The sequence below is a fragment of the Callospermophilus lateralis genome, chromosome 1 (assembly GCF_048772815.1).
Source record: "Callospermophilus lateralis isolate mCalLat2 chromosome 1, mCalLat2.hap1, whole genome shotgun sequence".
Classification (NCBI taxonomy): domain Eukaryota; kingdom Metazoa; phylum Chordata; class Mammalia; order Rodentia; family Sciuridae; genus Callospermophilus; species Callospermophilus lateralis.
In genome coordinates, this window is record NC_135305.1 from 190,037,434 (window position 1) to 190,297,938 (window position 260,505).

At 39.8% G+C, this 260,505-nt stretch overlaps 2 protein-coding genes across 4 annotated transcripts; one reads left to right on the plus strand and one right to left on the minus strand.

Moving 5' to 3' along the window:
• Positions 1-1,259: 1,259 nt before the first annotated feature.
• On the plus strand, positions 1,260-166,048 carry Rarb (retinoic acid receptor beta). The gene is made up of 8 exons (XM_076842965.1): positions 1,260-1,942; positions 30,588-30,736; positions 72,335-72,476; positions 137,501-137,661; positions 148,906-149,082; positions 161,118-161,322; positions 162,106-162,264; positions 164,541-166,048. Exons 1-8 carry the CDS (start codon positions 1,786-1,788, stop codon positions 164,735-164,737), a joined length of 1,347 nt encoding a protein of 448 aa, XP_076699080.1. The 5' UTR covers positions 1,260-1,785; the 3' UTR covers positions 164,738-166,048.
• A 47-nt stretch (positions 166,049-166,095) lies between these two features.
• Positions 166,096-223,163, minus strand: Top2b (DNA topoisomerase II beta). 3 transcript variants are annotated; one of them, XM_076842954.1, is made up of 36 exons: positions 223,080-223,163; positions 208,746-208,916; positions 207,602-207,692; positions 206,219-206,282; positions 202,352-202,497; positions 201,491-201,588; positions 200,709-200,921; positions 198,811-198,984; positions 196,577-196,678; positions 196,359-196,496; positions 195,675-195,813; positions 195,172-195,329; positions 194,874-194,999; positions 193,880-193,990; positions 193,689-193,794; positions 192,721-192,830; positions 192,175-192,267; positions 191,969-192,083; positions 190,453-190,574; positions 190,110-190,258; positions 189,325-189,556; positions 187,382-187,516; positions 186,531-186,731; positions 185,362-185,557; positions 185,125-185,216; positions 182,073-182,228; positions 181,844-181,927; positions 179,158-179,352; positions 175,996-176,140; positions 175,552-175,713; positions 173,845-174,046; positions 172,782-172,861; positions 171,488-171,598; positions 168,938-169,048; positions 167,407-167,501; positions 166,096-166,583 (listed from the first exon to the last, which is right to left on the minus strand). In XM_076842954.1, the coding sequence occupies exons 1-36, from the start codon at positions 223,140-223,142 to the stop codon at positions 166,416-166,418; spliced, it is 4,854 nt and encodes a 1,617-aa protein (XP_076699069.1). In that variant the 5' UTR covers positions 223,143-223,163; the 3' UTR covers positions 166,096-166,415. The 3 variants fall into 3 exon arrangements, with proteins under 3 accessions (XP_076699069.1, XP_076699055.1, XP_076699061.1); XM_076842940.1 differs by having other exon boundaries at positions 168,938-169,063; XM_076842946.2 differs by having other exon boundaries at positions 168,938-169,063; positions 208,746-208,901; positions 223,080-223,161.
• Positions 223,164-260,505: the final 37,342 nt, after the last annotated feature.

Sequence of the window (260,505 nt, forward strand, 5' to 3'; positions counted from 1 at the left end):
CAAATGGAGTCAGAGCTCATATTTCTTCCTGTGTATTCACTGAGGACCCTACAAACATTACTTCTGACCCTGCATTAACACACAGACCTGAGTGATATTATATGTGCATTTCACAGATGAAGAAACTGAGACCCAGAGAAATTAAATACTATCCCAGATCATACAACTGGTCATTTGTACAGCTGGTATTGAAATTTGGTTTCCTTTAACTCCCCAATTCATGATCTTGGCTACTATGCTATGTTTTCTTAGATCAGGTTCCAAAATTATGTATCTATGTGTGTTGTGTGTGTGTGAAAAGGGAAAGAGAAAGGGAGGGACTGACGTTTTGTGTGTGTGTGTGTGGGGGGGGGGAGGTTGGAAATTCCAGATGACTCCAAATGTAGCTTATAGCCTGGAAATTTTTTTTAGCATATTTGATTTTTTAAATTTGTTCAAGTTAGTTATACATAAGAGAAGAATGTATCTTAACATATCATGCATAAATGGAGTATAACTTCTCATTCTTCATGTTGTACACGATGTAGATGCTCAGGTAATCATATATGTATATAGGATAATAATGTCTAATTCATTCTACTATTATTATTCCTACCCCCTTGCCCCCTGCACTCCCTTCACTCCCCTCTGCCTTATCCAAATAGCCTGGAATTTTTTTTTTTTTTTTCAAAAGTAACCAGAAAGGTGACTCTTCACTCCAGAGCAAATGCAATCCTTTCAGCAACGGCTTGCAAGAGGGAGAAGGGTGGGGGGGAGAGGAACTATGGAATGGAAAGTTTCTTAACCCAAGGCTTCCCCGAGGGGTAGCCGTTCTCTGTTCCCCAGTTTAGGGCTTGCACATGCTTTCTCGGGAGTGGAAAAATACACAAGTTACCAGGAAATCAACAGACAGAGAGGCGCAGGGAGGGACTTAAAGGGTGGGCTGGGGGCGAGTGGCGACGGTGGGTGGGTGGGTGGGGGGGATGCCCGATGGCACGCCTGGCCGAGGCGCCGCGGATAAAAAGGCAGTAAAGGGAGAGAAGTTGGCGCTCCACGTGAGCCGGGAGCGGCCGCCTGGCTCCTCCCCTGCTCGTTTTAAAAGCACTTCTTGCATTGTTTTTAAGGTGAGAAATGGGAAAGAAAGCGCCGGCTGGTGCGCTCGCTGCCTGCCTCTCTGGCTGTCTGCTTTTGCAGGGCTGCTGGGAGTTTTTAAGCTCTGTGAGAATCCTGGGAGTTGGTGATGTCAGACTGGTTGGGTCATTTGAAGGTTAGCAGCCCGGGAAGGGTTCACCGAAAGTTCACTCGCATATATTAGGCAATTCAATCTTTCATTCTGTGTGACAGAAGTAGTAGGAAGTGAGCTGTTCAGAGGCAGGAGGGTCTATTCTTTGCCAAAGGGGGGACCAGAATTCCCCCAGGCGAGCAGTTTGAGGACTGGGATGCCGAGGACGCGAGCGAGCCGGGCAGGGTTTGTCTGGGCACCGTCGGGGTAGGAACCGCAGCGCATTCGGAAGGCTTTTTGCAGGCATTTCCTTGGAAGGAGAACTTGGGATCATTCTGGGAACCCCCCGCCCCGGCTGGATTGGCCGAGCAAGCCTGGAAAATGGTAAATGATCATTTGGATCAATTACAGGCTTTTAGCTGGCTTGTCTGTCATAATTCATGATTCGGGGCTGGGAAAAAGACCAACAGCCTACGTGCCAAAAAAGGGGCAGAGTTTGATGGAGTTGGGTGGACTTTTCTATGCCATTTGCCTCCACACCTAGAGGATAAGCACTTTTACAGACATTCGGTGCAGGGGAGATCATGTTTGACTGTATGGATGTTCTGTCAGTGAGTCCTGGGCAAATCCTGGATTTCTACACTGCGAGTCCGTCTTCCTGCATGCTCCAGGAGAAAGCTCTCAAAGCATGCTTCAGTGGATTGACCCAAACCGAATGGCAGCATCGGCACACTGCTCAATGTAGGTTTATTTTTTTTTCTCCCTTCTTCTACCAAGAAAAAAAAAATTAATGGTTTCTCTTGCATGCAATAAAGACATTGGAAATAAACTGCATTGGTAGCAAGACAAAGGATTTAACGATTTAATGCTGAAGGGGTGTGATATGCACGCATGCATATTGATTCCCCTCTGCTGAAAATTTCCTGTTAGATGTTTGCTTCCCCAAATAACGGCTCCCGTACCCGTGCCCCTCTCTTTACGACCCCCCCCCCCTTATAATCTCTTGGAAACAGTTTTTAAAATACGCCTGGAGGGACGGGGTGGGGGGAGTAGAGGGGTGACCACAGGACTTTGAAACATTCTTCAAGTAGGGCAGTTTGACACACTGTGCAGGTTTTACTAAGATGTGTGTGAGGGGAATTTAACTTTGCTGTTCTTTGGATTAGCTGCTAGTTGTATATATCCCTCTCTTGTGTATTTCAGCAGTCCAAAGTAATTAAAATATGACATCTTCCCTGCAAGGAATTTAGCCTAATTAAGGTGGCTGCTGCTCCCGAAGTTCATAAACCACCAGTTCAGGCGGCCGCCTCCAATGTTTTCCTTGCTAAGGAAAGGCAATATTTCTTAGCATTGACCCTGCTGCCACCTTTCCGAGTCACTTTGTTGGTCTAAGAAGTTGTTGTTTTGCTAGAAAACTACTGGCAATGAACACCCCTTGGGCTGAGCCATCCATTATTTCCATATCTTGCAATTCAGCTGGGAGCCTGGACACCAGCTAAATGAAAGGAAATATAAGTGGGGTAGCCCAGTTTTTTTAAAAAAAATATTGACTATTTGGTTATCTGATGCTGACACGGTGCCGAGGCACGCATCTGGTCAACAGTAGCCTGGCTGCAGGATTGAGAAATGACCAGGAGTCCCAGAAAATTCCACTTTCGGGTGGCTGTAGTGGGAGCCTGCAGGATACTTTGCCGCCCTGACAGTGATTTAGATAAATGGCTCAGCTATCTATCAAAATGTTTTTAGTACTTTATTTGACAATTCATTGGAGCATTAGCCTGAAAATGACATTTTAAATCTTTGTTTTCAAAGAGGTCAAAGTTTAACTGGAAGAAATTGAGTTTTCCTAATAACATGGTGGCTAATCTAAAGAGAGAGAGAGGAAAAGAGGAAAGGACAAGACAGGATTTAAACTGTCCTCTCTGAAACTTTTTCTTAAGGCAAAAAAAAAAAAAAAAAAAAAAAAAAAAGGCTTGGTTCTTGGGCCAGGAAATCAACAGGTTTGTAGCTGAAAAATCAATAACCATCTGATGCCAATGGTCTGGCTGTCTGACTTAACATTTCATAGAGCCATGGGCAGAGAAAAAAAATATATATGTAGTTTTCATAAGGCGTCTTAATCTTCAACTTCTCCCTAATGTCTTTTCTTTCTTGCTGCCTATTTTCTTACTCCAAGAAACTGTTACAAAATAATTTTCCAATCCACTCCGATCTTTTAGACCAGTCCTCTCTGTAGCAATTAAAACATTATGAACAATTTCAGTTGGAATCCCAAGGAACTGGGGCACTCTGAAACTTTTTGTTGCAGAAACTTGTAAGGAAACATATTTTTTTTTTTTTTAACAGAAGGAAAAATATGGCTTGGGATCCTTTTGGAAAGTTATTCAACTTAATAGAGCTTTTAGGCGTAGACAATCTCCCTTTTGTAATTAGCCCTCCAAACGTGCCTATTAAGTTGTAAGAGTAGAGGGAAAAGCTTTGTTTGTTCTCAAACAAGTTAAACAAGGGATTTGCTTTATCTGGGAGAGCGAGTGGTGAATGTGTCATTTGCCTAGGGCTAGCCCGATAAGCAAGAAGTGTTGATAACAGCCAAGTTGAGCTAATCAAAGAAACTTGCATTAGACAAAGTAAATAAAGCCTTCTGACAAAAGGATTTCAGAAATTCCAGTGTCTTATTTTTGTAAGCAGGGCAATTAGTGCTTATTGTGGTCAATTTCACAAGGGTTTAAATCCCACACCCTAACTTCAGGTTAAATGGATAAAATGTAAATATTGTTTGTGCCCCTGCAGAGCTGTTTTATTCTCTATAAACCACTGTATGACTAGTCAGTTTAGTTGTGCAAACTATTTAAGCTTAAGAAAAAATAAAACTAAAACACTTTAAAAAGAGATTCTAACAAATATCTGCACCACTCGGGGCCGGGCTGTGTTGGGTCACAGTGGAATAGCGAGTTGGGGCTTTTGAAATAAAAGTGCATTAGGGTACATTTGTATAAGTAAGAACATAAAAACCACAGCCTTTTCCATTGTACTTAATGGCTGTTTTGATGAGAAGCAGATCTGTTTGTGCTCTTAACACAGAGGAAACAGTGGGCAAAGGGGGAGAGAAATAGAACGAAATTCCAACCCAAACTGCTTTCTACTTTGAGATCCTACTTAGATTTTTATGGTGTGTGTGTGTGTAGGAAATAGAATCAAACCTTTGATTACACCACAAGTTCACTTTGAAAGATGCTAGGGTATTCCTTTTCTCTTTTTTTCTTTTTAACTTTAAAGGAAGAGAATGACATGCCAACCAGCTGCCGGCTGTCTGTCCTAAGGCCTTCAAATTGCTTGTTATAAACATGCAAAGTTAGGATTAGGGGGCTACTAAGGGAATGTGGTATTGATAATAGGAATGAACACTGCCCTGGCAGGTATGTGAGTCACTAAGTTTCTTCTCAGATGCCTCCTGGATTATCTGGGTTTAAGGTTGCTCCAGATGTTTGCAGCATCAATTGCTCAGGGGGCATAAGGATAAATCTTAATACTTTTTGTTCTAAATATAGTTGCTTTTGGTGAAATTGTGAGTGTGACAACTTCTTGGCCCTTTTCCCTGTCTTCTCCCTACTCCATACATCAAAAGGAGAAAGGGAAAAAAATTTTTTTTTTCTTTTTGAAATAGGATTTCACCCATTAATGAGACGAAATTATTTTTAAAAGAAACAGTGATGGGTGATTAAGGAACAAGAAAAGCCCTCTTCTCTCCAAGTCTGGGGACCTAAATTTTAAGTATTAAACAGTATCTAAATCCTCTCCTAGTGAGATATAAATTGGGGTCAAAGTGGCAAAATCAAAGATACCCTGTGAAAGAGAGACTAAATAAAGACTGACAGCCACAGTATGAATTGAATGGGGTTTTGAATAAATATTTCGGTGAAAAGGCCCAATTGTTTTTCTAAAGTAGGACATAATTTTCTGCTTCTCTGCCACATGACTGTGGTAACTAATACCATGAGAAAGAAGAGAAGAACAGGGACTTTTGCTTAAGTCTCCAAAAGAGCACAGGATAAGGTCATTTTTTAAAATAAGCAGGAGATTCGCTAAGTTTTTCTTTGCTGTAGAAAAAAAGAAATATTAAAATGTTGTCAATATGCAGATAAATTGGTATGTTTAGGAGGGAAGTATTGATATGTAACTTATAAGGAAAAAAAAAAAAAAAGCATGAGTTGAAGTTTTACCACCAGAAAAAGGTGGATTCTAAAGACTAAGACAAAACAGTGGGTGAGATAGACATCTGTTTGTTTAAACTCAAGCTATGGAATTGATCTGGAAGCTCTAGTTAGAATTTGATTTGCCAGCCAGAATGGAAAGCCCTTGCATTGAATCTGATCTTTATTTTTTTTTCTCTCTTTAAAAGATAAATGGCTAGAATGTTGATTTTCTCGTGGGATGATGGACGTGAATCAAAAGTTTCATTCTCTTTTCTAGAAGTCTGGTTCTGACCATGTATAACCAGTCAATATTGTCAGGGAGGTTTTGTTTGTTTGTTTATAATTTCTTTAAGCCTAAGAATTAAAGAAAGTTCCTGTAGCTATCAGACACATATAACTTACCTTCCTCATTTGTTAAACCCCTGTACACATTCCACAAACATTGCTAAACTCTTTCCCAGAAGGTAAATATACAATAAGTGAGAAAGATTATAAATTCTTCTCTCAAGAAATTTATAATTTTTAAAACTTTAAAAAGCTGCAAATTCTTCAATTAGATTATCGTGTGGGAGGAAGATAGAGATGTAAAAACCAACATACAAAGTAGAAAGCTGTTTTCAAGTTGCACAGGAATTTAACAATAAACACAGTGTTCATTTTAGAAGCTCTTTTTAAAAATCTTCTATGGCGTTTGAGTTATGTGTATGTGCCAATAAATTAATTCTTAAATGACATTTTTATACTTTAAATGTTCTAATATAAATCCAGTTAACTATCAATTAAATAAATTATTTCAGAAATGGGAGTTTTTGATGAAGGTTAATCAGAAAAAAAACCTTGGCGAAAAACCTTTCCAAAGATATTAATGTAGAATCTTGCCTTTCAAATGACTGGGTGGTTATCGCAATCATGTATCTCTGATTTTCTAGAATAACCTACTTTCAAATATGCTGCCACAGTTCCCACATAAATCATTGAAATATGCCAGATATTTCACTATTACGACATCTCCTAGTCTGCCCCTTGAACCCAGGAGTGGCACAGAAAGTCTTTGTTTGGATTCTATGGTCAATATAACTGGAGCGCTCACAGCTTAATTTTTCCATTATGACTGAAGATCGCCTTGTGTTTCTGGGTCATTCTTCTGAACATGAATTCCTTTTGTAGTAAACTGTGGATCTGTAAATAGAAGGCATCCCCTGCAAAATGGATTGGACTGTGCCTCTCATTCCTGCACCTCTGAGTTCTCTCTCTGTGTGTGTGTGTGTGTGTGTGTGTTGGGAATTGGGGAGTGGGAAATAAGTTGAATTTTTATGAACAAATCTTTGCCAGCTTCTTAAAAAGTTCAATTTAGAGGTGCTAGAGGAAGGAGGGCAGAGTCAACTCAGGTTTCAGATTTATCAGTATCCTGTCTGTAAGTGGCTTGGCCTAAGTACCTCTTGTTAAATAGGCAATGTGATAACCTGCTTTATCTGTAAGATCTAATAACACCACCTCATCAGTCAATGTGTTGTTTGAATTCTTCTCTTTTCTTCCCTGGCTTCCTTGCTTTATCATTGAGAAGCAGGATTCCCATCCTCTCCCATCCCACCCCCAAACCCTTTCAAATGAATGAAAAAATAAAGTTGGAAAAGTTCTTTGTACTAGGAAGCCTTAGAGGGTAAGTCTCCCAGCTCTTTTATTTGTCTTGGGCTTTTAGAACTTCTTAGACGGGAATTCAAACAGGCACTGAAACTGCTGACTTACTTGCTTTTTCTCTGGCTTTGCAGGGTAGGGAGCTAAAGGGGGCCATTCAGTAAGATAAGACTCTTGGCCCCCTGCAAGATAAGGCGAGGATAACAGGAACTGACGTCAGGGAGGCGACCCAGCCTGGCCGAGCATTTCCTCTAGTCAGGGCACATTGATTCCAAGAGGCCCAGACCTCTCAGAGTATCTGATGGAGTGTACCAGCTCAGAAAAAGGAGAAAGGTGGCCGATTTTAACAGGGCATTGGTGGGTGATCGTGCCCCGGATTCCCACATGCAGATTTCTCTAAATGCAATGTAAAAGGACTTGTGTGTGATTTTTAATAAATGCCAATTCTGAGATCGCAGCTGTAATTTTACATTGTCATGTAGGAGGCATTTGTCCCCAGCTGTCAACAATTTCCTGCTGTTGTCTAAGACAAGTCTATCCACCCATCACCAGATAGTATCCACCCACAAACCTTGCCAGCCCTCCATATAGAACAAAATGTGAGGGAATTCACATTGTCAGAGTTAATCCCTGGGACTCCTATTTACTTTAGTAAGTACAAAGTTCCCACCCCCATCCGCATCATATGACAGCATTGCTAAAGCCATTTCATTTACACCAGCCCTGAAATCACAGCACTTCTCCTCTCTGTTTTCGTCTTTTCTAACTCAGGGTGTTTTTTGTTTGTTTGTTTTTTGTTTTTTCTGTTTTCTGAAGCATCTCTGATTTGAGGTTTGGAGAAAGAGGACTTCAAATGAAAGAGTCCTATCTTAATTTTTTTAAATTCACAGATTCTTTTTTTAAGTTCACGACTGTCTTAAAGATAGTCCCATATATATATATATATATATATATATATATATATATATATATATATATATATATATATATATATTTTTTTTTTTTTTTTAATTTTCATATGGAACAAGCAATTCTTCTCATTTGACCCAGATTTAGTGAGATGTTTTTGTTGTTGTTGTTGTTATTGATCAATGACTGATTTGCCACAGATTAAAATTTCACCAGATCAGACGGAAAAAAAAAAAAAAAGCTGAATTTAAAAGACTGCAGCTCATGACCAAATTAGATGAGAGCATCAATTAACAGTGAGAAAAAGATTTGGATCCTATTTATCCCAATTTTTCTCCAATTTCCAGAGCAAATGAAGACATCATGTAATAAATCCTTCTCAAAAATATTATGGCTTTCAACAGCTACAGTACCTTTGTCATATCATCAAAGTCCATAATTATTAAAAAAAAAAAAAAAGGCTGATGGTCTGAAGGCCATTTCAGCTTCAAAAGATTTTTTTGTAGGGTCTGGTCTATTGGAAAGCTTGGGGGTATAATTAACTAAAATGGAAATGGAGGCAGCGAAATTTAGTTCCTGATGTTTTAATTTAGCTCAGTACTACCATGTGTTATTGAAGAGAATTCTTAAAGGCAAACATAATTATTTCATTATGGTCCTCAGAATGCTTTCATTGGCTTTAATGACAAGAAGCTGTATAAAAAGACATACATTTTAATTAGTCCTTCTTATATTTACATCAGATAAATAACAAATAATTGATGAAAAACAAGTCTTTGGAATGGACGATTTCACAGAGTGCGCTGGTTACAGTTTAACGATGAAACATTTCTCTGTTGCTTTGCATTTTAATTATCTAGACATTACAGTAGTGGTACCATGGAGCTAAAATCCGCTGTTGCCATTTTACTACAAAACAATTTTTTTTTCACAGTTAATGCCTACAAATGGAAAGCTGTGAAAGGTAGCTAGATGTGCATCTCTGAGGAGGTAAATTGACAGTTGCATTAATTCTACTACATTGGTTAGCATTCTTTGTGATCACCTTTATCTTTTATGCTTCATCTTTTTGGATTAATACCATCGGGGGGTTCTCGTGTGTCTCCAACAGCCACATGTTCTCCCGAACACCTTGCCTGCTCTCTAGCTGCCTGCTCGGGGAAGCTGGCATGAATGTGCCTTTGCCAATGTGCACTGGAAATTCAGAGAGTCTTTGCCGTGTTACAGGCCTGCTTCCCCTTTGATTTTTATATGAAAACCCATTTCACATGATTCATCCGTTTTGGTGTACAGAACACTAATTGTTATTATTGATTTTAAATTCCATGACCATTACAAGTAACCCAGATGACTGGCAGATAAAGGGTAATAATCCATGGAGTTCTGGAACTGTTTCATGTTTGTCTGGAGTACTTTATGTGATCAATATTAACTGCCCCATTGAAACTAACTGCTGTATCAAATAACAGTCAATCACATGAATGTGCTTAGAGATTATTTATTGAAAGCTCTAATTGTTCACCGGGGCCCTGCTTATCAGAGGAAACAATAGGAACTCGAGATAGGATGAACAGGTTTGGATCTTCGAGGAAAGTTGGAGGATGAATGGGCGTCTCTCTGCTACTGGGTCAAAGACTCCAGTAACCCATGTTGGGCTCCTAGTGGGCAGAAGTTACAAATATCCTAGCACCTGGGCATTGACAGCATTCTAGAGAGGAGATATTAATTGTCTTGCACTCACAGAGGCTGTGAAAAGTCGTCACTGGCTAACAGTGTTACCACTTCTCCCACTCGAGACCCTCCCCTGCACCTCTCCATCCCTGCTTCCTCCTCACTGCCTGATGGTCTGAGATGGTGGAAATAGCCTGACTTGGCACAGGATGCATTTCTACAGGTATGGAGTGGGAACAATAATGTCTCCTTTGAAGGATTAGAGAGCGTGTGGATTAGCTTTCTGTTCTCATCTTGAAAACATACAGATGTTGGTAGATTTTTCTGCTCTGATTTTGGCATGACACCAAAGGTGGATTATGCACCTTTGCTCAAAGCAGCCAGTATCTTTTTTAGTTTTCTCTAAATTATGCGTCACCTTTCCTCAGTGAAGTGGTTCCTCCACCTGAAGCTCATGCCGTAGGGACAGTCCTTCCTGTTTGTCAAAGATCTGTGGTCCTGATTCTGGGGTATCCATTTCCTAACTACCCCCTGCCCCACTTTCTACAAATGACTGACTTTTACAAGTGAGCCTCGTCACCTTCAATGTTGTCACAGTATTCTTAGTCCATTTCCTAACTACCCCTGCCCCACTTTCTACAAATGACTGACTTTTACAAGTGAGCCTCATCACCTTCAATGTTGTCACAGTATTCTTAGTCCAGAGACACTGCTGGTGGCACACTTCATTTTTATTGCTCACTGACGGATTAGACCTAACGGTGTTCAGTCCAACGTGGGACTCTCTCGGGTATCTGCCGTGTGCCAGGCTCCTTGATGTGACCTATGAGGACCAATCAGACACTGTCCCTGCTCCCTCTGAATCACAATGTAATGGGAGAGACTAGTGTGTACACAGGTCATGGTGACACAACTCCCCTGATAACACACACATCTCCTCAGGACTTTGGACTTGAGATTGATGGTGAAAACAAGGACCCATTGGGAACCACAGCTGGTTCATAAGGCAGTGTGGTCAAGTGGGGTACCCATTTGAGTCACAAAGTGAGGTTTTTTTCTGTGTGTTGGACTCAGAGGTAATCTCTAACAGGATTTCAGAAAGAGGACTGTGTTTGTTTGCTTTTGTGGCACTGGGGATTGAACCCCAGGGTACTCTAGCCTAGACCTTTTTAATTTTTGTTTTGAGACAGGTTCTCACTGAGTTGTGGCCTTGAACGTTTGGTCCCCTTGCCTCAGCCTCCCAGGTAGCTGGAATTTTAGGCGTACACCACCATGCAGGGCCCATAAAGGGGTTTTAAACCTATCCTGAGCAGTGAAATAAATGCATGCCTTCAGAACTTGCTTTTTGAAAATGTTCCCATGCATATTTCTGGAGCATTTGTTAAGTAATGATATTCTTTGGGAGTTGATTTGATTCGATTTTTACAATCTTATTCTTTGGGATTGCTTCTGCGATTTATGGCTGTGTAACAAACCCTCCCCAAACTTAGTGGCCTAGCCATTTATTGTCTCCTTATCCTGTTGATTGACTGGGCTCAGCCCAGCAGATCTTCATGGGGCCACGTCTTGCAGGGTTAAATGGGCTGCGGTCCCAGAAGGCTCCCTCACAGGGCTGGCCTGGTGTTGATGTTGGCTGCTGGCAGGGCACTCGGCTGGGCTGTCGCCTGGAGTGTCAGCATGTGGTTTGTGCTGCTCACAGCACGGCAGCCATATTTTGAGAGGGGTGGCCTAAGGGGAGCCCTCCAAGGAGGAGGAAATGGAATTTCTCAGTGCTCTTAAAGGTCCAGAATGGACAGAGTCTCTTTCACTGTATTCTGGTTAATCAGTCACAGGACCAGCCCAGATTCAATAAATCTGCCTCTCAGCAGGGGGAGGGGTGGAGTGGCAAAGAAAGTCCAGCGATCTTTAGTCTACCCTAACAATCACAGCGTGAGTGCCCTATGCTGAGAAGAAAGATCTTGTCTCCAGAGAGAGGCTACCATGATGGTGGGTTTTTAGTTAGCTTGGGTTTTGACTGGTTAAATATTTAACAAAATTCTGCCCTCAGGAGTGTGTACACATTATCAGGTAATTCCCCACCACCCTACGTGGCAGTTATTATATTCTCATTTTATAGATGAGGAAATTGAGGCTCAGAGAAGGTAAGGCACATGACTGACGTCGTCACACAGATAATAAGTCCTAGAACCGGGCTTCCAATCCCAGGTGGTCTTTTCTTCACCTTCCCCTGAGGGTCCTAGGAGTCTGCAGTTTGATTGTCATCTCTGCTAGTGAAGAATTCCTAATTATAGCCATGTGTCGCACACCTGTAATCCCAGAACTGAGGACGAAGAGGCAGGAGGATCCTGTGTTCGAAGCCAGCCTGAGCAATCTAGCAAGGCCCTAAGCAATTTAGTAAGACCCTGTCTTTAAATAAAATATGAAAAAAAAAAAAAAGGGACTGGGGATGTGGCTCAGTGGTTAAGTGTCCCCGAGTTCATTCCCCTGTACAAAAAAAAAAAAAAAAAATCCTAATTAAGCCAAGAAAGGACCAGAGAGTGTTTTGATTTGAAGGAAAAGGTGGACTAGAGAGGTAAAGAATTGTAGCTCACATAATTTCCTCTGATTACATTATTTTTTTTCCTAATATAAACCACAGCCTTAAATTGGGGAGGAAACTCTGTCCAAAGGATTTTACACTTTTGTCCTTTGGTTTTACATCCTGTTTGTTGTTGAGGTCTGTGCTGGCCTGGCCACCGCTGCAGCTCACAGGGCTGGGGGCAGGATTAGTGGAGTACTTACTGAGGATTCTCAGGAAGATGAGAGATGAGAAGGAGGCTTTTCGTGTTAGTGTAGTTCATCTAAATGCTGGTACTGGTGTTTATGCAAGATGGTGCACTTAGATCAGCACTGATACTGTGTAAACAAAAAAAAAAAAAAAAAAAGAGGAGAACTTTCTCAGAGTGGAATTGAATGGATATTTCTATATTTGCCACCTATTTTAAATCTCTATTGTGTTGGCAGGATCCCATACCTAGCCTCACCAATACTCTTAAGTGAAACTTATATGCATCATAATGATTAGGACTGGTCTTTCAGCAAATACTTTTTTTTTTTTTTTTTTTTTTAGTGACTTTAAATATATTGTTAGTGTTTGGGATTTTTATGCACCTAGTCAAGAAATCAAATTGTTGTTGGAAGTATCCATTTTGAGGAAATTGAGACAGAAGAAGTAGAATGATTGGCAGGAAGTGACGTAGTAGCTTCTAGACGGGAGCAGGTCTAAACCTGCAAGGTGCCCACTTGAGAGTGGAGTGCATTGTGGGACAGGCCATGTGATGCAGCCGAGGTGGGCAGAGACTTCACCTGCTGCCTCTGCTGTGGAGCATCCTCTGCAAAATGGTTCCATAATCCTTACGATCTGCATCTTCATCAAAAGCCTTGACTACGAGAGTGTATTTGACACATTATACTCAGTAAATAGACTATTTCCCCAATATTATATTGTGAAAAAGCTTTTTAGATGTGAAAAAAAATGGACTTCATTTACTTGTAACAACTGGATACACCATATTTACCATTACAAATAAGTCCAGCCTATGTGGGCTGTTTTCTGCATTTCTTACCCATTTTTCCTTTGATGTGTGTATTTTGTTGTTTTTGTTTTGTTGACTGAGTTCCTTTAGTAAACTGGAAAGTGTCTGAGGTCAGGTTGTGTGTGTTACCTGCTTCTCTGGGGTTGGTCCATGGTCAATATTCAGTAAACTATGGCTGTCCAGAGGATGTTCAGTGCACCCCTCCCTTGACCTCCGGCCAGCAGGGCTGTCTACAGTGATGGAGATAGTCTGTAATTCTGCATTTCAAATCTGGTAATCACTAGTCACATGTAGCTGCTGAGCCCTTGAGATGTAGCTGCTATATTTGAGGAGTGAATTTTTAATTTTAGTTCATGGTGATTAATTTAACTTTCAATAACCACATGTGGTCCTTAGTTACTGTGTCGGACAACACAGCTCTATCTACTCCAGCTGTTATTCTTTCTATTATTTGTTCATTCTGTTTCATTCCCTTTCCCTTTAGCCTGTTCTCTCCTCTTCTGTTGCTATTAGCAAGCTCTAATTATGTCTTTATGTAGATGGTAAATAGATGGCAGGAGAATGTAAACAGAATACTGTAGGGTGGTGATTTCACTCATTGTTTAACTGCTCTTTCTTCTGGGTGGAACAATTTTTCCTGGGGCCTGGCAAGTCTTTCGTACTTATTTTTGCTCACATTTGTTTTGCAAAGCAAAACTAAGATTTTTACAGAATCCCAGTGGGCCTGACTTAAATTTTATTCCAGCTAGGATTACAGGTGTATGCCTCCATGTCTTGCTGTGATTGATTTTAATTACAATGAAACCATCACCATCGTCACAATACTTATTGAGTGCCTGTTATGTGCTAAGTGTTTAAAATAATCCATGTCCTCACAGCAGCCCAAAGAGGCAGACACTACAATAACCCCCATTTTGCAGATAACAGTTCCTAAGTACCAATAAAATTTTGCAGCAGGAATATGGTGGCAGATAACTTGTATCCCTTGACTTTACACACATTTGGTTTTCAAATGGATACAGGTACATTCAGACCAACCTGAACAGCTGAACAAACTTCAGGGAGGAGGGAGATGAACAGGCCATACTCTATGGAAGCCTCAGTTTGCCTTCTAGAAAGTTCCATTCACACTCTGCTAGGGGAGGGTGCCTTCTGCTCACATCTTTGTGCCTGACTTTGTAACCCACTGCCTGACACATACTAAGTACTCAGAAAATATGCTGAGTGTAGTTCAGTGGAAGTGGACTTGAAATTCAGAACATCTCAAGTGGTCTCTGCTTTTGTTTGATTATATATTTGGGGGTTACTCAAAACACTATAAGTAATCTCAAGGAGGCTGCCAAGAAACTTGGAAGGTTCAAGTTGGCTGTTATGGACAATCCTTATAAATGTGTTTTCTAGGAAACTCACCCCCTGAAAATGTGAAAATATTTTCCTTGGGTTTCTGGCAGACTCACTGGTGTCATGGAAATAGTTTTTCTGATAGTTCTGTAGACCAGGACATTATCAGGCTTCCCTTCCTCCCTTTTTGTCCATCGATAGAAATGGTGGGAAGAATGTAAATGAAATAAAACTAAAACTACCAAGAGGAACTTCTGAACCAAGGGATGCTTCCTCCCTAGGAATGGTATCAGGTTGTGATTGATTTGCGGGTGTTGAGGGGTAACCTGGGATTGAACTCAGGGGCAGTCCACCACGGAGCCACATCCCCAGCCCTATTTTGTATTTTATTTAGAGACAGGGTCTCACTGAGTTGCTTAGCTTTTACTGAGGCTGGCTTTGAACTTGTGATCCTCCTGCCTCAGCCTCCAGAGTTGCTAGGATTACAAGCATATGCCACCGGGTCCTGCTGTGATTGATTCTTATTACAATGAAACAATCACCATCATCACAATACTTATTGAGTGCCTGTTACAGTATCAAGTATTTAAAATAATGTATGTCCTCATTAGCAGCCCAAAGAAGTAGGCACTACAATTACCCCCATTTTGCAGATGACAATTCCTAAGTACCAAGAGGTTCCAGTAGCTCAATCCTTCCAAATAGGAGAAAAGAAGATGAGTGTTCTTCTCTCTGCTCTCTATAATGTCGGGGTCCTTCTTTGCATCAACTGTACAAAGTAAATTCCCATTTTCTTTTCGAGGGGGAGGGGCGGGGTTGGGAAGGTTGGAAGCCTCAGAACCCACGGTAATAAGAGTTCCCAAGTGAAAGCTGAAAACAATACATTTTTAACAAAATGGGCAGTTACTCTAATTGCTGTGCCCCTACTGTTCAATTCCTTTTTATGTCCTAATTCATTAAATTATGTGCACACACAGGCTTATTATTTACAGATGTATGCACTTTTAACTGGCTCATCTGAAACAGATGTTTCACGAAAGGTAACAGAGAGCAAGTGATCTAAACCCTCTTTTAGTGGGCATCAAGTGAGCATTATGGCCCATTACCTGCAGGTCTTTTGCTATTATTTTGAATTGCAATGTCCAGTGTGACGAGCGTTCAGTTTGTCCCCTAGAGGAACAGATGAAAATTCAAGAGCTTTATAAGTGAACATCTGCCTCTCACAATAAAAGCGGGTGTGCAGGTGACAGGCAGGTGGCATTCATATGTGTGTTCGTGAGGATGTGTGCATCTTATAAACAATCTGAGGGAAAAATAGACTCCTGCATGCTGGGAGGTGTGGTTCATTGAGGAGGCCTGCTTTGGAGACCAGTGTCACGACACTAACTAGCTATAGCAATAATGTATGCCTCTTTTTCAAAACAAGGTGATAAAAATAAAAATAAATAAAAACACATAAAAACAAGGTGACATGACCCAATAAAAATAAATATGACCAATTTGCCACATGAGCATACACTGGGTAGTATACAGCTGTGGACAGTTATTTTTAAACATCAGGCTATTGGGAAGCAATATTAATCACCCCTTAAAGTCCACAGTGAGATTTATTATTCATAAATTGTCGGGAGTTCTCTGAATAAACAAACAAAAATTTGGAGCAGAAAGACGGCTGTTGTGGTGCCATTGTGCACACTGAAAGCTGGAAATAGTCACAAATGAAATATAAATCGGGATATGAAATATTAAGTGACATATCAGGTTTATTGCATATGTGACCATGAGAGTGCATTTTATTTTGTCTTATAGAGCTCTAAAAAGTCCATGTAATGGATTAAAGGTATTAAAACTCCCATATTCTGCCTGGCTCTAGGCCAGGGAACAAGGCATGATAAATAATCCCAATAGACAGAATATGTAGGAAGGAATTTTAAAGTGTATTTATGGTGGACATATTGACCTACCTAACTAATAAAAATGTATACATGAGGTTGGTTTTGAAGGAAATGTGCAGCCCCTTACAGCACACTGTAGTGTTTGCATTGTTAAAATATTGCCCACATCTCTGTGACACATGGCTATCATGCTCTGTCTTTACCCTGAAAATGGGGAAAAGCATGAATTTTATAGTAACATGTGTAGTTACTCTAAGAAGAAATAGTTTTAAATTTCTTTTAAAACAGAAGTCAGCAAATTGAGCCATTTCTGGCCTGTGTTTATAAAGTTTTCTTGGATCATGCCCCACCTATGCATTTACATCTCAGCTATAGCTCAGGGGCTGTCACAAAGCCTGACACAGTTACTGTCTGACCCTTTGTTCCATACAAGTTGGCTGACCCTGCCTGAAGCAAACAAACAAACCAACAAAGTTCACAGGGCTCTTAGGAATAGAACTGAGTTCCTCCTTTCTCTTTTATACTGATCCCGTTTATGTCAATTCAGGCTAATTGTGGATCACACCATTTCCTAAACTGTGTGCCTTTGACCAAGTCATTTAATTTCTCTTAACTTCAGCTTCCATTGCATGACCTATCAATTTCACTTCTGTGTATGAACCCAGGAGAAATAAAAATGTATGTCTGTAAAGAATAAATAAAATAAATAAGCTTCATTTTTCCCTCTTGTGAATATGGGCAATAAAACAAACTGATCATGATAATAATCCTGCTGTTCTTCACACTTTTGCCCTGAGGGTGCAGGTGAGGGCATTGTGGGAGTGCCTCAGACCCTCCCTCTGCCTCTGTGAGATGTGGAATCTGCTCCGTTGGAGCTATTGCCATTCAGTTGATAGCACAGAGGAGGATTTAGGGAGCTCCTGCTAGGTTTTGGGCACCTTTTTCAAGCCCTGAGGATTGAAAGTTACCTGGTGTGATGGTGCACATCTGTAATCCCAACGACTGGGGAGGCTGATGAGGCAGGAGGATCGCAAGTTTGAGACCCGTCTCTGCAACGGAGAGAGACCCTCAGCAATCTTGCAAGACCCTGTCTCACAGTTAAAAAGGGCTGGGGATGGAGCTCAGTTGGAGATCGCCCCAGGGGATAAAAAAAAAAATAAATAAATAAATAAAAAGTCGAAGCCTACTTGTGCATCTGCCTTGTTGCCCAGGCGGGAAGCCTATCAAATCAAATCCTTTCTCTAGTTTGGGACACATTTGATGCCTGTTTGGCGGGCAGGGATCTGTGCTTCCAAGGACCCCGGGCTATATCACCATCTTGGCTCTGGCCTCTGGCCTGATTGACGGCTCACCTCCCTGTCCTCTTTGCCCCTCCCACCTCCTCTCCATTCCCTCCCTTGATCCCCTTCCTTCTGCAACACGTGAGCCCAGCGCAGCAGCTCAGACTCGGGTCTGAGCAGCTGTCAAAAGCTCTCAAAGGAGAGGCCACAGTGGAAAGGAGTGTGTAAAGAAGCTGTTGGGAGGGTGCCGGGCAGCCCGGATTGGGGACATGCCAGGGAAACCCGTGAGGAGAGGACAGTGGCAGTACTTTGGATTGATGCCTGTAGGTCTGGGAAGGAAGGGACCGATGAGGGAGGGTGTGAGCAGGAAAAACTGGCATTTGTTTTACTCACTTTAGCTTCTAGAGAATCTCTTGGGTCCAAGAGGAGAGGAGACTGTTTTGAGAGGGAAAAGGGAAGTGAAGGTGAGTAACTCAAGATGTGAGACTGATGCACAAGAGATACACGACGGGAAGGTGATTGGCACCGAGATTCCTCAGCACATGCTGGATACAGTATTGAAAGTGACGGATGTGTAGCACTATTAAGTGGTGGGCACTGGTGACAGCCACTTTACAGCATGGAATCATTCAATCCTCACAATGATCCACTGAGGGACACACTATCATTTTTTTTTTTTCAAGTTTTCTTTGGAACATTTTTAAAGAGACAAAACTAAAGTGCTTTGAAACTTTCAACTTTCTTATAGCAAGAAATCACTGTCATGACCCGGGAGGGGGGGGAATTAATATCATCCTAGCAAATTGATGACGACATAGCATTGTCCTTTGGTAATCGGAGTAATTCTGTATTAGAAAGTCGAGGCTCTTTTTAAATGGAATATCAGCAAGTACGTCTTTTTGGTCTGATGCGTATTGTGGACCTCTGACAGTAATGAAATTTTCATCCTATGATCAACTAGAAAGTAGGGTAAGGATGCACTGGCGCTCGCCCCACCCACCCCAGTCCTCCTGGGAAGAAAACAATTCAGTTCCACACTTGGGACATTCTAGCTTTGTAGATACAACTCCAGAATTCTGGATCTTACTTTCATACTTGTGCCAAATAAGCTTTGGTTAAGGGAGTGTGTGTGGCCTCCAGGTGAGCGAGGGAAAACCAGCCAGCGGTGGTGGCCTCAGAGTTCTCTCCTTTACCCTCCCTGCAGAGCCCTCAAGTCCTGGGCTGGGCCTGGTGATTGCCCCTGATAGGGTTCAGTCACACACCCTTGGACCAGTGCCAAAGTCCTTTGGCACCTGGGTCTGAGGCTGCTGTTCTGACCCCTGGGGGTTGATTACTTGATGGGAAAGATGTGGGAGGAGCTGGTAGGCCTGCAGGGTGCCTTCTAATTCCTGGGTTTGCTTCTGGGGGACTTTCCTGCTTTATAGCCCTGACTGGAAAGAAGAAAAGGACATTTTTTCTATCTCCTTAACTTCTTTTCCTTGTAATTCTCTGGTTTTACTTTTAGTCCTTAGGCAGGACTAAGTTCTGCTGCTGAAACTTGCTGCTTGTAAAAGCTGCTTCTGCAAGTTCTGGGCAGTCAGAAAAGAGGATGTTACCGTTTTCCCCTCTCAGTCCCTGGATCAGACCCATTTTCTTGATCTGAAGACTAGTTAAGTTCAAGTTCATGCCCATCACTTGCCAACTGCATGACCTTGAGCAAGTTATTTAGCCTTCCTGTGCCTCTAGTTTCTTGCTTGTAAAAAAAGAAACATTAGAACTAGCTAGCTTAGAGGGCCACTGTGGGAGTCAAATGAATTCATATATGTAAAGTGCTCAGAGCAGAATGGGAATGATTAGCCCACAGTGCTTACCAAAATGTTTCTTCTTGTTGTTGCAGTAATGCTGGAATTTGATAGACTCTACAGACTCTTCTGTCATTTCCGGCAGTGACAATATTCATTTTATCATTAAGGTGTGGACTTAACCCACTTCCCCCCCAATACTGTAATAATAAAGTGTTGGCAATATTTTTGTGTGTTTTCACACTTTTTTTTTAAAGTTTACGAAGTATAACCCCTGCCATGTTATACACATACATATCATCCATTCCTTATATTAGGACCCTGAGGATCAGGAATATTGATTGACAGCTGGTAAGAGGCAGAATTAGGAACTGAGCTTTTGCCTTCTGCCCTCTAGGAGTCTGCAGTTTGTACTTCTCATGAAGGATAGGAAATTATTTTCTTTGCTGTCCCAGAGACTCCCTATGAGTAGTACACTCACCCTGGATCAGGGGTTTTCAACTTGAGCACTGTTTATAACTTGAACCAGATGATTCTTTTTGGGGGGGAGTGGGGAGGGGCCTGCCTGTACTGTGCATTGTAAAATGTTTTGTAGCCTCCCTGGCTCTACCTCATAGATACTAGTAGCAGCCCCCAAAGGCAATAGCCAAAGTGTCTCCAGATGTTACAGTGTATACCTAAGGGGCAAAATCAGTGCTGGTAAAGAAATTTTGCCCTAGATAAGAAACCCTGTCCTAGATTAAGGTTTATGGAGGAGAAATGTTTTGGGGGTATATGTGAAAAGCTGGTCATTTATTGAGCACATGCTGTATACCAAGCAAATTGCAAACATTGTCTACCTTTTACCAACAAGGATTTTAGGATTTTCTGAATTTTCAGGGAGGAGACACTAAAGAAAATTCTATGGCCATTACATTCCCAAGTGGCAGAAGAGGAATCAAGTCCAAGTTCACCTGGTAGCAAAGCTCATGAACTTCCCACCACCTTTGTCACAAAATTTTTCGCAAGCTCACAGTGTTCTCTTTCCTTTTAGAAACCAAGGAAACTGTTCATCATGAAGAGCAAACTGGCTTCATAGTTATTTTAGGCTGTTAAATTGTGTTTACCTGCAAAATACAAGTCAAAACAAAACAGAAAAACTATTTTGTAGCAAATTGGTAGCTAAGCAAACAGAGCATTTGTTTTTGAGAAAGAAGGGTTTGGCTGAATTCTAGTGTAATCAATTGTACTTGGACTTGCTGGGAAGTCAGAGCACATGGGGTGAGGCATGTGACAAAGCATAGTTCTATTGTTGTTTTCCTTAAATATTCCAAAAGACATCTCCCAAACTACTTTTCTATGAAGTTAATACTTACGTGGTTTTCAAATGTGTTTACAATACATAAGCAAAAAAAAAAAAAAATGTGAAGTGATATAGATTTTAATGCTCCCATTTGAACCTATTTTGCATGCAGGAAATTTGAACAGATAAAAAGAATGTCATTTATTACTATGATAATTGCTCTTTAAAAATTATGGGAATCCTGATTAGAAGCGGAATATGGAACTGAATCATTTGGTGTTGAGATAAACTCTTCAGGGGGACCTTAATATTGCTATGCAATTAGCTTCATCTACACATGACTCCTGAGACCTGTTCGAGCATTTGTTCCCTTAATGCAGTTCCCTTTCTGATGCCTCCCAGTTCAGATCATTAATAAGCAGTTAAATGTGTCGGCCTGTTAAGTGATTTTAAGAATCGGAATTTATTTGAACCCTGTCATAAGCCATCTTATTATGTTCTAAAAAACAGTGACTTGAAGCATCACACAAAACACCCTATGAGGTAATTTTTGAACATGTTCCTTAAAGCAAAAATACATATTAGGAAGCAAAATGTTGATATTGAATGTGTCCTGGTCACTTGTGAAAATATGATAGCACTTCCTATGGTAAAGGTGGGTTCTAGAAATCACTGCCCCTGCAGGCCGTGAGCCCAGGCAAGTATGGCCACAAACCAGAGTGAGGAGTGGGTCTTGAGCCTTACCTCTTCCTGAGGTCCAGACTGGCTTTTCACATATACCCATACCAGGCTTTGGAAAATCAAAACCATGAATTAAAATAAAGAGAGTTTACATAGTTCTGCAGTTCTCCAATTTGAGGCCCAAGCAGACATTTCTAGCCTAAACAAACAAAGAAGATAGAAAATGAAAAGTTAGAAAGCTGTGGGTTTTAATGAAATTATAGCAATGCATATTTCGGCCAATTGGAATAGCTAAAAGCATCCTTGTGTTTTTAAATCTCCTTATGGTAAGGTGAAGAGCTCCTGCTCTCTCTTCTCTCCTGGCTTTGTGGAGGAGCAAATGAGTTAATATGCATTAAGCACTTAGCAAGACCCATGACGTATAGTAAGTGCTCAATAAATAGGAGTTACTATTAGTTCAGGCTTTTCCTGTGCAACTTTGAACCCACTGCCAACTAACAGCTGCTACTAAAATTCCGTGGGAGACAAGGAAAGCTTTTAGTTTATGGTGAGGATAAACACAGCCTGAAGATCTTAATGTATTAAGCACTTAACAAGGTGCAGTACTTAGTACAGACCTGTGCAAAAGGGAAGCTGGATGGAGTTCCCACGCCAAAGTGACTCAGCCAACTATTTGAGATTAGAGGCAGGTAGGACAATGAAACCCTCTCCCTCCTTTTTTTTTTTTTTTTTTTGTTCCCCTTAATGTTAGCGTCTCAAACGTTAATGTGTATAGGAATTACCAGGGGATTTTGCTAAGATGCCTCTTCTGATTCCTAATTCTGGGGTGAAGCTGAGATTCTGCATTGTAACAATTTCCCAGACGATGCTGCTGTTGCTGCTATTGGTCCAGCTTCACACTTTGAAAAGCCAGTCTTTCTTTAAAGATGCAAAAAAAAAAAAAAAAAAAAAAAAATCAAAGTCTTCCCCCCAACCCCTCCTTTTGTCCCCTGCCTGTGTCCAGCACCTGTTACATGTGTGGTCAGAATAGCAGGGATTCTCATAACCCAGCTCCGGCCCTCGGCCAGGATCCACAGTGACCCGGGCAAACACACACTTCTTCAGGGTCACGGGCAGGTTACTGAGTCAAGACTGCCAAGGGCCGCCGCCGTGTTTTCCTTCGCTCCCGCCCCCTGCCTCCCTCCCTCCCTCCCTCGCCTGCCCCAAACCCGGGACTAATCTTGGAGCTGCTTAATAATAACAAAGCCAGCCCACAAGAGTGAGGCAAGACAGTTTCAAAGCAGGGCTTTTCTTGTTCGACAATTACCTCATTTTCAGAAGGCGGTTCACAGATTTGCAAAACCCATGTGTGTGTGCGTGTGGAAACAAACCGCTTCTCCTGAAAGATGATTAAAAGCAGAACCCCTCAAGGAGAGGTGACATGAAAATGAAATGAGCGACAGTATACGGCTCCCCCCCCCGCCCCCACTCCTCCACTCGAACATTCGGAGGCATGTAAATGACATTTTAATAAAACGTCTACACGCGCTCACACGCGCATGCGCACCCACGGGCGGCCGCGGAGAATCTGGTTCTAATTACTTGTACTTTAGTTGAACTTTGGCGTTTCCTTTGACTCTCTCCCTAATGTATGTGAGCTGTGGGCTTTGCGATCCTGCAGCGAATCCAACAGAAAATGGGAAGGGGGTGGGGGTGGGGGGGGTCCAGATCGGTTCTCCTCGGTGCCAACAAAAATGAAGCCCAACAGAACAGTTTCGATCCCGTGCAACACTTTGCTCTTCTCCCTTAATTAGCTGAAATGACTGCTGCCTCCGGGACCCTGGATCCTCTGGGCTCAAAATTCCCCTGGGGCCATGCAGGAAATGCCTTTTGCTTTACAACTCTCTTTTCCTTTTAAGACTCAACTGCCCAGAGAGTGCATTAAAATACTGTCTTAATCATAGAAGGTTCTAGTAAAAAAGGCAGGACTTTCATAATGCCCGATGCCTGCCTGCCTGCCTGCCTGCCTCTCTTTAATCAGGCCCAACATAAAATCCTGCAGTCTGTCAACAGGGGTTAGCCAGCCGTAAATTAAGTCTCACCAAGAAAGAAAAGTATACTGAGCCCTCTTAAAAAAAAAAAAAAAAAAAATTGTTATCTGCTGCTTAATCTAACCTTTAGAAAAATGCCAAGCATGTAAGGAATCGTGAAGGGAACTATTGTTGGAGACTTTCTCTGTGTTTAAATGACACTCAGGTGTGTTGTAACAACAAGGACATTTATACTGTGTTTTCTCAGGTGAGTTGAGTTCTTAGGTGCCTGGGCCTCCTCCCAGACAGCAGTGTCATTATTCTTATGCTTTTATGCAGGCCGTGAATCACCCCCAGAGTTGGGGCAGTGTTTGAGAAAGCTGCGTCAGTGGGAACACTGGGGATTCTGCTTTTGTACAGTTCCAATACCGGTGCGGGTTTTGTTGAGTTTTGTTTTTGTTTTGTCTGCAAACAACCTCTGAGTGCGAAGTCCCTTTAGAGCAGTGCTTTTCAAAATTGGGTCCATGGACTGTGGCGTCTGAGCTGCCTGTTGCCGGTTCCCAGCAGGAGAAATGCAGAAATTGAGAGCCAGTGTTTTGAAACTTTTATAGCAATTTGATAGAGGAATTCTATGTCTGTCAAATATCATTTTAAAACCAAAGGTGGAGTTTGTGCTTTGGACATCTTGTTTTTTTTTTTTTTTTTTTTCCTTATTGCCTTTCTTCTAGAAACCCATTTTTGTTGAATTCAATCAATCCATGAGGGATTGGGGAGGGGGAGAAAGTATGTCATGGTCCTCCATCGTGGATGGCCTGAAAATCACTTTAAACCCTGTGTCTGTCTCTCCACCAGTAAAAATTCTGCTGCTGGTCTGGACCATACTTTGAGGAACTTTGATTTAAAGGCAAACAGGGTCCATGACTAAGGAAGGTGACTCTAGCTGTGAATTCTTCAGTGACTGTCATCTGTGTTGTGGGGCTGAGGGGTTTAAATGTGGGCCAGGAGCTTTTGCAGGTGTAGGTTTGTTTGCTGTGGATTTCCTGAAGGCTCACGATTCCCAGGCATGCAGCACAGAGATGCCCTCTCAGCATCTCTGCTGCTGACGCGGGCAGCGACCCACAGAGCCAAGCGTCCAGCTCACCCAAGGTACAGAAGTACCACTGTCTTGGCCATGCCCTGACCAAGCAAGGCCGCCCATCTGGTTAGCCATTTGAGTACCACGTTGGAACCTCTGCTTATTGGGGGAAGCAGTTGCCAAACAGAACTGAATAAGTCAATAAGTAAGCAAGGAAATAAATAAAAACAGGAGGCGAAAAGCAGATCCGAATTATTCCTCAAAGACTGCTTCCCCAAACTGAAATCACATCAGGATGGCGGGAGTGCAGTTGTTTTATTGAATGACACAAGGCTCTTTTCCCCCTGGGAAGTCTCAAAACTGCCTTTTTGGCCTGCCTGAGATCGCTGAATGAGCTAATACAGAACACATTGTCTGCTGAGCCGGCAGAGTTTTTGAGCAAAAATTTTATCATTCCATAGAACTGATTGTGCTTGCCTGGAATAAGGAACAGAATGTTTGAGGCCTCTCAAGGGCATTTGATGAATCTAACTCTAATTTAAAGGGACTAATAGATTATTGATTTAAGCAGGATGACAGTGAACAGATCAATGGCAGAGCTCTCTGTATCTACCTTAAGTACCAAAAATGCCCAGAGAAAGGGGAGCCACTGGCTGGCCCCCCACTGTGTTTCCCACTGTCTTTATTCAGGGAGGAGGAGACAGCAGGGAAGAGGACTTCTAATAAACTTGGTCAGAGTATGTTTTTGCTACATTACTAAAGAGGCAAGAGATTGCATTGAAGTACAAATCTTTTATCTTGCTGCCATATCCTGGTTGTAATTATAGAACTTGTCTTGGCATGTTATCCTGAGGCCAGCATTGGTGATCTGACTATACCACTGAATTTTTTTTTTCTTTTCTCTTTTTGGCCTTGTGTTATTTTCATAGTTATGTGACACATCGAAGAAATAAAGGGCTGTAGACCTCTAATTCTGAGGATCATATCTGAATATGTATAGCTGAATATTTAATTCTTTACCATCAGTGGAAAAACTTTTTTGAAGATCACTGTTACTCATTATATGTAAGATTTGTTGTTTGTTTGTTTGTTTTTGCATTGGATTCTTTAATGGCATTTGTAGGATTTAAATTACAAAACACAATAGGAAGAACCAACTCATCCTTCAGAGCATGGCCCCATCACCTGCTCTGGGAAGCCTCCCTTGATTTCTCCTGAGCTGAACAGGCCTGTAGTTCCCTATCCTTATATCAGTGATTGCCAACTCTCAATTTGGATTCACCTGGGAATGAATTTTTTTTTTTTTCAAGTTTTTGAGTACCCCCTTGCCTGAGTCATTCAATTTTTAAATTTTTTTATTTATTATTTTCAGTTATACATGACAGTAGATGTACTTTGGCATATCGTACACACATGAAGTATAGCTTCCCTTTTTTTTTTTGGTTGTGCATGTATGAACATAGGAAAATTATGTCCAGTTCATTCTGTTGTGGTAATGAATTTTTTAAGAACAGACTCCCATTCCCAGACAAGAGGTCTAAGATACAACTTGGGCAATAGATGGTTTAAAAGCTCCCCAGGAAGTTCTAATGTGAAACCACATGGGGAACCACTTTATTATATTCTAATCATCGTTGGTTTATTCTCTATTAGGTGGAACTTGTCAGGATGAGGGATCATACCATGCACTTTCCATAGCATATAACACAACGCCTGGCATATTAGTCAGTGAAATAAACAGTGGAACGCATGAACAGTCTGATACTCCATTGTACTAATATGGGAAAGCCCATAGCATTACTGGTGAACTCACCATAGCCTTAAAAGTCCGGGGTTCTCACCATTGATTGCTTACGACAGGACATTTTCATTCACAGCATCTGTTTAGGAAAAGCCCTCTGGATTCATTCATGTGTTACAAATGACTCTCATCTCTAGAAAAAGGCTTTTACCAATCTTTGTAAAATGTCAGGCTGGAGATGTAGCTCAGTGGTAGAGTGCTTGCCTAGCATGTGTGAGTCCCTGGGTTCCATCCCCAGCACTGAAGGAAAAAGGAAAAAAATACGTGTGTGTGTGTGTAAATAAATATAATGTTTTGGGGGTTTTGATGTCCTATGAGCCTCTGCCTTTTCATGTCCTGTGCCCAGAATTTCTTGGGCATTACATTGCCCGCGATTCTGTGCCCTCTCTCTTAGGAGGAGGAAGTGCTGGACTCTCCTTAGTGCCTGTATTTGAAGTGGCATATTTATGGAAATTACCACCCACTTTTAAAATTCAGGGCATAACTCTTGACAGCTGAACCCAGCCCTAACAGAAATCTATTTACAACTTTCCTAGACAAGCCAGATTAGCTGTTCTCCATGAGCGAGAAGAACATTACCCTCCTTCCCCCCAACACACACCTTGTGAATAACACAATGCAGGATTGATCATAGTGGTGATGACATGGCTCTGTCAGAGCCGTTGACACATACGAGTGAAAGTAGAAGCACACAAATCAAACCAACCCCAAAGATTTGGGAGGATATAGCGAGGGACTCACTCATGTCGATAGGAGGAGCGGAAATTGCCAGTCTTTCTAGAAGTCAGTTTATCAACGTGAAATAAAAATCTAACAAAATAGTTTTGAAATAGCATTCTTTTTAATAATTCCACCTCTGAAAATTTATCATAAGACGTGCTGAGATCAGCTACAAAGATACTCATCACAATGGAATGTTTTGCAGGAAAAATATTTATTGAGGAAATGAACTCACAGCATCGTAAGTTAACATCTCAAACAACCTTAGGATAATTCCACTTTAGTAAACAAGCAAAACAACTTTTCTGTGCAAGAGAAAGAGTCTGGCAGGATGTGTATGGAGATGATCACAGTGGGTGTCTCCGAGTGAAAGAGTGTGGGTGATTGTGTGAAATTTCTTGGATTTTAGCTATGATCGGTATATCGCTTTTTAATTTTAACAAGTAGTGTTTTCTTGTTGATATCGTTATTCCTCGTTTGCTTTCAGTGAAGCTGATTAGCTCAGCATGAGGAGCGCTTTTGCATTTACAGCTGGAGAGCTGGTGAGCTTTAGTGACATCTCAGAAGCCACCCTTCTGTGAACAGTTGGCATCTCTGTACCACAATATTCAGATCAGGGCTTCTAGTTGCCAAGAGTAATATGCACCTGAGATTGGTGTCTTAGTCTCAAATTTCTTGGATCTAACTAATAAAGACTGTAATAGATTTTTCTACTAGGACCTGCATTGCTCCAATGAATTCATTCCAAGATTCTTCTGAATTATGAAAATACTATAATTATACTTGATTCTGTTCCAAAGGGCTAATTAATTACTTTTTTAAGGAAGCAAATGAGTATAAGAGAGCTATTTGATTTCTAATTTTATCATTTAACTACTTGAAATGAGAAAGGAAAAGGGAAAAGTTTATGAATTAATTCAGCAAATATTTATTGATTATCTGCTGTAATTAGCCAGATTCCATATTTTACTGTTATCTGCTGTAATTAGCCAGATAATAGTTTTAGTCCGAGAACATAGTTGTAAACAGGTGGGTAGGTTTCTTAGCCTCATGAAATTCATATTTAGTGTGTGGGTGGGTGGGTGGGGGGTAGGTATAGAATATAATATGCAGGTAAACTTTCTGAATTTGGACAACAGTTAAGGTGTTATAAAAAGAAAGATAAAATAATGGGATAGAGTGTTGGGGAGTGGAAGGAGCAATTTCTGTCATTTCTGTCTTGGCCTGGGGATTGAACCCATAGTCTCACACATGCTAAGTACATACTCTAGCATTGAACTACTCCCCCAACCTCAGAAGGGCATTTTAATTACAGAAATCATCTCTGAGAAGGTGTTATTTGCTCTGAGATCTAAGAGATAAAAAAATAATCAGATATGTGAAGGTCTTAGAATTTCCAGGTAGGGGAAATTGTTGGTACAATAGTCTTATTTATTTATTTATCTAATTATTTATTTATGTGTTTGAGACAGGGTTTCCCTAAAAACTCCAGGGCTCAAGCAATCTCTTGCTTTAGCCTCCCCAAGTTGCTGGAACTATAGGGAAAGGCCACCTCACCTAGATGCAGTACAGTAGAATCAAATTGATTAAGAGCTTGGCCTATTCAACAGATAGAATAGAAGCCAATTATTTGGAAGTCAGTAAATGAGGGGAATCATTGGATGCAGTGATGTTGGTAAGGGGTCATGTTATGAAAAGCATTGTAGAACATGGTAAGGAGTTTGACTTGTATGGGATCAGTGACTGATGGGGGTTTTAGATAGCCAAGTAAGAAAGATCAATTTCAACTTTTTCTTTTCTTTTTTTTTTTTTAAAGAGAGAGAGGTAGAGAGAGAGAATTTTAATATTTATTTTTTAGTTCTCGGCAAACACAACATCTTTGTTTGTATGTGGTGCTGAGGATCGAACCCGGGCGGCATGCATGCCAGGCGAGCGCGCTACGGCTTGAGCCACATCCCCAGCCCCTCAACTTTTTCTTTTTTCTTTGGCACCAGGGATTGAACCCAGGGGTGCTGAACAACTGAGCCATATCCCAACCCTTTTTATTTTTGAATTTTGAGATAGGGTCTCCTTAAGATATTTAGGGGCTCGCTAAGTTGCTGAGACTGGCTTTGAACCTGGTCTCCTCCTGCCTCAGCCTCCTAAACCCCTGGGGTTACAGAAGTGCGCCATCATGCCTGGCCAATTTTAACTTTTGAATAATGATCTCAACTGCTTGTTTAAAGAATGTCCCTTAGGGTACCAGGTGCAGACCCAGGGAGGCCAATGAAGAGGCTGTTGTAGTAGTTGAGGTGACTGCTGGCTTGGTGTAGGAGCTGGGTACTGAGGTGGGGATGGATTAAGAAGATACTCTTTGGTTGTTCTTTGGTTGGCCTGACTTGGTAAAAGTTTAGCTACAGGAGAAAATAGCAAAATATCGAATCTGGCTAATTACAAGCAGGGGAGCAACTTTTGTACCATGAGAAATATTCTGTATATTGTAAAGTGATTGGGAGACTGGAAGATTCTGGAACGTTATTTGTTCGCTTTTATTTACTGTCTACATGTTTTATGACTTTTTTTTTTTTTTGGCCAGCAGTAGGAGTAGTGCCTGTTCTTGCTTTGACTTTCAATATAACCCTAGAGAATAGGGATGGAAGGACACTTTGGTCTAAGTTCTGTGAATTCCCATATCCCATGGAATTGGGTGGTTAGATAATGAAATGGGGGATCTTGTTGTTTAAACTAGATTTACTTTGAGATCTAGAATAAATAGCAACATAAGCGGAAGTGAGTCATGCCCCTCTGTGCCATTATTAGGTATAGCCCACTCCTTGAAAAACATGAATTGTGCATGCAGACACCTGGTGTTTTGTTAAAATGCAAACTTTTATTTCACATGCCTGATACTATGGTTTCTAATAAGCTCTGAAATGATGCTGATGCTTCTGGCCCAAAGACCATTCTTACTAAGCAGAGGTCTTACTGATGTTGCTATCCATGGAGTCCAGCTACATCTGCTTGTTAAAAACCCTTGCCAAATACTCATGGAATGACCAGACTAGGCATTTTCTTCTTCTTTTTTTTTTTTTTTTTTTTTTACCCCTTAAGGAAATTAACTTTTGGTTAAGTGAGCATAGATCAGACAAGACTCCATGAGGCAGAAGTTAGGTGAAACAGAAGAGTGGAAAACTCTGAAGGGTGGTGGTGAAAAGATCTGGATTCAGGCCTTAGCTCTGCTGATCTAGGAAAAATCCCTGCCCTCTCTGAGTTTCTGTTTCTTTTGAGGATAAATTGGTGATTAAAAATCATCACCCCCACATGGCACGGATGAACTTCAGATTAGAGATGCAATGAGATTGCTCTGTAAACCATAGGAGACCACATCAATGTCAGTGTCACTACTGCTAGGCCTACAGTGACAGCTGTTTTTATGGGAGTATCCCTGCTAGTGTTGTTGCTGAACTTGGGGCAGAGGCATGTGAGTTCACTGATGAAAAATAAAGGAACTGAAATGCATTTTCTCTTTTGTTCTCTCCCCACCCCATCGCCATTGCAGCGATTGAAACACAGAGTACCAGCTCTGAGGAACTGGTCCCCAGCCCTCCGTCTCCGCTTCCCCCGCCTCGAGTGTACAAGCCCTGTTTCGTCTGCCAGGACAAATCATCAGGGTACCACTATGGGGTCAGCGCCTGTGAGGGCTGTAAGGTGAGTACTCACGCCCATGTGCCCCAGGAGCTCTCATTCTGCAAGTGCTCATAGGAGGTAATCTACTCAGCTCCAGAAATGGGCCACTTGGACATCTGTAAGGTCACCTCCAGTCAGCACCATGGGTTAGATTGCATTTGATGGTTTTCCCTGCTTCCTTGTATCTCTTTACATCTGCAAATGACTGATTGGGGTTAAAGATTCTAAGGCCCTGAAAACACCCCACATAGCAGTTCTTTTTAGACGATAAGAACCTTTTGAAGGAGTCCTGAAAAGCATCATCCTGTTTCTTTTTAAAACATGCCATCTGGTATCTTTGTAGTTTTACTTTATTTTTAAATATGACTGACAGCCGGCTGAATCAACTTGCAGACAATCCAAGGTTGAAATTGGGATTTATCTCCTGGCTGTTTCCTCAGCCCTGTGGCCTTTGAATTACAGTTTGATTTTCAGCCTGTAGGGACTTGCTACTGTACGTGTGTCATAAATTCAGGAGAGTTGGATTTAAAGTTCCTGCCTACAGAGTACTGGAGGCTGAACATGTGTCAGAGAGGATATGGCTGCTTTGAATCAAGCTAGACAATTGTTATCAAGTCCAACAGGCTTAATTGAGTGAAAGAGCTTGTGTTTTTTTTACAAGAGAAAGAAAGAAAGAAAATGACTCATAGGCAAATTCAACTCATCCATATTAAAGTTTATCAAAGGAACCGCGGCTGTCTTGACTCAGCCGTTTCCTAGACATATATAACTTAAGTCCTCTCTGGATGGCTTCTCAGCTCTGTTGTTTATACATCTAAATTGCATGATTCATTTGTAGTTGTTAACATGTTGGAGTAATATTACACATGCTTCGCAGCTTTTCTCTTTGGCTTATCAGAATTAGCACTTTCTCCCTTGCTGTATGTGTTGGCTAGGACCTGTTGTATTGAAAAAAAAAAAAAAAAAAGGCTAAACCTTGATGAGTTAAGAAAGCAGTCTTTACTGGGGATTGAACCAAGGGGCATTTAACCAATGAGCCCCATTCTTAGCCCTTTTTTATATTTTATTTAGAAATAGGGTCTCCCTGAGTTGCTTAGGGCCTTGCTAAATTCCTGAGATTGGCTTTGAACTGGTGATCCTCCTGCCTCAGTCTACTGAGCTGCTGGGATTACAGGTGTACACCACCACGCCTGGCAAGACAGCAGTCTTTTATTTAGCTTTTGACTGTATGCATTGGCAGTTTGGGCCTGGCGTGTCTGGGTGGCTGATCTGGTCTCAGCTATGCTGCACCATGTTTCTCTGGTCAGCTGCAGGTTAGCTAGTCAGTTCTGCTTCTAGGGATGCTATTGGCAGGGAGCCTCATCTGTCTTCCATGTGGGCTGGCTTATGTTATTGGCCAAGGTAGGTTTCCAGAGGAGAGAACAGAAGCACACAAGGGCCTCGATGCAGAAACAACCCACTAGCCCTTCTGCCATGTCAAGTAGCCAAAGCGAGTCTTAATGTCAGTCTAGATTCAATGGGTGAGAACGTTTATAGTGGGAGGAACTTCAAAGTCACAGTATAAGGGGAATGGCCATAGAGGGAGGAAAGTAGGGGCCATTTTTTATTCAGTCTCTCTGACTCCATGTCTAATTCTCTACCCACTCTACAAGTGGGTAGAGACCCTAGCTCTGTTGCCCAGGACCTCACATATAATCTGGCATATAGTGAGTGATAAAGATATAGGCCAGGTCACGGCTGTGGCTCAGTGGTAAAGCAATTGTCTAGCACATGTGAGGCACTGGGTTCGATTCTCAGCACCACATACAAATAAATAAATAAAGGTATAGTGTTAAAAAAAAGATATACGCTGAACAGATGTGTAAATTTCACTCAACTCTTCAAAGTAATTTCACTCAACTCTTCAAAGGGACTTTTCCCCTTCCTTTCAAATCATTTAGATAAACATGTCTTATTTTACAGGGTCATGCTAGCTTGGAGAAATTCATGGAATACTTAGGAACACCTTTCACCCTCTGGGATTGTGAGGGTCTTTTGAAAGGAATTTTTTTTTCTTCCAGTATCTTTCAGTGTGGTGGATAGAAGAGTTACCTGGGAAGCCGATTGGTATTAGCTAAAGAGCAAGTGCCTCTAATTATCGTTCTATGATTGGTACCCCTTTGCTGTATCTAATTAAATGTATCCTGAAATTTGGGAAGGTTTCAGCAGGATGCTAGTTCATTTTGTCCATGTGCTATGAACTTATAAATAAACCATTTTCTGGTGTTCATTCAAAAGCCAGATGAAAAGATGCTTTTTTATTTCCCCAAACTTTTAATTCATCTCATGTCTTCTCAGAAATCTGAGAATAGTGTGTTGTTTCTCTGTCTCCCTACTCCCATGATGTCCTGGGGAAAGAAACGATCCAATGTGACCTCCCTCATGGCAGATGCCAGGACGTGCAGTGTGAGCTGTACTTGCAGACTGTTTCCGTCAGCCTCAGTCGGCTTATTCTCTGACCTCTTGGTTTCTTTGGGATTCTGACTCTAGGAAAAACCCCAACAAAAACAAAACCCATACCAGCACAAACAACTTGGATAAACTCAGTTAAGTGGTCCAGAGACACAGGATGGTATATATTTTTAACAGAACCATAGACCCAGCCAGATCAGATGAGTTCTCCAGCCAGATGTTGAAATTGATCATTTCTGTGTTGTTGGTGGGCCTCTGGACCCCTGAATGCCTTTCCTCCTGGTTGTGGAGAAAGACTTAGTCTGCATTTTTACTTCTGGGAATATATAGTGAAAAAAAAATCACAAAACTAAAAGACATGGGAAAATCAAAGTGTAATATAGCAGCTAAAGAAAGACATACACCTTTTAAAAGTATAAAATATAATCTTATGGATTATTTTTAATAAGTACCAACACAATGAAGAGTTTATTTTATATATATAAAATTTATATATATAAACAAAAAACTTGAAAGAAAACCCCTATTAAAACTCAGTCTTTCTATGAGTATTTGCATGTTGTTTTTAAAAATATCTATAAAAATAGGATTTTTTGTTGTATATTAGTTTTTAATCTGCTTTTTGAAGTTTAATAGCATTTCATTATTAAAAGTTAAACAACTGTACATTTTTTATGGTCACACAATTAATGTAATTATTTATGGTTATAATTTGGTTAGCTAATATTGTTATACAATTAGGGTGCTTCTAATTTGACTCTTTTATAATAATATCTTAGGTATATGCCTTTCAGTGTACCTCTGAAAATTTCCATGAGGTAAATTCGTAGCAGTGGCCTTTCTAAGTGGTTTTGTACATTTTTTAAGGTGTTTGATACACATATCCAAAATGTCTTGAGAAAATATATATCAATCAATGCTCTGTTAGTCTGTAAAAAGTTAATCCTATTGAAGACTATTTGGCCTCTCTCCCTTGTAATAATAGGGTCATGATGAAGAAGCAACTTTTCTTTTGAATTTTTCCCTATGTTTAATGTGATATTTACAGTGGGCCACATGCATGATATCATTTTGAGCAACTAGCAGATGCAGTAGTGAGCCCCTGATCCTGGTAGAACCTTTGTCTGGAGACTCCAGGTGACTACTCTGGTCTGGGAGCCTTTTCTTTAAAGTAGCACTCCCAAACAGAACTCACAATATATCTTCAAGAAGCAATACATAAGCAGGGTATGGTGGCACATGCCTGTAATCCCAGTGACTTGGGAGACTGAAGCAGGAGGATCAGGAGTTCAAAGCTGGCGTTAGCAACAAGGCGCTAAGCAACTCAGTGTGACCCTGTCTCTAAATAAAATACAAAATAGGGCTGGGGATGTGGCTCAGAGGTTGAGTGCCCCTGAGTTCAGTCCCTGATTCCTCCCATCCTCCCCCCCACCAAAAAAAGAGAAGTAGTAATGCATACAGTGGCTTCTGCCTGTCATAACCAGGATGACGTTATTGACCATTATTTGGGAAAGAGAACCTTTCATCTTCCTAGGGACCAGGTGGTAATCTCAGCCACTGTTTCAGACATATGATGATGGTCAGAATTTAATGAATGGGTTGTGGTTCACCTCTGGGAATGGTCAGTGGTTGCTGTATTGACACAACATCACCATGGCAACATAACCTCCAGACACGCCCTTGGGATGTCCCGTTTAGGGGATTTCCAGCTGAGCAATGGCAGTTTCTTTTTTATGCAGGGCACAAAGAGTACATAAAATGAACATGTAGTGTGGTTAGCCAGGAAGGCTTGGCAATATAAAATCATAAAGCAATGTTAGAAATAAAATAATCAGATAATAAAAAATAAATTAAGACAATATAAAATAAAATCATGTGTCTTTAGGAAACAGTTTCATTACTCAGAGCTAAAATTTATGCACAATTTTGGCCTTAATCCTATTTTACACTTCTATTTTCTCAGCTTCCAAAGAGTGTAGAATCTAGCCTGAGAACACCAGTTGAACCCTAGGTAGGCTATTTTTTTTTTTTTTTTTTTTTTTGCTTGGTGTCCTTGGCCAAGCATCATAAATTTTCTGACTCTCTCTACCCATCTCGAAAAATCAAGATAATGTCACCTCCCTCACTGTATTGTTGTGAGCATAAAATTAGTTACTATGGGCTGGGGATGTGGCTCAAGCGGTGGCGCGCTCGCCTGGCATGCGAGCGGCCCAGGTTCGATCCTCTGCACCACATACAAACAAAGATGTTGTGTCCGCCGAAAACTAAAAAATAAATATTGAAAAACTCTCTCTCTTGAAAAAAAAGAATAGTTTAAAAAAATTAGTTATTGTGTATAAGGCATATAGAATAGTATTTGACATATAATGACTATATGTTCTTAGTTATTATTTGTATTAGCATTAACTTAGAATAATTACTTTTGCACACAGTGTGGTAACATCAGTTCTAATCTTAGTACTCTTCGCATAATGTTCTTTCAGCATTTCCTTGTTCCTTTATGCAAAATTAAAAAAAAAAAAAAGAAGAGGAAGAAGAAAGAAAAAAAAAAAGAAAGGAAAGCATACTGCGTGTCTTTCATTCAAGACTCAGGTTAAGACCAAACCTGAGCCTCCCTGGATCCTCATAGAACAGGGATTGGCAAATCATTTCTGCAGAAATCCATAGGGTAAACATTTTAGGCTTTGAGGGCCATTATGGCCTCTGTCATAATGACTCAATGCTGCCATTGTAGCAGGAAGGGAGCCATAAATATGGTGCAGAAGAGTGGGTGTGGTTGTATTCCAGTAAAAGTTTACCTATAAAGACCAGCAATGGGCCAAGTTTGGTGCTTGGGGTGTGGTTCTCTGGCCTCTACCGTAGTACATGATGATATGTTCCATCTCACAGTTTCTAACACTCAGAAGCTGGTAGCCCAAAGGGCTCGTGTGACAGGTGGCAGACCAGCTGGTTTTAATGGACCAAAGGCCTGGGATTGCTGAACCCCTCCTCACTGCAAAAAGAGTAGGTGCATACCTGCCCAGGGCTCCTGACTTGGTAGACTCAAGACCACTCTCACTGTCTGGTCATTCCTTTTTCCCCTCATTTACTTTTTCATCATCCAACATCAGAAAAATTTATGATTTCCTTTAATCGAGTGACTTCCAGAAACAACTGACATCCCACTTAGGAATGATTTTTAGAATGCATACTATAAGCTACTGTATCAGTTAGCTTTTCCTGCTTGGCAAATAACCCAAATGCTTATTGACTAACTATCTTGGACCTGGATTACAGTATTGGGCAGTGTTCTTATCTTGGCTGGCTGGGCTTGGATCACAGGGTCTATGATGTCCTCACTCACCTGACTGGGTCCTTGGTTAGATTCCTGATTCCTCCCCAAAGTTGCTGCTCACCATTAGCCTCACCTGGGTTTGTTCACTGGTGGTCAGTGAGTTCCCACCAGAGAGAAGGCCACGAAGGTGCAAACAGTGTTCAGCCTCTGTTTGCAGTGCATTTGCTGTGTCCTGTTGACCAAAGCAATTACATGACTGAACCTAGATTCAGTGGGTGGAGAAACAGCCTAGGTGGTAGGGTGACAAGTGACAAAACCACCTTGCAAAAAGGTGAGCCTACCAGAGCAGGCCTGTAATTATTCACTGTCTTCTATTATTCCCTAGTTTCATGGGCAAGTCTCTTACAACTGTGTTCACCATTCAGTCACCTTTCAGCATTTCTGTGTTGAAGACCCACCAGGTTTCAGGACCTAGGTCAGGTTCTAGTGAGCACAAGAAAGTTTCTTAGAGGAACTTTGAACTTGCTGTCTCATACCAGGGACAGATGGTCAGTTTGGAAGAAAATTAAAACATGGTCTGATAAAGAAAAAATTGAGTGGTATTGGATTTCATAGGAGTAGGTAGAATCTTATGGCTGAGAAGAAACCAGATGACACATTTTAGGTCCCTTGAATTCTAGGGTCATTTCTACCTCTACCAGCTGTGTCTGTTGATTGACTTTTCTGGGTCTTAGCAAATCTACAAGCTTGAACCCCATTCCATGCCAAACACAAACACACACAGTGCACCCCCGTAGTTGCACTGATTTCTGGTTAGGGGTGGCTTGTCCGGGGTTGCAGTCCCGCTGTTTGCAAGCCTGTGTGTGGAGTAGGGAAAGCACGAAACTACCCTTACTGCTTCTCTCCACTTTCCCAGGCATTTGAGCATTTTTACACCTACAGTCCTTTAATTCCAATAGCTGCTCTGCAAGGTAGGCTTTCAGACCCCCATTTTGTTAGCAAGGAAGTTTGAGGTTTAGAGAAGTTTAAGAACTTGCCCTTTGCTAGAGCTGGGGTTGAATTTCTGAACCTGCGTTGGAACACCCCACTGGGTCACTTGCTTTCAAACAGGAGGTAGGAAGCCTTGGTGTGTTATGGTCAGGGCTTTCAGGGGCCACTGAAAACAGGTAGGAACAGACCGAAACGCCCCATCACCTAGATCATCTCAAAAGAAGTGACATCTTTGCAACAAAAGATCCAAAAGAGAAGAGCTTGCAAGGCAGTGTGTCCCTAGAAGGGACAGTTAGCGGGCAGCCCCACCCCCACCCCCACCCCCACCATGGGGCATCTCCACAAGGGCATAGAGGAAGTGCTGCTGCAGGTCACATTGGTAGCCTTCTATTTAAAGCAGCCTTTAAGATTCAACTCCAGCCCCCTCAGTCCCTCAGGGCTAATTCTGTCCATTTTCTCTTCTGAGCCTTTGTTTTCTTGCCTCTGAGGAGAAGGAGGACCCCATCCCCGCGACAGTGTTGGGCTGCTGGGCAGGGTTTTCCCGGCAGGCAGCAAGTAGAATGTTCCCTCACAAAAAGGTTTTCAATCAGCAAGATGGATGTCTGCACTTAATTTTAGAACTTCTATTAAATACGATAAATGTGCCTAGTGATTTCATTTGGCCAAGGCCATTTGAAACTACGTTTTTAAGAACTGGCATGGATAAACATGAACATCATGCTCTGTTGGGAGAACAGCTTTCCTCACCCTAAGAGTTGTTTCCGTTTAGGGGTTCACTACAGTACTGAGCCCCAAGAACGATCTAACATTATTAAAGACTAACAAAAACATGATGGTGTCCGTGGGCTAAGCTGGATCACGAACCCTCCCTCTAGTTCGTCATTGTGGATAGTCCTTGGATCACAGTCAGGGGGTCCCCTCAGACACCCCAAACTCGGCCATCAGCGGAGAATGGCTTCATTCCCTGGTTCATCAATTGTATTGAATTGTATTGTATAGGACATAGATATGGAATATTTGGGGGCATTTGGTTCCCAGTGTTATGTCCGAGTGCCTAGAAAGTACCCAGAACAGTGCCTGTCAGATGGCAGACCCACCGTAAGTATTTGCTAACTGAATGGAGGAAGAGTAGTGACAGGTACCAAGAAAGAGCCTTGGATTCCTCTGACACATTCAGTGGTGGCTGTACAGAAAAGCTGAATTTATAGCTGTGTAAGCACTTTCCACATGGGGTAGGGGAAAGGAGTGGTCCAGGCAAGAATTGAAGGCAGGGCTTGCGCAGTGGTGCATTTCTATAGTATCAATGGCTTAGGAGGCTGAGGCAGGAGGATCTCAAGTTCAAAGCCAACCTTAGTAAATTAGAGAGGCCCTGGGCAACTCTCTAGATAAAATAAAGGACAGAGGGGGATGTTGGGGATGTGGCTCGGTAGTTAAGTGCCCTGGGTTCAATCCCTGGTATCATTAAAAAAAAAAAAAATGAGTTGAAGGCGAGGCAGGAAGTTAGGAAAACTTAGAATGAAACAGCCTAGGAAGAATTGTGTGACAGAATGGAAAGGCCATTGTGTTGATGTTCTGTGTAACCCACCAGGCAATGCACCAGACATTCAAAAGGACTCATTCTCATTTCCCTAAGGAAGCCTCTGGAACCCCAGCTTGAGTTTGTTTCTTTTACATTTTCTGTTCACCTTTGTAGCACTTATCATAATCAAAAATGTTATTGTGTCATTTGCTCAATATCAGCCTCCTCCTCAAACTGCAAACTCCAGGAGGGCTGGGGCCAGTCTGTCTCGCCATAGCCCAGTCTCCAGTAAGGCACATAGTAGGGCCACAGTGCATGTGCTTTTAAAACATAAATTCAATCTAAGTGTTCTAAGTCTTCAGTAATTAATAGAGTTAGACGTTACATGTAAAAATCTTATATAATTTTATGATAACGCAATAGTATAACTTTATTCATCTTGTTCAATTAGATAATAAGTTATTATCTAATTACATAGGGTTTGCATGATACATTCATGTAAACTTTCATGAAATTTTATAAACAGGATGAGGCCTTGGTGGCCAAAGTCCAGCTGATTTTCTTAGTCATTGATGCCTTCTACCTCAAAGTTAACTCTTCATAGCAAAAGAAATGTTCTCTTTGCTGTTTTCTTTGAGAACTCTTAGAGTTAGCAAACCGGAATGATATACTTAAGAGCACTGTGGGGCCAGGTGCAGTGGTGCAGGCCTGTAATCCCAGCAGCTCAGGAGGCTGAGTTCAGAGGATGGTGAGTTCAAAGCCAGCCTCAGCAAAAGCAAGGCCCTAAGCAACTCAGTGAGACCTTATCTCTAAATAGAATATTAAAAAAGGCTGGGAATGTGATTCAGTGGCTCAGTGCCCCTGAGTTCAATCCCCAGTACCAAAGAAAAAGGGCAGGGGTGGGCAGGCTCTGTTTTAAAGAAGAAAAATCTCTACATATGAAATCTAGTTCCATACCCAGGAACATCAAGACAGCTGGAATGATAGTCTAGCTTTTCTAGTGATAAATCCCACAAAGGAGAAAACATTTTTCTTCTGCATGAATTTTGTTGTAAATTGAGAGATCACTTTGGATAGAAAAGCAGGATACTCTACCTCCTTTTCTTGAATATGAGTAAACAGGAAGTGGAGGGTGCATTTTTAATGAGTCTGATACCCTGTGTTTTCCCCACCTCATGTTGCCCTGGTGAAACAGTTTATTTAATTTGGTGGTTTTAAGTGGTTTATAGTTTTTTGATGGTTAAAAGTTCAGGAATGCTGGTTTATATGTTTGCTTTGTGTGTTTGCTATTTGAAAACATCTAGATTACTCTCATTTGTTCCTTTTGTATATCAAACAAACTAAAGGTCTACAATTTTTGGTAAAGGTTTTTTGCCTTGTCATCTAGTACAGGAAGAATTCCCAATATTCATGGCTAACCTATCAATTTGAAAAATGGCTTACCTCCCAATGATGTTTTAAGGATCTGTTTCATGAAGATTTTGGTCAATTACAAAAATCACCAAATATCAATACTCCATTTTCTAATTTCAAGCAAATAGTAGGTAGGGAACTAAATAAGTTGTGTTCCCAAAGTCCCTAGGGATCATCATCTAAAATTGCATGGTAACCCTCTATTACAAGAACACCAAACCAGAAAACAAAAACAACCCTGAAAATGTTATTTTTGTCACCGAGATTAAAGTGTACTTTTGAGAGTGAAAGAAATCATAACTCAAAATCATTTCCAGTCAAATAAAATTTATACCTTTGTAGATAATGCTTTAATCATTTTTGGAAGAAGAGTATTTCTGTCCTCTTTGTTTTTGACCCTTTTACTGAAGATGTGGAATAGAGAACTTTCCATTCTGTTTTCCCTTCTTCTGTGTACAGAGGTAAAAAGAAGTGAAATTATCTGGGAAGTCCCTTCTGTGTTTTTTGTTTGTTTTATTTTGGTACCAGGGATTGAACCCAAGAGCATTTAACCACTGAGCCACATCCCAGCCCTTCCTATTTTTTATTTTGAGACAGGTTCTTGCTGAGTTGCTCAGGCTGGATTTGAACTCATGATCATCCTGACTCAGCCTCCCAAGCAGTTGGGATTACAGGTGTGTGCCACCGTGCCCAGATATGACCCTTCTGATTTATTAGCTCCCTTCACCTTCTCTTTACCAGGGCAATGCTGTGAGCCTGTACTCTTCTCACTTCCCACCTGTCATCAGTATAAAAACCACAGAAACAATAAAAATCTATTTGTATAGCCTCAGTGTTTTGAAAGCATTTTCATGTATGGAATGCAATTCAGTTTGGTTTAGCTGAAATAGAAATACACTCTAAGGGTTGGGGTTGGGGTTCAGTGGAAGAGCACTTACCTAGCATGTGTGAGACACTGGGTTCAGTCCTCACTCCTGCATAAAAAGTAAATAAATAAAGGTATGGTTTCCCTTTACAACTTCAAAATAATTCTTTGGAATTTTCTTTCTTTCTCACCTAGCAGTTCAAGGCACATATTTCTGGCTGGACACCTTCTCTCTTCCACATAGGGACTAGAAACTCAGGCTGCATTCAGGGTTGTAGTCTGGGATGGACTAGTTCCTTAGCATCACCTGATTCTAGCCACTAGAATGGGTGAAAGAATCTGGAGGAAGCAGCACACCTGATTCTTAAAAGTTGAGCCTAGAATGCTTGTCATCGACGAGAACTGTTCAAGTGACCAACACAACTACAAAGATACCTGGGAGATGATGTCCAGCCATGTGTCCGGGTACAGCCCTCTTATCATGGAAAGAAGTGATAGATGTGGGGTGGAGGCTAATCGTTTCTGCCATTATTTTTTTTTTCTTTTGTTTTGTTCTTTGGTTTTTGTTTGATCTTAATAATTTTAGAAAAGAAGGTAGAATAGGTTTTTTTTTTTCCTCATTCATTGCACAGATGAGGAAAACAGGAACTAATAAGACAAAGTTCTACCATCTGTGACCTTGACAATGATCTGATTTTGTTACTGAATGGTTACTGTAGAAACCTCGTTGGATGTATTTTTGCACTTACATTTTCACTGAATCTCATCGAACTATCTTTTCAGAGCCTGTGATTCTAAACATCTCCAAATTCCTAGTATGTTCTGTTTTGACATTTTGAGAGACTGGGAAAATCTTACCAGGTAGGGTTAAACCTTTATCAGAATTAGACACCTGTCTCAGCCCACAAAGAAAAAAAAATGACCCCCCAAAATCCCTTTGGAGAGCAAACTGTTGGAGTCTGTCTTATGTCTCTCATTAGGACCTACAAATCCAGCCCTTCCTCCAGCTACGCAGATGGCTGTCTCCTCCCTGGAACACCAGGTGAAATCGTTATTTTGTGTTCTCATGTTGTGACAAAGATATGCGTCCTGAAGTACAAGAATGGGACAGCATGATGCTCGTGTCATGCAAGCCACACTATTTTTAGATGTTGTTGCTGCACTTCACCTATCATTTTTTTCTTTGGGACTGGAATTTCTCTTGAACTTTTTGTTGTTCTTGTTGTTGTTGTTATTGTAGCTCAGTATTTTTCCACTTCAGAAAGAAGACTGGATGTGGGATGTGAATTAGCAACACCAGAATGGGGAAACTTTGGTTCCGTGGACCCTACAACTCATCCCTGGGGAAAAAAAAAAAAAAAAATCTGGAGAAGAGAGTAGCAATCTGTGTGCGTCTCCTGCCTGCACAATGCCGGCATTGTCTGGGGTAAAGGGGAAAAGCTGGGGTTCTGGCAGGCCTGCCCCATTAGAGCCTTGTCCCTTGTTCCATATTGAAAAGATGAACATTCCTTTGCTAGCAATGTCCTGCCCGGATTTCTGGCATCAGTTCTGTGGCCAGCACAGTCGCCTGGCGCATTTGTGTTTGGGTCGGTTTAGTTGTATTTCAAAACCAACAAAGTCCAGGCTGTATATCTGTAAGAGGTAGAACTACTTGAGCAGAGCTCATTGTCAACCTTGTCAGTATCGTCAGGTGGCCCGTCTGCCAGGATGTCTGCTTCCCATTCACTAGTGTCCAAGTGCGCGAAGGCACCTGCAGTTCACGGAGCTTCCTAACTTGTTCTCGAGTGTTCTGAGGCAGCCCTGGTGTCTGAACACAAGCCCTTCCTCTCTTAGGATTTTTATGTAATGCTTCGTGTATAACAGAGCCTGGTGGATTTGCAAAGTTAATATCCCAGGAAGAAAAACCAAAATCTTCATTGACCCTCTCAGTTCTGCTTCTTCTATGGAAGCTTTTTCTACATCTTGGGGAAAAAAAAAAAAAAAATCCTTTAAATTGGCTGCATCTGAAGTGGAGCATGTAAAATGTACTTCTCAGGTTCTATGAGCCCTAAAGTAATGAGCAGAAGAAAACTCTGAGGTAGGTCAGTGACGGGGAGAGAACGCTTTGGTTTTATGAAGGATTTTCATGGTTAAACAAATTTGGAGAAGCTGGAATGATCGAGCAATGTTAATTCTCTGCGCTTTTGAACCTGAAAATAGCAGCATTCTAAGTACACAACACCACCATTCATACAGCCCGGAAAGTCCCCCAAATCATGGAAATTGTCCTTATTACTCAAACCCAGCAGAGATCATCTGATTGTCCCTCGAGGAAATGAGAATTTTAGATTCTATGTTGTGCTCAAACTGCAGATGAGCTATGTTATATGGAGGGGCTTTGAGAGTGTGGGCCCACGTTTTGCCAAGAAAGCTTTGAAAGCTACTGCTGCCCCAATTTATATGTTTTGCTCCTCATTAACATAAATAATTCATTTCAGAATAATAACATTTTGAGGGGAGGTGTGGTCATTGGTGTGTTATCATATCCTGTTACCACTGAAGCTCTTTCAACTGGTTCTGACCCCACATTAGCCAATCCATAGTCCTAATGCTCCTTAAGGAATCTGTTGGTGGCATCTATTCCATTTGAGTCCAAGTTGTCATGTTGGTGATTTCATCCAAAGCTTTATGCTAAAATTCTTGAATGACTTTCAGTACGTTTGTTGTGTTGACGTGTTAATAGAAGAAGTATAAAAGTTTTCAGTTGAATGCCAGCAATTTTGTAACAGGTTATCTGAAATTCAGTGATTCTGCTATTTCTGGTTATTTTCCCTGAAATGGAATTAAAGTACACTTCCTCATCCAAGTATATTTTCATCTTAAATTACGGTTTCTTACTCTAGGAGTTAGGTTAAGAGCATGGCCTTTTCAAATGGATCTTTGGTTGCTAATTCTTGCCAGTCAACCAAAAATTCAAGTTCCCTTTTGTACATAATATTCATACTATTGTGGTTTAGATATGAGGTGTACCCCCCCAAAAAAAAACTCTCACGTGTGAGACAATGAAAGAGTGTTCAGAAGTGAAAAGATTAGGTTATGAGAACTGTAACCTAATCAGTGATTAATCCATTGATAAGGATTAAGTGGGTGGTAACTGTCAGCAGGTAAGGTGTGGTTGAAAGAGGTAGGTTTCTGGGGTGTGCCTTTGAGGTTTGTATTTTGTCCCTAGTGAGTGGCACTCCCTCTCTGCTTCCTTGTTACAGTGTCCTGGGCTACTCTCCTCCACCATGCCCTTCTGCCACCATGTTCTGCCTCACTCAGGCCCAGAGTTATAGCGTCAGCCCTCTCTGGACTGAGACTGCTGAAACTGTGAGCCAAAATAAAATTTTCCTTCTCTGTTTTCCTGTCAGATTTTTTGGTCACAGTGACAAAAAAAAAAAAAAAAAAAAAAAAACAACTGACTACAACACACATAGAGATAAGGAATTTATTTCTTAGAGAGGAGCTCCACAAAATTAGTAACCACAGGACAGAGCCTAAATGAGTCTTCATGTGATCACAGAATATATTTTATTTCATATGGAAACTCATAATGGAATAATTTCTTCTTTTATACCCATGTGCACGACAGTGGCTGTTAGAGACTTCACAGGATTCATGTCCTAGACCTGGTGATATGAGAAACTCCAAAGAGTATTTTTTGAGTGAATATGCCTGGATCAGGTACTCCTTCCTTTACTTGCCGCAGTCCGGCTGCAGCAAAATAACCAGGGGTGGGGGTGGGGGTGACGAACAACTTGTGCACATTGATACAGCAGGAGTGGGAGCCGTTTATTGTAGGACTGGAGGGGTATATATACATTCCACACAGCTTATCTTAATTAACATAAACTAGATACAGCAGTCAACCAATAAGGAATCTCCACACTTAATGGCTCGCTGGCTTTACTTCACAAACCACTCCCTCTGCAAAATGCCAGGCGCCATCTTGACTTGTTTACAGACTCTAACATTTACTATTTGATTATTTTCATCCCTCTTCTCTTTTATGAGACCAGGGCCTCAGAAAGAGTATTCCCATTCTCTGTCACGTACGTTATTGGAAATAAGAGCATCCAGAGAGGGATGTTCACAGTGACCGCTGCAGAGCTGAATACTCTAGTATTGTGTTGGAGTGGGTAGACTGTCATGTCCACGTAACAGGAGACACAAACAAAATGAAGATAAATTAAGTTCAAGTGTACTGTTATTAATTATTTAGTATTGTCATCACTTATTTTATGTTTTAAAATTTTTTTTTGGTTGTAGATGGACACAATATATTTTATTTCTTTATTTTTGTATGGTGCTGAGGATTGAACCCAGGGCCTCACGTGGATGAGGCAAGTGCTCTTACCACTGAGCTACATCCCCAGTCCCTAGTCACTTATTTTAAATAATAAAACTGAAATCAATCCCTGCGAGGACCTATAAACCAATTTCAATAGGAAGGAAAATGGTTTAGCAAAATTTCTGGAATTTGGTATCTTTGTAACATTTGCTTTTTCTTCGGGTCATTAGAGGAGCACAGTCCCATGGGTGTGGGTAATTCCTGGTCCTGAATCCTTGCTGGGTCACAATCCACCTCTCTTCTTCCATTGAGAGTGGAGGTCTCTGCCACATGCATTGCTGATCAGTGGTGTTCTCCAGTAGCCTTCAGGCTTGGTCTCCTTCCTGTCCCCCCCTGCACTGCGGTCCTGGGACTCCTGCTGGGAGTGAGTCTCTGGTTTGTTATTCTCACAATGACATCCTTCCTTCCATCCCAGCTGAGGCCAGAGCTTGTAGGAACAAACAAACTCAAAATGACAGTGGCTTCAAACAGTTATCTGTTACTCCTGCCACAGGTCCATTTTGGATAGACAAGAGCCCTACTCCATGCCACCCTCACTGGGGGATCAAGACCGAGAGTGTCTCAGACATTGAGAACATCACTGTCCTTGGCATCAAGGCGAGAAGAACCAGGGGCCGGGGGTTTGCCTGCTGCTTTTCTTTTTACTAGACCTCCCACTTCCATTGTCACCTCCATTCAGGACTCCCTGACTGAAGCCCTGCTCCTGGCCCCGCCTTATCCAAATGGAACAGAGAAATGCAATCAGGTGTCTAAAAGGAGGAGAATGGACAATCATTAATGTTGTCTCCCTCCCTCTGCCCCAAGAATCACCACAGTTGTTTCTTCCCCCATCATTAGGTGGTTCCCAAAGTAGGGGACAGAACCCATCAGCATCAGACTATCAGGCACTTGTTTAAAACTCTCGGAGCAAAACACTTGTATTTGGTTGTGTCTTCTATTTTTAGACCATTCTTCGATGTAGAGAGATTTACAGATTCCTTAAGCATAGTTCAGAGGGTAAATTTAGAAAGAAACATTGTATCACACCCCAAATCATGATCCTAATGTATGGCTCATTTTATTTTATTTTTCAGTAATTTCCTCTCCCTTTCTGAGGAACTCTCCTAGAAGCTAAAGGGACACTGCTAATTTTGTCTTTATGTGAGAAACCCAGTCTCAGGAATAGACTTCTTCCCTATTTTGTGTAATTACCATTTCTGATAGCCAGTCTGATGTGTCAGGGCTCCTGTAGTGTGACTTCTGTTGGGGCACCTACTATTATTTGAAATTATTTCATAAGTTGTCTACTTGTTTCCTATTTTTCTTTCCCAACTAGTATATAAATACTATGAGAATAAGAACTGTGTTAAGTCATGTTTACTTCTGTATTCTAAGCACCTCCAACAAAGCTTGGCATGATGTAGGCATTCAATGAATGTTTGTTGAATGCATCCATCATAAATAACATGTGGAAGGGGTGGAGGATGACAGCAGGGTTAGAGCACATGTGTGCTAGGTCAAGGTTATCATAGGACACATACTAGGGGGAAGATGAAGGTCGTTTAGGAAAATGTTGGCCAAGGGTGTACTGACAGAAAAGGAAGATTGACACTTTCAGTAGGAATCCTCCTTTCTATTTTTATTTTTAGGAGAAACATTCTCCTCTGAACACCCAGAGCTATGCAGGGTGCCCTCTCCATCTGTCTTACTGTCTCTTCCCCATTCCCCTTTCCACCTGCTGTGGGCATGGGACAGGTGAGGTGAGAACATTTTGGCTCAATTTGCTGCATGATGAGGTGATTTGTTGGTGTCGGCCAAGGGTGATTATTTTCTTTACAGGGTAGTTCAACTTACGAAGTACTAGGGTCACTTCTTAGGCCCAAGTTGAACTGGTTCTAATTTCAAATATTGGTCTTTCCCCCATTTGACATATACAACCGTGAAATAATAGATGCCTTCTTTTTCATTTTGAAATGATACATCCTGTAAGTACAGAACATACTATAATTTCCTTGCCTTTTATAATAGCTCTCTTAGAGGGCAAAATGGAAAGAGTGGAATCTCTTCTTCCTTAGGGCTTAACTTAGACATAAGGGTTTTTGTTTTGCTTTGCTTTGCTTTGCTTTGCAGTGCTTGAAAGGAAACCCAGGGTCTCACATGTGCTTGGCCAGTACTCTACCTCAGAGCTACCTGCTCCACCTCAGCCCAGGATTTAACATCTATACTAAGAGTATGAGGTGAAAGTTGCATATGATTAAAATGACCCTTACACCCCCCACACACATTGTATCTCAGTTACTGATGCTGCACAACAAACCATTCCATCTCCCCCACCCACTTACGGGGCTTTGAACTCCTGGGCACTTTACCACTGAGCTTTGTCCCCAGCCCTATTTTTCTTTCTTTCTCCTCATTTATTTTCGGAGACAGGGTCTCGCTAAGTTGCTCAGGGTTGATCTTGAGCCTGTGATCCTCCTGCCTCAACCTCTTGAGAAGCTGGGATTATAGTCATGCAGCTTCATGCCTGGCTGCCATCCTAAATCTTAAAGGTATAAAACAGCTGCTTTTTCCCTCATAGATTCTTTGAGTCACTAATTTAGATAGGGCGAGGATAGCTCATTTTTTGCTTTATGCTGTTTGTGACCTCAGATAATGAGACTCAGCATCAGGAGATGACTTGATGCATGGAAGGTAGAATCATTTGGTGATGCTGTCACTAATGGTTCTGGTACTTCATGTCTCCTGAGGAGCACGTTCTCAACTAGAGCTATGTACCAGGACATCTATGAGCAGCTTCACAGTGTGGCTAGAGCTTCCTTACAACATGGCAGCTCCAGAGGCATCAAACTTATTCCGTGATGGCTCAGGAGTGCAAAAGCTACAGTTGCAGAGCACAAGATGGAAGCCACATGGCTTTTTCTTTCCCACAGTGTTTCTTCTGTGCAATTCTTTTTGATAAAAAGAGTCACAAACCCACCCAGATTCAAGGGAAAGGAACACAAACCCTCCTCTTACTGGAATGGTAATCGGAGTCACTTTGAGAGAACATTTGGGATGGGAGACATCCAGCTGAGGGAACCATGGGTTCACACCACCCATCTACCCTACTTCTGGGCACAGCCTCACTAAGTGGCAGGTGGGCATGTGGCTGCCACCTACCTTTAAGCTGCTGTGAGTGATATGACCTCACAGGTAACTGAGAAAAATGAAATGCACTTAGGATGTACATGATGTCTATGGCAACAAAGAGTCGAGTCGATCAAGACCCCACGAGGCTCAGCTCTGCCAGCTCATCACCCAGTGAGTGGTCTTGGGCACAGGCCCTGCTCTCTCCTGGTTTGCATCAGATTGTACCATCATTATCATATTGATTCTAGTCCAATGAGTAAATTTCTGTTTTTGCTAAGTGTGAGTTCTAATGCCAAGAGCATTCATTATATGTATTCCTTTCTGAGATCTATTTCTGAGCACAACCAGGGTGGTGAACTCCCATTGACTTCATCCGAAATTCTGTTTGGCGTCTGTTTGGAAGTTGTCAATGGACTTTTAATTACACCCTCTGGCAAAAGGAGAAAGAGCATAAACCTGCATAAATTCTGTACATATTTCCAAGGCTGGGCTGTTTAAAAAATGCTGTATGTCCTTCTGCTTTTTTTTTTTTCTCCTCGTTGAACTTGGACATGAATTTTTGTGAAGTACAACCTGTCAAGGGAAGGGCAATAAAAAAATATGCATGGGTATTTACTTAAAAATTAAACAGTGAGTTCATCCTAGTGTGTTCACTGGTTTTAATGCCATATTCTGAGACATGTCTCATTGTATTTTAAATGGCTGCCTTTAAAACCCTCAATCTTGCTGTGTGCACTATCATATAGTCCATGCCCATCTCTGAACATGAACTTTATTTTTCTTTTTTACCTTTCAAATTAGACTAACCCCCCAAAAAAAGCTACTGACTAATTTGTTCCTATTTAAAATTTTAGCACAAAATCAAATGAAATGTGCTGAATTTTATTAAAATTGTTATAAATAAAATATATGCAATGATTTTTTTGTTGTTGTTGTTATTACGGGGGATTGAACCCAGGGCCAATTTGTCACCAAGCTACAACTGCAGCTCTCTTCATTTTTTAATTTTGAGACATGGTCTCGCTAAGTTGTTTAGGTCCTTGCTAAATCACTGGTTTTGAACTTGCAATCCTCCTGCTTCAGTCTCCTGAGTTGCTGGGATTATAGGTACCTGCTACCATACCCAGCTGCAAAGAATTTTTAATGTGTACAATTTTGTATATTTCAAGGACATCTCTACAATGATAAAAGTGTTCCTGGAGGCTTCTTCTCCACCCGCCCTTTTTTTTTTTTTTTTTGGTGCCAGCAATTAAATCCAGAGGTATTTAACCACTGAGCCACATCCCCAGCCCTTTCTATTTTGAGACTGGATCTTGCTAAGTTGCCTAGGGCCTCACTAAGTTTTTGTCTTTGAACTTGAAATCCTCTTGCCTCAGTCTCTCAAGCAGCTGGATTACAGGCTCCTGGAAGCTTTTTTTTTTTTTTTTTTAACTTGATTAAGCAGAGTTGTGAGATCTCTGAAGTTTTCAAATTTCTTCTTTGTTCAAACATCCGAGGATACCGTCTGCCAGGGCTCCTTCATCTCTTCTAAAGCAGGCTCAGTGATCCCTGATCACAGAATCCACAGATCACATTGTGGAGTCACAAACCCACCCAGGTCCAAGGGAAAGGAACACAAATCCTCCTCATACTGGAATGGTATCAGAGACACTTTGAAAAAAGCAGCTGGGGTAAGAGACATCCAGCTGAGGGCACCATGGGTTCACACCACCCATCCTGCCCTACTTCTGGGCACAGACTCCCTGTAGAACTCCACCTCTCCCCTCCAGGATGCTTTTGAGTAGCAGCCACAGATCAGACAAACTGCACCAGCTCCTTGCTCCTGTGCAGTCATTAGGAACAGTGCCGTGACCAGGAAGGAGGCAAAGAATCTGGATGGGCCACAAAATGACGATCACCCCTAAATAATAAAAGGTTGGTTGGATTTGTTTGAAAAAAAGGAAAATGTGTATACTTCTCAGCAGGCTTATATATAAGTAATACTATAATATAATAATATTGTTGGGATATAGATCCTGCTTTTGCTATCCTTTATGTTATCCCTTTAGCCTTTGCTAATAAATTCCCTTAGGCTAGACATCAGGGAATCTGAGTTCAAATCCTGACTCCATCGCTTTCTGGGACAAATCACTGAAGCCAGTTTGATCTTTTGTGGAATAAGAATAACAACATCTGTATACTGGAATTATTTTGGAAAATAAATAATGTACACACACAAAGACCTTCTTTAGTAGTAAAAGCACTACTAACTCATTTAATCCTCACAGAAATTTTATCAAATAGGTCCTGTTAATGCCATAGTTTCTGGGTAGGGTGTGGTACTTGGATCAAGTCAGTCGGCTTCCAGGTTTCTTTTTCCTTTTCTTTATACATATGATTCTCTACCTCTGACAGGATCCAGGATAGGTTCACATGGTAGCTAAGGTAACTGTCTTCTATCTTTCCCAATCTCTGACTTAAGGCCAGGATGCATTTTGGCCATGTCTCATATAGTTCTTCATATAAGAGTCACCAGATTTCAATCCATTGGCTTGAGTTTAGGGTAAAAGGAGGAATGATCATTATCTGTAGAAATCAGCTCCTTGAGAAGTTGTTTTCATTTTTTTTTTTTTTCTTGGTTGGAGTCGATTTGACTATTGGAGTTGAGAATTCAGGTGCTTATTAGGAGGGCCAGGCAGTGAGTGAATAATGGTGGTTTGGGTGCGATATGGAGTGGTGGGGAGTGGCAGGTCCCCAATAGCTGTCTTCTGGCTCCTCACTACCCTGAATCAATGGAGTAGGAGCTTGAACCTGGTTCAGATCACCTGGATGGCTTGTTAAATGACGGGTTAGTGGGTCTCACTGCCGGAATTTCAGATCTAGAAGGTCTGGAAATGTGCCTTTCTAAAAAGCCTCCAGGCTGCTCAGGGTGTTGACCCAGTGACCACATTTTGAGAGCCACGGCCTGGTGGGAATGTGGACTTTCACTGACAAATTTTTCAGTATTTCCAGAGAATCCACTCCTCACAGACTGGGCCTTTTTTGAGGCGTTTTCGGGTTTTCCAAACCGCTCCCTACTGAAAAATATTCAGGTTCCACAATGACCGAGCAAGAAAATGTCAAGAAAGAACATCAAGACGGCCTCCTTTGTCACTGAAATCTCCCGCTTTTAAAATAGTGGCCACACACTCAGAAAAATGAGAAATTATATCCCATCTGATTCAAATGTATGATAAATCAAGATCATTGTACTGTCATGTGTAATCAATTAAAACAAATAAAAAATTTAAAAAAATAAAATAAGTGGCAACAAATTTAAAAAGTTTTTTAAAAGACTGCGTTGGCCACGTCCGTCTGAGCCAAAATAAACAGGTCTGCCCCTTCCCCCCAGCTTGCAGATGAGCGGTTCCCCTCTGCTGTGGACGCGGGGAAGAAAGATGGATGAGGATGCAAGAACTATGTTTGTGAAATTTCTCTTTGATGATTAAAAATGTCACGGAGAACATTAGCAGAACTAAAGTAAAGCTGGTCTGGAAATCCACCGCACGTGCTTTCTGGCCATAGCCCGAGTTATGTGGGTGCAGCTTGTGAGTCGTGGTCACCAAGCGGGCCGTTAGCTAGGGGCAGGCATGGTAGGTGCCGTTTCTCCTCCCCTTACTAGACATGTGGTACTCTCTAGTCTTTTTTTATTTTTTTTCCTTCCCTGCATCTGCATCCCACTTGCTTTCTTTCCTGATTGACTCTCTCCACTTGCCACTTCTGTTTGCTTTGTAAAACTTCTGTCTACTTCTAAAGGTGCCCTGGGAATATTAATATTCATTGTTGCTAATATTTTTGAACACTTATGCTGGGCCAGGTACATGGCTTTTAGCATGTATTAGCTCATTTAATCTTCATAGAAACCTTTGAGAAAATAGTACTATCCCCAATGAAACGAGAAACAAGGCTCATGGAGATTATGAGATTTGCCTGAGATCACACAGCAGAGATAAGCCTGGAACCCATGCTGTCCATCCACAAGACCCAAGCCCATGGCCACTAGACTGCCTCTGCCGCAAAGCTTCCAGACCCTCATTTTTGCTACAGGATCTGGATGAATGGGAAGGCTGAGCACAGAGCAGCCCACAGAGTCACTTTCACTATCCAACCTTTATTTCAGTAGAAGTTGGATAGTGTGCTACATGCAGGATCATGGCCCTTTGAGAGATCTAAAGTTGCCTAATGGGACTCATAAAATTTATTTCATCAAAAGCTTCTCTTGATTTGACCTTTTATAATAATCATATTTGATCAATAGTAGAGCATTAACTCCATAATAATTTTGGGCACCATGACATTTAGGATCCAGAGGCTAGAGCTGCCCAATAGAAATAGAAAGCTAGGTACAGATTCAAGTTATATGTGTATTTTTAAATTTTCTAGTAGCCACTTTTTTTTTTTTTTGGTGCCAGGGACTGAACCCAGGGGTGCTTAACCACTGAGCCACATCCCCTTTTTTGAGGGATGGAGGATACTGGGGATTGAATTCAGGGGCATGCAACCACTGAGCCACATTCCCAGCTCTATTTTGTATTTTATTTAGGGACAGGGTCTCACTGAGTTGCTTAGCACCTTGCTTTTGCTGAGGCTGGCTTTGAACTCATGATCCTTCTGCCTCAGCCTTCTGAGCCTCTGGGATTACAGGCATGTGCTGCTGTGCCCAGCCCCAGCCCTATTTTTAAATTTTAAATTTTGAGATAGGGTCTCAATAAGTCCTTAGGGCTGGCTAAGTTGCTGAGGCTGGCTTTGAACTTGAGATCCTCCTACCTCAGCCTCCCAAGCTGCTGGGATTATAGGTGTATGCCATGATGCCTAGCTAGTAGCCAAATTTTTGAAGGTAAAAAGCAAATTAATTTCATAATAGGTGTTCTCTAACTCAAAATAAAAAATATTCTCATTCCAACAATTAATAAAAAACTATTAAGATATTTGACATTATTTTTTTCATGTTAGTTTTCAAAACTGGAAGGGACTTTTAAAGCCTTTGCAATGCATGTCGGTTTGGACTAGCCACATCTCACGGGCTCAACAGCCACATGTGACTGTTGGCTGCTGTATTGGAATTGCAGCCAAGAAACACCTACAGCGCAAGCAGGAATGGAACACAAAGTAGAAGACTCAAGAAAGCTTTTGGATACAGTTGTTTTAAGGAAGTGATTTTGGAGGAAGGTAATGGGAAGCTTCAGGGATATTCTGCTCATTGGTGCTAAATCTAGTCGAAACTATGTATGTATTTACTTTATTGATTTACGTAGCTGAATTAATTTTTATTGGAGCTAGAAAAAGTGTTGCACATTCTAGTCGACCACTTCAGGTCATAATGAGAGAGAACTTCAGAAAGAATTATCTGAGAGTAAGTTATTCCATTTGAGTGACTTAAGCTTTTGACCTGTAGACACTTTTTCGTCTTCTAGATCAGCAGAATGTAGTAAATTTTAAAATCATACTTCTTCCTGCTGGTGAGTGAATGGTTGCCTCTGGCTCCTGGAAAACATCTGGGTTGGATGGTGCAACTGAAGCACTGGTTTTTCTGGGTCTTGTTTTGGAAGCAAGGGGGGAAAACCCCCCAAAAAACCCAGAGATAAGAAATAAGGGAGACTGGAGCCCATGATTGGGAGTGAAACGTCTCTGGACAAATAATGTCAGCAACATGAACTCTTTTCATTCCCCGTGTTAGTTAACGGCTAATCTAGAGATTGTATTGCCACTTGCTGATAGAGCACAGTTTAAAATATTTTATCATTAATGTGACAGGGAGTTGGATAAAGAAAATGAAGCGTGATTATAAAATGCTAATTATCGTTCTCAAGTGCATATTGGGCACTCGCGAATATTTGCAGCGTAATTTGCTTTATTTATTATTTCAGTTTGGTTATAAATGTTAATTCAATTGCAGATGGTATGTTGGCAATTTACAGAGCTATAAAGTTATTTGGAAATCCTAATATTTTCTACCAAAATGTTCTGTTGGTGATGGATGAGCTAAATTAAAAAGCCCCTGCTCTTTAGAGTTAAATACATTAATTGGCAAGTAGGCTGCCGGGATTTCCAGATCCACACTGGCTGCGTTATCTCCGTAAAGGAGGAGAGGAGGTGATTTCTAACGTAGACCGGGGGTTTTCCTGAAAAGAAAAGGCAGGGAGGAAAGAGGTTTCTTTTTTCTTGTATTTTCTGGTATCTGGGATTGAACCCAGGGGTGCTTAACCACTGAATTAAGTCCACAGATCTTTTTATTTTTTATTTTGTTGCTGAAGCTTGTTTTGAACTTGAAATTCTCCTGCCTCAGCCTCCTGAGTCACTGGGATGACAGGTGTGTGCCGCTGCATTGAAGAGGTTTCTTTTTCTTACACTCTTATCTTGTTTCTTCAGGGCTGAGCTTTTCTTCACGCCCTGTTTCAGAGCAATAAAGAGACATGCTTGAAGCCACATTTTTAAATTTCTGTACTACATCAACAGTTTGAGACCATGATGTTGATAATTAGGGTATATGTATGCTTACATGTGTGTGTGTGTGTGTCTGTGTGTGTGTTGGGGAGATCAGGCTTTCTCAAATCTCACTAATTACTTAAAAATATACTTGCTTTTAGACCAGAGTTTGCCAATCAGGGACCCACAGGCTAAATCTTATCTCCTACTTCTGAAAAAAAAATTAAATTCTAATATAATGCAAGAAAATTTTATGAAATTGAGATTTCAATGTTTATAAATAAGGTTTTCCTTATCTATTTATTGATATGTGTCATGTGTGGCTATCTTCACCCTGCCACAGCATAGTCGCAGTACCTGAGATGGAGAGCGCATGTTCCACAGCCTAAAATGTTTGTATTTAGCTCTTTACAGAAGTCCACCAACCTCCAGATTGGACTACCTAAGTTGCAATTCACAACAGGAAAACTTTCAAACCTAATTTTTCGCCACAATTTAAAAAAATTGATGGGAGCATAAGAATTTGGAGTGACAAATACATAGAAAACACAACTCTCCATTCTTGAAAACTAGAAAGAGTGAGTTTACTTTCTTTTATGGTGATGTTAATAATTGAAAGAAGTAATATTATTTTACTAATGTAAATAATTTTGTACTTCGCCCTCACAATATATACTCAAAGTGTTCTCTTTGCCCCCAAATGAGGATAAGAATAAAAATTGTCTTCTTTTATTGTCAAATTAAAAACATAAACAAAACTGCATTCCCTGATTTTTTTTTTCCTCTTCCTGTTTCTGTTAACAATCCGGAATCACATGTAGAAGCCCAGTAATATCAGGAAATATGGCTACCTAGTATAACTCATTTGGAAAAATGTCATGCCTCACTAAGAAATACGGTGCTTAATTAATTCTTGCTCCTAGGAGGTCAACTTGGGGCACTCATTATGGCCTTAATTGGTGGTATAAATCCTGAGACCCTGGAGGAAAAACACATTGAGCGGTTAGTGGTCTCTGGCCTTTTGGGCGGTGCCAGCCCCGTCTTGGACGGAGATGGCTTCTGGTTTTGATGGCTGCGGGTCTGGCCACACTGATATTAGGTGTAAAGGCCAATGTGCAATAAGAAAAGAAATACAGGGACTTGCCCCTGTGCTGTGCATTAAACAGTGTGAGGCGACCCACTACCTTCTGAGTTGGAGAAATGTGTTTCTGTGAACTCTCGTTCTCCATATTAAATCATATTCATTATACAGCCCATCTGGAGTCTCCTGCCAGGCCAAAAATCATCTTACAGACATTAGCAAAAGGAAGTTAAATGTAATTTTTTTTAATTGTATACTTTTCATTTCCATTTATTTTTTTCTTCCCCCTTTTATTGGAGAAACCAGATGGAAACGAAAGCAGGGTCCTCTCCCTCACTCTGGTTCCCTTCGGGAACAAAGGCAGAACATTCCTGGCTGCTCTTCTTGTCACACATTGGCTTGAGGTGATGACGGGGCTGTCTCTAGATGCTGAGGGAAATTGCTGGAGAGGTCAGGAGTTCAATTTGAAGCTCACTCGGGTTGGGGTGATGAGGTTTGGAGGGTAGGAACGGTGCAGGGGCTAACACTGGCCTCTCTCTGAAGTGGGTTGCCACAAATTATATTTGACAGTGTGGAAATGAAACTCATAAATATCACATATGATGCAGTTTATTTTTGTGTCTTGTTATCGACTTGAGTATTTTTGCTGGGGGTTGTCCTTTTCGCTGGGTTTTGTTATCAATACAAAAAGGATCCCCTATATGGAAGACTCTGGGTCCTCTTCCGCTCTTTGTGACTAGCCACATCAGCCATGTCTCACAAAAAGGATAGTCTGAGTCTCATCTTGGAGATATGAGGAAGGAGTTCGCCCTTCTTCAGACACGTGGAAATCACAGACCTCAGTGCTAGACTAGAGCCCATAGCAGTCATTTCAGACGTGTGAAATGGAGCCATGGGAGTGGTTCAAGCTCTTTGCTCAGAGCCCCAGAGCCAGTTAGAGGCAGAGTGTGAACTAGCTCAGAGTTATTTGGATTTCCACCTGGGTGCTTTCGCTCTTCAGTCATCCTGAAGCTCTGGTAGAGGGTGTTGAGCAAATGGAGTCATTTCCCCCATGCATCACTCCACCCATCCTTTAAGCAGCTATTTACTAAAAGCCAGGGAAGATACTGGACTTGGTGCCAAGAATACAAAAGGCTAAAGATTTATGACAGATCTTTGAACTAATAAATGAGCTCAGAAAATTTCTATAGACATCATCTCTAAATACCCTACCACTCATCTGAATGAGTTCACCCAAATGAATTCTTGAGTTGCTGGGTTTGGAAGACGTATTTAAAAATCAGTAATGGTGAAGTATTTGGGGGCAACATACTGACACGTCCAGCAGATTATTGTCATTTATTTATTTATTGGTTTTGAGGATTGGTTACAGGGATGCTTTATCACTGAGCTGTATCCCCAACCCTTTTTATCTTGCAATAGTCTTACTAAGTTGCTGAGCCTGACCTCAAACTTGCAATCTTCATGCTTCAGCCTCCCAAGTAGCTGAGACGACAGGTGCCAGCCACCACTCTGGGCTTATTTGTACATTTCTTGGTGATGATCTCGGAAGTGGAATGGAGAATGGGGAAGCTAGGGCTCATTTTGAGTTTCTAGTAATGAATCCTACCCTATGTACAATTTTATTTCAATTAGGTTCTAATCACTTGTTAATAATTCTATTATTCTATGTTATTCAAATATTTAGACTAGGGCAAGGTTGAGATTAGGTCAAGCATACCTACTGAGACTCTCCTGTGATTTATGTTACTTTACTACACAACTGAGATTTGGAGGGGGAAGACAAAGACGAGGGGAATTGCACTTCTCATTCACACCGAGTGGCTTCCTTTGTGCCTGGGAGGCCCTGGGAAGTGTCTGGTGACATTGATTCAGTCTCAAAGTGTTTGTTTAAGGAGCTCAGCCCTGCCTACCTCCTTCATGTTGACAAGGTAATAGACACACATTACAAACGTAAATAGCAGCTCTAGGTTTCCCCTTCCTTAGCAGTGTGTCAAAGGGAACGTCCACTAAATGGGTTACTTTGGCTTTAAATAATAGACCCCATGGCTTCTCTGTTCCTCAGAGTGTGATGCGGTTTCACCTACCACTCTCCGCTTTCAACAAAGCAGATAAGGTATCAACACAATTAAAAGTGAAAAATCATCCATCTGCTTTGCCGGTAGTGAATGCTTACAGAACACACACTGATACAATAGATTTTAAATAATTTATGTCGGGCACTTTTTTTTTTTTTTTCCAATCTGTAAATGAGGACACCTAATGCAGAATGGCTGTCATGTCACTCTATCCTCCGCCCATTAAGATAACAAGACGAGGGGCAATGATTCAGATCACTGTATTTTTGGAGTACTGTGTGTGTGGATAAAAATTAAAAATTTAAAAGAGATGCCGTTCTGAACTACTTTGGGTAAGCAAGCTCATAAAAGCCATTTAGAAACTCGAAATTACAGTTCATTCAGATTCTCTTTCTGAGGGGCTCCTAAAAGCACTCTGAGCGCTCTCAGCAGGTTGAAAGCGTTACTTTTGTCACTATTTGAGGTTTTCTCCGAGTCTGCTCTGATGTTCAGTGTTCCTGAGGATGTTGTGCTTGGTCTTTAGGGGTCTCTTGAAGTCTCTGGTCTTTTTTTTTTTTTTTTTTTCAGTTATTGACGGACCTTTATTTTATTTATTTATATGCACTTCTGAGAATTGAACCCAGTGCCTCCCAGGCTAGGCAAGTGCTCTATCCCTGAGCTACAACCCCAGCCCAGTCTCTTTGGTCTTTACTGAGTAAACCTCAGATGATGTTGGAAAAAAAGAAATTATTAAATGATGCATGATTTCTGCACTCTATAGATATATTGTCCATCAGTTTATGGGGATAATGGGATAGATCCAGTTGCTGTGACCCTTGTTGGTGGCAAGGGGGTTTCTCCCACAGGTCCCCCAAGACTAGGGGCAATGTTGTTCCACAGAAACAAAAGTGCTACCTCCTTTCCAGAAGGTTGTTTGGTCCTTCGGTGGTTAAATATAGTTTAATCACGATTTATGGGCGCCTCCTCCCACCCCGCTCTCTCTTTTTCCCTACACCTGCCTGTGGAGATCTTCTAATTATTCATTTGAGAAAACGATGGATAAAAATATCCATCCTGAAAACGTGTGTGTTCCAAGGAAGAAGGCCAACCATGTCCAGGGAAATTTTCAGTCCTGTTTGATCTAAGAAAAATAATCCCTAAACTCCACGCACACAGGCAGATGCTTCAGAGGAGCTGAAGTACTTTTGGATGAGTTCAAAATAAACACACCCTCTGAAGTTATCTCCCTTGTCCTTCTGGAGACAATTAGAAGGGCGAATGAAGTTCCCTGGGACTACCATCCAAAGAGAGCAAAACTGGAGTGATATACCCCTGAAGCTCCCAGATGAGCCTTCCTGGCTCCAGGGGTGGGATCTGACACCCCAGTCAGGAGTGGGCTGTAAGCTCAGAGACCACCCTCTCTTAACAAGCCCATCTTGGGCAGCCGAAAGCTTAGTAAAGCCAGATGGGAAGTAGCCACCGAGGGCAGAAATGCAATTTTGATACAGGAAATGGAAGAAGATCAGTACAGCTTTTCGCTCATGATATATGTTTCTTCTGTCCAAAGCCAGCAATTTTGGAAAATGAAGCTTAAGAGTTTAAAAATAAGAGCTCTGTCAGGGAAAATAAAACAGGTCCCCCTACATCCATTAGGCTGCCTTTAATTGAAAACCGGAGAACAATCTAACTAATTGGCAGGTACCTCTTTTATTATGGGGTCTATTTTTTCCCCTTCTCTCCTGTGTAATGGAAAGCTGCTCCTCTTTATCAGCGAAAGTCAGGTATGGAATGGAAAAGCAGAGAGGTACACTTAAAAAATTAATTTTATGTATTCGGCTAAATTTTCTCTTTCTAAATAGTATCGTGGTGGGTAAAAAGTTAAGGTCTTTGAAATAGCAATAGCTCCGGGAGTCTGTTTTTTTATTTAGCCTGGTGCTTAGGTGGAAGCTGTAATGTGCTAATTGCAGGCAAGTTCATGTTGTTTAAAAGAACTTTACCTTTTGCTTTGGGGACCTATTTGATTTCGAATCTTGGTGCCGTGCTGATATAATACAGCTATTTTAATTTTAAAGATCAAGAAAGAGGAGCTGGCGGGTGAAATTTGAGCCATTTTTTTTTTTTTCTAATCTGGAGTAAGAAAGGAAAGAGGTTGAAATAAATCATTAAATTAACATAACTGCCTAAATTTATGATATTGGAATTTTACCACTGAAATTATGACTTCCTTTTCCTTAAAGAATTTGGGTAATGGTTGCGATAGATGTTGAATTTAGTTTTTTTGTTGTTGTTGATCTCTCTCTCCTTTCCTTCCACTAGGAATAGCTGAACCCTAGATTATGATGTAAGTTTTAAATTTTAAGAGCTGCCTGTCCTGTGCCCCTACGTGATTCAGATGCATTCCTGCCTGCGTAGGTCTCCTGTCTTGAGGAAGAAGGAGACAATAGGTCTATCACCACAGTATTGTAGAGGGTTACAACAGATAGTGCTGGTGGCATGGTCTTCTTGGGAGCCCTGCCCCTCTTGGGGACTGTGTAAGCCAGGCCCCTCCTGGGGGCTGTGTGTCGGAGCATGAGTTGGTGTGAACTGAAAGACAAGATGCTTTGCAGCCATCGGGGTCAGCACATGAAGAGGCACAGAGCAGAGGGACATGCTGTGGACATGGGGCGTCTGGATAATAGGCAAAAGCACGAGCAGCTTTGAGGGGTGGGCAGCTCTAAAGGCTTTTGCTGACCATCTCAGTGCTGCCAGGCTGTGATCTGGGGAGATGCCCTCAGCATTATCAGACCTTAACCTGGAGTCCCCATGGTTTCTTCCATACAAGGACAAAAATCCATTTTGAGAGCCGGAGCTCAAGCCATATTTCCCCAATAAACTCAGTGAGATTTTGCTCTGTCAGAGCAACGTCTGTGGTGAGGAGAAGCAGAAGGCCCCATCCCATAAATCCTGTTATTTTCCAGTTGTCCGACTTTTTGAAGACTTAAGTGTGAATGCCCGACTGGCTTCCTTCTCCTGCCCTCACTTCCTCTCTGACTTCCTTTTTGCTTCAGGTTCAAGATTTTTATGCCGCATATAAAAATAAAGGAGGAAAAAATTCCATCGGGAAGGTTCCAAACTGGTTCTGAAAATTAGGTCAATTTGAAAGAAATACACCCAATTGTGGACAAGCATTTTTTTTTTCTTTGCTGTACTAATTTAGGTCCTTCATGTCATAAAACAGTGCAAGTACATCATAATTATTGGTGTCTATGAAAGGCCTCTGAATTGTGTAATATGCAGAGTTGCCATGGCGATGTGCATTGTCACCAACCAGCGTGTTATGATAGAGCTGAGCCCCGGCTTTGTTGATGGCGAATGTTGCATACCAGACTTCAAAAAAGACATTTTAAAATTCATGCTCTTTGGCAAAGAGCTTAAGTATATTTGAGCATGTTTTGACTCTTTCCTTCTGCTGAACCCCCTTACCCACCCACCTTTTCAGTGCAGATGAGAATCTTTAATGTGGGTCCAGATAAGATTTACTAATTAATGTGAAAACCAACAGGGGTCTGCTAACTGCTGGGCTGAAGCTTAGGAGCTATTTTGGTGCATTTTCTCAGCAAAGTAATTGAGAATTTAAAATCTTAAGATGCATTGGCTTCTTGCCCTGTTATATTTAGAGTAATCCTGATAATAAATCGGTAACTATGGGTTTCACTGTGGAAGGGCACAAAATAACTGACCCAAGTAATCTAGAAAACAGATGTCTTCAGTTGTTTTAAAGTAAACTCTGAAGACCAGATTTAAAGAAAGCTCTGTGGAGCCCAATGAAATCTTCCATTTTTAGGGGGCTTTTCTGCTCTGTCCCTGTGGTTTTTTTTTTCCTGCTACCTCATCTCCCCTCAATGTAAACTCTTGAAGAAAAGTGAAGGGGGTCCTCAGATATCATCTTTGTCATATCCACCCTCCTGTACAACAACACTTCTCTGGATTATCAGTTAACTGCTGAACCCCATATTCTTGACCTACTTTTTAATTCTTCCTTCATTTTAATGGTCCTTCAGTGGGGTTCAAGGACACCGTGGAGGTCTCTGAGTGAACTTCTGGGCATCTTCTTGAAATTGTGCCTAGATGTGTGTACTCTGTGGGAGGAGATTTTTGTCCAATTTTGAAAACGTTCTTTGGGTTCTTCTTGCCCCCCCCCCCCCCCGCCCCACTCCCTCAGCTCCCAGAGTCCCTTACACGGGAAATAAAGTGCGGTAGTAAAACATAAAATACCTCCCCAAAGGTTTTCCTTTCTGGCTCTTGCTGAGGTAGTGGAATTTCTCAGAGGCATCCCAGGGGGATCCTGAGGAGAATAAGTGTGACTGTGGTGACTACTTAATTCCGTCTGATCCACAGTCTTTAAACAGCCGTAAGGTCAATCAGAGGAGACGACAGACTGCCAGAGATTTCCAGAGCCTTGTGAAGGAAAAAGGCTGCAAACTCTTGCTATAGATGATTCTAGAGTCAGGGCTGGCTGGGTAACTTGCAGCTGTCCATGTATAATGAAAATGCTTTTCACTTGTTCACAAGTGATTTCAAATTCCAAGACAGTGACAGCAGAGCAGTAAACCAAGTACAGGGTCCTTATGAATAAGGGACCCTGTAAGGCTGCATGATAACACACCCTGAAGCCAGCCCCGCCCGGGACAGACCTCTTCACCTTTTAACAGCAGTTTAACTAGCACTGTTTAGTTGCCTTAGGAAACGGTCTCCCTGAAAATTTTGCTTTCAAATGGTTGATCACCGAACCTGCTGGATTCCATGCCTACCAATTAGAATGGGATTATGATAATCAGACTGGTATTATACCTGGTCATTTAAAAAAATGATTTTAGCCAAGGTCATGCTTTGGAAATATAAAAAGACATTTCTTTTCCACTTAAATTAAAAGGTATTTTACCCAAGTGAGTAATCTCTCTGTACCGTTGGTTTCCAGTTTATATTACCCAGTAGCATTTCTTCTCTGGATCATGTTCCTCTACAACAGAGCAGTATCAGCTGAATGCATTGGCTCTGGGCCTTTCCTGGGACATCACAGGCTTTGGAAGTTTAGACCTTGATCTCTGACAAACTTGCGTTCACGTTCTCAATTAAGAACGCGGGGCCACTTGTTTTCATTGGTATTCCCAGGGAGTTTTAATTAATTGAGGATTAAAAGGATTGAGAGCTGTGGCCTCTGGATCTAATAGGGTTTGAGCTCTCAGGGGTTCACCTGACAAAGTCCGGGAAAATGCGGTAATCGTACTCTTCCTGGAAAGATTAGTTCCCACAGAGACAATGTTTTTTTTTGCTAAATCTGTAATCACTGCCTTCTTTAGAACCATCTTCTCAGGCATCTCATATAAAATAGGGCCAGAGTGTGTGCCGAGGAGGCTTCTGATCCAGGGGTGCTGAAAGGAGACAGGGAGGCCTAAAACGTACAGTTAGGTTCTGAGGGAGAGGACCCAAGACTCCTTCCAAGTGAGCAGCAAGAGGTGCCATGGAATCACAAGAAACCATGGCAGTTAGGGTCACCGCTCTTCCCGTGGTCATTCATCTGTGCTGAATTCCCAACCCTGGGACCAAGTCCGGGTGGGGAGGGATCTATTTATTTATTTATTTTAGGAAGAAAAAAAAAAAAAAAGCGACTCTGAACCTCTACCCCTTGGGACGACTCGGCTTTCTGGTTTGGAGTATGAGTTCTGTGTTGTTTTCCTTTTCTGGCTCCGAGTCTGGGTCCCCTCCTGAACTTGACTTTTTCAACGCTCTTTGCCTTAGGCTGGTGCCCACCCTCCCGGCTTAGGCGGGAAGCTCTCTGTCATCAAAATAGGAGGCTGTTTTTCTACTTTCTCCCTCCCTCTCACCCATTGTCTTTCCATGGGGTGAAAAGGTCTTCACTTTTCCCTCTCTCTCCCCCCAAATCTGGCTATTAATAACTTTTCAGATGTTGTCACGCATAGACTTCCACTCACTCCGGAGGGCGTTTTTTTGTTTGTTTAAGGCAACGTGTTTCCTGGTCTCAAAAAAAACGAGGCTTCCCAAAGTGGCTGTGATGGGATTATTCCAAACTCACCTCCCACTGACAGCAGCTTTGCTTCTGGCTGGAAAGGGGACCCACCGCTCTGCACCAGCTCCAGTCCTACTGCATAGGCTGCAGGCTTGCTGGTGGATGGAGGAGTACCTGGGGCAGTCACCTGGCTACTTTTTAATTGAGATGGGGTGGGAATCTTTGCCTCCCGATAGCCAAGGAACAAGGACACAGTAAGACCCCTTGCCTTCTTCTTCTTCTTTTCGCTCTAGAAGAAGAAATGACCCTTTTGAACTTTGCATGGGATAGAAATTAACTCAGCAGCCGCTCAGTTCAAATAGACGTGCTTCCCAAACTGCTTTTGGGGTGAATGTCTTCTGACCCAAAACGCTTTTTATGACTAGATATGGTGCCAAATCGTCTTTCTGAAAAAATATTAAAGTTTTTTTACTTAGTGTCTTTCTTCAAATAATCATCATGCATTCCACACATGTTAAACTTAATGTAAATGGCTGTAAGGCTAAAAACAACTTCCAGATAGAATAGCACAGTATGAACCCTCACCAGCAACTGTATGATTAAATATGAGTCAGCACATTGCACTGTTATCTCAGAAAGCAAGGATTCTTGGGCTACATTCTTGCCCAGACTCAAGGGCCAGCTCAGCTATTGGATATTTGTATTGGTACCAGATCTCAATATGTGCTTCAATATGTGCATAAATAAATGCATGATTGAGTCAAAGACACAGAGCCCCAGAATAATCTTAGCAGAATATGATTCTGACCCTGTCTTTTCTTGTACAGATAGGTATAATATATCCCTAATAAATATATGGCGTGCCTTCAAGACCTCCCCCAGTCCAAACATTAGCCCTCTCTTCCAGTTGTACCTTACACACACATACCCCAACATTGCATCTCAGCCAACTTGAGCCACTGCCCGTTCCTGTGTTTCCTTACCTCTGAACTCTTTGCTTACACACAGTATTCTCTTGGGGAAAAGCCTGCCATTCAAATACTACCCCTTCATTAGAGCTGGGATAGGGTGCCAGTTCCCCTTTAACTCACTTGAACGCCTGTGGCTTCATTTACTCAGTAAATACTTGATGTGTAACTACTAGGCACCAAAAGCTATACCGGGCATCTCTTTGCTTTCTATTTGCATTAAAGTTCTTATCAAACAGGTTGGTGGCATTTGCTTGATAGTGTTCACATGTCTTTGTTTCTTGTAGATTGAGAAAGATGGGACCACACTTCAGATATCTGTGTGCCCACAAGAAAGCCTGCCACATCCACCAACCAATGGGCACAAGTGATTGCATCAATAAGTGAATGAATGAATACAGATGGCTTTGAGAATCATGAGATTGCCTAACCACAAGAGCCTATGTTGCTCAGAGATTCAGAATACTGTTTTATTCTGTTTGGGAATTTTTATTCTAATCACAAAGTGTATATGGGGAAGTTTCTCAAAATAAAATTTTGAGAAAAGGGGCTTTGTCCGTAACAATCACTACCATCAATTGGGCACTTGGTGTGTTCCAGTTGGGCACTTGGGCTCATTTTGTATGAGTTCCCTTGTTGTCATCCTTTGTTTGTAGGTGAGGAAATTGAGACCTCTGCATAACTCAATTAAGGCCCCAGAGGTAGTTAATGACAAAGTCAGAATTTAAATTCACATGTACCTGAACTATAGCCTAATTCCCACTTGGTAGGCTAGATTCTAAACCAATAGAAGTCTTCCTCTTTGGGAGAAGTTGGAGAATGTGGTGCATCATAACATCTGAGAACTAGGAGATGACATAGGTCCTGTGCGGGGTAGGGTGAAGGGGGACCCAGAGCATGGTTGGAAAGTACTAGAAGTGAGAAGGTGGCCCAACTTGGTCCCATGTCAAAGTGTGAAGACGAGAGGGAGCTGAGTCACTTTTCTCCATGTCCTTTGTTGATTTGGGATTTAAGACTAGTCCATCAAAGGAATTAGAAATTAGAAGTATTTAGGTATAGGAGGATAGTTAGGCATAAAAGAGAGAAAGTTATCTTTTCTTCTGACTTAGGATTGTTTCTGTGCTGTAGACAATAGAGGATGTGTTGGAACAATGGTACTTAATACCCCTGGGGTAAGGGGAAAGGAATCTAAGTAGGATGTGAGCATTATTCCATGATTATAGTTCATATATGAACCAAACAGCTCTAATCTACATATATGGCCTTCTTCACCATATGAGGGTCCCCACCATTTTGGTTGGGCTCCAGTTCTTTGATAGCAGGATTAGGAGAGCATGAGATAAGAAAGGTTGAAAAAAAATCTGTGGTTAGAAAATGCAACTCAGTTTTTCAGTTATGTCTGTGTTTGATGCAGATCTATCTTCTTGATCTGGATAATTAGTGTTAATTGTGTTACTGGCTTTAACTGTTACAAACAACAGAGGTCATGGTTAGTCAAATCATGGTTAATCAAGAGGATTATAAATGGACCAACAAGTCATAATTAACTACCCAAAGTCCTGTTTAACTATGACTGATTAAAAGAAAGCCTGAGTAGCTAATGAAAGGTAGGATTGACAATACAAGTCATAGTTAACCTGCTCAAGTCGTAGTTAAGCAATAAAGTACCCACTGACCAACCTGATCACTATTTAAATCAGTGGGTCTTCCACTAATGTCAGAAATCTTGTGGTATGGTTTCTTAAGTACAGGTAATAGCGTCTTTGAGAGATAAGTTTAGTATTGAGGAATATTTTAAAGAACTAAGGTATAACAAATCCAGGACTGTCATACCAACTCTGGTTATAGCTGAGACTTTATTCAATCAACCAACCACTAGCTATTGAATATATACTATTTCTCAAGTTCTCTCCTAGCCCTAGGATACTCATGTGACATATACTAATATTTTTTTACTAAGCTGAAAATTGAAACACTTTACACCAATTGTTGGGCAACTATTGCCTTGTGTCTTACTCTTATCCCACCCATATCCATTGTCTTCATTTTGGGGAAGCCATCCTGGGTACTACCTGGAGGCCACCAACTTGTCTGCTATAGTTTGTGGGAGCTGGCCTCCCTGCCCATCCTTCTCCCCTGGCAGAGAGGCATGGATAACAGCAAGGAAGCCAGCTCCCTTGATGGTGGCCCTGTGCACCCTAACCTGAAATGCATAGTGCCTGAGCTCCCAAAGGCTGTGACCACTGACTACAGACTGGAGTTCCCTGATGTCACCCATGTAACCTCTACAGTAGAGTTACTATTTTAAAAAAATATTTTTTAGTTGTTGTTGGACACAATACTTTTATTTTATTTATTTACTTTTACGTGGAGCTGAGGATCGAACCCACTGCCTCGCGTGTGCTACGCAAGCATTCTACCGCTGAGCCGCAACCCCAGCCCAGTAGAATTACTATTTAATACTTTATTTATTTTTATTTTGGGGGGATAGTGGGGATTGAACTCAGGGGCACTCAACCACTGAGCCACATCCCCAGCCCTATTTTGCATTTTACGTAGAGACAGTGTCTCATTGAATTGCTTAGACTTTTTGCTGAGACTGGCTCTGAACTCATGATCCTCCTGCTTCAACCTCCTGAGGCGCTGGGATTACAGGCGTGCGCCACTGTGTCTGGCTAATACTTAAATATCACCTTTGAATAGTGTAATACAGAACAAAAAGCAAACTACCAAGGATACCTGAAAGAGGGAGTATTTGGTATCTTTAAATCCACTAGGCATGGCTTCCTTGATATGGGGGTACCTTACAGAAGGTTCCTAGGTTCAAGAAAAATTAAGGAATAATGACATGGTGTCAGCAGCCCTAGACTTAGCGTCAGAAAACCAGGTCTCCAGGCTTCTCACTACAAGCCATTGGGACAGTATGGAAGTGTTCAATGTCAATCCAGTCACAGATACCTGCCTGAAGTACTTCCTGAAGACTCAGCTCTAAGATAAAGGTAAAGCCCTCTTGTTGGGCTCCTTTCAGGTCTGGATTGGTCTTAAAAAATTTAAGTATTCTCGCCTTGCAAGTAGAAGGTCTCTTTTCCTTAGTCTTCTCCCACCAGTTCTTCCTTGGCCATTTTCTTTTCCCATAAAAGCTCCCTCAATTTCACTCCCAAGCCATTCCAACTCATGGCTCCCTGTTGTGGTGACACACTTGGGGTTCAGAAATTTATAGCTGGAAAGGCTTTTGAAAATAAATTGCCCAGCCTATCAGTTAGGAGATGAGAAACCTGAGCCCCTGGAGTTGGGACTCAGTACTCAGTCCTCACAGTAGTAATGAGAAGGCTGCTGCCCAGGGGTTCGACCCCACAATTCCAGGGCTCTTTCTCTACTGAAAAGCCACATTTGAATGTAGTTTGTACTTTGGAAGCCCATTTTTTTACATATGCCAAATTTTGGATCACAGTTTTGTTTCCCAACCTATGACGCTCCTCATTTTATTTTACTTTACTTTTTTGAGGCTCCTAATTGTCGATTGGACAGATCCATGACTTTCAATCACAATGAATCCCACAGTGAGAAACTTTATTTATTCTCAGAATTCCTCAAAGATAAAGTCTCGTGTCAGCCCTGATATGTCTCTAACACCTGCTCAGCTCCCATTTCAGCAAGGAGTGAGGAGGCCCCGGGGCTCCTGGCCCTTCAGTAGATCCAGTATCCAGTGAGAGTGAAATAACATCTGAATATTGTATTATTTGACTTTGTTTTATTTATTTTATGAGTACCTTCTCATGTGGACACTTGGTGCTGGTTTTCCAATTAAGCCAGAGATGAAAATTTTCCATTTTGAGTCATGTTAAAAGAAAAGGGAGGTGTCAGCTTACATACAAATATTAAATATTAACAGAAAATATTAAATAATGGGAATGTGCCCTATCGCCCATCATCACTAGATCCTCTAAGCAGTGTTCTCCCAGGGAGGAAAGTTTATTTTATACTTTGCAAGAGGAGAAGGCTTTGTTGGATGCAAACTTCTTTGAGACTCAGAGGACATTTCTGTTTACCCAAACTGTGTATAAAAATATCTTACCACTTACATTTTAGTCAGCAAGAATTCGACCACGGTGGAAATGATTTACTGAAACGTAGACCTTCTCCTGAAATCCAGCCAAATATCTGATTTGGAAAACCAAGAAGTCCTATTCAATTTCTGTCGTCATTGTTACTGAGCCACACGGGCTGGCTAATTAGTGACATATAAAGTTCTTTAATTCTGTCTCCTTCTCTTCTTCTTTCACTTGAGCATCATGAGACTGTTTTTCTCTGCTCCCTGGTCACTCATGAAGAATTTGCTGAACTGAATATTAGGTTTTTAATAAACAGGGAAGGTCACCTTTGCTCTGCCACACCTTTTCCACATGTACAGAAGAGGCCAGATCTCTCGCCTGGCCCTGTTTCTTGGCAGAGGAGGAATGGAAGTTTCTGTAAATTGAGTTTGTGCATCTGGAAGCCAAAATCCAAAAGCGGTCCTGTGGGTATTTCTTGCAGGGGAAGGCAGGTTTTGAGATGACCACTCCATAAAGATTCCGTCAGGCTTTTAGAATACTTGTAACCCAGTATTTTAGATTCTGAGCCTATTTGTAGCTCCAGAGATATAAAAATAAACTGTGTTTTCTTGGAAAATGTCTGTGTAGGGGGGAGGATAGGGGGACAAGGGTTGCAATCTTAAACCAGGTTTCCAGGCAGTTGCAATTGAACCATGCCAGTAAAAATATGTGTATTTAGACACTAGAATCCGAGGGTGCCCACGGAAATATCCTACACAACGTGTGTTCCATGAGCTCTCCTTGTTAATGTGCTTTAGCTTTGCACGTTGTTAGTTCTGGCTCCTGCAGTGTTAATGTACTACAGGGAAAGCAGTGCTCAGATGCTGAGGCTTACTTTCTACTCAGTACATCCACTGGTGTGTTTTTTTCATTCAGAAGAATTATTTCTTGCATAGGTATAGTCATGTCACAACTGATAAAGTGAAACTCCTGGCTTTTAATACATAGAGCAACAGAGAGGCTTCTGTTGGGTGATTAAAACAGAGAAAACAGATGGGAGGGGGCAGTGGTTCACGATTGTAATCCCAATGGCTTGGGAGGCTGAGGTGTAAGGATCACAAGTTTGAGGCCAGCCTTAGCAACTTAGAGAGGACCTAAGCAACTTAGCAAGACCCTGTCTCAAAATAAAAAATAAAAAGGGCTGGAGATGTGGCTCAATGGCAAAGTGCCCCTGGGCTTAATCCCCAGTAACAGAGAGAGAGAGAGAGAGAGAGAGAGAGAGAGAGAGAGGGAGAAGATAGCAGATAGCAGATATGCCCTTCACCACTCATTATTTATTCATCTGTGATTTCAATAAGCATCACTTGATTATCCATCATCTGCCAAGCAATATGATAGAATGGGGGAGGGAAAGAGAACATTAAGAACCCTTGCTAGTAGACTCTCAAGTCTGCATTAATCCATCAATGCTTCACAGAAATCAGGATAAATCTTTTCTTTTGTCAAAATATCATTTTCAAAAGTTAAAAAATAAAAACCAAAATTATTCAGTAAGCATGTGTCAAAAATGTATCTAACTCCTTGATGAGCGAAATAGTAGATGTGAAGGCTGGTTCAAGGTTGGTAGGAGAAAAATACCTGGGTAGGCAGGTAAGTAGATAGGTGTGGTACAAGGAAAGAATGCAAAGTTCTGGGGCTGGAGTTGTGGCTTAGCGGTAGAGCACTTGCCTACCACGGACGAGGCCCTGGGTTCAATCCTCAGCATCACATAAAAATAAACTTAGTTAATTAAAGATATTGTATCTAACTACTAATATATATATATATATATATATATATATATATATATATATATATATATATGAGAGAGAGAGAGAGAGAGAGAGAGAATGCAAAGTTAGGTGCAAATGTTGTTCTGTCCTCCAAGACAATAAAATAATAATTTTAAGAACTATTTTTCATCTGGGCAGAAATCCTTTGTACTTACACTAGACAAAAACTTTTGTAATTTGCCAGTCCTCTGCAATTTTTATAGAGTCTAGGTCAAGGCTAGAGGTATAGTTTCATGACAGAACACTCACCTAGCATGCACAAAGCCCTGGGTTCAATCCCCAGTACCACCTAAATCAATAAATAATATTTTAAACAATTAGAATCTGGATTCACTCAGTAGTAAAAAGTATGTCAAACAAAGTTTTATTTCCAAAGATCATTCAGTGCCCTTCAGTGGGCTTGTCAGTTAGTGCTGCTGTACAGTGAGTGCTGCCCAGTAGAACTTTCTGCAGTGATGGAATTATTTTGTGTGTGGTTCAGTGCAGCAGCCGTCAGCCATGTGTGCCTGTTGAACATTTGAAATGTTGCTAGGACAACTGAGGATCTATATTTTTGTTTAATATACATTTCATAATTTTGATTTAAATAGCCACATGTGACTAATGGCTACCAAATTTGATGGCACACCTCCAATGTGCCACTAAATAGGCAGACATTCATTTTTATTCTCTGTTTTCAATTTTGGATGATTCTTTTTCTAAACACTCCGTAGATTAAATCGTATTTTAAATGTTATGATAGAAGCTAAATATATGAAAGAACTTGGAGAAGACTCCTTGAAAAGACCTGATTCTTGCAAGATGCAAATAATTTCTTTTGCAGATGCAATGCCTCGTATATTGGGTGTGTTGGTAGCGGGTTCACCTGAAGTTGTTCTGTTCAGCAAGGGAGCTAGTTCGGCTCAGGCAGTTTGGAGGGATCCCAACTCTGCATGATGTTTTCCAAATGAATCAGCTTGGTATTCATTTTCTTTTAGCAAGATAATAACGGTCTTGTCTAGTTTTGATTAAAAGGGGCTTTTGGGTTTACAACAAAGGGAGAGCTATTAATATTTCACAAGAGTTTTCAGGTTTTAATAAGTTAACTTTTCTGCTGCCCTCACTACATTACTCAAAGAAAAAAAGCAGTGAATGCATTGGTAAGGTTGGGTCTGATTTCTCATGAAACTGAGCTGTTTCACTTAGTTTCTCATCCTCTTCTGGCTTACAGGGCTTTTTCCGCAGAAGTATTCAGAAGAACATGATTTACACTTGTCACCGAGATAAGAACTGTGTTATTAATAAAGTCACCCGGAATCGATGCCAGTACTGTCGACTCCAGAAGTGCTTTGAAGTGGGAATGTCCAAAGAATGTAAGTGGAATCTCAAAAAAAAGTCTTTTTTTCCCCCCTGATTGCCTTATCTATAAATATATTTGCTCAGCTTCCAAAGTCAAATCATAAAGGACGACAGTAAGTAAAATTCAGACATGACACTAATGATACATGGCCAAGGGTAGATATAAACAGAGGTGGCCTGAAAGTGGAATAACTATGGAGATTTTCAGATAAAACTTGAGTGGCAGTTGGTGAAAGGCAGGAGTCAGGTGCTGTGGAAGGCAGATTTGTATTCAAAACAGTTACTCTCTATATTGCAGAGCTGTGAGTAACCCACACATACGGCAAGCCACTTGGTGACTCTATTTCCTTATCTTGACAGTGGGAATAAGGATCTTTGTATCAGCAAGGATAAAAATGAAGTGAAAAGCATGAATATTAGCAGAAGTACTAATTTGCCCTACTTTGGATGGGAAGGATCATGTCACTTTCATTTCACAAGAAACATTTTGAAATGTGGGGCATTGACTTTTTCCCCCAACTCGATTTTAGCTTCTTTCTTCCAAGTCACCTCTTTCAAGCCATAATACAGTGTATTGATGCAAGAGAACATTTTAATAAAGTAAACATTGGTTGTGGGTCCATAATCGTCTAATAATGGGGACTTGAAATATACATGCTTTAATATAGACAAGAATATATAGGCTACAAAAATTTTTCATTATTTGCATTCTCCCTTTGATACTTTCAAATGTAGGACATAAGAAAGGGAGAGGTGAATAACTTGATGAGGCTAAGGAAGTCATAGGGACGGGTGGCAGGTGAAGAAGCACTTTCTGGTTCCTTTTCCATCACCTGGCAATTTGTGAAGGTCCACTGTGTGTGTGAATCTCTGGACTGGGGGCTGTTCAGGGACTTTGGAGTTGCCTGAGGTGTGCTAGCATCCGATCAGAGTGTGGGACGAAAAGCCAGGCACCCCGACAACCCTGATCCTACAATGGGTTTAGAAGTACCATGTAATAAATCAAGGGTTCCTTGATTTGGAACCTGGGAAATGGGATCCTAGGGAGAAGACTGACCAAAAAGGGAAAGCAGTATTGTTCTGTACCAAGCAGTTATTATTCTGAGGGTGTTAAGCTAAGACTGGCCTTCTGCTAGGAGCTGCGACTCAGGGACTGCAATGGATATTTTTTTTTGGTAGCAGATGTTTCTTGCAGCCATCTTTCCTAACTATACTCAGATTTATTGGGTTTCTACACTTTAGGGTTGGGTGGGATTAACTCTGTTGTCTCAAGGCAGTTCCAGCCTCTTCTCTGATCTGGCCACAATTGTCAGTGCCTTGTGTGAATGAGAAACCAAAGCCAGTCCAGGAGAAGGCAATTCCACACTCATGCTCAGAATATTGGGATGGAAGCACCCTCCTCTCCAGTTACATTGAAACAGGGATGCGCATAGGTACCAGTGCCCGTTAGCTCTGCTCCCACTCCAGGAGAAGTCCACCCAAGGACAGAGCAGCTGTGAATAGGAAAATGGAAAGAAAGATATTAAGCCCTTAATAGCATCCTCGAATGGCTCAACCATTGGGCTGGGTGAAGCACTGCCTCTAGGCCATTTGGTTCTATTTACCTGGAAATACCCATTAAGGACTTTGGAGATGGGCTCCTGGTCATTTTTAGATTCCCCACAAGCAAGAATTGGCTAGGTCATGAGTCAAGGAAGCATGCAGCGTGGACTTTTCCCTGCAGGACAGTTTTCCTGCAAGTTTTCATCCAGTTTCCTTTGACCTCTTCAAACTTAAGAGCTATTGAATTATTTGAAATCAATGAATGGGAGATTTGAAGCTAATATTCAGTTATCTCTGGGCCCACATTCTAACAGGAGAGAGGAAAAACATGACCTGAAATAGCCAGATTATTTCTAGACCTCACAGGATGGCCACCTCATGCTCCACTTTTGGTCTGACGTTCCGTACCCGTGGATGTCGACACTGCCTTTCTGTGGGAGAATTTCAGTTCCAACTGAAATTATAAATGAGTAAGCCAGATGTGAATTCAGGAAAAATCAGTCCTTTTGCATTTATTTGGTGTGGGCCGGAGACCCATTTCCTGCTTACATTACTTAAAACCCATATCCTGCTGCTCTGTAAAAACTGGCAGCTTGGTGGGCAATTAAAAAAAAATAATGTTTACACCCACAGGAAAACTCTAGCTTCAACTCTCAAGGAACTTATCACCTTAATTAGATTTAAAAATATAGAAATGGGAAGAAAATGGGATCATTATGTCCAAGTACACAAAAATAAATATGTTTTTTTTATTTCTTGGAAGGAAATTGAAAGGGAAATAAACACTTGGCGTATAGGAATTGAGAGTCTAATAGAATATTTTTAAAGTTGAAACAGAGGGAAGCAGGCAACTATGAGAATCGGTAACCAATTATACCACAGTATACACCACTGCAATGAACCCAAGATTAATAGATCCTTACAGAATGTGAGAAGTGAAAAGGGAGCTTGGAGATTGGTTTTCACTCCCCTCTTATTTGACATACAAGTACAGCGGCACCCAGAAAGATGAACCTGTTTTCCCAGCAATCTCTGGCTAAAGACAGAACCAAGTCCACAATTCAAGTCTGCCCTCTCTCCTCACCCTTTTTCTGCCACAGAAGAATCAGCAAGATTCACTGTCTGTTCTTGCCCTAGAACATGCCAATACATGAGTATGTATCAGAACCCCTTGGATTTAACCCTCACAGATGTTTTGTGGCATGTAGGCCTCCTCCTCTGGAAGATCTTCCCCGTGGCTGGCTATGATGGACACCAGCAGTGCCCGGGTGGTCATCTATCTGGCAAAGAGAAAGGCTCTTAGGTCCTGAGCATCCCTCAAAGCCTAGAGATGCATCCTCATTGGTCTTACTTGGGTCATATACCGAGCTATGGGTGCATTGCTTTGTCCAGGAGATAGAACATTGTCCTTAGCTAGGTGTGGATCTTGAGTCAGCCCCCCAAGCCTAGAGTTAAGATTGATTCCACCTAAATCAAATGGGTCAGAGTATGCAGAACTGTTCCTCATTGAGGGGTCAGAAGGACAGGACGTGTGGCTAGGTGGTACAGCACTTGCCAAGCATGCATGAAGTATGGTCATAGCTAGCCACAAAGAGTGTTCTCTATGTCCCAGGTACAGCACTAAACACATTTCATGCTGCATCCCATCCATCCTGATGGCAGTCCTAGGAGATAGTTTATTTATAATTCTTCTTCTTTCCCTTTTGGCAGTTGTAGAAGCTGAGACACAGAGAGGTTAATTACCTTATTCAAGATAACACAGTTAGTAAGGGGCAGTGCTGGGGTTTAGATCAAGGCAGTTTGATGATAAAGTCTGTATTCAAACCGAAATATATACTACAAGCCATAAAAAGCAGCTTTTAAAACTCTGAATTACTTTTTCTACTCTATTTTATTGCCAGTGGTTAATAAAACAATAACCACACTCCTTGTTTTATATTAGAGATGTATTCCCTAGAAAATCATGTGCAAATTTAATTCTTATAGATCAAATTTGATTTTAAATGTGTAAGGGGATTTACTAGTAAAAGAAATCCTTTAACATGGCCTATTAGAAAGCTAGGATTATTTCTACATTTTCCTGTTTTGTAAATGCTGGTGGATTTTGACTTATATTTTCCAAGGGCTTTATAGAGCCAGGGAAGCCTTTTTTAATTTTTTTCTTTTTTTTGCAGAGGAATAGTTGTCTGTCAGAGTGTGGAATTTGAGAGTGGTAATGGCAAGAGGAAAAAAAAATCAATTTTTAGCAGCATTCTAAAAGTGGTGCAGAAATTTATGAAGAATTGGAGAAGGAGGAAAAGAAGCAAAATGAGCCCATGTCTAGTGATGAGCTTCTCCTGGTGGGGCAGGAGGCTTGTAACAATGCCACAACCCTGAGTCAAAACAAGAAATAAAAAAAACAGAAATGATATATGATGCTATAACATTTGGGATTGCGAAAGAGATGTCCAGGTATCCAGCTTAGGATACAGATGGACGGCTAATTGTCCATGATGTGGAAGAGGTTTAAGATGATGTATTTGGAGACTATAGGAATAAGGCCCTAGAAAGCTCCATTCTGTGCAGTTACAGAAATTCAGATGAATCGTTTGGATCCTTAAGGAAGGAGTCAGAAAATTTTTTTTGGTACTGGGGATTTAACCCAGGGGCACTTTCCCACTGAGCTACCTCCAGTCCTTTTTATTTATTTATTTTTTTTATTTTGAGACAATTTCTCACTAAGTTGCTTAGAGCTTTGCTAAATTGCTGAGGCTGGCCTCAAACTTGCAATCCTTTTGCCTCAGACTCCTAAGCCACTGGGATTATCGACATGCACCACTGCACCTGGCTAGGAAACTTTTTTTTAGGACTAGACTTTTTAAAAATGTTTGAAATTTTAGAAAACATTTTTGGCTTTGTGATCCCTGCCATTCATAACACCAAAGCAGGCATAGAAAATATTTAAACAAACAAGCAGTCATAGAAAATATTTAAACAAACAACCAACAGTATTTAAACAAATATTTGAACAAAACATTTGTTTAACTTTATTTGACTTTAAATAAAACTGCATAAATAAAACTTTATAAAAACAGGACAAGGGGGTGGGGTTTGGCTGATTGGCTATAGATAGTACAGTGATGTCTCTTTTAAGAGGTGGATCTAGGGCCCGTGTATTCCACTTTTGGCTGCTGGTCATCTCAATCTGTGCTCTCTAGTGGACACCATGCTTCTAGCCACACTGGATGGCAAGTCTTATATTTTCATTAGTTCCCAACTTCTCCTCCTCCAGGGGAACTCCAGGTGACTGTAAAATGTCATTTCCTCTGTGAAGCCTCCCCTCCACCCCACCCAACTCATGGAAGCATTGTTCTCCCCAGGCGCTTCCCAGATTCCCCATGGACCATGAACTCATTATATCACAGTGTCATTTTTCCCACTTCAGGTAGCTTTCCTGGCTTGTTTATAAACTCCCAAAGTATCCCTCTCTGCCTTTTGGCTAAAATCAATGTAGTGTTAAACTCCTGAAAAGTAAGCCTTATGCCATCTTCTCCTTTTAACCTCAAAACTTAGCACCAGGCTTTGCTCAATAAACTTAGATTGGTCAGGCGGTTAAATGTGGCCTTTTTTTCCCCCAAAGGCCCAGCTTCTCTCTGGTTTTATTTTCTGAAAAGTCATCAGACACACAATTCTGGGTGTGTATCTATTCAAATAGTCATCACTCACTTATCTGTTGAATAACAGAACAAGTTATTCCACTTCTCTAGGCTGGTGTTTTCTACCTGGAACATGAGTATTGACCAAGAGCCCAGGTGTGGCCTGAGAATTGATGCTTTTAATCCTGTTTGGACAACAGCTCTCCACAAACTGCTTCCTCTTCCCAGTTCCCTCCCTGGAAGGTATTAGATCCTCTGGCCTGTTTGCCAGTGAGCAGGCGTCTTGTTTAACTGTGTAAGGTGAAAGCCCAGCTGAGCTGAGCAGCTGAGAGGGACAAACGGAGGGGCTTGGGGCTCACCTTTGCCACAGCTTGGCTGCCAAGTTGCTCAAGGGGACAAGAAGCAGGGCCCTGGGACAGGCTGCACATGGGGATCCAGAGGTCCAGAGGAAGATGGAAGACAGGAATTAGGGCAGAATCATGCTTTGTGAGCTGTGAGGAAGGGTCCGTAGTGGATCCTGAGGGCCTCTAACCTTTGAGCAGGTTCCTATGGCCACTGTCCTCTCAGGTTAGAGGACACACCTTGTGCTTATAACAGACTTGCTATGGGAGGTACCACCCATGATCTATTTCTACCTTTCTTTCCGAAAACCGCAGGTTCGCCAAGGGAACCTCTCTCTATTGCTTTTTGTGATTATATGTATGTGGCTTATGTCCTTGAGTGGTGGACAAAACATATCTTTGGTTTTGTTTGAGGATGCTATGTAGTATTTATTTCACAGCATATTGTTGTTGTTCTCTGACAGTCTCATAAATGTATTTGTAGAATAGAGCGATTGAATTATCTCTGAATTTAAGACTCCCCAAGCACTCATTGACACCCTCTCATTTGGGGCACATTGAGCTTAAAAACATTTTTTTTTTTTTTTCACAAAGTCTATGAATGTCCCCTTGGGTCGACAGGATGGAATGAATGTGCTGCGTGCAGACGCTTAGAAACTTCTGCTAGAGAATTTTGTTGTTCTGGGCTTCTCTCTCATTTCCCGCTTAGTGTTAAACTTACATTAAAACAAACCTTTTGGAGCAAAGGCACTTAACCTCAGTTAAAATCACCTTTGCTGGTGTACAAATTATATTGATGTGCTCGTTGGTTCTACTGCTGGATTTTACTGGCTTAATAACAAGGAAATTCATATTGCAAGTTGCCCTGTGTACTTGGGAAATTACATAAAAATCATCATCAGGACACTTAATGTCTTTCTAATTTTAGTTTATTTCTTCATTTGTTCCCATGTTACATCCCAGCTTGTTACTGCATTTCCAAGGTTCATTGTGATCATTTTGTTCTGCCCCACAGAGATGTACCATTAACCCCCACCCTCTCCTTTTGCTCCAAGATGCACAAATCCCTAAAGAGCACCCCCCCACACACAAAAATGTGTAAGTGAAAGGCTGGAAACTTTGTATTTTTATACCAAAAAATGTTATAGAATGTTATAGAAATTGGAAAATAAAAATCTGCTGTCCTTTTCTACTTGCCAAATGTTTTCCTGTATCCGTCTAGGAGATTAAAAAAAAAAAAAAGTGGATCCCATTTGGGCATCAGCTGACTAGTGATGTCAGTGCCACTGTGGGACTTCAGGCCCATTAACACGCAGACTGGAGAGGAAGTATTAAAATTCCTTCAGCTTTACTAACACATTTCTCCCTACTGCCTGTCTCCTAGGGAGGGGACACTCAATATATTCTCACCTTAGAAAAATGAGAGATTTCTATTACAGAACAGAACAGAGCAAGAGAAAGAATAAGGGACCCTGAAGTTTAGCCTGAGCCGGGTTTAGATCTAGCCCTGCCCGCCAGCTACCTCCACTTGAGCCAATTGCATAATTTTGTTTCAACTACAAAGAGCAAACTCACACGTGGATATTGTGCCAGCAACTGTGCAGGGTGGTTTTGTGGATCCAACTTCATGAGGGTAATGCCTTTAACACCATGCTTGGCACACAGTCGGTGCTAAAAAGAGGCAGCCATTCTCTCAGATTCTTTGGTGGTGACACAGTTTTGTGCAGCCATTGTTGCTGGCAGAGCTTTTGGTTGTTATAACTACAACCTTGATTTTACTTTTGGAGAAAAGGGAAGAGAGGAACCTCGGTTGGTTTTGAATTTTTTTTTTTTAATACCACAGTATAGATGGACAGACCCAAATGTTATGTCGAAGCATTAAACGTGAAGTTGTCCAGCATGCTTCCTAAAAATAAATAACCACCTTCCTCAGCTACTGTAAACCGGGAGACAGATGGCTCATTTGCTGGGAGAGTCTGAGACATGTGTAATTAGAGAATGGGAGAGTATCCTGGTATCATGGAACTCAACTCCAGGGAGAAAACCGAACTAGGGTGTTAGAAAGGATGCTGCCCCCTTCCTGCATGAGTCATCTCAAGGCCATCAGGGTCTCCCAGGCAGTGCTGAGTCACTATGGAGGCAAAGCCTTCCCTCCCTCCTAGCACTTTCCTTTCTTGTCTGATTTGGCACCTTCCATGTCTCCTCATGCTTTATTTGGGACTCTTGTTACACTTTGGATCTGTCATCTCCCCTCTCCAACCAAATTTTACTCACCTTTTGGCCTCTTCAGCAGGACTGTTTTTGCCACCAGCCATTATGAGAAGAAAGCCATGAAGGACATCATTGGTACCATGACAGTTGATGGTCACAAAGTACTTTACCAGAGGCACAGCGTCTGTGTCAGCTTTCTGTTGCTGTGACCAAGACCTGAGATAAGCAACAGGAGGGAAAGGTTGATTTTGGCTCATGGTTTCAGAAGTTTCATTTCATGGTTGGCTGGTTCCATTGGTTTGGGGCATGTGGTGAGACAGAACATCATGGCGGGCAGTATGTGGTAGAGCAAAGTTACTTACCTCAGGGCCACCAGGAAGCAAAGTGAGAGAAAGAGAGAGAGAGAGAGAGAGAGAGAGAGAGAGAGGGAGGGAGGGAGGAGGGGTCTGAGTTCCCCATATCCCCTTCAAGGGCACACCCCCTAATGACCTAACTTCCTTCCACTAAGCCCCATCTCCTGAAGGCTCCACTGGTTACCATTAGTGTCACTGTGTAGACCGCAGCATCAACATTTGAGTCTTTGAAGGATAATTTATTTTATTTGTGTTTTTGGTATTGGGAATTGAACCCAGGAGTGCTTTACCACTGAGCTACAGCCCTGCTCTTTTTATTTTTTTATTTTGAGACAGGGTCTCAGCAAGTGTATGAGGCTCTGGCCTTGAACTTGTGTTCCTCCTGCCTCAACCTTCAGTTCTACAAATAGCAAATATTACTGGCCTGAACCACCATGCCTAGCTGGAGGACATTTTAGATCCAAAGTAGAGCAGGAGTCTAAGACATCAGGTCATTCTGTCCAGTGGCTAGACAGCTATGCTATTCATCCTCTATTTCTGAGATTCAGAGAGATAAGGAAACCTGCCTAAAGTCATACGGCTATACAACACCACTGCATCTTAATTTCAATCCCAGAATTCTTTCATCTAGACTTTGCTTCTCTAACGATGACATTCTTGCATATGGTCAAGGCTACCTACAGGTTTTTGGTTTCTTCACCCATACTCGCTCCTAAATCAAGTATTCTATCTTGTAAATGTGATTTGTTACATACACTAGTCTAATGCAATACTTTTCTATAAACTACACACAGCAATATGAAATATAATTTTAGAGCATGTTGAAGTTGGCATGGAATAGTATCAAGTTGTATGAAGTTATTCCCTATTCAGTATTCATTTCAACTTTTATTACCAGTGAGAAAATCTCAGATTGATGCCAGTGTGTCCTTAATTAATACTTTTCAAACTTTTCTTAATCTCTCTTTTTAACAGAAAAAAGGCAGGCAACAATATGTAGGTAGGATTGAATTGTAATTATTTCAGAGATCTGCAAATGTTTTTTGAAATGGTTATACATAGTTAATATTTTCAACCTTTTAGGGCTACGTGGAAATAATTTTAATTCTGCTGTTTCAGCATGAGAACTTCAAAATTGAGCATGATTTTATTCCAAGAAAACTTTATTTGCAACAACAGACCATTGACATGAAAACCCTTTTTATTTTTAACCTTTGCATTTATGATAAATGATACTAATTTTCCCTTTATGGTTGTAGTACCAAAATCTTTTAATTTTACTTGAGCAAAAAGAAAATCAATTGAAAATGAAATCATAAGAGAATAGGCGTATGGGAATAAGTGAAAAATTGTGAAGGAACGGGGTGAAGTTTAGGAAACCCTGCTTTTATCATTAGCTGGTCAAGTGTTCTTGAGTCTTATCAAGGATGGAAACAGCCCAGAGCTGCAGTCTGGGCCCCCTCCAGAGTTCCTGTGGTACCTTGATTGCTGGTCATTTCTCTCCAGGGCTGTCTCTGTCCTGCTGTATTTCTCCCTACCCTTCCTCACCTCCCAAACTGGGCACAATTTGTTGGACAACTGGGTCTTGCTTCTCTTGGATCCTTGGAGTTTAGTCTTATCCTTATAAAACAAAGGATCCCTGAATGGGCCGGTCTTCATGGTGGGATTTAAAGCACCCTGGTGAACTGACAGAGGGCATATGAGAAGCAGGGAGCCCCCACGTTGCTCTGTTTATTCATGGTAGCCTTGCAGCTTAAAGTATAGGCTCAAGGGGCAGCCTGGGTTCAGATCCCACTTGGCTCTGTGTGTTCTTGCACAGGTTTTGGTTATCTGCGTGCTTCATCTTCTTTGTCTGTGACATGAAGATAATAATAGTACCTACTTCATGTGGCTGTTGCAAGGAGTAGATGAGTTAATATGTGGCAGGGACTAAAAACAGTGCTTAGCTAAGCGTTAGCTCCTGTTACTATTCCTCCTACCATGCCACTGAGCCATCCTGGCCTCCAAAAAAAAAAAAAAATAGCTTATTTGATCATCATTGGTTCTTAGTAACTGCAGAGAACAGCTAATGCTCCTTCTGGCCCAGTGGTCCATTTACTCAAAACAAGAAGTATTCTTGAACTCGAAATTAGCTGTTGGGGGCTCAGACCTACACCCACAAAGCAAAGTGATAGGTAGATGGGACCAGGGGGCAAAGCTGCAGTTCTGAGCCAGATGATCCCATGCTGAGCCTCGTGGCCCTTTCTTGCTGACAGAATCGGCTCCAATGTCTCAGCGTGGGCACAACCCAGCACAGTTGTCTCGGTCTGCCCGGATGCTGCTCTCTTGTCACACTCCCCCAGAGTATCGTGCACCGGCCACGAGGAGCTACTCGGTGTCAGGTGTTGCAGCCTCAGGGTGTGTGTGTTGCTCTCTCTGCCTGTGCTGCTCTTCCCCTGCTCTCCTTCAAGCACTGTCGTCCTAAATAAGCACACACACACACCTGCACTCAGATGCAAGCAGACACACGAAACACACTTTGCTAACAGCAAAGACTGTGTGTGGGCCACTCGCCAAGTCCAGGGTGACGGCACCTCTGTTGAGATGACTTTCAGAGTCTCACTGTTCTAAAGCCTAGGAGGTCGTGTGTGTGTGTGTGTGTGTGTGTGTGTGTGTGTGTACACGCGTGCAGGCACATGTTAGAAAGAGAATGTACCTCACGAGGAGCTCTCTGCTACTGGCTCTAAGTACCTTGAGGGCAGGAACAGAGTCTGATTCTTGCTTGGTTCCTCAGTGCTTCGTACTAGAAAGATATTTCTGGAATGCATCGGAAGTAACAGGTACTTGAGGACTAGAGATTCTTGAGTCTGTAGCTTTTGGCTGATTTTCCCAAGAGTTAGAGATTTGAATCACATGAACTTAAATATTTAAGTTCAAGAAAATTTTAGGTCCCATTGATTTAATGAACCCATTTCCATTTTCTCTCTTTTCCTACTTTGCATCACATGAATAATAATAGCATGTTACCCCTCTCACGACATGACAGCCCAGTGTTTGTTTCATGGTGGATATGACCAGATAAAGCTTAGAAATATGTTGTATTAGAGATTTGTTTTCTCTTAAAACTGTACACATGCACAAATGTTTCATCAAATCTATAATTTGTTAAGATGCACTATTATTTTATGTACTCCCAAAACAGAAACAACACCAATGGAGCTTAGACACATCAAAGATGGCAAGACACGTGGCGATTTCAGAGAGGGAGAGACCAGATACGAACCCTAGAAGAAAAAGGAAGCATCTCACGTTCTAGGCTGGAAATATTCTGTTTTCATCTTGAGCTATTTTTCAATCTGCTTTAAATAGACATTGATAAAACCTCGGTGCCCAAAGACAATCCCCAGCACAGAGAGTTGGCTGAATAAATATGCAAGTGCTTCTAAAATAGCTGGCAGAAAGCCCTTTGTTTGGAAACAAATGTCTCTGTGAAAATAACAACCCAAAATTCTCCCGCAGTCCCTATGTTCTGGGGTGATGAACATGGCCCTTTAAGTACCTTCTCCTGGTGACAGCAATTCTCTGGAGGGTGGCTACCTAAATTGCTCAATAAATCCATGCATAGAGTACAGTCTGGAATTTGCTCTTCCTGGTTAAAATCGAGCTCTTAACCCCTGTCCCTTCTCCCTCTGCCATTGCAAAATATTAACTATCTCAGTTCAGTTCCTTCTTGTATCCTTCTCCCTTACAGCTGGAAGACAGAGTTGAGCAATTATCTGATGAAGTAGATTAATGGAGACAGGATCTCTTAATGCTGGGACTCAGCAAACAGCCTCTTTCCTCAAGAGAAGGGCTGTTTTTGTCTCAGATACACACTCGGTTGCACCAACACTTGATTTGACCATTATTCAATAGCTCCACGATTAAAAAAAAAAAAATTCCTGTTGTTTTATTTTCAGAATGATTTTAGAACAGAAATGTTGTATTGATGTAGAAAATGCAATTCCCCCTTTTGCTCTTTTAGAGGAAGAACTTACACCATCACTTGGTCTGACTTGTCAATGCATATTTGGATTCAGCCACGTTGTGCACATCTTTAAATAGAACTAAGGAAATGTCACTGCCATTTCCAAATGGATCGTTCAGGAACCAGTCATGATATGGCCCTTCCAGAGGGAAGGATTCAAGTTGCTTCTAGTAAACTCTGTCAACTGGGGAGATTAAATGAGGGCAAGAGACAATCAAGTACAAAATGGAATGAGTGAAGGATTCCCACTTTGTCTCCTGGAAGTGTCTTGGACAAAGCCCTTGAGCAATTTTAAATGGAATGGAAACTTGGCTATGGTACCCTTGGACTTTGAGCTCTCAGAAATCTGAAAATACGCAGGCTCCAGTGTCCTCTAAGGCACGACTGAGTGAGTTGTTTCAGAAAGGGGCCCATTAGGGCTTCATCCTGGCGTGGAGATGGCCTTCCCCACATTCCCCCGGATGATCATTCTTCCAGGTGTACAGAATGCAGAGGCCCATTTTGGTTTTACAGCGTGTCTTCTGTGTAGCTCTGTGCTCCCTAATAACAGAACTACGTCCATCACATCGAAATGTGGTGCTTCCCTCCACCCAAACAACTGACTTTAAAAGGACTGACAATGGCAGGTGTTGGGGAAATGGAAGCAACTAGAATTCTCCTAAGTGGCTGGTAGAAGTGTAAATCAAACCAAAATTTGGAAAACGATTTTGGCAGAAGAATTGCAGATGTTTCGGATACTGAGATTGGAGAAGGATGCCTCCCGCGGGTTCTTATAAAAAGAATATGGAAGGCATCATTTAGGACGTCCTTGACATTTTTTTTTTCATTGCTCTTTTTTGATGACATCTTTCCATGTAGTTAAATCTCATCTGTTTTCCAAGCTGGAATAAAAATGACATAGAAAAACAAGATGATCTCTATGGCCTTAGGTCCCCAAAGAAGAAATGATGGGCACGAAATTGAGGAGAGTACAATAAATGATGTCCTCTTCAAAACAAGAGATGACTGTTCTGTTCATTCCATTTCAAACTTTTTTCACTTAAAAGTTCTCTCCTTCATATATCGTCTTTCTAGATATCATCTTGGTTTCTATTTGATTTTCGTTTCTAAGGTTAAAAAAAATCAACCATGTGTTTTAGAACCTTCTTCTCTCTCATGAACATTTTTTTTTTCTCTTTATGAACTTATATATTTTAATGGCACAGACCTTAAGTGTACTGTTTGATTAGTTTTGATAAATACTTTCATCCTTTGAACCACCTCTAAAGTCAAAATATTAGAAAGAGGTCTGTGGGAGCTTCTGGGGTTGGGAATTCCATATCTGAGTCTGGGTGGTAGTTTTACTTAAAGTCAAGTGATCCATTACAGTGTATAAGAATTCTACTTGCTCCATATTCTTGCCAAATCTTGATATTTCAGCTTTTTTTTTGGTGGGGTAATAGTGGGAATTGAACTCAACCACTGAGTTATATCCCCAGATCTATTTTGTATTTTATTTAGAGACAGGGTCTCACTGAGTTGCTTAGCACCTCGCTTTTGCTGAGGCTGACTTTGAACTTACAATTCTCCTGCTTCAGCCTCCCAGGCCTCTGGGATTACAGGCATGTGCCACTGCACGCAGCAATATTTCAGCTTTTAAATTTTAGACATTTCACTGGGTATGAAGTGGCATCTTATTTTGGTTTTAGTTTGCATTTTCCTAATGACTAAAGATATTAGATTTCTTTTTAATTTATCAAAAACTCACTTTATTGTCAAGTTAGAAAATATAAAACAAAATTATGTGAAATTTGATCTTGTATTTATAAAGATATGAAGTTTGAAAGAGCTCAAAATGGTAAAAGCTATTGTTCTTTTTCTGAGCTTATCTAAATGTTTATTTTATTACTTAATTGTATTGCATATTAGTTTTAACTTAAATAGCAAAGCTGTCTTCAAAGCAGGGTTAACTCAGACTAAAATGAGGTAGAACTTTGATTTTACTAAGCTTCCAACACTTGTAGTAACATTGATCATTGACAGTGCTTTAAATGGATATGGTTGAGAAAATTGATCCCAATACTGCTATTGCCTTTATTTCTCATTTGTTTTATCAGAGAGGATCAAATCTATTCTTATGTACTTAGACATCTTGGTTCCTGCAGATAGCATCTATATTATTTGTTTCCATTACTATAATAAAATACCTAAGGCTGGGTGATTGATAAAGAAAAGAGATTTATTTAGCTCACAATTCAGGAAGTTTAAGAATGCAAGCTTTTTTTTTTTCTCTCCCAGTACTGGGGATTAAACTCAGGGCCTTGAGCATGTTAGGCAAGCACTGTACCATTAACTCACATTTCCAACCCCAGGCTTGCTTTTTTATGATAATGTTACCATGAGAATCACCTCAGATCCCAGAAGAACTACAACAGTTCCTTCTGAGGGCAGCACTTCCAGTGACCTAGCCACCTCCCACTAAGTCCACCACCTCTCACATTATTACACTGAGAATCAAGCTGCTGCCTTGGGGACGCATCCAAACTACATCCAAACTCCAGAAATACCTTCATTGACTTCAACATGAAAGACTTTCACCAGGGGCACCAAACTTCAGCCTGCGGGCCAAATCTGGCCTGCTGCCTGTTTTTAGCAATAGCAATAAAACTTTATTGGAATACAGCCGCATATGTTCATTTATGTGTTGTCTGCTGGTGCCTCTTTGCCATAGCAACACAAATCGAGTCGTGATAGAACTACATAGCCTGCACAGCCTAAAATATTTACAGTCTGGCTCTTCACAGAAAAACTTCGCCAACCACTGCCACAATCTATTGACTCTCTTTAAATTTTCTATTTTAATTCAGACTCTGATTATGAGAGTTCAGTTCCGTGCCAAACATATGCACAATTCATAGCATAGCAGCCTTCTTTTCTATCCAACTTGTAAAATCTACTAGTGGTAACATGCCTTACGATTATATCTTGATCACTCATTGGGGACCTTCTGATTTTACTGTTGGACTGAACGTTGATAAATGAATCCTCTCCCAGATCCACTGCTAAATCCAGTCACTTTAGGAGCAAGAAAAACCCAAGGAGTCCGTCCTGCATAGAATGTAGCTAACTATAATGTCATGTCGTTCTTAAAACACAGACAGAGGAGAACTTAGACATCTGAGATGCGTAACTCCTTTTTTGAAAAAGATAAAATGACTAGGGACTGTGAACAGATGAGCCTGATTTTTCTAGAAACTGGCTCTGAAGGCAGTTCTAGAATAGGAAAGAGAAAAATACTGTGCGCAGTGGCACTAGAGTTGGAAAGGATAAATAATTGCCAGATGACTTTTTTTTTCTTTTTGGTCAAAATGGCTATATGCTATATAAAACCTCACCCATTTACAGCCACACATTATGTGTAATGAAATGCTTTTAAGAGTTACATCCAGCTCATGACAAACTTATTACCTTTCACCGATGCCTTTCGCAAACAAGAGACATGTAGAACAAATCCGCTCAAGCCAACTGGCATGGCACACTGGCCCATTCTAAATGCAGACTCCAAGATAGAGTGGCTGGTCCCTGCCTACGTTTTGTCACCTGTAACATGGAGATACATACCCTTCTCAGCTTTAAGGTAAGTTGTAAGAACAAAATTCAGGAGTTTCAAAAAAAAAAAAAAAAGTGTAAAAGCACTTTGAAAAACCAAATTGCCTTAGAAACAGAAAACAGTTGTGAGCATTATTGATCCAGAGACTGCAAGCTTGTACCCCCAGAAGACCATCAGGACAGGGCCTTGCTGCCCTCCCAAGGCCCACGGCACCAGGACTTCCTCTCTGGGCCGTGCAGATCCCATCTGCAGTGAGAAACACATGCGGTGCTATTCTTGTCTCAGTAGAATTTCCCCAGCCTACTTAGCTTTCCAACTTTGCCCATCTAAAAGATAGAGCCTTTTTTTTTTTTTTTTTTTAAGAGTTATCTCCAGGATCTAACTCTATACAAACATCCAGACTCCTCACCCAGGTTTCTGTTCTAAGGGTGACTCAACATGTGGACTTCTCTGCTGCTTTGAGCTATTCCTGGTTTCTCTTACAGTGTCTAGGACGCACGGGGGAAAATGAGAAATGAGAATCCACTGGGGCTTTGGTTCCATTAGTATACAGGAGAAGCGATCCATGCACTAGGCATGAGCATATTCCCTTGGTCTAAATGTAATGGCAGTCTGTTCGAAAAGCACTACCCTGTGAATCCAAAATGTGAGACCCAGGAGCTAGACATACCCTGAGCTGGGTGACCATAAGACAGGTCACTTAACCTCTCTGGGTGCTATCCATCTGTTAAACAAGGGCATCGAGGCAATGATTGGTAAGAACCCTTCCAGACCTCGCACCATCTGAGACAATAGACTCATAACATCCTTTAATTAGAGTCAGTAAAATCTCTTCATTGAAAATCATATTTGCTTCCAGGACATAATTACAGTGAAACCTAATTCATACTGTGCTCTGCTCCTAATAAAGTAGACTGAGAGTTGCTAAGTGGTTTTCGAACATAATGATGTGCCAAGATTGACTTTTCTCACTGCTTTTGTCTCACGTGTCACCTTTTTTATGCGGGGATCTCTGCACATTTCTGGCATGGCGTGCTGTAAAAGAGTGTCACTGTTCTAAAGATGAAATACCTGAGGCACGAAGGAGCTAATGATCTTAACCAAGAAAATATGAAAACAAAACAAAAACTTGAAACAAAAGTGGTTGAGAGGAAGACCTCTGTGCTTGGTGTGGAGATTAATTATATTACACACTTTATATTTTCTAGGGGTCTTGCATGAATATGTAGGTTTTTCTTGTTTTTTTTTTTTTTTTCAATGCTGGGGACTGAACCCAGGGCCTTGTGCATAGGAGGCAAGCACTCTACCAACTGAGCTATATCCCAGCCCGAATATGTAGATTTTTAAGACCTTTGGAGGACTTATCCCTGCTCTGTCACTCTGGTTGGAAGGGAAAAGCTAAGAGGATGGGCCTTAAGCTAAAAGGCAGAGAGAGCAGGGCACAGTTTGAGTCTGTGATGCTATATACCCATCACCACTCCCCAAGTCCCAAGTACTGGCTTCCCATCCTCAACATTACAGGCTGTATTCAGTTGTTTCTTTGAAAAATGCTATGAACATGGAAATTCCCAAGGGTGGCAGGTTGAATCGCTTCTTAACACTTCAGAGGAAATAAGTTTGGCTCCTTTCAGAGACGGTATTTGGAGGAGGGAGCAAAGAAGAAAGGGGAGGGGCAGAGAAAGAGAACACCGGGAAGGTCAGGCCAGGAATCAGCCGCAGTACAGAAGTCCCGTCTGGAAGCCAGCACTGGAAAATGAGAGGTCCTGGGCATCTTTATTCCCAAGAGGCCCCTGTCCTGCCCTCCTGACTGCACCTCTGCCACACCTGGGGGTGTTGGTCTTACAGGTTATGGGATTCTTGGTTCAAGGCTCTGTCCACAGAGCAGGAGATCCAGGATGGCCAGTCCCCAGGTGTGACTTCCAGCAGGCACAGGATAAGGAACAGAGTCACACAGGATCAGAATCCCGTTTAAGTGTTCTCCTGTTTTATGGGGCTGTCTAGAAAGTCCTGTTAGTCACCAGGGCTCATTTTTTACACATGGAAATGTTTGACTTGGTTACAACTTTTCTCAAACACCCAGTGTTCAACACACAGTGGGATCAGAATAGACATGAGCCTGGAGGTATTGATAATATCGCTGATTACCAATAAGTTTTGCAGATGGGATCAGAAACATGACCTCTTTATTTAAGAGAGAAGGCAGATGTCTGCCTACAGGAGTGGTTCTTTGTCTTTGTTTGAATTTGATTTCTGGTCTATGGTACAAGTCAAATCTTTATAAATAGGGAGGTTTTGCTTTGTTCAGGTGCAGATGTTATTGGTGCTTCAAGAAGTAAAGAGTGAATTTTTTTTTTTTTTTTTCAAACTGAGAGATCCTTTCATGATCTGGGTAACCACATCCTGGTAGTTTGGTCTCAGCAGATATCATTAAAGGCAAAGAAGATTCTATTTAATGACTCAGGAATACAAGATTTATGGAAATATAATGACTTGGCCATTGATGGCCGATAAGCACTTGTGCAATGAATGCAGTCTGGCTAGTCTGACCCTGAGGGAAGTTCCTTTATTGCTACAGCATCTTACTTTCTAGAGAGCATTTTCACCAGCTGATATGAAAACACTTGGTTTAGAAGCTTCTAGAAGTCAGGGACCATGTCTCCCCACACACTTTTCATGCTTCCCTCAGAGAAAGTGTCACAAATGCTTTTTGAAAATGATGAGAAAAATGGCACACTTATGTCCTTATTTGAATAAAGAATTAGCCGTAAGTCACAATTGTAGAATTAAAGAGGGTGGGAGGGAGGATAAATATAAAACTTCTGCAGTCATTTTTTACATACTCTTTTTCTCCTGCAAAGGACCAGTTAGTCACCATGCACACTTTTGGAAAATGAGCCATTTTTAGCAATAGAAGGGGGGAAAAGACCTCTCATTCCCATTCCTATATAAAGTTCAATTTGAAAACTGCCTCTTACATCCTGTGGGCAATGCCTAAGGCTGATGCACATCGAATTTTCCATGGGCTTCGATGAAGAAATTTGTTTAAAAAAATGAAGGGAATTCTTAAAGTGTCCAAGATGAATTCTGATATCAGAACTAAATGGAATGTGGCCTTTCCCCTCTGCACAGCGTGTGGCTGATAGAAACACGCACTTTCGGAGGAGTTTGCGTGTGGGCAGTCACCTAACATAACAGTTCTAATGGACTCAGAAAGACGAGCGACCAAATCGTGGCGACCTACTTTAGTTACCACGGCACCAGGCATAAATGTTCATTTGAAAGTACTTGAAAAATCAGATTGAACAAAAAGTACTTTTAAAGTCAAGGTCAGGATGTTGGCCAGAAAAATAGGCTCTAAAGGATAATTTAATCAGAACCTTTCTCCAGCAGGAATTAGGGTTGGTTTTGAGAAGTACCAGCAGTGTCGCCTTTACCATTATCTTCCTCATCTTGATGGGAATAGAGATGAGGCTTCTAAGTAATTGAGTGCAAATCTCTTTCATCTTAGGGAGCTTTAAGGAATTAAACCACAGACTAACAAACACCTTCAAAGGAAGTCAGTCCTCTCTCGCCCTCTTTCTCTCCCTGCTCCTCTGTTTTCTCTTTCTTTTTTCTTCTGTATGTTGTTGAAAAAAAAGTTTTCTTTCATGGCTCCTGGGAACAAAATCAGAAATTATATTTCATGTGGAAATTTTCAATTTTCAGTTTATTGCATAACATCATAAAGTGTACCGACACATCTCTTCAAAAAAGTGCACACACTGTTGATGTTAAATGGAGGGGGAAAAATAGAACATGCCAAGATATTTCTATCATAGAGAATTCCCAGGATGCTGGGTTATCCTGCCCATCTTGTAGGCAAAAACAAAATTAGCAAAACTGAAGCCTGGTATGGTTCTGGGGGAGAGACGGGGGTGGGGGACGAAGGGGCCAAGGGTCCTGGTGTGGAGGAAGTAAAGAAAGCATGCTGGAAGAGGACTAAGGGTAGACACTGTGTCACCAGAGTGCCCATCAGCAAGCTCCTCAAGGTCAGAAAATTCATCTTTATTGTCTTTGTAGACCTCTAAGCAAACGAAGTTTCTGGCTCCTGCCTTCAAGAATTCCCTCATTTATTCACAAATTTCCTGACACTTTTGACAACCCGTATTTATTGTGTGTCTGCTATGTTGGATGCTCTTTTAGCTTAGAGTCAACATTCAAAGACAGAGTTCCTTGAAGTTATGGAGCTCCTTTCCCGTTCAGGGTTAGAGAGAGGGGAGACAGGTGTTAAGTTGTAAGCCACTTTATATGCTATGGAAGTTGGTCCTCACGGCTTAAAACTGTGCTGCCACATGAGACATCAAGAAAGTATAGAGCAGAGCATTATGGGATGGATGTGGGAGCTGTTGTATGCAGGGTGATCGTGGAAGGTTTGTCTGGGTAAGGTGACATTTGGGCAGAGACCTACAGAAAGTGAGGGAGCAAGCCAGGCAGAGGTTAAGGAAAGAGTGTTCCAGGCAGAGAGAAAGAAAGATCTCCGTGCTCTGTGCTGGCGGTGAAGTGGTAAACAACTCTGGTTAATGCTCTTGGCAGTTTGTTCTGTAGGAAGGGTAGACATTAAATAAGGAATCAAAGACTATGGAGTGGAAAGTCAAGCTATGATTAAATAGGGGAAGGGACTTGGGATTGGCTAGTGGAGGAAGGCCTCTCTGAGGGAGGATGAAGAGGAGAGAGAACTGACCATGCATATGGAGTGGAGGGGAGGGTATCACAGATGACCCCAAGGCTGCATTGAGCCTGACGTCTTCTAGGAACCCAAATGGAAGAAGATGCCGAGGCTGAGAGATAGTGATCCTGAGCAGAAGTGAGAGGAAGCCAGGGGCCATTGCTCTTGGACTCACTGGAAGGAGTTTGATTCTTGTTCTCAGTGTAATATGGCACCATTGATCAGTGATAAACATTGAACAACATGATCACAGTAGCAGTCTGAAAATATCGATGGTTCAGTCCGCTGTGCAATAGATTGAGGAAAGGGCTGGGAAGAAAAGTGGAGTGACTGATTAAGAAGTCCAGGCAAGAGTTGATGGTGGCTTGGGCAAAGGGTGTAACGGTGGGGTAAAAGGAAGTGAATGGATTTTGATGAATTAAGTGGACATGGAACCAACGTGACATGATGCATAAAAGGCACATTGAGAGTGTTGGATGGATGGATGGGTAGATGGGTAAGTAGATGAGTGGATAGGTTGGTGGGTAGCCACTAGTTCTTTGTTCTCCAGCATGCTTTCGATAGCCAGTCTCAAAATTTAATGAGAGCAGGGTGGTGTCTAAGGTGGTATTTAGTACTATTCCCCTCCCTCAGGCGGTCCTTAGTTTCCCGTGACTCTGTACTCGTGATGTTAGTGGTGGAGTTCATCTGGTGAAGGTATATGGTATTTAGCAATGATCTTGCCAGAAAACCTTTCTTGTGGTTAAGCATGCAACTAGGAGGAGTGGGCGCTTGCGCGCGCGTGCGTGTGTGTGTGTGTGTGTGTGTGTGTGTGTGTGTGTACGAGGAGAGAGAGTGATTGAATGATGGATGGATTGATTCAGAGCCAGCAGAGGGAATGGTTGAGTTGCTTAGAGGGATGATTTTCAAATAGATGATGCACATCAGTCATCTGGAGATTTTGGTAAAATGCACCTCCTGATTCTGAAATTCTGACAAGCTTCTACATCATGCTGATGCTTTTGGTCTTCAAACCCCACTTTGAGTAGCAGTCATCAGCAAATGGCTAGATTGCAAATATTTTCAGCCCCGCAGGCCATATGGTCTCTGTCACAACTGCTCAACTCTTTCATTATAACATTAAAGCCCTCATAGACCCTACCTATGGGAATGGATGTGGCTGAATTCCAATAAAACTTTATTATAAAATTAGGCAGTGGGCCAGTCCACCAAGGCTGACCGTGCCTTGGAGAGTGGGGATCAAGGACTAAAGGGAAAGCATTGAAGACAGAGTTAGTGGGAAAACTGGGAACAATGAAAGTAGGAAAATGAGAAAAGATGGAAGAAGGGGAGAGGGGACAAGAAGAAGGAATAAAATAAAGAAAAGAAGAAAGAGCAGAGCCCAAGACAAGAAGAAGAATCCTCTTAATTTAGAAAATCTGCCCACAAGCCCTTCAGATGAGTTGGGCCAGGAGTCTCCAGGGGGCTCAATGTGTTCCTGCAAGGAACGGGCATGAGTGAAGGGGGCCAGGACCTTGTAGCTCATAGACATGGAAGAGGAGCCTCTGAGATGCTTCAGGTGATGTGATGGGGCAGCTGCTAAAGGGACCACGAGCTGCCAAACACAGCAGGAAATGTAGAGAACCAGCCTCCCTCAGCCCAGGTACCTGCCCACTCCCCTTCCTAGAGTGGAAGGAGTTTTAACATAGACAATGATCTCTTCCTACAAAGCAGAAAAGAAGTGGGCAGCATCCCTTACCCCAGCCTAACTGGGCTCTTGACTCCCTATTTCCTGGCAGAGGGCTTTTGCCATTCCCCAGTATCTGTGAGGTCAGTATCCCAGATACCCCTGGCACCTCCGCTCCATGTTCCTGTGTCTGTGATCCTCAGATCACAGGAAGCAAGTGGAGAAGCAGCTTCTGCAGAGACATGGGCTGGTCTAGGCACTATGCCAGCTGCTCTTGATGGGTGACTTCAGTTCATCCCCGGGCTGTCCCGTGAGGTCAGTGCCATCCAGCCTCTTGTAAGGATGAGGAACCGAAAGCACTGAGAAGGCAGGCCACAGCAGGTCAGTGGCAGGAATGTTTCCCTGCAAGACCCAGATGTACAGGCGAGAAGCTCCAGAGTCTGCTTTATCTAGCCAGCCCTTCGAATTCTGGTTTTCTGTGGTATTTTAGGTGGCCAAAAGTTTGCATCTCAGCCCTAAGCTATTCACTGTTCTAGCATCATTACTTGGTGAGGCAAAGGCTCAACTGACTTCTATAACCTAGCCAGGGACCCTTGTCTATGACTTTTCTCCATGGGGAGACCTATTGAGAAGTGTGGAGAATGGTAAGGAAAGGGTGTTACATTTTTTAGGTAAAACTGTTCCCTTTAGGATAGAGATCAAAAAACAGGGCTGTGGATTCAAGTTCAGACTCTTGGAGTTTCCTCAAATACAAAATGGGACTAAGCCGGCCTCCGTAGTGTGTCATGAGAGGATTTGCTTGTACGCAACATGTTTAATCCAGAACCTTCCAAGCACAGTATATAAACGGAACAAAGAGCAACTAGGATACCCTGAGTCTTAAGAAGGGGTTTTGGAGATTATTTTCAGGGTAAGAATATGTTCTTGGCATTTTCTAACAAACTAAAATGCGGTTATTTCTCCTTGAGGGAGTAAAAATGAACAGTAGGCAATTACCCATGCCTCTGCAGATCTTAACAAAAACAAACAACTTGCTCTGTAAACCTTAAAAGAGAAGCCTTTCCTCCAATTTCTTGCAGCTTGTTCCTTTCCTCTGCCTCCTCTGCTGAAAGCATAATGAGCACTGTTTTTGCTGTACCAATGAGGCCCTTCACAAAGCCAGGCCGGAGGCCGGTAAGGAGGTACTCCACGGTCAAAGCCAGAACCTTAGCAAAGAGCTCGCCAAACACCGATGTTTGACTAATTGGTGATGTCTGGGGAGCTGGCACCGGGAGAAAAGAAAGCAGAAAAGCTGGTGGATGTTGATGAAGGAAGACAGACTTAAAGCCAAGCGTGGAGATTCTGGAGAAAGGGCCTCGCCAACATGCAATTCAAGGAAGTTTGTCAAACTGTCTTGAAGTGGGCAGTTAAGTCCCCGAAGGACAGTGTGGCCAGAATCTGCTTCAGCCGTGTTGGACGGCAGGAGACGGAGGCAGGAATGTGAGCCAGGTCTCAGGGGTGACGACGTCTCAAAACCAAACAGTTCCATGCAAAATTGGTCTGAGCTCCTGTTGCAGCCTGTCAGTGGCACCCACCGGGATGGCAAGTTGGGGAATCCCTGCACCAGCTGTGTGCTCTGTCAGGAGCCCCTCCTCCTCTGGTTGTTGAGCTGAGTTAACTCATCTACCTGATCCCTTCCCTCTTGCATGTTTGGTTTCCTATGGAGGGGAATGTCAGCAGGTGAGGGCCTCAGATGGGAGCCAATCAGGGGAAACTTCAAAGTGGTCTCCTTCCTCTTCCTCCTCCAGATGGGTTCTGGACTCAAGTACCCTCTTCCTCCCCAGGTTTTCTCATTCCCTGCAGCAGAGAGATTGGAAGTGGCAACCTTGAGGAAGAGGAAGCTTCTTCTCCAACATTCGCACATCTCCATTGGAGCTCTCTATACAGACTAACTCCTTATGGCCACTTCCAGAAGTGGCCAGCAACTTCTAATGGGCAGGAGTTCTTCTGAAAACAGAAAGACCCACCTCCCTAGGAACCTTTCTATGACTCTGATCTAATCTTTTCAAGTTATAAGTGTTTCTCCTTCACATCCTTCAGCTGCACCATTCTCTCATATTTTCTCTTGGTCAGAATGGACTTTGTGAAGGAAAAAAAAAAATCACAGCTCTCTCCTGTTCAAAACTGGTCAGCAAATAATGAAATGAGAAATAATTAGAGTATGATTCACAAAGGGTTGGAGGGTGAGCGGATGCAACAGTTTTGAAAAACAATTTAATGCCATTTGATAAAGTGAAAGATGCATATACCTAGTAACTGGAAAATATATATATATATATATATATATATATATACACACAGACACACATATCCTAGGTATGTGTATGTGTTTTTTTGTGTGTATGCCCTAGAAAAATGTGTACAAAAATGTTCCTAGCAACACTATTCAAAGCAGAAAACTGCTAGAGACAGCTTGAATTTTTTTTTAAAGAGAGAGAGAATTTTTTTAATATTTATTTTTTAGTTATCGGCGGACACAACATCTTTATTTGCATGTGGTGCCGAGGATCGAACCCGGGCTGCACGCATGCCAGGCGAGTGCACCACCGCTTGAGCCACATCCCCAGCCCGGCAGCTCAAATTTTAACAGCAATAGGATGCATACTGTACCACAATGGAATGCAACACAGAATTGTGTAATACAGAACATGGATGAACCTAAGGGTTCATCCTAATGTACTGCTAGCTCACAGAAAAATGAATATTTTCACTTACATACATTTCAAAATATGCAAAACAAACTTTCCTTTATGGATAAAAAATGTCATAAAATTTTAGAAAATTCAAAAAGAAACTGAGGAATTGATAAACCCCAAATTTAGGGGTTGTTCCTAGAGGATAAGGAAACAGGAAGGGAATGGGGAGAGCACCCAGGATGGCAAAGGAAAACGCACTATACCATGTCTTTAAAGTATGGGAGGTAGTTTGGGTGTTGATGGAACTATTCTGTATTTGGTCATGGTGGCTTTTCCATGGATGTATGCATCTTTTAGAATTCATATGTCTGATGCCAAAATGGCAGGTTTGATATTAAATTATAGCTCAAGCGAAAAAAACTTTTTTTTTCTTGTTAAAGTGTGTGAATGGCACATATGTGTGCCTATTATATTTATGTATTGTGTTTATCAACTCAGTTTACTCAATAAAGTGATTTTTAAAACCCCTCCGTGGTTCACCATTTTCCTCCGGTTAGAATCAAGCTGTCAGTGGCCAATGGTACCTTTCATGTCCTGGCCCCTGCCTTAGCCACATACTCAGAACTGCCTCTCCATCTGCTGTCACAGGGCTGTCCTTCCTGCATGGTAGGTGTCCGTGGACCTGTGTTCCACTGGGCTGAAAGTTGCCCGAGCATTATCCACCCCCTGTAATCTAGCACACCGCCTGATGCATAAGAGGAGTTTATCAAAGTTTGGTGCAGTTTGGTTGAGACAGGCATCCCCTTAGATTCTGTAGGAGGAAAGAAATGTGTGGGAGTTAGAAACATACATGCTGATAAGTACTTCACACTTGCCAGCTTTGCAGTTTACATGGTTTATTAGATTCCAATGGTAATAAATTACCCAAATTTAGTGACTTAAACCAACACAAGTTTATCATCCTGTAGATCCTGTAGTTGAATTCAGTGAGACTCACTGGGTTACAGTAAGAAGCTGGCAAGATTGCATTCCCTTCTGGATGCTCTAGGGGAGAATCCATTTCCGGGTCTATTCTGTCTCCTGGAGGCTGCCCACATTCCCTGACTTGTGGCCCACTTTCATCTTCAAAGCCAGCAATGGCTCTTGCCTCCCTCTTCCACATTTAAAGGACTCTTGTGACTACATTGGGCCCACCTGGATTATGCAGGATAATCTTATTTTAGGAGCAGCTGATTAGCAACCTTATTCCCTCTGCAACCTTAATTCTCCCTTGTCACGTAACCTAACATGTTCCAGAGATTAGGATTGTGGACATCTTTGAGTTGGGGTAAAGGGTGTTATTCTGCGTACTGCCTCTGGTAAAGAACAAATAAAATCAACCTCTGAAATCTAAGAGATTGAGGTTCCAGGACCACATTTGATTTAAGTCTTTTTAGTCTCAAGAGGAAGGGAAGTGGGGAGATGGATGGATGGATGGATGGATGGATGGATGGATGGATGGGCAGGCTATATGGCACCAACAACATCTGTTACAATTTGTATTAGAGTTAGGAAATCTAAATGTTATAACTGAATGGCACCCTTTAATGAGAGTTCTAGAACTTTCTAGCAGTTTTCAAAAGGATTCTACAGAGATCTTTGAAGGCTCCTTGCAGGCAAAATACCTACCTCCATCCCCATCTCCACCAGAAGTGCTCCAGTTTTGTTTTATATGTTGATAGATTTTTAAGAAAAAGGAAAGAGACTTTTTTTAAAAGTGAAAACCACTTTCTTGACCTACAAATTATAAAAATTGTGTGTCAGGAATCTTTTCTGCCAGGTAGGAATATGGGAAGGGGGGGGGGCAAAGAAAAGCTCAATTTAATTTCCCTCAGGTTCTTTGCTGAAGGGGCAAGAATAAAAATCTAGTTTTTAGTTTCCTTAGTAAAAATAATCTTTCCACTGGAAAAAAAAAATGTAAAAAGCTGCATTGTTCAGAATCCTCAAATCTATTCATTTCAACCCAGGCTGAAATGTGGGGGTGGGGAGAGGGAGATTTTGAACTGTTTAGTGTTAATGAAATGTTTAAGGCTGAAATAATGGAGCTATACAGCTCTTGACGTGATTTATTCTATTTTGTGTCAATTTGCCTGAAGTGCGTAATGTTGTGGCATTGCACGGAGGGAGGCTGCAAAGGGCTCTTACCGAGTCGTGGATTATAATTTACATCTAGAAAGTCTACACATTCCATAATTATGGTGTGCTATGAATTAGTGGAGTAATATTGAATATCCCTAAACCCCTTATTATGGCTTCTCACTTGAAATATGTTTTCAATATACATTTATTCAGCAGTGCTTAAACATGGCAAGTCATAAACACATGCTTTTTAAATCATGTGACTACATTTTCTTCCTGCTTAAATGTAGCATCTGATATTATTAACAGCAAAGGGAGTGGGAAACAGGAGGGGGTGGAGCCGTTAAAAAACAAATAGTATTTTTTATTTTAAAAGAAATGTCTCCTATTTATGATGCTGTATTCCCAAAGCAAAAGAGGGAAGAGTATTTTAGAGGCTCATGGTAGTTTCTCTAGTGATAATTTATTTTTGTAACACTTTGCCTCCCAAGGGCCATGTATATTTGAAATCTGCCATATATTATGTGAAAATGCTTGACCAACTTATTTGGTTCACAAATGGTCCCTGGCTAACATCCAAGAAGAAGAGCTAAAGATCCGGCTTTCAGATTATTAAGAATATGGTCCAAATGGCTGGAGCTCCAAAGAGACTTCCCATAACTGTCTCTAAAGTTAGAATTGAACTTCAGTCTTGGTGGGGGAATGGTCCAGAAAGAGCCATAGATGAGGAAATCCTTCCAGGGAACCAACTGGGCATTTTGCAAAGAAAAGTGTTGCTTTGGGGGATAGTTACAGTTCATTTAGTGTCTAGTTTCTAGCATTTCTGAACCAGTTTTACCAGCCCTATGCTTGCAATTTCAGCATACTAACAGCAGGTGGCAGGCAGGACCGAGTCACACCATACTTCCTACTATACAGCTTGATGCAGCTAGTAAGTCAAAAGACATAAAAGACTCAAAAGAGAATTCTTTGTGAAAGACAAGTACTTGACAAAAATACTGTAGAGACTATCTCAAAGTTTAAATCTAATGCATTTGTTGTAAAGGCTATCAGTACAGATTAACAAAAAATTCTATTTTTATAGATATATTGAGAATAATTACAATGGGATTCTGGAGGGGATGTATTATTTTGTTTATATAAGCATAATATTATACTTTTCTTTCAGAAAATAATAGGAGGATTATAATTACACTGAAGTAAATCTAAAACATTAAGTTAATGGACCATTAACTTAATGTTTGGCTTGTTACTTGTATTTTACAAGAGGGAGGCATTTTTTTATTATTATTTTATATCCTGGGCTTTGAGTTTTCCATGGATAGTACCAGCACATGGGTTGAAGGGTAATGTTTGATTGACAGGAAGGTGGGATTGCTTCGTATCTTCTAGCAAATAAGTACTTACTCTGCAATTGATATACCTAGGTTTTGCTTTGTTGCTTTCATTCTGCCCAATCACAGAACCCATAGCCTGATCTGGTGGAAGCAGCAAAAGTAACCCATGGAACTCTCTTAGTGCAAAAAGAATGCAGGAAGCCTCTGGGCTGGGGTGGTGGCTCAGTGGCAGAGCACTTGCCTAGCCTGTGTGAGGCCCTGGGTTCAATTCTCAGCACCTCATATCAATAAAGAAAATAAAGGTCCACCGACAATTTTAAAAAGTATATTTAAAAAAGATGATGAAAGCTTCTCATAAGTTTTAAGTTAAAAGCAGGGACCATTTGTGTGAGTACATTATTAAGTTAGATAATTGAGAGCACAATTTAAACAAATGTGAACTCCTGAGAAAAATTGAAGACCTTACTTCTTGACATTTTAACTTTTCTGGGTTAATTTTTAATTAAACCTTGGTTTTCTCTCCTGGGACACTGACTCCCACTGAAGCTTTCAGGGCTGGTGCGAGTTTTCTCGGAGATCTCACAGATGCAGAGTTAACCTCCTCCTCATGTCCTCCATGTCCCAGTTTAAGAAAGGATTTTATCAGGTGCTATTTGAAGGAACCCCAGATTATGTTTCACTCAACCCAGTCCTTATTTTCTATGGAATTCTGTGTTCAATTTAAGTTTTCATACCTAATCGTCAGAAAGCAAGAGTATCAAGAGTATAGGTGTTGGAATTAGCCCCTGTGAGTTGGAAACCCAGCTTCAGTATTTGCTGACTGTAAGATCTCTAGAGCAGATAATTGAGGGAGAGTAGCACCTATCTTAAATTAGAGGGACAGTAGCACCTACCTTAAAGGCAGAGGAGATCGGAAGGGACCTATGGATAATGCTAGGTCGTGTGTGCCAGTACATAGTGAGCGATCACTTCAATAAACATTAGTTCTTACTATTATTAGTGGGTCTTCAAATACCTTACCTGGATCTAAGGAGTATTCAGGATTCTTAGGCTTTTATGTAATTTTTATTTTATTTTTTTGCAATTCTAGGAATTGAACCCAGGGCCCCATTTATGATAGGCTAGCACTCTGCCAAGAGCTACACCCCCAGCCCACTTGTTTTTGTCTTTTATATACCATAAGTAAAAGCAGAGAAAGGTCACTCCGCAGATCTTGAGGGAATCACATGTGCTTTTCCCAATCTTTCTACTTCTCCTTCCATCAAAAATCTGATTTGTTTTTGGTTTTGTTTTTGTTTTGTACCAAGGATTAAACCCGGGGGCACTTAACCACTCTTGCACATTCCCAGCCCTTTTTTAATGGTCGGGGGAGGTGCTGGGAATTGAACTCAGGGGCACTTGACCACTGAGTTCAATCCTAGTTTGTATTTTATTTAGAGACAGGGTCTCACTGAGTTGCTCAGCACCTTGCTTTTGCTGAGGCTGGCTTTAAACTCCTGATCCTCCTGCCTCAGCCTCCCAAGCTGCTAGGATTACAGGCATGCCCCACTGTGCCCAGCTCAACCCTTTTTATTGTTAACTTAGAGACAGGGTCTGTGGATATAACCAGCTCCATTATCAGTGACTTTGTTGTCCTCTGGAAGAGTGTTCACTGAAAACACCTGTTTGGATACAGAATTATTCTTGACAGAGATCATATTTCTTTTCAGAGAAAACTTTACAAAACACACCTGACAACATTTCAAGTTTATATTTTGCTTTATGCAAAGTTTTTAGCTGCTGGCTTAGGAATTAGCATCTTTAATGAAAAGGACAGACCAAAGCTGGGCTACCAGTGCTCCAAAAACTGCAAGAAGTTCCTGTTTCTGCTGGTAGTGGTCCCTATTCCCTCCTTCAGGGAGTCTTCTCACAGGAGGACCCAGCGATGCCACTCAGAAGCCAAAACCATATTGCATTGTGCTTGCCAGTAAAGTGAATGAGAAAGCTCAAAATATTGATGTGGCTGTGGGAGATTAGATTTATTATATTAATGATATAGAGGGGAGGGAAGAGAGAGTCATCAGATTTGGGTTTCCCAATGGAGTAGCAAGGATAGAGGCTGGGTTCTAATTCAGCTGTTATCTAGACCAGCTCCATGTCTGTTGATTATTTAAGTTTCTTAGGATTTGGGCCAATAGTTATAAACTATTATATAGTTCTATTTTCTCCCTCCCTCTCTCTCTCTCTTTCTCTCTCTCTCTCTCTCTCTCTCTCTCTCTCTCTCTCTCACACACACACACACACACACACACACACACAAACAAATTTTTGTTTCTTTATTGGTGTCGATGAATTGTGAATTGGAAATCTCTTGGTTGGGGTCAGTAGTCACTGGCGTGGGTTGACGTCCAAGACAGCAGTGGTGTCTGGTGTTTAGGAGCACAATCTTGCTTTAGCTCCTGGCTCCACCATTTAAACATGGTCCACGTAGCTGGAGCCCCAAATGGCTATGAGACATTGACATATAACATTTCCATGCCTCAGTGATACCAGAGACCCATCCATCCTCACCCATCACTATACTAAATAAAATGTGCCCAATCCAAACCATTCCCCAGAAAGTGGAGTGCAAAACCAGATAAGACTTGTGGCTTCAAAAAACAAACAAGCCAGGCATGGTGGCGCAAGCTTATCATCCTAGCTTCTAAGAAAACAGAAGCAGGTGAATCGTAAGCTTCAGGACAGTCTGGGCCTTTTCCACCCTGTCTCAGAGGGAGAGCGCCCTGGGTTCCATCCCTAGTACAACAACACCACTAATCAAAGATGTTTATCCCTGGGCTCTGGTGGATATGGGAGAATTAGTTCATTACATTAAAAAAAAAAAGTTAAACTGTAGTGAAAAATAAAATGCAGATGTGTTGCTCTTCTGAGCAAATGTGATTGGATATTTCTAAGAAATAATCTCTCAGAAATTCATCGTTGGAGGCACAAGGGGTGAGGTCTATGAGGTAAGTGGTGGGGAGTTTTATGAGCTGCTGAGAGGGAAGGTGAGTCACCCTGAAACAAGATTATTAGAAAGCCTACAAGAAGAAAGTTGGGGAGTTTTCCAATGAAATCTTGGATTGAGAAAGAAAAGAAATTTGCCTTGTGCTAAACAAGATGGCGAAGTCCGGTTCAGAGAAATTGAGTAAGAGACAAAAATTCCCAGAATCACAGGAAAAAAAACTAATCAGAGACTTCCCCTGGGAAGCATTCAGATCAAAAAGCTGACTGAGGGGTCTCTCTACCAGATGAGGAAGGGCCTGTCGCAGTTGGAGCCTGGTGGTTTGGAACTGATCAAGAAAAGACCCCAAATCCACAGGGACAGAGAGTCAAAAGAGTGGTTTGGTCTAGTGGAAGGGAAGGGAGATTGGTCAGGAGAGGCCTGCTGACAGGAAGGCAGCTAAAAACAAGAAGCATCTGGAAAGGGCCGTGTAATGCTTTAAACTCATGCCAAGCTAATTGAGTAATGTGAGCTTATGTTCTTGTAAATTATTTCAACTGCATATAGTTCTTCCCCTGAGATGCCTTACACTGCAGTTCAAGATTGGTTGTGTCTGAATAGACCCTGAGTGAGTTATGTGAGTTATATTGTGTGGTGTGGGTGTGCACATGTGTGCACATGGCATTTATTGATTATGATCTACATTCCCCATACCACACACCGATTCCTTTACTTTTCACCACTGCTTATTTATTATAATTCCTGTGTTGCAGATGTAAACAGTGAGGGCTGACAGTGGCTTCTTAATTCTAATTCCACATTGCCAGGTCATGTGGAAGGAATGCGTGTGGAGGGTGGGGAAGACATGAAAGAGCGTGTATTTCTGCAGCTCCTTTTTATAGGAAGTCCCCTTCTGTAGACCTGCTATGGTTTGTATGTGAGATATTCCCCCAAAACTCAGGTGTGAGACAATGCAAGAATGTTCAGAGGTGAAATGATTAGATTATGGGTGTTGTAACCTAATCAGTGGATTAATCCATTGATGTGGATTAACTAGGTCATAACTGTAGGACTATCGGGTGTGGCTGGAGGAAGTAGGTTTCTGGGGGCGTGCCGTTGGGGTCTATATTTTGAGTGGCTTTTCTCCGCCACACCCTTTTGCCAAGATGTTCTGCCTCACCTCAGGTCCCGAGGTATGGAGTCCACCAACCATGGACTGAACCTCTGAAAGCATGAGCCAAAATAAACTTTTCCTCCTCTAAGTTGTTCTTGTCAGGTCTTTGGTCACAATAATGCAAAAGCGAACTAAAACAAGGGGAAACTCTGAGTCATGATGGCATTTGACTTCCTAACCTCTTCTTAAAAGCCTGGAACAGGCTCCCTCCGTTCACAAAGCGGACGGTAGAAGATTTAACTTTGTTATAAAGTGATGAAGACTATTGCTATGCATCACCCAGGGCCTCCCCACCCTGGGCTCTTATTCCCCTTTTCCTCACATCTCCCACGATCTCAGCCTGACTGTTTTGTTTCTGCATAGAGATCAGGAAATCTGGGTCAGTTTATCCAAGTAGAAAGTGTTGTTTTATTGAGTTAACTCTGCACAAACTTCTGCCTCTTTGCTTTACAAAACAGAGTGTCTTGTGTCCAGGGCATTATCTCTGGAAGTTTTCAGAGGTCTCCAAGTCATCACTTAGGTTTAAAGTCAACAATGAAAACCCTTTTTTATTTTTTTTCTTTTTAAGAAGTGGTGTTTCCTAGTCACAAGTGGCTACTTGTTTGACTGTTTTATCAGATACTAAGCCAAATCAACTTTTTTGGTTGTGAGAGTTCTTCAAGTAAAATTGCTCATGCTACACCAATGTCCAGGGATGTTGGAATCCACCTGACAGAACATTAGACCTAGACCCATTTCCTAACTGTGGAATTTCCTTATTATTCCTGTAACGTAACTCAGCAAATATCATTCAATCCATCTGGTTATCAAAAGAGAAAAGGGGCCTTTTGGTTGCTAAAGGTCGTTTGGAGTTCTACTATCTTCTCATCAGGGGTTTTTATGATATTATTTTCCAAGTCTTCATGTCATAGCAGTACCCTTTATAATATTTTTCAATATTTTAGAGTATAGCAACTCAAAGTGTGGATCAGAGCTAGTTGGTAAACTGCTACCAGAGCTAGTGAGGCAGGGCCACATTCTGAGAGTAGGTATTCAGAACTTGGCAAGCTGACATTGCTGCCACACTGCAGTGGAATTTCATTTTTCTAATAATTTGTTTGTTTGTTTATTGATTGATTGGTGCCAGGGATTGAACACAGGGGTGCTTCATCACCAAGCCACATCCCCAGCCTTTCTATTTATTTATTTAATTTTTGTGGGTTTTTTTCCAGATTCTTTAATTTGTTCTTTTTAGTTATACATGACAGGAGAATGCATTTTGACCTATACACACATAAAGTATAGCTTCCCATTCTTGTGGTTGTACATGATATGGTGTTACACTGATCATATATTCATATATGATCATAGGAAAGTTATGTCCAGTTTATTCTATAGTTTTTTCCATTCCCATCCCTCCTCTCTTCACCCCCTTACCTCCTGTACAATCCCATGAACCTCCATTATCCCCCCACCCCATTGTGAGCCAATATCTGCATACCAGAGAGAATATTTGGTCTTTGATGTTTTGGGATTGGCTTATTTCACTTAGCACTATAGTCTCCAATTCCATCCATTTACTGGAAAATGCCATAATTTCATTCTTCTTTATGGCTAAGTAATATTCCATTGTGTAAATGTATCACTCATTTTTTTTTTTTTATCTTGAGACGGGGTCTGGTTAAGTTGCTTAGGGCCTTTGCTAAGTTGCTGAGGCTGGCCTTCAACTTGTGATCCTCCTGCCTCAGCCTCCTCAGCCACTAGCATTACAGGCGGGTATCACTGTATAAAAGTATTTGCCTCTGATAGATTGGAAATGAAAAAAATCATCTTGATCCTTTATCACACAGGAGTTGGAAGGAAAACTGTGGCACAGCTGCCATTGTTTGATGCCACCTAGTTTTGTTGAGGGAGATTGTGGATCGTGTGTTAAGCTGCATTTTATAGACAGACAAACTTGTGCTCAGGGATGTCAAAGCAGCTGGTGGCACATATAAGTTGTTGTGGCTGCACTTTTCCAATCTGCCGCTCTGATAATCACAGACAGGTTCAAGCAAACCCTCCTGCAAATACTCTGGCCTGTGCTGTTTTGAACGGATACCTCTGTACACAATTAACCTTGAGTGGTCCATGAGGATAACCTTTGATGATATTTGAGTTCTCCCAGTTCATAAAACCATTTAGACCCCAACAGACCAGCCAGATTCCCTGAGCTCTCCAAGGCAGTAGCAAGATCCTAATTGCAAAGAAGCTTAAGGTTTGGACCAGACCCAGGGAGACCATGCAGCGCCTTGCTGTGGACCCTGCTGACAGCAGCCTGACCACCTTGGGAGTAACACCCCACAGTTGTAGCATTCTGTGCACGTGCAGCAAGGATGACTGGACTGTCCCTCCTCGTGTCATGCCCACCCTTTTTCCCCTCTCACCTGTTGGCCCCAGATCCACTGAGAATAAGTCAAGCACCGTGGCCCTCCTAAAGGTTCTTCTTTACCAGCCAAATAGCCCTAGTGTTTTCAACAGTTCCTTTGAGGTATGGTTTTCAAGATGCCCAACCCCAGTCTGTGGCTCCTGGCCACACTTTCTGCACGCTTTTGAGTCAACATCCATCCTAAAATTAAGGCGTCCCCGTCACTGAACCTGACATTCCAGAGGTGGTCTGTCCAGAATAAAGGAAAATAACCATCTCCCACAAATCCACATACTATATTTCTCAGAATGCAGAAGAATCTAAGACTGCATCACCACCCAGTCTGCATCCCCGTCACGCTGATGTCTCAAAGTAAAGTGGAAGTAGTCAGTCTTTTAAGAGAAATCTCTTCATTTTGTTATCTATGTTATTTTATTGACCCAGTCGTTTAATTGATTGGTCCCTTCCTTCACCCACTAAGCATCCAGGCACCCAGGCAGTAGATTTCTGTAATAGCTGATTCCTGATATTTTGAGAAGGAATCGTGTCAGTAGAGAGTGGTGCGGGCACTCGAATCTTCCCAGTTAGTTTTATCTGGAGCCTCGGAGTCTGGCAGGCACCTGCTCTTTGCTCCACACGTCAGGACATGGTTAGCTCAATCACCAGGACCCAGCTAGCAGAGCTCCCTGGCGTTGGTACTCATGAGCCAGTTCCCTGGTAGTGCCCAGTGGGCCCTGTGTCCAGCTGCCACCTTGTCCTCCTTCTCTGTTAGATCCACTCACCAAGGAGGAGGAGTCTTTGCTGTGAATTTTGGGACGTGTATTTCCTTAGCATCCAATTGTACATCGGGTCCGCTCCAGGCTCCCAGCCTCTGATGCATGGTCCCTGCATCCTAGACCCACTGTAGACATTTTATGTGGGTTCCGCAGGGGGCTGGCGATGAAGGAAGGGTGGGAAGGAGATCATCAATATTATCGTTTCACGTGTTATGATGATCATGTCTGATTTTTTTGGAGGGGGAAGTACAAGGAATTGAACTCAGGGGCACATGACCACTGAGCCACATCCCCAGCCCTATTTTGTATTTTATTAGAGACAGGGTCTCCCTGAGTTGCTTAGTGCCTCACTTTTGCTGGGTCTAGCTTTGAACTCATGATCCTCCTGCCTTGGCCTCCCCAGCCTCAGGATCACAGACGTGTGCCACCGCACCTGGCTCATGTATGATTTTTATAATAAAGAGAAGTAACGGTGGAAAAGATTCAAGGGTGAGGAAAGAATCCTCCTTGCCAGCTCGTGGACTAGAGTTCCTTCAGCACACTGTGGCTCCTTCCTCCTTCAGGGACCCCTGACTTGTTGATGACCTACTCATTTCCCTTTTCTGTTTGATTTTTTATTTGTTCCTCTTAGATATACATGACAGTAGAGTGTATTTTGACATACAGACATACGTGGAATACAACTTCCCTTTCTTGTGGCCGTACATGATGTGGAGTTACACTGGTCATTTATGCATAGGACATAGGAAAGTGATGTCCTGTTCATTCTTCTATCTTTCCTATTCCTAATCCCCTCTCCCTTCTCTTCATCCTTTATCTAATCCAATGAACTTATGTTCTTCCTCCCCCCCCTCCCCCGCCACTCTTATTGTGAGTCAGCATCTGCATATCAGAGAGAACATTCGGGCCTTTGGTTTTGGGGGATTGGCTTATTTCACTTAGCATGGTAGTCTCCAGTCTCATCCATTTACCAGAAAATGCCACATATCCTCCTTCTTTATGGCTCAGTAATATTTCATGGTGGTGTCTATCACATTGTCTTTATCTCTCCATCTTTTGACTAGTACCTAGGTTGGTTCCATAGTTTAGTTATTGTGAATTGAGCTGCTATAAACATTGATGTGGCTGTGTCACCATAGGTTTGCTGATTTTAATTCCTTTAGGTGTATGACAAGGAGTGGGATAACTGGGTCAAATGTTGGTTCCATTCCAAATTTTCTGAGGAATCTCCATACTGCTTTCCAGAATGGTTGCACCAATTTGCTGTCCCACCCAGCAATGACCTCCAACCTAACCTCTCTACAAAGGGGGGAAATTTTTTAAAAAGTTTAATAATACTAACTGAAGTTAGAGGTTAGTAATCATAGACTGGGACATGCAGGCCAATTCTAGCCACCTTTTGTGTTTGTTTGTTTAGTCACCTATTTTTTATAAATAAAGTTTTATTAGAACACAGTGATTCCTGTTGTTTGAACTGATTCATTCTGGCTGTTACCCGATGGCAATTCCAGAACTGAGTATAGTCATCCATCCTTCAGTATTTTCTAAAGTTTAGAACCCCTCCCCTCATGCTGAAATCCCTTATATAAAATTGTGCGGCAGGTGCATCTGACCTACACACACCCTCTATGTCTTCTAAATCATCTCTAGACTACTTACAATACCATCATACAATGTAAATGCTGTGTATATATTGTCATGCCATTTGTTTAGGAAATAATGGCAAGAAAAAGTCTGTATGTGTTCAGTAAACACACATTTTTTTTTTAATTGCATCTAATTTCATCTATGGAGATGAGAGTAGCAGAGCGTGAACTCGTACTTGGGACAGAGACTGTAGAGCCCACAAATCTTGGAATATTTACTCTCTGACTCTTCAAAAATCATTTTGCTGATCCTTGCTCTGTACCAATAAACCCACTATGCAGCCACTTGAGTGACTGAGTCCCTTTCATTCTCCTGGGCCTCTGTTGCCTTTGGCTCTTGGGACCCCCATGTTGGAAAATATTTCCTCACCCCCTCTGACGGAAGCCAGTGTTTTGTCTGCTCTCTGACCACTCTCTGTCTTCCACTCTGGACTTGACTCATCATAATCCTACCCAAGGCCCTGGGATTCTGTCTGTCTGGCTCATGTCTGCTCTCCCAGTGCCTGGAATTGTGGCCGGAAGGTACGTTTGTGGAATGGATGAACAAGTCGAGCTCCATCTGCAGGAAAGCGTGACCTGAGCTCTTCCTTTCACATCACCTTACAGAAAGGTCCTCTTTGGACTTCTGGGGAATGAGTGGACCCCACTGATGGTCAAAAGAGAAGAGTCTAGCTTGCAGCTGTGAACATTTACCAAGCCACGACTCTGGGCATTTAGGGACCTGTTTTCCATCTCAAGGGTCCCCACATTGAATTTTTATCATGACATATTATAGACCACGTGTTGCATGCAGGAAGTGTTGCTTCAGAAAAATCTATTCAGCCTCTAATTTCATCCAGTCTCCCGGGACTTGATGATAAATTTTCTAGCCCCTTCCTCCACACACTTCTGGGTCCCTCTTTGGTGACCTCAATAGTATTAGATGAGGCCTCTGCCATACACTTTATGGAAAGTGGCTATTTCCCTCTTATCTGGGCATAGTTGACTTTGATCGTGTTTGTTAAATAAGTTATCATATGAAGGAAGAAGGAAGGGAGGAAAGCTATATAGAATCGAAGTCTTTTATTAGAAAGGTTAGGGCTGGCAAATGGAATTTTCCCTTGTATGTTTTTTAAATTAATTTATTTATTTTAATTAGGTATATATGACAGCAGAATGCATTTTGGTTCATTGTACACAATTGCACACAACTTTTAATTTATCTGGTTGTACATGATATAACATCGCACCATATGTACAGTCATACATGTACCTAGGGTAATGATGTCCACCTCATCCCACCATCTTTCCTGTCCCCATACCCCCTCCCCTTTGCCCTATCAAAGTTCCTCCATTTTTCCTATGCCCCCTATTATGGATCAGCATCCACTTATCAGAGAAAACATTTGGCCTTTGGTTTTTTGGGATTAGCTTATCTCACTTAGCATGATATTCTCTAACTCCATCCATTTACCTGCAAATGCCATATTTTATTCTCTTTTAATGCTGAGTAATATCCCATTGTGTATGTGTGTGTGTGTGTGTGTGTGTGTGTGTGTATATATATATATATCTCACAGTTTCTTTATCCGTTCATCTGTTGAAGTGCATCTAGGTGGGTTCCACAGTTTAGCTATTGTGAATTGAGCTGCTATAAACATTGATGTGGCTGAGTCCCTGTGGAATGCTGATTTTAAATCCTTTGAGTATAGACCGAGGAGAGGGACAGCTGGGTCAAATGGTGGTTCCATTCCCAATTTTCCAAGAAATCTCCATACTGCTGCTTTCCAGATTGGCTTACAGGTCACCAAACACACAAAATTACAACAGATTTACACCAAGGCACATTATAATGAAAATGCCTAGCATATGAAATAAGGATAGAATCTTAAAAGCCACAAGAGAGAGGAATCAGATATCACATAGAGGGGGAGACTCAATTTGTATCTCAGCAGATTTTTCCCACCCAGACCCTCAAAGCCAGGAGATCGTGGAACAACATATACCAAGCTCTGAAAGAAAATGGATGCCAACCAAGAATCTTATATCCAACAAAATTAAGCTTTGGATTTGATGACAAAATGAAAGCCTTTCATGATAAACAAAAGTTAAAAGAATTCACAGTGAGAAAGCCTGCACTACAGAGCATCTCCCACTGCCTTTCTTTTTCTCTGCTCACTCTCTGTGGAATCTGTAGATTTTTGTCCTAATCTGGGGTCACCTTTTTAGGCTACAGCATGTGGCAGAATCTGTTCTTGTCATAGTTGCGTTCATTTCACCTGGAGTCATTAGTGCGTTTGTTCTTTTTTATCTGTTCTAATTAGTTATAATTAGTAGAATGCATTTTGACACATCATACAGAAATAGAGTAAACTTCTCTTTCTTCTGGTTGTACATGATGCAGAATTGTACAGGTTGTGTAATCATTTATGCATACAGGATGATTAATGTACGATTCATTCTATTCTTTCTACCACATACCCCTCCCCTCCCATCACTCCCCTCTATCTAATCCAAAGTACCTCTATTCTTCACTAGCCACCCCCGCCCCACTTATTGTGAATTAGCATCCGCATATCAGAGAGCACATTTGGCCTTTGGTGTTTGGAGAACTGGCTTATTTCACTTAGCATGATATTTTCCAGCTCCTTCCATTTACCACCAAATAAATGCCATAGTTTCATTCTTCTTTAAGGCGTAGCAATATGCCATTGTGTATATAAACCACAATTTCTCTATCCATTTATCTGTTAAAGGGCATTTAGGTGCGTTCCATAGTTTAGCTATTGTGAATTGAGCTGCTAATAAACATTGATGTGGCTGCATCACTGTATTAAGTCATTAGTTTTAAGTGACTTGAAGATTGTGTGTCCTGTTCTCTCTACATTTCCCGTTAGTGTGCCTACCTTGACAGTGACGGGTCCTACCAAATCACAAGAAAATTCTTGGTCTGTTTGGCACCCTTGCTCTCAGAAGTGGTCTGTGTAGCCCAAACATCTGCCTCAGTCAGGCCTTGCAGTTCGCTGTGGTTTTCTGTTGCATCCTCTCCTCTGAAGCCCAAAGCTACGGGAGAACCAGGGTGGAGATGGCTGTACCAATGTGACTCAAAGTGGACCGTTCTTTGCAGACCCAGCCAGGAGAGGACCACACACTCTGCCTTCCTTCACCCCATGCCTTCTAGCCTGCAGTTGGCCTCATCATGAGTAGCAGGTGAAGTCGCAGCAGCTGCGCAGCCCTGGGGTCAGGGCTCATCAGACATTACACCCCTCTGCTACTGTTCCTCTCCTGCAGCTCCCACGTGGGCCATTTCAAGCCCACAGAGGGAGAATCAGCAAGCCTCTCCTCACTGCCCAACTGGGATGTATGTCTGGGGACCCTCAAGGAGGCCATTGTGTGCAGAGGGGAACTCACAGCTAGGCACAGGCTACAGGAGTCAGGGAGGCCACAAGAAGCATCCTGTTTGCTTGGGACCCTGGGAGGTCTTTCCTCTTCCCCTCGCACATCCACACCCAGCTGTGAGGTAGCTGCAGGAAACAGAGATCAAATTTGGCCACTTAATGTCCAAGTCACCATTTAGCCCAAGGGAAAAGTGTTGGTTCCTTGTTACTGCCAGGGAAAAGTGACTGTCTTCTGAGTGACAAGAAAAAGCAAAACTGTTTTTTAACAATAAATTGAAGCAACAGAAGATCCTGCAGATAATTTGGAATGTACTAAAATTTATAAAGAAGAAAATCTAAGCCTTTTAGCTTCGTGTTCTAGAAATAAGCCTTGTTAATATTTTATTTATTCTGTCCCCTTTTTTTCTGCATGCATACACATTCAAATTTTTCTGACCTCATTTTGTAGTTAAACTTAACCTTGTGAATATTCCCTGTGTCATTAAGCAGTCTTTGGGAAAAAAAAAATCATTATAATGGCAGCATAATGTTCCTTCCTACCATTGTGAAATAATTTATGTAGCCAATTGCTTACCGCAAAATGGGGTTTATTTTAAGTACAGCCTCGCTGCAGTTCCTAAAACTTCCAGATCAAATAAGTTTACCTGCCTGCTTACAGGCAGGGTTAATACCCCCTTCTGGGGCAGGTCTGTGAGCCCTTTCCTGCAGGCAGGCAGACATGGAGAGAATGCCTTGAAGATCTGCAACCCAGAAAGAACGCCAGGTGCCTTCCCTGACACTCTCCAAAGTAGCGTCCCCTTGGAGAGAGAGGGAGAGGTGGGGAAAGAGGCTAGGAAGTGTTACCCTTGTGAAAGAGCTGTCCATAGAAGAAAACCCAAGGCCAGGGAAGCAGAGGTGCCCTCCACTATTGGGAACTCAGTAGACTAATGAATGTCAAGTTCATGGTCCTGGCAAACGCCCCTTCTCTACCATTTCCAGGAAATACCAAAATTTCATAAAGTGAAATATGCCTCTGTGCCAATCTAAGGACCAAGATGAATTACTGGGTAGTTGTTCCTATTTGTGTCAAATAGGAACAACTACCTTGGATCCCCCAAGCTGCTCAGTCTCTTAGTGACTTCAACTGGAGTTTGATGATGGAGTTGGATGGATGGATGGATGGATGGATAGATGGGGAAATGAAAGAAAAAAAGAAAGAAGGGCTGAGGGGGAGTAGATGGAAGGAAAAAAAGAGTAAATTAAGGTGACACCATTGTATCATTATTTATTTGGATTTCTTTTTTCCTCCGAAAAGGTGTGAGAGGAATAAGGATTTTACATAAGCCAATGTAGTTTCATCGTTTTTTTCTTATGTGAAATAAAAACCTAATATAATGCCAGGTGCTTTGACACTTGCCTGTAATCCCAGTGGTTCCGGAGGCTGAGGCAGGAGGATCAAAAGTTCAAAGCCAGCCTCAGCAATGGCAAGGCACTAAGCAACTCAGTGAGACCCTGTCTCTAAATAAAATACAAAATAGGGCTGGGGATGTGGCTCAGTGGTCGAGCACCCCTGAGTAACCCCCCTGCAAAAAAGAAAAAAAAAACTAATATAAAATCCCTCATTCCCATTGTTAGAAAGTAAAGAGCCACATTTTGATCTAACTAGCATGTTTTATCTGTTTGAGCCAAGGAGAAGAAGATGGGTGACTTTCTAGTTTAAGTGACTTAAATCTGTGCCCCCCTATAAAATATATTGTTATTACTGTGATTCATTTGACTTTTTTTTTTTAAGTGGACTATGGTTTGCGTGCAGTGGATGAAGTAATTGGAGTGAGTGCTTCTCCCTAGAGACAGAATCAATCACTGTTGTAGAAGATGGTGACATTTTAGAAAGAAACTCTAAGGAAAATGTCATGCTTAAAAAATTAGATTTAAACACACTGGCTCTAGATTGATTTTTATTACACTCAAATGGATACCCTGATTGATTATCAGTCGTACAAATGTTTAGCACATTTCTCACTTTTCTAATAATCAGAATAATCTAATTTTCAATGTCATTTAATGTACTCCATTCAAGGTTATAATAGATCATATTTCTAATAAAACACAGCAATTATGTAATGAATAATACAGGAGGACCAGCATTCAATTTCGCTTGATTTCAAAGCAATGCCGAGGGAAGGTCTTGGATGAATCCACTCCTTTAAATGGGATGTACATTTTTGAGGCTTTTTACCTGCATGATAGCGGAGGGTTATTTTCTTCCTGATGCTGATCCAAATGGAGATTTGCCAAGAAACGTCCCCCCGACCAAGGAAACATTCTTGGGAGGAAAGAGCAAGTTTTGAATCCTTTTAATATATGTTATCAGTGCACCTGGAGAAAAAGTGACAGTTTGCCAAGTTATTTATTGAGTATCTCAAGTAATTGCTGCTTTCTCCTCAGTTTTGATATACATTCTCTGGAGAAATACCATATTTTAGTTCTAAATATTTTCTCAGTATCCAGTGTGGCAGCAGCTGATGTGAGGGATGTTTTCGAGTAAGCCTTGGAGGAGGGCCTGGCTCTATATTTAGAACCTAATATGTACCTGATTATGTTTACTGTGGATTTTTTTTTTTTTTGAAAACTGACTCACTTTGAGAAGTAAGTTGTGCTTTTTATATTTGTGGTTTGGAACCCATTCCAGTCAAGTCCAAATCTAGGTCAGTAATTATGAATTCTCCTCTCATGGTGTGCAAGTTCAGTTACGATGATCAGGCAGGTATGAAATGGTATCACAACCTGGTGGCCCCCAAGCAGGAGAGCTGAAGGGGTCTCTTCCTTTGGTGCTGTGGTCATGGTGAGGGGCCTGAGGGGACAGCAGCAGGTGGAACAAAGGGGAAATCAAGAGGTATCCAGCCTGAGGGCGTTTAGTGATTAAAGGAAAATTAGGTATAAGACCCTCTCTAAAACTGGTCTTAGATATGACCCTGGCAGCCCGGTGCAGTGGGGCAAGCCTGTAATCCCAGAAGCTCACGAGGATTGCAAGTCCAAAGCCAGCCTCGGCAACTTAGCGAGGACTTCAGCCACTCAGCAAGACCCTGCCTCAAAATAAAAATTAAAAAGGGATGGGGTTGTGGCTCAGTGGTTAAGCGCCACTGGGTTCAATCCCTGGTACAGAAAAATAAATAAATAAACAAAAAGATATGACCCTGGCATATGAGAACTGCAGAAGTTCTGAAGTTTCCAGAGGATTAAGCAGAAGTAAATGACGGGCCAGTACAAACAAGATACCATTTAACAGATGAAATATCAGGTCCTGAGTCAGATTCAGCTAAGTCAGTGGTGGACACACAGACTAGGGAAGAGCAGAGTTGAAGATCTGACCATCACCTATGTGTCTAGGTATTGAGGTCTTCACCCTTAAAGTGTATGACTAATCAGATCCTGAAAGACTGCCATATCCCTCTGTATTTGGAGCTGATGAGAGCACACCTTGAAACTTATTATCTTGTGTTCTGAGCACCACATTTTAAGAGGGAAGTTACCCGGAACCCAACATCTTTCAAAGCAGATGGACCAAGATGGCTTGAGATCCTAAGGCTGTGTGCTATGAGATGCAAGGGAACACACTGGAAATCCGTAGGTGTAGGGAGAAGGTCATTGCTCTAAACTATCCGAGGGTCTATGAGAAAAAGGAAAGTTATAAAGTCTGCTCCTGTCCATCAAATGCATGTCTCTTCAGAACCTCTACGAGATGACCCCTTTTTTAACAGGGGGAAATTGCCCACCTTCACACAACTGCTAAAGCCACAGGATTTAAACCCAGCTCTCTCCCACCTGGATCTTGTGATCTCACCATAAGTGAGATTCTTTATAGACTGACTCTAGATGAGCCAACTGCAGTATTCTGTAGGTGTCTGCTCGGGCTGTGTGTTCAAAATCATCACTGATGTTTGGAAGTATTCCGAGCATAAGGAGAGAATACTCTCATGGTGCTCAAAAGAAGATAAGGTTAACCTGGTATACTTGCTGCTTAAGTAAGTGAAGTTGAGTAATGGGAGCCCTGTATAGTTAAGGTACTTGGCTGTAAAAATTGTTCACTCTGGAAAATAGCAATTCTTGGGACATCATGAAATTTCCTAGAACCTTGAGGAAAGGGTGTGTATGTGTGTCTCTCTGTTATCCCATCTAGGTTGTGGGGTAAGCTAGTCAGTTTATTAAAAAAAGTATATGCTAGATAGTTTGTTAAAAAAAAATAGAAAATTTCTCCCAGTTCTATAAGTCCAAGATTAAGGCTGTGGAGATGTCTGGTGGGCACCTGATTTCTGATTTATAAACGACTATCTTCTTGCAACCTTACATGTTGGAAATGAGAAGTTAGCTCTGTCAAGACTCTTACAAGGACCCTAATCCTGTTCAGACAGGCTCCACCCTCATGACCTGCTGCCTCAGCTCCCTGACCTTCTTTGTTACCATAATCTTGACTCATGCCTTTCCTTCAGCCTAGAATGTTCTTCACCTTATTTTCTGTTGCTCGGTTCAAATGTTCCTTCCTCTATGAAGAATTCTCTGGTAAGCCTCCTCCTCTCATCATCATCTCCCAGCCAGGCCCTCTAAATACTATTACACTGGGAATTCGGTTTCAATATATGATTCCATTCCTTCTTTGGATGATGCCTTGCTGACAACGGTTCATTTGGCCTAGAGATGGAGATTTGAGGCTTTGTGATGTATGTGCTTCATGGTGGAGGGCTTGGCCATAGATACAATCACACTTTAAGAGTGAGGAGAGAAGGCCGGGCACAGTGGCACATAGCTGTAATCCCAGCCACTTGGGAGGCTGATGCAGGAGGATCGCAAGTTCAAGGCCAGTCTCAGCAACTTAGCGAGGCCCCAAGCAACTTAGCAAAGATCCTGTCTCTCAATAAAAAATAAAAAAAAAACATTTTGGGGATGTGATGCAGTGTTTTTGTGCTCCTGAGTTCAATCTCCAGTACCCTTCCACACCACCAAAAAAAAAAAAAAAAAAAAAAAAAAAAAAAGGAGCGGGCTAGAATACTCCAGAGATAAGGAATCCTTTGGATGGGCTGGGAGATAGGCCTTCTAGGAATCCCAGGATGCTGGCTTAGCAAGTTGAAATTTCTATGCTTTCTCGATCATGTCTTCAAATCTGTTTTCCATCAATCTGGGAGTCAGCAATAGTTCTAAGAGGGAGAATCCTTTTGAGGATAGTTAGCTTGAGGCACTTTTTTTTAATAACCATGTTTCTTAATTCTCAGCTATTATTTTGAAGTTAGGATTCATCCTAAGAGGTTCCCTTAGCCCACTGAGCTTTCCTTGTTTCTAAATAGACGTGGAGATGAGCAAGAGCCCTAGGATGTCCAAGCCAATAATCATAGCTGACCACGAGTCCTTCGGCAGTTCAGGTACCGGGTAGTAAAAATAGTCTATAGGATTGAAAATGGCATTTACGAGAGATGACCGACCATGATGCAATTTCCTGAATTTGGTCAAAAGACTCCGTGGTAAGAAGGGGAACAGGCTAGACAGGGGAAAGAAAGTCTGGTGAAATGAATGAGAAAAATACTATTTTAGAGTCCAGCGTTCTTTTCTAGTCTAAGGTCTGGCCAACCTTCAGTGCATGCCTAGTTGGGCCTCAGGATAATGAAAATGGATGGAGTGGGGGAGGGCTCACGCTCTTATTGACAAGTGACTTGGTTGTTAAGTAGAAGGGACTTGGAGAAGGGGACGGAGACCATCCTCACAACTGGGTCCCCCTGCCTGTGTTCGGCCTGTTTCCAGGGAAGCCTGGAGCCTGGAGCCCACCACCCCTCCCGGCCTTGGTTCCCCCTCTCAGGTGTTTGGAAGGTCAGTCTCACTCTTGACCTCTGTTCCTACTCAAAATCTCCACGAGGGAGGTGATACTTCCCCCCTCCCATAAAATGAAGCAAGGGTGTGATAAAAGTTATGAAAACCTTTCTGAAATACCTATGGCTAAAAACACTCCATTTCTAAGGTTTGCTTCCAAAATAGTCTGGGGGGAGGGGGAGATGGGGGTGGAAATAAGGTTGGCCAGGAATTGACCACTGAAGCTGGATGTTGAATGAATGGGGCTCACGATCTCTAGGTATATAGTCGGACTTTCGTGATAGTCATCTTTTAAATATAAATATCCTGGTTGTCAGGAGTAGAAATATTAATGACATGCTGTAAAGTATGATTATGAGTTTTGAAGGCTTCAAATGAAAAACAGAGACCCTACAAAAGACAGTGTGTAAACTCTAATTCACTTGGTGAATGTTATGAAATGCTTCAAAAGTAAAAGTGTTTAAATATTTAAAACTTTAGGGAGGTAATTTTTTTTCTGCCGTAATTTGCAATTTTCTTTTTCAAGGAAAGATTTGAGTAAAGAAAAGAGCTCTCTTGGTTACTATCTGAAGAACTTTCTTGGCTATCTAGTCTCTTTCGTTGGATGGAGGGGTCTTGGCCTCTGACAATCCATTAGTCTTAAGTGTCACTCCTAGAATGATGGACAGGGTAGCAGAGAGCATATTTTTAAAGAGTATCTGGGATCATTGCATCCTTCCTCTCTGTCTCTGTGAGGGATCACACTTCACTATTGGTGAGGGTCCTTTTTGGTTAAGTTACCAAATAGGCCCTGCGATGGCTTGAAACACTTATGAAGGAAAAATTCCCACCTCTGACCCCAGATCATCTGAAGTGTCTCTCCTAACAATTTGGAGCAACGAATAAACCCCGTTCATCAGAACTTCTGTGTCAATGCTCCCTCAACCTTATCGTCTGTCCTCTCTGGTGTTTGGTACACACGGGCTGAATGCCTTTGTAGGAATTGTCATTGGGTCCTCACGGCAACCTGGCAGGTTTGGAGGCTAAGCTTTGTCATCCCCCCCCCCACCCCATCTCTGAAACATCTCTGCAGCCTCAGCTCTCTGACCTTCTTTGTTACCACGATCTTGACTCATGCTTTTCCTTCAGCCTAGAATATTCTTTCTTTTACTCATTTTCTGCTGCTCAGCTTAAATGTTCCTTCCCCTATGAAGAATTCTCGGGTAAACCTCCTCCCCTCTTCTCTGATGGAGCAGAAGCCCATGTCATACATTGTCTGCTCTCACGCTCCCCCGTAGATGTCCCCGGGGTAAAGATACCTCCTTGGGTGTGTGGATGGGTTAGGAGCATCCGCATCTACCTGGGACCAGGGGTCTGGAAATACTGCAGACCATTGTCAGGGCTGGGGAAGGGGATTTTTCCAGCAGAAAATATCTGGGGGGAGCTGAGGGTGGGTCCCCATTGCTGTACAGAAAAAAATGATAATGGAAATAAAATGAAAAACATATATGAGGGGATAGTGATGGGTATCTTTTTCCTTTTTTAATATTTATTTTTTAGTTGTAGTTGGACACAGTACCTTTATCTGATTTATTTATTTTTACATGGTGCTGAGAATCAAACCCAGGGCCTCACACATTCGAGGCGAGAGCTCTACCACTGAGCCACAACCCCAGCCCCTCTTTTCCCTTTTTTTTTTTTTTTTTTTTTTATTAAATTTGCTCTCTTCCCTAACTTGGATTTATTGCAAAGATAATTTTTTTTAACAATTAATGATATTCTTTAGCATACAGATTGGCAACTGGCAGTCCGTGGGTCAAATCCAACCCATGGTTTGAAAGTTTTTGGGGGACACAATGCATTTGTCGAGAGAGTCCTGGCTCCTTTTGCACTCCACAGATCAGAATTGAAAGGTTGTGACAGAGACCATGAAGGCCCTCAAAGCCTAATATATTTCTACATGAGCAATATTTTAGGGGGAAAGTCTCCATTCCCAGGTCTAGCTATGACTCCATGAGTAACCACGTTCACCTCCTTCACTGTTAACAGCGTACACTGCAGTGCCGGGCACAGGATAGCATTGGTCACTATGAATATGTGAGTAAAGTTCATGAGTGAATGAATAACTAAATTGACAGACAGCCGCTCTAGCTCATATATGTAATTTATGGAAAGGTATTTTTCCCAGTATAATCCTTTCTGCTCCTTGATATCCACCATACAGTAGATCTCAGTCCATAGGCACTGTAGCTTTCTGGGTATCCTCTGGGAGCTGATTCCAGGCTCCCTGCAGATACCAAAATCCAAGAACGTTCAACTTCCCCATACAAAGTGGTGCAGTGTTTGCACAGGATCTATGCAAACCACCCTATTTGCTTTTAATCATCTCTAGATTACTTCAATACATAATTCAATGTAAATGCTGTGTAAATAGTTATTTGATTGTATTACTTAAGCAATAATGACAAGAAAAATAGTCCTGTACATGTTCAGTACAGATGTGGTTGTTTAAAAATTGTTTCCATCTGTGGTTGGTGGAGCCTGCAAATGTGAGCTCACAGGTATAAAGGCCAAGTGTCCTTACCCCTCACCTGCCCTTGCAGACATCTCCCCTGCCCACAATTCATAACCCCCAACCCCCATCCACATCCCCTTCTCCTGTACCATTTCTCTTCTTACCATTATTGGACTCACCAGTATCAGACGTACTGTTGAACATGTATTCATTTATTGTCTGCCTCCCTCCAGAAGGAAACGAATGTCAAGAGGTCGAGTAGGTTGTTTGTCCCCAGGGCCTAGAATAGTGCCTGGAACACAGTGGTACTCCATCAATATTGCTGATCACATTTAGAACGGGTTGCTGCAGACCAGGACTTCTGTATATGTACCCCAGTTTTTCCTGTGAGACCTAAATGCTGTCTGGCATGGATTTTCCACCCCCACCAGTACGGACTAGTAAATAGGTGGCCACAGGATGCTGGAATCTGATTCCACGGCTTTCTGTTCGGGGCACTGCCTTTCCTCTCTGTGGAGTCTCGGAGCCTCCTCTCTCCACCTTAGAAGGCATTAGCAGATGTCTTTTTGATTAAAAATGGGGGGAAAGCATGTTCTGTGTTGGGTGTGGGTGTTAGAGGAAGGGCAAAGGAAGGGCACGGGAAGGGAATTGTGAAGCTCTGGCAGGAACGTTGTGTGTGTTATTTCTTGTTCTTCTTGAGCTTTTTTGACCCCTTGCTGAAGCATTCCCAGGGATAGAAGCTGGATTCTGTGTTCATGTCAGACATCCAAGTATGTGGCTGTAAGCTATGCAGAGAATGGTAAAGATGGCTTTATTTCTTTTCCAAATGACTCTCTGGAGAAATAAATACCTGAGAATTAAAGTTCTATAGGGCAGTAAGAGGATTTTTGTGCACTAAATAGGATTCCGCAATCCTTTACAGACGGGGCAATTGGGGATGATGTATTTATATTTGAGAAACCGGTAGGTTCCCTCGGGGGAAGGCTCAGTTGTCTAAGATTCTGGCCAACACTTCAAGTGCTCCGACTGACTTAGGGGGCGTGGCTTATTTCTGCCCCGTTCTTTTTCTCTAGCATTTTCTTTGAGTAACACATGTGGCCTGAGAGTGACCCCACCGTGGCATTCAGGACAGCCAAGAGCAAGTAGAGGAATTCCTTAGCTCCAGTCCTTATTACATTCTTGTTAGGAACACTAATCTTTTGAAAAAAAAAAGAATAAAGTTTTAAGAATTATTTTAGGAACACTATCTAGTTTCAGAATTCGATAGACTTGAGTTCAAATCCTGCCCCTATACATGACTGGCTTTTAAGGTCAGCTTTTTTGTTTTCATGTGTAACTTAGAATAGTACCACCTACCACACAGAGAGTTGCTGTGTCATTAAATGAGATAATATATGGTAAGCACTTAGCACAGCACAGTGAGGAAGTTCCCTGGAGGCATGGTTGCTGAGGTAGACGGGCGAGAAATCTGGGTCATATACCCACTTAGTGATTTGAAAAGCTGTGACAGAGAGATGTTTGGAGTTTGAATTTCCACAGTGGGTTGGAATTCCTCCCATCTTTGCGTCTCCAAGACTAAGGGAAGGAGCTGTCAATACTTTGTCGTGGGAATCCTGTAGGTAAGGCCCCCCCATCTGGCCTTTGCTTCCACGTGCCATTACACTCTCCTTCCCCCATGCATGTTGGCACCCATGCATTTCCATGAAAGCAGGGACTTTGATTGCTGCTGTATCCCCAGTGTCCACATCAGACCTGTCACCCAGTGGCAGCTTCTGCATTAAGTTCCAAATGCTGAGGCTCTTTCACATCGAGGTAATTCCTAGAAGGCAAGAATTAGAAGATCGCTTCCCATGGTGACCGTTCTAGTCGTAAGTGGACTTTTCCAAAGGCTCTTCCGGTGGCCAGTTGCTTCTGAGTGTGAGACCCAGACACCAGTTATCCACGGCACACATCAGGCAAGTCCACCTGTAAGCACACAGCACCGGGAACCCTGTCCATCTTTGGTCATCACTGTGCAGGATGGAAATAGGTTGTCACAGGACCCCACCTGGCATCCCTTACTCTGTCCCTAGCCCTCGGCTCCCCCCTAATTCAGACATCCCTCTTCTGTCACCTTCAACTTCTAGCAGTGAACTCGGTGATCTCTCTACTCCAATCATCTCTTCACCAAGAACAAACAAACCCTTCTCATAATATCACTACCAGCATCAATCACGATGAACTTGGCCCCGTTCACAGAACACACGGGAACCTCCAGCTGTGGTCCAGCCTCAAGCTGGAACTGCAAGGCCCCCACCCCCACTCCCTGCAGCACTTTCCTCCAGGCCTGCAGATTTGCTCTGCTTCTGCCTGCACCCTGGAAAGCACTCCCACCGTCCGGCCTGTGGCTGGCCTTGGATATGTGCGGACAGTTCTTCAGTGAATGCATCTTCTGAGATCTTGTAGCTCTAGACTGACCCTGCAGGGAGCCTCTGCAAAGTAGCCATGTCAGAATCATATATCCTTGTGGGTGTTTGTAAACATGGGTGGTTTTACTGACCTCTCACAGGTTTGATTACAGAAAACCATGTTTTCAAGTGCTTCGACTTCAGTTTATTGGCTAGGTTGATTTTTGAAGGACTTTCTCTGGCCTCCTCTTAACCTTCTTCACCCCTCAGTCTGGCTCACATTCTTAGTGCTCTGGTTTGAATCTTCTCTTGAAAAGTCACGACTTTCTCCATTGCCAAAACCAGTGAACTTTGCTCCCTCTTCATTCCTTCTGACCAGCAGTGGACACTTGGCCAGACGGCTGCTGCTACTTCAGATTCTTTTCTCTTCTGATTTCTCTGGTTCTTTATTATTCAGATTCCTGCCCGTTCTCCGTTTGTTCCCATCACGGTATCCTGTTTCCATGTCCACCAAACCACTGGCCACTCCCAAAGGTCAGTTCCTGATGCCCGCCCCCACCTCTCCCTTCTCTCAGACATTATCAATCTCCTCTTATGAATTCACGGTCATCTTTCAGGGCTGGACTCCTAAATGATTTAATTGAAGAGCTGTTCTCTGGCCAAATTCACAGTGCCATCTCTCTAACAACCTCTGGAATTGCCACGTGGATTTTTTTTTTTTTAATTTACCTTGTTTATTTATTTTTTTAATTTACCTTTTTAATTTAATTTTTTTAAATGTACCTTTCTTTTCTCCCTACCAGGCCCTGGTTCCCACTGTTTTCCTTTAGTCAGACCAGCCACCCCCATCTCTTTCCAATGTGATACTGTTATTCTTGGGTTATTTACTCCCATCTCTCACATCCAGAATGTTCTTCCCTCCCCTTTTTGCCTCCCCCTCCCCCAGTGAGACCCCATTCTCTGAGGCCATCCACAGCTAATTTCCACCAGGTGGCCATGCTGTTTCTGACCCCTAACCCTTTGCACACCTTGTTCTCTTCACCTGGAATTTCTCCTGCCCTCCAAGCTCTACTTGTTTGAGAAATGCAGTTGAGTATCCCATATTGGAAAGACAATATGGGATATGTCTATGCCCTATGCACACTCCTATAAGGAACATAGCTCAAGACCCCACAGGCTAAACCATCAGCTCAGTGGTCTAAGTTCCATCTCATAAACTTCTCCTTAGGTTTTTTTTTACACCTGTTACCTGAATCAGTGGATGAATATCTCCCTTTGGCATATAGCTAAGCACACAGCAATTATTAGTTTAGGTGACTTTACCTTCACTAGAATGCAAGTCTCTTAAAACAGTACCCTCAATTATTTATTTGACATTGGTCACAGTACCAGACACAGTGTAAGTGTTCCTAACTATTTAAACAGAAGAAGAAATGAATAAATGCATAGAGGGATGAATGGATGGACCAAGAATGGATGGACATATGGATGGATGGACAGATTGATAGATGAAAAAGTGGTACAGATGGACGAACAACTGGGTGGATGGAAGGATGGACAGATGGATGGTTAAATGAATGGCTGACAGAAGGACTGGATAAGTGGACACATGAATTTATAAATGTTTGGACAAATAGATGGCCAGATAATCTAGATGTATTGGAAAAAAACAGTTAAAATACACTTCAGATTCATCATTATTAATGAAAAACTTATGATTAATTGAAAAATTCAAGAGTGGGCTAGCCTATATGTAATACATCAATTAACAGTTCTCTAAAATATAAACTTAATAGAATGTGTTTGGAGCAAGAGTTATACCAAAGAACTATACTCGAGGATTCTGAAGACCCTTAGGAAAACCTTCAAGAACCTTGTTGAGAATAACTTGGGTATACAGCAGGCATAAACCATTTGAAATGCTGTAAAGTGAGAGTTTTTAATTTTTTTCATTTCAACAAAATATGTAACATGGGCACTCACATATCCACATGTAGACCATTTCTCTAATGATTCGTGTTTCTAAAATTTATTTGACAAGAAATTCTCCACATTAATATCCTAAATAGGGTATTTGGCAAATATCCGGAAAACTTGCAGGCCATTTGTATACCTCTTTCAAATGCCTTCTTGACACGTGGATAGCTCACGAAGCGATTCATCAAATGTGTCAAGCAGTTTGTAAAATTTTGAAGCCCAGGGAGGTAAACATGGTCACATCTATTTACTCAGCCAAGTTCAGATACAGAATCCTGCCCTGAGAGATGAACCCATTGAGGGCTGGGGTTGTAGCTCAACGGTAGAGTGCTTGCCTAGTGTGTGTGAGGCACTGAGTTCAATTCTTAGCACCACATACAAATAAAATAAAGGTCCACTGACAACTAAAACAATATTTTTTTTTTTTAAAAAAGAGAGAATTGAAGAATCAAAAACAGATTTACCTATGCTTTGTGTTCCCCTTTATCTCCAGAAGGATGACGCCAGCCTGTAGCATTGGTCTCACCCTGGACAAAAATTCTTTCCTCCTTACTTCCCTTATTTTCTCCTTCCCTCCCCTTTTCCTCCTTTTTTAAATTTTTAATCTTGTTTGTTTCTTTCCATATTTTTTCTTCCACTGCTGCCTTAACATTTTCACATTTTGGCACATTTCATGTACATTAAACTTGTGTTTATATGATATGTCAAGAGCATTTTCTTTATTATTATTTTCATTTATCATGAAAAAAACTCATTCCTTATTTGATTCACTACTTTCAGTAGCTCCAGGACTCAATAAAATATTATTCATTGAATAAATGAATTGGTATAGGACTCCAATTATTTTTTAATATATTACATAGTGTTGCAGTCATTTATATACCTAAATATATACGAGAATCCTATGTTGGGCAAAAATTAATGTCCTCACTTTTTAAATGAGAAAACTGAGGCTCAGAGACCTAAGGAGACAATTGTGAGTTTGCCCAGTTCATAAATGGGGAGGTAAAATGCAGGCCTTTGGAATTCTACCACTGTCTCCTTTCCACATGTCCAGTGTTCCTTTCATTTGGTTTAAAATCTACAGAGGACAGTGTCATTATCTCTGTGGGTGGTAATTGATTGGGGCACAATTTGAAACTTTGAATTGCAGGAGTGACAAATTGTGTGTTTTTTTTTTTTTTCTTAACTGCTGAACAAAGGCAACCATTGATTCAAATATCCTATGTGGTGAAAAGCACATGGGTTTGTGCTGCTTTTGTGTGAAACCACTCTTCACACAGACTGTATTAGTCACTTATAGCTGTGTAACAGATCACCCCAAAGCTCAGTGGCTTTGAAACAATAAGCACTCATCATTGCTCACAAGACCATGGGTCAGATGGACTGAACTTCTGGGCTTGCTGGGCTCTCTTATGAGTCTGTGGTCAGTTACCATTTGGGTAGGCAACTCTGCCACCCATGCCCAAGGTCTTTCCCAGGCTTACGGGTAGGCTGGCTCCAGGTTGGTTGAAATTACTAGGCTCTCCTCCTCATGGTCTCTCCGAATTTCTGCTTCTCAGAATTTCTCCCAGCTTAGAAAAAAATCATGTCTATAAAAAGTTTTTTAAAAATATTTTAAGAGAAAAAGTATGATGAGAATGTCAGGAGAAAACATCAGTTCATTTGCTGAAAATTAATTGGGTTTAGAGGACAGTAGGAAATAAAAAAAATGTAGTCATTAGACTTGATCAGGATAGATATTACTGTTTAATATTTGGAAGCCCATAACTTGCTATAAAGAACCAACATGACACAGAACAAGATACCCGTTTATCTGGAACCATCTGCTTCAGGAAATTTCTTTTTGCCCTTCCGCCCCCCCTATCAGATCAGATACTGTTTCTCAAAGGCAGAGTAGACCACTCCATGAAAGAAACATAAATGGACGTATGTGTGTGCCTGGCAGTTTTTACCCTCTTTTAAGATTATTGATTTCTGAATCTGAGACTGCCTGCCTTTTCTTCCCAAAAAGTTAAAAGACCCACAAAACAGCATTTCAGAGACATGAGGGAACACCGCAAAAAGTTCCTGCCTGTGAAAATGGTGTAAAGTGGGTGTTGGACTCCCTTTCTTGTTTGGAAGGCTTTAAAACACGGCGAATTGATTGTGGAGTACGTGTGTAAGTTGACTCCAGATTAAAAAGCAGAGGGGCCAGCACCATGGTCTTAAATTTCCATTTACCATCGTTGAGGTTTGTACCATTAATCAAGGTCTTCATCTCAGCCCTTATGCACATTGGGGAATTCGTTTTTACTGTTTTTTTGTTTTGTTTTGTTTTGTTTTGTTTTGGTACTGGGGATTGAACCCAGGGATGCTTAACTACTGAGCTACATCCCCAACCCAATTTTTAATTTTTTTTTTTTTAATTTTGAGATAGGGTCTCGATAACTTGCTTAGGGCCTTGCTAAATTGCTGAGGCTGGCCTTGAACTTGCAATTCTCCTGCCTCACCCTCTTGAGTCACTGGGATTACAGGAGTGCACCACTCTGCCTGTCTCACGTTGGGTAATTTTTGTCACAAACATGAAGCTACAGACAGGTCTGCCGCCTGTGGGCAGGACTTAGGAAAAGCCAATGTCAAGAGTGGCCAGTTGTTGAGAGGATCCAGGCCAAGTACTGCTGATTTTGAAGAAAAGCACCTGAGAGTGTGTGCAATTTCCCAAGTACACATTACCAGCTCCTGATTTTTGTTTTTGTTTGGTTGTTTTTTTTGCTTTATTAAAAAAAATTAATTTTTAGTTGTAGTTGGACCCAATACCTTTATTTTATTTATTTATTTTTATGTGGTGCTGAGGATCAAACCCAGGGCTTCGCACTTGCAAGATGAGCACTCTACCGCTAAGCCACCCAGCTCCTGCTTTTGTACATCATTCTGGAATATTTTCTTTTGCCTCATCTCTATGGTTGATCTGAAAATATTTTCTACAGCTCATATGTTCATAGAAAAGAATACGTCATTTAAAAGGGAGCCTTCTTCCGGGCATGGTGGCACATACCTGTAATCCCAATGGCTTGGAAGGCTGAGGCAGGAGGGTCTTGAGTTCAAAGCCAGCCTTAGCAACTTAGTAAGACCCTAAGTAACTCAGGGAGACCCTGTCTCTAAATAAAATACAAAAAATAAGAAGTCTGGGGATGTGGCTCAGTGGTTAAGTGCCCCTGGATTCACTTCCCAGTGCAAAAAAAAAAAATTAATTATAAAAAAATAACAAAGGGAGCCTCCAAACAACAGATCCCTCACCTTGCAAGAACGGGCAGCATGCTGGCCTGCCTGAAAGGAATATGTCCAGAGCAGTGCTGTCTGCCCCAGCCTAGACAGAGGCAGAAACGAGTATCTGGAACACTCAACTCCCAAATAGAGGCAGAATCTCTATATCCAAAAGCCACCCATGAATGAGAAATGTGTTTAGAATTGTTTGAACATTCCATCCGTATAGCACACCACTTGAACTGAAAGGAAGCGTTTGGCATCTGCACATTCAGATATTTCAGGGATTTTTCCATAACTGCTTTGAATAACTTTACGAAGCTGCGCGGGGCTAGAAGATCCTTGTTAAACTCTCCAAATGCTACGTCCAGACTATTTCCCCCGAGACTTAAATATTTCATAATCTCTAAAAATTCTAAGTATGCTCCCTGCTTGCTCACTGACACCTCGGGGGCCAGGTCATCCCTTGAACTTTGCAGCCCCACGGGGCCCTGTGTCACCTTTGCAAGTCTTTGCACACGCCTGGTCATGTTGCAGGCTTGGAGCTATTCCATCTCTGTCTCGCAAACCCTGAAATCAAGGTCCCAAGGAATGAAAGGACTTTATTCCTTTGACACACACTCTTGGGTTTCCTGCCCTCAGGCTGCTCCCAAAGGCACCTGTCTTGTTAGTGTTGAGAACATAGAGCCACAGCCTCTGTCTTTGGCCTTCTTCCTCTGGGTGTTTGTTGGAATCCCGACTAGCATAACCAGGGACTGTATTAAGGAAGGAACAATCTCTACCTTCCAGGAGAGTCTGATAGAGCTAGCAGGGTATAGCGGGTAATCATTCCCCACTCCCCTCCCCACCTTCACTGCAGGGACCTGCTGTGTTTATGACTTGAGCGCCAATCCCCAAGTCCTCAAAATATGGGAAATGTATGTCTGCAGCAATTAGGGATAGACCCACCTGCCTTCAGTTCCATGGTGGTTCATTTACATAATTAGTTTAGAAAATGGGTTTTTTTTTTTTTTTACTTCCTTGGTTCTTTTTAAATTTTTTATTTTGTTTTAATTAGTTATACATAACAGTAGAATATATTTGTGCACTTTGATATATCATACATAGATGGGATAAAATTTCTCATTTTTCTGAGTCTACATGTTGCATGATCATATTGGCCATGCAGTCACATATAGACATACAGTAATAATGTCTGTTTCATTCTATTATCTTTCCTATCCCCACATCCCCTTACCTCCCCTCCCATCACTTCCCTCTACCTAATCTAAGGTAACACTATTCTTCCCTAGTGCCCCACCCCCAGCCCCTGGATTCACTCCCCAGTGCCAAATAATAATAATAATAATAATAATAATAATAGGAGCCTCCAAACAACAGATCCCTCACCTTGCAAAAATGGGCAATTAGCCCATTGTGAATTAGCATCCGCATATTAGAGAAAACATTTGGCCTTTGGTTTTATGGGATTGGCTTCTTTGGCTTAGCGTGATGTTTTCCGACTTTAAACTAAGATACTACTGTATTTTTGTGCTTCCTCTTGCGTCTATCAATATGTTAGCTACTGGCCTTCCCCCACTCGCAACAAGCTGATAGCTTCCAATCACCAACTGTGACCCATTATTCTTGTAGTTAGCAAGGAGCTGAGGAGTTGAGATGGGCAAATTTCAGGCTTTAATTTTCAAGTGAGAATAAATAGACCATTATGTGCCCTTTCCTAAACTGAATATAAGATACTTTATGGACAAAAAAAAAAATGCCATTGATTATATTTTCTTTCTTTTTTTTTTTTTTTGACACAAAGAAATTTGTAGTGAAGCCTTGTTTTCCTCTCTTCCTGAGTCCAAATGAGATCCACATCTTTTTGCATGTTTCCTACATTAAATTTTTATTGTGTGCATAGAAATCAATATTCCAGATACATGCACAAGTGCACACATTAAAATGAACACGACTTCATTTATTTCCATGATTAGACATTCAAATAAAAGTGCTTGGGTGTCTGTTTTCATATTCATAGGTCGAGATCCGTACATCAGAGGTATTTGTATAAGTGACACTTTTATTACATTCATTTCATTTGCAATATGATAGTGGATCATAAATATGTTACTTTTATGCCACCAAATCTGATTTGTAGCACTTAGCCCCTCACAAGGAGAATGCTTGATATTTTATGGAGCACCTTTAGTCCAAGAAGCGCTTTGCAAACATCGGGCCGGGTTCTCTCAGGTGTATAAATCACATTCATGACCCTGGGGTGATCCTGGCCACTGCTGGGGGCTGGAGAGCAGTTAGTGAGCCCTCTGCAGCCCCTAAGGTGATCGGGAAGCCTTTAATTTCTGAAAGCAGGAGCTCAGGTGAGCTCTGACCTGCTGCACAGGCTCTGACCGCGGGTAGCACTTCACATCTAGCTACATGTCCCTCTGTGGTTCACAAGAGAGTGTGGGATTTTTTTCTCTCTTTTTTTTTTTTTTGTACTGGGAATGGAACTCGGGGGCTCTCAGCCACTGAGCCACATCCCCAGCCCTATTTTGTATTTTACTTAGAGATAGGGTCTCACTGAGTTGCTTAGCACCTCGATTTTGCTGAGGCTGGCTTTGAAGTCATGATCCTCCTGCCTCAGCCTCCTGAGCTGCTGGGATTACAGGCAGGCACCACTGCACCCAGCTCACAAAACAGTTTTTGAGCCCCACTGTGGACCAGGGGCTATGTCAGGTCCTGGGAACATAAAGGGCCCATGAAATATGGCTCTTGCCTTCCAGACATCCACAGAACAGGAGGGGAGGGCCATGCAGAGCCTGCTCTGATGCAGATGTGACAGTGGGGGCCCCTCACCCTACTTCCCTCTTCCCTCTCTGTTCCTTCCCCACTTCTTTTGGGAGTGGGGGTTTGAACTGTGCTGGAAAGCCTCTTGCCAAGCCCCAGCCCATCCTGGATATGTCGGTGCTTGTGGCAGCCAGGGACAGCTGGATCGAGAGAGGACACCATCAATGGCACAGTGGCTCCCTGCCCATGAGCCCACACCGCCTTCCGCGCCTGCCCCCATTTCCAGCCTCTGGGATGGGGAACCCCCACCTCCACAGTAATACATGTGCAGGGCTCCCTGTAGCCTCCTCCCAGCACTCACTACCCTGGGTAGCAGAGCACAGTGGGTGGGAGCAGGAGCCTATGGGCTGCACTGGGGCTCAGAGGCAGAGCGCTCACCTAGTATGCGGGAGGCACTAGGTGGGATCCTTAAGATCACATAAAAATAAAGGTATTGTGTCTATCACCCTGGAGCCGTCTGCAGAGTGCAGAACCAGCTGTATCACTTACAGAATGCGTGGCTTTGGGAAGGTTCCTCACTCTTCTGTGTGCCCACTTGCCATCTGCATAACAAGGCCTATAGGTGACACCTGCCCTTTCAGGTTGTCCTGGGAGTGAATGACTTAGGATGAACAGAGGGTTTCAGTAAATGCCTGGCAGCACCTACAACACTTATAATGAACACTTTCATATCCTAATAAAAAAATACTCCAGGTTATGAATCACAGGATATGTAATATAGTGGCACCAATAGTACTTTATGAGTAATGTCTGTCTCCTGCCATAAAAGAGCTCCCCGGCAGCTGGAGCCATCCTGTGTTGCTTGTTATTCCACCCCTGCATCAGTAGGTGCTCAATAAACATCCGTTGTATGAACGAAGAGAACCGTGGAGGAACAGAGGAGTCCATCTGCTCATTCGATGCCACTACCAGAGAGCTCCTCTGAAAGCATCATTTCCTTTTTTATTTTTTCCACTTTCCACTTTTTATTGGTGCACGATGGCTGCACATAATGATGGGGGTTTATTGTTACATATTCATACAAGCCCACAATATATAACAATATTTCCCCTCTCCCTCTTCCCCTCCCTCCACCGGTCACTTTCTTCTTTCTGTTGGGCATGGTTGGCCCCCCTGAGGCTGATATTCCTAAGTTCCACTCCCCCACCCCCTTTTCTCTTTTTTCTCTCTCTAGCTTCCACGTCTGAGAGAACGCATGTGACCCTTGTCCTGAGTTTGGCTTATTTCGCTTAACATGATGGTCTCATTCCATCCATTGTCCAGCAAATGACCTAATTTCATATTTCTTTATGGCTGAAGAAAACTCCATCGTGTCTGTGCACCACGTTTTCTCTATCTGCTCATCCACTGATGGACACCCGGGCTGGTTCCTAGTGCTGTGGATTGTTGAAAGCATCATTTCTTACCGCGAGTCTCCCCTGCCCCTGATGCCACGGGCCTCACGCTAACCCCCCAGGTTCTCCGTGATCAGGCCCACCCGTTTCTACAAGGAAGGGCTGTCAGTTCCTCCTGCATAACCAGCCTTCATAAACCCTTCCAGGACACTTGCTCTGTCTCCTCTAGCACCACACCCGAGCAGCTCAGTGGGGGTGCAACTGCCATCAGGGAAGAGGGCCTGGGAGAGGTGGGGACGCCTCTGGGCCCCACCCCAGGTGGTGAGCCCTGGAGCTGGCACTTGCTGCAGATCTCGGGCTTCCCCTCCGGCACCTGTGTCACCCCCTGCCCCTCACTGGTGGCCTACAAGGTGGAAAGCCCTTGCCCTTCCCCGCCCCAGGGGCTCCTGACCTAGAGGCCTCAGAGGGGCCAGCCATCCCCAACAGCTGGTCAGAGCCCCCGTCCCCAGGGCCCCATGGCTTCCTGTGCAGGGCACCCTTGATTCTGATGTTCCTTGGTAGTCACCCCCGTGCCTGGGCCAAATGCCACATCTGTCTTCCACCAGAGTTTAAAACCATGGAGCAAAGTAGCAGCCAAAGCCACATGTTTGGAAGATTTTCCCATCAGCTTAGGAAGCTTCGTGGAGCAGAGCTTCGTGTGACAGTGTGGGAGAGATTCTGGGGTCCCGGGAGTCCTTAGACAGGCAGGCAGCGGTGGGACACGGCTTATGGAGGATCAGAGGGGTCTGGAAGGTGACCTGAGGTTACACACTGGTCTCTGGCCACCAGCTGCTGAGGATGCTCCCGTTTGGACCCTAAATTATGGAAGAAGGTGATCCAGCTTTGCAGCTGATGTCTTGCAAATGGCGGATGCTGTCACCACACAACCCAGGGAGTTTGTACCCCACTGTACCTCACCAAGATCCCCTTTCTACATGACCTGGCTCTTACTTTTGGCTTGGGCATAGTGACAGCTCAGAGTGTCCCCTCCCTGAAAGGTAGAGGTGTATTTATTCAAGTAAGCTTTTTGGAGTGGGGGAGTGAGGCGGAGTCTGCTGGAACACAGGCCCACACACCTGCTGGGCTGGGGCTGTGGGTAATGTCAGGGTGCTTGTTTGATGGCCATCCCCAGCCCTATTTTATATTTTATGTAGAGACAGGGTCTCACTGAGTTGCTCAGCACCTCGCTTTTTGCTGAGGCTGGCTTTGAACTCACGATCCTCCTGCCTCAGCCTCCCGAGTGGCTGGGATTACAGGTGTGCGCCACCACACCTGGCCTCTCTCTGCCTTTCTGCATGTTCCCCTGAACTCCTCACTCGGCTACTTTCTAACAGGGTGTTCTTGGGCCTGTACAAATGGGATTATAATGGCCACCTCACCCAGGTGACTGTGGGATTTCATGAGCTAGAGTTCCTAAACTACCTGAAGTGTTGTCTGGCCCTCAAAAAGCCATCACGAACTAGTATTACTCTTGCCACTTTGTGTTTCAGTGGTTGTAAGTGCTGCTTGATTTCTGAGTCTAGTCTAGGCAGTTCCTGTGGTCCAGTTCCTCATGGCCCTAGGATTCTTTTGGTGATTGTTTTGAGATATAATTCACAGGGCACAATACCCATCAATTTTGTTGTTGTTGTTGTTGTTTTTGTACCGGGGATTGAACTCAGGGACACTCGGCCGCTGACCCACATCCCCAGCCCTATTTTGTATTTTATTTAGAGACAGGGTCTCACTGAGTTGCTCAGCACCTCACTGTTGCTGAGGCTGGCTTTGAACTCACGGTCCTCCTGCCTCAGCCTCCCAAGCCACTGGGAACACTGATCATTTTAAAGTATACAATTCAGTGTAGCGTATTCACAAAATTATATGATCTTTAAGGGCCAGAACATTTTTATCTCCTCGAAGAGAAACCCCCATACCCATCAGTGCTCACTCCTTATCCCTGTCCCCCATCCCAGCCCTTGGTGACCACGAGTCCACTATGGGGTCTGTGGATTTGCTTATTCTGATTCTATAAATAGAATCATACAACATGTGGTCCCTGATGACTGGCTCTTCCACTCAGCACAATATTTTCCGGGTCCGTCTGTGTTAGAACACGTGTCAATACTTCGTTCCTTTTAATGACAGATAATTCTCCATTTTACAGCTGGACCACATTTTGTTTCTCCACTGATCATTTGATGGACATTTGGGTTGCTTCCACTTTTGAGCTATTATACACAATGTCGCTGCGGACGGTCGTGTTCAAGTTTGACGTGGGCATCTATTTTTAGTTCTCTTGGGTCGAACCTAGGAATTACTGGTTCAATACGATAACTGTCATCACTTTGCCAAACTTTTCCTTGGGACTCTGCTTGCAGAATATCTTTGTAGCTTAGATTTGATTGTGGCATAGCCTCTGCCATACCCCCCAACCCCTCCCTAGAAGCACCACGGGGGCATCTCTGCCACCACAAGCTGCCCGTGCCCTCTCACTGTATCTTTTTTGCCTACTATATTCTTTATTTTCTTCCTGCCTTGAAATCCTACATGACGCCCTTTTGCCCTGCCTCCTACACCAAAGTAGCTGCCAAAGCCACGTATTTGGAAGATTTCCCCCATCAGCTTAGGAAGCTTCTGTCTTGGGAAGGGTCTGGTCACAGATCTGTACTGGAAAAGAATACAGTTGAGAGTGAGTACCCAGTCCTCCCTCTCCCTCCAGTGACTAGGACAGGGATGTTTCAGAGTCTTGGGGGAAACCCAACACTAGGAACCATGTTCTCCTCAAACATGTCCCTTCCTTGGGAATAACTGAGTCCAAGGGAGCTAAGACCCATTGGTCACATAAACATGCACACAGTCCTCAGCCTCCTCGGACTCAGTTTCTTTACCAGCAGGATGGGTTTTAAATTTCTTGCCTGATAAGGGGACTCAGTGCAGTTCTGGAGATAAAGCTGCCAGGAAGGTCTCCAAGATGTCCAAGCCAAGCCCTCTCCTCCCGGACTGGCCTTCCTCCCGGGCTCTCCTGTCCCAGTGCCATTCACCTCCCCTTTTCTCTGTCCTCCTTTCCAACTCCCTCTTTCCTTTTACCTTTTCTCCTCTCTCCCTGTCTTTCTTCTACTCCCCCAGCGTGGACCCAGGGGCCTGCCAGTTCTCAAATGGCCGGCATGTCCTTGCGTGGGCAACCCAGGACCAAATCCTCTTAGGGCAGATCAGATTATGCCCTGGGTCATTTTGCAGCATAGATTCCCAGGTCACAGTGGTGGCAGACGCAGCCAGGCAGAGTCCAGCCTGGCACCCCTGGGTCCCCAGGGAACATGGACTCCCCGGAGGGGATTGCATGGTGCAGTTTCACCTGTCCGCCTCCCCGGGTTTCAGTTTCCTTCCCCAGGAGATCCTAGCCAGGGGCTGGGCGTTGAGTTACACTCTGATTTGCCGTCATCTGAGAGGCCTGAACTGTGGGAAGAAGCACAGGCCTTCCACAGCACCCGGGCCTGAGCCCGACCGTGCAGGAGCTGAGGCGGCCACGCTGAGGTGCCGCAGGCCAGGTGGGCCCTGGAATGGAGCATCTGTGAATGAACAGGTGAACGAATGGATGGGTTTACAGGCTGAGCGTTCCATACTCCTTTAAAATAACATTAAGCCAGGCACAGAGGGGCATGCCTGTAATCCCAGCGGCTCAGGAGGCTGAGGCAGGTGGATCGTGAGTTCTAAGCCAGTCTTGGCAACCGCGAGGCACTAGGCAACTCAGTGAGACTCTGTCTCTAAAAAAAAAAAAAAATACACAATAAGGCTGGGGATGTGGCTCAGTGGTTGAGTGCCCCTGAGTTCAATCCCTGGTTCCTCCCCCTTCCCCCCAAAAATACCATATTGTCTTTTGTTATTTATAAGGTTATTAAAGAAAATGTTGCAAGCAGAAAAACATGAGAAGATAAAAACCATCATCTTATCATTCTTAAGACACATCTCTTCAATAAGCGATCATTCGGTCAGAAAGCTGGAAAGCAAAGACACCCAGAGGCTGGGCTGGGGAATACCAGCTGTGAAGCCGCAGGGGCTTTGTTCAAGGACTTTACTCCCTGGCACCAGAGGGCGTCCCCTCTGGAGCTGGGAGCAGCACTCTTGGAAGAATCTTTTTTTCTTCAAGGGACCCAGTCCACACAGAAAGTTCCCTCACACTAGCCAAGGCTCAGCTTTCCAGGTGTCCTGAGCTTTTCCTAAGAACTGGCGGGTGCACACACAGACGTACAGTCCTCGCTGTCTGTCCAGGCCCCCGGCTGCACAGCCCCCTTCCCCCCAGGATGTCCGTATCCCACCTCTCCCTTCTGTTCCCATTCTAAGTATCCGATGAAACCTCCTGGCCCAGGCAGCCCAGGCCCAGCATTGAAGTGATCTCTGATTTGTCCTGTCTCTCATTTCCAGCTGTCAGGAATGACAGGAACAAGAAGAAGAAGGAGCCCTCGAAGCAGGAATGTACAGAGAGCTATGAGATGACTGCGGAGCTGGACGACCTCACAGAGAAGATCCGGAAAGCTCACCAGGAAACCTTCCCCTCTCTCTGCCAGCTGGGCAAATACACCACGGTAAGAGCCGCTCCCACCCCGGTTGCTGGGAGTGTGGGCACAGACCCTCACACCCACTCTGCCCTGGGCCTGGTAGGAACATCCCAGGACTTGCATATCAGCCGAGTGGGGCTGCACAGTGGCCATATCTCTGCAGGTGGTGGCCTTCAGACAGTTATGAGTAGATGGGTATTTCCCCAGTTCCATTAGTCATGCATGTTTTGCTCAAGAAGCAGTAATGGAAAAAAAAAAGAAGAAGAAGAAGAAGAAGAAGAAGCAGCAATAATAGGTGTGGAAGAGAGCTTGCCTAGTTCGCAGAAGGTCCTGGGTTCAGTCCCCGGCACTGAACATTTCCTATATGCCCCCTTGAATGCCAGGCATGGGCAGCATGAGCTATCTGTTGCTGCTCTCAGGGGCTTTGGTCTAGTGAAGGAAGTAAATCAAGCCAACCAAGAATTACAGGTGTCACGTAAACACCTATACAGAACCCAGAGGGAGCCCAGAGTGGGTATGGGATCAGTCTTTTAAAAACACCAATCCAGCTATAAAATCCAACCAAGATGGCTGGGGCCATTTCCTGGGCCAGGGTCTGGCTTTGGGGAGCGGATATGTGTATATAGACCCAAGCCGGGGCCTGGAAGAGCAGAGTCGAGGCGCCCCCCCCGGGTGCGTGGTCCCCTGTGCTTCCCACTATTCTGTGAGAAAGGGCTCTCACTACAGTTAGGAATCAAGAAGGGGGACGTGGGGGAGAGGAGATGACAACGTGGGAGGCGTTAGTTGGCTGGTCTAGGATGTGCTGGTGGAGATGTCCGAGATCCTTGGATTTTTTCCAAGGCGTTTTGGCTCGTGTTGTATTCATGGTGGGTATTCCTGGTGTGTGTGGCACAGCGTAGGCACCCGTGGATATTTGACAAACGAGTGGACATAACTAGAATGATGTTTGGGCCTCTTGAAATGCAGAAGCTAAGGCAGTGGAGCACTGTGGAATGGCAGGGCCATGCTGAGCCGGAAGTGGGAGTGAGGATGGGGGATGCCCCACAGGATCTTGAATGCCCCTCGAGGAGTCTGTGTATCATCTGTAAATGGTGGGGGAAACTGACGCCTCTGGTCAGACATCCCCCCGTCCTTATGGCCTCAGAGTCAGGCGGCAGGGGTGAGACTTGAACCCGAACAGTTCTATTCCAGGGGCGGATCTCTCAACTCCTACACACAGAGGAGACCAAGAGGTCAGTTGACAAGGTACAGTGGAAGCAGGAACCCCCGGAGGCATCTGGTCAGGAGGAGGTACTTGTTTTTCAGGAATACATCAAACCTTTCTCTCCAGCAAAGGAAAAGAGACCCGAGTCAGGAGGTCTTCCTGAAAGAGGAGGCTTGGCGCCGGGTCATGAAGTGAGACCCAGCGGATGGAAATACAGTCCTCCTGCCCTCTTCCCTCCTCCTCTTAGAGGGGCCTAGTCAGTCCCCCAGACCCTGACTTAGGTGGCAACCAGGTGAAGTGGGCCACATTCTGATCTGCAGAGGGGCAAGACACAGGCAGTGTCCCCCCAGAACACACCCTGGTGTGGCCTGGGCTCTGGGGTGGCTCACGTGTGAGCAGCCAGCCTCCAACCACAGATCAACAGAAGCCGGTGGGCCAGCACCCCGGCCTCCTTGCCATGTGGGCAGGATGGCTCTCGGGCACTCTGTCCGCCATCTCCCAGAGTTCCACAAGCCCCGATGCCCAGTGATGGTCTGTACTGACTTCCATCCGCCCTCAACCCTTCCCAGGTTTCCTGGGATCTCCTCCCACATAAGCTATTTGCATTCAAATCCTAGTTTCAGGGTTGGCTTCAGGCCCAAGGCAGAGGCACTGTCCACTGGGCCTCTTGGGCCTTTTCCTATTCACCCCGCTTTGGGGGAGAGATGCCATCTTGTCAAGTGGGGCCTATCATCCTAAGCACTTTTGTTTTAGTCAGTGTTATGTCACTGTGTCCAAAGTGCCTGACCAGAACAACCTAGGGGAGGAGAAGTTTAGTTTCAGCTCAGAGATTCAGTCCATGGTCGGCCAGCTCCTTTGGGCCAAAGATGAGGCGGAATATCATGGCGGGAGGACATGGCAGAAGAAAGTGGCTCAGGACTTGACAGCCAGGAAGGAGAGAGAGAGAGAGAGAGAGAGAGAGAGAGAGAGAGAGAGAGAGAGAGAGAATGCGCACACAAGGTGCCAGGGACAAAATAGAAACTCTAAAGGCATGTCCCCAGTGACCTACTTTCTCCCAACAAACCCTACCTGCCTATAGTTACCACCCAGTTAATCCATTCAAGTGGATTAATCCACGGTTAGGTTACATCTTTCATAATCTAATCATCTCATCTCTGAGGGAAGCAGAAACATATGCCCCCCAGTCCTGCTTTGTCTCACACATGAACTTTTGGGGGACACCTCATAGCTAAACCACAAGAACTTCATTGGGACATTTCTGCACCTTTTTCAATCAAGCAGAGAAAATAGAAATACAAGTTCATCTCAGAGGCTAGACCCTAACCACTGGGAGGCACAGCCTCCTTGGTGATGCGCACTGCCCGCTCCCTGCCTTGGGAACTGTTATCTCAGCTGGCCTTTCTCTGTAATTCTACTATCTGCACGCGTATCTCGTTTTGTTTTTATTGTAAGCGACTTCAAATCCTTTCTGGAAGTAGGTGGGAATATAAATAAATAACAGAAGCCATAACACATTCTCCGCTCAGCTCCCAGTCGAGCAGTTTTTCAAAGAGCTTTTTTTAGATAGGCAGTTGCTTCCTCTGCAAGAAACTTCCTGCCACCTTCACCAGAGTGGCATCCCTGTCAGATGCCTTCAGAATAAGTGGGTAGACAGGAATAAAAAAAAGGCAGGCAGCCAGCCGCCCACCTAGGAATCGTTCAGAGAGTAGCTCCTTTTCCTTCCCTAATTAGGGCTGATTTGGGACAAACGGTCAGGTACCAGGAGGTAGCAAGAATGAATGAGGGAAGCAGAAATATCTGCCCACCAGGCCTGGGCAGGGTGCCCACCTGCCAGCTTTGGAGTTGGTGTGCTTCTTGGGAAGTTGTCTAACCAATGACCTCTCTGCACAAAAAGGGAGTGGGGTGAACTCCGGGTGGAAAGGTAGAAAGCAGAGGAGTAGCTATATATAGAGGCGTGTTCCAGAGCAGAAGGGAACAGAGGAAATGTCCTCACTCTGAGGATGCTGACGCTGCCTCCTTCAGTTGCCCCTAGCAACTATGTCACTGGGGTTCAGAGGGTTTTGTAGACCCAAATCCAAACCTTGCAACCGTGTAACCAGGGTTTGGGGGGATTCCTAAACCCAGATGCAAAGTCTTGCCTGTGCTACTTAGGAGGTGCGTAACCTTGCAAACTTTACACCACCATCTGATCCTCAGCTCCTTCACTGGTACCATGGGAATTGTACTGATGCTTGTATCATTGGGTTGCCTGAGAAAAATGTATCCGAGGATCTCACAGTTTCTGGGGGAGAGGAGGTGTGCAGACAGGCAAGTGTTCCCCTCTGGATCGTATGACGAACATCTTGTCATTATTAAAAGCCATGTGCCCAAGTTCTTGAAGAGGGCGATGGGAGGTGTGACCTGAGATTTCCAGGCAGCGTGGCCCCAACCAGCCCTGTGGAGCTGTTCATCACCCTTCAGGGCTGGTGGGATGTAAGATGTCCTCTGAGGGGCTCATGGATTTGAACTGATTTAAGAAGCCCTTAACCTACTCAGAAAAATGACCGCAAACAGGGCTGGGGTGGTGGCTCAGTGGTAGAGCACTTGCCTAGCACATGTGAGGCATTGGTTTCGATCCCCAGCAACACATAAAAATAAAATCAATAAGAACAAAGTTATTTTTTTAAAAAAAATAAGCATAAAAAATAAGAAAGGTTGGGTGAGGTGGTGTACTCCTTGTAATCCCAGCGGCTCAGGGGGCTGAGGTGGGAGAATCACGAGTTCAAAGCCAGCCTCAGCCACAGTGAGGTGCTAAGCAACTCAGGGAGACCCTGTTTCTAAGTAAAGTACAAAATGGGGCTGGGGATGTGGCTCAGTGGTCTAGTGCCCCTGAGTTCAATTTCAAGTGCCCCATAAGAAAAGAAAGAAAATTGACCACAAACATAATCATTAAGCCACCTGAAGACTTTCTAGGAGATGTGCACCTCACGAAGGAGTCTGTGTGCAATTCCAGCCATTCACGGGCTTGGCTTTCTTTTTAGACAAGTAACATTTGTGGTCAGGCAGATAATCAAAACCTGAAACTCAGGGAGGTCAGCCTCCCAGGAGAGGTGCACCAGGTGAGGTGGAAGATAAGTGGGGAGTCAGGAGACCTGAGTTCCAATCCCTACTGTGTCCCCTCCCAAGCCTCCCTCACCTTGAACCAGCCCATAACTTCATAAGCCTCCATTTCTTTCCAGTATAAAACCCTTGCCTGGTGCATATCCTCAGAACTTTCTTTGATCCTCCAGCGCATGCTTACTGCATGCCTAGGGTGTCCATTTCCTAGGGCTGCCATAATAAAGGAATTCAAACTGGAGGACTTGAGAGGACATTAGATAATTGTCCCACAGTTCTGAAGCTGCCACCAGGGCCTTGCTCCTTCTGAAAGTTCTGGGGGAATCCTCCCTTGCCTCTGATACCTTCTGATGCCAAGAGCTGCCTTTGGCACTTCTTGACTTATAGGTGCATGCCACTCCTCCATCTTCCTACGTCCTTCTTCTCCCTTGGGTCTTCAGGTCACATTCCCAAGGTGGGGGTCCCCGTTTCCCCCATTTTATGAGGTTACTGTTTATACTGAATTAGGGTCCACCCTAGTGACCTTACTTAAACTTAATTGCCTTTGTAAAGACTCTATTTCCAAGCAGTCATTCTGCAGTCTTGGGTGTTAGGACCATAACATATCTGTTGGGGACACACAGTTCAATCCGTAATACCTGTGAGAGCAGAACTGGAGTGACTGTGTTTACCCTTCGTTGCTCGCAGCTCTGTTGCAAAGTCTGGCTGAAGATCAAATTTTCTGACAAGTGTTGTGAGCTTTTAGATCCTCATCTTTTGGAGAAAAATGTTTTCTAGGCACTATTAAGTTCCCAGGGTCTGGCTGGGTGGTGGAAAAAGGAAAAGATACTCCCCGCCAAGGAAACAACGTGAACGTGGCCTGGAGCTTTGCAGAGAATCTCCTGCAGAAGTGAAGAGGTTACTGCAGTGCAGAGAGGCCCCTCCAGGCTTGGTCCAGGCCCAGGAATCTTAAGCATCAGAGATCCAGGGGTACCCCTAAAACATTGCATTTAAGACTCTCCTTCATCATCCATCTTGCTCTTAGCCAGACAGCTAGGAAACACTTGGAGGATTTTAGGGACCTCCCTACCTGTCTCCTGCTCACTGCCAAATCCATGGAGCCCTCTCCACCCAAGTCGTGCCTTGAAGACAATGCCCACCTTTCCACTTGGAGTCACAGAGTGGCTTCCAAGCTCCCTCTGCTCACTGGCAGAGGGCTTCTGGGCTCTGAGGAAAGGCTGCCTGTGGTTGGGGGCCTCTGTGTCTCATCCTCCACTGATATGCTCTGGAGGCCATGTTGTCATAGTGCCTAGATACACTTTGACCACAAAGAGATGCTGGCCTGACACCTAATATTCTCTCCATAACCATGCTGGGGATCTGTAGCCAACCCAAGGAAGCACCCAGATTTTCCAGCCGGGAAGAAGATCACAATTACAGCACAGACTTTAGGAGGCCAAAGTTTGGACCAGGAAGTAGAACATGTTAGGAACCAAGAGCCCAAAGGGTCATGTCGTATATGCAGAGGGGAAGTACCGATGCCGTAGCCTGCCTGTTTTGGCAAATCACATTTTGCATCGGCTTGGCCTGGGGGATTTTGCACAAGTGGTTGAACTTCTTGGGGCCTCAGCCTGCTCATCAGCCAAATGGAACCATAATATTATTCACCTCATGGGGGTGCTGTAGGACATAAGTTAATAGAGCATACAGAATGGTTCCTGGCATGAGGTAAGCCTTAGGTAATGAGTGGTCATTAGTATTATTATTAAGGAAATGATAATTAATAATTATTATTTTATATACATATGTGTGTAGGCATATAGATACATATATCTATGTATGCATGTGTGTATTTGTGTGTTTAAAAAACAAAGCAGGAACATTCTACAGTTAGAACTTGAAAGAACTCCCATTTCTCAGGATGATCCAAAGACCTGAGACCTCAGAAAGAACAGGGCTCCCTGCCTCCGTGGAGGCTCCCAACATCCCTACAGAACTTTAATTCCTTTTTTTTTTTCCCTTTAAAAAAAAGTTTGCATTTCCTCTTTAGCTTGGAATCAACTGCCGTGGTAGCCAGAAGCTGCCATTGGTGAAGTTTTAAAGACCCTGGCGACTCAGCCACTATTCACGGGTCTTTTTCTGAAAGTAATGCCAGCCAGAAAAGCAGCAAGAGAACCAAACCAACAGAAGAAAGGGACCTATTTGCAAGGCAAAAAATTACCATTTAATTGGATTGCCTAGTAGCGTTGGGCTTAAGATGGCCCTGGGGGGCCTTAGAGCTCATTCCTCCATATGGGCTGCTGCTGTGCAGCTTCTAGGAAGGTGGGCCTGAGCTCCTGCCCCAGGGATCTTTCTGGGGAGACCCAGCCCAGGCTGGGCCCTCAGCAGTGAGAGAGGAGAGTGCATGCCCACCAGCCTGCCCTGCCCTTCTGCTGTGACCATCCATCACCTCCTGTCCCCTCCTTCTCCTTGTCCCCCTCCATCCCCTGCACATTTAGAAATGCTCCTGAGGACCCTCCATCTGATCCTCAATGCTCCCTGCAGCCGCCTCCGTCACCAGCCCCAACAGGCCGGGGCTCTGCGTGCTGCGGCTGTAAGATAATATATAAGCCATTTTAAGCCTCGTGCCTATGAATCCAGCAACCGGTATAATAAAACACCGGGTTATTTTGTGTTTTATTAACTGCCTCTTCCCTTCAGTTTGCATAATAGTGAGTTAGATTTACATGCCGTTACGACGGCTGTGCATTATTTTTAATAGAAGGTGCGACAGGCTTCTCTGCCTCAGCCCTGGCCATGATGGAGGGACCCCATCCACACTGATGAAGATTTCGTTCACACTTGCTGGGCCGGGCAATGTCTTTCTTTCCAGATGGATACTCTATGGTGAAATGATTTCCGCCATCAGCTTGCCTCTGTCCCTCTCTTCCGTGTCATCTTCCTACGAACCGGATAAACTGCCTATTAAATTTAATTACAGCCTGAATGGCCACACATCTTGATCTGATGTTCTCCCGAGTGTACTGTATTCCACCAAGGTCCTTGAGGAAAGGAGTCAAATAAATCTGGAGGATGCATGCCTACTGTCTGCGAGGACCGTTGTGGAAGGCAGCGATGGCCCCCGCCGTCGTCACAGCTCCTGTGGCTGCCCGCTCGCATGCAAACTCTTCTGGTTCTCCTTGCTGATGGATGGCAAAAGCAACAACTGAGTTGATGGACTCCTTGCAAACTGACTTTAACGCAGGTGGAGAAATATCTGTTTGAGACACAGAGTTCCCTTTATAGAGCTAGATGCATTTGTCACAGGGCCACTGGGGACCTTATACCTCTCTTTGGGTGGCTCAGTCCTGCCTTGGGAGGCAACCGATTTTTCAGTTTCACCAGCAGGTCCAGGCTAGCACCCAGCACCCCTGAGCCTCATCCTCAAAATGATAGTCATCCTGGGGCATCTCAGACAAGCAGCAGGGGCTTGCGGGAGCTTCACTCATTGAGTCACTCAACAATCTTTATTGAGCCCGCACTGTGTGATCGCTGTGTCATTTTCAACCTGGGCAGTAAGAGTCAGACAAGATGCGTTATTGAATGAGCCAATGATCGTGTGCGCCAGGAGACAAGTCCAGTGAACGTGAGCAGGATAGGGTGTGTGTGCCATGCTGGGGATGGAAGGCTGCTGCCGCCCTCCTAGAGGGACCAAGGGAAGGCTCAAGAGTAGGTGACCTTTGACCAAATATTTGAAGGAAGCAGGGAGAGCCCCCAGCAGAAATCTGAGGAAGAGCAACTTGGGAAGCGAGACAGCCAAAGCAAAGACCTAGGACAGGCACATACTTGGCTTGTAGCCAGGAGACCTATGTGGCTGGGGCAAGGGACCGGGGGGCAGATGGAGGACCCTACAGGCTCTTGAGAGGACTCTGGCTTTAGCCTGAGTGAAAGGCAGAAAGCATAGGCTATTTTAGGAGAGGCTTGTGTTTTTAAAGGATCCCTTTTTGCTCTGATCAGAGTGACTTACTGCTTGGATGAGACCAGAGTGGGAAGAGGAAAACCAGTGAGGAGGCTTTTGCAGTGACCCAGGCAGGAGGCGAGGGTGGCAGAGGAGTAGAACGTCTTCTCTTGAGTCCTGATGGTCCCGGGGGTTGACTGGGAAGGATGGGAAGCTCTCAGACCTAAATGCCTATAAGCCAGAACTGTGCATTGGTCAGAATTATTCTTATTGCAGGCGACAGAAATCAAATCAACTTAGATTTTTTTTAAAAAATGGATCAGGTGAGGCTGTATCCTTCAGCCCATCGTTTTTTAAGACAGAGCCACCCCTCCTCTCTCTTCCCATCTATCATCTTGTCTTTTCTCCTCTGTAGACGGCGTGAAAGCCTTTGACAATCCTTGCTCTCTCCAGCAGAACTTCTCTTTCTTAGTTCTTCCCCTCACAGAGTCTCAGAATTGAGCCTCAACCGCTGCTTGGAAGGCAGGAGCACTGGGCCAGAGTCGTCTCCCTGAGACCTGGGCCAGCCGTACACCATGGGACAGCTCCTGCCCCTTGGGAGCCTTGGCTCATCTGCTACTATGCATGAGGCCACAGTGGCACCCAGAACCTCAGACAATCTCAGCCTTTTAGTTGTGGAAGTATTATTGTGATCATTTTTTTTGTCTTTTATTTTTATTATGAAAAATTTCAAGTATAACCTGAAAGTTCGAATAATAGTATATCATGAAGCCCTGTTATTGCTCCACGGGCAACCTTATCTCTAAAGCCCTCGCACACATACTCTGCACGACCTATTATTTTGAAGTAAATTATAAACCTCTCATCATGTTATCTGTAAACATCTCAATATCTATTCCAAGCCAGAGGAACTTCTGCAAACAAACCATCGGTGTCATTTTTATTTTCGGATAAAATATTATTTCACTCTGCCGTCCTAAAATAAAAATGGTACCTCCAATGCCTTAATCTCTCAGATTTCTAGTTTTCTCATATTTGTCCCAATCTCTCTTTACAGTTTATTTGAATCAGGATTCAGATCAGGTTCATACCTCATCTGGTATATCTCCTAAATATATATATTTTTGGGAAATCAAGTTTGGGGAATGTGTTTCACCTGATGCAATTTTTTATCTTTTTTTAAGGATATGGTTCAATGAATGTGGCAGAAGTATCCAGTCATGTAAGCCTGACTGCAGTCAAGGTGCAGAACATTTCTTTCCCTCCAGAAAGTTCCCTCCTGAAGTTCATGGGCAGCCTTAACAGCCATCCAGTCCCAGGCCGTAGAAATCACTGATTCATGCTCTATTGCTGTAATTTTGCTTTTTCCAGAATGCAATATAAATGTAGTTGTGTGTGTGTGTGTGTGTGTGTGTGTGTGGTTTTTTTTCACTTAGCATGATGCTTTTAAGTTTATTTACATCATGGCAAGCATCTCTGTTTTCTTCCTATTAATGCTGTGTAACCTTCATTGCATAGTTGTTATCAAGGCTTATTTATTGTATTAGTTTTTCATTGCTGTGACACAATACTTGAGAAAAAGCATTTTGAAGGAGAAAAGGTTTATTTGGGCTCATGATCTCAGAGGTGTCAGTCCAGCGACGGCTGGTTCCATTGCAATGGGCCTGTGGTGAGTCAGAATATCATGGCAGATAGGACATGGTGGAGCAGAGCGGCTCACCTTGTGGCATCTGGGAAGCACAGGGAGAGAGGAAGGGGCGAAGAACAACATAGAGCCCCCAAGGGCGTGCCCCCCCCGGACACACTCCCACCTCCTTCAGCCTCCACCACCTCCCAACAGTGACTTCAGCTCTGACTCCCTCAGTGGACCCATCCACCCTTGGGGTCAGAGCCCTCATGGTCCCATCACGCCCCCAGGGCGACCTCCAAACACCGCTGCATTGCGGATCAAGCCTTCAACATGTGAGCCTTTGTGGAACATTCCAGACCCAAGCCCATTTCTCATCTAGAAGTATTGAAGCATTTGGGTTTTTAATCCACAGATATCTCTCCATTTCATTTTTCCCAGTGCAAATCTTGAAGAAACCCATTCTCTGTTTCTCCAGAGTTTCCAGAACTCTGGAGGTGGACAGTGGCATTCCTGTGGGTCGTTTATATTCATGTTTATATTAATATTCCTGGGTTTCCTGCAGTTAGATCAAGAGGCTCCATCTGATTCAAGTTTGATTTGGGCCAGACTGTGGTGCTGTGTGGTGTGTATTTTCGTCAGGACCCTCATGGGCTAGTTACGTGTGTGTGCGTGTGTGTGTGTGTGTGTGCGCACGCGTGCATGTGTGTTTTGTTTTGTTTTGATACTGGGATTGAACTCAGGGCCACTTTACCACTGAGCCACACCCAAGCCCTTTTAATTTTTATAAAAGTTTTTATTTTGAGACAGGGCCTCCCTAAGTTGCTGAGGCTTGTCTCAAACTTGTGATCCTCCTGCCTCAGCCTCCTGAGTCACTATGATGATAGGCTTGTGCCATGACACCCAGCCTTCCATTACCCATTTTTAAAGACATTATTGACCACCGACGGTCAGGGCCTAGTGTCCCCATTTCACAGGGTTATACACAAGTAGTAAATCCTCATTCTGTCATCCCGACTTCATTTATTAGCCGGATAACTGCAAACCCAGAAACTTGCCCTTGTCTGTTACGTGATTATCTGGTGGTACACGTAGACAATTCTGAGCATTTGAAAAGGATGAATCCAGGCTAAAAATGTATGGTATTATGTAAAAATGTGGATGTGTAACCGATGTGATTCTGAAATCTTTGTAATGTTTTGAATAACCAATAAAAAAAAAATACAGGAAAAAAAATAAATAAAAATAAAAATGTATCCTGCCACCAAGGAGCTCTGAGGTCGGAGCTGAAACATGAGCCCATCAGTAGAAGATGCGGTGCGCTCTCTGCCTGTGTTGGGCTTCCAGAAACCACACCTGATGGCATTCTCTCTCTCTCTCTCTCTCCCTTTCTCTCTCTCTCTCTCTCTCTCTCTCTCTCTCTCTCAGAATTCCAGTGCTGACCATCGAGTTCGACTGGACCTGGGCCTCTGGGACAAATTCAGTGAACTGGCCACCAAGTGCATTATTAAAATCGTGGAGTTTGCGAAACGCCTGCCAGGTTTCACCGGCTTGACCATCGCAGACCAGATCACCCTGCTGAAGGCTGCCTGCCTGGACATCCTGGTAGGAGCTCTAGACCCCCTCCTGGGGGCGAGGCCGGTGGGAGGAGGGAACTGAGAGTCTGCTGCCCGCCGTGCCCACTAAGTCCCGTCCTATCTGTTCCTCTCTCCATTGATAACCAAGAGCTCAGGGGCTCCCTGGAGCTGGACAGACCTTCCTGCCCTCCGTGCCCAGCCTAGGAACCCCCTGCGTGATGTTGGGAGAGGGACCCATCTTAGGCCTCTACCCACAGCTTGCTCCCTGCCTCTTAAGAGGCCTCTTTCCAGCACAGGCCAGTCCAGTCGTTAGAAGGATCACATTCCTCTCTGTCGCTCATGCTCCCCCTGCCGCAGTGGACATTGGTACCCCTTCATGGACAGCCCTGAAGCTGTTGGAAAGACCGTGAGGATTCTCCAGGCCAAGCTGATTGGAGGTGGCATGGTGGCACCCTGGCTCCTGCCCCTCCTCCCAGCCTGGCACCACCTCCATCTATGGCCTTGGGAAAACCCCCTTCCTCTTGCCCTCTCAGACACCAGGTGGCCTCGGCCACCACAGGTTTTTGCTCTCAGCTCAAGAGGCCAGAAGTCTAAGATCAGGGAGCCAGGTCTGTGGGTGCTTGGAGAGGGCTCTTCTGCTGGGTCCCAGACGCATGGCTTCCTGCTGTGTCCTCCAGGGGGGCAGAGAGTGTGCAAGGGAGCGCCTCCCTCTGGTCCTCTGATCTCCTTACAGGGGGACCAGTGCCTTCGTGGGGCCCTGCCCTCGGGACCTCATCTCGACCTGATTCTCCCCAGGCCTACCTAATACCCCCGCCTGGGGGCTGGGGCTCTGCGTAGGAATGTGGGGGACAGGACACATGGAGTCATAGCACCTCTGGGGGCCTGTTCCCTTGAGTGTACGAGGGGGACTCCTGGTGCCTCTGGGCTCCCTGCCGCCGTCACACTGCAGCTTCTAGAGCCTTGGAGAGGGTGAGGCGGCTGTCACATCTCTCCTGCCTGGTCTCTGCTGGCCTCTGCTGGTTGGATGTCCATTTCTTCTCTGCCCAGTACAGGCTTCTGGAATGGGGTGGCCAGTTCTGGCCAGGACTGTTTCCTTGGGCATGGGAGCTGGATGTGCCATGCCTCGAGGTGGGGGGTGTGCAGAGAGACCTATGGAGGAAGGAATGTATTAGAAAATAGGGAACTCTTGAGGTGCTTTGAAAGCATGGATTTTTCTTTTTATTATGTCTTTCATAGCTTTGAGTATAAACCCTTCTGCAAAGCAGAAACCATCATTGCAATTAAACACACACACATGCAATCCACTCAGGAGGAGAGAGGACCCTGGGTGGCGTGTGTCTTGATGCATTTTCTGTTGCTATAACAAAATGCCCGAGACACGTAATTTACAAAGAATAGAGGTTCTGGAGGCTGGGAAGCCCAAAGCCCAGCATTGACAGCTGCTCAGAATCTGGTGAGGGCCTTCTGAATCATGACATGGTAGAGGGTGTTACATGATACAGAGCTCGGGTGCCAGCTCAGGTCCCCCCTCTTCTGATAAAGCCCCAGCCTCATGACCTTATTTAGTCCCAATTACCTCCCGAAGGCCCACCTCCATTTGTGACATAGGAATTCGTGTCCATTTCCAACCCATGAAATGTGGAAGACGCATTCCAGCCAGAGGATGGTCATTAGGAAACGAATGTCTGCATGACCCTTGATTTTCTAACTAGATCTGAGGAAGGGTGTCAATGGAGACTCAGCCACCCACAGGTGCCAGAGATCCCGAGAGCAAATGTTTTCTTCTTCTCATGAAGTCAGGGGGTCTGGGTGAAGTCAGAAGCTTTCAGAAGAGCCAAAACATCAGAGCAGCACTCACCTGTAGAGTTTGCTGACCCTCATCCTTCGAGCCTCACAGAACTCTGTGAGGGATGGAGATTCAGCCCATTTTACAGATCAGGGGCTAGAGGCTGGGTGAGTCACCACCAAGTCAGGCGGGTACCGGAGCCCATCCTCAAAACCCCAGTCTTTTGACTCCAGAGTCCTGAAGAAGGTATAAAGGAGGACAGGAAACGAACAGGATCCCTTGGGAGCGGTGGAGGTGTGAGAGGTATGGGCCACAGGGAGAGAAGCAGCCAGACTGACAGAATCTTGGGCAAATCAATAATGATGTTGATAGTGAGCAACTGGAGTAAGAAGTAGCGATGCTGGGCCTGTTAGTTAGTGCTTGGCTGACAGGTGTTGAAAATGGAACGCTCCGTGGGATTTCATCTAAGCCTCAGGGTGCCCTCTAAGATAGTAGCCTGGGTTACTGTCACATAAGAGCAGCCCCAGAGTCCTGCAGTGGCTGAGTGTTCTGTGAGGTGACACAGCAAATCAAGTCCACACCAAAAAAAAAACAAAAAAAACGCTGTGTCATTCAGACACCCCTGCACCACGAGGCCACCCCCCCAGGACCTGGAGCCTTCCCGAGGCTCCTGTTCTGACCTTGACCCTCTGCTGGTTTCTCAGTCTTGCCAGATGGTAATAGTTGGTGATTTTCCCAGTCCCAGCCCCAGCCTTTTGGAAAGTATGGAAAGAGAGGGACGCTTGATGCTTTGAGCTCCCACAGGAAAGCGTCCCTTCTTGTTTCTGCAAAGCCGCATGCTCAGTGATCAGGATGTGGCCTCCATGAGATTTAAATCGCCCCTAAAGATCCCCTCCCAGCCTCGGGCTGCCATCTTTCCCGCTGCCCCACACAGCTCCCCCAACTTGCCTGTGCATCCAAGAATCAGCCCTCAGCCCTTCGGTGAGCAAGGCAGAAGCTCTCTGAGCCTCAGTTTACCTATGTAAAGGAGAGAAAATCGAGCAAGCAAGGTGTTGAATATGGCAATTCCTAAATGGAATCAAATGCGATCATGGGCAGAAGCAACCTCCCACGTGCTCGGCCATTGGTGCGGAAAGGGAGGGCAAAGCTGGAGACATGTATGTGCATGGGTTAGGTCAGTATTGGATTGCTTCACAGAGGACTGTGCCTTTTTGCTGACAATCCCATACCTCAACTGGAAGAGGAGGAAAAAGCCCTAGTTGGGGGAGGGCAGAGACCTCCCATCACATGAGACAGAGAAAAAGGTAGACTTATTTGATCCTAGGCAAGAGCTCATTTCTAAGAATTTGTAGCAAAGGAAATTAATCACAAGATTCTAGAGAAGAGCATCTTTTTTTTTTTTTTTTTTTTTTGGTACTGGGACACTCGGCCGCTGAGCCATATCCCCAGCCCTATTTTGTATTTTATTTAGAGACAGGGTCTCACTGAGTTGCTTAGCATCTCGCTTTTGCTGAGGCTGGCTTTGAACTCGTGATCCTCCTGCCTCAGCCTCCCGAGCCACTGGGATTACAGGTGTGCGCCACCGTGCCCTGCTAAGGAGCATCTTTTGGATGAGACTATCATCTAGGCCATTGATGTATGGACACAGTCAGGTGGACCGACAGGCTGAGGTTGTTGTCAATCCCTAGAAAGTCAAGGTTGTCCCAAGGGTCACCAGGCCCGAGTGCCACCCATTCAGAGCCAACCATCCCCTTGTATTGTGTGTGGCTTCCCAACAAGGCAGGGCCACTTGTCTCTGATGGCATGATGAGCAGGGTTGGTCAGAAGGCGCCGTCAGCTGCGGCTCCTGCAGCGGGTCTCTGGGGCAGAGAGGATTTATGATCCCGGAGGAGGAGACCCCGTGACCCAGGAAGAAGGGCAAAGCAAAGCTTCACCTGCCCGCGACCCTGCCTCGCCACCTCCTCAGGGACCTCCTTCCCGGCCTCTGCTTGGCAGGGACCCTTCAGCGTGGAGCCCAGGGCGAGGCTGCCCGCACACAGGGCTGGGATAGGGGGGCGCTCAGGCCTGGCTTTGAATTTCATGATCTCCTCACGCGGACACCAAGCAGCCAAAATGTCTGTGTTTTGGTGGGCAAGCTCTTCATAAGAACTGTGGGCAGACTTTTTTCCTGATATTTTTTTCAGTTGTCGGTGGACCTTTATTTTATTCCTATGTGGTGCTGAGAATAGGACCCAGGGCCTCACACAGGCTGAGCAAGCGTCCTGCCACTCAGCCCCAGCCCCAGCCCCATCCTGTGGGTGGACTTGTACTCTTTCCTCACCCAAGACTTGAGGCGTCCCTGGCCCCTGCTCACGACCAGCAAGGGACAGCTCCCCGGGCAGCCCCTCGCCTGAGCTCTGCTGTCCTGTCTCCTTCTTGCTTGTTCTCCTGCATCTTTTTTTTGGGGGGGGGTTTCCAGGGATTGAACTCAGGGGCACTCAACCACTGAGCCCCATCCCCAGCCCTATTTTGTATTTTATTTAGAGACAGGGTCTCACTGAGTTGCTTAGCGCCTCACCTTTGCTGAGGCTGGCTTTGAACTCTCCATCCTCCTGCCTCAGCCTCCCGAGCTGCTGGGGTGATAGGTGTGTGCCACCGTGCCAGCTCCTGCATCTTCTTCACTTTCTCCTCCTCCTCCCTCTCTCACTACTTTCCCTTTCTCCTACTCTTGGGCTTCTCTGGCGGGGGGTGGGGGGGGCAGCTGGCGAGGGATGGCTAAGAAGCACATCAATAGATTAGATGGTATCTTACCTGTTGCCAGGAATATAGAAGCAGGAGGAGCTGAGCTCAGGAAGGCATGTGCATTTCCATTCTCAGGGCCATAAAAACCCCTGGGTGTTGAGGGAGCCATGCCAGGCTCTGACCGTGGTGTGGATGTCCATTCCGTATCGTCAGAAGCTGCTGAGTGCGTATGAGTTGAAGAAATGATCCTCACCCAGGTTTGCTGAGCACTTACCGTGGGCCAGTCCCTGGGAACGTGATGGTGGAGAGAAGAGATGAGGCCCTGTCCTTCCGCTTGGCCTGGTCCTGTCCCCAGTTTTACCACAGTACTTATGTCCCCTGCCCCACCCCTACTCCGTCTACAAACATGGCTGCCCATTCATCCTGCTCCTCTTTGGCTTGCCCTAGCTGTGGAGAGGGGCTACAGGTGTGGTCTCTGAAACCAGCGTACCTGGGTTCAAACTCTGGCTTCGCTTCCTACCAGCTGTGTGACCTTGGGTAAATTACTACCCCTGTCTGACGTTCAGCTTCCTCATAGTTAAAATGAAGGGTGATAGTAAGCTTCCTTTTAGGGTCTGGAGAAAGTGAAATGTGGTTCCTGTGGTTCGGTACAGTGTTCGGTGCCGTGTCAGCCTCAGTCCCCTTACACACTACAATTGCTGAGCTTCAGTACATCCTCACAGGTCCTGTTGTTATCCACATTTTACAAACGAGGACCCTGAGACACCCCCCCACACACCCAGGGGGGAACCAAAGACCTGTAGGGTTCCATGAGGGGGTTTTCAGCCTCTGAAAAAAGATCCAGCCAGAACAATTCTGGAGGAGGAAGAGTTATTTGGGGGGCTGAAGGTTTTAGAAGTCATGATCCAGAGACAGCAGATTCCATTCCTCAAGGCTGAGGTGAGAGGCAGGACACCATCCTGGGAGAGTGTGGCCCGGGGACGTGGCTCATAAGTGATCAGAAAGCAGAGAAAGAATCCACTTGCCAGATGCAAAATCTATACCCCAAGGCTGGATCCCAGTGGCCGTCCTTCAGCCACACCCTACCTACCCACCCTCAGCCACCACCCAGTCAATCCCATCAGGGGATCAATTCACTGACCGGGTTCAGGCTCCACAGCCCAGGCATCCATCTCTCCCCTAAACCTTCCGCGTTGTCACACACACGTGAGCTTTTGGGGGGGGGCACCTCACATCCGAACCATAGCAGGAGGCCAGATCACCTTCACGAAGAGGAGACATGGAGCAACTCCCTGATGAGAAGATGATTTGTTAAAAAGTCTTTGGGGGAGAGTGAGTTTCAAAAAGTAACTCTGCTTTTGACATTGAAATTCAACCCCATGGGGACATGGGGTTCTTCACTCGCAAGTCAGGGTGTTCAGGTCACCCACCTGGCTGCTCAGGAGCGGAGGCACAATGTCCCTCCTTCCTGGGCCAACTGGGGACCACATTCAACTCTTTCCATCCCTTTTCGTGGCCAGCTCCCCACCGCCGCCTGAAAAGTCCAGAAAAGTCTTCCCTGTGCATACTTGATCCGCAGCCCCTCACTGCTGGGCACCGTCACTACCCTGCCTGAAGACAGGGTGCACTTGGCATTGGGCTGGCTGTGCCTTCTGCATGGGGCCATGGGCGCAGGGAGGACAGCCACCAGGTGGGGGTTGGTTGCTGAAGCAGGAAAAGGCCTTTGGTGATGATCTGGGTTGAGTAAGCGGTTGAGTCAAGTTGGGGGTGAAATTCCGAATCGCAGCCTTTGTGCGGCTGTCTGAGCACCGCACTGTGCAAGGCTGGGGGAGGTCCTGCCCTATGGGGCACTCGGTTTTCCCTGGTTCCTGCTGCCCTCTGCCCTCCCTTCCCCCAAGGAAAACTTTCCCATGCCAGTCACGGCGGCACCTGGCTTCTGGTGACGCAGAAAGGGCTGCCTGCATCACTTCAAAACATGATTTGTGAGTCCTGAGGTCCTGGAGACCGTGTGGCAGCCACGGAGGGTCGTTCCCATGCAGACCTTGCGTCCCCTTCCCAGGGACTCAGTAGAGACCAGTCCAGGCTGCAGAGAAGCAAACTCTCGTCTTGGAGCCCCACAGCCTGAGTTCACCCGCAGCCTGAGTTCAGGCTTCAGCATTGTGTCAGGTCACATATGTCAGCAGGAGGAGGTTTTGTGTCTCTCTGAGCCTCAGTTTACCTGCCCATGAGTTTGGACCTGTGCCCTGGTCAGCCACGGTGAGGAAGTCAGTGAACAAGGAGCAGGCACCACAGCCAGACTCCCTGGGTTCAAATCTTAGCTCTGCCACATAGAAACTAATTGATCTTTATGGGCCTCCGTTACTCATCAGGGAAATGGGTATGATGGTAGCTCCTCCCCAGTTAGGTTGTTGGGAGAGTAAACTAATTCCTGGCTCACATCAAGTGCCTCTTTAAGCAAACCGTCATCGTCATCTCCATCAGTATCCAGGAAGCCCCATTGCCTTGTGAACTGTGAAGTACTGGGCAGCCTTGGAAGCTGCGCTGCCCTCTTCAGTAGCCACATGTCACCTGTAGCCAGAGAAGACCTTGCCCTGTGGCTGAAGTTGCAATTGCAACTTAGTCTTCAGAAATGTAACCATTTTCTTATTGATGCCATTTTGAAACAATTTTGGACATACTATGTCCAAAGTACATTACTGAAATAACTTCACCTGTTTCTCTTTTTAAAAAGTGGCCAGCTAGAGTGCTGGTCTGGAAAGCGGGTACAGTGCAATCCAGCACGTAGGTTTCCTTCTCGGAGAGGACAGGCCGGAGGCAGGTCCACTGGGAGAACATTCTGTGTGCCCTATATGTGTCATTGTTGTTATTATCTTGCTGAAACTCTCTCACAAGCACTTGGGGACAGGTAGTCAAATCAGATCAGTATCTTCCCAGAACTTTCAAATACAATCAGCCTAGAGACAAAGAGGTTGAGCAATTTGTACTTTCTCCTTTGATGAAAAGCTGAGCAATTTCTGAATGCCCCACCCCCTTAGAGGCTTATGAAGCAAAAGAGGGTCTGCTGAGGGAATCCTGTCCATTTGTTTAACAGGTATTTATTAACCACCTGCAGTGTAGAAGATACTGTCCTAGATGTTAATGACACTGCAGAAAGCAAGATGGATTGAGAGCAGTCTCATTATCAGAGCTTATATTCTAGAAGGGAGATAGGCCAATAAACCCAGAAAGTGACAAAATATTATAAAGAAAATAAAACTGGATGGTGGGTCATGCTGTAGAATACTATACAGCAAGGAAAAATGATCTGCTGCTGCATACACCAAACATGGGGGACTCTTACATCATATTGAGTGAACAAAAGTCAGACACATAGAGAATATATGGTATAGTTTGATTTGTCTTTAGTTCAAGAGCAGGATAAACTGAGCTATAAGAAGACATCTATTGCCACATAATATATAACCACTAGACTCATCAGCTTAAACAATGAGCATTGTCATCTCACAGGTCACTGTGGGTCAGGAGTCTGGTGCTCACTTAGTGGGATTGTCCTGGCTCAGCATCTTGCATAAAGTTGCAGTCGAAGAGCCAGCGAGGGTCCCAGTCATCTGAAGATTGAGGGGGACTTGACAATCTGCAGCCACAGAAAAATGGGTTTTAGGAAACACACCCAACTGTATTTTCTGAGAAGCTGAACTTTAAGCTGAGCTCTCGTAAGCAGGATCAGGCACGTGAAGATCAAGGGAAAATCATGGAAAACAGAACAGTGTACCTGGCAGCATCTCAAGATGACCAACGGGAAGCCATTAGGCCTGTTTTTAGCAAGGAACAGTTGCTCTACTGATGCACACCTTGAACGGCGTGTGCTGGCCGCTGTGGACTGACCTCATAGTATTCTCTAGCAGGGGTGGAAACGAAGGAGTCCTTCAAGGCACTCACCAGAGGAGAGGCCCTGGCTGGTTGGTGGACGAGTCTCTGGCTCTGCCTCTGGGTTCCTACATACATTTTTGCAAGACAGTCAATCAGGCTGCTCCAAGGAGGCCCGCAGCAGGCACGTGCTTGTTCAAAGTGGTGGAAAGGCACACGGTTGTCTTAGGTGAAGGCAGGAAGAAAGGGTTCTTGTGCCTCAGAGTGGACCGGCCTGGACCGTCAACAGGAGCTTTGTGCTGTCCCACGGGATTCTCCTTTGGTGCGTCAGCCTGGCCCAGGCTATTTTTACCCCTCTGGTGGGGCCTGCTTGCTGGTCTTTCCAGAGGAGATACCCTCCTTTCAAACAAAGCATGTTTTCATCCGGGAGAAGAGCTTGGTGGTTGCCTCTGGCATTTGATTTCAGTGTGACAGAATGAAACTGCTTCGTTTCTCTCTGAAGGCAGCAGCAGCCAGTAGCTGTTAGGAGGATGCTGCACACTGGGCCCGGCCTGTTTCAGGGCAGAGCCAGGGAAAGAAGGCCCCTTGGATAAAAGATGACGTTGAACCAACCCTCTCTTCTCAGGCCACGTGCGTCCGTCTCTGGATGCACCCTTTATGCTTGGTTTTGCACTTTCCTGGGAGAAAGAACATAGTTTAAATGCTTCATCAGAATCCAGACACGGTCCAGCTTTGGGGGAAGGAAAATCCCTCCAAATAGGGAGTTTGTGGTGCTGCAGTTTGCAATTGAATTTCAAGCGAGCTGTTGACAACTTTCCAATACCTAAGTCTCGTTGTTCCGTTTCCAGAAAATTCCTGGGTTCCTTCATTCTTCTGGGGGACAGATCCCATGCATGCCCATCTCAGCAGCATGTTAAAGGTGCAAAGAGTTATTTATTCATGTGATTCCGGACTGTAAACGTGTCTGGAGGTTTTGAACCTATGGGTATTGAGTGTACTGACTTGGTCACGTGATAGCTCCCTCGGGAGCCAGTGCTTCCTCAGGTTTCTCCCAGGAGCTGAAGGAACTTGAGGCATCCTACCATTGCTCGTGTGGTCCTGGGTACCATGCTTTATGTCCTGGGCATTCAGGGAATGTGTGTGCCCCTTGATGTCTGGGGTTCCTTGCTATTCAGATGGGGAATGGCTTGGTACCCCCTTAGCTACCAAGATGAGGCGAGACACATCAGTCAGTCAGGCACCTAGAGGAGATGATGGGACTGTTCTCAAAGAGATCCTTGGACAAATATCTGACGGGAAAATGACCGCCCGTCCAGTGAGACGAGAGCTCGCTGTGATATTATGATAAATCACTCACATTCATGATCTCACAGTGGGGTACTTTCCAGTTCACTGTGCCACGTGGTCATACAACAGGGACATTAGGAAGTGTTGAGAACAGGGTCTGACCCCCACTGTTCCTCTCCCCTGTCAGGTGAAGTTTCTGTTTCCAGGCCACAGGCTCTGCACTCCTGGACACCAGGTGGGGCACGGAATAGCTGTGCAGATTGCATGCTGCATAGAGCCAGCAGCCAGTGGGACAAATGAGGCTGACATCCAGTCAACACTAGGCCAGGGGTCAGTTAACCGTAGAGAGGTGTCTGAGTTTGGATACTGGCATAAAGAGAGGAGGCAACTTTGAGCAATGAGTAAGAGAACAGACTCTGGAAACAGCCTCAATCAATTCATGTCTCCAAATAGTTAGGAGACCTAGGATAAGTCCTTCGGCTTGGTTCCCTTGTCTGTCATATGGGGTGAGGGTGTTTCTTCACTCATGGGTTGATAGGAGAGGTAGCACATGCAGTTGCTTTACTCAGCACAGGCCCGGTACAGGGTAGAAGATGAATGAAACTTTAGCTCCTAGGTGTTGGGGGTGAGAAGTGTTAATGGCTCTTCTCGGGATTCTAACCAGGAAGACACTAGTTTTGTTGTTGTTGGCGGCAGAGCCAAGTCCCTCCACGGGGAGTCCTGGTGCCTCCTTCCAGGTCCACACTGGAGTCCTGTGTGTGGGAGGGTGGCAGCTCCTGAGTCACTGTCTTGGAGATAGCCAGAGCCAGCACAGGAGCCTCTGTGCTGTCTAGAGCAACAGCCCTGCCCCCTGGTTACTGTGGTCCAGAGGGTGGGAGGCTCTTGCTGGATCACCTTGCCTCTCGAGATGACCTTGCCCATGGAAGCGTCCTTCCTCCAAGCCCAGCAGTTCCCTGACAAGATGAAAGATGTGACACAAATTTTTGTTTTAGGAACGCTGGTAGGACTATGGGCAGGGCGGGGGTGGGGGGGCGCACTTTTCCTCCGAGCAGTTCCCTTGTAGGTGTCTTCCTCAGAGGGTCACTTGCTCTGCACGTGGCCATGGGACTGCAAGAATGCTGGCCTTTCAGATCACGTCTGTACTCCTCCAGGTTGACACAAAAGTAGACATTCATGAAGGTCACCCCCAAACTGAGTAAGCATCTGGAAAAACTCGGTTCCCTCAACCTTCTGAGATAGTCACCTCTGTCCAGAGTGCATTTAACATCTCTCTCTCTCCTCTCTCTCCCTCTCTCTCTCTCTCTCTCTCTCTCTCTCTCTCTCTCTCTCTCTCTCTCTCTCTCTCTCCCTCTCTGCTTCTAGCAACTCTGGGACTTTCCCAGAGGGAAAAGTAAAGTATGGAAACTTGTTCTGCAGAAGACTTTCACCCTTGTTGGTCAAGAACAGTATAGTTCTAGGTGGGTGAGTGCTCTGGAGTGCACAGAGCTATTTGGCAGGACTGAGGGCAGAGGGACCTGACAACAGACTGTCCCTAGAACAAGGTGTTTAAGTCGATCACGTTCCCAGTGAGGCCGAGGGGCACAGTGCAGTGAGCTGTAAAAACGGCAGGCTTCCTACCAAGGAGACATCTCATGGGATCAAGAGACTGCAGTGACCCAGGCTTCTTGCCCATAGAAATCCTGCCCGGGTGTCAGGGCGGGGTTGAAATGCCACTTCTTCCTGGATCTGCCTTTGATTCCCTCCTGGCTACACCTAAGCTTTCCTTCTGAGCTCCCTCATGCCTTGCTGGTTCTACTCCTGTGTCTGTGTGAGCAGAGGTATCATAGAAGACAGGGCCTAACTTGGTTCAAGTCAGACTCAGTCCCAGGTTCTCACCATGACGTCAGGCATAGCTTATCTGAGTCTTTATCCCTCATCTGTCAAATAAGAATAATACCTTACCAAGAAGTTTGAGAGAGTGAGTATAGGGTATGTCCAACACTTGGCATTTAATAGATGGTAGTTAGTATTTACTTTTGTTATAAATTAAGCTCTTTAAAATAGAGTATTATTCATCTTATCCCTAGCACCTGGCCCAGTGCCTGAGAGATAAGTTGCACAGGATGTGGCGCACAGTAGCAGTTCAAATGTTTATTTGAATTAAAGAATTACTTTCAATATAAAGTTATTTTTCAATTTCTTGTATTTTATTTACCATTCCCTAAATAGCCCTTTTTCTTTTGTAAACTTTTGTAGTTATTTAATGAAAAGAGCTGGAGAAGACACTTACCAAGTGAAGCAGACTACCCCATGTGATACTTTAGCTCCTGGAAATCTTTACTTCTTTCCAGCTTACATCTGATTGATGATCTCAGGATAGACTGGCATAGATAATCCATCAAATATATGTTTTTTTCTTCCAGATTCTTAGAATTTGCACCAGGTATACCCCAGAACAAGACACCATGACTTTTTCAGATGGCCTTACCCTAAATCGAACTCAGATGCACAATGCTGGATTTGGTCCTCTGACTGATCTTGTGTTCACCTTTGCCAACCAGCTCCTGCCTTTGGAAATGGATGACACAGAAACAGGCCTTCTCAGTGCCATCTGCTTAATCTGTGGAGGTACCAATTACCTAGAAAATGCTCATGAGATTCCATGAATAATAACTTATGATTTATGGGAAATCCCTCAACCCCATTTTGCATGGGGAACAGCCTGTGAATCAAGCATTCATGCTTGGGTTTGTGGTATTTGTTCCACGTTGTGATAAATTACATAACGGTGTTTGGGATCCTTCTGCTTTGAGAGAAATGCCAAAAGGCTATTTCTTCAATTGCCACAGTACTTTTTAAAGGGAAGATCTACGATGATTGTAAAATAGATGACTTAGGGACATTTTAATGATGACCCAAGGGACTTGCATGTTCTGTTTGTTAATATAGTGGCTGGGAATACAAGTGATTGCTTGGGCTCCTCCATCCTTGGAGGACTCAAAAAAATATGGCATTCTTCTTTGTAGTGACCCCTGCTGGCTCAGGAGGCTTAATCTCAAGTTGTTAGAAAGTAATGGCTTTAATTAAGGGGCAGATTTACCTTGCTTTTCTAACCATAAGGCTCAAGGTTCAGTTCAGTAGTGACATCTCCTGGTCATGAAAAGTAATTCTTTCCCTGGGACGAAAGCAACCAAGGCATCCAATGTGCTTCTGACAGAGTGGGACAATTTTTAAGAATCACTTTTTAAAGCAGATGCCTATGTATTCAAATAAATGTGATTGAATCACCAAATTAATTAAGTCCTAATACAGTGGGAACCGGAATCCAGGAAGAGGGGAATCCTCTAGACTGCAAAATATATAACCCTTTCCATTCCTGATATTGTTTAATACTCTTTTCCTGGTATCTAGACCGCCAGGACCTTGAGGAACCAACAAAAGTAGATAAACTACAAGAACCATTGCTGGAAGCACTAAAAATTTACATCAGAAAAAGACGACCCAGCAAGCCTCACATGTTTCCAAAGATCTTAATGAAAATCACAGATCTCCGTAGCATCAGTGCTAAAGGTATGCCTTCCATGCTGTACTGGAGTCACCAAGTGGAACTGAGGGCTTACCAGGTGGCATTGTTTCTTGAAACCCATGTTTTAATTCAGGATGTTTAGTAGCCATTTTTTAAAATTTATTATTATTTGTTTTTAGTTGTAGGTGGATATAATACTTTTATTTTTATTTATTTATTTTCATGTGGTGCTGAGGATTGAACCCAGTGCCTCACCCATACTAGACAAATGCTGTACCACTGAGCCACAACCCCAGCCTCTAGTAGCCACTTTTTAAAAAGTTTTAGAACTTATCTCTCATTGAAATCAAAAAGAATTAAGTTCCTTTTCTCTCTTTCTCCCTCCCTCTCTCTCTCTCACACACACATACACACACACACACACACACACACACACACACACCATCAAATCTTAACCTACTCAATTCATAAGCTCCTTCTAAGAAGTTTCTTCAGTGAGACGTGTTAATATCTAGCATAGAATTAAGAGTAGAAGAAAAAAAGCACATACCAGTTCCCAGTGATCTTAATAGATCATTGAGAGTTTTAAAATTTGCATGACTAAATAGAAAAACGTTGTTTTCAAGAGACTGTACCATATAACAGCCTTTTTAATTTTCTGGTTTTATACCTTTCACTCCAACTTTCATGTCTGGTTTTTATATAAACTTGATATCCATTTCCCTGAATATCTGAACCCCAAGATAATTGAACAGAACTTAGGGAAATTGTTACTGGTTAAGCGTTTTCTATGTTTCTTCATCGTTGTACCCATAGCTCTCCTGTGCATAGGCAGATATACTTTGCACACTTCTAAGCAAAGGAATTCTTGCCTTCCTAAAGGCTATATTCTTTAGTCATTTTCAATTTTTGCAGCTCCTGGAGCAATTCTAGAAGTACCTAGAGCCATATCACAATTGTTAAGAGTAGGGTTTTTCTATATAAAGTGGTCACTCGGCAACTATACCTCCTACCAGTTGTGCTATGGTTTGTCAGGCTTTTTTCCCTTTTGCATCCTCTATACCTGGAGACCTTGCCAAGCCAAGGAACAAACCCTGCATGTCAGAGTGCTTAAAACCACAGTGAATTGGCTTGGTTCAATTCTCAAGCTCCTAAGAGATTTCTGCAATGAGAGATTCTAAGTTCATCCCTAACATGGGATTAAGAAGCAAAAGACAGATTCCAGTGCTTGAAAAATGGAATTATGAATATATCCTATTTCTTTAAATGAGAGTGTTAAACTATCATTTTCTAGAGATAGGCAGGCCAGTGAGACATAATAGAAATTTATTGTGATTATGGAAATACTCCACAATGCACACTAATAGTGTGGTTATTATGGTTCTCAAGCATCAAAATGTAACTAATTCCACTGAGGCACTGTTTTTCTAATCTTATTTTATTTAATGGATTTGTTTAACTACCCACTCGTGGCTATCGGCTTTTGGATGGGTATTACAATCCTAGATTAAGTTATTGAAAACCACCACACATTGATTACTCAAGTCAATTTCTCCAGTTGTGGATAGTTGGCATCTTTCAACTGTCTCATTTTTAAGATAGTCTCATCTTTTATTGGGAACGTATCTTTGTGAATTTTGCTTTCTCCTGAAACTGACTGAAGCATTGGAACTATCAAAGTAAACGTGTCACCACATCTCTGCTGCTTTTCTGTAAACCAAACATGGTTTACTGTTGTAAAATTAGGATAGCCTCTGGGAGGTATTGCCTGCACAATATTCTGTTTTCAAGAGGAGCAATAGTATCAGCTACTGTGGCCATAAACTCAGGCTTTCTGTCAGCCCACTGTGACCGTGAGCTCGTTAAGAACCTAGTCTGCAGATAAGCATGGTGGCACATGCCTGTAATCCCAGCAGCATGGGAAGCTGTGAGCAAGTTCAAGGCCAGCCTCAGCAACTTATTGAGGATCCAAGCAACTATCTCAAAATTTAAAATAAGACTGGGGATGTAGCTCAGTGGTAAAGTGCCTTTGGGTTACATCTCCAGAGCCACACCCCCAAAGAACCCAGTGGGCTTCACACTACAGAACACATTAACATCACTTCTGCTGGATGATATTCCCAAATGTATTCATGTCTATATTTAAGAACTACAGTAATGGATGCATCATTTTCAACAAAGATAAAAGCCACTGATCTATTTTATAACACCTTCCTAAGTCTGAGGAAACACCCTTGTTAAAGTTGATGAAAAGTTGGTCCCTTTTTAATCTACTGTGAGTCCTTATCTTAACCAGATTTCTGTTATCTCTTTTGAAAAGGTGCAGAACGTGTAATTACATTGAAAATGGAAATTCCTGGATCAATGCCACCTCTTATTCAGGAAATGCTGGAGAATTCTGAAGGACATGAACCCTTGACCCCAAGTTCAAGTGGGAACACAGCAGAGCACAGTCCCAGTATTTCACCCAGCTCAGTGGAAAACAGTGGGGTCAGTCAGTCACCACTGGTGCAATAAGACATTTCCCAGCTACTTCAAACATTCCTCAGTACCTTCAGTTCCGGGATTTAAAATGCAAGGAAAAACATTTTTACTGCTGCTTAGTTTTTGGACTGAAAATATATTAAAATTCAAGAAGGACCAAGAAGTTTCGTATGTATCAATATATATACTCCTCACTGTGTAACTTACCTAGAAATACAGACTTTTCAAATTCTAAAAATCAGCCATTTCATGCAACCAGAAACTAACTAAAAGCTTCTATTTTCCTCTTTGAACAGTCAAGATTGCATGGCAAAGACCCAGTCAAAATGAGTTAGCCCTGGTTAAGTTTCTGAGGACTTTGTACATACAGAAGTACGGCTCTGTTCTTTCTAAACTGTATGTTTGGTGCTTTCCTTTTGTCTTGCATACTCAGTAACCAAGACACCAAGGTTATGAAATAGACTACTGTACGTGTCCACCTAAGAAAGGTTCAAAAAGATCAGTGTCTTGCTTTCTTCATGGATAATCAAGACATCAAGGTAAGGAAATAGGACTATTGTACAGTATGACAAGATAAGATATTCTAATTTAGTTAGTATGGAAGCTTGTCCTTGCTCTTTTTGATGCTCTCAATTGCATCTTTTATTTCATGTTGCCCAGTAAAAGTATACAAATTCACTGCACTAGCAGAAGAGAATTCTGTATCAGTGTAACTGCCAGTTCAGTTAATCAAATGTCATTTGTTCAACTGTTAATGTCACTTTAACTTAAAAGTGGTTTATTACTTGTTTAATGACAAATTCACAATAAAAACAAAAAAAAAATACATTTTTACAGTAATGATAGCCTTCAAGGCAAAAACACTTTTCAGTGTTAATACGTTTTTGTTTACCTGTTTCACAAGCCATTAGGAAAATTTCATGGGATAATTAGGCTGGTCTACCACCTGGACCATGTAACTAGTGTCTTTCCTGATTCATGCCTGATATTGGGATTTTTTTTTTCCAGTTTTTTTTTTTTTTTTTTTTTTTTAAATGCCAAGGGGCTAACATTAACTCCCAAAGGCATGGGCATTGAATCTGCCTCCTTTGACCTTGTTCAATCACTATGAAGCAGAGTGAAAGCTGTGGTAGAGTGGTTAACAGATACAAGTGTCAGTTTCTTAGTTCTCATTTAAGCACTAGTGGATTTTTTTTTTTTTTATATTAGCAAGTCTGTGATGTACTTTCACTGACTCTGTTTGTACATTGAGATTGTTTAACAATGCTTTCTATGTTCATATACTGTTTACCTTTTTCCATGGAGTCTCCTGGCAAAGAATAAAATATATTTATTTTAAAAGTGTGTGGGAGTTTTTACTATTTTTTATTCTTCAGTAAAGAGACAGAGAACACAGTTCCATTTTTAATGTTTAAATTTCATTTCAAAAAGCAGGTCTGTAGTCTGCAACCATGACAATTAAAATCTGTGCTAATGCACGATATTCTATAACAATCTACAAGCCAATCAGACAGTACATGACATTTCAATGAGTAAAAAAGAGCATAAAACTGTATGTGTAAGAACAAAATGTTAAAAGGCCTACCACAATAATAAAAAACCATCAATTACATCATCACATTAAAATAAGCCAGATGTACAAAAGTCTGAGACAGAAAAGACAAAAAGACAACACAAGGTATTTGTTAAAATGTTTGTGCTCTTTGGGCACTTAATTAAACATTGCAAAATCAACATCTTCTTCTTCATCAGACTCTGCAAAATATTTTACTTCTTTCCTCGCCCGACCAGTCCGTGGCAGAGAAGGTGGTTCAGAAGTAAAGTCTGAGGGGAAGATGTCCACATCTGAATCCTGGTCAAAAGATGTTTTCTTCGGTTTCTAGAATTTTGATTTAAAACCCAAGTTAAAAAAGAAAATAGTGTTAAAAACTATTACATCCACTCCACTTACATTTAAAAAGTATTACAAATAAAGGTGCTTTGAAAATCAGAATTGTAATGCTAAGCCTTAAAACCCATTTGGGAAGGAATAAAAGGATTCAATACAAAATTTGCCACCTTGGTAGTTTTCTATATTTAATATTTATTCTGAAAATAAATATTATATATTACCCAACAAATACGCATAATGCTCAAACTAGTAAAAGTTCAAACTTCCTTTTTGAGTATGTATAAGAATACATGGGAGAAAAACATGATGTACAGTGTGTAAAACAGTTTATAAAAATATAGAAGAGTCACAGAAGACAACTGAATGAAAGAGGTAAAAAGTATCACAAAGTTACAAATGTACACAATTATATTTCTAAGTTCTAATAGGTAGAGAAAACAGGGTGGGGAGAAACATCTGATGTCACTCATTTACCTTTAAAAGAGTGTTTCTGGAAAAGGGTCAGTTAATTGAGAAAATTAGCCACAAATCTTTCAAGTTAAAAAGAGTATTTTTCAAATAAGATATAACTACTGCAGCTCAGTGGATGAAAAGGAAGATTCTAAGGAGGTTAATTAATAGATCTAGTTTTTAGATAAGTGTGCTAATTATGTAAATTTATACTTTGTAATTATTCAACTGTATACAAGCCCCTTATTGATATGGTGCTAGGTTTCAAGATATTACAAGACAATAATAAGTCAACTAAGTCAGTTAGAGATCAGCTTAAATAAGATGCATGGTTATGCACTAAAACAACATTTTTTATTACCTTGCTTGTTGTTTTAGATGTTTTCCTGCCAGGGTTATAGTCACCTTCATTTTCTGAGCCAGAAGCTTTCCTTTTCTTTGCCCCTCGGCCTTTACCTTAAAATAATACAAAAGGTTTTTTCCTCCCAAGGGTAAATGCAACATAAAAACAAATGCAAAACATCATTTCTTAGGCATGTCCAATAGATGCAGCACTGTAATCTAATCTCCAAGAAGACATACACTTTGGTTTTTAATTCTGTTGTGTTAGTATGACTAAAAAATATTTCACAAATACATTTATTAAACTAGTGGGAAAATCCTGGAGACAAATTTTAATGACCAAACCCCTGATAATAAAATACTGGCATTTTATGTATGTGGTCCTTGGGCCTGGGAAGGAAATCCCTTTCAAACGTGCTTAAGTTACATATGATGGTAAAAACTTCTTTTAATTTCCAATTTCTTCTGGAACAATACTTTTAAAAATATAAAACATGAATTACTAAAAAAACTAATAGCATGTTTAATTAACACAAGATGCTTATTCTCAATTAAACTTATCACAGGTAAGTAAAACTGTAGATCCCACTTAGATTAGCAGTGTTAGAATAAATTCCCCACTATTAATTATAAAAAATAACATGTCAAATCCATATTTATTGTCAAACCTACACTCACTATATTCAACATTATTTTTAAACCTACCTAACCTCTTATTTTCATCATTGGAGGAAGAAAGAAAAATAAATTGCACTTCTAAAATCTTAAATGCCATGATAGTTATGATCTACACTATACTGGTAAGAAAAGACAGCCTAAATAATCTTGGGATATCATAGTTGATCTCATTAATCAATGAGGTAGCACTTCTAAATTTGTGAAGGTTTCAAACTGTGTATACCTTAAGTATTGACCTCCCCTGTCCCAGTCCATGATTTTTTTTTACACTTATATACGCCCTAGTTTCCCTGTAGTTTTATAGTCCTTACCAACCAATACTTAAACAAATACATTGATGAAAATATTCTTTAGTTTTATAAAAGGCTGAAGCACTTACTCTGAGTGTTATGCCTCACATATATATTCAATCTCACATATATATCCAATATCTTTAAGGGCTTTCCATTCTGGAGGCAAAGAAAGGGTACCAGGAAGAATTGGCACTAGTTCCTTGTGTGGCCCCAAGTATAGCCATTTTGTTTTCTAGATAATTGAAGTGGGCTAGATCTAGGACTCGTAAACGCTAAATCCCAATTTGCCTTTCTCATAACAACATTTAGTGAGTTAGATGCAGAGGTCTTTAAACAATTCTTAGGAATTCTTAACTAACCTAGTTAAATCTCTGTGTTTTAATGGGTAAAACAAAGTGATGGGACTAATTGCTTTATTTCCTTTAGGCTCTAACTCAATACCGATTCTTAGACATACTGCTTATTGAGGAGGAAAGCAGCTTAAAATAAAATAGGTATCCAGACTCTCAAAAGCCAATAAAATAAATCAATCTTTTCTAGATGGCATATGTTAAAGGTTTATATGAAGATAAGCCTCACCTTTTGGTGCTGTAGTCTTCTTTGGAATGCCAAATTCTGAATCAGAATCAGAGTTCACAGTTTCTACTACTTTCTTCTGTTTGGGGGTTCTCTTGGGCTTAGGGCCTGTATCTGAAGATGGTTTTCCTATTAAGCAAATATCCATTTCATCGGTCATTGTAATATACTGATCAATAAAATAGCTGAAGTGAGTTCTGAAACAATGAAATTTCTTACTCCTGACAAAAAATGGAGTGGCCCTAAATAACATGGTCTCTCTCTGCTTGATGCCAGTGTAAAGGCAAACAATTTCTTATAGACGACAACCTGCTTTTTATTTAATAATGCATAATTTGCTTTTAAATAATTCAATTGAGATATTTTAAGGGCCATTAAAATGAATTAAACAATTTTAAATATAATATAGTCAAGACAAAAAACTAACATCTGACAAATTATAATCCAAATACAACTACATGTTAAGTTCTAGTTTTGAAAATAAGTTAGAATGGGCAAATTTTTAAAAAATATTTTTTTAGTCATAGATGGACACAATATCTTTATTTATGTATTTACTTTTATCTGGTGCTGAGGATCAAACCCAGTACCTCACACGTTCAAGGCAAGCACTCTACCACTGATTCACAGCCCAAGCCCAGAAAAGCACATTTTTATAGAATCCTCAAATATAATGAATAGAAAGGGGAAAAAAAATACATGAAAATCCTAGATAAATAGACAACAGATAAAAGGTCTCTACTTTGTTGTATTTTGTTTTAAAAATAAAGCATATTTTTTAGCTTCATCTATAGTTCTTCATAAAAACTGATCATTACTTTTTACTTGTGTAGTAAAATCTAATTTGGAAATCTATGTATTAAATAGATAAATTAATTGCAGATTTTTTATTAAAAATTAAAAATCAGTGCTGAGTCTATGGAAAATATTCCTAGTCTTAATCTAAAATGGTAGAGATAAGGTACCCTCACTAGACAACAGCAGGAGGAACTCCACTTCCCTTTTTTTCTTTTTTTTAAGATGGACACAATATCTTTATTTTATTTATTTTTATGTGGTACTGAGGATTGAACCCAGTGCCTCACATGTGTGAGGCTAGCGCTCTACTGCTGAGCTATAACCCCATCCAAGGAACTCTACTTCTTTATGGTGGTAGGAGCCAAAGACTATGGTTTTTCCCCACTTTGAATCCTAATGACTAAATCTAACACAAGAATCTTGAGGCTCCCTACAGTAGGAACAAAAATGTGACAAAGCTGGGTAACAAGGATTATGTTTTTATTCGGCAAGTTTTCCAAACCTGTAGTGCAGTCGCATTTTCAACACTACCAGACAAACATAGTTAATTATCTGAATAATCAGGTTGCCTTTTTGCCATAAACAACTGGGATTACAGAATTTAACTTGTATAACAATACATGTAATTTAGGACTAGTACAGAAAATCTCAGTGAGACATGATGTATCTTCTTATTGAAATATTTTATGGGAATTATATTTTGGAAGAACACTAGAGGGAGAATTTGGAGGAACCAGTATAAAACATATATCCCAGAGTTCGCTTACCTGAGAGGTAAGGGCACCAAGCTATTTACAGGCCAGAATAGTTCAGTCAATTATTTTCATAGTAATAGTTCAGTCACTGAACTAATACTTTCCTGCCTTCAACTAAGGACAGCTGAGGGCAGGAAAGTATTAATATGCCAGCACAACTGTAAAGAGAAATTCCTCCAGCAAAGAATGTATATGCTGGTCAATGGGTACTGAAGAGCTAAGGGCAACCGGATATGGGTATATAACCCAGTGTGGCTAGAGAAACTCTTTTATAGCCAATCAGTGTCACCACTGCCTTAATATAGTCATAGTTTAAGTAGGGAGTTTTATAGTTATTCTGCTCCACTCGACACACAAGTAAATATAATGGTGTGGCATGGTGTAGATTTTTAAGATCCTTAGGGAACAGCCTGTATTGTTTATTTGTTGTTTTATACAGCATCTCAGTTAAATCTATCTTTCAAAGTACAGTATTGTCTTCCAAACACAAAAGACCAATACTGATCTCCTTCAAAAAGACCAAGGTATATACTTTGGTGCTAGAAATAGATTTATAAATCAATGTGGTGTTTCATGAATGATCTAAGGCTAAGAAGAAAATTACATGACTCACAGAGAAAAAGAGGATCCTAACTGAACTAACCAATCTGTCACATAAGGAGTAGAGGCAAGATTGACATAGATAAGAGAATCAGGCTACTAGAATAAGAGAAGATTTCAATCCACTTTAAAAATCTAACAAGGAACTTTACCAGAAAACTACTTTTAGATATCAATGCATTCGATAATTATAATAGCTTTAAAATGTAGTCCTGTAAACATTTTAATAGTTGTCTCCCATTTTCTAAAATGAGAGATTCTCCTTATACTCATTTAAACTTTAACATTATTATAGTGACATCCTAGCACAAATAGTTCAAATTATATTAAATTTCATTTTACATCAATTATCCCTACATGGCTTATGCAATGTTTAACACAATCAAATAAAAGCACATACCCTTTTTAGCAGCTACTGTTTTACTTGGAACTTTATCTGTTTGCTTCAGACCAAATGATGGTGAAAAAACAGAAGCAGTATCTTCTTCATTACTGTCAAATTTAGCTGAATCTAAAAATTTCAAAGCTGTTTTTAGTAAAGAGATTCTATAAAGACCTCTGAGTAAACTTTGATTCTTTTAACTGATGACTTCTCTTTAGCTAGATAATTGATCTTGTAAGTTTCTATTTTGTGATCATATAATCCACAATACACAAACAGCTGAAAATAAAAAATATATCAATGTTATACCTCAAAAATATTAACTCTGCTGTGAAACAATATAGAAATGCATAGAGTAGTACCCCAAAACTAATCATTTAAAATATAACTGACCAGTTAAAAATATATATTCTGCTGATTTATTTTAAAATGATATATGAAAAACTCCATTGGTTATTTTAGTATCTAAACAAATAATACCACTAACCTTTCAGGAACATTAGTAATAATGTTCAAATATAAAAGAGAAGTAGGATTCCATATTTTTAAAATCAATAAATCACTGGAGATTAATTAAAAGGCATGCATGCAGACTTACCTTCAGTTAATTTTTATACACAAATTAGTATAATTAGGCAATCAATTATTTCCTCCCTCAAACCATAGCAGGAATTTTAAAATAGCTATTTGGATTAAGTGAATATTTATACATAATGATTTTGACATGTTGTTAAAATGAACGTCTATCTATACATATAAAACATGTACCAAATTTAGGTAATGTCTGTGTGTATTTAAATATACGTGTACTTAAAAATGTAAGACAGTGAATCAAGTAAGTAAAAATGTCACACATTAAGAAACACAAAAAATAAAAAAATACACCCTGCTTAAATTTGTTCCTCTGAGGTTTTAGTTTCTTAGCTACTAGAATGTAGTAAAACAAATCTGCATCTATATTGGTACCCTGATAACTTCACAATGCCATGAAAATCAAGTTTTCATCTTCCAAAATTTTTTTATATTTCTTTTCTCTCATTATTAAAACACTATATCAATACTCTATACATAAATAGTTTAGCATCTGTCTATCTATATTAAATGTTCCATAACACCTATTCCAACCAAATCAGTTGCAAATCACCTCAGAAAAAGTAAATAAACCTTAATATACTGAGAAAAATGTAAAAAAGTAGATCCCTACTCATAAATTATTCAGAAATTAAATCCTGACCTAATGATTTATCTACTGATTTCTCTCCAACCAAACACAGCAATAATAATTAACAATGAGATGTCTAAATGAGCATACCATCTTCTGACTTCTGAGAGTAGGAAGGAAATGAGAAGAGATTCCCAAAGTCCTGACTTTTTTTGTCATGTGAAGATTTTCTATTAGAAAGAAAATAAACACCACAAAGATGATATAATTAAAATGTCTGCTTTTAACCCTGACAAGTTATTGCAGGATTATTATCACAGAGTAAAACTTTTGTTCTTTCATTTCTTTCTCTTTTTCTGTTAAAGACAGGACCAAAAAACCTTTTTCACCAGTGTGCATACCTGCACACAAACCATGTTCATACGCAGACACATAAGATAAATCAATAATTTAACATAAAATAAGAACTGAGCAATGGTTTAAAGTTATTCAAAATACCATTAAACAAAATTCTATGATTGATAGAAATAATCATTCCAGAATCTGACATCAGCAAATTATTAGCAAAGACCCAAGGAGAAAACAGAATCCCCCTTAGAGCAGGCAATAATCTCTTATCTTAGGCCACAGGTAGGCTATTATTTCAGAATTTGGTCAAGGCCAATTATTTTAAGTGAAAAAAATTCTTTACAAAACCTCAAATAGTTCACAAACTTTATATCTTGAATTTTAGTACTGACAGTCACTAAAAGCAAGGGAAAAAAAAGATCAAGGCCAAATTCAGGGAAGAAATAAACTTCTCAGTTTGAAAATTTTAGTAACTTTTCTCAGAATCAAGAGTTATCCAACAATATACCATGAGCCTCCTGTATATTTTTGTAAATAATATTTTACTGGAATAGCTATACTTAATTATTTACATAATGTTTATGGCTCTTGTCTCACTACACTGGCAGGAATGAATAGCTATGACAGAATCCATATGGCCTGCAAAGCCTAAAATATTTACTGTTAGGCACTTTATGAAAAAAATTTGCCATTCCTTCCTCTAAACTACAGCAATAGCTATGGAATAGCTACAACATTAACAAGATTAATTCATGAAGAAAATCTTACCTAGAATCATAATTTCTTGGAACTCACTATAAGAGCTTTGGCAAAAGCCTAAAACAACTATATCATATTATTAAACATCAGCTGCTTCATTACTTACTCTGGAGTAGTTTTTGATTTGCCTGGAGAAAATGTATATTCATCTTTATCTAAACCATCTGAAGGAACAAATTCGTCTTCCCCATCATTTGTTATGGGAGATGCTTTAACTTTCAATTCCTCTAAATCATTATTGTCATCATCATCATCAGCATCATCATCCTCTTCTTCAGAAAAATCAAATGTGTACTTAGGTCTTTCAGCTACAAGAATAAAAAATAAATATTATAGTCAGGCATGGTGGTACAGACCTGGAGTCCCAGCTTCTCCAGAGACTAAAGGAGAAGGATGGCTTGAGTCCAGCCTGGGCAACATGGTGAGATCCCATCTCAAAAACAGACAAAAGAATGTTAATTTAAATCCTAGCTTTATCCACATGAAATATTTTTAAATACACGAAGAAAAAGACAAGCATTAAAAGAACAAAAACTAACAATTTTGGCCTCAAAATGTTATAATCTGTCTTACACTTTTCTGGAGGGTACACAATGCTGCATATTAAAACAAACTGATAGGATTATTTGGTTAGGATGCTATTTGTTTTACTTAAATATTACTCAAAAACAAAAAGTAGTCAAAAGGCCTTGTCGCCTATAATCACTGTACAAATTACTACTACTATTTCCCATTTTCTGGGGTTACAAATGACAATTATTTGTAGTTCTTTTAAAAAAATAGAAGTTTTTAATCTAAAGAGGCTAAGAGAAAACCTATCTTCAAAGTTCATTTTACCATGAAATAACAAAGACAGTAAATTTCAGATAAATGAAAAAGACAGGAAACATAAAACCTCAATATGATAATAAAACAATAGTTTGATATAATGCAAAAAGATACCAAGTATGGGGAAAGAATTGGTATAATGTAAGCTAGTTTTATAATTTCTAGGTTTTATGGAATAAAATTTTTAAACATTTGTATGCTATGAAATTTTATATTTCATTTTTCATGTTTGGAAAAGCCTAAATACATTTTGAAGCACTTTATTAATTTTCATGTAACTTATGTATACCTCTGTTCTTTCATATATATATATGAATGTATAATGTATATATATATACACACATTAGGAAAAGAAATTCAATCACCTAATGATTAGAAAAGTCAAAATTTCAAGGCCTGACATATAATTAAAAATATATCTACCAGAGTTACAAAACCACAATGTTGCATCATTCATTTAAATAAATTAGGACTTACAAAATTTGAGAAGAATTGATAAAACAAGAAATACATCATATTTTAATTGAATACTTCAAGTTTATGTATATCCAGAAAGGATCAAGTCACATGCTTACAGGAATTTAAAATAACAAAATGGGATTCTATAGTTTAATCTTATCTCTGGGATTATCTAAGAGATCTATGTGCATAGAATAAAATTCTTAAATTAGGAGGAAATTTTTCATGACACAAGTGGTAGAAAACAAAAACAAATGCACAAAGGTCTTCTAATCCATCACTGGCATACTTCTAATGCACTCTTTTAAAAACCAAGTAGCTTAAAAAAAGTTATGGAGGGAATATATCCCAAACTCTATAAGATTCAAGAAGAAAATATGATTTACTTTAGAAAAATGTGTGTCTAACTTTACTAGAAAAGATCATTCTAGAATTTTTTTTGTCTTACTATAGCTTTAGCAACGTAGCTAATACTAATATTTTCAAACTATATAATATACAAAAAATATTAAACATATCATTATACCAGCTGCTCTCCTAAGCAAAGAATCTCTTGGAATAACCACAGGTTCCGTTTCTTCCAAGTCACTTTCTGACTTGGATTCATCATCTGACCAAGGATTCCGTTTCTTCACTTTTTTTGCACCAGGTTTACCAGATGATGTAGGTGTTTTTCTAACCCTGGTACCTAAAAGCAAAACAATAGTAATAAGATATACAGAAGTATTTATACAAATGTAATTAATACAAATAAAAGTGCTATAATGAAAAGTTCATTATAAAATAATAAATGTTCATGAAAATTGAAAATATTACTTCAACTACTAGCAACTTCTTTAAAAAAAGAAAAAAAGCATAACTTAAAAACTCCAGAAATACCCGGTACACATAATGTTCTCTGTGTGTATGTGGCGCGCACGCGCACACACACACACACACACACACATACACACACACAATAATTTCTCACCAGGCTCCTTTTTCTCCTTTTTGGGTTTGGGACCTTTATTTACAGGAACTGATGAGGTCAGTGCCTCTTCTCCTGTACCTTCTACTGGTGTTCCACTGAATTCTTCATCAAATTCCACTTTCACTGCTGTGGTATCAAGATCACCCTACATATTAAAAAGAAAATTAAATCATAAATATATATATAAATTAACACTAAATATTTTAGGAATATACTTCCACTTAATAGAGAGCTTCTTTATATCAAGTGTGTTCTTTAAAAATGTGACCCTTGATGGAAATTAATGTGGAGCTTCCCTAATACACTAAGAATGGAATCACTATAGACCCAGCTGTATCACTCTCCTTGGTTTTTACTGAAAAGAATTAAAGTAGGCATTCTATAGTGATACATGCATGCCCATGATATAGTAGCACATTTCACACCAGCCTAGGTGCCTGTCTACATACAATTAGATAAAGAAAATGTGAAATAGACAGACACTGGAATTTTTTACTCAGCCATAAAGAACAATTAAATTATGTCATTTGCAGAAAAAAAATGGATGCAACTTGAAAACATCATGTCAAGCAAAAAAAGCTGAACTTAAAATGAAGTATTGTATGTTTTCTCTCTCATGTAAAGGCTAGAGAGAAAAAAGGTAAGGGGCAGGGGAGGAATCTAATAAAAATAGAAAGGAAACCAGTAGAGTAGAAGGAGACCAGGGGAGAGAGGAAAGGAAGGGAGAAAAAGGGAAAGTATAAATGAAATTGACTAAATTATGTTGTATGCATGTATGAATGTGAAATAACAAATCCTACTAATCTGAATTTGGTTGAGGCCCTAAAATATGACTGTGATCAGATCATGTTTTACTTTATTTATCTGAAGCAAATGATATTGCTTACTAATCTAATTTTCTGGTACCTTCAATGAGATCACAGCTTATGCTTACAAGAAGTCAGCATCTGATAATCAAAGAACTTGCAAATAGCTAAGTACACTAAAAGGCACCTGCAAAGTAAGTTCCTATAATCAAGGCTTATATAGACTAGAAAAGACATTCAAATTATTGAAAGAAAATAAGCAACACGTGTCATGCACTGCTAGACACTGTAAGGCAAAGTCCCCAACCCTAAGACTATGGGGGCAGAAGGATAGAAAAAGACTAATCATTATGATACAAATAACAAATACAGAAGGCAGTGACACAAGGTGGAAAGTGAGAAACTGCTGAATGCAGGGTCAGGGAAGGGTCCATAGAGAAGGCTTTCTGATTGAGTTCTGAAGGAATCATGTAAGTTTGCTAGGTGAGTAGTAAAGAGTATCCCTAGCAGAAGGCAAAGAGGCATGAAATACCACATTATGTTTGATCTATTTGGCTTTAAACACAGGAAATAGTCTACTGTGATTCAAGGAAAAGTGAGGAGAAAGAATAGCCTGGAGTATAAACATAAGAAGGCATGTAGATATTAAATCACTATATACCAGACTCTATATGTAAGCAGTGGAGAGTCACTTACTTTTTTAGAAATATCATTCTGGTGGTAAAAGACAAATCTAAAAGGAATAAAGTAGAAAAAAAAAAAAAAGCAGAAATCACAACTAACTAGAGACAGGGAGACTAGATAAGACCACCACTTTAAAGTACTCAGAGAAAACTTATATAATTCTAAAGCAGTGTCAAAAGGCACCAAGGTAAGTATGTGGATTTTGGAATTACTTAATAGGCAGCCAATAGTATTTATAGATTAAATGGGAAAACTCACATATTTTGGTGGTTAGTGCTGGCAGTGAGTTAAGATACTAAGAGAAGGCACAGAGCAGGTTTTGAAATCAGAATAAGAGGTCCAGTTGTAAATGTGCTAAGTCTGAGGGGTTTGGGCATTCTAGTGGCTATGTAAGCCTAGCACTCCTGAAAATATTTCCTGGCTTAGGGACATAGATTTAAATCACCATTGAAAGTGAGAAAAGCTCTGAGCAAACATGTGGTTACTTAAGGAAAATATGTGTAAAATGGAGAAAAGAGTGCTGAGAACTGCAGCTAAAAACAAATGAAAAGAAGAAAACCCATTTTCCTATGGAGAAAGTCAAGTGTGTATGTGGTGATGAGAAAAGCAAGAGGAGAGTGGTAAAGACTTCAGTTTATCAGAAAAGAAGAGAGTGCCTACTCTAGTGTCACAATGTTCCTATGCTTCAAATACTAGCTCTGTACAGAAAATTCTCCAAACTCTAACTTAAGCTCTTAGTTCTAATTAGACCTATCCTCTTTTCCAAACTACTTATGTATCTACCTATATATACCTACATATGTAGTTAAATCAATTTATCTATCTATCTATCTATCTATGCACTACATTTATATCCATATATAGGACCCCCCCACCAACATACACACCTATATATCTACATATATATTCCTTGGACTCCAAAATATCAATCTGCCCACAAATATTAACCTAAACATACTGCACATCCTGTTTTCTCAGTCCTGAACTTTCTTTCCAACTTTTCCTTCTGGCTAACCCTGGCGATCCTGCTCAAGGACAAGTAAATGTCATTTTTTTTTTTAAGTCCTCAATGGCACCTATAAGTGCCAATTACATAGGATGTGCTTACTACTTAAAGGCAAAAATAAATAGATGAATATTAAAAGATAACTTAATTTGAAAGCCAAAAACCCCTTTTCTTCTATAAAAGTTCCTTAATTGGTCATGATATAAAAATTAAGTTTATATTTTAAAGCTAATAAGCTCTTTTATGCTAAGATTTTAATTTAGAAAGTTGTTGAGTGGAGTGCTGAATAATTCATGTAAAAAGTGAATTAAAACTGGGTGCAGGGGCATGCACCTATAGTCCCATGTACTTGGGAGACTGAGGATTGCTTGGGCTCAGGAGTGCAAGACCAGCCTGGGCTACATAGTAAGACACTCATCTTAAAAAAACAAAAAATCCTGAATTAAGTAAGCAGCTTTTCACATGTATGTGATCCTTGATCAATAATATATTGTTCTTTCCATGGATCAACTGCTCTCATAAAATAAGATTTCCTGATAACAACTAAAATATATTAGAAAAAAAATAAAACACTATTAAGCTCATGGTAAAAATTAAAATGACATATATATTCACATAATATAGAAATAGACTAACTAATAAGCCAACACAAGAGATGTATTTTACCTTCTTTTTCTTCAACAACTTTTTGCTGGCATCTGCCTTCATAGCGGTAATTTCAGGAATTATTCTTCTCCCATAAGGTGAGGGCATTGTCTCTTCCAACTGAAGTTTCTTCACCTTAGGTTTGCCAACTTTACCTTTTATTGCTTTTCCAGACATTCCTGCCAGAATATCTTCTCGTTCTTGTGCTTCCACTTTCTGAAGTATAATTTTAAGGGGACAGAGGATGCATAAACAACTCCTTAGAAAAGATAAAACACTACAGCATAAAAAATTAAAGTAAATTTTACTAAGAAATAAAGCTTGTCTTTCAATCTGAGATTAAGTAATGGGAAGGAAATGAAAGAAAGTGAGAAGACCCGAGTTGTAACCCCAATTCGCCTAACTCATTTTTAATACAAGGGGGTGGTAGTGACTAAATGACTAAAATGATCCCTTCCAATTCTAAGATCCTATATAGATTTATTATTATAGGACCAAGACCTCTGATGACCTGGTATCATCAGAAGTCTGACAAATCACACAAAGGCAATTCTATTAAGAAGTATAAAGCTATTTTCCATGGTTTTAGTCATAATAGTGGTTCATAAATGCAAAATCATAAAGTATGAAAAATTAAAAGTCTCAAGATTCTTAGACTGAACTTATGAGGTTCTAAGTAATAGTAAATGAGGACATAATCAAGATTAATGTCATATATTCTGTATTTTACAAAATTATTCTTTGAAATATTAATAACCTTTGAAATATACAAGGAAAATTGTATCTCTTGAAAGATATTTAAAGAGATATTTATAACACAATAATTTAATAAAATAACATAAGTTTTTAAACCAAAGACCTGGATTTTAACCTTGCCACTCCTACTACTAATATGTACCCTTAATAAATAAATAATTTGGCGAGGTTCGGTAACGCACACCTATAATCCCAGCAGCTTGGGAGGCTGAGGCAGGAGGCACTAAGCAACACAAGTTCAAAGCCAGCTTTAGCAAAAGCAAGGCACTAAGCAACTCAGTGAGACACCCTAATTAAAAAAAAAAATAAATAAATAAATAAATAAAATATATATTTTATATATATAATTTAAAATATATGGGGCTGAGGATGTGGCTCAGTGGTCCAGTACTCCTGAGCTCAATCCATGGTACCCACAGATAGACAGATAGATTAGATGGATAATTTGCAGAGCCATGTATGCACTAGGCATTAAAAATATCTGTGATCCCCATTTTATGATGAGGGGCTCACCGGATAAATACTTGTTCTTAACCATAATGATATAAGTCCTTTCTAAGCAAGTTACTTAAATTCTCTAGGGTCTGAATCCTTTCTGTATAATAGATTAATAATAATATTTTTCATTTAGGGTGGGGATAAGGTCACTTTGAGGACTACACAAAATGTAGCATATAATATTCAACTAATATAATGATTAGACTTTAAATGATACAGAAAGACATGAAATTTAAATCTAAATTGTTTTAGATGCTTAAAGAATACTACATCTAGAATTTAAATAAGTTGTTTGGACCTACTTTGTTAATAATAATAAGATAAAGTGATGAATTAAAAGTGAAATGAACATTTTTTTTCCCACTAAGGTTGCTTTGAATGTTTTCTTCAGTAATGAGGAAATTTATGGGAATAATCACTAAAAGTTTTCCGTTTTAATCTATTACTCACTGATCAAATACATTAATATTAATCAGGAGCAGTAAATTTCCTTTTAACATAGACTTGCTTCATTTAAATGGATCCCCCCACAGTTCTGGGGATCCAACCTTGGGCCTCATACATGCTAGGCAAGTACTCTACATCTGAGATATATCCATGAGTTCAATATTAATTTTATAATGTATAAACCAGCAGGAAAAATGTGACTCTAATTTTTAAAAAGTATAAGTAATGAACAATATTTAACAGGCATAAATCAAGGTATACTTATATTGTAGCACGAAAAAAGATCATTGAGGAAACTAGAATAACAGCACTAAACAATTCCAGAAATTCTATGAGGCAAGTAATATATCAAACTTGTTAAAAATTCTAATTCTGACAAACTATAAAAATAAAACTATAGTATGTAGACAATAAATCAGTGAAACAATTTAAAAAAAGTAATATATGAGTAACAAATTGTAGTTTACCTTTTGCTATTCTAAATCAGATGTTCAAATTGCTGCCATTAACTTAATTTTTACAGTGGACAATTTTAGACAAGGTTTGCATTTTATATTTTTTTGTATACATTTTTTTCTTTTATTTATAAATTGGAATTCTACTTGGAGAAAACTAGAAAAAAAATGTTGTTGTTTTTTTTTTTTTTTGTTATAAGTCTAAAGAGACTATTATTTCACTCCCAAAGTCAATTATATATACAATTATATGATCTTACCTCTTTCCAGGAAAACATTAAAATGACTCAATTAGTTGAATTAGAAGTCAGTTAAGAAATTTTAACTAATAGAAAGTATTAGAATTAATTTATTCTAAATTTCTAACATTTATATTTACACATAATAGAAATAACTTCTCTATAAATTTGTAGCTCTATAGCTTAGCATAGAGCTAACTTAGCTTTTAAGTGAAACAGAGGTAAAGGAAATTCTGAGATAATTTTAGAAGTTTTCATTCTTATCTTACAAACATAGTTTTCCAAATATATTTTAATAGAGACTTAACATACATCTAGTTCTTCAACAAATGCTGCTAAATCTTCTTTCCAAAGATCTGAAGGAGATTTTCTTTTAAGATCATTGACCTCTCGTCCCTATAATAAAAAAGTAGTAGAGTTTGACATTCAATAACTTTCAAATGTATAAAGAGTAAATCAAAATACTTATATTTGGAAAAAGAAAACAGATATGGGGAATACTGAAATAGTTTCAAATTATTTAACCCACAAAAGTTCATACTTTTGCATCTCTCTGTTTAATCAGTTCTTCAACTTTTTCTTTAGTAAGAGACCACAGAGACATATTTAAAATATAATTAAAATCAGGGCCTGAAGGAGTTCCTGAATCAGAGGAACTATCATCATGCTGGTTTTGCGTTTCTTCCTCTTCTGCTGCCTGTAAAAAATAATAAACTTCATATTAAAGTCCTATATAATATCAAATGAGTGTTTAATTTATTGAATACTGACTTAAAAATTATACAAGCGCTACACCTTCAGGGTGGTAGGGTTATTCCAGATTATCTGCAAAATTACCTATAAACCTGTATTTCCTACAAAAAAAGTTTAAGGGCTAAGGATGTATGGCTCAGTGGTAGAGCACATACCTCATATGTGTGAGGCTCTGGATTTGATCCCCAGTATCAGGAACAGAGAGGATAGAAATTAAGATTTTCTAAAGATGCACAATAAAATCTTTAGAAGCAAAAGTATCTTCAGTTCCTATTCATCCATAAATCTAAGGAAAAATTAAATGCTTTCCCCAGAAACTGAGTCATGAATTAAGAAGACACTATCTTAAAAATTATCAAATAGAACTAATGTTTTATCATTGCATGTTGTCAGATTTTTATACTGGTGAATGAATGAGAAATTTGAAACCCAAAATGAATATCACTAGAAAAATGTTTTTATTTGTAATAAATGTAAATAAAGTACATTCACTCAATAAGGATGACATCTTAATAAAAATTCTCTAAAGCAAAAAATACTCATGTGAGAATTCAAAATAAATTCACTCAAGAATTTAAGAGTTGGTTAGAGTAAGAAGTGTCAGATCTTTTCTGGGATTTAATTTATAAGGTTTTTATTTTTTTTTCTTCATAAAAACAAACTGACAAAAAATCCCTCCTGTATTAATATTAAATTTCAAAATACAATGAATTTAGCAAAAGTTATTTTAGGTGACACTGCCTTTAACAGTTTAAAAATAGACATTTCATAAAATGTATCTATGTTGTTTAAGGCACTCATGATAATTAAAAATGATACTCCATCAAGCAAAAAAATTCACTTTTGGTAACAGAAAAAAAAATAGCTTTACAATTAAAAAGTTTTAATAATGTATATATACATAAAAAAAGGTTTACTTTGGAAATTAAAAAATTAAAATTAAAAATGCAAAGAAATATTTTTCTTTATAGGAATGAAACTAACTCAATTAAGCAACATAAGCCAAATAAGGAATTCTGTTGAATTGATAGATGATTGGTAAGTGCCTAGATAACGCATGACAAATTAAGTATTCTACAGTTTTTAAAAATTTTCATGAGACAATGGGTTGCTATGGAGAACTTAGGTTGTTAAGACTACTGAAGAATATTATTAGGATGCCTTAAAATCCTGTGTAAACCCATACTTGAGAAGTCCATTCTGCATAGCTTTTAATGACAAAGTATTGTAAATGAGTACTCTATGAATATATATGTAATTTTCATTCTTAAGAGGAATACAACTAATAACATCTTCAGAAATGAATGAAAATTAGATTTTCAAGTTCTAATGTCAGAATTCCATTAAATTTTAGGAAAAGGCCTCAATCTTCTAGTTAATTCCTTTATAATTCTAACTCTCTTCTCCAACTTCATATAAAAGAACACTCTAAGAGGAATAGCTTTTAGTACCTGAACCCCCTTCTCAAGTGTATACATGGCCAACATGTCAAAAAATTTGATGATGATAATGTGATTACTTAAATCAATTTAGCCTTTACCCACAGATTCTACTTTCACCAGAAGGGCATTCTCAAGCCACAGACACCTTTACCCTTACAAACTAAGCATTAAAATCATTAGCTTTCTAGTTAATATTTTAAAAATATAGTTTAAACCAATGGTAATACAAACATGGGCAAGTAATGCAGAAACCATAATTTGGAGTTTAACAAAACAATAAAACACACTAAGAGGAAACCAAAGTGCTCCAGTCATCTTAATTTTAAATGTTGCCCATCTTGTTCTACCCTATTTTCTTCAAACGATGAACAAGCCTATTATCAATTTACTTTGGTTTTACCCACTTTAATATATGAGATTTATTGACTATAAAAATCAAAAAAAATTAAATAATGTGAACAAATGCAGAATTTCAATGTAATTTGATGGAAAATATGAAAACATTATGGTTGAGAACTCTAAAGTGTAGGAAAGTCTAAAATTTCATTTTGTTATGTTACAATCATAACTATCTTTAAGAGATGTTAACATTATCAATATCATATATTCAATTAATCCATTTAAATATCTAAAAGTTAATTCAAATTTTCTTCCTTTTCTACATTTTTTGTTCTCAATCGCAATGCTATGTTGCCTTTTCAATCTTTTCTTTTAATTATATATAACATCAAGTAAGTAATTCCTTAAGGGACTCTCAAAGTTTCTATATTCTATTCATTGAAGTAATATTACTACTTTATGATTTGAAATGGACAACTTAAATAATAAGACATCAGACTTTTAATCTAAGTTCCAGGGTATAAATCTCTGACCAAAATTCTAAGAATGAATAGAGTACATACTTGTTGCTCATTAAGTATTATAATAATAATTATATTGCTTCTTGACTTCCCAGTCTTAACCAAACAAGATCAAGTGAGCTGTGACCAGATGCCATATTGTGATCATAGACTACATTGCCAAATGATTTTGAGTGCTACTAGTCAGGCTCCAAGATAGTATACATGCACCTCATAAAAATCACCACCACAAATGACACCCTTTTAATGGCAAGCTCAGGAAAAAAAAAAAAGGCCAAGGAGACTGAGCTACCTTCTCACACCTGGAGTCATTTCTCCAGGCCCTGGTTGAGTCACACTGGCAAAGTGCTTAGTGGTGGTTGTGCACTGCAAATTCCTGTACTGTATCTGTTCTGTGGATAAACAGAAGACTTCAGTCTCCAAACACAACTCAACACCTTTACCAATCAACGCTAAGTTTAAAATTTAGGGGTTGGGTTTTTGTTTTGGAAGTTGCTTGTAAAAGCTTCTCTGAATGTCTTTTTCTGCAAATGATTACCTTTTCTTGTGCTTCTTTCCAGGCTTTCACTGGGTCAGATTCATAACCTCTCTGGACTAACATTTGAATCAAATCTTTCTTTGACCTATTCTCTATGTGAGGGAAAAATAAAGTTAGGATCAAGAAAAGAGATTCAATTTGTATTTGTTTATATTCTACTGATAAAAATGTTTTCTATTAATAAAGATTTTTTTTCCATTTTAACTAATGTTCAAAATTTTAAAAGTTGCACCTTACCTATAGTAATTTTCCCTTGTATCTTCTCTAAAATGAAACGGGCCTGATTGTTAAGCTTTGTAGATTCTGCTCCCAACATTCCTACAAGCCATTCCTTACGTAAACCATAATAACTTAATCGTAAATCAAAAAATTCTTTCAGAATGTCCTGTACAGTTTCATACTTCTTCAGACATCCCATATGATCAAAGAGTACCTAAGCAAAAGATATGTTTTTTTAGATAATATAAATTCCTACTGGTATTTCAATTTATATGTCATCTATAATATTTAGAATAACCATACTACACATATAAACACACTTAGTACCCCTAAAAGCCATTAAACAGAAATAAACCATTAAGCACATTTCTGTAAATATTCCTTTGGTGCTGCAAGAAACCAATAAAGTCAATTCTCAGAAACTATGAAAATATTTAAAGTAATAATTTTCATAGATAAAATAAGTCCTTTTTAAAAAGCATTATTAAATTAGCTATAAAAAACACAAAATATTTTTGCTTCAAACTAAAACATATTCTCTAAGCTTAAAAACATTAAAATTCTCCCTCCCTCGTGTACTCAGTAAATATGCAGTTGCCACACCCTTTTATAATTACTTGTGCTAAAACTCATTTATTCAAACTATTATTTTTCTCCTTTTTCTATTAGCCTTTCTTAGCAGACACATTTTTTCCAGCCACTGTGCTACTACTAGATTTTTATTTTCTTTTAATCTATTTTAAATCTAAAAGTTAATTAGAAATAACTTAGATAATCACATCAACTTTTTATCTTACTCCCCAATTATACATATTAAACACACAAGTTTAATGAAGAAAAAAAAATTAAGTTTAACAAAGCAGATTTAACAAAGAGATAAATACTCTATAGTTAAATGCTAATAGAGATGGGCATGAGGCACATACAAACCCTGCAACAATCACTCTTACAACTTAGTTTCAGGGAAGGTGTGTGTATCCTTTGTGTTCATGCTCAGATACATAAACACAAAGTTGAAAGTAAGGGTCATGAATAAATGAAGAAAGGAATGTATCCCCAGATTCTTCAGCAACTATACAGGTGGAAACATGCATGCAAACCTATATACAGTCACTCTTATCATGAATCCAATAACAACAAACCCCTATAACATGCAAGAAAGATTAATAGTAAACCTGATACATTACCATGGAATTACAAGTAAGAGTAGTTTGAAGCTTAAAAACTTTATGTAATCCAGCAGCTTCTGCTTGTGCTAGTTTCTCTTCTGTCATTTTCACCACAAATTTCACAGTTGTGTCAGTATGATATTCTTTATAATCGGAAATTAATGCTGGTGTTTTATCTGTTCCATTTAGCATAGGTTCTAAAACCTGTTCCTTATATACCTATAAAAGATTTAAAAATTAGTAATTCTTTTTATGACTTACTCTCATGTTCTCATACTAGAAGTCATGCAATCTTTCAAAACTCCTCCACTCCTATGGGGGAGAGGAGAGGAAAATTCCATTTCTACTGTCTCTTGCTCAAACACTATAGAAAAGAACATGTGGGGATATTCTCAGTGATGAGAAGACATATAAGGTAATGGTTCTGATCTACTCCCACTTGAAAGGGCAAGATACAGTCTGACAGTATGCAGAAGATGATATCAAGTAGAACTGACAATAATATGTATCAATTTAGGTTTATAACAGCTGATGCTAACTTGTATGTACTGACCATATTTATAAGAACTCAAAACACTACTTGTTATTCTATTCCTTTCATTTTAAGGTAAATACAAAGATATAGTCTCTTGAAAAAGCATTTATCTAACATAAGACATACTATATTATCTGAAGAAGTTTTAATTAATTATTTAAAATAATGCTTTAACTACTATTTGAAAATTCAAAGCAAAATTCAATTGAATGGATAGAAATACAAACAGGAATTTTTAAACATTACACAGAACAAACAATGCTGGGTCATTCTTATAACAAAGAATTTCTTAATGCAATGCCCTTCTTATGGGCACTCACATATAAATACTAACCTGTGTCCAAGTTCTAACTGGAAGCTCTGTAATTTCTACTGTGTTTCTATCCACCACAAATATTTCACCACTGACTGCATACTGGTTTTGACCAAGTTCTTGAATTGTGCCTTTAAAGTTTTTGTAGTTTGGAAGCTGCAGAAAAACAAAACATAAAACAAAACTTAGGCTTGCTTTGCTTAAGTACCAGGTCCCATATTTGAATGCCCCTTAGTCTATGGTCTACTGATAGTGGAAGATTAACATGACTAAAACTGAATTCCTGATCCTCAATTATCTCTCTCTAGATGATAATTCAATGTGGAAACCATAGCTTCTGTTAATATAATTTAAATATCTCCCCCAAATCAACATTTTAGCATCATCTTTCTATTCTTTCTAGAATAGCACTTTTTTCAACATATTGCTCCATAACTTCCTTTCCCTTAGATGATATCCTTTTAAATTCAAACTTCTTGGGCTTCACATTGAAAGTCTTCCAAAGTCTAGAGCCAATTTAAAGTTCTAGTTTTTGTCAGATGATTTGTATCCTGCAGAATCATTAGTTTTCTCCTATACTTTGCTTGAATATTTTGAATATTCTCATTTTTATTCTCTCAGCTATGGCTTGGATATGGTCTGAGTGTTACCCAAGATTTCACCTGCTGACACTTAATTCCTAATGTTAGGCATTAGGAGAGTTGAAACTTAATTTGTTTAGAGCTGGGGCCTTTGGGTAGTGATTAGGATTAGACAACATCATTAGAACAGAGCCTCATGATTAAATCCTGGAAGTTTTATAGGAATAGTGAGAGAGGCCAGAAAGACACAGATATACATATGTGCTGTCTCTTGTCATGTGACGCTCTGCATCACTTCTGCATCACCTCAAGTCAGTGCCAGCAAGAAGACTATCAACAGATAATGCCTCTTAGATCTTGCACTTCCAGATGCATGAGACAGAATAAACCTCTTTTCTTCAAAAGCAGTCTATCTCAGGTGTTTCATCACTGTAACAAAAATAGACTAAGACCCAATCCATTAGCCCTAACACATTATGCAGTCCAATTCCATTCGTCTAAATAAACTTACTCATCCTTCCCAACCCAATTAAGAAAGATTACTCCTCCTTCTAAAATTCATGATTTTATTGTCACCAAGAAAGTAGGCATGTAGCATAGGGCATTTCTTCTTACATACTGAGTAACTATATTTTGCCACTGTAAATTTCAAGCCTTAATGTCATCCTGACAAAAGATCAACTTTTGGAAGACAGACCATACTCTTTAGCTCAACACTCAACACAGAGGCATGTGTACAGCAGGTACACAGCAAACATGCACTGATAAAACTCTAGCTTAACATTCTAACATGTTATCCAAAATAGTTAAAATAAAACATTATCATCATAAAAGTAAATTGATGCTTCTGTTAGAAATAAAAAATATGAACAAAGTAGTATGTAAACCATGTAATAATTCAATTTTTATTTTAAAATACTGGGAAACTAATACATCAAAATGTTAACAGTTTCTGTCTATATGGTAGATTTATGGCTTGTTTTTTCTCCCTTTCTTATTTGTACTTTCCACAATGAGTTATAATTATTTTTATAATGTTTAGTGTAACATCGTAAAGGAATTTCCAAGACTTGGTAGTTTGAGAACAAAAACAAAGTTACATATAATTTTATTGCAAAAGCACCATTCTCTGTATAGTTCAGAGATTTGAAAGCCTGGAATATGGGATATTTTTGAATTTCAACAGTTTTTCCCCATAAATCTCACTTTCAGACTCATTCCTTTATATCTTTTATTGTAAGCACATATCAAGTTATAATAAAAGGTCTTTATTGCCTATAGTAGTTCTAAAGTGAAAATATTACATTATTTTTCTAAAATGACTGAACTTTACTACTCATAAATTATCATTTGTAAAATAAACAATAAATTCTAAAAAATTACCATGGGATGAGGATCCAATCCTTCTAGCATTCGTCTGACATTGTTCACGATTTCCCTAGCATCATAGTTGGGTAGTTTACAAGCCCATCCAGTACCAATACCCTCAGCACCATTTATTAAAACCATGGGAATTATGGGAATATACCACTCAGGCTCTACACGTTGATTATCATCATAAAGGAACTTAAGCAGGTTGTCATCCACAGTAGGAAAAAGTAATCTTGCTAAAGAGCTAATGAAAAGAAAAAGAAGAAAATGGAAAAGTGGCATGGCTTTGAAAAACAATGCTTTTTATCATTGACTTAATGTGTTTAACAGTAAAATTTACATAATGTTAGTATTAAATGCCTGTTTCTCTTGGGCACAAGCAAAGTGAAAAGGCTCTATTTTACTTACATATTACTGAACTACCTAAATTCTTTAATATTGCTAAATAGCTGTTTAGTAATTTCCTATTATTGCACATCTAATAGGAATAAAGCATATAACCCATTTTTAACCTATAGAATAAAGTTGTATCAGGAAAAAAAATAACTACATATTGAATAAAGCACATAATCCATTTTTAACCTATAAAATAAAGTGTATCAGGAAAAAAAATCTTTACTTTCATTGGGACTGATTTCACCAAGAATTTACAAAATTTAAGGCTAATGGACTTTGTTCTATTTGTGATCAAATAATTTGGAACATTAATCATCTCTCCAAAGCCATTATTCTATTAAACATGTAGTTGATTCTAAACTTCAAATTTAACTTTATAGTATTAAACAGCAAATATTTACCTTAACATTGTGAAAATATAACGAGGACTTGCAGCATCTTTGCCACCATGAAGCCGAGTTCCAAACTGCCCAATGGGCTGAAGCAAGTTAATGTTGTTACTTCCCACGAAGTTCTGAGCCAAATTCACGATAGTCATCATCAATGCTTGCTATAGAATAGAAACAGAATATAACATTAATATTCTAAGTTTTCTATAATTATTCCTCAATTTGTATTAAAATATAAATTTACAATTCGATTACATTTTCAAAGACGTTATAAAAAGAAAAATGTTTCATTAGGTTTAGCTATGACTCTTGTCAATAATGAAAGTTCTCAATTGACTCCAATCTTAATGCTTACTTCTCCATGATGATAAGCAGACATCTCAGCAACAGATCCAGCCAACTGGGCGACTTTTACTTCACGTTTATCATTCCTCTTGAAACAGGTAAATAAAACTTTTCGTTGGCCTGGCTTAAAGCCTGTTTTTAAAAAAGAACAGCCCTCTTGTAAAAATAATACTTCAAGATATAGTTGTAACAATTCTTTAAGTGGAAACAATGATCTATATATCCAGGCAAGGAAAAAAAAAAAAAAAAAGCAAAGAGTTTGCTTTTGAAGAACAGCTGTTAGAAATCCTATAACAATATGACTACACACTAATACATTTTCTATTGTCACTAATATATTTTCTGTTGTAAAAGTGAATTGCCAATTGAATGACAATCTTCTGGTCTTAAAGAGTTTCTAAACACTCATAAAACCAAAATGCCAAATGTAACTAAGTACCAGCAAACCATTGATGAGCCTGACAACTATAATTAAGTATTCCAAATTGGAAAGACTCTTTATAAAGATTTATTGTGGCTTTTCATGTAGGTTTTAGAATCTAATCAATCTGGATACTCTTCTCAACTTGGTATTTCCCAGGTAACTGAGAAAGTCACCAAACAAATAAGCCACATTGTCCTCAGAGTAACAGAAATAATATCCTTTCTAACAGAATTATCTTAAGTATTACATGAGATAATGTAAGCACTCTGCTTCCTTCTCAAGCTTCTTGTTCTAGGGCAATAAACTTAGTAATGATCTTTTTAGTATACACTAACCAGAGAATAAAATAATATAATATGTCCTCTTTGAAATTTTTATAATCTAATTGAGGAGGCAAAATTAACATAGATAAAGGAAGAGGTGCTCAATAACTGACATAGAACTTGAGGCATATGAAACCAATTTCAACTAAAATTGGTAGAAAAGACTTCATAAAAGGGAGGCAATTCAAGCTAAAAAGTAACAGATGGAGAGAACTGCTATGAGCTGGAAAAAAAAAAAAAAAAACCAAGGTTTACAAAACCCAACAAATTTGCTAAAAAGTTTCTAAAATGGGAAAAGAAAAGCAAAGCCTAATAGAGGAGACCAAAAGCTGCTCTAATGGGAAACAGTTTCTAAACTGTGTCAAAGCCAAATAAGTTAAATCACTAGGTTTTGGGTAATGAAGTATGTTCTTAAAGTTTATTCTCTGATAAATAGTTTAGAGATTATCAATGCTCCACTTCTCCTTTTATTTTAGAAATTCTGTAATCAATGGGCCAAAGCTTTAAAGACTGGCTTAAGTGTCAATTTTCCTGAAAAACTCAAAAAGGGTTTAAAAGTTTCAAACTAAGGAATATTAAAAACTTCAGCCTTAACATATCTCAAAAGCAATATCAAAAAGGTTTTGAATTCCTCTGAATCAGTTCATCACATGTTTTGTAAGAATTTTTAAATGGATCATAAGGATGACCTAAAGTCCAAGAAATTAAACAATACTCAATAATACACTAAAAAAAAAAAAAAAAAAAAAAAAAAAAAACTTTTTATATAGGATACTCACCATCAACAAGAGATGGTATAGATCTTTCATTGTCTGAGTTTGAGAAAAGAATCAATTCCTTATTGATGAAATCATTGTAAGTCAAATGCTTTGTTGCTGTACCATATAAAAATTGCTAGGAGAAAAGTCATATAGCAATATTGTCATTACTACAAGAATTTTAGTCTCTCTCCTTCTTCCCCAGAACACTGTTCTTTATGACTAACCTCTGGTAAGCCATGTAATCTACGCTGTCTTCGATCCTCCATAAAATTTGTTAACCACTCTTTTCTGTCATCAATCTTCTTCTTACTGAAAGCCTGAAAGAGTTCAAGTAATGATTTCACACATTAAAAATAAAATTAATTGTAGGGGCTGGGGATATAGCTCAGTTGGTAGAGTGCTTGCCTCACATGCACAAGGCCCTGGGTTCAATCCCCAGGACCAATAAATAGATAGATAGATAGATAGATAGATAGATAGATAGATAGATAAAGTTAACTGTAAAATTTATATTTACAAACAGCAAATAGTTAATTATTAACCTCAGGAAAATTAAAGGTATTTTCTAATGCTTTTGACAAAAATAACCCTGAACTTAGTCTATTAAGGAATTATGAATGACAGGCATAATCTGCAGAAAAAGATTAAAAGTTCATTCTCTGAGCACTAAAATTTTAAAAGAGACTTATCACAACAAACCAGGATTGGGAGGAAATATACATCAGGTAGGGGATGGTTAACGTAAGAATTTTAAAAATTAACTTAATTACCAAGGTAATGGCAGCATCATCTTCAGGACCAGCATATCTAAACAAAATGCGATGCCTTTCCATATCAGCAAAATATTCCTTTGCCTCTTTAGCCGTACTGGTACCCAATCCTGTACAATTTAAAAAGTGAGTTGCACACATCAATAACTATTAAAACTACTGAATGAAAAGCTGGTAGGGAAAATTATTAAAAAATAAAGTGGCAACACCCACACCAACAGATCAATCTTAATAGACAAAAAAAGACAAACTAGATATTACATGCCTCCTTACATAAGTATATAATGCTATCTAGCAAATGTTCTGGGGTTGGTTTGTTTTATTTTGATGGTGCTGGGGGCAGAAAATATGCTACATATTAAACTACAGATATATAATAGTCACAATCCAGAACAAACAGTTTAACTATCTTAATAAATAAATAACAAGGAAAACTATGAAAAGAGAAATAATATATTCAGCAGTTAAAGAGACTTATCAACCAAATGTACTATGTTTGGATATTAACAAAAAGAAAACAATATATATGTGTATATATGTAGATATATAGATATATCTCAATCATACATATTATATGTAATACGTATTACTCATGATTGTACTACAAATTTATGTTTTTATGTTGCTATTTATATATTAATATAATTATGAGGAATTTTAACATGACTAGATTTTTAAATATGTTAAAGAAAAATATTTATTTTATTTAAAACTAATGGGGTGGTGTGAAGAGAGGTTTAGATAAAACAAGACTGACCAAAGAAATAGTAATTGTTAAAGTACATGAGGATTTCATTATACTACTTTATATTTTTACAGAATTTTCTATGACAATTTTTTAAAAATCAGCAGTAACTGTTTTTGAAATCTAAGAGAAACTTTCAAAGTTTTCTTTTTATATTTCTGTTATAAAAATAAATTTATGTCAGGAGTCACTTCACAAAACTTAAATATTTTAAAACACAAACCTTTGTAGTACTTTATTTTCCAGGCTTTCTGGTTCTCTATATGTTTTTTCCACTCATCAAATTCAGGAATACTGTAGAAGGAAAGTTCCTGCTTATTTTTGCTTGCCTTAAATTAATTAAAAGAAAAAAAAATTAGTGTTTCTGCTGCTCATTAAGACAACAGTATAAAAATGTAATAATGTAAATAGTACCTTTACAATAGGAGTAATGAACTCTTCAAGAAAACCATGCTTCAAAAGTGATGGCCAGTTGTGATGGATGAAATTAATAAGCAGGCCCTTTATGTGAGAACCATCTTGATCCTGAAATTAAAAAAAAAAAAGTAAAACTTCCTATAACAATTTTATGAATTGTTAACTACTTATATAGCCAAATTTAAAAACATATGAAGGCAGCAAAGAGACAAAGTTCCATTCAAAATTTTAGAACTGCATTTTATAAAACATTAGATCACCACAGTAAAAAAATATTTCTTAAAATGCGAATAAAGAATATAACTAGCAATACACTGAAATTTCCTGTCATTATAAAATATAATTATGTCTGTTATTTTTTCTTTCACTAAAAATTATTTTAAGGATGAAAAATATGTAAAACGTGATATAATTGCACAATGGAAGAGGAAATCCAAGGAGCATAGGCATAAGTCTTCACATGACCAAAAAATTATAAATATTCTGCTTAAAAATGTATAGCAGCTTTGTCAGTTGTCATTTTTTCTACTGATGCTTTTACCAAGAGTATACAAAAGAAAAACATTTAAATGCATATAAAATTCTTTCAATTTGTTAGTTCTGTCTTGATTACTGCCATTTTACTATTAAAATCCTCCTGATTTTTATGAATGCAATCACATATCAATATTAACCATTAATCTTTCCCACTTGTAGATTCCATCATTTCATTTCTACTCATGTGTAGGCTTAGTCACTATAACATAATACTGTGTCTACTCTGCTCAAATTTACTGCATTTAAAAATATGTTTAAATAACCAAGATCAGTACCCAAATATTAAATAATATAAATTGTGCTCAACACAAATGTTTCTATTACAAAATGTGTTTTCTCCTCTTTGATGTACAATTACTTTCACTACATTAACTTGGAACAAGTACCAATGAAACATTTATCAAAAGGACAACCTGAACATATTAATTTTAAGTAGGTGATGACTTAAACCAACCTGATCAGTCATAATCATAATCTTTCCATAACGTAAGGTTTTCAGAGATTCTGCATCATCATAACTTTTCTTGTATTGTAAACCAACTATTTTAATAATATTGTTTATTTCTGCATTTTCCATGATCTGTGCAAAAAGAAAAATCATTGGAAGTATTTCAAAAGCATTAAAATACACAAAAAAAATACCAGAATTTACATTTTAAAGTTCAACAATTTTAGTAAAGTATTAAAAATGTCCTAAATGTGTGGAGATTTTACACACAGGCACACACACACACACACATCCACACACGTACCTGTTTATGAGAAGCTTCTCGTACATTAAGAATTTTACCCCTGAGTGGAAAGACTCCATATCTGTCTCGTCCAATCACACCTAATCCAGACACAGCCAAGGATTTGGCAGAGTCTCCCTCTGTTAATATGAGTGTACACTCCAGAGAATGTTTGCCACCTAAGAAAAATTAAAAACTAAGTAACTCTGAATTTCTCATTTTACAGATAAAAAAAAAATGAAGACATAAAAATTACTGCTCACAATGATAGTGAAAGACTGTAAGAGTCATCCCATATTACGCTCAGTACAGTTTAAGTTTTAAATAAATTTCTATCCCCTAAAATGTAGTAATGGTAGCACACGTGGCAATTTCAATGATGTCACATTATACTCTCAACAGAAAACAGAGTCTAAAAAAAAATTTCTTGAACTGGATAAATTAAAAATAATTTTTATTATTTATTATTTTATTTTAATTACATTTAAATCAAGATCTTTAAGAGAAAATAATCTGAATCTTACCAGCATCATTAGCATCATCCAGTTTGGGAATACCTTTGATTTTACTATATTTTACTGATGAACATTTCTTATTCAGCTGAGTTTGAGCCTTAAATTTCACCCAATTCAGGATACTTTCTACAATACCACAATTAGAGGCCTAAAAAATGAAGATAAAATAGATTATAAGAAGCTAACAGTACTATAAGGCTCAGTTGCAAATCAAATATTGACTTATACCCTTATCTTATTTTCAAAAAATTAAGGTAACCCAATAAATATGTACAAAGTAAAATAAAATTTTCAAGTATGTAGAAAATAGTACATTTTATGTTATGCATTTTACTACAATAAGAATACTTGTACATTAAAATCACTAGATAAAATTGAAATCAGAGTAGAAAAGATAAAAACTGGAGCCCCAAAAGGATCTGTACATTTGTTAAAAGGGAAATCTGAGCTTTTCAATGACCAGTTCAAAGTTAAAAACACAATTAAATAATTCCTAAATTTAGTTCTTGGAAAAACAATCAATGGTTTGATGAAACACTGAAGTCCTCCGTTTGAAATTATCAGAATTAAGCATATTAATTTGTGGTGTAAACATGACTATATTCACAGTTAATACGATAAGACAAAGAAATCAAAATAGGATAAATCAAGAAAACAACTTCCACCTTGAAATATAATACAAGTTTTACTCACTGCTTTAAAAAATTTTTCTGATAGCTGACATTTGGACCCAAAACTTTTGGGCTGTAAAGTCATGTTTTCCTTAGTCTGAGAATCAAAAGTTGGATTTTCAATAAGACAATTGATAAAAACCCATATATGGTTTTTCACCTGTGAAAAACAGAAAAAGAAGTCAACATTAAAACTAAAATTATTTAAAAATTCAGCAAAATATATAAAGCAACACTTACTTGAAATGGTTTCACTGATACACCTGCTTTGTTCTTTTTCTTAACTACTTCAATCAGTTTACCAACAACTTGATCTACTACATAATCCACATGCCGTCCGCCCTAAAGAGGAAAAAAAAAAAAAAAAAGACGACAGAATACCAAATCTTCTATAATTAAGGTAGCCAACAACTTCCAGTGATTTCATTTTTCTAGAGAAGTAATATAAGTCTCAGAATAACAATGCCAAATTTTTTAATTAGATATTTTTGGCAACAGCACCAATAAACCAAGGCCAGTTCAAGAGGGGGGCCTTCTATACTTTAGACCAACCAGCTACAAATTGGGAGTTCCCATGACTTATTCAGGTTTGATAATTTGCTAGAATGGCTCATAGAACTCAGAAACACATTTTAGCTTCATTTGGCAGTTTATTTAAAAATATATAACTCATGAATAGCCAATAAAAAGGTACTGGGACAAGGTATGGGGCAGTAGGTGGTGGGTACATCCTCTCCAGAAATGCCACCCTCCCAACACTTCAATATAGACACCAACCTGGGATCTCTGAGAACCCCATTGTTTACAAGCTCTCATCATATAGGTATAATCTTAAACTCAATCTCCAGTCCCTCTCCCCTCCCTAGAAATCAAAAGAGCTAGGGTTTCTAATTAATGTTGTTATTTCAGGCAACTAGCCCTGTCTATGCATCTACCACATGCTGAAATATTAAAAGACATTCCTATAACGCAACATATTTAGGAGCTTTGTGTTAGGAACAGGGACAAAGATCAAATGTTAAAACAAAAAAGTTAACTCCTATCATCCCTACTACTCAGGAAATTACAAATTTTAAGGAGCTCTGTGTCAGAATCAGAGACAAGAATCAAAATGTATATTTCTTATTATTCTATGCAACTATATAAAACTCTACATAGCCAACTCTATTATGCAGTGGAAATAATAGAGTAGGGGCTGGTAGTGTATCTCAGTGGTAGAATTTTTGCCTAACATATAAGAACCTGGGATCCATCCCCAGTACTGCCAAAAAAATTTAAAAATAAGACATGAAAGTGATAATGAAAACGCATATGGTTGGTGGTAATAAGACACATGATTTAAGCCTAGGAATTGTGGCAACCTAGATTGTTATAAATGTAATAGGAGAATTGATAACTAACACAGATTGTTTTTAATCGGCACCCAGTTATAAAGATTCACAAACCATGACTCCTTTGTTAGCTAGGGACAGTCATATGAGACAGTTCTAGCAAGTGAAATGTTAGCAGAGATCCACTAAGCGAGTCTTCTAAAAACCCTATTGTATTTCCAACCAATAGAGAGATTTGGCTCAACTCCATTTTCATCTCCCTAGAACCTAGAAGTGAGGCATAGGGGTACAGCTAGCATCTTGAGGGTGTGAAAATAAAATCACATGCTAAAGGTGACAGAAAAGAAAGCCAGAAGGAACACAGGTCCCTGATGATGTTGCCATGACACATTAGCAGCCTAAGACTGCCTATTCCTAGTCCCTAGTTATCAAGAAAAAATAAAACCTTCACATGTTAAACTCACAGTTTAAGTAAATTTCTATTAATCATAAATGACTCAATTTCTGCTGACTACAAAAAAATGATTCTATTAAAAAATTATACATTAAAAGAAATTAAAATTTTTTTATTCAAACAAGAGTAACAAATCACTGCCTTAAACTATTCCAGGATATATGCTTGTATTGCCCAGAAATTTATTATAGTCAATGAATAATATCTTTTTTTTTTTTTTTTTTGGTGGAAGTGAAACTGGAGATTGAACCTAGGGCCTCACATATGCTTGAGCAAGGGCTCTACCACTGAGTTACAACTGGCACACTAAGTGCTTTTATATGAGAACAATGTCTTTTGATTCCAAAATTCAAAAGCCTACAGAACAAACTTCTTAGAGTGACAAATAACATGTTCCATAATCTGATCTCTCCAAAAATTTATCAATTATTCTATAATATACTCTAAACTCAGAACACAGAAAAGGAATTTGTTATTCTAACTTTCAAAAATAACTATAAATACTAAGCATTTAAATGTAATTCTCAATGGATAGTTAAATAAATTGTAATATATCTATTGTATAAATAAGCTTTCACTTTTATAAGTCAATTTTCTCTAAGAAAAATGGACTTAGTATCTTTTATTTTGTTGTTTTTAATGCAGCATTGTTTACAAATGACCTTGAAACAAAGAATTTGCATACTTACTTTTGTAGTTGCAATACTATTTACAAAGCTGATTTGCTGGAATCCTTTCTCACTCAATGTGAGACAAACATCCCACCTTTCATTTGCAAGTTCATGAATAACTTTCAGGGCTACCCCAGTTTCATCCAATTTGTCTTTCACATAAAGGTCTACATAACTTCGAAATCCATTTACCTATTAATTTAAAAAACAAAGATAATAAACAATACTATATTGGCACCACAAACAGGTGAATGCCATTGGGTACTTTTCATCCTTTCATCTCTTCTCATTTACAATAACTAACCCCACAGGTCCAAAACTTCATGACTTTTCCCTAATCTATTTCTTTATCCCTGATCTTTAAAAATTATTTATTTCTCTGTGTACTTGATAAAGAGGATAAGGGATGGGTAAATTATTATAAAATTTGTCATAATTTAGTTTTTAAAATGACAGAGATTTCCGGTAAGTTCAGACATAAAGAGCTGAAATAGAAGCCATTTCTGACCTTATAAGAAAACAGATTATCAAATAAATTAATTTTTCACAAACCCATCAAAGAATTTAGATCATAGTTTGGAGAAAGACGTGAGTGCAAAAGGTAGAAAACATGCAACTTCAGCAGAGAGAAGGAAATAAGAAAGAACCAAATGGAAATGCTAAATATCCAATATGTGGTAAAAGATATAAAGAACATCTTTGACAGGCTCGTCAGTACAATTGACACAATGAAACAACAACAACAAAAAATAATCAATGAACTTGAAGATAGTACAAAAGGAAGAGAACTGAAATACAAAGAGAAAACAGATGGAATAAAATAAGGAAACTATCCAAGAGGTTGGGATAATACCAAACAATAAAATTTAGACACAATATACTAGAAGGAAAAGAAAGGACAGAAGAAATATTTGAAGAAATGGCTAAAACTTTTCAAAATTAGTGATAGACAACAGGGCTTTGTCAACCCACAATTCTATATCCAGTGAAAATATCTTTTGAGAGTGAAAAAATACTTTCTCAAACAGAATTCATCGCCACCTATTCCACAAGAAGCATTATAGGAAAATCTTCATATAGAAGGAATATGACTAAGATCAGAAACTGAAATTAGATATGGTGGTGCATGCATGTCTATAGTTCCAACTACTTAGGAGGCTGAGACAGGAAGACTGCTTGAAACCAGGAGTACCAGGAAAGCCCCAGCAACATGCAAAACCCTCTCTCTCTCTCTCTCTCTCTCACACACACACACACACACACACACACACACACACAGATCAGAAACTGAAATCTACTCTAAGAATGAGAACACTGGAAACTGAATAAATGTAAAATATAATCTTTTATTGTATTTTTAAGTGCTCTATAAGAAAATTGCTTAAAGCAATAACAATGTCACTAATTTTTTTTTGCCATTACATTTTCAAATATTTCTTCTGCTTCATTCTCTTTCTTCTCTGTCTGGTGTTTACATCCTATGGAAAAGTGAAATCTATGATGAGAATGACTCAAGGAAGGAATGAAGAACCTGGGCTTATACTGTCCTTTCACTAGATATAAAGTAATGCTTAAAGGTGGGCTCAAACCATTGAGACAAGTATGTTTACTATAAATCCTATGGAAATGACTAAAAAGGTCTTTAAAAGTACAAGTAAGTAAATAAAAAAAATAAAAACACAGCATTTTAAAAATACTCATAACCAGAAGACACAATTGGAAGACCAAGCAACAAAGAACAAATTAAAGGAACATAAATCAGCAACATGACAGAATTTAATCCACATAAATCAATAATCACTTTAATCATCTAAACACACAAGTTAAAAGAAAGATTATCAAATTAGATTTAAAATGCAAGCTCCAACTATATTCTAAAATAATACATTGTTATATTTTAAATAGAAGACACTTACAGGCAATTTCTTTCCATTAAACATGACCTTGACTCCTTTACATGAACCAGCCAAATCATATGCTCTTCTGGTCATAAGGGCCACAATATCCTTGTCAAGTTTTTCCATCTTAAATTTAGACAGATCTGGTTGGAATGTTATGCATGTATAATCTTCACCATCAAAATGTTTAATTTTGGCTTCAGAAGTCTTCATCATATTATTCATCCATGTCTTTAAAAGAAAAAATACTCAAATATTTCTATAATGCTTTTACATTTTGTAATACATAAAGACTTGGCTCATGAATACATTCATTTACCAACTATTTCCAACCCTACAACAAATCAAACAAATCCTTGAAACTAATATTAGAGATTTAAAAAATGTTACTATAACAATGTTGAGAATATTAAAAAATTAAAAACATAATGCTTTTTCTGACAAAATTAAATAAGGTTACATAAACTTTCAAACTATTTTTAATGACCTGCCAAAAATTTTCAAATGTAAATTTGAAGATTCAATGAGGAATTTTCAACCATGCTAAGAGGCTGCATTTAAATAAGTCTATAATATATGGGACATTTTTACTAACACTTGACAAGGTTAAAGAAGTCTGTTAAATAAAGCGTTTTGCTTTAAGAGAATAATAGAAAGATCAGCTTATATAAAATCTCCCAGGCATTCTGGTGTCTCTTTACTTTTGTGACTTACTTAACGATTAAAAAAAAAGAAAAAAAGTTACATAGGTATCAGCAAAACAATAAAATTTTTAAATGAAATCCACATTTCTATCATACCTGTTTAAAACTATGCTTGTATTCTTTGCAAGCCGTTTCTACCGTAAATTTTGTACTGAAAATATTACAAAGTTTTGCACCATAACCATTACGACCACCTGTTAAATTAAATGTAAAATATTTAGTGAAAATTATTTTAAAGAAACTTTGCTAATTATCTACCACAGGACAGAATCTAATGGAAAACAGTTCTTATTGTATCTTATCAGTTATTGATTGAATATTTTTAGCATTTTTTTTCACTTAATGAGAACATTAAAATTTAGCATACTCAATAGTATAATTAAGACAGATTATCTTTACTATTTGAAAACAAGTAAGCTTGGTATTTCTTACAACACAGTAGATCTAGGTTAAGTATGACATCAGAACTTTCAATCAAAATCCCTTTTCTACTATCTAAGAACTATCAACCTACTTGAGCAACATAAATAAGAAAACATTTGTTTGATCCCTTTCTACTTTATTTACAGAGTCTAGACTTTTAATTTTGACCCTCTTAAGAAAAACAGTTTAAAAGTAATTTAATATCCCCAGACATTGGCTTATATAATAACAGATTTATATATACAAGTATCATAATAGTCTTGTCTAACTTAAAATTCAAATTGTCAAATTACATTTCCAGCAATTCTAACTTAAGTTAGTGTATTACCAGATTTTTAAAATGTTTTTGACAAAACTATATGACCAAGACAATAGTATATGATAGTATTTTATAAATGTTAATTCTGAAAAGGATTTTCTCACAACAATGCTACACAGGTTTCCTTTCTTGTAATACTTTACATAAAAATAGGAAGGTATGAGATTGTGTTAAGAAAACAGTATTTCTCAATCAAAATGCCATTAAGACTTTACCTGTAACTTTTTTCTCATCATCGTCATAATTGCTGGATGTTAAAAGTTGTCCAAAAATTAAAGCAGGAACATAAACTTTCTCTACTTTGTGTTCCACTACTGGAATGCCTTTCCCATTATTCCAAATGCTTATAATGTTCGACTCACTGTAAATAAACAACCAAGTTTAGAGCTTAAAATTAAACATACATTAATTTCCTTAAAAAGTAATGTTATCCTGAATAAATCTTACTATCTGCAAACCTGATGCCAGTCATTACCAACTTAGCCACTGACTTATCTCAAGAAAATACTTGCTAAGCATACAAATTTCAATCCCTGAATCATAACTCAAACTAGAATCACTAAAATCTATAAGGTAATACTACAAAATTTCTCAGAAAAAATAATTCTTCTCAACCTCCCAGAAAAGACTAAAAGAAATAACACTTTTACAAGAAATCAGTTATAGGCTGGGTACAGTGGCACACACCTATAATCCCAGCAGCTACAGAGATTAAGGCAGGAGGATTGGGAGTTCAAAGCCAGCCTCGAAAAAGCGAGGCACTAAGCAACTCAGTGAGACCTTATCTCTAAACAAAATACAAAATAGGGCTGGGGATGCAGCTCAGTAGTTAAACACTCCCGAGTTCAGTCTCTGATACAAAAAAAAAAAAAAAAAAATCAGCGATAGTTTTCTTTTCATATAAATTAGCCAGAGAAAATGGTTCAATTGAATAAACAGCATAAGAGCACTCTGTTCCATTTGAATTGTTTTAAAATGAATTATTAAATTAGAAAAACTTAAGCAAAAATTACGACTGAAATGAAATTCATCTTAATAAAAATAACATTATTTTATTATATATGTAGTTAAAAAATGACTTTATGGGAGGAAATTCACAAAAGTCAAAATGTTAGTTAAAATTCAAAAATAAAAGAATCTGCAGCTTGTCACAAAATGCATACTGTTATGGTTTGTATACGAGGTGGCCCCCAAAAGCTCACATGTGAGACAATGCAAGAGGGTTCAGTGGGGAAATGATTAGGTTCTCAGAGCCTTAAAGTAATAATCAGTGAGTTAATCCCTGATAGAATTAATTTAGTGGTAACTGGAGGCAGGTGGGGTGTGACTGGAGGAGGTGGGCCATTGGGGGGCATGGCTTTGGGGATATATATTGTATCTGGCAAGTGGAATTTCTCCCTCTTTGCTTTCTGATCATCGTGTAAGATGCTTCCCTCAGCCACACTCTTCCACAACAATATTTTTGCCTCACCTCAAGCCCCTAAGTATTGGAGCCAGCCTTTTATGGACTAAGAGCTCTGAAACCATGAGCCCTTGAACAAACTTTTCCTCCTCTACAGTTGTTCTGGTTGGGTCCTTTAGTCACAGCAGTGAAAAAGCTGACTAAAACATATAGTTACCCATTTTAGGTAAACATAAAATTCAGGGCAGAGATTCAATAACTTCCCATCAATGATTTATAAATAACAACAACAGAAATTTAAAAAGGAGAGGTGTCTCCACCCTTTTTTACTTGGAGTAGCTAATTTTATTTTATATTAAAATAAAAAAATTTTCCAGAAGAGGTAATTAAAAATGAGGTGGTAATAAGAAAAAAACCTTAAATCTCATTGCCATTAAGAACCAAATAAATTTAGTTATGATTTTTGTTTCACTGTTGTGCCCACTCAAAAATGTTTGTTGAGAATTTAAAACGTAATGATAAAAGTACCAGTTACAGAGAAGCACTCTTTGTATAGAATATGTAATAAACTGATAAGCACCAAAGAGTTGTATTATATCTCACTTCTTTTTCATTTTGTTATAAGATTCCTAATCCATTTTGTAAATTCAGTATTGTTCAATTAATGTGGCTAGATCAAAATAAAAGAATTTAATTGGAAAGCAGTATGGAGATTCCTCAGAAAACTGGCAATGGAACCACCATTTGACCCAGCTATCCCACTCCTTGGTTTATACCCAAAGGACTTAAAATTAGCATACCATAGTGACACAGCCACATCAATGTTTAACAGCTTAATTCACAATAGCTAGACTATGAAACCAACCTAGGCATCCCTCAATAGATGAAAGGATAAAGAAAATGTGGTATATATACTCAATGGAATATTACTCAGCTTTAAAGAAGAGTGAAATTATGATATTTGCCAGTAAATGGTTGGAGTCGGAGAATATCATGCTAAGCGAAATAAGCCAATACCACAAAACCAAAGGCTAAATGTTTTCTCTAATATGTGGATGCTAATTCACAATAAAGCAGGGTGGGTGGGTGGGCACTAAGGAAAGATAGTGTTACCTTAGATTAGGTAGAGGGAAGTGATGAGGGATGTGGGGATAGGAAAGATAGTAGAATAAAGTAGACATTGTTACTGTATGTATATATGTGACCACATGACAAATATGATTCTGCAACGTGTTCATTCAGAAAAATAAGAAATTATATCCCATCTATGTATGATATATTAAAGTACATAACTGTATTCTACTTTCATGTATAACTAATTAAAAGAAAAATTTTTTAAAAAGAATGTATTTAAGCAAAGTCCTCAGGTGTCTATCAGAATATTATAATTTTGAATTTTAAAAAAGGTTAAAAGATGGGGCTGGGGATGTGGCTCAAGTGGTAGCGCGCTCCCCTGGCATGCGTGCAGCCCGGGTTCGATCCTCAGCACCACATACAAACAAAGATGTTGTGTCTGCCAAAAACTAAGAAATAAAATATTAAAAAAAAAAAAAGGTTAAAAGATTAACTATTCAATATCTATTATATCTTACTAGCTCACCTAAAACATAATATATGATCAAAGGTATTGTATTTAACTGACAATTTCCTAAATAAGGAAGAAATCTTAATGGATAAAATTTCCTTAAAACAGTCTTAAACTTCTGTAAAACTTTTAAACATACTATACATCTAACCATATCAGTTCTCAAGAATATTTTCACTATAGAGGGATGGGATTGTGGCTCACTGGTAGAGTACTCGCCTAGCATGCATGAGGCACTGAGTCTGATCCTCAGCACCACATTAAAATGTAAAATAAACATATTGTGTCCACCTAAAACTTAAAAATAAATATTTTTTAAAAAAAGAATATTTTCACTATAGAAATGACCCAAATGAAAAAATCAAGACCTTCAGTAAGATAGTCATGTGGTAACATTTTTATATAAGATACAGTTAATTTCATGATATTACCAGATATAGTTTTGCTATATCATTAACCTGAACAATATCATCTGGAATTAAATTACAGACAGTAAGGCTATACCTAAATTGTTAATTCTCCATGTTTATTACAGAAAATTCTTAAAGCCATGTTAGATTTCCAATGAAATTAAAAGAAAGACTAGCTAGGAGGCATGCAGGTAAAAACAGGATAAACAAAAAAACTATGTTTATAATGTAAAACTATGATTACTTTATATCTATTCACCCTTCAAAAAAGCCAACATAAAAATCTGGTATATATTCTGAAAATCAACAGCACCTAATTTGTTAAACCATATCATACATAATGGAAAAATCTGAAGGCTGGTCATAAAACTTAACTCATAATGTACCTGGAATAGCATTAATAGCACTTAGCCTTAAGTCCTGAAGTAAGGGCAGAAAGAAAAGATAGAGTGATTACTTTTGCAGCTAAAATGAGACTATCAAAGAGAAATGGTCTCCAATGGCTCCCATAGGGAAAAAATATGAGGAGAAAGGTTATAAATGACAGGAAAAAAAGATAAAAACAACAAAGTCTGAAGCAAAAGAGAAGCAAAAATGTACTAAATATGTACATTATGCATTTGAGCACTATTCATAAATAGTGCTCAACAACTAAGCATAAAATCTTAACTTGAAATATACTTACGGATCAATAGAAACCTTAATGCAGGTCATATTCTTATCCCTCTGCTTATTGTCAGCAGCATTAACTACAAAATTAAACATATCAATGATAATAAAATTTACAGTTATATAAACAAATATATGAACACAACTGTATGTGTATCACTACTTAATATAAACATCTAAATGGTAATAGTTAATGCAAATTATCATTAACTTCTAAAAAAATCTTGATTTCTAAGTAAGATTTGTATAGTTTCTATCACACCAAATGAATTTCATGTTTTGTACCACACACACACACACGCACACACGCACACACACACAAAGGGAGGATCTGTTTTAATGATATGTAAAAACAAATAAGAGCAAAAACATCTGCACTTAACACCCTACGTCAGGCATAAAAATAAAAATTTGGTTAATTATATTTTATCTTATTTATAAATAATTACTTTCTCTTAATCTCCTTCAATAAACTAGTGATTTTATATGCAGATGGAACTGAAACCAACCAGTTATTTTTTAATTAAAGTCTTCAACACCCTTGGGAATCAAAATGCTAAATCTTACTCACTATAGCTAATGATAAAAATATTTTTGCTTTCATTAATTACTGCCTCAAGAAAATATAAACAAGTTAGTTGTCAAGTTGAACTTTAAACACAGAAGGAATGTGTTCTTGACGAACACTTCGTAATAAACCTAAAATAGTAAAACTAAATGGACAGTCAGGAGGCAAATGTGAAAGTACAAAATGTAACCAGTCTTACTCTCCTTTTCCCAAGGACTAACAGAAAGAAGCTCAGAGAGATCCACACAACCCCAAGATCTGGGAAACCTCAAGTTGTACTAATGAGCAGGCAGAATAATTTCTTGACTAAAGTTTAAGGTTAAAACCATTTCAAAGTATAAGCATTCCTAAGGAGTCAATTATGTAGTCAAACTTCACTCTTAATCATGTGATTTGGAAAAGACACACCATTTAGAACACAGGCTGCTAAACTTGACTGCCCAACAAAAATACTCAATTTGTTGGTGAAAAACACAATTTAAACGTTCCACTTCCAACTCCCAGAATCCACCAAGATCAGGCCCTGTAATTTCCATGTTTAACATGTAACTGTAATGTTAGCAAACCCCAGATGACTACATATATAGGAGCATAAACCAACTATGGGATTACAAATACAACACAATCATTTTACAGATGAACAAAAACTGAGATCCAAACATAAGAAGTATAGCAATATGAAAATACTGGTAGTGGTATAAATTTTCTGGAGAACATTTATATTCATAAAAGTGAGAGATATAACTTTAAATTTTATACTATAAACATAGCTTTATATACACAGGAATATTATGATATTAATAGATGCATTACATCTCAAGCAAGACTCACCCAAAATTTCATCAAAGATCTTATATAAACCTGGAACAAAGGTAACCTCTCTGCAATTCATCCCTACATCTTCATCGTACACCCACATTAACTGCATTGAGAGAAATGCAAACACACCTTTTTACTTCATAAGTTCTTAACATCAATTTTACATAGTATAAATCCACATTCTGTCATTTACTCTATATAAATGGTTAGGTTTTCAAAATAAAGGAAAATATACAATTTCAGGTGTAAATCAAGTTCACTATGCATGTGGAATTCAACCTCAAAATTGAGAAATTGTTCATTTTTTACACATCTATATTCTTATTGATACATAAAATCAGCTTTAATATAAGGCACAAGGACAGGGGACATAGTTCAGTGGGAAAGCTCCATGCATGCATGGAGCCTTGGGTTCCATCCCCAAAACAAACAAACAAAAAGCAACAATAACTATGATGATTCTAGTTTCTCTGTTCAGTGATTTTAATTCTAACCATTCCTATAAAAGATGATAACCCCCAGATCAAATTCCCAAAATCTGGCAATTTACTTGTCTTTTTCTTTAAGGCACTAAGAATCATTAGAAACAGTAGTTAAGCAAAATAGAAAAGTATAAAGAAATATTTACATTTTTACTTTATGCTCTATATTTTTCTATAGTACAGGAAGCACTGAGTGAAATAATATGAACAAAGCATGACTTTGAACTCAAGAGTCTTATGTTAGAGCCCGGTTCTGAGAGATCTGAGCAAGTTAGTTTAATTTATTGAAGTTTCTCTTTCCTCAACTATAAAGATAAAAATATTTACTTCCCCAAATTGTTAGGATCAAACAAATAGTATACGTAGGACAAGTGCATAATGAGCACTAAATAACACTCCCTGGATAAGTTCTAGAAGGTACTACCATTAAAGTAAACCACAGCAAGAACTTATAAACCTTTTAAAAGTTCACATGGCACCATTTTACTCTACACTTCCTTCTTCTGATAGTTTTTATTTACAGGAGGAAAAAAAGACCTAGATCTCTCTCCTTATTTACTCATGATCATGAAGATATGAAATTTGGATTTAAAAAGCCCATTAAATCAGAATAGTTTGATCACTATTAAAAAGTAGATAGAAGTACATATTTCCTGATATCAACAAGTAATTACCTGTGTCAATGGCTCCACTGAACCAATATATGTATCAGGACGAAGGAGAATGTGTTCAAGTTGTGTCTTTTTCTGATACACTCTCTCAACAGACAGCTTCTTTGAAGAATCATTTTTGTTTGCAGTTTCTGATTCCTCTTTTTTTGCAGCATTGTTCTGATCAAAAAGAGTCTAAAATTAACCAAAAAATCATATTTAAATAACCTACCAAGGGGTAAGCTAAAATGTGTATGGACACATAAAATGGTTTTCTTTTTTTATTATTTAAAATGGAAAATTTTTTCAAAATCACTGATGTTTGAGATGTTGTATTCTTTAGAACACAAATCCATCTAGTTCTAATTTTGTTTTTTAAATACAACTTGAAGTGGCAGTTTTGACTGAGCCCAGAATGTGGGTACACACAGTCACCAGAATTACTAGGATAGTCTCCATTTATTCAACTAAGAATACAAACATTACCCAGTTCTGCAAGATAGCAAGTTATGGGGCTGGGGCTGTAACCCAGTGGCAGAGCACTAGCCTAGCACGTGTAAGGTCCCGGATTCAATCCTCAGTACCATATAAAGATAAATAAAATAAAGGCATGCTGCCATCTACAACTAAAAAAAAAAAAAAAAAAAAAATTTAAAGATAGCAAGTTAATTTTTGTATTCTTAAAATTTCTCAAGAAATGTGAGCTAGGTCAGGTTACAATGACTAAATCTGGGTGGCTGGAGGGGTCCCAAAAGCTTCCAGAGGTAGGTTCCCTGCCATTAAGTTATTAAAGTCTCTAGTAAAATGTAGATAAAAATAACCTATGCAAATATTAACCTAAGTAGTTAATAAACACTTGATATGGCAGAAATAACATGGTTTATAAAATCCTTGAATGTCACACATTTATAGATTATGCCACCATCAGCTCTGGGCGCCTCAACCCTGAGACACCCTCTGATTTCAGTTTCTCTGCGAGTTCTAAGAAAACAGATTCTAATGCTAACAATTCCTATAGCAGATGAGGACCCACAAATCAAATTCCTAAGACTAAAAATTTTCCAGTAAAGAATATTCTCCTTCTGGAATTCCCTAATACTAACAAATGAATGTCATTCCACAGAAAGGAGGATATTATGATGGCCTGTATTTTTAGGGTCAGAAAACTCAAGCACAATGAGAACTGACATATTCTCATAAGCCTTTGAACTTCAGTAGAAAAAATACAAGATAAAGAACGGTAGGTAGATTTTGCACATTTAAACAATCAGTATACAACTTGAATCCAATTCCTAGACATAAACATACCATCATCTCCAAAGTTATTATTTTTAAGATGTCATTATATATTTTCTTTTTTTTTTTTGAGAAAGAGAGAGAGAAAATTTTTAATTTTTTTTTTTTTTTTTTTTTTTTTTTTTTTTTTTTTTAGTTTTCGGCAGACAACATCTTTGTTTGTATGTGGTGCTGAGGATGGAACCCGGGCCGTACACATGCCAGGCAAGCGCAGCGCACTACCACTTGAGCCACATCCCCAGCCCAAGATGTCATTATATATTTTCAAAAATAAAAATGCATTATCTTTGACTCAAACACTAAGGAAGTTCAAACATTGACTATAATTTCCTAATGCCATAAATTTAATATTATTTAATAATATTTCAAAATAAGGGTATTATAATTAATTTTATCATATTTTATACCACACTCTTACATATTCTTTCATTTATACACCTACCCATTAATACTGCTGACATCATTTAACATCTTTGGACAAAAGAAAATAATTGTTCATAGTCTATTATTGTCAAGAGTTAAATGATGAACTAGGTAGCCAGAATATGAAATGTATGTTTAAATAGTCTTCAAGTTTCTAATGGTACTCCTTGCTTTTATGACATAAGTTTGTAAATTTATTTATTTATTTATTTATTTTTTTTAAGTTTGTAAATTTATAAAAAATAAATTTAACAATAAAAGCACTTGATTTTTAAAATGGATCTTCAGAATAGCTAAAACAAAGATCACAATGACTAAGATCACTCTTTTTTTAAAAAATATATTTTTTAGTTATAGTTGGACACAGTACCTTTATTTATTAATTTTTACGTGGTGCTAAGGATCGATCCCAATGCCTTGCACTTGCTAGGCAAGTGCTCTGCCGCTGAGTCACAACCCCAACCCATAAGATCACACTCTTTTAAGAAAGTACTAACGATGACGATGACAGGAACTATGGAATCTAAGTTGAGTAACTTTCTACCATTTGAACTTAGAACTACATAAAAGGGCTGGGAATGTGGCTCAGTGGTTAAGTGCCCCTGGTTCAATCCCCGGAGCCCTCCCTCCCAAAAAAAGGAATTACATTTCTAAGTTTTCAATTATTGGCATAAAGGTTAGGGACAAGCCAGGCACAACTATAATCGAAGAGACTAGGGAGGCCAAGACAGTAGGATTGTTAAATTCAAGCAACTTAGAGATGCCCTCTGTCAAAAAAAAAAGGTCTGGGAATGTAGCCCTGTGTTAAAGTACCCCTTGGTTAGACCCCAGTAGCTTATATTCGCCCCCCCCCAAAAAAAAAACAACAACAACAAGGTTTGAGACATACAATAACCATAAGTGAAAGCTTTCTTATCCAGGATACTCCTCCAAAACAAACTCATCATAACAAAATATTTTCAAGATTAATCCAACCAGAGGCTCATTTCTATATAATTTGGATTTTCACATTTTACCTTAATGAGGTACAGTGAAGTGACACATGGGGATGGACAACAGGGATAAAGCCCTACCTCATTCTGTTATCAACAATTTACCCTTTCCCCATGTCCTCCTTTATTCTTTTTAATTGATACATTATATTAATGAGATTTATTAGGCTATATTCCTATAAGCACAGAATACAATTTGCTCAAATCTCCTTCCCCACATCTTCCTTTCAAACAGTCACTACACCTCTTCTTCTCTACACCTGATCCCAAATGGATATATGAGAAAAGGAATGCTTCTATCAAGTTCAGAAAGTGGTTGTTCTTGCAAAGAGGATGTCTCAAAAATCTGAAAACATGTCAGCAAGATAGCAGAGTAGGGAAGCCCAAGACCTTCTTCCTCATGTAAACATGGATTAAACAATATATGAACTACTTGTCTTTGTGAGAATCCAGAAACCACTTAAGAGGTCCTGTGAATACAAAGCCACATCAAAGACCATGATGATCCCACCCTTATCAGCAACGCAAGACTGAGAAGAAACCTCCAACTCCTTCTCCTATGGCAGGAAAGAAGTGGAATGTACAGGCAATGAAAGGGTAAGAGGAGTACTACCCTAGAGACTGGTTTCATCTTTACCTAAATCTAAGGAACAGCATGCTGGGTTGTGAGCCACTGAGAACAAAAGCAGTGATTTGGTGTAGCACCAGAATCTACAGTACCAAAACCAGACACGAGGTGGAGCCCCAGTTCTGTGGTTTATTGCCAGCCTATGCAAAGAAGCACAGTATGACTTACAGACACCAGGGAGTGCTCCTGAGTAAATACAGGCAAACCTTCAACTAAAAGGTTCTGTGCACAGGCCCTGAGAAGACATGTCCAGAAATGGTTTGCACGGTCTCCAGATTCTCTAAATAAAATAATTTAAGATAATGAATATCCCCACACAATGAAAACAGACTGCAAAAAGTAGAGAAGTAGCTGAGTTCTTCAATGCTAAAGTTCCAACAGAAAATAACACGACATACAAAGAAACAGGGAAATACAACCTATTTAAATGAACAAATTAAAGCTCCAGAAACTGATCACTAAAGGATTGGAGACACATGAATTACTAGATAAAGAATACAAAATAACTGTCATAAGGATGTTCAACAAATTAAATGAGCAGATAGACAACTCAAGAAAAAAATTAGCAAAAGAATGCATAAACAAAATAGTAAAATCAACAAAGATTCAAAAACTATTTAAAAAGTCAAATATTATTTTTAAAACTTAAAAATATTATACCTGAACTGAAAATACAGAAATACTTGACAACAGACTTGACCAGGCAAATGGCAAAAACAAAATCAGAACATTTGAAGATAGGAATTTGAAAGCCAGAGGAGGAAAAAAAGAATAAAGAAAAATGAAGAGAGCCTACAGAACTTACAGGCCACCATCAAAAAATATACACATTACAAAAGAAGAATAGAGAAATGGGTAAAGAACCTATTTGAAGAAGTAATGGCAGACAGCTTTTCAAATGTGAGTAGAAAAATGTACATATAAATTCAAGAAGCTCAAAGAATTCAAACAAGGATAAAGCTAAGGAGACCTATATTGAGACACATCATAATATAACTGTTAAAAGTCACAAAGAGAGAATCTTCAAAGCAGTAACAGAAAAAGCAAATCATCATGTACAAGAGAGTTTCTATTAGGTTATCAGCCAAGTACTCAGCAGAAATCTCGTAGTTTTAGAAGGGAGTGAGACAATATATTCAATGTGCTAAAAGATAAAAATTGCCAAGCAAGTATATCTAGCAAAACTGCCCTTCAAAAAAAATGAAAGAGGAATTAAGACTTTTCCAGATAAAACAAATGGGAGGGAATTCATTGCTAGATTTGGGTCTTCCGAGTTGAGGTTAGTTTGAAATTAACTGCTATCCCTAAGACGTTTGATGTAACTGCAATGATAACCATAAAGAAAATATTTATACAATATACATAAAAGAAATGAGAATGTAATTAATACATATCATTATAAAGAAAAATCAATGAAAAAAGAAGGCAGTAAGGGAAGAAAGACAAAAACTACAAGACATTTAGAATAGAACAAATGGCAATAATAAGTGCTTCCATATCAATAATTACTTTTTAAATATTAGTGAATTAAATGCCCCAGTTAAAAGACACAAATTGGCCAACTTGATACAAACATCCAACCATATGCTGTTTACAAGAGACTCACTTTGGGTCTAAAAACACTATAAGGCTATAAGGATGGAAGAAGATATTCCATACACAGGAATCTATTTTGTCTTAATTACGTTAGACAAAATAGATCTTAAAACAAAAACTGTCACAAAAGACAAAGACAAAAGATAATAGTTATAAAAACACATGTTTCTAACATTAGTGTACCCAAATACATGAAACAAAAATTGATGGAACTAAAGGGAGAAACTGACGGCAAAACAATAATGGTAAGAAACTTCAATACCCCACCTTCAGTTATGTATGGAACAACCTGATGGAGGATCAATAAGGAAACAGGACTTGAACAACCCCTACAGACCAATCAGACCTGACAGACATATAAAATACTCCACTCAACAACAGAATACACTCTTCTCCAGTACACACAGAACATTCTCTTAACATGGACAACAAGCTAGGCCACAAAATAAGTATAACAAATTTAAGATTAAAATCATACAAAGTAACTTTTCCATCTACAATGAAATGAAATAGAAATCAGTAATGAAAGGAAAATAGAAAGCGCACAGATATGTGGAAATTAATGCAGTCTTATTCAAACAATGAGTCAAAGGAGAAATCACAAGGGAATTTTAAAAACATATGAAGGTTAATGAAAATAAAACTTAGAGAATGCAACTAAAGCAATACTGCACTTAAAATTAAAAACATCTCAAATAAACAACCTAACATTATACTCAAAGAACCACAAAAAGAAACCAAGTCCAAAAATGTAAAAGAAAATAGTAAAGATTACAGAAGAGATAAATGAATAGAAAAATAGGGGAAAAGTCAATAAGAGTTGGCTTTTTCAAAAGATTAAAATTGATGAACACTTAGCGAAGCTACATTAAAAAGAGATAGATAACACTCAATTACAATTGAAACAAGAGGGGACATTTCTATTGATGTAATGGGGAAAAAAAGGATTCTGAGAGATTTATTTTAACAATTATATGCCAATAGATTGGACAACATAGGGGAAATAGAAGAAGTCCTAGAAGACTGGATTATTAGGAAATAAAAAAAAATCTAAACACACCTAAAGTAAAGAAAATGAAGCAGTCATCAAAACCTTCCAACAAGGAAAAGCCCAGGATCAGATGGCAACCCTGGAAAATTCTACCAAGTGTTAAAAGAATTAACATCAATCTTCCTCAAACTCTTCCCCAGAATCATTCTATAAGACCAGCATTTCTGATACCAAAACTAGAAAAAGATATAAGAATAACTACAATAACTACACACTGATGGATTTCAATGCAAAAATCCCCAAGAAGATATTAGCAAGCTCAATTCAATAACACATTAAAATAGAATAGGTAGCAGAGGAAACCCCAGACCCTCCTTCCTATAGAATAAGAGAAACTATCAGCAAATTATATAAGGAATTAATATTTAGGATATGTAAAGAATTCTATGACTCAATAACAGAATAAATAAATTTAAAAGAATAGGTAAAGGGCTTGAATAGACAAGTCTCCAAATACAAATAACCAACAAGCAAATAAATAGAGACTCAACCATAATAAAATATTATCTCACATCTATTAAAACAGTCAATAGAAAATAACAAATGTGAGAATGTGGAGGTATCAGCACTCTTGTGCACTGCTAGTGAGAATATAAAATGTTGCAGCCTGATAAGTTCTATAAAAATTAAGAATAGGATCCCCATATGACTTAACCATCATTTGGGGATATATATCCAAAAGAGCTCAAAGCAGAATCTCAAAGAAGTACTTGCATACCCCACATTCATCACAGCATTATTCACAATAGCCAGGAGATACAAGCAACTCAAATGTCAATAATGGATAATGGATAAAGTAAATGTGGTATTGGTATGAAGAATAATGGAATATTATGCAGCCTTAACAATAAAATTCTGTTACCTATTGTATATTGTTGACGTTCATGGATATTATGCCAAGCAAAATAAGCCAGTTATAAAAGGACAAACTGTATGATTCCACTTAGATGAATATCAAAGTCCAAATCACAGAAACGGTAAGTAAAAAGGTAGTTAGCAAGGGGTGGAGGAAGTGGTGGCAAAGTTAGTGTTTACGGATAGAGAATTTCAGTTTTGCAAAATAATTTTTTTAAAAAAAAGAGAATTTTTTAAATATTTATTTTGTAGTTTTCGGTGGACACAACGTGGTTGTTTTATTTTTATGTGGTGCTGAGGGTCAAACCCAGCACCCCGCACATGCCAGGTGAGCGCGTTATCACTTGAGCCACATCCCCAGCCCCAAAAATTGTTTTAAAGTTCTGTTGTAAAATAATGTAAATATATTTAACACTATTAAACTCTATATTTGGAAATGGTTATGATAATAAATTTTTTACTATAAAAAATAAAAACATCAAATGTAGTTTGCATTCTCTAATTTTTATTCACAATTTTATCTATGAAGAATATGTAAAATTATAATATAACTGACAATATACTTAAAATATTTTAAGCCAAAATATTTTTCCTAAAAGACATATGTGACAAGCTGTTGTGGGAAACACAAAGAGGTACCTTTCTATTTAAAGTAACAAAAAGTATTAAGGAATACATATTAGTATAATATCATAATAAAATAGATACTTTAAGTTATTTATAGATATCAAATCAACTCTCAATTATGATATTAAAACAATTTCTAAAACGTGATGTAAAGCACTATAAACCTGGATATTTCATTTAGTAAATATTTATAATTGTCATATTAAAAATATTTTTGTAAATTTGAAGCATCTATTGCTATAGCTTTTATATAAATTTACATTAGTAACCAAGTATTTTAAACGGTTTAGCAGTTTATTTAAACTACACTGTTTAGTAAGCAAAATTGCAAAATATATATTTATATAAAATATAAGCCCTTTTTGTTCAGAAAAAAACTATATGTAAATGTATGCCTGCATAGGAAAAAAATACCCAAAAGAGTATTAAAACAAATTATCTGTAGAAAGTAGAAATGTGAGCCATTCTTTTTCTTCTTTGATACATGTTTTCTAGTTTTCTCCAATGAATACAAAAAGGAAATGCCAAAAGGTTATATTATTCCATATCTGTTAAAACATAATTAAGTTCAGATAAAACTGAAGGTTTCTTTTTCTAGAACACTGTTTATACATACTTATTACTTTTGCAGACCCAATTTTCTCACTAGATCTAGGCAAACAGGTAAGTGAAACCAAAACAAACAAATAAGACTAGTAGCCTTAGCAAAGTACAAAGTAGATATTAACATTGAAGTGAGATTTGTCTTTTTGTTCCCATTCTCAACAAATGGTAGTTTGCATCATTCATTACTAGCAGCCAATACAGGAGGTTTGTCCCCTGCAACGTCTACAAGCTTTTCTAACTGGAATAATGGTCTCTTTTAGCTCCTGCATATTAGCAGAAAGATGCCCTCTGAATAACGTCCAGGTTACTAAAAGTCAAAATTTGGGGGTTAGGAGAAAGGAGGCAACTTTCTTCCCCTGGTTAATGGGATGATCCTATCCCCAGAATAGATATTAATACAATACAAACACCCTTAGTCTTAGAAGAGAGAAGAAGCTAATAACAAATATGTTTTACATCTGCTCCTGAGCTGTCATCATAATCTCCATCTCTAAAAAACAAACAAAAATGTTGCCATTGGTAGCTTTTCTATTTTAACACTATTGCTGATAATATGCTACAAAGAAAATAGGAAATTAGCTCAAACAAACAGACCAGCAAACTCATATGTATACACATTTTTAAAAGCATTCTCAAGTTCAGATGATAAAGGAAAACAATGTATATTTGATACCTCCAGCATAAGAGAATTATGCTAATTTTAGACACTGAAAAGAAGGGGTCTTCTGATTCAACTTTTTCTTATTCTTACATGGCCTGTAATAAGATACCACTCAGTATTCCACATTCAATAAAAATTACTAATGTGGGGCTGGGGATTTAGCTCCATGGTAGAACCCTTGCCTCTAATGTGCAAGGCCATGGATCTGAAACCCAGAACTATAAAAACAAATAAATAAATAAAAATTAAAAAGCAATATTTCTTTAAAAATTCTTACCAAGACCATTCTTAGTAAATTTGCATTAGGCTTAAATAATTAAAATGTATTATTTAAGTTCATTTGTAATTTATCTAACTGCCTTATTTGAATGGTCAAATCACCAAATTATTTATAATAAATAAATCAAGCCCTAATTACACTGCAATAATCTAAGAAAAGGCAATATTATTCATCCTATATAAAACCAAAGACAATAAGAATGTAAAATAATTTTCATATTAGGAGAAATATCCTATATATATCTAAAAGCTGTTTCTAACTCTGACATCTGTTGATGTCTTAGTTGACTTTTTCTAAAGTTCAAAAGCTGGCTGCCAAATAAACCATTAGTAAGGGAGTTTTAAATAACAATAAAAACTATTATATAAAATCATTTTAAATGTTAATTTTCGAACACTTTTGAAATATTGCTAGCTCCAAATTAAAAAACAGATGTAATCTTTATCCATGGCTTGATCTTCAAGAACATTTCAACTACCAAAATAAAAGCTTCTTATTTTTCAGAATGGGTATATACAAAAATCTTTCTATGAAAAAAGATTCTTGCACATACAGAGTTGTCACCTGAGAGTAAACAATCTGGGCAATCATTCACAATTCCTATTTTTCTGTGGAAGAACACACACTGCCAAATAGCAGATCAGAGATGGTTTACCAATTGGTACTAAAATAGGACTGAGCCACTCATTCATATAATCAGCAAAGAAACTACACCATCACCAAGCCAACAAGAATGGGATTGGGGGCTAGCAGTCTAGCAACAAGCCCCTTCTTTTCACCATCTGTACAGTCCCCTCAGACTTAATTTTAACCTTTGTAACATCCCTTGCATTTCTTTTCTCCCTCAAGGCTGCCATTCCCTAATGTTCATTGTAATCATATTTTACCTATATAAAAGTGTTGAGGGCCATATTATCTACTAACCACAACAATCTGTTCCCTATCTATGCTCCTCCAGAAATGCCCTCCCATACCAAGATACAAGGAAAGAGGTAGAAAATGAGGGATATTTGTAATAGTCAGGAAGGCTTAGATTTCTACTGTCAAAATAAATGTTTATCTAAGTTAAAAGGTATAAAAGGTATGAAAATACTTTTCACTGAATTTAAAAACATGTGTGTATGTGTAGTGTTCATTCATCTGATAAGTGCACCCATGGACCAAGCACTATTAGAATTATATGGATAATCTCAATCTTTATATAAGAGCTCCATGAAATAGACACTTATTATGACAATTCCCTTTGTACAGTTGAAATAACCAAGATCCAGAGAAGTATTTTTCCAAAGCTAATAAGTTAGCCCTTAAAAGAAGCTGAAATATAAAACCAGAAAATATGATTTCATAAGCCACCTTCCTAGCATTCTGCTACACTAAATACATATACCCTAAAAAGATACATACTTCTTAACTTTTTGTGTGAAAGCAAAAAGTTAGTAGAAAGAGAAAAGTATATCCTAAAAGTCTCTTTTCTGTCAGATTAGGGTATAAAAAGCAAGTTTTTTTAAAAAAATGTTTGTTTTATAAACAGGAAGGCTGTATAACTGATGGTTAAGTACATAAGCCTAGTTTAAAACTCAACTTTTGCCTTACCCATGTGCCTAAAAGTTTGTTTCCTAATCTCTAAATCCCTGTTTCCTTTACTGAGAATGGGAATAATAATAATTGTATTTCAACTTTTCTTTGAAATGGGGGTCTTATTTGTATTAGGGTTTAAAAATCATACAGGGTGCTTCTTTAAATGTACTTAGTAAAATGCAACTGTTGTCACCACTTAAGTACCAAACAGATCTGAGACTACAGGTGAACAAAATCACTTCTATTCAGAAAAAGTTCATTTTATACAAAGTGTTTCTAAGTATTGCTATCATGTTTACTTGATAATATACCTAAAGATAATATACCTATCTTACTACTAATAGATTTCAGAAAGTTAGTATGTTAAGTATCCAATTTGTTAACAATAACTGAGGTTGAATTATGTATCCAGATCTCTGTAAAACACTATATATATCTAAACAAGGAAATTTTATGATCTCTAATTTCAGAAGTTCATAATATTATTGGCAAGACAAAATTATACATGAAAGATGCATAAAAAGAATATGATTGATAAGTGTAACAAAATTGAATAAAAGAAAAAGAAGTACATAAGGTGAAAAGTAAGTTTGGTAAGACTCAGCGTTGAAGATTAGTTAATATTTAGACAGCTAAGGAGAAGAAAAAGAAGCATTCCTGATGAAAGGTAAAATGACAAAAACAAGCATGGTTTGTTCAATAAACAGTGAAGAGAAATGTATTATTGGGACTATGGGAAATAAATTTTAATAGGAAGGATACACTGATTATGAAAATCTGGCTATGGAATGAATGTGGACCTGCAATAATGAGCCCCTAAAGCATGGTCCTTAAAACAAATCTTTAGAAGGCATTTGAAATATAGAGCTATGTTTCCTTGATTAGAAATGGTCACAGTAGAAATATTATATATTTCAAAGAATTTAATAGACACTATGTTAATTTTTTTAAAAGAAAAAACTCAAGAGATAATTATTGAAGTTTGATGATAGAAGGATATCAGCATATCATTCTGGCTATGATTTTTTTTTAGATGCTTAACATCTTTCATTACAGTTTTTTTTTTTAATCCAGAATAAATTTAGAATATTACTAAAAAAAAAAAACAATCATATAATTATATTCTAATATATTCATAAATATCCTGCAACCACCTAAAACATGATAAAAGACTGAGAATAAAACAGACTATTGGGAAGTTCTACTAATCAAGGTTTTACAAATTAAGAATTAATTCAAGAAATTCCATTTACTTCAAAGAAGCATTTATAGCCATTAATTTTAACTCAAAATAGTTTGACCAAATATTTTTCATTTTTGATTATAAAAATTCTAGTTAAGATACTGCAAATAAAACAACAAATTATTAAAAGACAAAATTAATGCCAATCTTAAACCACTTTGCTTTGTGGTTTCTGACACTGAAAAGTAAATTTCACACAATGACAAAATTAATACATACTGACATGGATCCCCACAGCTGTTAATACCAGCAACACATGGCATCAACTCCTCACCCAAAAAAAAGAAAACAGACTGATTCCATTTTTATTTCTTACTACTATCTACAAGTAGGTAGCCACGTAACAACAGTTTCAATAACACAGGTAAAGTTACCCCTCTTCAAAAACATATGGCATTGCAATAAACCCCCAAATTCTTAGAAAGGAAAAATAATAATAATAATAATTATTATTATTATTATTATTACACATAGATAGTTCATAGTTGACTTTATATAACCTATTATTCCTGGGGGTGAATTTCTTTAACTTTGTCATTAACAACATTAAGCTTGGCAGTGTAGCACATATGTTATCTCATGTAGTTCTCAATGCAACATTATTTGACACATGACAAAACAGGGTTAGAAAAATTAGGTTTCCCTGCAAAAAGTCCATCCACTATACATATGTAATGAAAACAGAATCTGAACCTGTATCAGTCTGACACCAAAGCCCATAACCAGCTCATATTACTGTCCATAAAAATGGGTCAATTTATGAACAATTATATATAATGGACATAGAGATGCTTATATTACCTAACTTAAAGCATGAAATCTGAAAGAGAACTTACAATCATTATCTTTTAAATAAACTTCTAATTCAATAAGAATATTTATAAATAAGACTAAGTGATTTTAATTCTGTTTTACTGTGTTTCCCATAATTAGTATAATAGTGAATTTAATCAATATGAACTTTTGTTTCAAATGGATTTTTCTAATGTTCAATGAAACCTACCAAATTTTACTAAGTTTCTATATAAATGAAAGTTTCCTATTGAGGTTGAAAGGAAAAGTGGTCATTAAATTATCTACAAGGTAAAATAATAGTAAATTAAAATATTGCCATCAAATGTTAAAGCAATCCAACCTTGAAGCAAAATGTTTACTGCAATGGAATCAGAAGTCCTCAGAGGAAACACTTTTTGGTCTCAACACTTTCAAACACTGAATGAAAACTCACAAGACTATGTACCTCTCTAACTTCCTTTTCAGATATTTGATTTTAGTAACAGGTAAAGACCATCCATTTAAAAAAATCATTCCTTTCATGCATGCTTTCCCTCGTCCTCATGTCCACTAACTTATTAATATTTCCTCTCCATTCATACTCTCATACTACATTAACAGAGGTATAAAAAATTCAGAGCGATTCAACAAGAAACTGGCAAATTATTTTGCAAAGTATTGCCACCAAAATATAAATGGTTAGAAATGTTTTTCTGCGGTAACAACCTTTTTACAAAAAAAACACCTGTCAGTATTGGCCCAACTGTTAGTCAACTCATCTAAACTTAACCAGAGTGAGAGAAAGAGACAAAGAATTAAGTCACAAAAAATGCCAACATACAAGTTCGTGCATTGAGTCCCTATAAAGCGTAACACTTTTTATTCGTGTCTAGGATACCTAGTCAGTTGACTTGGCTGGGATTTTTTGTATAGGAAATGACCCTGGTCTGAACTCTATGCTGAGCAAGTGAAACGCCTGCTGGTGAACTATGGATCTGTCCTGGGAATCCTGTCTCACCAGTTCTCCTCAATTACTGCTTTAACTCCAGAACTAAGCACTTCAGTCACCTCTGGAGGACATCACTTCAGCTCCCATCCCGTTTCACCTGTGATGATGACGTAGGTAAGCACTTCTTTCCATAATCCCCCCCTGACAGATGGACCACGTATGATACGATATTTTAACTGCGATGAAACTGCCATCGAAAATACTCTCTCAAACAATCAAACTTTCCAAATTTAAGTGGAAATTGCCCGTAACCGTCCAAATCCATTGCACTTTGAGAGATATGACCACCAGAGACGGTTGCATTTAGAATACACCCACACAGACCCCATAGTCCAGTATTTTCTTAAACCACACTTGTAGAAAGTACTGACCCACACAGACACACATGCATTTTCGCCATCCCCACCATCTCTTGCGCGACGGCCCTAGAAGAGTTGGGGAAAAAGGATACACAGGCTACATGTGACGTTTCATGGTTTGTACCCCAAAGTTTCAAGTGCATGTTACGCTCCTGCAGCCGGAACCTCCAGAGAGGTTAAGAGAAAGAAAGAAAGAAAAGGCGCGGGGAGCGCGGGTGGGATTCTGCTGGCACAAGCCCGGATGGGGCTCGCGATCTGGACCGGATTTCCCTCCTTCCCCTTCCCCCGCCCACCCGCGCCCTGGAATTCCTCCCCCGTGGAGAGTCGCGAACAATGCGGCCGCCCGGACCCCCGCCCGCCCCGGGAGGCCCGTCACTCACCACCCAGGTCAGTGCCCCGTTGCCGCCAGCGCCGGCTCCCGCGCCGCCGCCCGACTTGGCCATGGCGGGTGCCTCCGGCTCACAGGCCCCTTAGCCGCAGCCGCCGCTCCCACCTCCCTGGGGTCCGCTGGGCCCGCTGCTCCGCACCGGACCACTCGGCTCACAGCGCTCCTAGCCGCGCCGGCCCCCGCGCCCCATCGCGGGAACCCGGAGCGGACGTCCGGCCAAGCCCGGGGAGAAGGCCGCGCCGCCTGCTGCCCTCAAACTCGAGGCGCGGCGGTCGCGTCGCCCGGGCCTAGCGCCCCGGTGAGGAGAAGGAAGAGAAAGCGGGAGGCAGCCGGCGGCGGAGTCGCAGCAGCGCTGCCTTCTTGCCTGCCCCCGGGCGCCGCAGCCAGCAGGACCGAAGCCCTCCGGGAGGTGCAAGCTGCACGAGTGCGGCCGAGGAGCCAGGGGCGTCCGGACGTGGCGGGGATGCGGAGGCGCCTTGTCCTCGCACTCCTGGAAGACAGGCTGCTCGGGTCGCCTGAGTCCTCGACGAGGTCTCCGCTGCTGCCTCAAAGGCCGCCTTCGTCCGCCACGCTTCAGCCCTGGCTTCCTCACATCCACACACCGAGAGGGACAATAAACAGAGCCGCCGCCGCCACGGTCGCCTCCCTCTTGTCCGGCATAACACCGCACACACACACACTCGCACACCGGGGAGGGAGGGTGGGAGGGAGGGCGCGGCGACCGTCCCTGCTGTCAGTCAGCTCCCTGCATCCAATCAGAGCCTTGTCTCCACAGCTTCTTGACCAATTCCAAAATTCCAAGCCTCCGGAGGGGCGGGACCCGAGGGGGAAACGTCATTGCGGGTAGCAACCGAAAGGAAGACTTGGGGTTTTTTGTTTGTGTGTGTGTCTGTGGGTTTTCCATTTGAAGGGAGAGCAGGGGCTGCTGTCAAGGGTCATTTGAGGGCGGCAAAGGGAAAAGGTCGAATTGGCCTCGGGTCGATTGTAATCCTCCAAGCGTGCTGTTTACTCTTAGAGACCTGAACGGGAAGCCCGGGCGTTTCTGTACCGGGGGGCCTCCAAGGGTGGGGGTAGGGGTGGCAGGAAGCAGCCAGGGGCCGTCCCAAAGGGAAATTATTTTTAAAGAGCGGTTGTAAACCGCAGGCAAGATGTTGTGCAGCACTGGTGCAAGAAAGGCTCCAAGTAGACACTGCTGTCGGAAAAACAAAAAATGCATCTACTCAGACCTTCTTGGTCTCCTTCCTCCTTTTTCTGCCTGCAGCCCACCCCACCCCCCCAAACAAGAATGTGGTCAGTCTCAAGACCACTGCATTTACAGAGCTTCAATGATAAGGGACGCGCAGAGAACCTTCCAGGGAAAGAATGTAGGGTGCCTTCAGTGTTCTGTTTCTACTCCTGGTTGACCTTTCTCTCCTCAAACAATGCAGAGGTGTCGCTGTCACTTTTTTCAACTCTCCAGATGTGCTCCCTACCTCAAAGGGGGCACACTTAATTTAACTGCTTTCAGTGGGATTTTCAAATGCCTACTAAGGAATAGTTTCATTCGCATTAAAGCTTTCTAAGAAAAAAAAAAAATTACCCATACAGCAACACCAAAGTCTTTGGCAGATGGAAGATGGCTTTACTTCATCCCGATTTTCAATGTAATTCCATTCAACAAGTATTTCTTGGGCACACACTGTATCACGCTGTGCCAGGCTCTGAAATGGGTTCAAAATTATAAACAGCCTCCGATTTCAAAGCCCTTCATGCTCTGGTTTGTAAGACAGACTCAAAGGGACTTAACTGTCACCAAAATTTATATATAAATTGCTGCTTCGTGAAAGTGTTTTTGTAAACTTCTCTTCCAACTGTGTATTTCGTCTTGAGGGAAAACAAAAATGTCTCAGGTCATATCTTTCAACTACATTCTTAGTCCAGCGGTGGGGAGCTCTGAAACATGGAAATAATTTAAACATAGTTGTTCTTAATTAGCTCCCTGGAGGCCATGTAATTTTGGCATATTTAGGACTTTGGTTCAGAACAGTGAAGTCTTTCTTTACCTTGAACTTGGGGTGCAAACTTGTAAATCAGGCAGGCTAGGGTCTAATCTGAGCTTTGAACCTGACCAACTAAGTATCCATGGCTTTGTTATTTAACTTAACTTCCTCAGCTTATGTCTCATTAAAAATGAGATTCTTTACTCTTTTTGATGACTTTACATCTCAAGTACACATATATTTTATATTTGAAAAGTGGTGAATGTTTTTAAGGGCTGAGATTTTTATAAATATCTATACATCAAATAGAAGCCCAACTATAAAATATCTCCTTTTTAAAACTTCAATTTCAAAACTATTCAGCTTCAGATTTTGAAGTAAATAAAATATAGTCAAAACTAAAAGTTTTAGATAATGAAAGTAATGTCCATCTTTCACTTTGCTTCTTATGAGTCACTATTGTGTCTTTAGCCATTTAAGTATGAATAAACCCTCTAATAAGTGAGTTTATTCCTTTAAATGCTGACTTAAGAGGATCACAAATAAGAATTATTGAATACACAGGCCAACCAACATTTTAAAGCAGAGATTTGTGGTGAATGATAAAAAGCATTTAGATAAAAAGTATCCCAGCTTCTAAAAATCTGTTAGTCTTTATGCAGCAAATATATTTTTATAACAAAATTAATTGTTTCCAACTTGAGCACAACTTGCTCTTCTGGGGGTAATATCAAGTAATTTTCACTTGCAAAATAATAACTGCTCCATTAAGAAGCATCTACAACAGGAATTTATAATATCAAAAACAGGACAAACCTGTGTATAATATTTAAAGAATTTCTACCCCATAGCAATTCAAAAAATTCTTGAATCAAAATTTCTAAGAAGCTTCCATGAGAGTTTATCTTAACTACTTCAGAATTTGTTTTTAGATCATGTTTCCCTATTGCATCAATCCAAAAATAATGTCTATTGTGTTAAGTATTCAGTATCTGAGAATTTTAAAAAGTTGATGAAATAGTCTCTGCATTGAGTTCACACCTATATAATTTTGAGTTAATAGTTTAGATCCAAGGGCAATTTTATAGTTACTCCATTGTTATTCAATAGTTTATTCAATGAGTTACATGTGTCATTATACTTTTATACACAGTAAGTAATATAATCAATAAATCATCTAAGACAGCAATTCCAAATACTCATTTTCAAGTGTTTGAATGCCAAACTTGTAAGTATATGGCAAAGTTTAAATTATTTCTACTAAAATCATGCATTGTTCCAGCACTGAGGTTCAATTAGAAGGTAGGGGCCTAATCTTTAAACTAGTAAGCATTTAAAGAAGTCAATAAATAAATTCAAAATTCAATGTCTGTCATTTTCCCCTCCCTTCTCCTTGTGTTAGTTGTTGTGGATACTTAATATGTACAAAGTTGCTAAGTTAAGAACAGGAAAAAAAATTGCAATGTCTGGACAAGAGTATAGTAAGTGTTATCTAAACAATGACAAAAATGTTTAAATGTAATTTAGTTTGCTACATTTCTTTATAAGAGAGCTCAAGGGAAAAAAGAAAGCTACTATCAAATAGGTTTTTTTTAAAAATTCTTCTTCAGCATTACTATAGTAGATTAACTGATTTTTCATACTAATTTCTCCAAACATATAAGTTGCTTTTTGTTTCGTTTTGTTTTTTTTTACTAAGGTACTTAAGCACTAAAGGTAGCAAGTATTTGTGGAAAATGGAAGATCTCTGTAACAACCATATTCTTGTGTTCTATTGCCACAGGGAAGAAAGAAAAAAAAAAAAACTAAGACCTGTAAGTATGGGGTACTTTGTTTGACTTTTGTTTTGCAACTGTTTAATTTTTGGGGTTTGTCCATGTAATCTATACTGATTTGACAAGGTTCTAATTACTTGTATAGACAGAAACATCTTCATTTATTTTACATTATATACACCAATAATAATTCAGGGCTCTTAGCTGCTCTACTGAACTATATAAAGTGGAGAATATACTTAGATATACCTTATTTGAGAAACCTGTTCTTGGCCTTTGCAGGAAGTCTTATAATAGGGTAGACATTTAGAGAAACATCTTTTTCTTAGAAAGGTCTGCTTTAAGAAACATTATATATTACCTCATCAACAGAATATTGAACAACCCTAACATGTGTTCTAAGTTGTATTTGAAGTTTCTGGTTACTCAGATTCATCTGATTCAGTTACTCCATAGGTTTATAAGATTTAGACCTAAGGAAATGAGATAGCAGTGACTTCCTAACTCAGCCATTTCAATTTCAGAAGTGTGAGGAATGCTACAGGCAGAGTTGCCAAGTTGCTTTCATTCTGCAGTATATTAAAAATTTTTAATTTGGGCCAGGCATAGTGATACATGCCTGTAATCCCACTGGCTCTGGAGGCTGAGGCAGGAGAATGCCAAGTTAAAGCCAGCCGCAGCAACTTAGGAGGTGCTAAGCAACTTAGAAAGAACCTATCTCCAAAAAAAAAAAAAAAAAAGAGGGTGTTCAGAGAGTCGGGAAGGTTTAAAAATATCTGCACCAGAAGAATCTAAGATGTAAAGCTTCTATGTTAGAGGAGCTTCTAGAACAAAACCAAACAAGTACCTGAAAGTTGTCTAAGGTGTTAAAGATCAAAACTTTGAAAAGACATCATCTTTTAGTATGCCATTTAACAAAAATCAGGAGGCTGATTAGACCACATACTTTATATAACTAATATCTTATCTATTTACTTTTCTGCCTTGAGAGAATGTTGGAATATGAAACAATCCAGAAGAAAGCTGAAGAATGATGACTTTTAAAGGAATATGTTTCTGGTTTAAATGTTGTTGGGGAAAGTAAAAGAATAAGAGCAGTGTGCTCCATAAATGATACTCTACATTGTACTAGCTAGTCATAGCAAGTGACAAGCATATAGCCAGTCTTCAGTAATTGCTCAACGAATAAATTTGTTAATATAAGCCCATTAAAAAAATATCTCATCCACCAAGCATAATGATGCTGAAACTTGGTCACTTTAGATTAATTCCTCAGGATCTTCATGTCTTTTGTGTTTTTCAGCCATCTTGGGTAAAGTACTTTATCAGATAAAGAAGTAGTTTAAAGCATTTTTTCTCTTTGGGAATGAGAAATAGGATGGTGGGAGGAGGGAAGGAAGAAGAGAAGATGTGGTACCAGGAGAAAGACTTGAGGGACAAGGAAGAATAGTCAGAACAAAACATCCAACTTTGTGAAACTGAGTGGAAAAAAGGAAACATTCTAGCTAAGCAAGATCCATTATAGCCTTTGCCAATGCTTACGCTTCATTTCACTAAGAAGGAAAATCCCATCAAGTACCCTCAGGATCTGGTTGGTTATAGTAATGGGTAGATTCATTCATGCATATTAGCCTAATTAATTTTCATCAAGCCTAAGGGAAGTAGTATTATCCTTTGAATTTTAGTAAAGAAATGAAAAGTCAAAGAAAGTCACAGAACTTAGTAGTGGAACTGAAATTCAAACCCAAGCCTTTTACTCCAAGCCACACCTTTTTGTCACACTACATAACTGGCTAACATTTGGCCATTTAGCATATTTGGCAATGTGTTAGGAACTTGGCAATAACTATGAATAATTTTAGCTTATTGGCCCTCACTAATATCCTTTGGTTGTTAAATTCTATTGTTGAGCTATGGTGACAAGTATCTACAAATCATTGACTAAAGGTTCTCTTTGAAACCAGCCTGAATCTGCTTTGTTTTACCTTATTATGAGTAAATTGCTTTTTGATATCCAAAAGATCAAAGAGAACCTGAGGCTTAAGGTCCTGCAGGTCTTGTAACATCAACATTCTATGCCATTTTAACTTCATAATCCAAATCCAGTGTCCTTATTTTAAGAAAGCTGTATCTTCTAGAAGGCTAACATTCAAATGCAGAGGGAAAAATACAGACACACTCTGGGATTGCACTCTTGCATTCACATTTTGCATAGCTTCAAGTTCATAGAAATTTAGAACAGCATAAAAATTTCTCAAGGTATTTAATCTTACAGGAAACATTTATTTGTGGATATTCCATCTCTTATAAAGGATTATTGCCTTTTTGGTAATCTATTTCATGTCTTGCATTTTTGGCTTCTCTCATTCCAGCATTTTATAAATGATCCTAAAAATGGGACATTAGATCCTTGAGGTAAAAATGGATATTTTGTGAATATCCATGTACACTATTGTATAATACCCATGTGTAAGTGATTCATAAAGCCTACTGGCATTTAAAAAAATTTTTTTTAGTTGTCAGATGGACACAATACCTTTATTTATTTTTATGTGCTTCTGAAGATCAACCCAGTGCTTTGCGTGTACTATTCAAGTGCTCTACCACTAAACCACAATGCCAGCCACTCTGTTGGCATTTTTTAAATCTTGGTACAAACCTATAGTAAACAAGTCGACCCTATTTCGTCTTGAAACTTTATTTCCAGGAATGTCCATTAACATCCTTGAAACTTGGGCTTTGGGGAAAAGATTTGGAAAATGACTCCATTTTTATATTTTTGTTATTAGAGCATGTTTATAAGATTAGAAAGGACAGATAAAAAGCTAATACAAAAATGACCTATAATTTCACCTCTCAGAAGATTATTATTAACAGTTTTATACTTTTTTAAACTCCTTTTATAAGAGTTCAAAAACTTAATTTTTTCAAAAGAAACAATATGCATTAATAAATTATTTCAAATTAAAAATAAATGTTAATCTAACTAGAATGACTAAAATTTTGTGAGGATGTGGAGCAACAAGCTCTCTTACACTCTGGAAAACCATTTCTCAGTATTCTACAGTTATAAACCAGAAATTTTACTCCTAAGTATATTCAAATGGAAATGCATATACCAGAAGACAGACACTACAATGTACATAGCAACACTATAGTAGTCCCAAAACTAGAAATAGTGCACATGTCCATCAGTGTTATAGTGGATATATTGTATATGCATATGATGGATACTTTCTGGAATGAATACTTCTTTCGCACCTGTCCTATGTATTGTGATTGGGAGATGCTTACCAACACAACTGATTTCACCCACTAAAAGCCAATAGCATACCACACCACTACCACTGATCCTATTGTAGCAAACAAAAACATCTGCAGACATTTTGTCCCATTATAGGAAAAAATCCTCCCCTTCCTCTACCACCAAGAACCATTGGTATAAAAGGATGCTTATGTTATTTTCAACAATGGGATTCAATGAACATCTTGGTATTATTACTACAAACCACACTTTACAGATGGGAACACTGGGGTTGAGTCTGCCCAAAGTTCCATTACTATGAGTAGTAGAGGTAAGATTTGAACACAGTTCTGTCGCCTCCATAGTTTGTGATTATAATCTCCCCTCCCAAACTTCTCAAATTTTACTACCTAGTAGGTTTTAGAGACCACTCTAAAGGGTATGGTTAGAACAGTGGAATATTAGTATTTGTTGAGTGTAAAAACAAATATTAAAGTACCTTCACTCTGACAAGCATCCTTCGGCTTTTTTCAGGATTCCAAAAAGTTCTTATATTAGAAATATTTTTTTAAAAGCCTTTTGTGATAAATATTTTAACTAAATAGAAAACTACAAAGAATTTTTCAACAAATAGCTAATGTGATATCACCATAGATTGTATATTTAACTATGTTGACGTGCCCTGAGAGCTAATCTAATTTAGAGGGATAATCAATCCAATGTCAGGAATGTAGAGCATTCTGGACCAGGTAGCTCCACCCTCATCATCATCAGTAACACACTACTAGTCCCACCTACTCCAGATTTCATCTCCTCAATGCTGCCAGATATCTCATGACAAGACAAATAAGCAACAGAGGCAGAGTGAAATAAATGCAGATTTAGTAGAGCTGTTAATATTGAATACTTACTGCATAGCAGGCATTTAATATTTTTCCATCTGTTGTCTCAATTTATTCCACAAATATTTATTAAATGTCTTCTGTGTGGTCAGATGGGGCACAGGTGCATCATAGAAGTATTCCCTGTCTCTCATTTTTTTCCTCTATGAAGCACAAGGAAGAAAGACATGAAATAACTAGTTGCTTAAATAAATAATTAGAGGGGGTTGGAGGGAGGAGACTTTCTGAAGAAATTATATTGAGCTCTAGGAAGGAGTATGAGCTCACATTTCCAGACTATCAAATAACATTCAGAGGCAGAATGGAGAAGGGCATAGTCAAGAAAGTGAGAGAAGACAACTACAGCTAAAGAGAGGAAGACCTAGGCCAAAGCAAGCAGGGCCAACTCATTCTAAATATTTTAGGGATTTTTATTTTTGCTCTCCACCTGTGGCAAAGGCAAACCATTGAAAAATTTTTAAGTAGTGGTATGTCATAATTACATTTGGAGTTTTTTATTTTCTCTAATATTCTCACTAATTATCACATTCTTCTCCAAAACTTGCTTACTCAACTATATTCATTACCAGAAGAATAACATAGGTCAGGATTCTTATTGTTTCCTCCTTATGAACAACCAAAGACTCCTTCACAATACAGCCCTTAGAAATGTCTTCTCATGAGCCAGGATTGTGGCTCAGTGGCAGAGCGCTTGCCTAGCATGCAAGCAATGTTCGATCCCTGGCACCACACAAAAATAAATAAAATGAAAGTATCATGTCCATCTACAACTAAATATTAAATAAATATATATATTTAAAAGTCTTCTCATGAAGATTGGTACTTCTGCTGAAACCATGAACCAAGCCCTTGAATGCCTAACAAAGGATATGTTAGCATTGATTCCATTTCCATTTTGTGCTGTAAAATAAGAATAGTCTTTATGAGAAACACCTAGTAAATATAATATGATGAATAAAGAATGATTGCTAATAAAGTTGTAAGTAGATAAATTCCCAGCGAGTCTAATATGAAGTCGGAAAACCATCATCATGGGCTGTCATTTTAAAGTCTGTTTTCCTGAATAACTCATCCATCAATTCATTACTTTCTTATCTTACTAGTGGTGAACTAATCTCCATAATAGCTGAGCTGATCTTTCCCAGAGGGTCTCTGACAAGCATGTTAGGACAGCTTCCCTTGACCATGGCCATCTGATATACAGAAGAGGAAAAGCTTCAAGTGTTTGGACATTACCATGGTTATGAATTTCTCTCAAGAATTTATCATACTGTGCAAATCCTGCTTTTTAATTAAGCCTTCTCCTACTTTCACTTTCATATTATGTTTCTTGTTTGTTCAATTTTCTCCAATAACAAACTGAAAATGAAATTTCACAGTTGTTTTTTTACTCCTCAGCCTCAATTTTATAGGTTTTATTAATTCCTTCAGAGTATAATTCATCTGGGTTTCTAGTTTTTCTATTCATAAAACAAAAGGGATTTGAATTTGATATCCTCTTCCAGCTAAATATTTCTTTTATTATTCTTCCCATTATTTGGACGTAAAAGTAATAATTTGAGAAATATGACCAGTGAGTTACATTTGCCCCTTCACAACTTGTTTTGAGAACCTTCCTTTCTGTAACTGGATACCAAGTATTTCATATTTTACCCACGTTGTTGGCTTCTGAAAGAATGAATACAGCCAGGCTTCTTTCAACAGCATTGAATGAGAGCATCCATTGTTTACCATTAGGGCTCAAAATAAAATATTCTAGTTTAACAACTAGGAGAAAAAGAGAGACATGTGACTAGTTCCATTTTGTGCTTGGTTTTGGAAATGTCAAAAATGCCTGTGGTTGTTTTAAAAATTTGGTATATTGCCCCTTTGTTAGGGTGTCCTCTTGAAAGGTTATTTGGGAAAAAGTCACACTTGGGAAATTATTGGTCTCTCCCATTTCAGTCCCTCTAGCTCCTCTTTCCTCTGAGAGCTGAGCCTTGAGTACTTTAGAGCTGGGGTTTAGGCCTTGCATGAGGTGACCATTTGCTTTACTCCTCCAAAGAAGAGATGTCTAGATTTTCTCTATCCCTTAAGGTCTCCACATAGACTGCATACATTTTTATCAGTTTGATTTGTTCTTTTTTGCTTGGTTGTATCACTTGACTAGGTTGGTTTTTTTTTTTTTTATGTTAAGTTTTCATCAGTTAAAAAAAATCAAATAATTTGCTAATAAATACAAATCATAGGATGGTCAAGAATAAAAAGAAAAAAAGGCCACAACTCGCATTACTTATTATACAAGCCCATTTTCATATAAACAGATGTTTGGAAAGTCATCTCTAATACAAAGGAGGGGAAAAGAGAAAAGTTCTAGAAACTAATAATGAAGACAGTCAGCAACAATTTTGTGCCTTAATTGTTGGGCCTATATGTTATGATATTTTCCATCTCTTTACCCAGGTTTTTTTTTTTTTAATAACTATTCTACTTACTCCTCCCACTCCAACTTCCTAATGTCAGAGTTAAAGCCAAAAAAAAAAAAAATCAAAAACCCAAGTTTTATGCTTCATTTGCCCCAGAAAGTTGTCATTTAGCATCACATAGAAGAGATATAATGGAATTAATTGGTCATCAGGTGTTTTAGTCAGTTTTTCATCACTGTGACCAAAATACCTGATGAGAACAACATAGAGGAAAAGTTAAAATAAGCTCAAGACACAGCAGCCAGAAAGCAAAGCAGAAGCTCTCTTTACCAGGGACAGAATATAAACCCCAATGGCACACCCCCAATGACCTACTTCCTCTAGCAACATCCTACCTGCCTGCAGTTACCACCCAGTTAATCATATCAGTGGAGGATTAGCTCACAATTCTCATAATCCAATCATTTCACTTCTAAACATTCTTGCCTTGTTTCATACATCAGCTTTTGGGGGACACTTCACACCTAAACCACAACATGAGGTAGACATTTAAAAACCAAAAAACAAAAGCATTAGGACAAAGAAAACACCCAATCAAAATTGAGTTCCATGCCTTATCACCACATCCATGACCTACTTCCAGAATTTCTTTAACTAGGAATAGTACTATTCATTCCATATTTAGAGAGGACAGAAAAATTTCAAATATTCCTACTGAAGGTAACCAGTTGAATCAATTTTACTTTGTGTTTCATTTCCAGAAAGTTGATTTTGTCAGTGCTCACTGGGGTTTCAGAGAGGAAGGAATGAGTTACAAGGAAAGAAGACAGAGAGGAGTTGGGAAAACAGTAGAGAAAAACTTCATCTGATTGTGAAGTTTGCCTGGGGACAGGTTTGTGTGTTGTTAAGATGGGTGGACCCTTGAATCCTATTTAAGCACTCAAAACTGGCCCAGAATTCAGTCCTTGATGGTTCTTCCAATCAGACACAAATCTCCAGAGTTAGACCTTAAGGACACAGGCAAAGTCTGAGCAAAATGGAATTATGAATACTTCACCCCTCCTTTAGAGAGTAAAGCCATTTACACTTGAGTTATATATGTACTGTACTATGTGCTTTATAAAAGGACTTTGCTATTAAAAACATTTTAAGGTGATGAAACCAATTCTGAGAGGCCATCAGATGTGTCTTTCATCACTCAGGTGAGACATGCAGGATTATAAGGTATGAACAGCTCCTTGGGCCATATTACTTTATGAAAGCTTACCTTTCTAAATTTAAAATAACTATATGCTTATCCATTTACTATCTCATCCATGCTCTATTTACCCACTCCTAAATATCTCACTGTTTCCATTATAGAATATTGATATAAACATTTAGTTAGGGAATCTCCATTTAGAACACTTGACCCAAAGAAATTCAACAAAAAGCAATATTTTACTTGTTGATTTAAATGTCACTTTTAAAAACTAACTATTTTTACTGGCACTTAGAGTGCATTTTACAACAAATCATGGCTAACCATTAATTTCTACGCTAGGCAAAATTATGAACTAATTGAATCTTTTGAGACCTCAATCACATAAACTATCTTATCACATCTTAAGATCTAGAAATCATTTGCACTCCTGATTAAGTATTTCAAAATAGACAAAGGAATTTTATTTTTATAGGACCTAAAGCTTCAAGATGCTGCCTGACTTTCAAGAACCTTCTGTTTATGGGCATCATAAATATACACAGCATTTTCCAAAATTATTTGGCCACAGAATGTGTTGGAAATGCTCACTAACCACCAGCCACCTTTTGCCTGCAATAGTCCAGTTTTCCTGTATATATCCCTAAGGAATAGAAACTATAAATGAATGATCCAAAATGAAATTAAGAAATTTCATTAAATGAATAAAATACTTAAGAATAATTTAACAAAAGAAGTACAAAATGTATACTCCGAGAGTTGCAGAACACTATTGGAAGAAGTAAGATCTAAATTAATGGAGAGACTTCCCATGTTCATGGACTGGAAGACAACATTATTAAGACAGCAATACTCCCCCACATGACCTATAAATTCAACACAATTCTTAGCAGAATCCCTGCTGGTTTCTTTGTAGAAATTAACAAGCTGATCCTAAAACTTACAAAATTCAAGGGATCCAGACTCACCAAAACCACCTTGAAATAGAACGAAGTTAGAGGACCTGCACTTCAATTTCAAAACTAACTCCAAAGCCACAGTACTCAAGACAGTGGAAATGGCATAAGGACAATCATAGAGATGAATGGAATACAGTTTAGACTCCATAAATAAAGCCATTTATCTATAGTCAATTGCTTTTTAACAAGGGTATTGATACCACCCAATAAAAAAAGATTAGTCTTTTCAATAAATGGTACTGGAACAACTGGATAACCACATGCCAAATACTGAAGTTGGATGCCTACTTCATACAATATACAAAAACTCAGTCAAATCAAGGACCTAAATGAAAGAATCAAAAGCTATAATACAGGGGCTGGAGTTGTGGCTCAGCGGTAGAGCGCTCGCCTCGCACATGCATAATACATAGGATGTAGAAAGTATAAAGGATGTTATAATTAAAAGCCATAGAATAAATGATTTTCAACTTTTCTCAATTTAGAGTTGTAGAGGTGTAGTTCATCAATAATGTGTTGCAATAAAAGTAATTTCAATTAGGCTTAATATTACTTCAGGGTCAAGAGAGCTAAGGGTTAGGGTTCAAGCTTAATGAGACCTAAAGACTTTGAATAAATCAAACAACCTAAAAGTATTTGTTGAACACCAACCATGTAACCATCATTATATAGGTACCATAGAAAAGACTGATTTAAAACATTGTCCTTGACTCCAAGGATATTATAAATATGGAGACAAGTCATTTAATAATAAATGAGAATCATTTATTCATTCAACAAACATTTACTGAGTACCTGCTAGGCTTAAGATTGGTGAATATGAAACAATTACTTTGAATTTATTTTGTTATCTATCATTTATGCCTTTTGCATGTCTAAAATATTTTATAATAAATGATTTTAAGTGGTACTCAAATTGATCAGTTTTAGCTTTGGTTTATAACAACTGTTAATGTTATCGATTTCAGGTTCTAAAGAAAAATCATAGTGCTCAAGGCAGATTTAGAATTAATACTAATTGAAAATTATGCCTTCAATGGATCCTAAAGTTTAAAACTCTAACTGCTTTTTGCTTTGACTCACCTGTATTTATCTTTTCTTTCTAAACCCTTGAGCTTGAACTCTTCATTCCCTTCATTATGGCTCTTAACGAACATCCCACCTGGTATTGTAAGAATTCACTCTCGGGAGGTTGAGATGAGAGGATTGTGAGTTCATAGCCAACTTCAGCAATGGTGAGATGCTAAGCAACTCAGTGAGACCCTGTCTCTAAATAAAATACAAAATGGGGCTGGGGATGTGGGTCAGTGATAGAGTGCTCCGGAGTTCAATCCCTGGTACCAAAAAAAAAAAAAAAAAAAAAAAGGACTTCACTCATGTATATCTTGATCTCTGAACAGAACCAAGAAAAGGGACCCCACCTTATTCCTTTGTATTCCCATTATGCAGAACTGTTTCCTAAAGATTGCTGATAATATGTTCACATATAAAAGAATTTTGTTATAAGCACAGTGTAATTGGATAAGTGTGATTCTTGGGCCATGGGCTTGCCACATAATTTGAGTCTTTTACAGAACACAGTTATGTTTCTAAGAATGGGGGTGATGGCCTATTCAAAAGAAAAATAAACTATAAAGTAATGGATTTATATTGTTTTCCTGAGAAGGATAATGGTAACAGATTTTTCTGACAATGAATCAGTAGATTCATGGATCAGTCAAGTTCATATATTTGTCCAAAAATTAAGAAAAAAATAGCCTGTTGGTCAGCCGAGTTCCCTGTGCAGTATTGGGCTGTACAAATATTAACACCAAAATAAAATTTCTTCCTGTTAGAAATTTAAAAGCTAAAGTGAAAATAACATGGAGAAAAAGAGTGACTAAAAGAAAGGGGTAAGAATTTTAATGCACTCAATTAAATATTTTGTGTGTGGTTAGGATGAGTATAAACCCATTGTGAGTGGTATTCATTTTTGAATGTGCATGCCAGTGTTAGGCAGCTGAATTTGTATTTTAGCTCCTAGAAATCTGATCAGTTGCTTTTGACCTGTCTTGCAGAGTGTATCTGACAGCTTGGACTTACCTTCAGTTCTGGCTTCTTTACTTCACCCCAGCAGACATCTTCTCCTGTCTCCAAGATCTTCTTCTCCCTCCTCAAACTGTCCCTTCCCTTGCTTCAGCTTCTCCTTTTAACCTTCTCAACTTCCCTTTCCTCCTTTTCCTTCTATTGTATCCACCTGGCAAAATTCCAGCCCTGGCTCCAACTCTCCACGAGGTTCACTCTGATCCAGGCCTGAGTGGTGCTAGAGAAAATGACGAAAATTATATCTTCAAAGATCATCGGCATCACTTGGGAGCTTGCAGAAGGGCGGAATCTCAGCCCTGTTCAGGCCCATTGAGTCAGAACCTGCAAATGAACCAGATCCCCAGGTGATTCATATGTATGTTGAAATTAGCAAACATAACAGAAAACACAGGTGTTACTGTAGAAATCATGTGACCTCTGTCCCTCTGAATACCCTGGGCAGTATGTGACTCTGTTCCCCAGAACTACAATTTCAAACCCGATCCACTTTGTGGAAACTCATCCATTTCTTGCCTCCTCTTGTCAGCAAATACACATTACTTTTTTTTTTTTTTAACTGCGAAAAAATAGAAGGCCTCAGGCAGGAAGGTCTTGCAGTCCTTGCTCAAATTCTGTTGCAATTTCTCCTACCTCTGTGTCCACTACTTGTCCCCTCTATTGCTGAAGAGCAATAGAAGAGGTTTTCCCATGCACTGTGATCAGCTCCTCATTTCCTCAAATCCTTCTCCCTCTTTCTCCCAGGTTTCATGCCTGACTGTTTCAACAAATTTAATTTACCATTTTCATTTAAATGTGCCTCTGCTACTGCCTCAACTAACTCTGTTCTTTTCTGTCCACCTTCTGTCCTCACCATCGCAACTCTGAGTCAGTCCTCATTCTCTGATACAGTCTGGCTTCTCCTTTCACCATTCCAAGGATGCTGATCCAAGGAACCAATCTCACTGCAGCATTTAATGGATGCTGTTTGTCATTCTCTCAGTGAGATAGTTCCTTTTCAGGATACCTCTTCTCCTGGTTTTGTTTTTCAATCTCTTGCTCCTCTTTCTAATGCTCTTTTATGAATCTTTCTCTACCTGTCCCTCTAGGTTTGGTGTTCACAAGGACATATCCCTGGCCTTTCCCTTTTCTCATTGCTCACTGCATGATCCTATCTACTTTCATTACATGCTGATGATGCCCAGTCCGGCCCTCAGACCTCTCTGATAAGTTTGTATCATTAAAGTGCTTGTGTGTGGCTCCTTTCAGATATAACTGAAGCAACTTTAATGCAGCATGTCCCACACTAATTTCTTTTTTTCATTCATTAACTATATATTAAGTTTATTGAGTACCTACCAAGAGCCAGTTCTAGGTGCTGGGAATACAGTAATAAGAAAGCATACCCCCACCCAGCTCCTGGTGCTTATGGTAGGGGGGTAGCTATGTGTATAGGCAATAAACAATAATCCACATGCAACAGCAAGGGAGAGCAGGTGCTGGAGCCAAGAGTGGAGGAAATATGTTCTTTTATGTGTGGTGGTCAGGACAGCACCCTTTGATAAGTTAGCCTTTGAGTAGAGACCTGAAGGCAAGGAAGCATGGGAGAACAGTTCCAGGATGAGGGAACAAGTTCAAAAGCCCTGAGGCAGCATGAGGTAGGAGTGCATGATGGCTTCCAGAAACAACAGGCAGGAGCAAAAAGATTAGAAGTGATAATGAGAGGAGGCTGGGAGGCCAGGTGAAAGAGATCTAGTGAGCTGTAGGAAGGACTTTGCTTTTACAGTTAGTAGAACTGGAGTCACCTGAGCTTTGAGCAAGATCGTGCTATGTTCGGACTTAATTCAAATGCACCCAAACTCTACCCATGTTGCTCCCTGTTTTCTCTATCACTGCAAGTTCCTTCCATCTTCTGACCCTTGCGACTTCCATTCTTTTTCTTAAAGTTCATAGATCCTCAATACCATGCTCCATTTTTTTTCTTACTGAGTCCCCCCTCCACATTTTTAATTGATGCATTATAGTTGTATATAATGATGGGATTTGTTGTTACATATTTGTATATACACACAATATACCAATATAATTTGGCCAATATCACTCCCCAGCACTCGGCCCTCCCACCCCTTGGTCCCTGTATTCTACTGATCTCCTTTTGATTTTCATGAGCTTCATCCCCACCTTTCTCATCTTTTTCTTTTCTAGATTCCACATTTGAGACAAAACATACATCTCCTGAACTTCTGAGTTTGACATATTTTGCTTAGTATCATGGTTTCTAGTTCCATCCATTTTCCTCAACATGCTATGACTTCATTTTTCTTTATGCCTGAATAAAACTCCATATATCACACTTTCTTTATCCACTCATCCACTGATGGTCACCTAGGCTGGTTCCATAGTTTGGCTATTGTGAATTGTGTTGCTGCAAAACATGGGTATGCATGAGTTGCTATAGTGTACTAACTTTAATTCTTCAGGATAAATTCTGAGGAGTAGTTTAACTGGATCATATGGTGGTTCCATGCCTCCTTCTTTTGAAGAGCTCCATATTTATTTCCATAGCGATAATACTAATTTACAATCTCACACCAAGAGTGTAAAAATGTTCCTCTTTCTCCACATTCTCTCCAGCATTTATTTTTATTTGTATTCTTGTGGACTGCCATTCTGACTGCTGTGAGATAAAATCTCTGTGTAGTTTTGATTTGTATTTCCCTGATTGCTAATGATGTTGAATATTTTCTCATTTGTTGGTCACTTGTATTTCTTATTTTGAGAAGTGTCTGTTTAGTTCATTTGCCTATTTATTAGCTGGGTTATTTGATTTTTTGGTATAAAGTTTTTTGAGTTCTTTATGTATTCTAGATAGTAATCCTCTGTCAGTATAGTGGCTAGCAAAGATTTTTCTCCCATTCTGTAGATTCTCTTTCACATTCATAATTGTTTCCTTGACCATGCAGAAGCTTTTTTAATTTCATACATTCCATGTATTAAGTCTTGGCATTATTTCCTGAGCTTTAATGGTCCTATTGAGAAAGTTGCTGCTTATGCCTATATACTGGAGTGTTGACCCTATGTTTTCTTTAGGAGTTTCATAAGTTCTGGTCTAATTTCTAGACATGAGATTCATTTTGAGTTGATTTTTGTGCAGGGTGAGAGATAAGGGTCTAGTTTCATTCTTCTCCATAAGGATAATCAGTTCCTCAGCACCATTTGTTTAAAAGGCTGTCTTTTCTCTAATGTATGTTTTTGGCACCTTTGTCAAGGATCAGATGACTGTAGATGTGTGGATTTGTCTTTGGGTTTGTCTATTCTGTTCCATTAGTCTATGTCTATTTTTGTACTGGTACCTTGCAGTTTTTGTTACCATAGCTCTGTAGTATAACTTGAAGTCAGGTATTGTGATACCTAAGCATTGCATTTTTGGCTTAGAATTGTTTTGGCTATTCTGGATTGCTGAGAGCCATAGCCAAGTAGGAATGACGCATGGCATTTTTGGTTGAAAGGTGACACCAGCAAGCCACTGAGATGATAATGATTATGTTAAGATCTGCATTCAATTGGATGCCCCTGCTGTCCGCCTTGGCCTACTACTTTGGAGCTCTCAGAGAGTTCCCATTGGTTGGGGAAGTGTGGTAGGAGGGATTTCCGGAGGAGGGCTTTCCTGTTGGTGTAGTTTGTCCCGGGAGAATACTGCGTGAGTGGTTGGCAGGAGAATTCCCGGGGAGCGTGTGTGGAGTGTGCTGGTGGAGTTCAGAAATAAAGTTTGTTCCTGCTTCAGTGGCTTGTGATTTGTGCCCAGCCAGACTGCGGCACTGGGTTTTTTATTCCAAATAAATTTTAGGACTTTTTTTTTTCTAGTTCCATGAAGAATGTCATTGGTATTTTGTTGGGACCAGACTCCAGTTTTAATACACTGTTATTTTTAGAGGCCTGGTTGTTTATATCTCACAGTCTATAGTGCTATAACCATAGCTTTTACATTAATTTTTTCAAATCCAATAAATAATAGAAACACTTAAAACTTAAGGATTTTTTTTAAATAAAGGAAAATAGGGGAATTGTCTTAGAATCAAAGTCACAGAGGTGTCAACGTAAAGTAGTTGGTCTTTCTGTACTGTGAACATCTTTATCACAAAGCCATGAATTTCCTGAGTGTTCTGTTAGAAATTTGACAAGAAGAACAAAAATCATCATTTCACAGAACAGGAAACCAAAGCTGGGAAAATGAAATCACCTGGTTCAGAGCACACAGCTCACAGAAAGATACTCTGCCTCCTGGCTCATTGCTTTTTCTACTTTAACATGTCCCTGAAGAAAAGTCAAACTGCAGCAGGTGTGCCTGTATTTTTTAAAAAAACTTTATTGAAAAGGCAAAAAGCTAAATCATCATTTTGTTCTTTTTAAGAGGGATTGGCAATATATGTTCATTGTAGAGGCAAGGGTGAGGCATGCCCCAGAGCCCTTGGAAGCAAGCTCACGTAAGTGTGTAAGTCTAAGCAAATGTGGTAGACAGAGCCACGTCACACAACAAAACCTGCCTCACAACTTGAAGGCTCCTCAAACAGCTCAGCCCTTCAGGCAGACTTAATCATATCTAATCTTATAGCTCTTTCCAGACTGAAGCATATGATTTTTTTTTCTCCAATTCAATATGCCATTTATTTAGAACATTCCCAAAGAAAATCAATGGTCTTTAGTGCTCCCTTTTCCAAAGGTATATGATCAGGATCCTGCTTTAAATACAAATGACTCACATGATAGTAGGGATGGGAAACAATGCAGAAGCTTAAGAGCATACATATTCCAGGGAGACTGGTTTTTCAGGAAATTTTACAGAACATCCCAGTGCCTATAAAGAAAATTGCACACCCAGGCACTATTTATCTAAGTAACTTTCCTTATCCACGGCCCACAGCTAGCATCATTAATGATGCCTAAAGAATGAAGGAACATGTCCCATCCTGAAGCCCTGGCCTGCACACAGTGGCTGAGATCACAGACTTACAGGTGAAAGCACGAGGATGCTGGCTGGAAAGTTTTGAAACACTAGGCTCCAATTAAGTTTGTGAGGGGAGGCTAAGGACACCATATTCTTGGCTTTTGATTTCTTGGCTTTTTGTTTTGTTTTCTGCAGGAATCCTAGGGTCTTGACTCTAGAAGGAGATACAGATGTGAGAGAGGCACAAGTGAATTCCATCTGGGACACCTAAATGCATCTCCACTAAATGGGGGGAGATAGGTCTGGAACTCAAGATAGAGGTCTGGGCTACGAGTAAAAATTAGCAACATGCCGGCAAAGATCTCTTAGGTGAAGCCCTACTGCACTGGTGGAGGAAAAGCCTGAAAAGTTGAGGAAGGCTGTAGATCAAGAAAGTCTACCAGCAGCCTGACAAGCAGCAAGTAGTGCAGGCAAGAATGGACCAGTTAAGGGATGAAAATTGGTAAAGTGAGTGAGTAGAAGCTGAAATGATTCCATCCATTCAGAGTTCAGGCTCAGTAGGAAAAGGAAGCAATGGCATGAGTGAGTTGAGAGGTTTGGAGAAAATAAAGAAGTTAGGGATTTGGTGTAGCTACAATATTTACCAGCTGTATAATCCCAAATCTGTCACTTAACATCTCTTTTAAAATTCACGCATCCCATGTGCAACTATGCCAGGATTCCAGCCTCTGTTCTTTGACACGATGAGCAAGTTTTCTGATAGACATGTTAAGAGAACTCCTCAAAAGACATTTCTTCAACTCAAACAAGTTGTTCCAGAGTTTGAAGTCAAGCTGTTTGAAAGAAAGGGAGGGGGAAAAAGGGAGGAAGATACTCTAGATATGGGTAGTAAATGAGTTACACACAACTAAAACCAACTTTGATAGACTTACTTCACAGCCACCAAGGTGCATGGTTCAATTTATAACACAAGTCTCGGACAAAGCCTAGCAGTTGCAAAATATACATTTCTGGCAGGAGCAACAAGCAGGAGAGGCCCCTTACTCCCATAAATTCCACATTCTTTTTCCAGCTGCATGCCAGACCAACAATAACCAAACTATACTACTCCCTCAGGACAAGCAAGAATGTGAAAATAGAAGAGAACTGAAATCTATTAAGATTCATATCCATAGGAGTTTTTATGAGACTAACAAAGGACATTAGAAAAACTAAGACCAACTGTAGAACCACCCCCAGTCTTAAAATTGCTAAGAGGTTGAATCAAATGCTTGAGTTAATTAGAATTTCCTTTTTGGGGAACAGAACACCATTCAACAAAGCTATTAGTTGCTTGGATATTGAAAGAAAAACCCAGTAATATATTGTGTTTTGGGGAAAGGTAATAAAACCCATTCATGATCTGAATTCTTAAAAACCTCATTTTACTTAATCATAGGCTCTGTTCTTAAAACATTGTGAACACTACAGAAAGAAAAAGTAAAGCCACACTTCCTGATCTCAAGAACTAAAACATCTATCCTACACATGTTTTCTGTATGTTGTCACAACTTCGAGCTAGCGCCTTCTAAAACTAAAACACATTTTCTTTAACTTTTAAAACTTTTTAAAAAACCTTATGAAAGAGAACCACCACCATAGAACTGGATTTGGAAAAATGTGATGCATTAACTTGGGTGCATTGAGAGGTACCAGCTTGACAGTTTTCAGGTCAATGTTCAGCTATTGTGCAATTAACCAAAGACCCAAATGTGAGTGGCGCCGACTTTCTGGGAGAATCACAGGGCTACTCCCATTTGTTGTAAAAGAAAGTCTCTCCTGTTCCAGGACCTTTTGCAGGATATGTATGCACAAAAAAACCCTATGTCCCCTGTCTAAGAGACTTCTTGCTTAATGATAGACAACTACTGAATACTTTATAATCAGCATGCCTAGCAGAGAGGCCTATTCTCAATTGCATGGCTTCCTATTCTCTGCCCAAATGGAGAGAAAATTTTAAATCATTTAAGAGGAAGACCTAGATTGTGTGTGGTGTAGGCAGGAGAAAGCCATAAGATATGTATTTATTTTCAAATCCCCATGGTTGGGGATTTACTCAAGAAATGTTTCTATAGATTAAACAAATTAATTTTATGTTGCTGGTAGCTTATATAACTTCAGATAAGTAATTTTGCTCGAGTCTTAGTGGGTACAACCCCTGAGATACTGAGGAATTACTTATCCCTATTTTGCTTATTCTCAAATATGACCAGATATCAAACTTTTATTGTAAACAAAAACAAAAACAAACAAACAAAAAAACACCAGTATCTATAGTCTCAATGGCTTTCCTCTAATCAAATCTTCTGTAAGTTAGGTATGATTGTACAGGCCTCTCTCATACCAGCTACTCAGGAGACTGAGATAGGAAGATCACAAGTACAAGACCAATCTGGGCAATTTAGTGAGACCCTGTCTCAAAGTTAATTTTAAAAAGTGGACTGGAGATGTAGCTCAGTGGTAGAGTGCTTGCCTAGTATGCAAGAAGCCCTGGGTTCAACCAAAAAAAAAAAAAAAAAAAAGGCTTATTTAGCTTGTAAAAATGCAGATTCTGCCCTGTAAACTAAAGCTAATCTCATTACGAATTTTAAAAAATTTGGAATTAATTAATTGGTTTGATTTTTTTTCCCAGCATTGAACATCATAAAAAAATTGTGTTCACCTTGGTTAGATGGCTTTTCTAGGCTGCCTCACACTTAGTTTAATTCATAGTGTAGTAGTCTATATTCCTGGTATTAATTCAGAGTTCTGATAACAACTAAAGCTCTATCTATGACTGCTAGTCTACTATTATTAGTTGAACTTACTATGTTCCAGGCACTGCTTTGCATTTTATTTATATTCTCTTTAATCTTCATAACTCAGTAAGGAAGATATTACTCCTTTTTTTACACATGCAAAAAGAGTCTCTAAAAGGCAAAAGGGACTCAACCCAGCTAAGAACTAATAGAAATAGGATTTGACCAGGCTTGGCTTACTTCCAAGCCCTTTATCTTTCTATTATGTCTACAAACTGACTTCAGAACAGACTTCAGGAATAAAAAGCATCAGTAAATTGGAGTCTATATTCATGAATGTCAGAACTAATTCATATTTTAAAAGAATAAAAAAATCCTAGTATAACTCTTCCAGAAATCTCTAGTAAATATTCCTCAGATTACCACATTTAATGCTCTTTATTTTTTTCTATGAACCGAGTTAAAGGAATAGTAGGACACACTCTTTTGACATTTTCAAATCCAAATAACAGCCTATTCTGATAATATTAAAATAAGCCAGAGATAAAAGTTTCTGCAGAAGATAGTGCTTCCCATCTAAAAATCATCCTTAAAAAAGATTTTAAAGATAAATCCCATCCTTAGGCATACCAAAGAAGTCCCAGCATCTTTCATCTATTACATCATCCATTTCTGCTGATTCCACAGCAGGAATAACTTTAATGGCTACTGTTGGGTCTATACAGATTCTGCTACAAGGGTTGTCTAGAGCTTAAGAATGAACAAAACTTCACAGTAAAAGAAATTCAAATGGTCAAACAATATATGAAAAAAAATGCTCAACATCTCTAGCAATTAGAGAGATGCAAATTAAAACTACACTGAGGATCCATTTTACTCCAGTCAGAATGGCAACTATAAAGAATACAAATAACAATAAATGTTGTTGAAGATGTGGAGAGAAAGGTACTTTTATACATTGCTGGTGGGACTGCAAATTGGTGCAACCACTATGGAAAGCAGTTGGGAGATTCCTCAGAAAACTTGGAATAGAACCATAGTTTGACCCAGTTATCTCACTCCTCAGTCTATATCCAAAGGACTTAAAAATAGCATACTAAGTGACACAGCCACATCAATGTTTATAGCCGCTCAATTCACAATAGCCAAGCTATGGAAACAATGCAAGTGCCCTTTAACAGATAAATGGATAAAGAAAATGAGGTATATATACACAATAAAATATTATTCAACCATAGAGAAGGATGAAATAATGGCATTTGCTGGTAAATGGATGGAACTGGAGAATATCATGCTATATAAAATAAGCCAATCCCCAAAAACAAAGTCTGAATATTCTATCTGATTTGTGGATGCTAACCCAAACAAGGGAAGTTGGGGAGGGGAATAATAGAAATCCACTGGATTAGACAAAGGAAATGAAGGAATGGGAGCAGGGAGGGCAATAGGAAAGACAATAAAATTAATCAGAAATAATTTTCCTAGCCTTGTATTTGAATACATGACCAGGGTAAATGCAAATCATGTACAACTATAAGAGTGGGATCCTAAATAGAATAAGTTACATTCTATGTATATATAATTTACCAAAATACATTCTACTGTCATATATAACTAAAAACAACAATAAAAAAAAGAATGAGTAACTTCTAGCATCATCACACTGACTAGAGACAAAACTATTAAGAAACATGTAATAGTATTTGGCTTGAAACCCTTTGAACATATAATTAATCTCTAATGTTTTAATCTACACAATAGCAATTTACAGTACAGTGGGGGAAATATTAAACCTAGCTTATTAGCAAAAATAGTCTCCTACCACTTCAAAGAATTATGCATATTTTAAATAACTTTGAAACCTAACTTCCCACATTTCTTCCCAGTGTTTGGAATATGGGCTACTTGACACTAACCCTACAATTAGAAACGATGGAGTGTGCAATCAGAAATGCTAAAAGAGCTTCTAACCAGAAATCAAAGAAATATGCACATTGCAGTCAATTATTCAGGAGTCAATTATCTGGAATCATTCAATATTAGCCAGAATCATTGAGATCTACTTCATTTCCCTCATTTTCAGTCAGTGATCAGCAATCTGCATGTCTTCCAGGAGTACTTATAGAAAAATTAAACTGAGGGAAAATGGAGATTCTCTTATCAGCTATTTTTTAGGGCTCTGAAACCCAGCTCTGATGAAGAATCATAGTAGTAGTTATCAACTGGGGGAACTGAGAGATCCTGATACAGCAGATCATCCTAGGAACTGTTTCAACTAATTTATTACTTTTGTTCCATTCGTAAACTTTGATTATGTGTATTGTTTATCTTGGATAATAATTATTCTAAACCTTTTATTAAGGCTTGTTTATAATTAAAATATCACCACTTTTGGAAATCCTAAATAAGACAATAGGTAAGAAGACAAAATGCTACCAATCCAATAGCATTTTAAATTTCTCATTGCATTTAAATTTAACATTGCATTTTAAATTTCTCTTCTGTATAAAACATTTAAACTCCACATACTCAATTTATTCAACTGATTTACAAACATTTATGCAGTGGCTGAAAACACTAATGTTAAAGTTCTTTTTAGTGATGGTCTTGCTCCTGAGCAGCTCACAGATGATTGGCAGATTGGCTGGGTCCAAAAACAAAAGAATGAGAAGGGTTGAGTATACATAGGGAAGTAGAAAATAATGAAACTGATTTTCAAATGGGTATTATGGAAATCAGTGTCTTAACAATGTGAATGAGGTGCCGTATAGATTGTGACTCCAAATTATTTTACAAGAGTTAAAGCTTTAATCTCCAGTGTTATTTCTCTGTCAATAATCATTTCACACTGTCAATTTCACTTAATAGTGGTAAATGAAAATAGCCTGGAAGAAGTAAAGTACCAGAGTTGTAAGTTCAAGCTTAACACTCACATATATGCAGTAAATTAAAACCAAAATGTCACATTTTGGAAGCCAATCAGTGAGTCAGTCCATCAGGTAGTCAACATTTCTGGAAAATCAACAATTGTCCAAAATTGAATTAGGGGTTTTCTTGTGAAGAACCAAGGAGAGCTGGAGCTGAGGATGATCTGATCCAATAAATGTTTTTGAAAGAACACAGGTTGCTCTATAGTGATAAGTAGAATACATTATAAAAGAGAGATACCAGAAGAGGGAAGCAGGAGGGCATGTACCATCTTGTGCAATTAGGAAGGAATGAGTGGAAGAGAAATATTTTATATGAAGAATTGATAAGATGAACTTGATGAAGTTTCATGATATAAGGAAACACGATTGATAGAAATAGGAAAGATGGGATAGGAAATCACTTGGAGATGAGGGGGTTAGATTTTGAGTTGGCGTGGTTAGATTTTGGGTTGGTGTGTCTTGGTAAAGACACATACCTTCAATTTAGATGATGATGGCCTGTCTAAATGGTTGGTAGGATCAATTTAATTAACAATAAGAACTCCAATGTGTGTGACTTCTTCCCAGTGGCACCTATTAGAATTTTATGAAGTAATGAAGTTTGGAAAGAAGCAATCTATTATTTATAGTTTTACACATTCACCTTCTGTTAATTAATACTAGTTAGATCTACTATCTACTGACGAAACCTGGGGTTTAACTATCTTCCTCCTCCCCCTTCCACCTCTGTACTGGGAATTGAACCCATGGGTGCTTTATCATTAAGCTGCATTTCAGCCATTTCTATTTTTTTATCCTGTGACAGGGTCTTGCTAAGTTGCTGAGGCTGGTCTTGAAATTTTGATTCTCCTGCCTCAGTCTTCTGAATGTTGGGATTATAAGCATGTACCACTGTGCCAGGTGTTATTATATCTTTGAAATCTTACTTTCTTATATAATAAATATCATTTAGATCTTATCAATATACAATCAGTTGGGAGATTCAAACCCTGCCAACACTCATGTCCTGTCAGGACATTGGGGCCTACACTATCTTTCACAGTGCTGAGCTCATCACAGCCTGCCACAATCTTTAAAACAGCTCAGAGACCAGGGCCTTCAGGTCCATGTGGTGCTCTGGACTCTAGAAATTGGAGCCTACACATTTATGCTTTCACGTAAACAGGCTACAATTCCAGGACCACCAGGCTGCACTTACCCATCAAGCTTGATTTCAATCTCACTTCCCCTTCAAACTCGCTGTCATCCAGCAATGCCAAACATATCTGCCACCGATTATGGAAGTCCTTTCCAATTCTCATATTTCATTTATCTCTATATTACTAGAATAAGCAATAGATTATAGGAAAGAAGGAAATCAGGAAACGGTATGTTTGATGTTTCATATGTTTAGACTAGTTAAATAAATTTGAGATTAACATATAAAGAATGTTTCTATGCTAATTGTCAATGTGCCACAAAATCCAACGAATTTCATTCATAGTAAAGAAAACCAAACTTAACTTTTTAAAACTCTGCTTCAGTATTTTCCACCCTAAATGTATTAGTCCTATTCTGATGAGCAGAGTGGCTCCCTGAAAGTTGGAGTTGTATCCTTAGTTCCCACAATAGTGTGCTTGGGATATACCTTGGAAGGTGTCTGGGAATGACAGAAAGAATAATGAGTGAATGAAGTGGTTTGGTGACAGTAACAAGAAGTTGGTAACATCATTAAGCTGTTACTAAAGTAACTAGACTATAGCTGTAACATCTCAGGCCATGTTCTGATTTTTTTTTTTTTTGTCATTTACTTCTTTCTCCTAAAAAACTTGGCCAACATCAGGTACAATGGCACACTTCTGTAATCCCAACAGCTTCGGAAGCTGGGGCAGGACGATCACTAGTTCAAAGCCAGCCCCAGAAATTTAGCAAGGTCCTAAGCCACTCAGTGAAACACTGTCTCAAAAATTTAAAAAATTAAAATAAAAAGGATTGGAGATATGGCTCAGTGGTTTAATGCCTCTGGGTTCAACCCCTGGTACAAAAACCAACAAACAAATCAATAAAATAAATTGGCAAAAACAAAACAGCAAACTAATCAAACACTAAAAATCTGGCAGGAGATTGATTTGCTTCAAATTACAATGTATCCATACAGTTGATTACATCCCACTCATAAAAAATAGTATATAAAAGCTCAGGATGATTCCCACTTTTAAACTGCAAAACATTATTCATAGTGTAATTGTATTTCTGTAAAAAAAAAACTTGAAAAATATGTATCTATAGTTTAGATAAATATACCAAAATCTAACTAGTGATTATCTCTAAGCAACAGGATTACAGGTGATTCTTAATCTTTGCTTTATTTTAATTTTTTTCTATAGTGAATATATTTTGTAATTAAAAAAATAGTTGAAAAAAAAATCAAAATAAATTTTAGTTATTCCAAGTCATTAAAATGTTTACTGCATGCTATTTGGAGTTAACAATTTTGTCAACATCTCTTATTTTCTTGCTACATTTTTAAAAATAACAACTGCAAATCTACAAAGCCATGTTAAAGTCAAAACAATTATGAATGAGGAGAAAGGCATCTGAAGAGGTACAACCAAGGCTGAAATTCTAAAAGAAAGTGCCATTTGTCCAGGTCTGTTCCTCTAAGGAGAGGAAAGATAAATCACAGTGACCCACTACCATTGAATCCTGGTGTACCCAGGCATTTTGCTATTGCTATATGAAATATTCTCTCAGATAGTAGTGTCCTCCTTGTAACCAGCAGAGGTGAATGTAGATAGCAAAGCCACACCACATTGTCGATCCTACTGCTTTGAGCTGGGTTCGTCAGCCAACTGAGTGACTCTGTTCATCAGCTGGATTTTGTGTCTTGAAAAAATGATTAATTATTTCCTTTTCTCCCATGAAATTTTCTACTATCTAAATATCTATCGCTAACTAAATATGTGTGTGACTGGCTTAAAATCTGTCTCCTTCTGTACAATACAAATTTCATGAGAACAGGGAATTTTGTCTGTTTTATTCATTGCTATATTCATGGTATCTAAAGCAAATCCTGATGCAGTTGGGCTGTCAATAGTATTTATTAAATGAATGAAACAACTACATTATGAACATCAAGATGCAGTTTCTAACATGAAGGTGGTCATAGTAAAGACTGGACTGTGTTTGAAAATGGCTGTGACCCAGATATCTGTATGGAAATGGCCCTCTGGTGGCTGGAGTCTTGGGACTTGGGCATCACTGTGATGTCAACTTGAAGTTTTTTTTTTTGTTTGTTTGTTTGCTTTGATACTGGGGATTGAACTCTGGGGCACTCAGCCACTGAGCAACATACTCAGCCTTTTTGTATATTTTATTTAGGGACAGGGTCTCACTGAGTTGCTTAGAGCCTCTCAGTTGCTGAGGCTGGCTTTGAACTCGGGATCCTCCTGCCTCAGCCTCCAGAGCAGCTGGGATTATAGGCATGTGTCACTGTGCCCGGCTTGAAGTTTAATTATAGGAAACATCTATGTCTAGGTTCACCAGTAAAACTAAGAGATACGTTTGGTTCTTTAAGAGAAATAGTGAAATTAGAAAGAAGACTCAAAACTGAGCTTTGTCAAAGGAATTTATTTAGACAGGAAGATCTGAAAGATGGATCAGAATTGACCATGACCAAAAATGTTTTGATGGATGGTTACTGGCTATCCAACTATCCTGGTGATGACTTTAACCACAGATTTTTTATTTCAATATTAATAGATGAGTATACTTGTTAAACTGAGCAGGATATAAGAAAGCTGACCTGAATTATGCTGATAGATCTGATCAGAAAAGGAATCAATTTGCAGGTTGATAGAGATGAATGAAAAGATATATGAGACTACTACTTAAACACTGAAATAGAGTTCAAACATAGTTCTTCAATCAATACCTCTCACAAGCTTATGTAAGAATCTACAGCATAGTAGTGGCAAAATTTTTAGAATTGATCTTGGAGCTAAAAAACTTAGCTCCCAGGAAAGGTAGAAAATCCAATTTGGATTTTTTAAATTCTCATTTATTTGTTTACTGTTTTCCCATTCCCTTCTTCTTCTTCTTCTTTTTTTTTTTCCTTTTGGTACCAGGAATTGAACTCATGGTGCTTGACCACTGAGTCACATCCTCAGCCTTCTTTTATATTTTATTTAGAGACATGTCTTGTGAAGTTGTTTAGGGCCTTCCTAAATTGCTGAGGCTGTTTTTAAACTTGTGATTCTCCTGTCTCAGCCTCCCAAGCCACTGGGATCCCTTCTCCCCTTTGAGGTGACTTTAGTTTGTTATAAATGAGTTGAGTGGAGAAAACCAGAGGAAGCGGAATATACTCCTTCTTCATTAATACACTTTTAAAGAGTAGCTAGCATAAAATGACACAAAGAAAACCACCACAACAAAATACATTGGTAAAAGTGAGAATGAGGTGGTTCTTCATTATAGTCTTTCAAACATTAGTCAAGGAATTGCTAATTTGTTATATGACATTGGGCCAGTATCTTTTAGTTTATTTCATTTTTAAAATCTTGTTATATATGACAGCAGAATGCATTACAATTCATATTATACATATAGAGCACAATTTTTCATGTCTCTGGTTGTACACAAAGTCAAGTCACACCATTTGTGTCTTCACACATGTACTTAGGGTAATGATGTCCATCTCATTCCCCCATCTTTTCTACCCCCATTCCCCCTTCCTACTCCTCCCTTCCCTTTTCCCCTTTGCCCAATGTAGAGTTCATCTACTCCTCCCATGCCCCCACCACCACATTATGAATCAGCAGCCTTATATCAGAGAAAATATTCAGCATTTGGTTTTGGGGATTGGCTAACTTCACTTAGCATTATATTCTCCAACTCCATTCATTAACCTGAAAATGCCATGATTTTATTCTACTTTAATGTTGAATAATATTCCATTGTGTGTGTGTGTGTGTGTGTGTGTAAATAATATTTTTAATCCATTCATCTACTGAAGGGCATCTAGGTTGACTCCACAGTTTAGCTGTGAATTGTGCTTCTATAAACATTGATATGGCTGTGTCCCTGTAGTACGCTGTTTTTGGATCCTTTGGGTATATATCGAGGAGTGGGATAGCTGGGTCAAATGGTGGTTCCATTCCCAGTTTTCCAAGGGATCTCCATACTGCTTTCCATATTAGTTGCGCCAATTTGCAGTCCCACCAGCAATGTATGAGTGTGCCTTTTCCCCACATCCTTGCCAACACTTATTATTGTTTGTTATTCTTTATAGCTGCCATTCTGACTGGAGTGAGATGAAATTTTAGAGTAGTTTTGATTTGATTTCTCTAATTGCTAGAGATGTTGAACATTTTTTCATATATTTGTTGATTGACTGTATATCTTCTTCTGAGAAGTGTCTGTTCAGTTCCCTGGCCCATTTATTGATTGGGTTATTTGGTTTTTGGTATTAAGATTTTTGAGTTCTTTATATATTCTAGAGATTAGAGCTCTATCTGATGTGAGTGGAAAAATTTGCTTCCAAATTGTAGTTGGCCAGTATCTTAACCTCTCTCTTTCATCACTATAAATATGAGAGTTTATCTATTTAAGAATAAGGAACTTACTTAATAAAGCAAATTTCCTAGCTTCAGCCCAAGGATTTTGACTCAAAATCTCCTGAATGAGGCCCAGAAGTCTGCATTTTAAATGAACCCCTATAATACGGTGTGATGCCCTCTTTGTTCAGGGGAACTGCCTGAAAGAACTCATGCCCTATGCAAAGCTACCTTACCAAAAGTGAAATAGCAGAAATATTAAATACTCATCTTGTCATTTCTTTTTTCTTAATTTACATATTTCCATTGTAAAACACTTGCACATAGTTCACAGGAGGAATTATTTCATCAATTGAAGTATAATTTAATCTGTATGCAGTTTCTTCCGCTATAAATGAAATCAGAATTGTACTTTTATCCAAAAATGAGGCATAAACAATGCTGCATTCAAACTGAGAAAAATAATTAACTTGCACTCACAAAGCAAAATGAAAAGTTTCCACAGAATACATGATTTATGATGTGGAGAGGAGTCTGAGAAATCAAATGCAGAATGTTTCCATTCTCCCATGAAGAATACGCTTTAGGAGTCATGGTTATTTAGTATGCACATTAAGCTTTCATGCAGCTTCTGTGTGCATCCAGGAACTGACATGGAAGTATTCTACAGAGGAATAGAAGAACAGGAAGTGAAGCATCCTGGTCCCCAATTAGGGGATCAGGCTGCATGGGAACGTATGACTTGGGTGTAGACACATGTACTCCCACATTTGATGTGAAGAAAATGGCAACTTAGGTTTGTATGATATCTGTTGGGCAACTCCTCTGCCACAGGGCATTTTTAGGAAATAGTATTTTGGTAGTAAAAATACCATATTTCCCTGCATGGCTTGATTGCATGGCCATTCAGTGCTAACACTCCTCATCCTGTGAGGGGATTTGAATTCAAGTGAAATTACATCCTTTATTTCCTCAACCATCAATTTTTTTTTAAATTCGACTTCATGATTCATTTTACAAAGCTCTCCCGCCATCATTCCCCTTTAGCATTTAATCTGTTTCACATTTAAGTTTACAAGAAGTATAAGAGCTTTGATGGTTCTGTATTTATAACCAAAGATCAAAGACCCTCTTTGCTTTTAAAATCTTTTACATCTGCAAGGGATGACATAACATTTCAGATGACAGTCTTTCCACCAAGGAATTCAGCGTGAGAGAAATGCCTTTATTTTCAAACATTTACTTCTAAGCCCAAATAGTCTCCAAATTATGAGCATGCTGCCATCACACATGGAATTCCATTCAATGTTATATTTCAAGGTCACCAGGAATTTAGCACGGTATTCTTTATTGCCACAAGATATTGCTTTCTTTTCTTCCTACAAAGCCCCTTTCCTAGTGGGGTCAGTTTCAGGGCTTATAAAAGAAGTCAAAGGTTGTTATCCTTCTAAATAGATGTGGTAAAGAAGGCTGATGTTGTATACTGCTGTATCTGAGAATTAACCGCAAGTTTCATTAGGTTGGTAGGAGAAATAAGTTGGGGTGCTGTTAAGTGTGGCATCTATGCAACAGTGAGGTTAAGATCTGTGTGTATCAACCTGGGCATAGAAAATGACCAATGAAAGTTGTAGAGCACCGTATAGTGTATACTAGTATTTCTGGAGACTTAAAGCCATACAAAGGAATATGATGTTATTAGTTAACATATGTATATAGCAAAAGATAGAATAAATTAACTCAAAATTCCTGATTACAGGTGCCTCTGGAGAAGACAGAGGGGGAAATGGGGCTGAGAGTCCACAAGAGATGTCGGATTCATCAGTGCTGTTCTGGTTTTCATCAGAAGACAAATGAATCATAAAGTTTTTATGACTCTTAAGTGAAGCGTGAACTGGTTTAGGTCATGTTATTCTTTGTTCTTCACTGTTTTTAAAAAATTTTTAAACTAGGTTCCAAACAAATAATATGGGGATGTCTGGGGAAGGAGGTGCAACTAATGATACCAGTGGCAGTTCTACAAACTGTCAGAGTGCTATGGTGGGGCTAGCCAGTTTTGCAGAGCTAGTTTCACAAAATGCTTACAAAGCATTCTGAGAATTACTCATTACAAAAATTCAAAGACAGTGACAACAACTGAGTATACTGGCCTCATGGAAAATTGAAAGAAGTTGAGGAAAGGTACAAGTTACAGAAATTAAGACAAGCATTGGTAGATTTCCATCATTTTGTATTTGATAAAACTAATCATTCCTATGATCTTAATTAATTTACTGGTAGATTCTAAGTTCCTGCAAATGCAAAGAAAACAATCTTTCCCAATTAAGATCTTGAACTTGCAATCCTCCCTCTTGCCTTAGCCTCCAGAGTAGCTGGGATTACAGGTGTGAGCCACTGCATGCAGCAAGGTCCTGTTTTGAAGGAGACACAGCTACTAGTTAGGCTCAGTCAGCTGCTTCCACATAGCAATTATGGACAAAGCATTGTCACATTATCCCATTTTTTTCATAATAAGCTGAAAAAATGCAGACTTTATATTAAATCTACTAATTTTTAAATAGTTAAATCATAAAGGAAAAAGAGGAACCCAGTGAAACAAACCAAGATGAGCACTCTGCAGGGAGTAATGGTCGGAGGGCTCCGAGCATGTCTGCCTACTTTTTGCTTTTTTTTCACAGCCCGTGTGAAGTGCAAGGCTGGCATGCCAGCCACCCCACTTATATTGTCCCTCCCAACCCAGGGGTCCTGCTGAGCAAATAATCACACAACGAGTGGGAAACCTAGGCCAGCTACCCAATATTATCAGCACAGCCTTTAACCATACAAATAGCAAACTTTCAAAAAACATTGGTAAAGCGAAAAAGAACCAAGATGAACAATGGGATAAGATCCAGAAGAAAATAGGTAACTCAAAAGAGATGTGTAGAAAAGTTCTAATTAGTCAGAGAGAGAGAGAGAGAGAGAGAGAGAGAGAGAGAGAGAGAGAGATTGATTACAATTATCAAGCAAACTCAAGTTGACAGGAAGGAAACCATACTTAAGAGGTAGATGTACTTGATACACATTAACATGTATTTTTGTTTCAAAGTTTATAAACAGGAAATTTAAATAGAAAACAAAAATGGCAAATGAATACAAAAATACTTTAATCTCACCAGTAAACAAGGAAGTGTAAATTAAAACTAGATATTTTTCACCCTTCAGAATGGCAAAAATAGCATTGCTATTTTAGAAATCTAATGCTATATAAACAAATCACGCCAACACATATTTTAAAAAATCATTTATTTCCTCTCATGGTTTCTGCATATATTAGAAAATCAGTAGGGGTCTAGCTGGGCAGTTCAGTCTTGGGATGTCTCATTCTCACAATTCTGCAACCTTTGAAGGCTTGACTTGGGCTGGAGGGTCCATTTCAACAGCTGGAAAGTTGGAAGCCGATCTGGTTCCTCTCCACAGACCTTGACTGTCCTGGTGGCATGGCAACTGGCTTCCTGAAGAATGAGCAAAGAGAGCCAAAGCCCAGCCTCAGAAATACCAGTCACGTTTACCACACACACAGGTCAGCTCTATGGTGTGGAAAGGACACCATACAAAGGCATGAAAGTTTGGAGGTGAAGACCACCAGCTAGCTATTGCAATTCCAATTTAGCTTTGGCTCAAATGGGAGGAAATGAGCGCCCCCCTCCCACATACACCTATTACTGGGTGTGTAAATTATTGTACCTCATTTAAATGGTAACTTGACATTTACGACTAAGATTTAAAAAGCACATGTCTTTACATATATCCTATGTGAAGGAAATATGTATAAGGATGTTCAGTGCACTAGTGCTTACAATAACAAGGCGGGGGGAAACGTTATGTATCTATAAATTAAAGAAATAAATAAATAATGAAATACTGTGAAGCAGTAAAAAAAAAAGTAGCAGATTCATGAATGGCAATGGGAAGATTTCTGAGACATAATTAAGAAAACCAGCAGAGGGGCTGGGGACCTAATTCAGTGGTAGAGCCCTTGCCTATAATATGCTGGGTACTAGAGGTTCCACTCTCAGCACCACTAAAAATATAAAACATATAAAAAATATAAAACGCAGAAAAGGATACATATTTATTCACAGAAATAGAAGTAAACCAAACACATGAAAAATGATTTGTGTATACACATATGGATATGAAAATCCACAGGAAACTTTTGCAAGGACACATAAAAAATTTGGCAGTTACTTCAGAAAACAGAGTAGTATGAGGAGAGGAAGCAGCACTTTTACATTATGACAGTCTTGACTGAACTTTTAACAAAAATGGCTTTAATAATGTAAACATTTTAAATTGGTTAACAAGGTTTACATGACAACCTGAGATGTCCTCTTATAGAAAAGATGTTTGTGGTGGTTAGACTTTATGATTTGCATTTTAGTTTTTCAGAGGGTTTTTCTGGCTTAATTATGGATTTTTCAGTTGATGCTATGATTTCATTGATCTCAGAGCGTGTCAGAAAATTAAGAGAGCAAGGTCTCAACTTCCAAGTCTGTTTTTACTTGTAGTGTAACAAATAGGAAAGAGATGTCAGATACGCAGGAACTCAAATATTTGGCTCCCCTTTAGCCTCTCCATTTCTTCATTTGTACAACAGGGATATGAAACACTACTATTCTCCAATATCACTATGAACAAATAGGACACTGAAACTCACTGGCTCTCATTAGAAACTCAAAAAGTGTGGGGCTGGGGTTATGGCTACCACTTGCCTAGCATGTGTGAGGCACTAGGTTCGATCCTTAGCACCACAAAGTAAACAAATAAACAAAAAAATAAATGAATAAACTAAAGGTACTGTGGCCATCTATAACTAAAAGGAAAAAAAAAAAAGTAGCCACACATGTTTGGGCTAATTCTAAACCTCTTATTAGAAATAAAGCACTGTTTTAATCAAAATAGAGAATGTCACTGTAACAGTGCAGGAAAAAAACATCATGATGAACTGGTTTACTATTACTGTGCCCCCATAAGGAAGGCAGGCTTGGATCAGAGTTATTAGTTTGTGAGTTTATTTGCTTGGACTATTAAGTATAAACAATTTACATTGTTCAAATTAACTTTAGAAAAGTTTAGCTATACAAGGAAAATCTTTGTTTCTAGTAGTTAAGTTTAATGCTTTCTCAAACTGAACATACCTATTAAAGCTTTTATATTCCTGAAACACCTACTAAAACAGCAACCCATACACAAGTCCATGATTCTATAACCCTGCAACTTGATAGAAGTAAAGATACATAAGTAAATCTTGACTACATCACTATTCACTAAATTTTTTACTTGGTCATTTAACTTCCCTGGGCTTGAGTTTTTCTGTGAAAAATGAGAAATTTGGGTTAAATAATCTCTAACAACCTATCCTACCACAAAAATACATGATGATAAAGTATTCTCTAGCTCTCCCTTAATCAGAGGTAATTCTTTTCCTTATAAATTGACCAAAGAATCAGAAATATATCTTGTTCACCCTGTGAATGTGATTTCTGGCAAGACCGGATGGATGGAAGGAAGGAAGAAAGGAAAGGAAGGAGGGAAGACCCCAAAACACTGCAATAGAAAGCAGACTGGAATTTCTCATGATGTGATCTGACCCAAAAACCAGGGCAAAAATCTGTCTTAAACATGAGTGACAGCAGTGAAAAGTCAATCAATCAATCATAAGTATAATAAAAAACTTGGTGTAGTTATTCATGCAGTGCTCTTGCATTCATTCTTTAGCTACAACAGACTAGGTGCTTTTAAGTTAGAAGATCCTAAATGATTACTATATATAGTATAGCCTATAATGAGTACTGGTTTATCAAGGGCTCTATATTCTCAAATGTATTTGGTACAAATTAACAGTTCCAAGTTTACTATGATTTAACCTCACACACTATTGAGAACTGTTCTATCTTATATTACTGTATTATTTCCAAACTCTTCTGTATAGTATCTATTAACATGCCTGGTATATGGTGCACACCTGTAATCTTAGCTACTTGGGAGGCTCAGGCAGCCTGAGCAATTTAGTAAGACCCTGTCTCAAAAAAAAAAAAAAAAAAAAATTAACATACTCTTAAGAGTTGAAACTACCATGGAATATATTTAAGGAAAGTGGGGGGCGGGGGCCTTTGGGTGAAACTTAGTGGCAGGATACTTGCCTAGTATGTGCAAGGCTCTAGGTTCAAACCCCAGCACTACCTCCCGTACAAACCCTCCAAAATAAGTAACCATCTTTTTTCCTTGACAGTTCGATTCTGTGGAAACACAGGACATTGGAATGCCAATCATTTTTTTCTGCTTAAAGTCACAGTAAAAATTAGAATGTATTCTTTTCCAAGATATATTCAGATCAGTTCCAACAATTTACTACCATCTTTATAAAAATGCTTGTAGATCTCTGTGTTTTCTTATGAAGGTCAATAGGATCATCAAAATACTCACTGTGTTAATATCAGACATTGCAAGGCAGGTGTCAAGTCTCTCCAGTTTTAAGTGCTTGGCCACTATAGGCTGCTATGATTAACTCAAGAGTCTGAGAGTTCCAGAAAACTTTCTAACATTCAAGACTCAATAACTTCATTTGCATAAACTGCTTCTTTTGAAATGTAACATTTTAGCAAATAAGTGATTTTCCATAGAGCTTGGCTAAAATTAAAAGGCAAATATTAAGCCTCTTGTTTCA

Excerpts from the sequence above, each read along its gene's own strand:
- Rarb (XM_076842965.1), top strand. The coding sequence starts at position 1,786 with ATGTTTGACTGTATGGATGTTCTGTCAGTGAGTCCTGGGCAAATCCTG. Across the intron at positions 30,737-72,334 it reads GCGCCTGTGAGGGCTGTAAG|GGCTTTTTCCGCAGAAGTAT; the intron begins GTGAGTACTCAC and ends TCTGGCTTACAG. Across the intron at positions 162,265-164,540 it reads CCGTAGCATCAGTGCTAAAG|GTGCAGAACGTGTAATTACA; the intron begins GTATGCCTTCCA and ends TCTTTTGAAAAG.
- Top2b (XM_076842940.1), bottom strand. The coding sequence starts at position 223,142 with ATGGCCAAGTCGGGCGGCGGCGCGGGAGCCGGCGCTGGCGGCAACGGG. Across the intron at positions 202,498-206,218 it reads ATTAAGGTTTCTATTGATCC|TGAGTCGAACATTATAAGCA; the intron begins GTAAGTATATTT and ends GTTTATTTACAG. Across the intron at positions 189,557-190,109 it reads TATATTTTCACAATGTTAAG|CTCTTTAGCAAGATTACTTT; the intron begins GTAAATATTTGC and ends TCTTTTCATTAG.